At 38.7% G+C, this 234,705-nt stretch overlaps 6 protein-coding genes and 1 non-coding gene across 8 annotated transcripts; 4 read left to right on the top strand and 3 right to left on the bottom strand.

Annotated features, from left to right (window-relative positions):
• Window positions 1–20,102: 20,102 nt before the first annotated feature.
• Window positions 20,103–29,304, bottom strand: PSMD12 (proteasome 26S subunit, non-ATPase 12). Of its 2 annotated transcripts, XM_059828121.1 has the most exons (11): window positions 29,197–29,304; window positions 27,348–27,407; window positions 26,972–27,100; window positions 25,626–25,733; window positions 24,556–24,660; window positions 23,969–24,118; window positions 23,667–23,801; window positions 23,011–23,123; window positions 22,444–22,618; window positions 21,848–21,925; window positions 20,103–20,525 (listed from the first exon to the last, which is right to left on the bottom strand). In XM_059828121.1, exons 1-11 carry the CDS (start codon window positions 29,302–29,304, stop codon window positions 20,316–20,318), a joined length of 1,371 nt encoding a protein of 456 aa, XP_059684104.1. In that variant the 3' UTR covers window positions 20,103–20,315. The 2 variants fall into 2 exon arrangements, with proteins under 2 accessions (XP_059684104.1, XP_059684105.1); XM_059828122.1 differs by lacking the exon at window positions 27,348–27,407.
• Window positions 29,305–33,640: 4,336 nt separating this feature from the next.
• PITPNC1 (phosphatidylinositol transfer protein cytoplasmic 1) lies at window positions 33,641–116,555 on the top strand. Its single transcript, XM_059828204.1, has 10 exons — window positions 33,641–33,879; window positions 71,200–71,348; window positions 75,286–75,374; window positions 75,822–75,829; window positions 88,510–88,581; window positions 99,594–99,689; window positions 108,898–109,053; window positions 109,788–109,851; window positions 113,424–113,542; window positions 116,521–116,555. The coding sequence occupies exons 1-10, from the start codon at window positions 33,832–33,834 to the stop codon at window positions 116,524–116,526; spliced, it is 807 nt and encodes a 268-aa protein (XP_059684187.1). The 5' UTR covers window positions 33,641–33,831; the 3' UTR covers window positions 116,527–116,555.
• A 6,274-nt stretch (window positions 116,556–122,829) lies between these two features.
• On the top strand, window positions 122,830–136,573 carry NOL11 (nucleolar protein 11). Its single transcript, XM_059828172.1, has 18 exons — window positions 122,830–122,979; window positions 124,340–124,453; window positions 125,322–125,378; window positions 125,983–126,128; window positions 126,396–126,453; window positions 127,019–127,157; window positions 128,273–128,470; window positions 129,190–129,266; window positions 129,985–130,108; window positions 130,768–130,871; window positions 131,153–131,230; window positions 132,035–132,219; window positions 132,487–132,612; window positions 133,535–133,756; window positions 134,268–134,346; window positions 135,456–135,548; window positions 135,855–135,962; window positions 136,273–136,573. The coding sequence occupies exons 1-18, from the start codon at window positions 122,830–122,832 to the stop codon at window positions 136,384–136,386; spliced, it is 2,172 nt and encodes a 723-aa protein (XP_059684155.1). The 3' UTR covers window positions 136,387–136,573.
• A 5,125-nt stretch (window positions 136,574–141,698) lies between these two features.
• On the top strand, window positions 141,699–200,154 carry BPTF (bromodomain PHD finger transcription factor). The gene is made up of 32 exons (XM_059828132.1): window positions 141,699–142,338; window positions 154,581–155,403; window positions 163,421–163,644; window positions 164,388–164,588; window positions 165,119–165,307; window positions 168,179–168,352; window positions 168,473–168,648; window positions 169,868–170,223; window positions 170,512–170,643; window positions 171,193–171,322; window positions 172,111–172,246; window positions 173,435–173,656; window positions 173,962–176,389; window positions 176,621–176,745; window positions 176,983–177,111; window positions 177,408–177,558; window positions 178,355–178,478; window positions 179,923–180,175; window positions 180,603–180,764; window positions 181,738–181,886; window positions 182,256–182,379; window positions 182,909–183,132; window positions 184,367–184,589; window positions 184,824–185,194; window positions 186,487–186,569; window positions 188,455–188,680; window positions 189,119–189,465; window positions 192,803–192,976; window positions 193,879–194,071; window positions 195,078–195,162; window positions 197,039–197,225; window positions 199,282–200,154. Exons 1-32 carry the CDS (start codon window positions 141,699–141,701, stop codon window positions 199,316–199,318), a joined length of 9,198 nt encoding a protein of 3,065 aa, XP_059684115.1. The 3' UTR covers window positions 199,319–200,154.
• A 3,617-nt stretch (window positions 200,155–203,771) lies between these two features.
• C22H17orf58 (chromosome 22 C17orf58 homolog) lies at window positions 203,772–205,069 on the bottom strand. The gene is made up of 2 exons (XM_009817601.2): window positions 204,938–205,069; window positions 203,772–204,354 (listed from the first exon to the last, which is right to left on the bottom strand). Exons 1-2 carry the CDS (start codon window positions 205,038–205,040, stop codon window positions 204,167–204,169), a joined length of 291 nt encoding a protein of 96 aa, XP_009815903.2. The 5' UTR covers window positions 205,041–205,069; the 3' UTR covers window positions 203,772–204,166.
• A 6,690-nt stretch (window positions 205,070–211,759) lies between these two features.
• Window positions 211,760–211,832, bottom strand: TRNAR-CCG (transfer RNA arginine (anticodon CCG)). Its single transcript has one exon. It is a non-coding gene; the product is annotated as a tRNA-Arg (tRNA).
• Window positions 211,833–214,016: 2,184 nt separating this feature from the next.
• KPNA2 (karyopherin subunit alpha 2) lies at window positions 214,017–220,409 on the top strand. Its single transcript, XM_059828019.1, has 11 exons — window positions 214,017–214,042; window positions 214,827–214,942; window positions 215,040–215,177; window positions 215,615–215,703; window positions 216,538–216,806; window positions 217,946–218,040; window positions 218,139–218,402; window positions 219,030–219,263; window positions 219,350–219,532; window positions 219,641–219,790; window positions 219,898–220,409. Exons 2-11 carry the CDS (start codon window positions 214,868–214,870, stop codon window positions 219,988–219,990), a joined length of 1,590 nt encoding a protein of 529 aa, XP_059684002.1. The 5' UTR covers window positions 214,017–214,042; window positions 214,827–214,867; the 3' UTR covers window positions 219,991–220,409.
• Window positions 220,410–234,705: the final 14,296 nt, after the last annotated feature.

Here is a 234,705-nt window from a genome sequence, read left to right as displayed (position 1 = left end):
CATCTAGCCAGATAACTCTCGCTGTACTTCATAAACAAACAGATTAGAGGGCACAATGCTGTTCCTATTAATGTTATTGGCAAAATTCCCAATGTCTGCCAAGACAGAAGGATCAGATCCAAGGTCTCGCATGCCAAGCTGACAAACAGTAGACAAGTCAGTAAATATTTGCATATTTTACCCAGACATTAACATCTCTTGTAAAGATTTATGCTAAAGCAATGATGTTCAACTTGCAGTCCTACAGTGAGACTGGTAGGAATTTACTGTCAATTGAATATACTTCAAGAGCCACATCCTGGGATTCACAAGCTGAAGCAAGTGAATGAGACCCATTGCCATGGGGAGCGTGCAGGGGGAAGAGCCTCTCCAGCTGCCTCCCATTACAATCCGTAACCCTTCAAACGGTTCTGCTGTGAGAAATAAGCACCCAAATATTCCTTGCCAAAGCTATTCAGCTGTGTCCTCCTGTTAACAGCCCGCTGTATTGCGGGAAAGGAGAGGAGAAGAAAGGTTTACCATTCCATTGCCTACTGTGGTCAAGCTGGCACTGGCTCAGAGAAAGCAGGGCAGGAATTCAACTCATCCTGCCCCTCTCTAAGGAAACGCGTGCAGTGACCACGCTGCATTTCCTAACCCTTTGTGATTTTTCAGCCCTGCTCGCAAATTGGAAAGACTGGCCACCACACTGGACAGTAGTTTTAAACATGTAAAAAATTCAGGTAATATGTCAAGGAAAGACAGCTGTTTTGTCATAATTCCCAGCAATTCCTTTTAAGAGGCAAGAAGAGATCTACTAGATTTATTTTTGAGGCTGGTTGCTCTGTCCTTCCCCAGTAACCAAGTCAATTGGAACTGAATTTCACAGAAATCTGAAAGGTCTCGAAGGTGCTTCAAGTTTTATGAAAAACATGCAACAAGACAGATAACAGACCCAGACTTCTTAAGTCCACCCAGGGAAAGGAGCAGTTATAATTCAGCCTCTTATTGATAACAAGACATCAGTTACTCCATCAATTACTGCCATGTGCTGCCATTTACCCAGCGAGAGAAGAGAGCGCTGTACCAAAATATCTCTCATCAGTAAAAGAAAAGTCTTATTTTTCTTGCCCATAATGATAAAAGCCATAAATCGCATTCATTAGCTTAACTGCTCAAGGAGCCATCCAGTAGTTTCCAGGTTTCTCTAAAGCAGAGTTTCCAAACTTTTTTAACTATAAGAATTAGCAGTACACATCACATAGCTTTTTGAAATTTGTTACTGGTAAAATTGAGACGTAAGCAATTCACATATGAAGGCCTCAAAAATTTGTTGTTTCCATAATACAGAAGAGTAATATTTGGGAAGTCAGAAAGCTGGTACGGACACTGTCCCTGGGACTGAAAAGTCCTCTAGCTCCCTCTCACTCAATATTATCAGGAAAAGACTGACAAGACACTTAAATTTACACAGGTATGGAAAGTTCTGGGTTCATTTAATAATCTGGATTAATTACAATACACTGAGTATACTACACAATAAAAATGTTAGCTACTGTGAACATGCCAACATTAAAGTCAAAAATGACGGGTCACTGAAATTCAACTATCAAGACTGCAAACAAACTCCATTTGTCAGTCCACATACTAAAACAGGGAATAACACATCTATCTACTGTTAAATCATATTATACAGTTGCTCTGGCATCTCTAGTGATCTGGCATCACTAGATGATCTAGTGACCATCTAGTGATGATTAAGGCATGCTTGCACCTCTAGATGTTATGTAATTGTTTTTGTAGTACTCCAAAATACCACTCAAGTACCTTTAGATTAGTAAAATAAAATTAAATATCTATTTATTTTCCTTACCTATAGCAATAAAATAAACTTATCTCTGCCTTAAGACAAAAAAGCATTTTACTCAAGCCTCCAGGAAGAAATAACATACAGCTGCACAAAACACAGAAGACGCTTAAAGACACACACAGAAAAAATGCACTTTCCTAGTGTCATGACATATACATCATAAATAATCCCACACTCAGAAATCATTTACTAAAATGAGAGTAGATAATGATAGTACACTATACCAATGTGAAAGACTTCACAGAACAGAGAGAAAAAGGATGGCGCATCTTTCATGCGCAGGGTGCAGAAAAGAATGATATGAAAGATGTTTTTTGTGGGCTTTTTTTTTTTAAGAAAAATATAATAGCAGAGATCTTATGCACTCATTTATTGCAATTATGGCTGAAGTCAGTAATATTACTTATACACAGTGCTCAGAAATGTACTGCACACCTTACAGAACAAATACAAAAGTCTCCACCCTTGAGAGAGGACAATCTAATTAGTTTTCTGAAATAACTGAGTTAGTCTGGTTAATATTGTGCAACTCCAGACAAAATGACCCTGCTTTAAATTCAAAAAAAGATGTTAAATCTGAAATGGAACATACAGAATGAGGAAAGCTTATTTCAAGGTTTTATTATATAGCATAACAGTAGCAAGAACTTCTGCTACATGGCCTCTAAGGAACATGACATGCTTGATTTCGGGAAGGGAAGAAAAGGAATTAAGAGGTTCATGATGCCCCCTACCATTAAATACTTAGATTACCCTTCCACGCTGGAAAACCAAAGAGAGCACCATAAATTAGGAGGACGAGTGATCTCTGGCCACATAAATAGAGCCTTGAGTCTGATCCTCTAAACTTAATGTATAGAATAAACACATCCACATTACTGAAAAAATGAGTGCCTGTGGGTGGTTTACCATTCACATAACTATAGTAACAAAAATATGGCAGCAATTGAGATTAAGAGCAAACGCCTTCCAAGTCTGGAGCCTGTGTGTTCTTTAAATCACTTTACATACATCACAGATAGTAATGAGTTAGATTTTATTGCATGCCAATTATTATTTCAGTACAGACACTTTATTAAGTGATTATTAACACTTTTATTACCTTTACTAATCTCTTTTATTTTCATTTTGGAAACTGCAGAAGAAAGGACAATCTATACAGCCAGAGGCAGCAACATTTACACATGGACAAACTGGCTATCTTTGGCTCAAAATCTGAAAATAACTCATGGCCTCAGCACCTGTAACCATCCCATCCATCACATAAGTATCCCTAATATCTTAACCTCCTGCCTTTAAAATGATCCTTTTTCACACAGCTGCCTGAAAACATTACCTATCTTGACGAAACTAAGCAAAATGCATGGCAAGTCAATGCACAACATCTACCTGGCGTGTACTTGCTTTGTCTGAAAGCCATCCATAACTGACAGATACAAGATTCCTAGTTACACAAAGCAAATATATACACATATTGCATTCATTAAAATTACAGTACAAATACTAGGTTGTAAAGTTTGATACTCAAAGGCTGTGTAATGACAGAAGTATCTGTACAAGCTTACATTGGCCCTCCTGTGTGTCTGCATTGTGATATCTCCTTTAACTGTGTTAGTCACATACTACATTTTCCAAGTGCTACCTGGCAGAATGAGCAGAGGCTGCCTGCTTAATGGACATCTTAAATACTTCAGCATAGGGCCAAAGACCTTATTTACTGCATGCTACTCAAATCTGATTCTCAAGACTGCATTTTAATGTTTTTATTAACTTTTCTATAATGCTTACAAATACTGTGACGGAGCACTTCACAAGTATTAAGAAAGTATCTTTATCTTTCTGACATTATTCCTATTTTACAAAGAATTAAGACATTAAAACACATTAAAGCTGGAAGTTTCTATAAACTTCTTATACTCAGATTAAGACAACTAGAAGTGATTTTTTCCCCATTATGCTCTGCCCTGTACTACATAGCCCTTTATATGATCAAAGCAGAACAACCAGTGTCTGCAAAGTGACTTATGAGCATTCAGCATTTTTCTACATCACAACACGGGAGCGTTCATTAGAAACACAGGAAATGAAGTGTAGCAAAGATAGGGCTTAAGTATGATTCGCCCCTTTTTTTTTTTTGCTATTCCCTACTCCATTTCTGAAACACTTTCTAATTTATGCAAATAGTGAAACTGTATTCCAACAAACAACTGTATTAGCATTATAAAGTAAATTATATGTACCCACCCGGTATAGCCTCCCTTCTATTTCTTTCTAACACTAATATTTTTCAATCTCCATCCCCTTGTTCTGCCACCCCCATCTCCGCATTTATTCTACATATTCTGCGAAAATCTGCATTTTGCCCAGTTGCTGCTTCCTCCTTGCTGCATGAAGGTAGGGCTGGTAGGAAAGAGGAACTGGCTATCGGGAGTACAGAAGGGGAATTCTCTGTGCTCTCCTTTTTGACGAAAATCATACCAGGGAGGAATGCAGAAGCCCTAGCCTTCATGTACAGAAATCTCATTTAGCTCAGGCTGAAGTATATTTACTGCGGGGATGATCTTTTAGATTCGTACTAAATGCTAATTTGACCAATGCTGAGCAGATTTTCACAGGGTTGATAACAAGCAGAAACATCATACTATACCACACCTCAGCTTTCTACAAAGCAGCACTATAGGACATTACATTTTATTATTATTATTTCATTGTGAACATAAGAATGTATTTTTTGCTCAATTTTTAGAAACGACTGAATCGTGTTGTCAGAACCCTTCACTCCCTCCACAGCACCCAAAACGTCAGCCTGCGATAGACACCTACCATGGGAAATTTCAACCCAAATAATTAAAATTTGGCAAGTAATAACCAACTGAAATGAGGAGCACGTCACAGTAAGCATCAGGTAACATAATAATAGGTGGTGTTTCTGCCCCACCTTAAGTTCTTTTGGCTCCTTCATAGAAAATCTTCATGTAAACAATCTTTCATAATAACCGGTTAACAGCAGCAGACTGTGTTCCATATACCTATACATTCTTAATGCTTTTTGAGAGTAGAGTTTCTCACACTTATCCAAGATGAGAGCATTTTAATGGAAATATTGTCCCATGGTTACTGTTTTATCCCCATAACAACATCACCAATTACTTACTTTGAAAAAATGCATTAGAAAAGTAATTTAATCTTTGCTTCTCTTAATGAAATTTGCCAGAGAAAAACAAAGGGAAAAAACAACACTGTATGACCAGCCAGCTCTCTGTGGAGCAGCACCAACCTACAAGTCTCAAACTCAAACGCACTTTGCGGAAGAATACAGTATTCATATTCTAAAAGCTGTTTTAAACACCATAATCCACAACTTTTAAAACTATAAACTACTGGTAGCAGAACCCGTCTTAAACATTGAATAACAGAACATGGCCTTGTTCCCGAGTGTCTCTGCACGTTTCATGATATAATGTTTAGTAATAATTTTGACCAAAAAAGTGAACACCATTAATCTTAAGGACTTACACAGTCATGCAATTACCAATATTCTTCTCCACTGAGTCATAAGATATTGCCAAAAGTCCTTTTTTGAGAAATGTCTGCTGTATGATATATAGGTACATCTGTGTACATGTGACTAAATATCTTGTCACCTAATTTTCAAATTGCCAAGCAAGTACAAAACTATGTTCCCAAGGAATGCAAAGGGGAGTCAAAGAAGATTTCCAAGCATCATTTCAAGACAAAAAACATATCAGGATATTTACAAATGTATTTCAGAAGTTTAAATGCAACACGTCACAAAGTTTTCCACAACGCTCATTGAATTTGCCACTCATACAGCACTGTCTTCAGAGAGTGCTTGACCACGGTTCATTTGCCAAAGTTCACCAATTTAATTAGTCTCGGAGACAGAATCAAAAGTGGGAGTTCCTAACTTTCAGTCTTGTGTTCAATTCACTGCTTCCTCTAATATACCTCTATTTAGATTTCAGCAATAAAAGTATTTTTAAAATCAGGCAATTATTTCTCACAGCATATCCCCTTTTGGAAAACCCCGTGCAAACTCCAAAGCTCAGTGAGGTTCAATCCAAGTTTTCTCTTCTTAACAGGGATATATTAGTGATGATGAAACCATCTTTCCTCAAATGTCAAACTTTCATTTTCGTACAAGAACTTTCTCCACTCTTGACATGTCCCCATATTGCAAAGCAGCACACCCCTATGACTAGGAGACCTATTGGAAGAACACAGCTTTGAACACCAGTGCAAATGAAGATGCTACAAATATATACCACAGTTTTACAGCTGGATAAAAAAAAAAAAAGCCCTAAGTTAATTTTCTGTTTGAGATGCAAAATATGAATCACACTTTCAATCCATTTAAGAGGCAAAAGAATGTAAAAATTTTCATGCTGAATATCAGTTATATTGCACAGTTATAGTGCAAAGTTCACAAACTGAACATAGAAATAAGCCAGAAAGTTGTGACACAAAACAGGAAAATTTTCTTTCAATATACCTCAGTCTTCATTGCAGCATTATAATGAAGTGAAATTTATTATATAGTGAATAATACTGTGGCTGAGTTTTTTATTACGCATTTATACAGTGCTTAGCACAAAAGGGTCCTACCATAACAGATTTAATAGCACAATCATGCCACCCACAGATACTCCAAACACATCTTTCCCAAAACCGTACCTATTATGTAACTGTGTATGATCTTTTTGTGTGCTGTTTTGAAAGTTCAAAGCAATAACTAACCTTCACCACTAAAAATTGCTATCTTTATTGTAAAATAACCTTTGAAATTCATTTTTACATGACTGTGCTTCAAATAGTTTGGCATAATATAGCTAAGCCTGATTTGGGGAGCTGTCTTCTAACTCTGTATTTTAATGATATTAACCCTTCCCCATCCGGATAGTGCTTTTATAACGTCCCAGTTTCCTCTCCTCAAATGCACAAACATGCTACTACCAACACGTTCAATTTTTAAGACCTCTCCTGAGAATAGAATATGGATTCCCAAGTTCTCCTTGCACAGCAAACCCTATGGGCAACACCATAACTTGTATCCAAAACACCACGTTTCCCAATGGCATTCACCCTACTCATTCCTTTTGAAATGAACATTAGAGGCTCAGTCACGTATTTTAAACCCCACTCAAAGAACAGACATCAACAGGAATGACTAACGATCCTACTGTGGTTAATGGCATAATTCTGACAAAACTTCAGAAGAAGAAAAGCAGCGTCTAGCCTAGCCAAACAAATATAAACAAAACTACAGCCAAGTAATATCAGTCAGTTCAAACGACAAAACAGATGTCCTGCACCATTCCAAACGTGTGAGTGTCTTAAGATATGGCCAGAGCACAGTTACCTCAAAACCATTAGCACAAACAACTATAATCAAAAACATCGCTTCAATAAAGTACCCACAGCACTCAGCTACAACACGGTGTTAGTGCAGATTCAGAAGTAAGCTAAAAAACCATGCCCCTTAACGACCTCCCTGTGTAGACAATGAGAAAAGCCCGACAAATTCTGGCTCCTGAGGTGGCAGAGGATCAGATGCAAGGCAGCTATCGTGGCTGGTCAACAGTATTTAGGAATCCCAGCTAGCTGACGGGGAATTTAGTTGAGAGCAGCAAAGGAACGTTACTGGAAACAGAAGCACACTGCCTCTCCCCGTCCCCCCAAAATTATCCCAGGATAAAATGAAATTTTCACTTAGAAAAATACAGATTATCTTACATAAAGTGAGGAGATCTATAAGGAAGAAGCATCATTTTACATGCTGCCAAAACCACTAAGCTTTTCATTTGTGGCATTCTCCATTTATGTCCACAAAGATTTGCTACTTTCTTGATTTGCTGAACCACTAAATATTTTCCAGCAAATTAAACACTCGTGCCGCGTTACTAACAACCAAGTTTCTCAAAAACAGCTCTTGTTGTTACGTCTTTCCCTTTTGCCATGGGGTCTGAAGGGCTCTGAAAGATCTTCTAAGCATATTTAAGCAGTGTAATTTTTAGTGTTTTGATGAATACAGTATTTTTGCTATATATAACTATGAAAAAAAAACCCATGAAATTCACAGACTGAGAGATCAGTTCTAAGTAACACTTACCCTAACTATCATAAAACCAGCCCAGAGAAATCCACACACTGCTTACATTTCTATCCTTCACTTCCTGCCACTCCAACATTCAAAATTTCTTACCTAACATAATTTTAATCATTTTTAATTCCAATCTTCAGTCATTACAGCTCTGAGAATCATTAGCCTTCCTACTGCTTACAAACAGAGGAGAGATCATGAATGTATTTCCCCGGACCACATATAAGCCAAAGATTAAAAACATCCACCTCGGTCACATCATTCTTCACGCAAGTGGTACTTCCCAAGACTAACAGAAACAAATCACACAACAGTTTACAGCAACATCTCCAAACCATCTCTTTACATAGAATCACTTAGAAAAACTCTTGCTACCAACTCAGCAGCACTGTGTACCTACTGCTTCTTGGAAAAGCTGTATAGTTCAGTGTTGTTAATTCCAAATTACCTTCTTGCTAAAGTACAACTCTTCTAACACCTAACAAAGACTCCATACCACTTAAAAAATTTGATAGTTTGTACTCATTCAAAAGTAGGATGGGGCCATAGTAACCACTCAAATTTTTAGTCATGAAATGGAACCTCTCAGTATAGTAAAATTACATTTAAGAAGGAGAAAGACTGAAATCCATGATTTCTTATCTGGCTTTCCTGTAATAAGTCTGCAATCTGGTATTTTGGAGGACTCTGAGAAAAGACTGGGTAAATAACCAGTGCATTTCTATTAAATTTATAACAATGAATTTGTATATAAAATTATAGAGAAATATTTGGATATTATGTTATAGCCACAAGTACCCTTTAACTTCAACTAGCAGTGCAATGGAAATGCAACAGAAAAACAAATTCTCACCCATGGGTAATTACAATCTCCCTGCTTAAATTCCTAAGCACTTCTTTTCCTACAGTAATACTCACTTTTCTGTGTTTCTCAGACATGAGTGATTGCTTCTGGTTGAAGCCTCATGTTGTAAACATTTGTGTGAAGAGAAGATGAAAGCTCAGTAAGCAAGGCTGGTTTTGAATAAGGAACTTGAGTTACATATCAATACCACCATAATAAAATCACCAGAAGCTGTCCTGTTTCTGTAGAGCCGTCTGACCCTGCAGACTCCTGATTTCACTACCTATAAAGTTTAGTTATTTTCTCTCCCCCCCCCCCCCCAACAAATACTAGGAGAAAACAAGTGTTTACTTTCCCAGTCAAAATCTCCAGAAGACCAAGCATTCCTTCATTTTTTTTATTCCATACCAATGCTGTGCGCAAAATTTTGAAAAAGCAGTCTCTTTTTTAATATTCTCTCTCCCTTCTTCCTTGCTGAAAAAAGAGTGACAATCACAGAAGTCTACCAAAGGGAGTAAGAAATCAAACATACGAAGTACGATGTCTTTAAATATATGTCATTGATATACATAAACACAAGTGCTGACTACGGCCAAAGGCCACAGAATAAATAGCAAGACAAACAAGAACGAAAAAAGGAAGGTCTTGTTTGTTCTCATCATCTAACCCGTAATACTTCCATTTAAGGGGAAAAATACATATACAATGTGGTGATAATGGGATCTTGCCTAAGGACCTCAACAAAAGAGGTGAGAAATGATTAAATGGCTATAATACACAAGCAGAAGGGAAGATCAGGAATAATTTCCTATTTTTTCCCCCATGATGAGCCACTAGCAACCTTGCACTAAGAGGAACATGGGGGATCTGCTTCCAGGAGGAAGCCTTTAACAACGCCAGGAAAAAAGGATGGACAGGATTCACATTTACTAGGATTCCTGGCCTATTGATCCCCAAGGCAGGGGAAATGCCAGCCGTCCAACTACTCTATCCCTAAGGTAGAGCAGAATGACACCATCCTTCCTTTGCGTTCTCCAGGCGAGCTCCCATGGCTTTCCCTAGTTATTTAGGCTGTACACAGGGGACAGGATTTAAATTATTACAAAAGACTTTCCTCATTTAGATTTCACTCCTGCTACCAGACCTATCTAGGTACCACTGACCTCAGGAGGGAATGCCAATGAACCGAAAGACTCAAGGCCTTTCAGCTAGTAATCTGAATTGCTCCAGCAATTGCTTCTGCCATTACTAAAATGAAAACACCTAGAATAAAGTGCAGTAGCAAATGTAAGATGGTAGTAAACAACAAATAAAAAGAAAAAAAAAAAACCCACTGAAAGTCAGAAAGAATACCCAGCTATAATTGCAATGGGGATTTTAGTAACGAAAATAATTGCCAACGATGGAGAAAATATTTCATCAGACTACTAAATTAACAGAGTTGGAAAACATTAGTAATAACATTGTCTAGCTTTTACATAGCCTCTTTCATCCACAGGCATCAAGACTCTTCACAAGTTGTTAAGATTCACTATGCCTATTTTAAATTCCTTCAAAAGGAAGCATAAACAGGTGAAGTGATTTGCATCAGGCTGTCCAGATCTCTCATCCACTAGGCCTGTACCCTATCCACTTGGAAATATTACCTCTTCAAACCTGTAGACACTGTTACTTACATTTTTCAAGATGGGAATTTCTCCATGAATCTGGCCTTCGAGCAGAAGTTCTCTCCAAACTACAGCCCTCCCTCCTGCAACCAGATCTACTAATACAGATCCCAAAGCCCAGGAGCAACTTCCCTGAAATCTAAGAGATTTCAGAAAGGGAAAGGATCCTCCGTGACAGATCAAGAAGCAGAACTGGGACAATTTACAGATTAAGGTGCTGCTTCCACATCTCCCTTTTAGTCTGCTAGGGAGAAAAAAAGAAAAAAAACCACAGAAAAACAAAAACAAAAAAACCCAACCCAAAACCAGCTATTACAACCTTTCAGGTCCTAAAGCCATCACTTTACAGGGTGTCTTTCATAGAAAAGTTCATCTGGCTCACTTAAAAAGGCACAGGGTCGACATGAATTGAAGGAGGGGAAATACACACACTGTGTGTTTCATAAGTCAAAAAAAATCATGGAGGTGAGGAGTGATAATAGAAATGTGATTTCAGCTGGGGGGGGGAAGTAATTTCTGCTTTCATAACAAATTACAAAGAGAACTCAATTTTATCAGTAATAACACATAAAATGTTCCTTCACTTACCAATAAAGAAAAACTGTTCTGCTATTTGAAGTTCAACAAAAAAAGCTTAACTCAGCTTTCACCACTCACGATTTCTGCACTGTAAAAGCTAAGCCTACCAAAGTCTGATTCATCCAAGAGCGAATCCCTTGGTTTGCATCCCGAGGAGGGGGAGGGAACGTGCTGGTCACTTGTACACTCTCCCCTCATCTAAGTTTCAACTGCATGTTCAAAATCAGCTCCTCACTACAGACGACCAGCAAGCTGCCCAGCATCCCCGGACTGTCCCAATCAAACAAGCTTTGCCATTTAAAAAAACCCAGAGTTTTCATTCACAATCTGCTATGAGTCAAAAGTATTGAAACAATTGAATTTAAAACACATTATTTTAAAACCTCCATGCTCTACCAATCAGTCTTGGCAAATAATGCAAACTTGCCAAGTATCACTTCATTTAATTTGGTTATATTTTCATTTTTACAAAGGAATGTTTCTTTTCTTAAAATAAATAAAGGGGGGGGGTATCCTTTGCCTTGTTTCAGTTACACTATTTATTAAGAAGAACAACTTCAGAAGACCCCAACAACTCAAACCATTCTAACAAAACTAGGCATGATGCACTCATCTGTCAATGGGGATATATTCATTTTTAGGACATTTTTGTGTCTTACAACTGAATTATTTTATTTCTTCAATGAAAAGCCAAATATGTAATTTTAAAACTTCATCTCAAGCTCACTGTACCACTGATAATGCAAAAACCCTATCACCTTGTTGGCTCTTACTCATTTTGTCATTAATTGGAAAGCAATCTTGCAACTGTTTCTCTACAGTTACTTCTTAATTTCCATCAATGATAACGTTTAATCGTGTTACTATAATAAAACAACAACAGTTTGACTAACAATGCATTGAAGCCAAACAACTTCACTCATTTAGAAATCAATAAAAGGACATGACCACCCCAGGAAGGGTAACATATATGCTTCCTCTACTTGGGGATTTGCCCTAAATATATATACATATACAGCCTCTGTTGGGAGGACTGTATTGCAACCTGCAGTATAAACTCTCCTATTTTCAATTTCACAACAGTTGCATTGTATAAAAGGTGATCTCAGGAGCTGTGTTAGACCTCCCAACTTCTAGCCAATCGGCCCTGACAAAGCCTGCTGCAGAAAACAAAAATATAAGCTGATCTGCCAAGCCTTCAATTGCTCCGAGGGTTAATTTTACAACAGCTGTTAAATTCTTCCAATTTATTTTTCCATCCTTCAACAACCCCTACCTAAACCATATTTTTACTTCTATTTTATTATTGTTATTTCCTGGCTGTCGCTAGCCGTCCCCTCCCGCCCCGCCCGGTACAAAAACAAAGCTGACTCCCACCCCTCTACATCCCCCCACCCTCCTCCCTGACGGAGCACCCCCGGAGCCAGGGGAAGCCGGGGTTGTGGAAGACATCCCCGGCTCTCCAGGCTGGCCCCTACGCCTGCCCCTGCTGCGCCGGGCGCAGGGCCGCGCCAGCCCGCCCGCCGGCGGCTGCGGGCCCCCGGGAGAGCGCGGCAGCCCCCGGGGCTCCGGCCGAGCCCGCCCGTAAACAGCCCCCGAGCGGCTGCCGCTGCAGGCCCCTCCGCAGACACAGGGCCCTCTCCAGCCGGCACCGCTCAGCCTCCGGCCCGGCCGGCAGCCGCCGCTCGGCCCCTGGGCCGGCTGCGGGGCACCGAGGGCCCCCCGAGGCCTCCCCGGAGCCCTCTCCAGCCGGGCCCGGCCGCCCTCGGCCCCCGCGGGGAGCGAACGGGGAAGTCCTGACTTACCTGTCATTACTTTCTACGCCATCTTGGATCCACTTGTCAACGTCCCCACAAAGCATTGTGGGAAAACCCTCCCCCGCCCTCCTCCCGGCCCGGCGGCCAGCGGGGGAAGGCGGAGGGCGGCGGGGCGCTGCGGCCGGGACGGGCACCAGCACCGGGACCGGGACCCGCGGCCCCGTCGAGGGAGGCGGCGGCGGCGGGTGGCGGAAGGCAGCTACGGGCGCCGGCCCGCAGCTCTCCCCTCACGCAGCGGCTGGAGGGGCCGCGCGTGGCGGCGTGAGGGGGCACTGCCGCGCCGCTGGGGCTGGCGACCGGCAACCCCGCGCTTCTCCGTTGTTGTCTTTTTTTCTTTCTTTTCTCTTTTTTCCACCCCCTCCCCTGTCCTGGGAATCGTGTCACCGCCTCTACACGCAGCTGCCAAGCCCGAGGGGCGCTGGCGGAGCGCTGCCCGCCGCGGGGAGACGCGCTGCGCGCCCGCGGAGCCGGCGCGGAGCGTCCTCCTTAAGGCAGAGTATGAGGCGCGCACACGCGTAGAGAAGGTCCCGCCCGGTAAGCTGCGAGACGAAAGTCCACGTGTGCTGAAAACGTTGGGCTTTTTCTGCGCGGTTATTCCACTCTTGTGGTGTTTTTAAGGAAAAAAAAGGCAGTTACTGCCCTTAAAGAAACGTGCCGAAAGCCGGGCCCGCGTGCGGAGGCTGCAGCGAGGTGATAGAACAGCTCACGTTGTGCATCGTGTCCTAAAAACCCCGTCTGCTTTTGCTGGAGGACTGTTGGTAATGCGTTTCTGGCTGCGCATGAATCCCAGAAACTGCTTTGCATAACAGTTTTCTTTTCACGGAGTAATCTTCCCTGTTAGCTGTGTTTTCAATATGTTTGGCAATCAATTCTTATTTCCTACGCTGTTTTGCAGACTGGCTTTTTCAGGGCGGTACTGGCTCAGCTGCCATGGATGGGTGCCCCTCGCTGTGCATCGGCCATCGCGCTTGAGGGGAAAGCGGACAAGAAATTGGGGGAAAGCAGCTCGCTTTAGGACCTTAATACAAAACAGCATTCCAGTGTTTTTTAAAATCGTTTCCTTCTACTTTAATTAAAATAATTATAAGATTCAGATCATTTCAGTATTGGATTTTCCTAAATACATTTATATTTAAATTTACATTTAACGCCTCCTAACTCTTTGAAGAATAACCACCAGCCAAGCCTCTGATGCATTGCCACTGCAAGAAGATACTTGTGCCTTAGAATATTTTCAATATTCATCAGTAATGCATTTATTAAGAGAGAGCTCCTTGCAAACATGTAAATGCAGAAGGAAACAAATTTAAAGAAATCTTTTGCATTTGCAGCCTCAGACTTAAATCGCTCCACTTCTTAATTCAACTTTGTAAATAGGGTTGGGAGTATAGTTAACTGTTTCAGTGCCCTAGCAGAGGCCTTGCCAGAGGGGAGCAGGGTTGGTCCCAGCCCCAACCCAGGAGACGCCATTTCGCCATTTCAGGATAAAACCACTCCAGTGGATCCTGCCCTAGGCCGTCTCTGGTGGTCCCCGGCTGCCTGCCTCGGACACCATCCCCAGCGAGCCAGAGAGCTTGCTGTGACTCTGAAGCTTTTTCCACGGGCACTGCGCAAGGAACAGGGCAGTTACGGTGAATCAGATAAAGGTGAAACCATGTTTAGGATCTAACTAACTTTGTGTGCCATTCAGTCGAGGTTGTTGAAGTGGAATTAGTCCTTTTATGTTGGAGGTTGGTTGAGTTTGGTTTCTAGTGAGCTTTTGTATTACTTGATAAATTTTTCTGTTACAAAATGCAAGGAAGGTTTTCTTTAAAATAAACCATAATTTTGTAAAAAGCAGTGGAAAATAGAATTAGTTTTATATGTGTGTATATATCGAAAACTACGCATATATGCTCTGGAGTTGTTTGGGGTGAGACAGAAATTTGTTGGGTTTATTTTTCACATAAGCTATCATTAACCTTTGAGTCCATTCATTCTGATGGTACTTCTTTATACTGTGCTAGAAAAAAAATTGTGTAGCTAGTGACTGAGTTATACAAGGAAGGATTTGTCCAGTGACAGACACCATTTTTATTGCTATCTGTCTCTGTTGTTTTAAAGTTCCTAGACTTAAAGTACTGAAAGGCAAAGACCGCTGTAAAAAGATGGCAACTCAGCACTGTAGAAAGAGCCCAGAAAGGAGCTGGGGAAAGTCTATGGCAGCAGCGGAATGCCCCGTCTCAGAAAAAGCACTGTGGATAAAATACAGTGTGGAGACTGTGCACTTACACCCACTGCTTTTTATGATCTTCTTACTTAAATTAAACCTCTTAGCCCCCACGTGAAGTAGGTTTTACTGTATTTTGTAGACTGGTTAATTGTATTGCATAAACCCTAAGTGGACATGCCAGAGGCTACAGAGGGAGCCAACAGCTCCGACATGGGGTTGGCTGCCAAGCACGATTTTGTTCAAGTACTGCCACTGAGCCTGCAAGATTGGAGTAACTGTATTGTTTCCCTGTGGTGCCCCATCCAACCTCTTTCATAGTCATTTTTACCAGATAGAAACATGAGGGCTGTTGCTCCAAAACAAATTTGGGCTCCAAGCACTCATTAACCTTGGAAATTCTGCTCAAAGTGCAAATGATATAGCAGCTGGCCTAAGGGATGAGATCCCAAAGCCAAAAGGCCTTAATATAACTAAACTTTAGTTTCGGAGCCACTTCTATTGTAACAGCACAGAAGGCAGATCATGCCACTAGCAACCGATTATACATTACATGGGAAGAAAGAGGCTTCTTTTGACATGTTTCAATACAGTATTAAAGGATAATTTAAGGAAATAAGCTTATAATACTAGCTGCTACTGTGGGAGGGATGCCATGAAGATGCCTCTTTGTCTCTCCTTGATGTGTATTACCCTAGTGGAAGCTGTGATTTTGGCTTCCGACCTCTGCAATCAAACACATCATTCACAACTCTACAGACTTAGTTGACCAACTAAGCCAGGTCTTCGCTTGGCATTGGGCTAGGCACAGAAACAGATGTGTTATATGCTGACTACTGCCTTGCATTTCCAGAATTGTCCAGACTTCCCAAGTTCCTGGAATCCCAGTGTGCTATGCTTACTAATGGGATTTCATGACAAGAGGAGAGCTCACAGTACTGGGCTTCTGCTGAGGCATGTGAGGTTTTGCGCTGGTCGCAGCACACTTTCTTCTGCCCAAGGAGACCAGGAGCAGCTGGTCACATGGAGTCTGGGAGCAGAAGAAAAGCAACAGTATATGTTGCAAATGTAAGAAATGCCAAAGGCGCAATGGCGAGGCATGAGATAGGAACAAAAACAATGAGTCTCTGCTCAGCATTATGAGACTTGACAAGATGCAGGTCCTCAAAAGCCTAACAGTGGTATTTCTAGTGACTCAGTATAATGCTAAGATTAAAACAAAAAACCAAACCAAACCAAACCCCCTCTAACAAATGCAGCAATACCAAATTCAATTTTGGTTTTACATTTTTTTTAAGATCTCAAAATCTTTTCTGATCTGAAAATTGCAATTTCCTGCTGGAAGTTTAGAAAGCCCAACCTCCCAGGGACCATCACTGCAAGGAAGCCCTGTACAGAAGGCACTAACACATCCAGTCTCCCTACTCTCAACTTAGGATTCTGTAAATCATGACTGTTCGCAGGGCTTCTCCCTATTCTGTGAAGCTAGAAGCCATGCCCAGGTCCTTGGAGAATCTAGGCTCCTTGCCAAAAACCAGGAGTTTGAGAACCTGGGGCCACTCAGGGCTGCTAGGCTCCCTGCCACGAAGCTAAGATCTGAGCAGATCTCTGAAAGGTGTGGCACAGATTCTGGAAGAGTTGGGAGCTCAGAAACCCTCACTTCCTTCAGGGCTAATGGAGAGCTGGTAGCCAAAAAGCCCTAGAGTCCTGGCTCGCCCATGAGCTGCACACTTGGAATCACAGCTATAGCTTGGTTTCTACATTTTCAAAACAAAACTGTTTTAATTATTTCACACTTATGCTGCTGCTTTTTTTCTCTCTCCTGAGACTTCTGCTTTCACAGGAAATTCAGAAAATCTATTTCCATTCTATGATAAAGTTCACTCCTCTTTCTGACAACTGGCATTTCTTGAGTTCCAATACAGAAAAATTGATTATCAATCAGCTCCACACATGATGTCTAACTTCAGAATACAGGAAAACCCATTACAATTAACACATAACAGTAACAAGCACATAATAGAATACATTCAGCACTGAATTGCCTCCCTGACCCTGCAGCCTAACATCCCAGCAGGCATCTTGAGCCATTTTCACCTCTGAGAAACAAAACAGGAGGCCTTCCTCAATAGAGCTTCCAGACTGACTGCAGTAATAGAAGCAGTGTTTTTATTGTCTTCACACACTGGACCTTTATAAATTTTTGAACTCCCTCAGAAGCAGCAATCATGGGAAACTAACAGAAGTTAAGTGGTTTACCCTCTGCCGCAAACAAGTCAGCAGTAGACCTGAGGTTAGATAGCAACAGTAATTCCTAGTCTTACTAAACAATAAAGCAAACTGTTTCTAGGCAGCCATTAATGTCTGATTATTAGGCTGAAGAGTAGCAAGTTTTGATTTTCCAGCATGAAAATTCCCCTGGAATACCTCCAGAGTCCTCTAAAGAACAGATGATGTCAACTTTAATCTTACTTCCTAATTATCCAAGGATAACATTTTTTCAGCGTGGACTCTATTTAAACACATACAATTTTTAGAGCAAGTAATATTGAAACTAATTCTTACTCATTTTTCCTTTGATCCACAAAATGAGAGTGTTGAGAAGCAAACAGCAATAAGGGGATGTTGAGGGTACCTTGAGGAGATAGGAACTACAAAGTTCAGATTAATGCAATGGTTTGATCCCACATTGTCAAGATCAAAGTTCTTCAATCTCAGTGCATTTTTTTAAGAAGCCAGCATGCCTTTATGTTGACCTTTAAATTGCTCATGGAGGAGTTATATCTGACATATATCTGCCTTCTTGAGATGAACTAGCACCAAATGTTTACAGTTTGTCTTTTTTCCTAGCAACCTGAATGTGGCAACATTTTCCAGAGAGACTCAAGATTCACTCCTTTCGTTTTCATTAACAGTAGTCTGTCAAAACAAAACAAAAAAACAACCCTCCAGGCTAAATGGATAGATTCATTTCCACTCACTTGGGCTTACCGTACAGCCCAATAATTCTACAGTTTTGTTTTAAAACTCCCATTTTAACTTTGTGATATGTGGGGAGGCAAACCCTGAGGGATTCTTCCTTCTGGCACCAAGTACTAGGTACACAACAGGTGTATCTCACTCTGACAATAGAGTTAGGTAGGGAGTTTGCCGTGGGCAGTGTGTTGTCAAAACAAGATGAAGGTGGTCTAAGTGAACTCAGTAAGGACAAAAATCTATTTCGGACCAAAAACCAAAAAGCTTGATCATTGTGGATTTTTGGTATGAAGACAGACCATCAAAGTGAACACTCATAATCCTTCTGAATTTAGTTTTAAGGAGATACCTGGACCGTTGAAAGATAAGAATGCTTCCATGTTCTTTCCAACGCTGACAGCAAAAGGTAGTTGCGAGGGGAGAGAAACCACCTCCTCTCTCCAACAAACTCATGTTCTAAATGCAAACAAAGGCAGCAGAGAGGGATATAGCTAGGCCAGAGAGGGAGTAGGATCCCGCAGAACCCCAGGAAGTACAGCCAGGGAACCACTGAACCATTCCACTCTAGGATAAAAAGGAAAAGAGAGTTGGCTGGGGAAACAGGTCCAGTATCTCTCACCTGGTGGAAGTGTCACAGAGTCCATAAGTTTAAATGCTTGAGGTTGAAGATTCCAGACCAGATTTGCAAATGGAATAAAAAGGTTCATGGTAAGAACAGGGAGAGGCAAGTTCCCACTTCCCCTGATGACCCATTGTTCCCCTTTCTGATATCTCTTGCTTCAGTTTCCAGAAGACTGGGTTTTTTCAATTGACAAGGTCAAAACTGAACTAAGTTACTTTGTTCATTATCCTAGCAGCAGCCAGTTTGCTTATGCTACTAAGGCCAGCCTCACAAAGACGAGTACATCCCACTTTCAGACATGGCTGTGACAAGATTTTACACAACTTGTACAATTTGGATGATAATACAATTTAGGAAGTTAGATGGTAAGCATTCTATGCATTCTAAACAGCCTGCTCCTTTCTCCCTTCCCTCACTGATAGCTCAGCTGTTTTTCTGTTGCTTAAATGCAGTGAGCTAGATTAGTATCGCTTAATAGTTACTTGCCTCCAAAATCACATTCCAAAGTTTCCCTTAAGCTATGTCCAAAGGCTGCATTTCAAATGCAAATCACTGCTTCGAAGCTTCCATCTTTTCCTGTCCCTTCACAGACTTCCCTCTCTCAAAATCACTCTAAAGTTTTCTGACTTACTGTGTATTCATATGATAATTACCTGTGCTAAGAGTGTTAGTTTGAATGAAGTTCAGTGTGCTTTTAAAGGGATAGGATTTATATACCTCTCAATACATCATTTACAATTATAGTCTCTACCTAATTGATTATGAACAGAATAGTTATGGCTAGCATTAAAAATCATTAAAAACCAGTGCAAATTCAATAAAAGTTCCATTGATTCTTACTATACTATTCGTGCTACTATTTTACTTTCTTAAAAAAAAAACAGAACAGGGACATTGGGAAAAGTCTACAGCTTCCCTCCATTACAAATAGGTTAAAGCAAATAGTAAGACATTATCTTGTCTGAATATAACACATTTAATTATGGGAAGCAGCAGCTTTGAAGTACTATCTTAGCTAACATAATTGCTATTGTAGCCATTACAAACTGTAACAACAAAACAGTGAAAGTCAGTGACTTGCACCAAGCAGACAAGATTCAGCTAGATTTCTCAGTCAGTTCAAAATTAATTAATAAAGTCTATCTGTAGTCCCAAATCACAAGAAATAGCATTATTCTTAAGCATGAACATCCAGAATTTTGTTCAAACAGTACCTTGACATAACATTACAATATTATAAGTTACCTCAATGCTTGCTACTGTAAAACCCTAGGGTTTTATTATTATAGTATATCCTCTCAATCACCGCCTCAAAAATAGTCCTGTAATGGAATAACCACAGAATTATGTGTTGGATAAAGGTATACATGGAAAAGAAGAAATCACAAGACTACTATTATACAGGCAATACAGTTTTATTATGTTCTTTCACCAATTGTAGCAAAAACATTTAACAACTGAATGAATAATCAAGGGAACTTAACTGTCAACAGGAATTTCAGAATTATGTTCTAAATTTTAGACCAGGAAGGCTTGACAGGGAGAAAACAAACCATATACACACTGTAATAATAGTCTCTATTATGAAGATTTAATGCCTTCTTTAAAAGCACTGAGATTATTGAGGCACCTTACTGCAGGTTATGTATCATCTCCTCTTTGGCAATGAGATGTGTGGTTTTGTTAACTAGGGCCATTAGTGAGTTGAGCTTGTGAGACCAGTCATTGAGTATGTTGTTTGGGTCCTTAGGCCTCTGAAAATTGATAATTCCTGCCAGCCTGTCTACTTTAGCAAAGATGGTCTTATTAACTACTAGGTTAGACAGGAACTCCTCCGATTCCTGCAAAGACAAACAGCACTAAGTCACGAAAACAGCATTTTTATCTACGAAGCATCAGTATTCCTCCCAAACAGCATTAAAGCACAGGGAACAAGGTTTTCTTTATATTTAATAGAAATACAGCTGTAGTAATACTGTACTTAAAAAAATGCACAATACTTTAATATTACACATGTTGGCACTGCAAGCCACCAACACCATCTATTCAAAAACTTTTTGTTTGACCTATAACTGATTATCTTTCATGAAATTAAAAGTTTAATATACTACACCAACAGACTTTTACACATTGGAGTACTTGGCTACAGAGATATCAGAAGAAGCCTTCTGACAAGCAAGGCATAGAAAAATCCATGTAAATTACTGACCACTGTCAAAAAAGGTTTATTCTGAGTTTGCGTAAAAGAGCAGATTTAATTAAAAGACAGTAGGGTAAAGCTTTTAATTTGCACTGGAAATACCAATATGCCATGATGTTCTTTGGAAAGCTCTTGAAAACACAAAGGGGGATGACAGGAAGACTAGTCCACCCCATGTTCCCAAAGTGCAACCATCTATAAACAGGGACATTTAAAGGCGAGAAACCCTGCATCTTCAGTCAGTTTTAATCGCCCATTGACAAGAGCTTTTCAACACTGAAACACAAGACAAGAAGCTCCAGCACTTAAGTGAGACCTTGAATATAAATTCATTTTCAAGAACAGCTTTTGCCTTATGGGCACATGCATCATAACATCAAGTTCTGCCTGGATTTAAAAAGTTTTCTAACTCGCATAAAGGCATGAAAATATACTCAAGTCTTAGTAAAGTGACAAATACTCAGATTAATACTATTAATCCCAACAGACTTTTACACTACTTTTCCTAAGAAGAACCCAATGAACTGAAGTTCACTTAATGCTCCCTGTCCATCTCTATCGCACACTTTGTTCTTCCTGTAAGAGCTGAAAAGCGCTGGTAACATGAACAGGGGAACGATACTAAGGATGAAGCTAGGAGAGCTACAAGGATAGTACAAAGACAGATATATATATAGAGAGAACAACAGATACTATATCCATGAACATTTAAACACACAAGTGTAAACCCCGAGAATTTTGTACCAAGCAGTGTATTTCTACAACGCTATGTCTTTCTGCGTTATCTGTAAAATAATGCAATGATGATCTATGGCATCACTTACAGAGCTGTTTAAGCTAAAAAGAGAACTCAAATTCAAAGAGAACATTACTCCGCTGAATACTTACATTTTTGCCACAAACACATGCACGCAGACACTTCCACGCCCTTTACAAAAGAAGGATAAGCAAAGCAATACTTACATCAACAGACAGATCCAGGAGCTGTGCCATTCTCTTCATTGTAATTCTGGTATAATATTTAGCCATTATTCTAATATTCTGGAATAAAAGTGTTCAGAGTAGAGGGTTATGTGCAAAAAATAATTGAAGCAGGCTGCAAAAATATAAAAGTCAATGTTAAAAGCAGATTAGGAGCGGTAGTGCTCTAATGGCAGTCCAGCATAAGATATGTGAGGGAGTTGTGAACAAACAGTTCTTTTGCTTGTAAAAGGTACAAAAATCTCTACATGACAAATTATTAAGTAATGAAATCAACTAATTATGAATTTAATACAAAGCAAGACTTTCAAGTTTCTGTTCTATTGAAATGCAAATGCTAAATCTCACAATTTGAGTATAATATGCTCTTTTTTCTGGCAACTGTGCCAAATACCTATCTATATTGAAGATACACAAGCAAATAAAATGTTGAAAATATAACACAATGGGAACAGCAACTTATCTGCTGCTTTACTACATACTTTTTTTGTTTCTCTGTAACTAAAATATGGCAACCGAAAAGCATTTTAATTGAGGCACTGAATACATAGCTAATGCTTAAAGACAGCCATACTTACATGTTCCACAACTCTATTCTTTAAATCTTTCCATCTCTTTTCACCTTCCTCTGTACAGCCAAAAACATCTGTTGCAGGACTGTCAAGAGATCCTTCTCTTAATTCTTTCCCGTATTCTTCAACTAGGGCAGTCCATCGCATCAATTCCATGGTGGTAAATAGTTTTAGGAGGTCTCTAAACAGTTTAGTAAAGTTGATTTACAATCCTGTATTAATAAAGCTCATTTCATACTTAAATAGATCAACAAAATAATTTTAGATGTTTTAATTTTATTACCATTAATATTCATTGTTTTTCATGAATATACTCTGTAATACTTCACACTATCAGGGGGCAGCTCAAGTCAGACTGTGTTTCTAATAAAGATCTTTCTCTTATAAAGAGACATTTATTTTAATGTAGAACTTGCACAATCATGAAAATTTTGCAGTATTTTTCATACGGCATTGAATTCTGAGATGCTTACAGCAGACTCAGCGTAAACAGATTTCACTTGCATGACTAGTTTGAGAGACGCGCTGCTTTTTTTTTTTACCTAAAAGTTGTTTATTAGAAAGAATACTTACTTATACTTCGGGATTTCTTCTAGCTTTTTGTCACTACTAATTCTGTGCACCAAATCAGATTGTTCATTGTCATAAGGTGAAAGAATAACATAAAGAACAACGCTCTTCAGTGCCTGTTTAAGAGGAAAGAGTGTTTTTTTTCCCATAATTAAACAGAGGAATTGAAAACACTGCCCACAGAGCTTAGAATTTAGCATGTAAAAGGCTTAAGCCCAGCGTATAAAGAAGTTAAGGTGAAATTGATGTCATCTTGCAGATTCACAGTGACAGATTTAAGATTATTCAGGTTAACTACAATTCTAGTATTTAAAATAAATACATGAAAAAAATATTTTCAAATACATAACATCTGTACTGCATACACAACAATATCATTTAGACCACACTTGCACAGCTGTTTCTAATTTATACACTTGTATAAAACAGACAAGACATTCTCAAGATTTCAAAGACAATATAATGAAGATGTTATAAATATTCATTTGAAATCAACATTATTGTATCTGTTTTCAACTAACCAATTTGTTAATATAGCCATTAAAAAAACCTAAGAACAACAGACTGATAGCTATTTAATCTGCTGTAAATTGATCTGGTAATGAAATGGGTATTTGCTACATGAAAATACAGACATTTTGTATGCAGTGGTTTTTTACCTGCTGCCACTTTTCACTTTCAGCCTGGATACATGGAGTATCATAAATGGCTCTGTAGTGCTTACAGATGGAGAGGTAGGAGCCTTCATGTTGATCCAGCTGGATCATTAAGTTGTAGTATTTCAACTTTAGTTTCTGAAACAGTATCAAACAGTAAAATTAATACAGCTCCATGAATCATGTAAATGAAATCCAACTGGATACCAGAAAACAGAGGGATTCAAATACACTTGGACTTGAAGAGAGGCATGTCAGATTAAAATTGGGATGGCAGGGACGAGAGAAATCCTCCAATGACTTACTTCTGTGTTTTCTTCTTGAAAGAATTTCGTATTAATTTTTTTGCTGATAATTTGAGTCCGAATATAGTCTTTTACAGCTAGACAGAGTCTCATCTGCTCCAAGATAAATTCTACACGTTCTTTCTTTTCCATTGAACCATAGGTTTCCACCTAAAATGAAAATGTAACTATTTAACACTGTCAGGGTCAAATCAAGTGAAGTCTGAACTGTGCAAGAAGAGTGGGAGGTTGTCAGGAGGAAAAACAAAACAAAACAAAAGAAAAAACAGCTATTCCAGAGAAAGTGAAAATGGAGAAAAGGTTACTCAATTTGAAACTATAGCCCCCACTTACACTGGAAGAATCCACTAAACTCAATGCACTACCTAGAGAATTGAAGTCTGTTTTCCAAATAGGAAATATTCTATGCAACCTAACCATGAGACTAACAAATTCAGTTAAAACTGAATTGCACTTTCACTAATAACAGTTAACCTCATTCCAGGCACTTCTGCAGATGTACGTGATTAAGTTCCTAAACAATAATCTAAGAGCAGTCAGAATTAATTTTTATTGCTGATGCAATTTTGAGTTACATGGTGTGTTACCTGCAATTCTTGCAGAATAGAGGCAGCCTCTTTCACTTCACCATTCTGTTCTTTTATTGTCGCAAGTGTCTTTGTCAGGCGAGCACGTTCAATTTCCACATATATCTGAAATCAGAAGTACTAGTTTAAACATTGGAATTCTCTATAAGAAGATTGCAAACCCTAAGACCACAACCCCACTAAGACATATATTTGGTATTTTCATACAACCAATTAATTCCTTTTGTATCCATATGCTATATTGATACTATCCACAACATACACAGACAAAATATGATGGATAGTTGACACACCAGAAGTATTTGGACCAAATTAGTTTAAAAAATAATGTCTAAATTCATCTACCATTCTTTAAGCAAACATAAAAGGATGTGCACTGTGAATGAATTACTAGATATTTTGTCTGCTAAAATACGTTGAAACAGATATGAAGTTATGACTTTAATGATTCATGTCTACTAAGTAGTACCATTTGCATTATTTCACTCACTCTTAAACAGCCATAAATCAACAATACTTGATCAGTAACAATTTAGACTAACTTTGAACAGGCAAAAGCTGTAACATTAATACAAATTTGCCTTAATCCAGAATTGTTTATTTTCTTAAAGTAAAAGGAGTATTATGTAAATAATTAACTTGGTATAATGCTTTGATATCACCTTCTGGTTACCATAACTGTACGTAACACCTTGCTAAGCGCAGGAGAAATTAACTTAAACCTGCCCATTTCTCTAACAAATTCAAATACATAACATTTTAAAAAATGAAAAATAAAGGGCATTTTAGAACTCTGAAATGTATTATTAATTACATTAATAATACATCCAAATATCTACGTCATGGAAATATGACCAGTGTTTCAGCAAATTATTTAAATATGAAATTTGGAAAATATTTGCAGTCTTTTTGAAAGAAATACACTCCTTGGCTTCCCAGGTTAATTTATAAATATACTTTTGCTCTTATTTGAACAAGATTAAAAATTAACATTAAGAAGCTATGCTTTTAAAGAAGGTGAACATTTTTATTCTACCTTTTAGACATTCAGTCTTAAAACAAAATCTTACTTTTCCTTCTGTAACCATACGCAACGTGTCAATTAAGCGCAGTTTAACTGGTAAGTCTGTGATGTCTTCAACATAAGCGCAGCACTGCTGAACCATTTTAGCAACTGCCTAGTACAATAACAGAAAAGAAAAACATACTGTGGTTTTAGATGTCTCAAATGCATTCAAACTATAACACTCAGAGATAAGTACTGAACAGTTTCATATGAAACTAAAGAGACTCATCCAATGATACTCAAAATAATTCATCCCATGTGGTTCTCTCTTGAAAAGTAGTATTCCTCTTCTGCCAAATCCACACAATTCTCACACGGACTGACAAAACTTATCTGTTTGCCCTAACACCTGCATGGCTAAAGGGAAGGTGCACTAACCCTTCTTTTCATGACACCTGTAGATTTTTCAGGAAGAGAAGGAAGAGGGGCAATTATTTCTGAATGATATTTCTCCATCTCTGCACATTCCTGAATAGGCACTAATAAGCTAGCATCCTTCAGTGGCAAGCACAGGTATTGGAATATGTTCTTCTGGCAACACCGCTGACAAAGCTGTTACAAGTATTATTGAAATACCAACTTTAAAAAAAAAAAAAAAAAAAGAAATTTCTAGAAACTTCTTCCTCAAGAAGAAAATTCCGCTGAAATGATCCAAGTCTTCAGCCACAGTTTGTGCAAGTTAGAGAACTAAACTGTCCTTGTATACAAAATCCTAATGTTTCTGCACAGTAAAAAGTAGGTAACCTTTTTCTTCCTAAAGCAATGATGCCATTAAAATTACCTGTTACTGACTTCTAATTTAGTCAAACTAAACACACAGTGCAATAAACTTTGTACCTCCTTAAACGTAAGTGCTTTCAGCTATCCTGATAGCCGATTTCCCAGACAGAACTGAATTCCAGAGTATGTCAGTTTCAAAAGCAAGCACGTAAAGCATACACCTTATTTCATCACAATAAACTGCAATAACTGTTGAATGTACACCTCATGTGAACATGAAAAATTAAGAATATGTCTACAATACAGACTGCAGAAGAGTATAAAGATGAACTGCCATCTAAAAGCACTGGTATGCACTGAAAGCAGAAAAGTCACAGCTGTGCTGCCAAGAATGGCAAACTGGACCACACGGAGCTCAGGCACAAGTGAAGACAGACTAATTCCAGACATCAGTTTCATTATTGGCTTTCATAGGTCTACCAAAAAATGTCAACAGAAACTAATTACAATATATTCAGGCAGGTGCTACAGAGTCAGGAAAGTGGGATCCCCCTACATACAAGGGGGAATGAGATACATAATACAGCTCCAAAAATACTTTTATTTTTTGTGTCAAAAGATTAAATTCACCTGTTTTAACTGACTTCTCCTCTTTGATAGAAGAATAATATTTTCATTAAGAGCATCCCAGTCTTTAGCTTCGTAACACATTTTCACGATAGCAACTAAGATCCGGGATGTGGAGACCATGTCAGATGCCTGTAACAAACAACCAACATATCAGTGATGGAATAAACAACCTACAGACCTCTATCACTTGCTCTTCTATTATACGAAGGGAAAAAAACTAATTATATCTAGCCTCATTATTTTTTGTTTTTAAAGAAAAGGACAACAAAAGAGAAAGACTGATACTCCAATTCCCTTCGCGACTTTAATGCAGTGGAGCAAGGGAGTGTGTAGGACAACCCAGCAGCATAAATGTTGCACACCATATGCTACTTACTGTTCGTGTTTGTTTTTCCAAGGAGAGGAGGTTTTCAATTACTTCTTGCAATCTTCCTTCCTAATGCAATAGGCAAAGAATTATCACCATGAGTGAAGAATACAACTCAGTTTAAATTGAGAGTAGCTCTGATTCTCATGTAAGTAAAAAGCATAAACTGTATACTCGCTTTTAAGTATTTTATTTCTTAAAGAAAGAAACATACATAGCACTAACTTTAAATATATGGTTCTACACACAGATTGAACTGGAAAGGTGTTAGTTGCGTTTTTGCCCAATACATGCTATAAGTTGTCTGTCTTGAGCGAGAAACTTAGCAAGTTTCAGACAGGTTTGATTAGCTCACATTCACCGAGCTAGATGGAAGACTGATTTTTCTCCTAGCCAAAATAAGGTTTTAAGTGAGAACAGGTATGCAATTAGATACCTTGGCCAAAAAATTGTTTTACTATTACTTTCATCCACATTCATCATACCTTAATTACAGGGTATTATAGAAAGCATAAACTACATGCTTTACAGTCTAAGCATGTAATTATAGTAGTCCTGCTTCTTGGGTTTTGAGAACTATATTTACCTTTGTTTAGAGGAGTTAAAGATACCACAATGTACTTTTAGTCCTAAGCTGAAATTCCTAGCAAATATCTTGTAAAAAAGTGTTAATATGGTAGAATTTGTAACAGTCCATGGCAACTGTGGGCCTGCAAAAAAAGGTTAGAAACTAGAAAATTAGTAACAAAAAAGAGAAAATTAAATTTGTTTCCAAAACGTACCCACCCTACTGAAATCTTTTAAACTGTATACAATGGTTCGTCAAGGATGTCCTCTTACTGCCTCAAAATTTACATGTTATGCAGCAATGAAACATGGTCATGGTGTCCATACCTACGCAGAGCTATGCCCGTGGGATAAAACACCTGTGCCTACTCTCCATACAATACAATCTTAAGATAGTGTAAGATGCAATTGACTTATTTTAAGGCTACTGCCTTCAAAATCCTACGATATGCGATATAGTACAACATGACTATCACAACGAGACACGTGGATCGAGCAGAGCATTTGCAGCATGTAAAGAATCAGATGCTATCCTACTGGGAAAGAACATAACAGCAAATCCAATCTGTCTGTTTGAGGTCTTTGAGATGCTTAAGAATCTCTACGCTACAGAACAAGTCCATAAAAAACTTTAAGTTACACCCCATGCATGATTACCTCTACGACCCCATCAGCAAGACATTCTGTGGTCGTTTATGGCTGGGTGCACATACATGTTTGCTGAGCAGATACCAGGCAGCCTATCAGCCTGCCGTGGCTCTGGCCCTCCACTCCAGGCTTTTGGGGCACAGACATAACCGAGTTAGAAGGATGCAAAGCGCTGCCTGTGTAACCGGACACAGGATCACCCGAAGGCAGCTTTGGCGCACAGCAGTCCTAGGATGAACAAGCACCTAGGTGTCTGCCCAGCCGCGCTGCCCGCGGAAAGTGGCAGCAGGGAAAAGCCACGTCCCTTCTGGTGGCCTCGGGCCTTCCTATCCCCTTACCCGCGAGGCTGCACCCTGACAGCTCCTCTCGTCTCCCTCACCGCCCTCCTGCCCACCATCCTTCTGCCCAGCCCTCCACACACTGCCAGTGAAATGGTAGAGCAGTCCCTACTTCTCCCCTTCCCCAACACGGCACGGGAGGGCCCGAGCCCCGGATCCCGCGGCACTGGATCGGGTGACAAGAGGCGGCTGCACGTCGCGCCGCACGTCCCCCCGCCACCGGGCCGCCTCCCCGAGCGCGGCCTAGCGCGCCCCACGCCATGACTCAGCCCATCCGCACCGCCGGGCTTTCCCCCCCACCTCACCTGCGCCAGCCGCTCGCACTCGGGCAGCCGCTGGTCCACCGTCGCGCTGTAATCCACCTCCATTTTCACGATACGGCCATCGGCCCGCTCCGCGCCGCCCTCCGCCATCTCCCCGGCTCCGCTCCGCGTCCCCCCGCGAACACACACCGGAAGCAGCCAGGCCCTGCGCGCAGGCACAGCCGGGGCAGCCCCGCGGAAGGCCCCCGCACTGCGCCAAACAGGCGCTGCCGGAGCCACCTCCGGCCGCCTCAGGACCCAGGGCGGGCCGGGGGATGAGGGGAGGCGCTGGCGCTGAGGGAGCCGGCGCTGCTGGCGGCTCTCGGCCTGCGGGCAGCCGTGGGGGCTCGGGCTCTTCTCGCCTCCGCTGAGACCCGGCTCGCTCGCTCGGAGCCGCGCCCCGGGCTGAGGAGACCCCTCGGCACCCAGGCAGGGGGAGGGTGGTGCCAGATGTGGGGTGGTGACTTCCCCATGGAGTCCAGTCACGGCTCTCAGCTTGCCCTGCGGCCTCCTGCCTCAGCAGGCGCGTGCATTTTTGGCAGGGTTGCCACAGCCACGGCGTTGCTCGTAGCTTGCGTGGCAAGAGCTTGAGACCTTAATCTGGCTATAGGGTGAGGGGTGGTGATTCAGGAGGATCATGGTTTTATGCTGTTGCCCACATTTTGGGAGAACCATGCCGTGTTGACGTGGCAGGCTGCACCGTGGTATGGCCTCGGTGGAGGACTTGGGGTGCAGTAACTGGTGACTTCACTGTGGTGATTTCAGTGTATCTCACGGTCCAACCTTGAGTCATTTAATCACTTTGCGTTGCTGGAGAGGTGGGGAAAAGGTAGGAGACGCAATGGTTTTTCACAGCACAAGGATCCTGATTTTAGGCAGTGTTGCACCGTCAACATGTTTGATCAGTTGTTGTGAGATGTTGGTGCAACACTCATGGTTGTAGATTGCTGACATCTCCCATTCCAAAGCAGAATTTCATATGCTACAGAACTTCCATTCCCTGGAGAAATTCAGAAAAACTCGCTCATATTTGCAAGCAAACAACTCAGAAGGAAATAATGATCAGTGAATGCCCTGTATCTTTGGGTGTTATTTAAGACTCCCAGAAAAAACGAGTTACCATGAAATTATATTTTGTGTTGTGTTACTTTATGACTATACTGCATACTGAGTTACTACGTCTGCTACACTGATGTAAACTCAGAGTAATTCAAGTGAATTCAGAGCTACAATACTGTATTTTGCAATCCTCTCTGATATATGCTTTCCAATTCGCACAACACAGACCATGGACTTTGAGTCACTTTCTGTTTGAACTCAAACTTGATTTAAAAAGTCCGGTAACAATTTGTCTATTATTCTTAATAATTTTTTAATTATTAATTGAGCTAAGTATTGAAAATACATGCATGTATCACAGAGAGTGTATGAGTTGTTCCTTCCTGACTCTGGCCATTTACAAATTTTTACAGAGCTTTGTCTGTTTCCTTTGAATTGTAAAATCTCATTCTTTTAGGTTGTTGTAATATTGGTATAATTTTATAGTCAATGGATAGGGAACGATGGCTTTCAGCGAAGTTGGAAGTCAGATGCTAATCTAATAGAACATATTCCCACACACAGTAATTCTGGTTCAGACAGTGAGTGAAAGAGGAAGAAAATGAATGCATAGTGCAACTGTTGTCTTGCCTTACCTGCATGGGTATGCCAGATGAGGAGGCACCTTTTGCCTCCAATGTAGACCTCCTGAATGGCTAAAAAACCCCTAAGTTCTTATTCAAAAGTCCTTAGTAAAATGCCTGAAGACTTTTACTGTCTCTTATTATGAAGCGACATTTTGCTGACACAAGCCCATCTGGAGTTAACGTTCAACATGATTTAACATATGGGTTTTTTTCCTCCCAGGTCAAAAATGAAAGATGAATGAAAAAAGCCTTATTTTTACAACTGATCATAGAGAGCATGCTGCAGAGGTAAGACTAATAGTTTCTGACAATTCACAGAAAACAATCAAAATTGAGGCAGGCATACTTGGCAGAAACTTCCTGGCTAGCTTGAGCTACAAGTTTTCTCTCTCAGCATGTCCCCTAGAAAGCATTTGGTGAGCATGCTTTGTAGAGAGTCCCAGGACAGTAGTCATAGTAGGGGGTTGTAAAGGGTATTGCTATGATCACCGGTTTTTTTTCCCTGTATGTATGTGCAGACAGCACAAGGCTGAGCTGTGCCTGTGGCAGTAAGTACGGGGTGACTGAAGAATGTTTTGCTGTAGGTATGGGAAGTAATTTTGGTTTCCATTTTAGGTAGCTGCTGGATTTGACACAGTACTTTCCACAGATCTGCATGCTTTGTTATTTTAAACAGAGCTATAAGGTTTGGTTTATGTTGAAAGCATGTAATAGGTGATAAAACTGGTTTAGGTTTTTCTCCTGTTTTTATTGAAATCAATGTCTTTGCCTATAATTGAGTAGCATGAAGGCCCTATGCAAAGTAGTTTGATTTTTTTTTTTACACTGCTTTTCAGCAGAAATCCAGAGATATTGTTCCCAATGAATGAAAAAAATAGCAAATCACTTAAAATTGAAGTAGATGTTTTAGATGTGAATTTGGATATCTCTCATCTATAGGTGGTAATATCACAGGTATTGCCTTGTTTTGGCTATTTTGCATGGAAGTTTCAGGAACATACACTACCAATATTATGAATTATAGCTACAGTTCGGGTATTTATAAATGGCTGTTGTCAGATTTGAGATAGAAGACTCATTAACCACATCGTTCATACCTCAGTTGAAAATCCAGACTATTGACAGAGCTTCCAGATTTTCTATTTCTTTGTGTAGGTGTTTGCACTTCACTGGAAAGGCAGGCTGTGTGAAATATTGTGCCATTATTGCAATGGAATGGAGAAGTTACGTCGTTGGCTCCAGGAGATGGCACTGTGTCCTCTCTGGGCTAAAAATTATATGCAGAGCTTTGAAATGTACATTCAGAACCAATGAAAATCTGAGGTTTTTTGCTCTTTCTTGTTATGAAACACATTTCATTGCAGACCTAAATTCATCTTTAGCTGTCCCAAATATGGTATTTCATCACTTTTATTTCTGCAAATAATTTATATTTAAATGCAGATGTGTATTTTACCATTATCTATACATGTCTTGTATTTTCACATTAGTGTCACAGTGCTTCTCTGCCATAGATGCTTTATAGCCATTTGGAAGACAGGAGAAACAGCAATGCGAACATTTCATGATTCACCTGAGGTTGTGTAACAGCTCGGGGTTCTCAGCTGCTTCAGGATTGGGTTCCTGTGCTTGTCAAGTTGTAACTTAATAATGCATAAATTTCTCTGAAAAACACAAACCCCAAGCATATTAAAAAAAGGATATAGCTAACAAATTGCCTACTAAGTAGCAAAAAAAAAAAAAAGGCCTCTTAAAACGGTTCTGGCTTTATTGTTCAGCTAGGAAGCAGGCACTTTTTCACTGAACTTTCTGTCTGGCATTTGAACGTGAATAGCCGATACGAAAAAAGAGTTTTATTTGTGTTGCAAAATGTGCTGGCTGATAACGAAGGGCTGACCAGAAGGGAAATGGGTGAGGCCTCCACATCCTGTGCTCTGCCTCCCCCGTGCACGCTGCCGTGGCTCTTGCGAGGGGGAGACCTGGCGCTGCTCTCCCCGGCTCTCACGGGGCTCTCCGCTCTTGCACCGGCTCGGAAACGTTTTGCGAGGTGCCTTCTCACACGTAGGGCAATAAACTTCCCCAAAATCGACAACTCCTCGCGGCGGAATTCATTTAAACCGCGACTTGCCCCGCCGCGGGGCTGCCGGCGCCCCCCTCCCCGGGAAGCACCCCCGGCGAATCGCGGGGTCCCCGGGCCGCCGCGGGCCGGCCGCGCCGCTCTCCCCCAACCCGCCCGCCCGCCCCCTCTCCCTCCTTCCTGCCGCCCCGCTGATGTCAGCCGCGCCCCCGCCGGGGCCGCCGCCGCTGCAGCCGCTCCGCGCCCGCGGCTACAGCCCGCCCGTCCGCCCGCGGCTGCGCCGGGGAGCCCGCGGCCGCCGGATCGCCGCGCTGCTCCCCCCCCCCTCCCCGCCCCGAGCACAGCGGGAGCCGCGGCGGCCGCAGCCGCGTTGCGGTGGGGAGGTGGGAGCCGTGTTTGGCGGCGGGGGAAGGAAGCGTTATAAAAAGGCTTTGTCTTGGGAATCAGCAGCTCATCTTTCGTGCTGCCGGCGGTGGGGAAAGCCGCATTTTGGGCTCGCTTGTTCTTTTCGCCGCCCCAGGCATGTCTTGACACAGCTGCGAGAGACTGCCGTTGTCGTGCGCTTCCGACGGATGTCTTTGGCTGTTGCGATAGCGATTGGGGTTGGAGACTTGGTAGCGTCTATCGGTGCGAGCGTGTGTGAAATTCCCGTGATCGCAGGCTGAAGGAGGAAGAACTGGAAGAAAGGAGCAGTTGTGTTGGTGTTTCTTCTTGCTGGGTCAGCCTTCCTGGATGGTCGCATTACTCTCCTGTGGACACACTGCCAAGGGCGTGCAGAGAAAGAGGCTTGATTATTTTTTCCCGTCAGTGGTTTTCGTCGTGCAGAAATAACCACTTTTCTCCCAGTTTGCTGGTCCGCACTGAGGCAGCAGGAATATGCTCATGAAGGAGTACCGGATCTGTATGCCTTTGACAGTCGAAGAGGTAAGCTCTGCCACTGCTGATGGTTAGGCTGTTCCTTACCAAGGGTTTTCTCTGTCGAGGCGAGTTGAGGTTGTATTTGTTTTACGGAGTATTTTTTCTTCGTGTAATAAACTTAGTCGGAGATGATTGGCTAGAGAGGAATGTTTTTACTGGAAAATAAGGGAATCCTACAGGAACGAAGGTAACTTAAGCATGTCAAAAGCATTGTGTCGTCAAAGTATGGGTTATAAAGATTTTCCAGCCAGACTTTTAAGAAGAATCTTCTGCCTTTTTGCAATAGAATGCTTTGTGCTGAATTCTGCTGTTAAAGTGTTTGCCCAAAACCCAGATTCTAAATATATCTTCACCTTTGCTTAAAATACCCTTGCAGATGACGATGGCCTGAAACTCTAGCACAGGTAGGATGGGTGGGTGATCATTTATTAGTAAAACTTTTTTGTCATTTAAAGAGATGATTGAAAGTCAGGCTGCTCTTTGTCCGTGTTCTAAACTCTGTGTTAGGAACAGCACGTTTTTATTTATCAGCAAGCATCCTACCTGTTTATTGTTTTAAGTGAGGTAGTAATAGCTACGTGTAATAGCCGTGCTGTGTAGTTACCCGTGCCCACGAGCAGTGCTCGGTGAGAGGTGCGGTAGGTACCCAAGGGCCTGACTGATGGCATATGTCAATGAGGTGGTGCTCTCTGGCTCAGAGTGCCTCGCACGTATGAGGAAAGGTAGGTGTGGGTTTAGTTAGCCATTCACGCTGTAGAAGTGGACGCTGCAGAGGCGGAACAAGCCCGCTCTTGAAGGCAGGCCCTACGCGAGCCGGCCCCGCCGGGCGGCTGAACCCCCACCGCGCATCTTGCGCCGAGCCGGCCTCAAAGTTTCGCTCCTCCGCCGCCGCGGGCGACGGCGGGCCCGCCAGGGGGCGCCCTCCTGGCGGCCGCCAGGGGGCGCGCTGCCCCGCGGGGCGGCCCTGGGCAGAGGCTCCGGCCCGGGGGTCTGTGAGGGGGGTTACGCGCCCCGCCCCGCCCCGGGGCCTCCTCCGCGGCCGTGAGGCGCCGCAGGCTGCCTGCAGCCGGCGGGCGTGAGGGAGTAATGCTCAAAGGCAGAACATGCCCCTTTTCGAGCCCTCTCCCCCAAGGTTATCACAAAAGACATTTACTTTGCATATTAATTTCCGCGGTTTTTTTGTTTAAGTACATCCAGGTGAGTGTTTTGCTGCACAATTTTATTTTAATTTTGGCAGTGTGTGTAGAGGAGTCCTCACGAGTGCGATAGAGTAGTCATTTCAATGGTCTTTTTGTCTGTATCTTCAGATTTGGCAAATTAACAGTTATTCGAAAACTGAGAATTTAAACTGCCAAATATTTACTTCAGGCTGCTCAGGAAATTCCTTCTTCTGGGAGCAGGACCTAGAAACTTCACACATGTGTAAGTAAATAGGCATAGTTTTTAATTCTAGCATTTTTCCAACCAGGTTACACAGTATGCTGTAATATTGGATGGCATTATTCTTTTAATACAAAATTTTGTTTATTCTGTTATCCTAATGTGGACTGTATCTTATCCAAGCCAGTTCCTGATGTTCTCAGACTACCACACTTAGTTCATTATGTCATCAGAAGGGAGCAGATCTAATTTATTTTGAAAAATTACTGTTAAACAAGATTTCCAGATAGAGAAAATTTCAAAAATCTCCCAAAACAGGAATGGCTGATGCATGGTGAAGCAGAAGATTATGTTGGAAATATTTTGTTCTCTGGAATGTTAACAGAATTAGTAAAGATACTCATGCATCTTGTAGTTTCTCTTCTGTTGAATCATCCGTTATTTAATCCAAGAGCTGCAGCTGAGGTGCCTTAATGAGGAACCTAGAACATGTCTGATACTTAGCGTGAATTTAATTATTAATTATAAAATGAACTAGGGCAAAATTGTGAAATTAGCATCCATCTTATTTTTGTTGTAGTATTTACGTACTAAAAAAGTTCCACACTGTAGTTCTCATAGTGCTTCATCTTTGTGACGGTTCCTACAGTCTATGAAGGTGTTGTTATCTTATTTTTACCCTTAGTTGCGCATTAACTACCAATAATGCGTGATATTTCTGGCGTCTGTGTAGAATAAGAAGGTGATGCATTTTGCAGTCATTAGGAGAACATCACAGGGCAATGTTCACCCTTCAACAGCCAAGAGTGTTTTGGTTCTAAGAGGCCCAAACTGCCTTCTGCAAGGTGCTAAGTCACTCTGAAGTTCAGTGGGCTTTGACAGAAATGCAGTTTCCAAGGGACAGGCAATTACTCACAGGAGTGGGATGTTGGGCCCTGATTTACAATGGCACTTAGGTACCTAACTCGCATTGACGTTACTGGGAGTTAAGCACCTAGGTAGTTTTGAGCTTGTAGGTTTCAACAGGTACATGAAAAATGCAGTTCTTCCTTACACAGCTGCATGGTTTCCCTTTTTGTGCTGTTTTCCGTACTTATAGACTTTACAATTCTGCTTTTTCTGCTGTTTGAAAGTTCTGGCTTTCGCCTGTGCACTTTATATATACATTCAAAATCACTTCCTTGAGCGGTTTTCTTTTTTAGCACTGACTTGCCAGTTATTCATACATAGACGTCTCACAACATGAATGAGAAAAAATTCCATCTTTAGTCTGTGGTGCTGTGTTGCCACCAAAACCAGAGTGGCTTCCCATGTCATTCCTGTGAAAATAATCAGGCACAGGAGGCAAAACAGAGTGTTAACTGTGTCAGCTAAGCACCTGTACCTGATCTTCTGTAGTCAGATTTTGTGTGTAATGTGAAGAAATGTGCATTAAAATGTTGTGTAATGTCCAGCTGAGTAACTAGAAATCATTACTTTGTGTGTAAATAAATATGCACACAACAGTATGGCAATTAGTACTACACTGGCTGACTATTATGACCTAAATTTATCTCTAAAGAGGAGTAAAAAACTGATGGATGTCACCATAACAGCAACGCTATTTCCAGGTTCGAAGAGTTTCTGGCATTGTTGTGGATAGGAGATTCTGCATAGCTGGTCTTCATTAGCTACTGCAGATGGAGTTCTTGAGGCATTCTTTCATTGATTCCCTTATTAGATAAGACACCCAAATATTTATGGGAGTTTTGTTTGTATACCTGTCAGCTTGGAGGCCAAATGCTTTCTTGCAAATAGAACATTTCCTAAGAAGTGTTGATTGCTACGGACTTAACTGTTCTTGTGTATTTTGAGCTAGGATACAAGAGTCAGAGGTGCATCTTTGTTCCTTGTTCATAAGCACCAGGAAAGACAGGTTGTTCCAAGAGTGCTTGCTGAGATGCTGTGGCACCACACTACAGTGCTTATTCAAAGTTGAGACTAACTCATTAAACTGAATTTTTATTGACAGTTATTTAGGGCTGTTACATAACAGATTGTTGCAAGCTGCCTGATCAGCTTTAAAATAATTTGAGAAAGGAAGTATCATATTAACTTCTACACAAAATAACAACAACTGCTGTAAGAACTTTGCAAATTAGGTCAGAATATAGCAGTTGGTTGATAAAGCCAATATGTTTGCCAATTAGAACCATTCTTTACCTAATTTGTGGTATTTTTGGGAGGCATTCAGTCCTTTTGTGAACACTGAGACCTTATAAATTAGAAAAAGCCATTTCTTTTCATTAATACATAAAGCAAGTAAAATCTGTTGCAGTAATTGCTTAGGATATGTCACCAATCTTCATCCCAGCTGCAATTAATAAACGAGCCTGCCTCTTGGGTTTTTTCCCCCTTGCATTTTCATGAGTTAGTTCATTCTTACAAATCATTTGTTACATCATATGAGAGAATATTATAATAGGTTGCATTGTGGTTTTTTAAATATCATCAGTTAAAAAAACACATTCCTAAGCAAGTGAAAAGAACACCAAGCAACTGAAAAGAGTGGAGATGCTAAAAAATTCTCAGGCTTAGGTATCATTGCAAATCGTAATTCCACAATTCTTCACAGGAAGGATTACATGGTTTTGTGCTTTTGAGATGCCTTTATCTGAAAATGTAAACCAAATCTGATAGGTTAGCATGTTACTGTACTTTTATTTTGGGAGAGGCAAAGTACAGTGAAGTTTGATTTGTGTGGAAACTGATCCTTCTTTAGGGGAATAGGTGGAAAGACATTTTTGCTGGATCCTGTTGAAAATGAAGTTGTTATTGCTGTAAAATGCTAATAAAGATGTGAAGCTAGGTTGTATATATTTCAAAGCCAAACATCAAATAAAATACAGTAGTCCTCATAAGGTTTTTTCTTTGGAAACAGGGATGACCGTTAACATTTCTATTAGTTCTGAACTATATGTGTATGGCCAGTACCTAAAGTCCTAATAGGTTTTTCTTTCCTTTGTTCTTTATTTCAACCAAGATTATCTCTGCTGAAGTTGGTGGAACTGCTCCCGTTCTGTGCTTTAAATAAAAGCAAAGTTTGATCTGTGGGGAGCACTGCCTGCGTGAGGTGTGTAGGAACAGCTATATTGTCATGAATACAAACAAGCAGAGACCTGCAAAATGTCTGTGAATTTAGATCATGATTTTTCAACAAAAAATCCTTTCAACATTAACAAATTCTGGTTTTAGAGGTGTTGTGCTTGCTCCTTTATAAAAATATCCAGTTTAGCTCTTGTTTCAAACATCATGAATTTTCCCAGTGTGGATTATTTACATAAAATTATTTCAACAACATGTGTGTAAACAGTATTTGTATTCTCTGAATCTTGTGTACATTTCTTCTCTAAAAGATTTCATAGCCTACTGTTTTGTGTACAAAGGATACTTGTTATAACATGTTTGATTCAGACAGATTTCAAGCTCAATGAAAGCATTTGAGAAGGTGTTTTTATGCCCTGAGAGTTAGCAGGTGTTATGATATTTAGACATAATTATATGCATGTAGAACAGAAAAGCCTTTAGTAGGGTATAAAGTGTAAAGTACATTTTCTCTAAACTAAGTTATCTACTGCAAGATAAACTACATATACTCATCCTGTAGTTAATACAAATAGATTAAATAATGGTCGGTTAAGTATGCTTTTTTAATTTCCCAGCTATAACCACAGAACATGTTTTCAGAAATACGTGAATGTGTGGAACATCTGAAAAAGCAGTATGTTGGCTGTAAGCAAGAGGCAAACATAAGGTGAAGTCAGCTTTTCAAATTTAAGTCAATTTAATTACTTGTAAATAAAATAATAGTTGGACCATGTCATGACTATGACCTCTGCAGAAAACGTTTTTCTGGCAGTTTTGAACTGAAGTTGTCCAGCAAAAATGGAGGCTTATTGCGCAGTTTTAATTTGAACTATCAATAGCTATAATGCATCTGTTGTCTTACACTAATTCCTTTACAAGATACTAAAGTACTATGAGAAGTAAAGGACTTTTCAGTCTAGTTAATCATTCTTTCTGGGTATGCCTTATGAGAACATCACCAGCCTTACCTTCTTTTTGCAATTAATAGTGTGGAGGCACTGATGCATTTGTCTGAGGAGTATTCAGAGTTAATTATTCATCTAGAAAAGCTCTTTACAGCATTATGAACATCTTTTTACCCTTCAAAAGAAATCATTGTGTAAGACTCTTCTTAGCAAACAGATCTGATCTGGTCTTTTGTGGGCGGTCATGTCTACTCACATCACAAGGCCTTTGCTACATGCAATATGACCTTAAATTGACCTTAAAGCTTATGGACTGGGAAGAATCATTGTAATGATATAACAGATAAAATAAGTGAGAGAAAGCACCAGAAGTTAACCTTTAGTACCAAATAAGAACAGCTATTTAATTTTCTTTTGATGCATAGAATGGACAGATGAACGTGAGAGCTGTGTTTTACCACGGAAAGAAAATAAATACCTTGCTTTAGCTTGACCTTCCTGTGCTAGTTGTAGTCATCTACAGAGCTATAAAAGCAAAGCAGTGCAGAGCAGATGTCAAATGTTTAGTGAACTCTACTGCAAATAGAAGACCAAAGATACCCAATTTTGTCCTTTACTCCTGTTTGCACATTTCACTACAACTATGGGAAAGAAACAAGACAACCTTTGTTTTTCAAGTTTCAGTGTAAATCATTAAAAAAATCTTTCAGTGGAAAGGATTAGTTATTACCCAAGGAACTCCAGACTCTGACATAGATCTCTCTTCATCTCTCTTGCTCTCTCTTTGTCAACACTTGTTTTCTCCAAGGTATATATATAGCAAATAATACTACATGTTGGATTTGAAGGCTTTGTTGGCAAAATATAGGGCCCAGTTTTGTATTTCCCATAAAAGAAAATGCAGCTTGTTAGTGTTTTAGGACATTTTCTAGCTAAAGCACTCTACAGAGCTTTGATGCTGTCAAGAACTCAACGAAGAGTGTTTGTCTTTGAAGCATAATGTAGGTTCGGAAACAAAAGAACAGGAAGAGAAAAACACAGAATGTCAATACTGGCTTTAAAAACTTAGTGCTTTCTGGTTTTTTATTTTTTGGGATGAACTTTGAGTTGCTGAGAGCATGAAGTTCTTGTAAGAGTTGAGGTGAATGCTAAATGATCAGCAGTTTTGAAATTGTGGCCACTTTTGTTTATGTACCTAATAATGAATGTAGATGCCTATATTACCACCTTGAGGTTTGATAACTCTGATTTGTTACATACATTTTCCCTTAGTCCAGTCTGTTTAATTTCCTCATTTGTCAAATTGTTAGGTTAGAAATAATATAATTACACCAATTTTCATGTGCTTTTTGCCTGACTGCATATTAAAAAAATGTTAGGTGATTTATAGCCCTTAAAGTATATAAAGCCCTTTAGATTATAGGAAGAGAAAGATTTCTGTAATAACTAGGAAAGCTTAAAAATTATGTTTTCCTTCATGAGTATTCAGTTTAGTCTGACAGGCATTTGTATTGTTAAAATCTGTTAGAGATCATGTTCTTTTGTACAAAAGACTGCCTAGTCAGGTAATGGAAAACCCATAGTATATAACAATGATTCATTCATGATATTCTTCTTTGTGACTAGTGAGCTGACAAATATGTTCCCCAGGCTGTCCTTACAGAACCGAGTCAGTTGTGGATGCTGAAATACGTGCAGGCTTTCCGTCTTGAATGTCTAACCTAACGCACAACCAACCGTTAAATACTATGAGGATGGAGACAGATAATACACACATGCAAACTGTTGAAATATACTCAAAAATTGTGGTTGAGGGATAATTCTTTGTATCCTTGCTCATGGAAAACTTGTCATTTAAAATTAATTTTTTCCAAAATATAATTTTCCTTGTATTTTATCCTTATCTTCTTTGGTTCATAGAGCATCTATCATGATCAGCAGTATATTTTGTAAAATATTGTAAAACTTTATACCAAAATAAAGTAAATAGTGATATTTCACACAGATTTGCTATGATAGCCCTCCAGTGCAGCCTGAAGAACTTTGTGTAGGCATATTGTGCACATATTTAAGTGAAATTACCAATGTCTGCATGTGTTGAGAAAGCAAGGAGAAAGGTGCTTCCCAGGGTAATTGACTAGGTTTGAAAAGGTAATTTAGCTTTCAAGTTGGGTTAACAGATGGGTTTACAGTCTGTAGGTGGGGGAAACTAGACTTGAACTTAACCTCTGTTTATACATAATGCTTTTAGTCTAGCCTTAGTCTTGTTTATCTCCTTCTCAGTTCATAGTTTCTTCCCAATTTTGGTTATAAGTGATCAGCCAACTTTGAATCCTTGGATATGTATTAAAATACTATTTTTATTTTTATAAAATATAATGCAGGGTGCTAAATTGTAGGAATGACATTTTAATGGCTTTTCTTGGAAAAAATATGTATCTTCCATCTTTTTCCTGTTTGTGGCCAGAAAATGCTGAAGCAGTTTTGGATTCTATGAGTTTTGTACTTCTACAGTTCTAAAGCTGGTTTTACAGTGCACACTCCTAGCTTTTGCATATTCTTAACTTGCGTGCGTACGTACTTAATTTAAAGCACAATTAGTCACATGTCATGAGTCACATGCATAAATGTTTGTAGACTGGGTTTAGTAAGTCATATGCTCTCCAGAAAAATCATGGTCTCTATTTAGGAGTTTTTACGCGTCTGTTCTAAGATTAGTCTTGCCTAAGTGATTTAGGAATACTTAGGCTCCGTGGGAATTGTTTTCTGTGAGCATGCTGAGTGTGCCTTATTTTCCATTTTCCATTTCATCACACTAAATGTCATATTACGTTTAATGTGTTGCCCAATTAATTACTGTGCTTAATTTTTTTCAGTAAAAATATTATTACAATGCATGACAAAATAATTGTGATAATGACACTCCAGTATAACACATACTGTTGCTCAATTGCTTGATTAACAATCACTCACTGGTGACAGTCAGAAACACAACTAAGCATTGACTGTATTTTCAGCTTTCTGCTCTCATTTTATGTGAAAGTTAATAAAAAATATAAAAATAACCTTTTGTGCTAGCGTCACCCTGTTACTTGAAAGGTTACCAAAATACTGAATCTGCTGTGAACCAAAAACTTGCATTTATCAGAAGGATAAAGGCAATGGTAATTCTATTGATAAGCATGACATTTTTACACATGCCAAGCTTGTATTTCTCCTGGTCTTACATAGATGGGGTTTTTTTAAGCAGTCTTGCTTGTTGGCCCATTGAATATACTGGTCCTAGTATGTATAATCTTATCTTCTGAAAGATGGTGGACAAATTTATCCAGCTATTTAGCTGATTCTGTTAGGTTTTCTTTGAAAGTGCAAATTATCTGACCTTTAAGTAATATTTTCATTTAATAAATTAATTGTACAGTGACTTGAAATAAGCCAAATGAAACATACGCAATGTACACATGATTACAGTCTTAAGTAACCTGCCTGCTTCTTTTATGGCATAGACCTGATATAAAACTTAGATTTAAATCTTACTTCAGTGGATCAGCTTTTGTTTTTCTTCACTCTGTGTGAAAGGAAAATCATTCAGTGGCATTTAGACCATAGTAATACCAATGAGTTCTGTTGCTGATGTCAGAGAGGCCAAGATTTCACCAAATATGTATGACAAAACACAGCATATTTTTAGAATAGAAATGTTGTGAATTTAAATTCCGTTTTAGTTGCATGGTGCAAATCTGAAATAATTCCATTGACCTCAGTAGATCCATTCCAGATTTCTATTGGCCTCATCAAAAGTAGACTTTAACCAATGGCTGTAAGGTAAAAGAAAATGTAAATTTCTCAAATCTGTTGTTCTTAATATGAAAGAAACCCAGCTGACGTCTCTAAATCTTTAGCATTCTTGCCTAACCTAAAAGACGTTTTCACACAGTTAGATTAAGGCCCCGGGTTTGTGTCAAACCTATGATACCGTCTTTGAGCATACGCAGAATTAAATGATTGCTGTCCTTGCACCACAAAACTTGGCAGTAACCTCTTCGCTCTCAATTTTCAGTCCTAACTTTGTAGGAACTCTGATTCTCTTTTCTTTCTCCCATTTTTGTGTCCTTGGTCATACTCCCAAATAAGGAAGCCTGGCCAACCACAGCAGGCGTCTGGCCAGCTGGCAAAAATCTGCTGCTCAGAACAACAGCCTGCTGCTCTTGCTCTGCCTCAGTCTTGCAGAGAATAAGGAACTATACAGCAGACTAAAACAATTGATAATTCAGCTCCCCTCTGAGTACTAAGCTCAGGCATGAATCTCGGTATTCCCTCAGTTACCATGGATCTTTGCACCCGGACTGAAGCTGAAGAGAGCAGAGTTCCGAAATCTCTCAAATGTTTTAGAGGGTTGCTAAGTTTATTTGCATTTCCAAACTGTTTGCTACTCAGTTAAGCCGAAGTTTTTTGGTTTGTTTTGCATTTTTTCTTTTTTTCTTTTTGCTTTATTTCCCAGGGATGATTCAGTATAAAACCATGTTTCCATATAATAAGGGGACTCTGGTACACATTTGGGACAGATTCCCGCCCCCCCCCCCCCCGCCCCCCATTAACGTCAATGGAAGCAGAATAAAGCCTACTATGGGTTTTTTTTTTTTGTTAATTTGTTTTCCACTGTTTTGCTATAGCTTATTCTCTTCACTATCTTTCATGTCTGAACATGAACTCACTCAGAGTCAAGTGATGCTGAACTTCTAAATCTGTTCTGAGTGGGTTTGAGATGAGGCAAACAACATTTTAGTGGAAATGTTATGTCATAGTAACAAATGCCTATGGATTAGTTAGTTTATTTCCAGGACCTCATGGGCTATACATTGCTATTTATAATTTAACTTTCTCAAGCAGCCACGACTGTGTTTATGTTACCATGGTGTTACTTGCCATACTTGAGGGTGGATAGTAAATGCTATAATTGAAAATAGATACTCCCACTGAAATAAGTATAACAGGTGGTTATGTTTTTATTTAATCGTGCTGCAAGCATAATACCAGTTAAATGTGGATACCTCTAACCCTGCCTTTTCGCTAAGACATTTGCAGACATGCCAGTTTGTCTTTAGTGGCCAGAACTGGAGTAAACAACATGAATGATTTGTCTTGTGACAGTTCAAGGAATGTCAGTGGCAATCAATGAGTGTCCTCGACTTCAGAAAGCAAATGTTATTATGCGGGAGAAAAGGAGATGCTCCTGATGCAGGGGGGGAGGTCTATATCTTATCCTTCTTCTGGGGACCATACTCTGGATAAAGCTCTAATTCATTAAGAGCATTTGAAGAAGAATGATTGCTGTTTCCATGCGATTTCCTCATATTAGCCCTCTTACCTCATCTCTTAATTTCCTTCAGTTGTCCGCCGTAATGAATTGCACATCTGTTTTGATGTCTGTCTTATCTTAATTTTATGTGGCTTAGTTTGACATTAGCTTGCACTCACCTTCCTGGTGTTGGCAACACACATCCTACTAGCAAAACTGTTCAAACCATCCCCCTCTCACAACTATAAGAATAGCTTTCGATTAAATGTTGTCAACTCCCATAAAATCAGTTAAATTTTCTATATAAAACATATAAAAATATATACTACATAAATCATATAATGTATAAATATATTTTTAATATATGAATACATACATATTTTTTCATTCTTAAAAGGATGGAAACATATGGATATTATCATAAATTCTCCTAAATATTTAGGCAGGAAAAAAAAGGATTGTAGATTTTTCTCTCACAAATATTCTGAAGTGTGAAAATTAAATAATTCAAGATAGCAGTATTGTTTCACACTCTCTACTTACTGGAAAAAGTCATACGCCCAAGAGTATTAAGTAACCAAGTACGAACACTACAGTTAGATTAGTATGGTTATTATCAAAGGCATTTGTAAAATCCATTTTAATAGAACCGTACAAAAGATACCTAATTGGTGGGATTGTATGAACAGTAAAGTGCAGAGCAGAGATTCTTGCATGAGTTCTGCACAGCAGTCTCCTGTTGAGGATTTTTGTAGCTTTTTTAGAAGTAGCTGTCAGACTTCATCTTTACTCTCTTAAGTTTTTTATCAACCAAAGGCTAACTGGGTCCTCCATTTTTTCATATAGCTGTAGGATATAAAATTAATTTTCAGCAGCAGGAGATGATGTGTGCATACATAGATTTTCTCTTGAACTCAGTTCAGAGTTGTTCCTCGGTTTTCCTTTTGCGTTTTGCCCAATGAATAAACAAAACAAAAAAAATAGTGGTTCGGAAGGTGGTATGATTTGTCATATTTTGGTTTTACATTGGCTTGAAATATGGATGTTATTTAAACCAGTATCACTTCCTGTGTACACAAGACTGAGAGTCAGAGTTTACATCTTAAAGCTTTGCAAGGAGGTCCTTAAGGCCTTTTACAAGCTTCTAGCAATTGCATTCCTTTCCATGGGTTGTTATACTTAACATCTTTGTTTGTAGGCCTTTTCCACATGTAACAATTTTGAAAGTTAGACTTGCAAATCAAGTGAACTACTTTAGCTTTCTAGGCTTACCTTATAGGTAGCAGTTGATTGACTTTATTGTTAGAGAAAAGCTGAGGACATTCCCTAGGGCCACTAACAAACTTCCATGTAACAGTAAGTATGCAGTAAAGCATTAGTCTTTGAAGTATTCATTAATATTTAATGGTAAGGAAAGAAGAAGAAAACTCAGCATTGTAGCCAATCCAAACCTTTGACAAGAACAGTGAGTTAAGAAAAGAACACTGAGTTTGCAAGATGTTTTTGATCAAATGAAATAAAAAATGCAGTACTGAAGGTGATTAGTATATTCATAGATCGTGTATGTTAAGAATTGCATCATCGATCCACACATCCAAACAGAAGTTCACTATCAAGCTTGTGTTTATTAAATGTCTTGCTGAGTTATCCCTGCTCAGATGGCCCTTCGCCTGGTCTTTTTGTAGAGGTAGGACCTCTGCTTTCTTTTGGTGCTGGTATGGAGTCTGAAAGTCACAGAATCCTTGCTTAAACCTGTGGTGGTTTACTGGGTTTGTTCCTGTTAAATCTTTAGCATTTTTTGATAAACTCTTCTGTGAATAATTTCTTTATGAAAACCAGTGTTTCAGTTTATCTATCTAAGGAAGTTGCTGAGGAGGTTCACGTTAGGGAGCTGCTGTCATGAAAATGCGAAGACTTGTGGGTGACGTAAAGCCATTCTAACATACTAAATGTGGGATCCTTTTCAGGCAGACTCTAAACAACTTTACAAATTAATCATTACCTTAAGGTAGGATGGCACTGTGTTGTGTGTTGCATTTTCATAAGAATGAGAAATAACTACCCCAAGATCGAAGACTCCTTTAGGTATTCCTAAGGAACCATGCACTGGTAATACGGGAGGTCTTGGTTCCTCTCAGTAGACCGTTTGAGATGTTTCTCTGTAATTTCACACTGTTGAGTCTTGTGTCCCTGGTAGTACATTTATATGTTTTCCTAAGTAGAAGCAATAACAGTAGCTGTGTGGTATGGACTAACCAATGGTAAACTGGGGGCTGTTTGGTTCCTCTGTCTGTAGAAGACCATGGTGAAGCCTAAATTTTCATCCCTGAATTCTTCCATCTGTCATGTGCTGAGGTGACCCTGTGATAAATTTGGGCTAAAGAATTTTAAGTTGGTGTTCTAGGTGTTCATTGCCAGTAAGGTCAAGGAGATGAAGTTACTCAGCTTTTCATCTTACCAGGAGTTCCTCTCTAAGAGTTGCAGGCTGCAAGTGATCACTGTAACTCTGTATCCTCTCCGCTCTATGTTCTCTCCTTTTTTGTCTTTGTACTCTCGATAATATGCCTCCCACTCCCTCTTTTAAATCTTTTTTGTAGGAGGTTAATTACAAAAATGTAGCTTTCCATCCTTGTTGGGTTCAAGATATCGTTTGTTCTTTTTATATATTGTTCATTGGGGATTTTTTTTAATAAGATGTGGATGAGTATGCTACCATCGTTAATGAGTATGTTGAACATTTTAAGACCTAGTGCAGATTCCTCTGGGATTTCACTGGTGTCCTCTCTCCAGTGACAAAAATTTCTTGTCTATTTATTTTACTTTTAAACAATGATTTATCCATGTAAGGACCTTTCTTCTTATCTCATGGCAAATTTGTTTCTTTTAGAACATCTGAGGAGTGACCTTGGAAAATGGGCTTTTGATATTGACTTGGCCCATATCAGCTAGGTCTCCTTTGTCTGCATACCTGTTGACCCCTTCAGTCATTGACATGACTTCTCTTTACTAAACCTGTGTTACCTTTTCCCTCTATATTTATGCATCCAAGCTGTGCTATTCATGCATTTTTCTTTTTTTTTCTTGAGTAATAGAAATCACCCTCATACGCTCTTTCTCAGTTTTCTGTTCCATACATTGAATTGATGATAGCAAATGAAAAGCATATGAAAAGCAAATTAATACAACTCCTGTCCTACTTGGTGAAAGTATAGGATTTTAATTTAATGCCAACACAATATATTGAATTAATTGTAAGTGCAAAGAGACAGAATTCCAATTAGACTACCAGCTGATTTTTTTTTTTTAGCATGGCTACCTGCTTTACTGCATTTAAGCACAAAACTTTGGTAAAGGTTTTTTGAATATTTTTTTATGCTTATTTGTTGAAATCATTGACAATTTGGGGAGTGCTTCTTAAAGAGAATTAGAGAGGTAGCAATAATGATAACAATTAGGATTTTAGGGGGTTTATTAATATTTTTGGCAAGCAATCTTTGTTAGTGGTGTGCAACAGTATTTCCATCTTATAAGTTGTTTTGCCAAGTGCTGGTTGGCAGCATGTCATGTTCCTTAGTTTCCATTTGGAGCTGAGTACTCTTCTGATCATTTTATCTCTGAAAGGAATTAACATTTGCTTTATTTTAGATACTAGCTCTTGTAGGATGCATATCATTTAAACTAATAGGATACTGTGTTATGAGGCATGGTTCTTTTGTTTATCTAGGCTTTGTCACTGCCAGTAGCAAACATTGTTCTGCTGTCTTTTCATCACTGCAGTCCTAGTTCATGCCCAATGCACACAGAACTGACAGTCTTGAAAACAGAGATAAATTTCCATGTTCATGTTTAGCTTTGATTTGTTCTTACACTTTTGCTATAACCTCCTCCCACTGACTGTAAATCAGTAAGTGAAAAGCACACCATGTACACTGTCTGCAGCCAAGCATTTGATATGGATGTAATTAATTGACAACATTCCTATAGTATGCTGATAAGCAAGATTAGTGCCCTTCTCAGGTCCACTTCTACTCACAGTGGAGTCAGTGGGAGTTTCCCTTCTTTTGCATTAAGAATGCAAAAATACGATTCTAAGACATAATTCATCAAATGAAGAGCTGTGAATGAAATATACAGAACTGCACTCTGTAGCATTGGCTTTAGGTCAAGTGGAAGAAAATCTAGTAATTTATCTGTGAGAAATGAGGATATATCTGCAGGCTTGTGAATTTTGAATTCAAGATTTACCTCAATTGTGGTGTCTTCAGATTGTAATAATACATTAAATCAGTTTGCAATATAATTGATGGACCAAGTTAATAACAACTGTGTTAAAAATTATAATTAAGACAGGTAGTTTTGTATTAAGAAGATGCTAACTGAAAATATAGCGGAATCGGCAAAAATAAAAGCACATGATCAGATGCCAATGGCAGCATAATAGCTGACCAGCATTTGATCAGAGCATGAAGTTTGCATTAAGAAGATATACTTTTAGGTTGTACATACTTACATTTTGTTCCTGGAATGCTGAAGAGCTCCCTGTTACTATTTGTGTAACACAATGCCAGAAAAAAATTACACCTGACTTCATGATTCAAGCAAGTGCTCTTTGTCTTACTCTCCCACAAAGTACGACAAGTCATTTTTGCATATGACATTCACGTTTATGTGTTCTTTAACTCTCTTCTATCAGAGGCCCAAATTATGTTAGAAAATATAAACTGTTTCCTAGGGACTTTTAATAAAATTGTGGAACAGATGATTTGATAAATGATGTATAATATGGACAAAATGGCACAAGATGAAGCAAATTTTTGTCTGGTCAGTAGATCTCTAGGAGAGATGAGCCTGGCTTGGTAAATGCTAATACATTTTTCTTTTCTGGCATTTGCTACTTTACTGCCTCATCTTCTTTAGCAAGTGAGTTAACAGTAAAAAAATTCTTCATGCGAACCTCTGTTCTGGAACTTAGGCAATTTCAGTTGTCTTCTGTTGATATAAAATCTTAAAACCTGTCCTCCTCAGAAGAAAACCTGTTTTCCTCATAAGAAAATTAAAGCATCCCATGACCACAAGTGCTGGATTCCTAGCACTCTGTTATGCTCCACATTCAGATAGGAATGACATCAATAGATGTTGGGACCTTTTTGTTTTGCTGATCATGCTCTTTTGTAGTGGCTGTAGTCCTGAAACTGGTGGCCCATGGAAGCCTTCACTGTCAGTAATGGGGATAATATGCAAATATAATGATCTTCTGAATCATCTTTTATAAGGCGTTACTGTAGTCTGAGGCAGAATTACAAGCCACCAAAACATGCAAATCACGTTTGTGTGAGTGACAGAGTGAGGGTGTCCCTGTGTTTAAATAGGGCATTACTCAAAATAGTACTATTCCAGCTTTCCATGGGAAAGTACTTTCTGTTCAGTGAGATGTTTTCTTTCTCTACCTAGTCATCAAAAACACCATCAATCCCATTTCCAGTGAGGCAAGCTTCTGTGGAATGTGACGTTTGTTATTTCCCTTACCTGATAAGAGCTGTATAACTAGATTTGTACAGAATGTAACGCATACTTTTTTTTTTAATTTTTTATGCTTGAAAAGGGCTTGTTAGGAGAACTTAGCCCCCAAAAAATTATTTTCTGGCTAGATGCAGGGAAGGTAAATTCACTCTTTCTATTGTTTTCAAGCACCTTGATGCAGGGCAGGAAATAGGAGTGAGTCTGTTGGAGTCATGGAGTAGAGTTTATGGTTGGAAATAATTCAGAGCTAACCTCCCACTAGTATTTTTGTATCTTTTGAAAAAAAGAACATAGCGCACAACTCTCAGATGAAATTTCAGAATTTATATATTACAGAAATAGAATATATTGTGCACATTATAATCATGCTACCAGTATATTGAATATTTTTGGTGGGATAAACAACATAAAATTAAAATGTATATAGGCTATAAACATATTCAACGAGCTACCATCCTGGATCTTCAGGCTTGATCTTCTTTTCTCTGCATGCATGGAATTTGTACAGGTGTCAAGAATTTCATACTAATAAATAGAACTGACTGTCAAACAAGATCCAGTAAACAGAGGTGATAAAACTTCCCCCCCTTCCTCCCAGTATTCAAAGGTGTAATTGCATTGCAGATATATCATTGCATATTTGGCTATAAAAAGAAGCTTTAAAATGTTATAGAACACAGGAACTAATGTGTCATTTTTATGTTAATTTACATGGCTGTAAAATAAAATGATCCTATTCTTACCATTTATTTTTTTGCAGTTTTTATTAGCTTAAACATTTAGGACGATCCACCAATTCAGTTTGAAGTACTAAAGAGGATGTATTCATTGCAAGTATTAGTACCAGTGTATATGTCCTTCTGAACATCAGATTAATAGTTTGAGTCATGGAGGTTAAAAGGAATTTTACGTGCTGCTTTAATGAGGACAGACACTAACATCTTTTGATACCTTGTATTGAATTTAAGTAGTATGCCTATCTGATATACTATTATAGTGGTGCCCGCTAGTGCTTCCATAATTATGGGCCTGTCAGCATTTCCATTACAAACCCCTATATTACAGCTGAAAATATCAGTCCAGGATGAAGTTTTGTACAAAGGCTCTCAGCCTTGAACGAAGAAGCTTTGAAAATTAATTTTGCTGCTTCTCCTATTTAAAAAATGAAGTTTTACTGTTGCTTACTCTACCCTGTATTAATGTCTTGTTTTCAGAAAAAAAACCCCACGGGGTCAAAATACTGTTGTTTGTTTCCTGTAGCATGAATATAACACATCCAAAAGATAAGAACTGAAAGGTGAACACTTTTATTTAACCACAAAAAAAGAAAAAAAAATAAAGCAGCACAAGCAGGAAAAAGTGCATCTGCAAGCTGACACTCTGAGTTCATACCCACTTCATCTGCAACCTGTCTACAAAGATTTCAGTAGCCTATATCCTTTTTCATAGATTCCAAAACAGCAATGAAATTATAATTTAGTTTTTTATCAACATAGATTGGCTTAAAAATAATTTTTTAAGGGTTCAAGGACAAGCACTTAGAATTAGGAGGTGCCAAAATTAACATTGCCCATACAGTTTTGGTTTGCCTTCTTTTTGAATGTATTTTCCATAAAACCGGTTTCTGGAAGGGCTGGGTGGTGCTCAAGTGAACACCGCTTTTTCATTATATAATTTTTTTGTCGTCTTTTCCAGTAACTTATTACCTATCTCTGAAGTTGGAACCACTGTCTATCATGGTTTGAGTGATGCTCATCATTAAAGTATCTGAATGTTTTAGTAAACATTAATCAATTTATTTTCATTACACTTTTGTAAAATGAACAAATTTTCTAATTTTACAGATGATGAACATCTGTATTGAGACATGATAGTTGAGAATAATCACTTATTTTGAATATTTAACACTTGGAACCTAATTTTTCAGAGTGGAGTTATATAGCCCATTTAAAACACGATGTCATTGACTTTAGCAATCTGGTAAATATTTACCATTTCTTTGAATTGGATCTCTTGTGTCAGGTGGGGTACCTAGTTGATAAGGAACAAGGAGATAGCAATTGCTTGTGAAGAATTTGGGTTTAAGCAATTTGCCTTGTGTTACCTGGATTTCTTAATTTCTCATCCTTATGCATCACAACTGGGTACTGTTGTGATGGTGATGCCCAGAGGACATGTGCTGATGTGGATTCTTCAATTCATATGACCTTGAGCTGGAACAGTTTTCCTTTCCCAGTACATTTTTCAGCTCTTCAGCAAATGGAGCAGAAGCCCTATGTAGAATCATCTACATTAGTATGCAACTACCTCAAATAGGGAGAAAAAGTACATGATTATTTAATTGTGCAATAGTGTTTATGTACACAAGTGCATTAATATCTAATAAACCATCCATGACTTTTCCATAACTCTTGAGTGCCTGGCTTTACAAGCTTGATAAGATTTCCTTAACTATAACTTTTGTTTGTAATTATTTTGGGAGCTTTTAAAACGTTTTGAGGAAAAAAAGCTTGACTATATGGCCTCATGTGAGCCGCTGTCTGTATTATCATCAGTGTTGGAAGCTTGAGATGCATAGCACAGACTCCTGCACTTGAGATAATGGAGGGTAACGGATAAAATAATCATTTAAAATGTACACGATGACATATGATAGAAGAGAATAACCAAAGGAGAATAAGCAATAGAAAAAAATACGTGATAACATACAAGGAAAACTTATATCCTATATATAGTAGGATCTGTTAGAGGCTTGAGAGTGTGCAGTAAGCACATAATATTTTGATAATTCATCTGGAAAGCTCTAAAAAGCTTCTGTTGAGAATATGGAACTGTATTTGCAAAGGCTTAAATTTAAAGGTTTATATTTAGCCAAGGGGCTAAATATGAATAGCTTTTCATGTGAACAGCATAAGGTAGGTATTATGCAAAGACTACATCTGTTGAATTTCAAGTCCCTTTTCTAGACCACTCTAGGCATGACAGCCTTCCAAAGGAAAAAAAATTACAACATTTATTGCCAATACAATGAATCGTTTTATTTAATAATTACTATTATTGTTACCAGCAACTGAATCATTCCTGAGCCATTTTGATTGCGGCTTTCTGAGCCTAAAGTAGACACAGTAAAACATCCATGCAAGCAAAATTTAGCAGAGTTGTTACCAACAAGAGAACAATCTCTTCTAATGGAAGTTGTCAGCAAGCTTAATGATAGGTAACCTGTTACTTTCTCTGCTTATATTTTAAATAGGTATCTCTTCAATATAAGTTACTCATTTTCATATTACTATTACTGATGGCATAAATTTTAAACATAATTCTGTTAACAGAAAAATACTGCTACTTATTTACACAATATACTGCCTATGTCAGTGTTAAAATAAATAGTGGATGGTAACATAAATTTGTGTTTTACTTAACTGGCAATGACCTGCTACAGTATCAACATTGTTGCTAGCAATATAAACAGTAGAGCTAGTAAATACACAACACATTCACTAAACCAGCTCCATTGGAATTATTGTCAGAGCAGTATTTTATTAAGTGAAACTGCTAGCTGCTTATGATATTTTAGGCCAGATTTATCAAGACAGTGGCTGTCTTCGAGTCAAATACAGATCAGTAGGAGCTGAGAATAGTGGCTGAGAAAATTTGGCTTCAGTTATAAGCCCCTTTATCTTTCGTTTCAAAAAATAATAATAAAATGAAAGCCAAAGTTAGCAAAAGTTAGGAAGGAGCTAAGAGTATAGATACACTTCTGAGTGCAATATTGCAGTCAGTTATCTATATCTGGTTTATCTGCAAATGTTAACCTGGGTGTTGGAAACAATCTAGCCATGGTAGCGCAGCGCAGTTCAGCCAAACAAATTAGCCCACACTGAGCTTGCACTGCAGTAAATGTCTGTATTATTTTTTATTTTCATGTTGTTTCATAGATGAATTATTTGTTAGCCCTTAAATCTCATCTTTCAGCATCGTCTTCATATAACCTTCAGAAACAACATCTAATCTTTCATTTCAAGAAAATTTAAGGTTGTTCCACTTCTTTGAGCTTCTCACTTAATAGCTATTCATACAGATCTGTAAGCTGATAGTGTTGTCTGAGAGGCTGTCTTAGATGAATTTCTTCCGTGTTTTCGTGTATTTCTGAAAGGGTAAAATATAACAGTTTTGTTCATGGTTTTGTATTCTTGCAGGGGCAATTGCAATTTTAGGAATTTCCACGAGTTTGGTGTGACATCTAAAAACTTATTTTGAAGCCAATATCCAATGGTAACCTGAGAATTCATTTAATGTCACTTTTTCTTTCTGATGTCACTGGAAGGAGAAAAGTCAGTCAGATTGCTTTAATGAAACATTTGATCTACGGATGAGTGGAGAGGCAAGCATGTCTCTGCAACTTTCCCTTTGGGATTCCTTGCATTTCCATGCTTGAGAAAGTGCATATTGTGCTCTGTCGTTGCCCTGAATGCATGTCTTCACAAAGATGAAATAGTAATGCCGCAGTGACATCTTCCAGTTAATCACGTGGCAAATGCACTATAATGTGGAAAACTGTTTCACATCATACTGACTTCACAAACACCTTAGCTGCAAAGATAAAAGCATCCATTTTGTAAAGGTTGATAGTTTTGTGATATAAATCTCACCAATAGATAGAAAGAAACTAATCTAAAAATGGAATGGCAAAGAATAGTATAATATTTCAGCCCTGCATGATTGCCTTTAATAGTAAGTAGAAAACCAACACTAGTTTTATCTTCCTGATGTAATGAAATACTGAATTATCCTTTCATTTCCACAGGTCAAAAAAAATAATTAGGAAACTTGATCCTTCATAGGCACTTATTCATATGAATGAATCTTTAGTTGTTCTGGCTGTCTTTGTGACAGGGAAGTCATTTGTCGAATAGTTGGGATTGTCAGGGCTTTGTGGCAGAGTAAAGGACTAGAATAACAGTATAAATAGCAAGCCTCCAATTCAAACCTTCTGGCCATAGAAGAGTACGTTGTGTCTCTTTCTGTAGCATACACTATGGCTTATAGGAAAAACTAAGGTCTTTGTTAAGAAAACAGCCTTACCAAATTAAGGCAGCGTACAGAAAGCTTGGTTCTCCGATTTGTGTGAGCTCTGGCACAGAAAATGAAGTGACTTTCAGGGAGCCAGCTGCAGTTAGCGGATTCTGAACCCAGTCCTGTTGTCACTGCAGCTCAGGAAGTTTCCTGAATTTTGTTTAGGAAGACACCAAGAGGCCATCAGATCTATGATGCTGTGTAGTCATCCTTTTTCTCTCTAGAATATTTTGTACATTAAAAAAGAGTTGAGGAAGGTGGAAGACTGATTTGAGAGCTGGATCTGCTAGGTTTGTACCAATGGGAGGGAACTATGTGGCACACATTTGCTATATGTGGAATTTTCTGGTGTTCGTTAAGGCAATGTAGCTGGGTAATATAGGAAAAATTAGCAAAGAGGAATCCAAGGCTGAAATTCTGACTTCATTTGCTTTCTTCCACACATTATAATTCAGGTGCTATAATACAAATCTTCTATTTGTTCTCAGTAACTCAGAAAGAACTAGGTGATGGGAATCCTCTGAGTTGTAAAAGAAGAGCTCTGACCCTTCACTAAATTAAATTGAATTAAGCACAGTGTTTGCCCTTTTGGAAGGCTTATTTGGTTGTCAGATCTAAGTTTTTGTATTCTATGTTGATGGTCATTATGTGTTTGTATGTTAGAAATTATTGAAAGAATGAGAAAATCAAGCAGTAATCAGTCATGCTTCCCAGACTCTGTATCACTAAGTGCCATGGGAAAATGACAAGAAAACACTGCATTGTCATCCGGCAAACTTGAATGCAGTCTTGCATCTTTCCTTCCCCTAAGTGAACTTTGCTTTGCAACACTAAGTCCTCTTCCGTGTTCAGGCTTCACTTTAAACATCTTAAATATTTTTAAATAGTATTTACTGATTGTGCAATTTAAATTTAAGGAAATAGGTTGCAATCAAAAAATTTGGTTTGATTTTTTTTAAAAATATTTTTCCTCTCGTGGCATTAAATGTAATTTTCAAAACCACTGCACTATCTGTTCTATTTTATTGTAATACTTGGGGTACTTTTGCTTTATAAAGTAACTTTGTTTATGTATCTTAGCTGTTTATTTGATACAAATTGTTTGGATGTCCAGATTGTAGCAGGTAGCTATTGAGCAATTCAAAATCTTGATAAGAGAATGGGCACATGACAGGTTTAGTATAGTCAACTAGAGTATACACTTTCAGTATATAAACCCATAACTGTACACATGCATGCATCCCACTGGAAATGCCAGATTTCTCCCCACATATTGCCCTACTTGTCAGCATTTGTGCTCACAGCAAGACGACCATTTGGCTCCAACAGAAGTAACACTGCAAGCTTCCCACAGAGCCTAACTGATAGCTGCCTCTCAGTGACAGTTGTGACCAGTTAAGACAGCAAATTTCTCATTGCCATCCTTTCAATCAAAGAGTAGAATTTTTTGCATTAATTTACTTGCTTTTAACTAGTTGTATGCAGCCTGGATAGAAGAAAAGATTCAAGAAGTACTGTTTAGCCTGGTTGACTACAGTGGCAGGGACTGGCTTTGATAATCCAAGGTTGGGAAGCAGGTATATCAGATCCTGATGATCAAGGAAGATGCAGCTGAAGAATATGCCTACTCTGCTGTGACACTGTGTAGCTTTAATTTGTCTGGCTGAGGTGCTGGATAGCAGTTCAGCCATGGCAGCGAGGAATTCGGAGTGCACTGCCTGCCCAGATGGTTATCTGCTTCTCAGGAGAATTGTGCAGTCCACACCGAGCACAAGGCAAAACAACAATAAAAAAAAAGAGAAATAGAGAATTTAGGTTTCAGAGTTGGGTAATTAACCATTAACATTCCTTATATGTATTCATTCTATACAGTGAATGTGAGAGAGGGAAGAATGGGGTATTATAAAGATTAAGGAGTGGCTGGAAAGTGACGGTGTAGATCCTGCAGTAACAGTTTGCCATGAGCTCCCATTAAACCTATTCTCTGAACTACCTAGCTAAAATATTCCTATATAAGCTCCAGACCCCAGGCCCTGCTTAAAATACCACATTCCAGAGTTTTCCCTGTTTTGGGAACACCTAGTAGGTAGTATGACATCCCCTCCCTGCCTTCCCACCCCAAAAGTTTTCAAACATGGAAGAGAGATTTACATTAAAACAAATCTGAGAAATACTGCACTAGAGCACTTAGCTTTGTTAGATAGGAAATTCTTCAATATGCATTTGACTAGCCTTTGAGCTGTAGAATAAAGCACTGAATATTCACATTAAAATCTAGCATTATCTGCTTAACAAAACTGATAGTCCATAAAGTTTCTAGAATAAAAAATTCTTTCATAAAAATGCTTCACTGTCACGTGCCTGTAGAAATAGTAGAAACCATCTAAAATGGTATAAAAACAATGTTTGAACTTAAAAATAATACTGTTGTGTACTGTTGTGAATGTTTGACTGAACCACATGCATTTAGAAGTATGTTAGACTAAAATTTGATTATTGACCGACCTGGGAAACCAGTTTGGGCATGGACATTGTTAGTGAGATTGATTCATGTTTTAATCTTGGCTTCCATCCTTTTGCTTAATTATACCTTTTTGTGTTTCCTGAGGAATAATTTACAGCCACATAGCATATGTCAAAGAATTCTATAAACTTTTCAGAATTCTTTATTTTTTATGAAAAGTAATAAGTTTACCAAACAAGCAGATGATGAACTAGAGGAGAGTCAAGCTGTTTCAGTATGCAACAAGTTTGTATTCTTGCTGTTTGCTCTTTCTGCGTGCTATAAAAAGTAAAAAACGTATTCAATAAAGAGCTTTCATTGGGTTGCCATTGCTACAGCAACCGCTTCCTCTCTGTGAGTTTGAACCAATGACTTGTTGAGAGTTTGTTGTTTGAGTAGTAGAAGGCCATGGGGTAGCAGGAAAGGAAGCAATGATATCTTTTTAACTGTATTTTTAGATGATGGTGAGGGTTTTTTTGTTTAGCTTTTGTGTGTGTGGTTTTGTTTGTTTTTTCAATTATTGAGGTTTACAGCAGAATGCTCCAGATTAATTCTCAGACCTTTGTACAAAACCAGCTTTTTCTAATGTGTAAGCATTTAAAGTCTTTGAGCTGTATGTTTTCCATTTTAAACATGTGTCTTTGATAGCAGATTACAGCCCAGAGTACTTGCATAAACTGTAATCGCATGACTATCACAGAACACTGTGCTGTGGTCTGAAGGACTGGAGGAAGAAAACCAGGTTCTCTATAGAGAGATCTCATCTATTTATACATTTTGTTGTTATGTTTTTCAGCTTTATTCCCTGGTGCTACCGTACACCATGAACCCTTATACCCAAAGGATACGTTCCAAATGACGCAGCTGGCTCTAACTAATGAGGAAGTGGTTAACTTTGGAGTAGAAAGTGCAGAAAAGCTGTTTGTTCACTTACGTACAAAGCTCTCTGGGGTCAACAGGAGAGTCTTTCCATTGAACTCAACAGGATCTGTTCCAGCCTAAGTGGTGTTTTAAAACTTCTCTGTAGCAGAAAGTTTGAACACCAAAGAAAAGTCTTTGTGGTGGAAAGAAAGAGATTCCCACTTAGAAGTATTGAGAAATTATCTTGTCTGTTACTTGTGGTATACAAGCTACTTCAGAAGAGTGTGCAGGCCAGCACAGAACCAGGAGCTACTCATTCTTCTGCCGTTGCTGGTGACCATTTCTGCTGTTGCTGGTATCCAGCAGAGGTAGGGCAGGAATATCTGTCCTAGAAGAGTGTTTTAGTTCTCTGGTATATTGTCAAGGCTTTATTTGTAGCATTGGATTCTCTTACGTGCTGCATACCTTCACTGATAAATTACCAGCTATGACCTACAGCTCCTGTATAACAAGACTGTAGGTATCTCTGCAGAATATAGAGATATTTATTTGCTGTATAAGCTCAAGAAATTATATCCCATTTAACCCAAGCATTATCACTTTAACTCTGTTAGTATGGGTTACTTCCTTAGAGAAAGGTAATTACCTTTCTATGTATATGCTTATAATGATGTATTTTGGCCATGTGAAGTTTTGAGGAATTCTGTTTAGACCCTTACAAATGTTTGAGTTTTTAATGAAATTGTTGTAAGTTGGTTTGCAGTCCTTCAACTTACTGGATTCATTAGAATAATTACGTCATATTATTTATAATACATTACGGCAGACAGTATGCATTATTTTTATATCAGCTTTAAAACTTTCTCTGGCATTTTGCAGATATGATAATTAAAAGTGGATGTGAAAGAATGTTGCATTTGAGATTTTTGGTAGCAGGATTTTTAAAATTCATGCACTATAAAGATACAACATGTTTGAAAAGGTTTTATTTCTCTAATCTTCGTAAGTAGGATGAACCTGTGTAATTTTTCTGTATTGGTTAAAATCTGCAGTTTTATTGTAGTTTTCTGGACCTCCCTCTGTACTGTTTCCAGGTTATGTTAAAGAGGAGATGCTGGTTGTGTTTGTAATGTTCTAGACTTTCCTTACAGGATTTGTTTAGGATCTGACACTGGTCAATAAAAACAGATAAGCACTGGTAGAATGCTTAATGGCGTGGCACCATCTGTCAAAAACATCTGGAGACCATATAGCTTCACATTTCTGGATTATGATAAAATTGAATTAAGCCTATAGAGTCCCTTGGCAGTAATACTTTGCCTTCATCCTCCCTTTATTCTACACGTGGTATTTAAAGAATGTCTGATCTGGAAGCTTTGGAGTCTGTCGGTTAGTCAGGAATGTGGTCCTTCCTGGAAATTTTACTTGTGCGTACATAAGAGCTTCCGTTCTCTGCTGCAGGAAAGCAGCAATTCTACTCATCTGTATATTGTAAAAGTACTAGTACCTTCAAGGTGGAAAAGTTTTTAGATGAAAGGTTCTGTACTCTGTAATTAGTCTAGACAAAGACATTAGACGGCAGGCACATATTGTCCCGAGCATCGTCACTTCTCCAGCATGTGCGTTCCACAGATGTCACAGCTGCATCGCGTTCTGCAGCAAGCTTCAGGTTTCTTGCCGAAGAGTTTATTTGGCTGCAGTTTTGATTTTCCATAAGTCAATAGCAAGCAAACAGATTTCTCCCCTAAATGTACTTAGTACATTTATTAGAGACTTCATGCATGTAAAAAAGGCATCAGCGCAAAAGTAGTAAGTTGCTATGGTAGTGACTCATTTCAACATGGGCTTTTTTGTCACTTGCAGATTTATAGAGTAGGTACTTAGTTTGCAAATGTTTGTTCTAATGAACTAAAATGGAAAAATTGTATCTACTTTTGGTATTAGTTTTGAGATTTCAGTGTATCTTATAAATCTGGGAACGTCTGCATTTCCTTCTTATATAATTCAAGTCTTGCTCTTATGTACTTCCTTTCACCAGACGAGTTTAGATAACCTTAATAACTTCATCACCCTAATCTCTAGGTTAGACACCAGAGATGCAGGAGTGACCTCAACTATTTGCAGACAGAATTGTATCTATTATTATTATTGTTATCTTCAGAATGCAGGCATAAAATGAGTGCATTTTAAAAATCAAATTGAAGTCAGTTTTATTTTAGAAGATTGGAAAGTAAGATGACGTATTTGTGATAATCAAATTAAATAGTCTGGACTGTGAGTATATTTTTGATTCATTGGAAGTAGCAAACAAAATTTCATTTTCTTCTGAATAAGATATCAGAAGGCAGGTTGGATTTGTCTTGTTTAGCTTGTAAATAGTAAGTACTAAATTCTGATGCTCAGTTTTTTTCATTTTATATTGTGTATCCTAAGAAAGTTCTCCTTTTTTCATATTTATAAGCAGAATTCTATTGCCTAAAATGCATCATAAGGAACTTGGTTGCCAAAAAACATAATTGCAGAATTATTCCCCTCTGTGATTCTGAAAAAGTTTATGGAATCCTTTGTAGTCTCTTTGGTGCTTCTAAACACAAAGCTTACAGGCAATTTTTTTTTTTTTTCTGAAAGCATCAAATCATCTGTACTTGAAAGTCGATGTTTTTGGTATGAGAGAGAATTTTCTAAGTCACAAAAATGAGTAATTACTGAGGAAGAGTAATTAGAGGAAAGTAGCCTGAGGGGAAAGAAGTTCTACTTAAACATTAAGCAAATACTGTTAGCCATGCAAAAAGAGAAAAATAATTTCTAAAAGTATGAATAGATGCACACGTGCTTGGTCCATTTATAGTTAAAGATAAACCTAACTCACAAGTCCATTTCTGCACTCTATTGACTTTTGAAAGGGTCAAAGGATGTATGCAACTCTGAATACTCCCAGCTTAAACTGAGCTGAATTTAAATAAATAATTTTTTTAAAATCCTGCACATCAGAGAAGAAGTTAATCTTTCTGTTCAAACTCAGCTTTGTGGCTCAAGCCCTTCGATGCATTGCATTGTCTGGCTGACCACAGCATTTCCTTTCTCTAGCCAACAAAAATGTATTTAAATGTGTTTCTTCTCTTTTTTCCCCCCAAATCTTCTTTATTTTAATGGAAAAACACATAAGAGTGTTTGCTGTCTGGTTTAATAAAGCGAGCTTCTCGATCACCATCACTAATCCACAGAGAATGTTACTTTTCACTGCAAGCAAAATAGATTCATGGGTCACTCTGTATGTAGGACTAGTGCACACTGCTGAAAAAAGATCAGTAACAGTGATCAAGAAGGAAGCCTTCGCTTTTGCATTCTGACTTTTCTTGGAATATCTGAAATGGAAGTAGTATTTTCGTGGAATATCAGGAAAAGAGTTTTGGTTACTAAAAAAACTTTAGTAACCTTTACAAAAATCATGTTGAAGTTTTACTTCATTTTACTGCATTCTAAGTTAAATTTTTAAGAGATTTACTAAGCAGCTCCTTGGGCTTCAGCCTTCAAATTAACTACAATCTCATGAATTAGTTGTGGTTAACAAATAAAATATGCTTTTGTATTGACTTAGAAAAAACATCAATAGTATTTGATAGTTATCAAACCAATTTTGCACTGTAAGGCAAAGTGAATTGTGCCTGAAAAACAATAAGCTGCAATTAAGGCATGACATATTTGTAGCTTAATCAAAGGCAGGTACTCATAAACAGGGAACAGTAGATGTGACAAGTGCTTCAGTACGCATTACTGACAGGCTGGTTATAAGTGGTTAAGCAACATAATAAGTCCCTTTTAGCTGTTCTTTCTGGTTTTGTGAACAGAGGACATTTTAGGCAGCCTCCTTTGTAGGAAATGTATGTATCTTCATAGATCTAAATAATACAATATTATCAGTATTTATGTAAAAGGCACATAGTGTAAACGGTTGAAAAATTTAACCAGATGACTCACTGTAAAAATATTGTTAATAAAAACTGATTCTTAAAAATTGTATGAGCTTGTACACTCAGGATAAACAGCTGGCTCTTTTCAATAGCACAGCTGGTGTAGAAACATAAAATTACTACCATTTGAACAGGACATGAGCTATATTTGGCAAAACATTTGCATGAAAGCTGAAAATTTGCAACTTAATTTATTTTAATTTTCATTGTACGTCTATTAAGCACAGATCTGGACCTGCTCCTGTTGATTTCAGTATCACTCATTTAGGCTGTAAGCCATTATGTGCCAGGACACTGCAAATTTAGAGTAGGCCATGTTTCTTTAGTTGAAAATATTAGAGGAGGATACTGTCTGAACGTCCGATATGTTGTTGCTGAACTGTCATTCATAGCAATTTAAACAGATAAAGTATCTTAAGGATGTACTTTCTTCCTTGAAAAGGCAAAGCAAACATGAAAGCAGTAAGAATTGCACTTCACAGCATGCAGAAGTCAGCTGTTCCTGCTGCAACTGTTTGTTTGTGAGGCTACAAAAGCATGTTCCCATGAGTTTGGGCAATACTAAAGATGACTGCTGCTGCAAGTCAGCAGATGTGTAGTGCATTGTGAATCGCAGATGCATGCAGGAATTAACTGAAAGAAAAATTTCAAGGTCAACTCTAAATTTTAGCTGGTCAGAGTCTTTATGTATTACTAGGGTAAGTGACATTTATACCACTAAATGACTTGTATGGTTTTCTAGGGCCTCAAATCACAACAGTGCATCATATTTACATTCAAATTTTAGGACCTAGATGTTCGTAGTTGTTATTATAGCCTTCCTGCTAAAGCTTTCTATAGATCTTGTTCATCTGGCTGATTTTTTTAAAATGAAATTACTTTAAACCATTCATTGTATGCTAGTTCAGAAAGTACTGTTGCCTTCCTGACAGCTCATTCTGTGTTTTCCTGTCTTAGCTTTAATTTAGTCTAAGGAGTACTAGACAGGCAAATTACTGTGCAAGCAAGGTTGGTTTCCTCATTTCTACTGTGATGAAGCAATGGTCATCCTGTAATAGGGACAGCATTTTGCCAGAAATTTAATCTTTACTATTCAATTGGTGTAGGAAGTTTTGCACAGATTACTGTCCTGAGCAGTAATGGCATTAATCACATAAAATCATCTATAGACAAAATAACTCTTAGAAATATTTAACATTAATTCTCCTGTGTTTATTATTTCTCCCACTGTTTGTAGTGAATACCGTGTTGATTTCTCATACGGCTTCTCTTTCTTCTGTGCACATTTTTCTCATTGCTGGGTTGTCCTCTGTTGCCTTGTTGTTCAATTCAGATGCTTTACACAACTGATTTTCAAGACAAACTACACCTCTAACATGTTTCAACCCAAAGATAAAATGACACTTGGAAATATGGCACTCACTTAGCTGTGGCACCTCACTAATAACATGTAATTAGAGAAGGTCTGTCGTGTAGATTTTTGGTGGTATTCCTTCTTGTAATGAGTCAATCCTTCTGTTGTTTCAGAAGGTTGGTTGATCTTTTGTATAGGTAAAAATATTTGCTTTTGAAGACAGTAATTTAGAAAGCTGCCTTTGCTTCTGGAGCTACTTTCTCGTATTTGTGCCTCAGGGACAGCCATTTTAAAATAACAGTTCATAAGAGCTTCTTTGCACTCAGGATATTTCTACATGGCAAAGAGAATTCAGTGCAAAGGTGCCTAGTTTGCTCTAAACACCTTAGCTTAGAAACTAGAAGTCAAATAATGTAGTAGAGTAGACTCCACACTGCTATTCAGCCAGGCTAAAGGAGGTTTAGTATCAGTTCAGTGGTAGTCTGGGTATCTCTGCAAGGCACTACCCTGGGCTATAAAACACACCCTTTCTGCATTCTCTGTTTACTATTCATGCTTTCTTTGCAGATTTTCCCAGCAGTCAAAACCAGCTGTACTCTTTTCACATGACCCTAGCCCACAATGTAGTTACTTTACCAGGAAAAACACTGTTTTAGAAATATAAACTGCTACCTTCACACTGCTAAGTTATGCTACATAAGAGCGACTTCCAAGTTCAAGTTTACAGTGAGTTTATTTTCTTCCTAGGCAAAGAGAATGATTATTTCAGTGGCAAAAAGTTTTCTAACTCTGCAATGATGAAAAGTCTGACTGATTTCCCTCCATAGCAATGTCCTGCAGTAAAACCTTAAGGTGGTGGTTAATGTATACTATCAGGCAAGAGAGATATTTACTTCTATTGTTTGCAAAGTAGTAGCTCCGAGAGCCAGAAACCCAACTGAAACAAAAACAGAACAAACAAAAACCTAATTAAAAAAGCAAGCCAAGTAGGAGCCAATGCAAATCCACCAGTACATGAAACATCCAACACCAGCACATTGTACATTCCTCTATGCTGGTTAAAACCAATCAAGGAATGTTAATAACAAGGAAAACAAATCACCTTGTCAGAACCTGGAGCTTGTGTCACGGAAAAGATTTTCTTAAATTATTCTTAATAGCTATGAATCATCGTCTACACAAGTACGGGAATCAGAAGGCACAATCTTGGTGCTCTGTCAGCCAGTGTTATAACTGCCCACATGTGAGGGCTCTGCTTTAACCGCCAGATGAGCGTGAGGGTGCATTAGGCTTCACCCATTTCAGAAGGCAGACAGAATGATGTCTAATAACAATAATAACATGAAGGATTTATAGTTAGTAAGTGAGATAAGAGAAACCACTTCTGTTGAAGTAATTACTGTTTAGAATTAAAAAAAAATTACAGGTGTGTCTTGTGGTAAAAGCACTGAGCTGGAAATCACTAGATTGAGGTTAAATTCCCTGTTCTATCACAGGCATCTTTTTTAAGGTTGAGATATTAATTTCTGTTTCAATTAATCAAATATAAAATAAGGATAATGCTTTCTTTGCCTGTCTTCAATATCTAACTGTAAACTTTTCATATTTATGGCAGTGTGGGGCTTAGGTCTTGATCAAGACCTGAAAACAATGCTTTCTAACATCAAAACAAAAGACACAATAGGAAACTTCACTGTATCCTCCTAAACGTAGTTACTCAAGCAAGTACATTTTCAAACAAGTTATTCCAGATGTAAAATATCTCTGTAAAATTGCTTTTAAAACATTGCTCGGAGTGACAGGCTGTGCATGTTTGGACAAGTAACTTACCTGGGGATCACCATGCTTGTCTCATGGGGTACTTCGAGGAATAATCAGAACTTGTTTTAAATAATTCTAAACATGGAAAATATTATACAAGTGCTGAATACTATTCCTATTAATCTTTTTAGTAAAAAAAATGGCCTGAAATGAAGTCTTGGAACACATTCACCAAGGAGCGCACAAAGAGACTTCCAAAGACTATGACTTGAAAATAAATCAGAAACATATCAGTCAGTTTTAAGATTGTTTTCTATTAATGAGACAGCATTCTATAAATCAGAATTCCTTAATCAAATTGCTACTGTTTTGCCATAATCAATGTCCTTGCATTCAGTGTAGATAGACAGATACAACTGATGACAAAGGTGATTCATTATCTTTTCTTGATAGAAGTAAATCTTTACTAAATTGAGGTCAATGACAAAACACCCATTGCCATCAATGGAGGCAGAATTGTGCCCTTTTTAGCTGCCTCTGCAAAGGAGCATGTTTGTGCACAAGTACGGATCTGTTTCAGTTCAGTTGTTGCTGGGGTTTTTTTCTGTTTTACCTTTGCAGTTTTCTGAGGACAGGACTAGAAGCCACTGGCATGTTTTAGCATGAATCACTGTGTGAGAAATACCTTCCATTGTCAAAATGCAGTGTGCTGAACAACTATTACCTTTAATAGGTATAAAAGACATTGAGCATCTTCTGGACTCCAGCTTCTAACTGCAGGGAGGGATTTCACTACTGACTTATAACAATAAATTGCATAAATTGAAATGGCAGCACCATCCGTGATTTTTTTTTTTAGTCAAGTTATGGAAAGGTAAATGTAGGTGAAACGGTTCAACAATTCTTTTGAATATGAGAATTGCCATAAAAGGTGAAGCCAATGATAAATCTGTTACATTTTCTGTGAGTATTCACGTAAGAACTTCAAGGAATGGTATAAAAATTTAGATTATGGATAGCTTTGTTATAATTTATCCTTTAAGAGAATATTACTTTTTGCATTCCACGTGAAGTTTTGAGAGGATGTACTTTAAGACTAGTGTTAGATCAAAAACTGAGCAATAGTGGGTCAGGCTGAAAAAAATTCAGACATGTTTGGACAAGGATTTCTGGTGCAGCTTCTGCTGAAGACAATGGGAGTTCTACAAATGAAAGATGTGTGGGGTGGACACCCCGTTCCTTCCCCCCCCTCTCCCCGCCCCGCTTCCCCTCCTGTCTCAAGAACAGCAAAAAAGTGATTCTGGTCTCACCTACAATTTTAAGCAAAATCAGAATGACCATCATTATGCTATTGCTAATATAAACCTTGTTTCTTGTATGACTAAACTCCCAATAGGCAAACACCATCTGCCTGTTGAAGGAAAAGAGAAGACACCACAGTCTAACTCATTAGGAGTTGAGAAACATCAAGTCTACTACAAAAGCTATGTAGCAATATCCTTAGAAATCTCGTAAGTCCATATTCAGTGCATTTATTTGCTGAAGTTCTTCCTTTGATATTGAAGAAATTTTCCCCTATTAAACTGAAGAGTTTTCAGGCAAAGAGCTTTTCTCCAGAACCAAATTCAGATCAGGTGCCACTGCGTGAAATTTTACTAACTTGCTTGAAACAGTATATGGTCTTGGAAATTATCTTACAGCTAAGAATGTAGAAATTCAGATTGTGATAGAGCAACATAAATAATAGTGGCACATCAGTTTACCCTGGCAGGAATGATGAGTATTGTTTACTGATATAAAATGTTTCTGAAGTGATATTTCTCCACGATATCGATAAGAACTTAGAAAAAGCTGTGACTTTTTTTTCAGGCATTTAAATTTTGGCAAGTTCTAAAAGACACATCTTTGCTTTGGATTTTATTCATGTAAATATAAACATACACTTTTTAAAAAGTTATTTTATGTACTCTCTGCTTTAGTACTATACTATAGTACCAAAAGTACTATAATTTTGGAAGTTAAGTCTTTTTTAATCCTGCTCTAGAATGATATTAAAATTTTATAAACCAGATACAAACAAATGAATAGCACACAAAGGACCTAAGTTAGCTACTTTGGATATTTCCACTTGACGGGTGTCAGATCCATAGGTATGGAACGTCATTGCCTGGGGAGGGGCGAGTAGCAGTAGGATTCCTGCAGAAGAGCTGTTCAGCACCAGTTGTGGTACCTTCTGTTTTCCTCAGCATCTCCCAAGTGAGAAGCGCCACACTGAGCTGCCTTGGATACCTTCTGTGAGATCTTCAGTATAATTGGAGTGTGAGTGATTTTTGAGTCTCATCAGAGAAGTAGAACCCTTCTTTAAGCACTGACTGTGCAACATCTGTAAAGCAATTTCTGCTTGACGACGCTGACCATCTGAAGAGTGCAGCGGGTATGCAGCTGAGCCACTCTTAACCATGTACTCAGATTGATTCAGAGTCTTTGTGATTTGGTATTTTGCTAGCATTTTATGGTAGTATGGGTCCGTGAAAGAACAACAATCTCTGTTAGCAAAACATGTGGTGTTGTTATCGGTGGCTATCTCTGATTCGTGATGCTGGAGCAAATGAATGCTTTAGTACAACCCCGTTGTTAGTTGCCAGTATGTTTGTCTAGATGTTTCTGAGCCAGTATTTCCAGCAGAAACTGAGAGGTCTGTATTTGACCATTAAAACTGAGAGCAAAATTGCAAAGAACTACATGGAAGTAGGAAATCAAAGCATGCAGTGATACGTGCAATCATGAAACACTTCCCAGAGATGTCCATGGCAACTAAAAGCCATAACTTTATGGGATAACAAAAATCTCAATAGAGATCTCAATAGAAATACTGGCTTTCTGGCAAATTGTAATTCCTCTCCCTTCTCCTCACCTAACCTTTTCATGTTCCACAGACTATAAATTACTGATCTCTTTCTTTCCATTAGAAGATAAGCACCTTATCACCTCTCCTCTTTTCTAACATCCTTAACACACCACAGGCAGTAAGCATCTTTACTCTCAGGTGGTCTAATTGATACATATCTAATTAAAGGCAAAACATTTTTTCTCAACTTGCATTCAGCTTTGAAGTACGTTGCTTTGATTTCAGACCTGATGAACAACTTCATGTGCCTGAAAGTTCTCCTGTTTCCAACTCTACTAGGTGATCAAATAAAACATACTACCTCTGTCCACACACTTTGCCTTGCCTGTGTACCAGTGCGTTCATTTATTGTTAGTGAAAAAGACAAGACAATTTTTCATGGAACTAGTTAAAAAGTATGTGTGAGGACATTTAAATACAATGAGACAGAGAAGAAAAGGATTCAGTAGAGGCTAAGGTAGATAACTGGATTAGCAAGAAAAGCAATTTTAGGGCTTATATCTTAAATGGGACATTTTGTGTGAAAGAGGTACCAGAGATGAGAAAGCTGAATATTTAGGTAGGAGATAGTGCCAGTATCAAATTGGTTAAAGAGCATTATTCTACTTATCATCTTAGTGAATGTCTTAGGAACGCTTCTATGTAGCGAGAAAGTAGATTCTCCAAAGTTTTATAGGCTATAAAGAGAAAGAACAATCATTCCAATAATAATAAAAAAAGGCCATCAATTCTCACCAATTAAGAGGAGAAAGGAGAGGAAGAAACATTGTGTGCGTAACACTGAAATTTCCAGGCACCTCTAAGTTGCATAGCCAGCACTTACGCAGAGATTTACTGATTTATTTTTTTTTTTTTTTCCCCAAATGTTACAAGGGTCACATTTTCACAACTAATTGACCTGACCCATATGACACTCGCTAGTTTTATGACAACTTTATTTTTTTCTTTTTCTTTACTAATTCCAACAAGTTTGAGTGGGTTATGTTCTTCACTGTGAGATGTTTGAAGAAAAGTAATGGGAAAAAAATCCACTGAAATTACCTAATTAGATTAGAGGAAAAGAAAATAGATCCAAGGCACTTCATCCCCCCTGCAGCGCTCTTTTGCCCTTAAAGAACCTTTTTATAAACTTGAGGCATTTTTAGTACTTCGGAATTATCAGCTGAAAGGGACTTCTTTGATGCAAATCATTTGCTTCACTGTTGTAGTGTGTGGCTGGTAAGGAAGCAGGAGGCGTCCATTCAGCCCTGGGAGAAGGGAAATCCTGTCCCCTAAGCAAATGATCCTGCAAGATGCAAGTTCTAAATTTCTTACCTTCTTGTGGCTTGCCTGCTGCAGGGGAATGAAATGGGGTTATGTGGAATTTAAAGAACTTTAAAGAGCCCCCCATGATCCTATTCCTTATCCTTTTGTTTAGTAAGACTGTCTTGTTGGCAGTTGTTAATAAGGTCTGTGATGGTTTGGGGTTTTTTTCCCAGCTAATTGCTCTTTTGATTTGGGCTTTTTGGGCTTTTTAAAGTCTGTGATAGGATTGCTGTTTATAATATGTAGTAACCACAAGAATCTCGTAGAGTTTTCTGAGGTCAGACTGTCGCTATGCTTTTGTTTGCTTGTGCTGAGCTAGTACTTGGCAGCTTGTGTAGTAGCTCAGCCATTCTCTAAATTAACAGGTTGTTCTTTGTATTTGAAGTGATTGATGTGATGAAGTGATTAGCATGTATATGCCTAAATAAATTACTTTGTGGGAGAGAGGGATCCAAATGGAGAAAACTGGATAGGTCCAAAGACAGTTTGTTGTAAGAACCATGGTATGTTCAAGAATGTGGAAAGGACTTAAGTGAGAATAAAAGACCAGACCAGAAAAACATAGGGGAAAGTACAATTTTACTCTAAAATCTTTGCTAATGAAAGTTCAAGGATGTACATTTTGTTACATTTCTCTGGAGGCAAAAGCCCTGGTGCAGATACAGACATACTGAGAAAAAAATCAATTGCCGGTACAACAATTTATTTTTCTGTGATAGCAATGTTGGGTCAACCCTCCTGGGTTTTGGCTTCCTAAGTAACTCGAGAGCCTATAGAAAAAGAATCATTTAAGTGCTTAAATTAATTTTAATAATATTGCTAAATCAGTCATCTCAAACTACTTTTTCAAAGGACTTAGAGTCTACATGGGTTTTTTCTTAAGAGCTGGCGCTCCTGTTTCTGTGAATCGGCAATAGTTCTCCTGAATCTTTTTTCAGGGCTTCATTATTTGGCATTGTGTTGGCATGACAGGAGAATCCTGTGTCCCATAAAATTTTTATAGTTCACCTGCTGGTTAAAATCGCCTCGCATGTCAGCACGTGGAAGCAGTAGATTAATTGTTTATTTATGCTTAACTTATATACTTACAAATACAGTCTAAAAATAAAGGACTGGCCTGATTCTTTACATCTGTATATACACAGTTTTTGTTATTTTTTCCACAAGTGACGCCCTGGACTTGATAAAATAATGGGAGGACCCCGACTCACAGGCCTAAATGAAGCTGCAAAATACTGGTTTTCACTCTTGAACTGCCTTTTATTTGAACATACTGCTATATCATTGTATGACATTGGCTTTTGAATACACATGTATTACATAAAGCTAATACATTGTTCTTGATTTTGCTTTGCAGTACAGAATTGGACAGCTGTACATGATAAGCAAACATAGCCATGAGCAGAGTGACCGGGGTGAAGGTGTGGAAGTGGTGCAGAATGAACCCTATGAAGATCCAAACCATGGCAATGGTCAGCTAACAGAAAAACGGGTCTATCTCAACAGGCAAGTGCAATAAAACTGTTTCTCTCAGCATGGGCTGTAATAAAAATTTGCAAGGAATATCCCTTCCAGCCAATAGCCTTTCTGTTTCAAGTAGGACATGTTCCCGTGAATACCTGCCGCTTCCTGGTAGCTGCAGGAAGAAAGAACATGGGATAGACCTGTGGCTTGAAATAGAGAGATTAGTTGTCATTTCTTCTAGAGTATCTTTTCCAAGAGAAAGAATTATAACTTGAAGTTAAGGATGTACTGAAAATCAGAACTTTTCCTTTTCTTTTACACTTAACTGTTTGTCACTCTGTTTTCCAAAATTATGGGGGGAGAAACAAACAAACACAAAAAATCTAAAAAGCAAAACCAACAAACACCTCACCCTCCCAAAAAAACCCAAAACCAAACCACTAAAATTATTCAAGGGTTTCTTACTTCATAATACTGTCACAAAGCCAGTACTCCATTTTTGGTGACAAAAAATTTGCCTCAGCAAAGTTAATTGACATTATGAATGACCATTAGGCTTGTACAATGACTTTCTGTACCAAAATAACCTTAAAGACATGGTGGAAAAAACTGGTTTTGTTTCCCAAATGTTCCATTATTTCTTAAAGTGAAATATGTGTCTCTTCCTGTGGTGAAATTATACTGCTGAGGGTCAATGCCTCCACACTCAAAGGCTGGAGATGGTTTAAAATTTTTTTTTTTTTTTTGTGTCCTATGAAATATATTGTTCAATCTGTTCCCATTTTCACTACTGCTGATCTAATTGAATATCACTGCTTTTCTGATGTTCTTCTATTCCCTTGAGCCTGTTTTGTTTTATTAAACTTCTGCTCTGCAGCATTTCGTAGTGGGCATAGAAACACTATAGCTATTGCTTCTACATTGCAAGTTACTCCTCCACTGCAATCCTGACATAGCTAAACTTAACTCAAGCTAAATTGAATCACCAGTAATGTTGCGCACACACACACAGAGTCTAATAATATATATATATATCTTGCCAACATTTACTATTATTGTGATTGTAACTCCATTTTCTCACAGGCTAGATACAGGGCTAGGGAAAAAATCAATAAATGTGTTCCTGTTGTAGAGCTCCCAGAAGTTTGGGGTTTTTATGTTTCTGGATATTTCTTTCCTTCATGTTAAAAAGCGATAAGGCTTTAAGCACTGAAGAGCATATTCAGAGTTACCACTTTAGGGTAATTCAGAAGAATTGCAAGGACTGTGTCCTAGAAAGCAGGTACAAGACATGCTTGGAAAGCATATAGTTTCTGGTAGTGCAGGCAGTGGAACAAAGGATCTCTTACTCAAAGATGCGTACGAACATTGACAAAGAATATCTTTGTGCCTACAACAACCTGGGAAGTTTACCTAAAGCTATGGTGGATGTTTGAAGTCAGGCTTACTGAGTTTAATGATAATTATGAATGCTCCTTGATAATCATCACCAGATTTGCTGTTTGAATCTGGTTTTGGTGTCACAATACCACCAGGTACTGCAGTACTACTAAAGTGTGGGGAAAGGATCAGCAAGTTCTCAGGCAGCTATAGGTTTTGCTGGGAGGCCAGGATCTCTCTGGAAGACTTCACTCAAGGAGACATGCTGCTGTACAAGATGTGCTGAAAACTTCTCCTCTGCCTGCCTTCCTTGAGGAACAGGACTCCTCACACCAGCACAGTTCTCTCCCTCATCTTTCCTTCTTCCAGGGTCCACCCTGGAAGATAAACTTGCTAGCTTTGCATCACTTTATTTTGCTGTGGAGTGATATCTCCTGAAGAAATTTGAGCGTATATATTTCAGTGATGGTTTCTTGGAAAGATTTGTGCATTATTTGCATTTATCTTCTCTTGCCTGCTAATACTTTAAACCTTGCAGAGGGTCTTCTTGCTTACCAATGGCTTCAGCTGGAATGCCTTTAAGAAACACTTCCTCTCTACGTGCTGAAAGACTGACCTCCATCTGGGGAAGGAAGAAATAAAAAAAAAATTTAAAAAAAAGAAGAGAATGTGATCCACAGATGCCTGTGCTGCTAAAATAGAAATATTATATTTTCTTTCTCTGAATGGCGCCTTGGAACAATTCATGTGTGTCTATGACTGTGACTTGCTCGCAACTCTGAGTATAACGTGTGTTTTGCACATAAAATTATTTGTTGTGGAGATGTGCTGTACCAGCGAAGATAGGTAGACAGGCAAATATGCTAAAACCAACAATAACCAAAAAAAAAAAAAAAGCAAAATGAGCCAGTGTATGTTAACAAAGACATTACTAGTAAAATATTCTAGTGTCAGTGTAAGCCTTAGTTATATTCAGAATTGTTTACTGCCTCTTCTCTCCTGCTGAAGCATTGTTTTCAAAAGCTGAAAGTCTGCATCCTCTGGTATTTATTATTTAGGCACCAGGGTAAAGTTTAGCAGGGGTAAGAGAGGGAGCAGAGAGATAGTCATAAAAAGACACTGACATAGGCTGGCAAAATAAACAAAAAATCTCCTACAGTGGTCTAATACGCAGTATGTAAAATGCTGCTTAAAAGACTGTACACAAGAAAGGTTTATGTAAAGAAAAGAATCTGGTTTTGAGCAATGTCATGAAAGAGTAAAAGTCAATGCACTTGACTTTGACTCTTTAGATAATGTACTAAGGTCTGCATTTTGCCTCTGGACAAATACAGTATTTATGTGTAGCTAGATCACGGTTAAATAAGCCTTAATGATCCAAACTCTGTATTTTCCTCAGAAATTTGCTAATATGGAAAGTTAATTTACTTTCTGCACACAGTTATCTAAACATAACTGTTTCAAACATTTACACTAGGAAAACTGGGGTTTGAAAGCATCTACTTTAGTTCAGTAAAGATTCAATCTTCGGCTGGGTGATCTGCTCAACACATCACCAGACTAACACAGTTTTAACTAAGTCCCTAAAGTACAGTCATATTCGTGGTCTCCAAAAGCTTCAGTGATTATAATTGATGTCATTAAGAAAGGGTTGAAAGATGAATTCTCATGAACTTGCCTTTTTAAAATGTATGTTTGTTTATCGCTTCTTTGGTACCCTGAGTGACCAGAGTTCTGGAAACGAATGACCCAAGATCTGTGGTAAAGAAAATGCTCCCACTTTTCCATAGTATTATTTAATTACACTTCAATGATCTTTCCATGTGCTGTATCCACATCTTTCATTTCTTATTCTACTGCTGTTGTACCACCGCATTGGTAAGTTCTCTTGACAGACTGAGCTCTGAGCTATGACATCAGTTCCATTAATTCTCTTCACCTTTGTGATTTACTTTTCCCATCAGCAAAATGGGACTAATACCTCTGTGAGACTGGTAGGTAGTGTCTTGAGTGATTTGTTAATTTTAATACAAAAGCTTCCTACTCAAGAGTTAGTGTTGGTAGTGTGGGAAAAACTGTGCACTAGGTGAGCCGAACGTAAGGGTTTGTGCACCGGCAGAGAATATGGAGGAAGAAGAAATAGCCTCTAAGAAGAAATAATGGAATCGGGATCGAGTGGACTGAAATCACATATTTACTCATGACCTATTGTTAGAGAGTGCCTCCCTGTGGTTAAGAATACTGTGACACAGATACACCTTGTATGGTCTAACCTGCCGAGTTCGTCCATGACCAAAGGTTTGAGGCCATAAATTCTTGAAATCTGCAACCTCAATTTAAACCTGATCAGAGGCTATTGCACTGGCACCATATTGCTCACTTTGAGAGGTCAACAAACAGACTTGGTTTCATACATGCTTGTGGAGAAAGCTGAGACAGAATGCGTAGTCATGAGATGAAAATACTGTTGTAAAGTCGAGGTATTGCTGTATCCTGTGAAACACCTCTGAAATTATGAGCACATTTGGAACTATCTTCTTTTCTGCAATACTCGTAAGTCATAACATATTGTAATTTTACATTTTTTTTTTATTTTCAGCAAACTGCCTAGCTGGGCTAGAGCAGTTGTTCCCAAAATATTTTATGTTACAGAGAAGGCTTGGAATTATTATCCTTATACAATCACAGGTAAGGAGTAAAGCAGAAATTATTACTGACTTGTACTTTTTGGATAGTTTAGCTTATCTTCAGAAGATCCAAGTTACATATTGAGCCACAGACACCAAGTTACTTTAACAGCTCCTGTTGAACTGCATATATTTTTCCATCTTATGTTGAGTGATATCAGGAAATAAAGATTATAGACTATGGATAGGTAAAATCTGGAGTGTTGTATCTATGCAATTTCTTCCTTGAAAAGAAAACATCAGGTGCTTAGATTCTGTGCTGACTCGTACCCTTTATGGCCCCATAGACTTTAGTCAAATATAAATCAGCAGATTATCTGACACAATTTTTTTTATTATTAATGTATGTTTACTGTAAGGATCTTGCATCATTGTTTTATTTCACATTTCTTTTTTTTTTCTTTTCCCTCATCATTCTTTTTTTTACAAATGGACAATTGGAAATCAGAATACACAGTAAGTTTTTCTTCCTCTTTTTATTCTAAAAATAGAATAATTACGTGAAATATAGTAGTGGAATCCAAACTGATTCCTTCTTAATATAACTAATACATAATGCATTCAATAATGGAACTTTATTTTAGCTATTTGTTTAGGAAATTTAAGGTTAAAATTGAACTGTTTCTGTGGGGATCCTATAAATTATTTACCTTATTTTTTATCACTTCAAAATAATTTGATATATTTTTAGTCACTGACTGTAACAAAGAGAAGCTTCTATAAAACAGGGCAAGGCTTTTAAGGTTCCAGTTATTACGTGGAGACATGAGAACAGATTTTATTTTATTTATTGTTTTATTAACTTATAAAATGCTCATCTCTGGTATAGTATCTGGGAAACTGTACAAGCTGTAGACAAAATTAAACATAATCTGGGCATGGTGCCCAGAAAAATCAACTATTCCCTCTAGCAGAGCTAAGGCAAAATATAGCACATAAATCATGAGAAAAATTGTTTTAAATGTGCTGTCCTCAATAATATACGGTGAGTTTTCAGCAACCTTTGGAAGACAAGGAAGAGATGGTGATGAAGTTCCAGGTGAAGGGACCTTTCAGAAACTCCTGCCTTGATTTAGTTTGAACTTCTGACTGTAGATAAAACATAATCCACTTGTTTTTCTTAACTCTATAGTACTCAAAATGTTTGGTCAGTTTTTTTTAAAAGGAGTAAAGAATACGGAGAGGAAAAAGATTTTAATGTGATAAATGTGAAAGAGAAAAAATAAAGGGATTTAAAGGCTCAGATCTGACAGCTGGAGTTGAAACTTTGATGACCAGATTTGAAAATCCAAAGTACCAGAATGTGCTTTTCAATATGTACTGTAGATACTTATTACATATTCTGCTTTGTTTCATGTTTAAAATTCGTTTGACTGTCAGAGGAAACCCAAATGTCCCATAATGGACAGTAGTAATGAGGGGACAGATTCTTAGCTATTTTTGTCAGTCTGTTATATCTTCAGTAGGGCCTATCACAGTTTACGATAGCAAGTTTAATCTTAGGCTGGGAAGATCACAGAATGATAGGGGTTGGAAGGGACCTCTGGAGATCATCCAGTCCAACCCCCCCGCCAGAGCAGGTTCACCTAGAGCAGATTGCACAGGCATGTGTCCAGGTGAGTTTTGAATATCTCCAGAGAAGGAGACTCCACAACCTCTCTGGGCAGCTTGTTCCAGTGCTCTGCCACCCTCAAAGTAAAGAAGTTCCTCCTCATGTTTAGATGGAACTTCCTATGACCAAGTTTGTGCCCGTTACCTCTCATCCTGTACCACTGAAAAAAGACTGGCCCCATCCTCCTGGCACCCACCCCTTAAGTATTTATAAGCATTAATAAGATCCCCCCTCAGTCTTCTCTTCTCCAGACTAAAAAGACCCAAGTCCCTCAGCCTTTCCTCATAAGAAAGATGTTCCAGTCCCTTAATCATCATCGTAGCCCTTTGCTGTACCCTCTCCAGCAGCTCCCTGTCCTTCTTGAACTGGGGAGCCCAGAACTGGACACAGTACTCCAGATGCGGCCTCACCAGGGCAGAGTAGAGGGGGAGGATAACCCCCCTCGCCCTGCTAGCCACACTCTTTTTGATGCACCCCAGGATGCCATCGGCCTTCTTGGCCCCAAGGGCACATTGCTGGCTCATGGTCATCCTGTTGACCCCCGGGTCCCTTTCCACAGAGCTGCTCTCCAGCAGGTCAGCCCCTGACCTGTACTGATGCGTGGGGTTATTCTGCCCCAGGTGCAGTACCCTACACTTGCCTTTGTGGAATTTCATAAGGTTCCTCTCTGCCCAACTCTCCAGCGTGTCCAGGTCACGCTGAGTGGCAGCGCAGCCTTCCAGTGTGTCCGCCACTCCTCCCAGTTTTGTGTCATCAGCAAACCTGCTGAGGGCACCCTCCATCCCTTCATCCAGGTCATTGATGAATGTATTGAACAGGACTGGACCCAGTCCTGACCCCTGGGGAACACCGCTTGTTACAGACCTCACAGAATCGTTAAGGTTGGAAAAGACCTGTAAGATCATCGCAGATGATGACGTGCTATGTTGCATTGATGTCTGTTACTTACACTGTTGTATATTTTTTCTTCAACTGAAAGTCAGTTTGAATTTTTTAATGTGATATTTTTCTTTAACTGAAAGAGACAAGTAGGAATGATTAAAGGGGTGGTAGCAGACAGAAATGTAAGTCTGTGAATTTGAAATGCAGTACATTATCAAAACCAAACAGCAATGCTGTACTCAGAATCAAGAGGTGATCTTTAGCTAATCTGATTAGACAACACCTGGAACACATTTTGGTGAAGGTCTGTAGAAGGTATACAATTACAGAGATGTTCAAGAGCATCAGCAAAAATGATTGCAGGGTTGAAGAGCCTTGTAAAGAAAAATTAAATCGGTCTACAAATGTAGAAGGTAGGCAAAACAGTCACTAAGTGACAGTATAAGTGCCTATGGGAGTTGGGGACTCATTACTCACCATGGTGCAAGGAAACAGAACTAGAAATATTGGGATGAGATTAAGGAAACTGTACTTCAGACAAAAATCTAAAATGTATTTTAACAGAGCTGATAGACTATGAAATTATCTTCAAGGGAAATGGAGAAAATGCCTTTGCCTCAAACTGTTGAATCTAGAACAAACATGTTAAATATACCACTGGGAATAATTCCTATCCTTGTCTGGAATATTTCTCTAAATTTTGATCTTCTGTATTCATTAGAGAATTCTGAAAGAAAGAGTAAACCCACAGGCATTGCCCAAAATGTCTAACATAGCTTGGAAACCCTTTTCTTAAAGATAGTAAATTCCCTCCAAAGGGTCTGTGGGTCATCCCAAGAATTAAATTGAGCCTCATTTCAAGGAAAACTGATTCTTAAGACAGGCCAGTAATTGGATAAAAAAAGCATAATCTTATCGAGTCAAGTACATACTGCTATGTAGTATGTTCACACCTCACTTAACCTCGTAAGTTCCACTCTAAATAAAGAGCAAGGATCTTAAAGGCTCAGTAGTGTTATTTCAGTGTATGTTAGTGATTTGGAAGAGGATGTGAAAAACAGACTGAATCTTGCTGATAATCTTAAGGTTTTTCAGTAGTAAAATATGAAGGCTGTTGAGAAGTTACATTCAAGCACATACACTAGCATTCAGAGATTCAATGCAGAATAATTTCATTGATCTGGTTTTCCTATGAAATATTATGGATTTCGTAAATATTACCTTCTTAATTAGACCTGAAATTAGGACATCTTCTAAGAAAAAAAGCTCAGCAGGCATTGAAAATAATTTCCAGAATATTGTTCTCTGCAATGGTAGTATAAAAAGCCAAAAGTGATTGGATGCGTGAAAACAGGAATGGAAATTAGTGTGTCATGATGTTAGTACTTTATAATCTGGGTCCAGTTATGATGGCATCTTCTTTAAGGAATGGTATTTGTTACACAGCAAACCCCTAAATTTGACAGCAAACAGCAGATGACTGCTTGGTCTACTACCAAGTCTTGAGGACCATATTAATAATATGTAAAGCAAGTGACAGACTTAAGATAATGAGCTTAATAGAACTATTGCACAAGTGATGCTTTTGTGGTGTGTAATATGTGAAATACTGTAATGCCAGGAGAGCATTTTGAAATGTACACTATGCTGTTTGTGGAGGAGGGCCTTATTAAAACCACAATACAAAAGACTTCCTATCAGGAAGATGAGACATAGGTAATGTCCCAAGAAATGCTGTATCAAAGCTTGAGCTAATCCTTGCAAGCTTCCTGCTGACATTGAGAGGGAGGAGGAAGTGGAAAAAATACTTTCAAAGCTGAAGCCAAAGGAAGTCATCCAGATTTGGGGGTACTATTTAGAGAATAAGATTTTCCTATGAAATTCAAACCCTTGTTTTAGTGGTTGGAGCATTACTTAAGAACTGTATGCAAGAAAGTCTCTTAAACTTAGAACAGGAGTTGCTTTGGTTTTGATCTTGTAATTAGAAACCTGACAAGATATCTTGCTAAAATAAATGTTTAATTTTTACTTATAAGTTCATTTAATATTGTGATTAGGTTGATGTTAAGCTCATAAATTTGGGATACTGTATTTGGGATACAGCTGGAGGGGGCCCTATAGAAGTAACTCCTAGGGACTCTGCTCTATGAGTGATTACAGGACTTGGATCCTGGTGAGTGCCTCCTGTCTAGCCACACATGCTGTTGGGGAATGGATGTTGCTAGCTGCTGGCTTTTAGAAAGAATTCCTTTGCTAGTCACAGGCTGGAGCCTTTTTCACTTGGAGGATGGAGGAAAGATGCCTTGCAGCTCTCAACAAACCCTTATGTGCCAGCCTATCACAGCATCTGCAAATATGTATCTTTAGTGTAAAATATTTATGCTATTCTTAGATATGTGGACAAGAGTGACTGACCTTTAAGAAGGCTTTCTTATTTTTTTTTCTGAAGTTGTCCAGCTAGATTAGAAATAATTAACTAGAAAGCAAACCTGTCTCTATTGCAAACCAAACGAAAAAGGATTGCATAGAACTAAGTTTCTTTACCTGCATTGGGATATTGTTAGACAATAAGCAGCACAGAGCAAATATCCATTTGACCTGTTCAAGTGACAGTTGAGATTCTGGGCAAAGAGAGAGGAGCCTCAAGCAAACAAATAATCAGATCATGAACGTATGGTGACTCGACCATGGTACAAAAAATTCATATGATCAAAGTACACTGAAAATGAGCCTAACAAAGTTTAGCTATCAAGTTGGAGCACAAAGAGGTTAGGAAAAATACAAACAGAATTTAAGCAAACTCTTCAGGCTTTGAAGGTGCAGTTCAGGTGTTTACCAGGGATAATTTCAAATAGTTTTGCTGCCTGATCTGAACAACTCCAGTGTTGTTAGCAATATTTCACTTCTGGGGCTGAAATTTGAAAAAACAGCTGGATAATTTTTTATGCATAATCGACGACCAATTGTTAGTTTCACAATTATAAGTATATAAAGCGAAATAAAGATTAAAAACGGCATGTTTTACTCTCTGCAAGGAGGAAGAGCATTCTTTCAACCTGCCAATGTCTCAAATTAACTTAGGAATAGGATATAAATTCAGAATATTTATGAAAAAGAGTTATGGAACAGAAAGCAGGAGACAATGATTCCTTTGATGATATATCACAATGACACTAATTCTTCTACATCAAATGACTGAGGCAAATATAGTTATTTCATCTGGTATGTGTCAAGGCCCCAGAGTGATAGTTGCTAAATGTTCCATTATTGACCTGCTGGTTTCTGATTACTTTTGAGAACAGGCATATTATGTGCTTCACTTAGTCAGCTGCCAGTTTGTCCATGAAGTAAATTATCTGGAAGGAGTGTTTTTGTAATTATTATTTTTATAATCAGATGACTTGAGAGGGAAAAAAAGTTGTTTCAGATAAATATTTCAAGGATTCTGTAGAGGTTTTTTCCTGTGTTCTCTTTATCTGATTACCAGTGCTTGAAATTTTGATGTAACCCATCAGTCTTCAGCGCACAAACTTTTCTCCAGCTTGAAGAGTCTGCATCAAAAATGCAACAGAAAATTCCTCCCCTCTCACCCCCCAAGTTAAAAGACAGGCTAACTGGTGACATTACTCTAGTAAAACACAGATTTAGTTCCTTTAGAGATTCTAGCAAAAGGAAGGACCTCTGTAGTATTTATAAGAAACAAATAAGATATTTTTAGAATACAAACCTGTATTCTCATTTAACAGCTTAATCCCATTGAAACAGAGTAAATCAAACTGCTTGTGAGAATTCCCTTTTTCCACCACTGGCTTATTATAAAGCAATCCAAACCCCTCTCTGATTCATGGGACTGTCATTTTCACTTGTGCACGCTGCTTCTCACTTCCCTTCTTCCTCAATAGGCAGGTTACTGTTCCCATGTATCAGAGAAGGAGATCCTAAGGGAAGGCAAAAACAGAGATAAGTGCTGAGTTTCATAGTTGTTGGAGGCAACTTGTTAGATGACTGTTTCATCTTCAAGTTATTGTATGTAATACAAACAAATAGTGGTTTTCTTCCTGAGCTTGTTTATGAGAGTTTAACTCCCTTGCTTACTTTCAAGCTCTTTTTTTGCATTGTTCCTACTCTTTCCTCTCAACAGCCCTTTTTCTGCTCTTTGCCACCATCCTGTTCTTATCTTGCTTTCCAAATTCTCCTCCCTCTCATTGAGTCACATCTTCCAAGTTCTGCCATCACCCTGCCCAGCCCTTTCCGTCTATTCTCTCCCACTTTGTCATCCTGATTGGTGCTAGTTTGGGTAGTAAGTAACCTGTATCACATAGCGGCTCTGTGTGCTCACATGCAGTGCTGTCTGGAGTATTCTGAAGGTAGTCAATAACATGGTGGCCATTTTCCAAAAAACTTTGAATATTCAATTAAAGAAACTATTCTTTCTGTAAATAGCTGAAGGAAATACTGTAATCTGAAATATGCTGTAGAGACATCACTATATTATCTTCACGTATCGTCTTGCATATAAACTGTAGAGATGACATCTTGTTTATCCATACCCATGTATGATTTTGATCTTCTCGTGCATCCAGGTCTCTCCGTTCTGTCCTCGCCATTGTCCAAAGGCATTGGCAATCTCCCATGTTACATCCCTCCTCCCGTTCCATCCATCCTTCTTGTTTATAAATACCCACTGGTGTGTGTGTGTGTCTGCCTTTTGCTCTCCTTGCCCCTTGCTGTGCTGGGCATTCCTTCCTGCCTCAGTAAGTCTGGGGACCTTCCGTTCACCCATAGTCCCCACTTCCCCATTGCCTATTAATGAGAAGTAGGGACTCCATTTGTCTTTTCCAGGGTTTTGATCTTCAATAAAGAAATGCTGTTGTTACCCACTGACTACCAAAATGGTGCCCAAAAATCTCAAATTCAAAGGATGTGGTATCTAGAAGTTACCCTATTAAAAAAAAAAATCTAATTTTGCTTGGCCACTCTCACCTCATTGTAGCAGTTACTGTGTTCTTTAGCTCTAGGCTCCACGGAGATTGCTCTGTAAAGGATCCAGTTCCACCTGTGTTGCCAAAATAATGTATATGTGACCATATTAAAAAAAACCCAATCATCAGTCTGAAAAATGGTGGGAGATCAGAGAGAACATTTACATGAAATGTCTGCCTCTCCAGGCTTTTATGTTAAGATTTAGGGGGATATGCTTCTGCTGCTTAAAAAAAAAAAGTGGGATTAATTTTTACTGTACAAAAATAACTCCCAAGGATTGTGAATTAATATTCACAAGGAGCAGGAGAAGTGAAGTGCAATGATGAGGTCTTTAGCAGTTCTTTGAACATTCTGCAGAAAGAAACCAAATGGAAGATGAAACTAGCTAAAGCAGTATTGATGAAATGGCACTCGCTCATACAAAGCAGGTTACAGAGGGTAAAGAAACCTTTCTCAGTTACCCTCTGTCCAGAGGTTTTACTGGCAACTATAGTAGTTCCTGCAGCCACCTCGGGTGTGCAAGGGTTATTTTTACAGTCCTCTCCCTAAAACGATTGTAGAACACCATATGTGTTTGACTGCCTCTTTAAGACTTTGGCAAGTGTTTTGGCATACTTAGGTTCTACCCTGTTCTTGCAAGTGTTGCTTATTGCTATGGCAACACTAATCAATCATCATGCTAAAAATAGGCCTTTCATTTTTCAAGAGGTTATCTGTAGTGAATTGAAAATGCAACTGCGGTCTGTGTTTTCCGTATGCTGCTTTCATTTCGCTTTATTTTAATCTGGAAATACCCATGCTTATGTGTGGTAATTACTATTACAGATTCCGGTTATTTCAGTGGTTACTCTCTTGAGCTTTAAACCTGTCCTGGTTCTTCCAAAAGGGGTGCCAAATATAGAAAGTTTAAAAAAACAAACAAACAAAAACCCCAGAATATTCTCCTTATTTATTTTTGAGTGTCACGGGTGTACCAGATTATTACAAATTTTTAAGGAGTTTATAACACATGTAAAAAAATCTGGAGATGACAACATAAAAGACGCCTCCTTTGCAAGCTTTATACAAAGAAGCCTTGTCACTGAAGACACTAGGACTCTGAAGACTTTGCCCTATTGTGTAAAATTTAAGTCTAATTTCAAGTTAAAGATTCAGTTTGCTACTGTTTTTTTCAAAGAGGAACCTTGCAAGCTGTAGAGATAGTGAAATGGAAAATTGGAAACAGTGCCCCGTGCATTCCTGTGCGTGCTCAGTGTATCGATCGGCTGCCAGGTTTGTGCTGGAAGAACACACGCCCTGGGGGAGGCAGAGCAGAAAGGGAGTGGTGCTTTGGGGGGAAAAAAAAAAATCTACTAAAGGTTTATTACCTACCATTCAGCCCCAAGTTTGATTCCGACTGTTGCATAACACTTATAATCCCTGGCTAAGTAAATACACAGCCACTTAAGGAGGGGAAAAAACCCAACTTTTTGCATGATGAATAATAAAGTCTTTTGAATGATGCATAAACAGTTTTCTGGTTCTGCCAGAGCCCTCTGCCAATTAGTCAGAGTGCAGCTGATGATTCATGAGACACATTCTGTGAAATGTTCAAAAATTTGGACCCTGCTAAGTGTTCCTGAAAGCCAGTGAGACCCCCCACAGCTGCTAAAGCAGTGGCTGCCAGTCAGTTGAGTTTCTGAGAGATATATTTGCAATGGAGTACTTTTTGGTGAACTTGAGTTTTCATTTGGGGTAAATTCATGTTACCATTTATAATCTCAAATTAGATTGTTATAGTCCTCGCCTTTATACTAAATACACAAGGAGATTACCTTTTGATAGCTTTGTGCAGAAAATTACTTTCTGCTCTCTAATGAGGTGGCTTGAAGTAAATGGCACTTATATTTCTTCTTCTATAATATTCTGAAGATCCTTGGTCTTTTCTTAATGATTCTTTTTTGAAATACCAGACCAGAAGATCTCTTTTTTTTTTGTTTAATTAGAGTTTAGATTCTGGGTCGCAGGAAACAACAACTAGATTCAAGCGGTGGCTTGCTGAGCCACTACAGGCAGCCTAATGCAGCCTTAAGTTCAGTATATGAAATGGCTGCATTTCAAAGTGTCATGATCTGACTCATTGCTGGTAAACTCTAGACAGTAGTTGAAAACAGATATTTTTTGATAGCAAGGTAAAACAGAAATCTAGAATTTGGCTTTACTCAAAATTTCCTCTAAAACTGTAGCCATGCTTCAAAGCAACAGCACAAAGGTTTTGCACATTTTGCATTTTTATCCTCCACCGTGCCTGAAAATGTGACCTAAAGGCAACTATTTTGATAAAGAAAAGTATTTTTGAGTATTGAAAAATGTACTCTATCCAACAATTCCTGAATTTCTGTAGTTAAATCATAAGCAAAGATACTTTAATCAGAAGCAGGGATGAAGAACTGCTTTGGTAAGGGTGTTAGCTTTGTATTAGCTGTAAATGTGGAAGATGCTGTACTAAAGTTCCTTCTGTCAGTGGAGTTTTGAAACCTGACAGCGGGACCATGAGAGCAGCACCAAGTCCTGTGGTGGACCCCGCTGCTTCTTGAAAGGGCTGAGAGAACTTCACTGCCCAGAGCCGTGAAGATCAGCATAGTCAGCGCAGTTTCCACAGCCACTGAGGTTTCTGACAAACCACTAGACTCACACTGTACAACTTAAAATGTTTGCAGACTCAGAAAGCTCTGACCTAGATACTCAATCTGCTCAAGCATTATAGTCTTAATGACCCTTCCACTAGTGATAGATCATTGATGTCATTCTGTTTGCTGTTTTTATCAATTACTAGATTTTATTTAGGGGGTGTTGATTTTGTTTAATTATGTAGCAAAGAAAATTAAATTTTGGTCGTCAAATCAACCCACACTAACATCTGAGTAAAACATGGCCTAGAGCAGTAACCTTGAAATATGCAGACATGATGCTAATAAACTGTGTTTTCCTAGTAACTGTTCTATTAGTGTATCATGGATAGCACGGCATACATCTCTACCATTTTCAGTGAAAATGTTTCTGAAATCTGTTATTCAGACCTAAGCACTGAGTCCTCAGTAGTGCAGTACCAGTTACTGCATTCAGTAAGCAGAACTAGTAACTGCTGATAAAACAAACATTCATTGGCAGTCTCCTCTCGTTTCCTCAAGGATGCTTTCCCACAGGATGCCCACATGCAGAGGTCTAGGTTGTTGTCAGCAAGAGCTCTGCACACCTGGATTGTGACCCCTGTAGTTACACATCTTTGTAAAATACAAGGCTGCCATATACTAATTTTTTCAGATCAATAACCCGTGTTTTTACCACCTTAGCACCATTGTAGTTATTTTCCAAATGCTCTAAAAAGTATGCAGTAGATGAGGTCTGTCATGAGGTTATACTTTTTTTTTAAATCTGCTTTTCATAATCTACTTCCAGTAGTAATTTACTTTTCAACCCTCCCTGTTCTCCTGCAAACACGGAAAATAACTAGAATGTTGGTTTATGCTGTTTGAATACGAATCTTCTGAGTGACATCAAATATGTTTTAGGACATACTAGCATCCCTGTGTCTCCTGGGTCATTCCCTGTTTTTTGTAACACCACAATTATAACTTTTCTTACTCTAGCAACATTTTATTAGGGCATTCTTTTAATCAACCCCTTTTATTCATCTCTTCTTCCAGCTAACATTAATATAGTTCAAGGATGTTCATTCCACCTTTTGGTTAATTTTGGAGATACAAATTAGAACCTTATGACAAACCTTGGCTTTTGGGTTTTGGGTTTTTTTCCATCTTCTTTCCCTGTAGTGCCTACTGTTTGCTAAGGCTTTTGTTTGCAGATGCCTTTGGATGTCTGCCAGAATAGGAGCAACATACTGAGATACGTGGTGAAACCTCAATTGGGAGAATATCTGGACTTTGTGGGTGTTAATTTGTGTTACAAGATCCTCAGTTCTGACAGACTGCTTATCAGTATTGTATATTTTCAGGTGGCACTTCCTGAGATGTATATATAGGAAATGTGTAATTGCCCACAAAATACAGGTAATAGGAGCTAGCAGATCTGTCGTTGAACTTGTCCCATCCTGCACTCCACATACTGCTGATTTTTTTCTTTTTTTTTCTCCCATATTCACTCAATGAACAAGTTGCATAGCTGAGGGCTAGTCACAGTTCAGATTGGGTTGAAACTCATAAATGTGCTACTCCACAGACCTTTAGTAAAACATTTATAAGATCTGAAGAGAAGCCTGTGTGATCTGGGCATCTGCAGCACCAACATGTTACATGGGAGTATTTCACTATGTTAATGGGAAGACAGTTTGACCGGAAACCTTCCACGGCACCAGAACCTTTTCTGGCAAAACTCTCTCGCTCTTTTTTCAACAAGGATTGATTCTAGGTGTGCTCACTGCATACTAGATATATCAGAAGAAGATTAAACAATGACTTGTTGGGTGGTATCCATGGAATCAGGAATATATTTTCTGCAGTCTCAAAGGAGCTGGCTTCTCATTTCAATTTTGTTGCACTACAGCTGGCCTTCTAGATCACCTCTTTTCTTAGTCATCAGCCTCTCCCTTAGAAGAACTCTCCATATTTTATCAAGTCCAAACTTGGATCAACAGTAATGTGAACAGTGAGGCATCATAATGGCCTCATTGTATAATCTGTATGCACAGCACATGAAATAGTCAGAGTCTTTACAAAGACATTTTGCCATAGGGTATTAGTGATGCTTCATACCAGGAACTGGCACTTCAGTTTCACTGGCAGTTAATGCAAGAAAAGACTTGATGACTAATAGTAAAGATGCTGAACTAGTATCCTTCAGAGTTTGTTAGACATCTACTCTATCTGCCTATTTGTGAAGTTGATTTGAAAGAACTGTGAAATGCTAAAGAAAAGATATTTGAAATATTTTTTCCACTGGAATTATGTTACCTAGTATTACAAATTTTATTCTTGATAAGCCAACTAAATAAAGCAATCCACAGAAAAATAAATTTATTCCCATGTAGAATACAGAAATATTATCGTTAGTAGAAAAATATTTGTGCCTTCTTAATTTTCTTGCATTATTATCTAAAGATTTATTTGGGTTTAGTATAAAGGAATTTCCACAGCAGCTCATAATCCATCTTAATTTCATTAACAGGAAATTATGCTAAAATTCATTTCTCACTGACAATTAAAAAAATGCCTCACACGTCAAACCATGTCTATTTGGTTAGCACCTGCAGCTAGTGAAGTGTCCTTGGATTATTTTATATGGGGGCTAGACTAATCTATGAAGACGAATATCTAGCTGCTCTCGAGATCTTAGTGAACTGAATTTATCCAAGACATTCAGGGCTTTTGTACTCTTTATGTATAGTGAGCATGAAAACTATTGTGTCTAGTTATTCCAGAGTACTTACACTAATTTATTTATACCTTCATTATAGTATACAGCTTTTAGACAGAATCTCTCCAGAGATTCCATCCCTCCAGAATCATAAAAACCTTTGCTCTTATGTTCTGTGTACATTTACCCTTTCTTGAAATAATCTGAAAAAAACAAGAAATTTGATACCAAACAGGATGTACTGAATATGTCAGCTGATGAAGCAAGGCATATTTTTTATGTCAAACATATTTTTCTTTTGTTGCAGTGTTCATTTTTGCCTAAATTCTCCATTCATATAGAGACAAAATATGAGGACAACAAAGGAAGCAATGACAGTGTAAGTACGATGGCTTTTGCAAAAATTTCATCCTTTTCGTTAATCATATTCTGTATCTGGGGGTTGTAGGTCTTTCAGTCTGGGAAAAAGGCTGAATCAGGCTTGTGTCTTCACACCTACCTGGGTGTCCTGTTCATTAGCAGCTTGTCAGCTTGCGGAGCAGTTACCTCTAAAGTACCATGAGATGAAAGATTCATGTACACAACTTCGCTTCTGCAGCTCACGTTCTACTTATTACTTCTCTAAACACAACATAATTTACATATGTGAATTTAGTCCTGATGAACATTTATGGAGAGTAAAGAAAAGATTACTCTTTTTTTTTTGGGGGGGGGGGGTGAAATTGTATTCCACTTTATCTGTTTTACATTATCCTCTCGGAGTGAAGGGGGTTGAATTCAAAGGAGCTGTTAGGAAGAGCAAACAGGAAACTAAACAATGGTCAGAGAAGAGAGATCTCAGTAAACAACTTCAAGGGAACAATGGCTGGACTACTGAGGTGATGCTTTTGGCAGTCACTTACCAAAGTTACAAAGTTCTCAGAGTTAGAGCTTAGAGATGAACAGGATAATTAACTATGCAAACTCCTCTCTAGAGGAAGGGTGGGAGTGAGTAGCCAGCAGCTGCCGAATCGGGAGTTGCGCAGAAATAGAAGGCAGGAGGTCAGTCAGACTTTGTTGACCTGACAGCAAGCAAAGCAGAGTCATACAACTTGCAAGAAAAGAATGATGCTGTATAAAGCCAGGCATGTAAAGAGTCAACTTGTGCATGAATACACAAATACATTTCTGTATGTTTCATTTTGGTATGCTTTAAACAGTAATTTGTTGCAGTCTTATGGGAAGAAGTTTCTTACAGGCTTTAAAATGTCTGGAAAATTGATCTGTAATACAGAGACCTAATGACGGAGTGTTTAAACTCATTCTTGAGAAAGAAGAAGGCAGTAAAGCAGATTTTAAGGGGTCTAAGATATTGAGCCTTCCAGTTTCCAGGGGTGTCCCTCTAGTAGCCTTATTAGGCTTAAAGTGGTCTGTTCCCCAGATGGGAGGTACATTTCCCTAACTGCTTTGGGCCTGCGTGTTAATAAGGCTGACAGATGTTGCACTGCTTATGGCAGAATAATTACATGTAAAAGAACAAGGTATAATTTTGAATAATGTTTTTGGCATACAGACACTTTCCCAATGGGAACATGACAGAGATCATGTATTAGCCACCAGATACCAACAACTTTCAGTCACTGCTAGTCTAAGCCAGATCCAGATCAGTGAGAGAGGAAAAAACGTGTATTACATTACTAACTATATGAGCATTATGTAATTTATGTACTTTTTAATGTTCACTTCTACTTTTTGGCAGCACTTTAATTCAGAGCAAGCCCACACCTTTAGTTTCAGGAGGGTGCAGACTAGTTTTCTGGTACATTATAATGTCAACAGTGAGAAGACACGTTCTGTACTGATGCCTAACAGAGGAAGAACTGAAGCTATTTAATCAGTGAATTTTCAGGTTTTTTCTGTGTGTCAGCTTTGTGGCTAAAATACTATGAATCAAGCCCTGAATAGTACCCAACCAGTGAATTTAAGATGAAAGTAACACAGAGGTAGGATTCTCAGATGATGTAAATCAAAGAATCTCTACTCTGCTTGAATCCAGCCCTTCAAATGTAATTTTTATCAGAGTGCCAGTGGAGTAATATTGTATTACCTTTATACTGAGGTACCCGAGTCACAGACTAGGCAAGTATTTACCAAGATTAACAGATTTAATTGACCCTGACTTGAACTGAGGAGGAGAAAGAGAAGCTGAATTAGAGGGCTGCATTCCAGCCCTAATTTCTATGATTTTATAATTCTGATAGCTATGTTATTCACTGGTGTGAACACAATAAACCAAGGGGAGAGATACATTTTTTGCTGTTGATCCAGTGACGTTGGTCTGGTGACAGGGATGTATCTGGTACAGCACTGAAATGCTGGAAGGTTAGTAAATACGGAGAGGCCTCACTGAGCCTCTGGAGAGCCTTCTGTTAAACCAAACACCTCAGAACTAGGGCTAAGAGTCGATCTCGTTTCTGTTACTCAATGGGTAGGCTTAAACCTCACTTAAGAAAATGCAAAGTGTATTTCTCTTTTGTCTCAGACAAGTTTAGATTAAATTTCACTACGTTTGCCTAGTCAGAAAACAACAGGAAACATAGCATCTATTTCTATTGATTTCCATAGATAGATACACTATATTTTCCTTCATTGCAACTACCAACCTTGGCTGATGAAGAAATAATTATCCCAAAAAATACTTCTGTAGATTTTGCAGTTGTAATACAAAATATACTGAATGAATACTAATAATACAGTAATGAGGGTAATAACGCATGTCTGATTTTAACTCAATTATTTCTAGATACATTTTTTGAAGCCATATACGTTTTTTTAAAATCTTTGATCTCTGATCTATTCTTCATTTCCATGCTATCTAATAAAATAGATATTGATTGTAAAAGCACTAATTAGATATAAGGATACCAAAGCTAATTCCATTGATTAGTGGAAGAAAGCAATATAAATGCTCTTGGGTTCCTGTTGTCATTTAGCCGGCTAGTATATTATTAGAATTATTTTAATTAATATATTGCATTGCCTAGTAAAATTCCACCTAATTACTGCAATATATCTTGATGCAAAAGTCCGCCTGATTTTTCTTCTCAATTGTCATGATAGAAGAAAGTAGTGAAAGATAATGATACCTGCTTTGGAACTTGATTTTTCTGTCTTAGACTTTGTCATAATTTTAACCTGTTTTAAATATGCTTAAAGCACTATTGTTCCAATCTGTTAAAGTTTGCACTTGATTTGCACAAGTATAAACATTGCCAGAAAGAATAAAGGACAATAAACTCCTTTATTTAGATAAAACATTGTGTAGATGGAAGTAGTGCAGTACCATAAATCCATCCAGTTGCGATTTTTAGTGCTACAGCACAGCTGATTTTGCTGTATCGCACCTACGTGTTCGCATGGCAACTCTCTCCTTGGAAAAACAGAATGAGTGTTGGGTGAACATGTTAGTACATCAAATATTGTCACTGCCACCTTGCAGCTTTATAGCTTCATTAACAGTGTTAGAAACTAGACCAATGAGTCAGGCCATTCAGTGTTTCTTCTTACGGGTCTTTTAAAAAGTAAACTTCTTAGTTTAAAGAGAAATTTTATTTTTATTTTACTTTTATTTTAAATTACAAAATGGAATTTCTAAAAATTAGAATGGTTTGTAAAATGTAAATGACACTGTGGGTGGTATCTGTAGAGCACATGAAAATATTGCTTCCCTATTGCATCTTTAGCTGCTTAGGTAAGTCAAGGTTGCAGTGGGAAGTGCTGGGAAGAGGGAAGTGCAGGTGCCTACAAGAGGCAGCTTCAGCAAACACAGACAAGCTATAAAAGTGTATATTAATCACTCAGTGCATGCATTTTTTCCCGTAAGAAAAATTATCAATTAAGGAATTTGAATATGGATACACAGAGTCTGTATTTTGAATATTAATCCTGCAAGTTAAATACAAGAGAATTCTTAAAGTTGTCTAATTAATGAAATAGTCAGAAATCACAGGCAGGACTGGTACAAGTTACTGCTTGTTTGTGAATAAATGGTTAGTCTGTGGTTTTCATGAGCAGACTTTGTTAACCTCTTTTTTTTATTTGGGCAGATATTATTTTCTTTTAACAGTCTATTGATCGTTCAGTATTTATGTCACATAAGGATAATTTTATTCTAAATGGTCTATTGCTCTCACTTTGCTCCCATCTCTATTCTTACTATTTCAGTGTATGCTACAGACACACATTTTGCTTATTTTTAATTTTAGTGGGGAATGCACCAACTTAGGCTTTCTGTTGACAACAAAGGATCCACCACATGGCTCTAGTAGATACTGTAATCAGTGCACGATGATCTCACGCACTGCAGCTCCGTGTCTGGTTTTGCATGCCACAGTCTAGTCCTGGTGAAAATTTCTGAAAAGCCATCTGTAGCCAAAGGTAGAGCAAAGGTAAATTGAAGGCAGACGCTGTTCAAGCAAATTTTCCTATTTGTTGTAGAAGGATCATTACGTTTGACTGGTTTTTGTTGTTTTGTTTTGTTTTGTTTTTTAGTCACAGAATTAATTTCTGCTGATATTTGGGCAGTGAATTTTTGCCATCTGATAGCATCTGGGGAAAGTAAAAAAAGCACAGCTTGTAAAAATAATCCAATAGTTGTTAATAATGGAAATTCACTGTATGTAAAAATTAGAGTGCCTTGCTCTTTGTAGCATAACGTTTTGCTCTGGAAAAGCTCAATGGCTGGCTCTTGATTATTAAAGAATAACATGCAAGATCTTAAAATAGTCTTTCTTTTTGTTAAAGGCCCTTGATATTTATTAGCAAGAATAACATTATTTTTAAGAGTAATGAAGGTGTGGAATAAAGATTTCGAGGTAAAGTTATATTTCAAGATGAAAAAGCATGGGCATCACTGGGCAAGTTTTGTAAGTGTATGTCTCAGTAATGCTGATGAAGTCATCAGAGCTACAACAATAATTCTTTGTCAATCAAGAGAAAAATATATTATCAATGTGTTTCCTGCCTTTCAAAGATAAAATAGTGTTGAAAATACGTGTCTCGGAATGACAATTTGCCAAATGAAAACAAGAGGTGGTTCTGTATTCCATATAGTTGTAAATTAACACCAGTATCATTTGACACATCAATAGTTTGAGCATACTAAAACCAGCCAGCTAATAGCAGATATTATATGATATGCAACCTATGTAAATTACAGTGCCATCATTTAAAGTTAGAAAATCCTTTCTTGACAGTGAGTTCTAACTCTGCAGCCCTACAAGTGACCAAGTATACAGTATTGGATCATTCATCATGCTTCAACCTTAGTGTGTTTTTCTGAAGTGTTGGTTGTGAAACATTTGGCTAAAGTAAAATAAATTTTAGGTATGGCCAACTAAGTTTTGCTCTTTTTAGGGTGTTTTTTTCCCCTATTTTTGTCTCCTATCTTAGTAACGTGAAACTAGGTTGTAACAAACTTCAATATAGCACATGTAAATTGAATGTAAATTCACTATTTAAGGAAACTGCCATGAAACACTGATTTCAGCTGAAATGGATTCAGCTGTGCCCTGGCTTAGCCTCACTGCACTACAGGATATCATTCTGTAAATTGTCTTAAGGATGGCTAGGCATCACTGCAAAATATGTCCAAATCAAAGCTAGGGTCGTTCTAGGCATGATTTTATTTGCACCTGAGTTTTTTCTGTGTGATAGTATTGAGTATCTGTTTGTCTCCTGTATAATTTGTAATGAAAAACCTTGATTTTATTAAGCTTTCCTCCTCTAATAAGTCTCAAAAAATAGAGGCAAACAAGTGGAGAGGTTAGCCTAAAATTCCTTCTGTGTGAAGAGCTCTCTTTTTGTTGACCATAACTACAAATAGAATGTCCCAAGCACATGTGGCTATCGCAGAACATAAGGTAAGGCCAGTACTGACACAGAGTGTAAACAAGTAATATGGCTGTGCCTCTACTTTTTGATTTTTCTAAATGAACTAGTGAAGTTATTTAGTAAATCTAGCACTTGAAATAGATGTGACTTAAAAAAACCTAATCCCAGTAAATATTATCGATAGTGTATTAAGGTCTTAGAAGCATAGCTACTTTGACGTAATTACACAAAAATACATTTCTCTAGTCCGAAAGTGCAAATCTAAATGAGATATTTTATAAGAGATGGAATAATAGAGGAGCCGTGACATGGAGATAAAAAGGAGCAGGGAGCAAGGCTGCTGATAAACACGTAACTGCTTTTGTGAGTTCCACTCTGCGGCAGACAGTGATATTCCCGTGCTGTTCAGTGAGCCAAATGTACTGCTCTCAGGGAGAGATTCAATCTTTTTTCCATAGAAGAATTGCTCCCAGTTACGTGTGTCCACATAAATAGTTTTAGCCAGTGAACAGGTTCAAATTGGTCAATTCCTGTAATCTTTGCCCAAGTAAACCTCAAAAGCAAATTAACAGACTTTGGGGGTAACTGAGGTTGGAACATGACTTACAGAAAAGTTACACACTGAGTAAAACTCCATAGATGAAGTTCTGAGTAGGTGTGGTTTTTTTTTATTTTAGACCAAATTTTCCTTCAGAAAAATGAGAGTTAAAGTGGACCAGATGACACAAGCTGCAAAAGGACGCTGTAATAATAAATTGGAGACTAGCCAGTGGTTCTGACAATGGCAATCTAAGGTGATTAGAATTTCAAGTTGAAGAGAAGGTTTTGTGCCAGATTTTCCCTTTTTAATAGGGGAAAAAAAAAAAGGAAAAGCTTATTCTTGCAGTCCTTACTGCAGTTATACCTCTAACTTTCACTTGCTATGAAATCTAGATTTAAACCATCCTACGAATGATGGATACATATGTATTCTACTCACAGAAAGTGCTCATCATCATACAAATTGCTCAATACCTGCAAGTTACATAGTTAGACTACATTTCAGGGATGAGAGAAAATAGAAAACCCAAAAGCTTCAGTGAAATATCAATATTTGAATTAAAAAAGGAGCATATATGTTGCCTGGGGACTCTTCTAGCTGCATACTGTATTTTTTCCATTTTCTTGAAGCTCAGTGACAATGAATGAATCAGTGAGAAAGGCAGAGATATATTTAATTTAATTTCATTTCATTTCAAATTCTAATGTTTAAAGATAATTTTGTCATGCCGTTCATGTCATAGCCTGCCTATCCCACTAAGATGTCCTCTTGTGGCGTCCAGCTACTACAAAGTCAAGATTTAAGTTTGTTGGGATGCCTGTTGGCCTTTTTGGCAGGGCAGGGAAAATGGGGAGGCAGAGAGGGAAGAACAATGCTTTCAGGCATAGATATTAACTCAAAGAAGGATTTAATAGAAGAGGAGATTTGATTTGTAGTAGAAATACTCATCTCAATAAATTGCATTTACGCGTTGTACATTGAACTATGCAATCATTTTGGCTTAAGCTTGTAGATAGGCACAGGTGTCTGATTACTTAACACATGGGATAATAATCACATTTGCTACCATATTACCTGCCTGTAATTAATTTAGGAGTGCTTTGCTTTTTTGGAAAAAAATCTCGTAGCTCTTGCCCGTTTCATTTCTCTGCCTTAGTTGCGTTTCTCAGCAATGGCTGACTATCTGGATCTAACATAACAAGTAAGAAAAACATACGAGATCTTCCCCCACCTAAAGCCTCACAAGGGACGGAAAAAATAGCTTCCAGAAAAAAACACACCCATTTTCAAACTTGTTTGTTAATAGTATAGAATTCTCTACATAGGTTGCCTTATCACTTTAATCTCTAACAACTTGTCTTTATTTCTAAGTTGACCTGATATTTAACTGTTTCCACAGGAAATTTAAGGTCCTGTATGTATTAGTGTTTAAAATGCGAAATAGCTGCCTTATTACAACCTTCTGACCACAAACTCCTTGTGTTTAGGCTGGTAAAAAAAACATTTTGCAGTAAAGACAGAAACCAACAACTTTCCAGCTGGTAATCCCTTGAATACCTTCTTTGCTCTTGATGATAGCAAAAAAACATCACAAGAGAGAATGATCTATTATGGAACACAGCCAAGCCAAACAAGCCCAGATTTGACCCTCGGAGTCCTAGTTGTGTAGAGGAGTGAGGAGTTTGCCAGTGTGAATGCAATCAGTGGATTCAGCAGAGTCTGGCTTTATACTATTTATATCCAAACCAGGTTAGCTGTGGTGATTGGCCATAAAAGTTAGATTTTGGATTAGCTACATCTGAATGAGGTTGAAGCCAGCAACTTGGCCTGAAGATAGAAGAAAAAGAAGAAAAATGGGAAAGGAGCTTATAGAAAAAGGAAATTAAATTTGTTGTTGATGTACCGTCAGCTCATAACCTGACTTTCTGTTCTGGCTTTGGCTACAGGGAAAAGAGAAGTCACCAGCAAAGTTTGTGCTAGGGTATGTCATTGTAGGTCACGAGGAAAAGGAAGGAAAGACATTTAAATACACCAGCACTTATATTGCTGCAGTATCCTGTATGATCTCTCTTTCCTGGGGTACTAGAATCATCTGCCAGGGTGTTTTTTTTTTAACTTTCCCCAAAAGAAACTATCGACAATTGTAAAGATGACACAGTTAAAACCTTTCTTCCACTTTTTGTCATTCTGTGGGTGAATTAGTCTAAATAATGATGAGTTTTCATTCCTCATAGAAAGTGGAAGTGTAGAAATGTTTGTCTGTTGTAAAAAAGCTGTCACAACCCCGCCCCAAAAAAAAAAAACCAAAAAAACGCACAGCAAAAAGGACGCTTCAGCCTTAATGTTACTCTTTGTTTTCCATTTGATTGTGTATTTCAATCTCAATTAATTACTTGGCTTCCAAATGTAAAGCCTGTCCAGTTCTTTCCAATATAATATTTAATATTCTGCCCTTCTGCATCATCTTCTTAAGGATACAGATTGTTCTCACCATTCATTTTCTGCACATTTGCAAATACAGTTGCACAGATTGGGAGCCTTATGCTTCTTTTCGTGGCCTTTAATCTCTTCATTTAAAACTTTTAAATTTCTCTAGTCTCTCTGATAACGATACAAACACGATAAACCCATCCTCCCTACAGGTTTTAAGACAATCCCAGATTATGTGGCTAGGAGAGGCAATAAGAGAATTAGAGCTAAGAAATAAATCAGTCTTGTTCTCTAATGTCTTCTTATTTTCTACTGCTGATAGAATGAGAAGCTTAAATCTCTATCTGCAAATCTTGTGAGGACAATCTAAGAAGGGGAGAAGTATCAATGATTAGACAACAACTTCTGCCACCAAAGGGAACTGAGAATGTCATTCAGCAAACTTTTGGAATGAAGGAAATTATCAGAGATAGCCTAAGCAGCAAATAAGGTGTGGTTGAAGTGGTTGAATAATTCCTCCTGGTTTTGACAGATTGGCAAAGGCATCTGTCATCCCCACTTCTATCAAAGCATGTTAAAGCGAGAAAAAGAATTTAAAACTGTATTACTTAGAGGTGCAATATGTGGATCGAGCCTGTGATAGAGCAGAGCACATTTCTTCAGATAAGATATTGGGTAATAGTCCCAATTTAGGTCCTTGCAAATGTGCAGAGATATGCATGTGCTTAAATTTGTTAGGCTTGTACTTAAACCATAGACTGATTCAGAGCCTCAGCTGACCTTGTAATGTTAATTTAAGAGAAATCTCCATTATTTCATTTAAAGCTCAGAGATTATGGTGAAATGCATCTTGTTCCAGAAATAGTTCAGCTGATTTCATCAAGAGACTGCTGTGTATATCTGAATTTGTTTAGAAAAAAGCAAGCTTATAAAAGCTTATACAAAGCAACCTATATTACATATATAAACCATAACCGTTGTTTTAAGAAATGTACCCCAATTCTAAGAAAGAACACTACAGGGGAAGGACCTCTCAGCTCAAATTGGTTCAAATAATCAACACAATTTTTTGCAAAACACGGATTAGAGAAGGAAAATAAGCACACAAATAAAAACAGACTGGAGTTGCCTTTTGTTCTGATCTTCTGCAGTTTCAGACATGTTAACATTTTATACCCAGTTCAGTAAGCATTCAGTGTTGCCTATTTTGTTCCAGTAATGTTAACTACCAAGACAAGCTAAAATTGTAGAGTCAAACTTCAGCTTTTCATTTATTTGAGTTATGATTTCCTGAGCAGTGTTCTTCTTACTGGCTGCTGTACTTGTTCGTTGTAGTCCATTGCTCACTTTGAATGCTTTATATGGGCAGCCACATTTCTTTCAGAAATAATAAAGTAGCATTTTTGTTACTGAATAGTTGCTGGCGTTTTGTATTTTTAACTGTTCCTCTAAGATGAAATGAAATGAAATCAGCAGAGCGTTCGCTACGTTTATTTAAAAAAAAAAAAAACAAAAAACAAAAATATTTATGCTTCCTGGAAACATTAGCTATAGAACATTGTGCCCCCAAGGAAAAAACACATCATTAGCTTGTTACTGATCTTGACAGTGTATGCACAACTTCCCTGAATTTTATGGCACTAATTCATGATAGCCTTTTAACTAGTCACTATTTCCAAGTCCTAGAATCATGAGTAGAAATTTATTGCAGACATAGTGTAAGCACATGGGTCACTAAGATGCCTATATAATTAAATTATGGACACAGGCACAGAAGCATACTACGCTGCAGATGTAAGTGACCTGCATTTTCAAAATATACCCTTCATTTGCCTTGCATAGAACAAGAGACTTGGTGTTCAAAACCAGATGCTAAAGGATTAAAGTGAAAATAAGCTTTATATGTGCACAAATGGATAGTGGAAGTTTCCAGCTTCCACTAAGGGCAGTTCAAACAAAATTTTGATTCTCAGCAACTTAGCCTGACTAGTTCACACAACACACCTGCATTTCATTATTGTCCCTAGAGTGAAAAGGTTAGAAACATCCAGAGTCCAGAAAGTCAGGTTTTTTACACAGTCATGGAATCTAGTTCAGGGATTAGAGAACACAATAAAACCAGTCCTAGTTGTTGACTCTACTACTTGTGACCAAAGTCCCCATTCCAAAAAGTGCAAGGAAGAACAGTGGTGTGAGCAGTAAGTGCTGAACACAATATGTTATATTTAACAGTCCACTGTCTCTTGATCTGACATAGTGGATTGTTCCCCAAAAAGTCTATGGCATCATTCATTCAGACTGTTGTTAAACTTGCTTAGGAACACCTTGCCTATATATGATCTTGAGAACACCCATTTTCTTCCCTTTGATATCTGCAGTAGGCGAGAGGATGTGACTGTGTCCCTGATGTCCCTTACATCAGAAGCTGTTCAGGCGCAAGCCTAAGATACATTATTCGAGTCACTGAAAATGGCTTATAACCATTATTCCAGGTGGATTTTGTAAGGGTCTTGTTCTGTTACAGTGTTGAATTTCTTTAACTCTTGCAGATTTTTGACAAAGAAGCTAAAGATCTGGAGCGAGAAGTTTGCTTTATTGATATTGCCAGCGATGAAATTCCTGAGCGCTATTACAAAGAATCAGAGGTAAGAGACAACTTGATTGTGAACTGATGAAGAAGGGAATGTAAGAGGCTGTAAGCCTTGATAGGAATCAAAACAATTTTATTTTTGTATGAAAACTTGCTGATCCGTAGTATTTAAAAAGCTTTTGATTAGAGGGGAAGCTGATAGCAACCTCTCTAGCTAGATTACCTGCCATTTTCTTTTGCAGATGATTCCTCCAACCTTTTGAAATGCTTTCATACCCTTATCAGAACATAACCTGTACCAGACCTTTGATATTCAGCTGAATTCATTCCAAGTAGAAAAGGACTTTTCTTTGACTCATGAAGCTCAGTTAAGTGTTTGCAGGTCTGAGCACTTTTAAACATTGCTATTGTCCTTATTTGCATCCCACCCCAACTAATAAGTCTTGTGAAGTGTCTAAGCTCAGGCAAGGGACAGATATGCTGCAGTGAGAACAGGGTTGATGCACAGTTGCTCAGGAGCGACTGTGACACAAGACCAAGAGGGACTGAAGCATACCACATACTGCAGTAAATCTGCCAAAGAGCATCAATGGCAGCAGACACGTTCACTCTCTTAAAATTCCCTTGAAAATTGCTCCCATGTATATTTGATAGCGCACATCTCTGAGGAGCATGTTTCTTTTAGGTCAATGCAATTCACTGTTTTGAAATCAGCAGCCACCATGCAAATGAAGATGAGGTTTCAATGTTTTAACCTCAGACTTGAAAAAGGATGGTTCACAAGAAGTAGCTAGAGAGGAATGATCAAATCTATGCTTGCATTTAATTTTGGAGATACGATTTGCCTCTGGAGCCAAGTATATATTCATAGCTGGCAATGAGTATGGCAGCTGTTTGACTATACAAAACGAGACTACATAATCATTTTTAGGATAGAAAATGAAGACTTGCCAATGAATATATTTCTGTACCATAGGAGACATGAGTTTCAGACTAAAAAAGTCAGGTACTTGTTATCTTCCATTTATAGATCCTATTTCAAATTTTATGTATGGGTCATAAAACAAAATTGGGTCTACAGTAGAATGAAAAGTAATTTTATTAGTTTCCTTAGATAATGAAACCCCTCTGTTATGTACCAAAAATTATATAACACCTCATGAAACAGCTTATTGGTCCCATCATCTTATCTGAACTCCACAGTCTTCTGGTTCCATTTAGGAATGACGGCTGCTATTGAACAGGTCAGCATTTGACTGTGTTTTAAAGAAATCATGTAAGATTTTTCATCTGAGTGTGTGCACTTCCAGAAATTGTAAACATGAAGGTAACATGTAGCTTTTCAGCTTTCCTTCCCATTTTTAATAGCCAACCATAAAGAATAATTTCCATGTGATTAATCTTACAATATAGAAAAACAGCCTCATGTTAAGTGAGAAAAGAATTTCAGAGTCTTTGTGTTGTTATTTCAAAGACAAATCTAGAGACCTGATTCCAAGCAAAATTTTATATGGTTTTAAACAACAAAAATAGCCCAGCATCTGTTGTTTTTTCTGTACTGATGGATGATTTGTATGTTGGCTACCAAATTCTGTTTCAGAACTCATACAAAATAGTAAGAACACCTTAGCATTTAACTGTGCACATACTGTAATTGATATTGAATTAATAATAGTTGAATTCGGTATCTTTCAAAGTTTACAGACTATGGGGTTTTTAATGCTACCGTATTCTGAATATGAAGCCAAGTTCCCATTTCTGATGAAGCCTCTTACATAATTTAGGGACTATAAAAAGACTTTTAATGTTTGTAAATGTAATTTCCATTTGTTTTCAATCAGAACAGCATAAAAAAGTAATTCTATGTAAATGAGAAACAGTCTGTGTTTTCCAAATAACAGTTTCAGAGATAACTAAAAACCATTTACTGTATGCTTTTGAAAGGTATTTTAGTTACACTAATAACAACAATTTGGCTGCTTTTAGAGCATTTAATCTGAATTGATACTAAGTTTAGAGATTAAAAGTGAAGTACAATCCTCAGGATTTAAGAATTAGATCCCACAGGATAAGTGTTCTGACTCCCATCCAGAAAGACCAATGAGCATGATTTTAAGTTCAGGCATGTTAGTGATCTCTTCATTTCAGTGGATCTTTCACATGCTTAAAATCAAGCAAGTTCTGTATCAGGGCCAGCATACTTAGTGCCTTCTAGAAATGAGCTTTACATTTCTTTTATATCCTGACAAAAGTGCATCCCTCTTCAATTAAAAATATACTTCAGTTTTTAACTGCAATTTTCATTATTTAGTTGTATTACTGTATATTAGAGAAGTAGGTTAAATAATTTAAACCTCTCACACACTACCTAAACTGCTTGCTTTTTGTATGAGCCTGCTGGTTGAGGGTGATTTCTGATGTGATCAGACAGCACTAATAACGTAGTTGCTATTAAGTTAGTATTTGTTATTTCTGTTATTTTTAGCTTTAAAGTGCTCGGTTATCCTTCATAAGCTGTTTGGGTCAATATCATACATTTTTTTGAGTCCTCTGGATGAAAAGCCCCTTTCTACAATTTGACTGCAACCTTTCTTTGAGGTGGTGCATCAAATAACTTGTCAATTATAACAGAATGAACCATAGCAGCTTTAGTGTTGTTTTTTTCATTTATATAAACAGAAGATATGGTTGTGTATGTATTACACCGATATCATCGATAGACATAATAATATTGCAGTTACCGCAGGAAGATTCAGGAGATACCCAAGGGACCCATAGCATCAGGCTCAGTACAAACAAGTGAAGCAACCGTTCTCTGCTTCCTAGCACCTATGATCTAAAAAAATACTTTTCAGTTGCCCTGACATGAATCTTATAAACAGATCTATATTCTTCCTTCCATTGTGACTTACATAATAACGATTCACACATAAAAAGATGAAATGTATGAGACATCTTCGTATGTATAATATTCCATTTGAATTGCATAGTTCATTTTGACTTGTGCTGGCACTGATGAGAAAGGACAAGTGTTCCATGAAAATGTCATATGACGGTTGAAGGGAAAATTATTTAATTCAACTTTGCGCGTATCTGCTTTTTCTCTCCTTCTAAATATTAACTAAAATTGAAAAGTAAAAAACATAGTTAGCTGGAGGCTTAAGGAGAGCTGTTGGTTCGTTCAGGAACACTTTAAAGGAACCTCTGCCAATAATACTGAGCGATCTCTTGGCCAGAATCATCCAAGTGGTTTGAATTCCCTTAAGAATGGAGGGCTTATGTGTCAGCGTATGCACAAAAGGACTTAAATCACCAAGTAAATAGTGAATCAGGGGACAGTTTTGTTAACTATTACAAACACGTACACAGAGTCCAAGTCTGTCTTCCGTGGAGGTATACTGATTTCTGCTGTCAAAAGAGTTGCCCTTATAGCAGACTGGAGGACTTGTATAACTGCAGCAATTCCGGGTGTCCCAAAGCAGATGGCTTAATTTTAACTTAATGACCATCTACAAACTTCATTGTGAAGTAGCCACCAGAATACTTAGCAGTGCTGCCACATCTTAAATAAAGCTTTCTTTTTCAAGCATGAACCTAAAAATCCTTCAACTTTTAAGAAGTGTAAATGTGACGTTCCAAATTGAGAAAGCTTGAATCTAGATCCAAGCTAACAGGTTTGCCTGTTTTTCTGTAAGGAGTCACATATGTTTCCAAATCTGAATGTACATATTACACTGAATACAGAATTTTGTATTTCTCTCTAAAGAATGTACAAGCCTACAGGTAGGAGTAGCTGTACATTTTGTAAAGTCATTGCCTTGTGACTTTACCATCAATGAATATGTATCACCAGCCATCATGTATTCCCCATATACACATATATAGTTATCTGAATTATAGAAAAGAATAAAACTGAGCTATGCTGAAGAGTGAGGGCCTCAAGTGAATCATTCACTGAAATGAAACATTTACTGTCGATGTGAGCTACTGAGCAGAATGTTCTTTGCCACCATATTCAAGTTCTCAAAATTAACAGTGTTTCATTTCCTGTTTATAACAAAGCAGTTGAGAGTTGGTCAAATGGAATAAACTTTTTAAGTTACCTCCAAGCAGAAAGATTTCATGCAGCTGCTGCAGTGTTAGTCTTCAATTGCTGGCTTTTTTTACTTTAACACAGCTGCACTGTAATAGGTCCAGCTTACTACTGTCCAGGTGCTTTCAGAATAACAAAACCTCTATCACATTACAGAGCCAGAAAATTACAGTAGTTGAAATAATACAGCTGCCTCAGCACCCACAGTGAATGTGTGCGACATGTCAGCACATTAGTTCAGTTCAGGGCATAGCAAAAACAGATGAAAATTTCCTTTTCCTTAGTAACTTCAGTTGTAAGCTTACATGAAGGCCGGCTGGATTATAATATTTTAACACTTCAGAACTGTCCCAATATTTACAATTCTGAAGTATTTAGCCAGATCTTCCAGAAAATGCATTTTAATGGAAATTCAAAAACAGAAAAAAAGTCTTTAAAAAATTACTCCACATAAATCTCTGTAGTAGCATCAACAAATCTTGCCAGAGCCCTAGCTATATAAGCTAAAATCCAAAACGTAGCAACTACAGCTGATGGTGAAATGCCAGATCACATGTATTAAAACCATGAAGGATTGGTTCTGAAATTCAAGATCAAACAAAATGGTCTTCAGCTTAAAGGGAAGAAAAAATTGACTGCACTTCAAAAGCACAGTGGTGGAATATATTGCAACAGGAGTCTGAAAAAACAAATCCATGCATTAAAAGGAAGGAAGAATCTTTGCTTCTGGGACATCTGAGTACCGTCCAGTAAGGGAATAGGATGTATGGCATAAGACAATGCACCTTCACCTCTGGAGAACATGTTCAGCTTGGGGATCTTCTTCCATGCTAAGATAGCCATACAAGCAGCAAGTAATTTTTGAGACAGATCGGCGACAAGGCTAATAAGATGTTCCATGCAGGCTTCCAGTATATGGACAAAGGAGGTGTTGTCAGCTGCAGAATAGTATGGGATCTTCAAATCATGCCTGATACCGTGGCAAAGCTAAGGGAAAGCACGCCCATTCAGATTTGGAAGTTTTCTGTAAACAATGAATGTATTTCATTATTTAAGTAAAAAATAACATCTCAGAATTAAATCTGAAAAGGCATTGCAACAACCCACTGCCATATTGTCAACATGTTGGTGTTTGCCTCCCCCTTTCCGGGGGTTACAATTCCACATCTGATGCCCATGACATCTGCAGTCCATGAGGAAGGCTAAGTAAATAAATGCTAAATGGTAAATAATGGAACCTCCAACAATAAGCATGTTAAGCCAGGACCCGCTAGACGTGGCCTAAGTAAGAAACACTGGGAGAGTGTTATGTTTGAAAGCACATCAATCACACTGTGACTTTTATTTTGTTTTATTGTATTTTACATTTTATTCTCAAATAAGCCCAGCTCATGGGTAGTGATGTTTCTGCTATGTTAGCAGAAGTGCTATTTTTAAATCACTCTGCACCTGGCAATAATGTATTGCAAATACAGAGTAGGTTTTGCTCCTCTGTAGCAAAAGGATTTGCCAGATGGGCTTTCCTAATAAATTGTGTCTGATAAAAGGACGAGAAGGTTATTTAAACAAAAAGATTTTAGCTATGCCATTACATTTAAAACAGATTGAGGATTTTGCCAGTAGATAAATTAAGGGGGAAATAGTGAATAGACGCAGTATTCTTTGGATGATGGCTTCTCTAGGAAGGAAGGCATGGGTGCCTAAAAGCAAAAGTAAGGCACACACAAAATTAGTGCTCTGTATAATAACATAAAAATGGGGTCAAACCAAAGATCAGCTTGCCCAGTTTCCAGTCACTGACAGAAGTGTTTCAAACTCATGTGTGCCACAATTCCTGCCTAGAGAGTATGCTGCTTCGCTCTAGCGTGGTGCCTCTGGCATATGTTTTGCAAATTGCCATACCTTTCACAGGAAGAGTAAAGAACAGCTGTGATCCAGTACAGGCGGGTGCTCAGCACTTCCTCCTGGGACCTGGAGAGGTGTGAGCATGACACATGAGTCTAATTTGTTCTACCCGACTAACCTAACCAGTGAGCTACAGCATGAAAGTCGGGAGGAGAAGCAATGCTATGTACCAATATTATTTCTACTTCCATTTAATAGAAAATTATCATCCCTGCTTCTTTTTTTTTTTTAGAAGGACCTTATACACCTAATTGCAGAGAGGATTCCAGGCTGTGAATCTTAATCTGGCAATCTGGAGCCATGAGTTAGGCACATAAAATTATGCTGGGTTGTGGCTTTCATGTCAAAGTTCTCATTGATTTCAGTGGGCTTTGGATCAGACATTGAAGAGCAGAGGATTAGCAGTCCTGGTCACACCAAAGGTCCTTCTGGCATGGTATGCTCCCTGTGGCTGTGGCCAAAAGCAGAGGCCTAGGAAAGGTGTAAATATATGGAAAATATAGAGATAAATATAGAGATTCTTCCCCTAAATACTTCCTTGCATGAACCATAGCACAAGCAATTGCTGAGCCAGGATTTGTGTCTTTCTAAAATAGTCCAAGACTTTTTTAAACACCTAATTTTTTCGCCTCCAGGTAAAAAGCCCAGTGATGTTAGTTTTGCTTAGGATAACGACTCACCTCTGTACAACATTCATGCCCTGTGAATTGATGGCCCACGGATTAAACTCTCGCGTTCACTTGGCTTAATGTTGCTGTGTATCTTACATCCCACTACTCAGCCCGTACACAATCTTTACATGCAGCTCCCAGTGAACTGATTCTTAGCTCACCTGAGCAAGCACTCTTTTTAAAGATGTTAAAGATATCTTTTTAAAGATATCTATATCTTTGAAGATATCTTTAATATCTTGACCTTTCATACATCAGTCTGGAGATCTATACTTCTGAATTCTTTCTTCTTCCTGGCTTCCATTCATCAGTCTACAGTTTTATAGTACCAATACATTAATGTTTTCAGAAAGGCAGGAATTTCCATAAAAGCTATTAGATAGAAGTTGCCCAAACTGTCCATCATTGCCTGGCTCTTTGCTTGAAACTCTCCAGCCAATTTGTGACTAAACATCATGTCCTTCAAGAAAAATGGACACGATTAAAGGAAACAAAGGTGCCATCTCTGGGCACTGTTAAAGAGATTTGCAACCAGGAGTGATGTCATAGATGAACTGCATTGCAGTAGATGGATTATTTGTGGGCTCCCAATTTAAGACCAATTTTCACTGTGAATCCCATTGCCTGCTGGGTTAACTTCACCAAAACAAAACAAAGCAAAACACTGCTTTCACAGCATCCAGAGGGTTCTTGCAGTTTGAACGAGGCACAAGTTTTATGCATGACCGAGCAGTCATGCAGGGTAGCTGTTCATTATTTGTTTTTTATTTATAAATTCCAAATATTTGATACCGACTCAAATTCATTACATTAAATCCCTTTGGATTGCATTGAAGTTATTCCATTATAGGTCTGGTATCGCCAAAGGGATATAAAGTGTCTCTGCATAACACTCAGTATTATTAAAGTGCGTATCTGAAATGCTTAATCAAGACAACGGCTCCATCACAGTAGCACCGTATGTGTATGTAAGAAACAGCAGACCCTTCCTTACATTAAACTAGTTTCCTTTGATTTTCCTTTTTTTCCTTTCTGAATATTATGTCTTAGTTTCTCCCTTTTTATTTTTTCTTTTTCTTTTTATTATTATATTGATGGCTTCAGACAATAATCAGTTATAAAACAAGTCTTTCAACCAGAAAATATCTAGATCAATATGAGGTCAAGCTTTATTGAGTGAGAAGATTGGCAACAGCATGTGACTATGAGTTGTGATATACAGTGGTATGTTGCTCTGCTATATGATGACGCTGAATTGTTTTTTATGGTGGTTTAACATTGAAACCTTATAATACTGCAAGCTTAAAGTTTCTATTTAGAAAAGAATATGTCAGCAATAAAAGCAATGACTTTCACAGAGAAGGAAGTCTATCACCTCATTAGAACTTTGTAAAGAAGCTTTAATGGCAGCGCTTCAGTTTACGGATAAAATCAGAAGCCAAGTCGGGAGATAACTAAACCTTAGAAAAAAGGAACGTTGAATGATATATAAGCTCACACTGAATGAAAGAAAATTAAGATCAGAGGAGTCTTACAAATTTTTTGTTGTTTTTTCTCCTGTTTGTCTTTCATTTAGCACATAATTTAAGCACATACTTAAATACGTGTTTAACTGCTTTTGTAACAAAGGATGGATTTAAAAGATCTTCCCAGATCTCAGCTTTGGGGAAGGTAACACAGATGAGCACTGGTGGTTATTCTTGAAGACAGATTTTAGAAGCTCCACCGTGAATTTACTGCAACTACATTATTTTCAAGTTTTGAAAATCAATGCTTAACTGTAAATTATTTCTGTTTACAAGATGTGATTAGCAGGATTGGACATAAAGTGAAATGGAATTATACCAATATGGAAGATAACACTTTGATAGATAAAACTGTATCTTGTACAGATAAAAGTAAACTTTGAAGGGGAACTAATGTCCTTATTGGGGTTTTTTTGTCTTGCTGTTGTAATTTCAACACCAGTTTGTTTGATTTTCCAGTTCGTAAAAGAAAGAAAGAGTTGAAATTAGTCGGTGTTTTCCCTATAACTCAGTTGTAACCGGAGATGGCTAAATTGGAGGAGTGTCATACTTAGCTGGCCACCTGGATATACAAGTTTGCTTAAAATTGAAAATGGCATTGTCAGGGTCACATCAGTGTTAATGTGTCAAAGCTCAAATTGAACATGATTTCAGGAAGACAAGCATGGGTAGAAAGTACTAGTAAGTCACACTGAGGGAGTAGTGGAAAAGCAAGCTCTGAAGAAGCAACATTTTTTTCTTCCAAAGGCCATAAATACCACTTGGAGTGCATTGTATCGTAATGACTTGCAATAACATATTTTCCTATAGCAGAAAATGTCCTAGATTATATGATTGTCAAAGCATCTCCCAGAATATGCTGCCATCAGTTTCACTGGCGGTTGGATAAAAGACAAGATTTTATTTTAGTATATCCTAGTGCTTATTTAAGTCAGTTTCATATTACTTTTTCATTATGTTTATTAGCACGTTTTCATATTTTATGTCTTACCAAAATGTTTACTTTAGCAAACTGACAACCAGGACTTCCACTCCTGCATTTCTCAGTACGTTTTCTTTGTTTTGCAGGATCCTAAATATTTCAAGTCACAGAAGACTGGGAGAGGCCAATTAAAAGAAGGCTGGAGGGAGACCCATCAGCCAATTATGTGTTCCTACAAACTGGTGACTGTGAAATTTGAAGTCTGGGGACTTCAAACCAGAGTAGAGCAATTTGTACACAAGGTCAGTGAAACAGGAGCTATTTCTTATCCTTCACATAAGCAGAACTTGAGTATTACCCTGCACGGGAATGTAACTCTGGCTGTGTAGAAGCTAGGGAGCTCAGCCGAATCTGCTCTCAGACCTCTCTCAAGGTCTGAAAGATCTGGAGCAGAGCCAAAGAGTTCGTCCCTGGGTACAAATTTGACAAAGCCTGGAGCTGCTCAGGTCTAAGGTTGAGAAAAACTATCAGTAACATTTTCAGTACTGTGATAAATATATGAGCTAAAGTATTTATGAGTATGCATGAGAACTGTACATGTACCAATGATGTGCAGAATTTCTTACAAACAGGTAGTGGGAAAGTTCTGTAATCAGTCTACTAAAAAATTAATTAATGAATGGCATAACGGCCAAATTATCATATTTTTCAGAGTATTGACCTTCCACATGTTTAAAAAACTAACATGGGAAAAGAAGATTTCCAGAACATCTAATTGCCCAAAGACGAATGGATTCTGTACACGTTCCCAAATGGCTTCCCATGCTAGTTGAAGCCGTGTTAATGTGATCCAGTGTTGGCAATAGATTCACTTCACGTGGGAGGTTGAACTACAAGACCTTCAGAGCCAGTATGTCTGACTCTCAAGGGCACGTCAGAATATTTTTCCCTTTAAATCATGTTGAAAGACAACAGCGTTACTTTTGTAAAATGTTTTGTTGCTGCAGAGGTATTTAACCTTTTCTTTGTTTCGCAGGTGGTCAGAGATATACTATTGATTGGTCACCGGCAGGCTTTTGCCTGGGTTGATGAGTGGTACGGTAAGTATTCTCCAAATTTAGCCCATTTAAAAGCACTGCTGCAAAGCTTATGACGATTAACAACACATTTCCATTTGCTTTCAAGGACCATCAGGTCCTAGTATAAGTTGTTAATGAAAGAGATGGAACTATGTTCAGTTTCTCTGGAGCATACGGAGCTCATTCACAGCAGGTTCTTTGCAACAAGAGTAGGCTGTATCTTAGGCAGCCAGTAGGCAGCATACAGGGATGCCTTTACATCCCATACATCTCAGAGTATACGCATCAGTCCAGTCACGCTGCATTATAGGCAGATAGGAGCTGCCCCTGCCAGGAGTCATCTATATGGAGAATATAGGTTTGAATAAAGCTTCTTATTAAGGCTGCATTAACATGCAGTCGTTTCCATACTGCAAACTCCTAGGGCCCCTGTTCCAACACAATTTCAGCTTTTTAGGAAAGTTTTAAACTGCTAATAGGGATTGCAATAAGGAAAAGATGGAGCTTTAGTGTCCTTTCTGAGAAATTGATATAAATGTAAAACCTACTGGGTCTGATTCAACAGCAGCTGCATGCAAAAACTGTTCTGAATCCATGAACCAGCTGTAGGAATGGGCACTTTCAGTAGTAGAGAGTAATCCTGAATATCAAACCAGCCAATTATATTTTATAAAGTAAGCTCGCAGGGTTTGTGCTTTTTATATGTGTTTTCAGTAAGATGTATCCATAATCATAGATACTTGTAGAACAGTTTCTAAGACATTCCTGTAACATACAATAGGAATTTGGGAATATATTTAGAATGTTTATTTAGACCCTCCTTAAGCTTCAGGAAACACCATTTTGGGCATTTCATGGCTAAGAATGACACCTGTCTTTCATCAAACACAGAAACATTCTGCATTGCTTAGAAGTAGTCAATTAGCCCAGCTGGTGTGAACACAGACATCTCCAGTGACTTCATAAACCTGCAAATTTTACACTAGAATCTAACAACAAACTCATTGTGCTGATTTTTTGAAAACACAGAAAAATTTGCTTTTGAAATCACAATGTTCTTATAAATTTAATAGTCCATGAAAATCTTGTGCTGTAATGATCATAAAAATACTGAAATCTACTAAACATATCTTCTATTTTGGGATAGCCATAAAGTAGTAAGATAATTTTGTATCCAGTGAGAAAGAGTTCTTAAGAGATTCTTTTGTGATTTTATAATTATTTTTTTCTTTTTTTTTCCCTGAAATATAGTGATCCGTTATTTCCCTGTATGAAGTAAGGGAAACTGATGACTTTATTTAAAGAAGTGTGACTTCATGTAAAAATTGAGCCCACAAGTTTACCCCAAATCTACCCAAAATATCTATTAAAGTGAGACATAAAGAAATGTTACTGGGAGGCAAAGAGTCATCTGCACTTTGGCAGAGTTATTGATAATGACAACAAGTGAGTAATCATGAAGTTAAACATACAGAATAGGTTTAGCCCCAAAACATTTAACCACGGATTTCCCCGTCTTAACTCTGAATGCACCCTGTCAAAAATACTCTTTCCACAAATGAAATACTGTGATACACAATTATCTTGTGGATTTTTACTGTCACGATGAGTCTTTTTACTAAATAATATAGTGTACTTTTAGAACTTAATTGTCAGGCTAAGTACAAAACCTAAAAAATGTGGGCTTACTAAAATAGATATGAATAAGGCTAAGTATATAGAGAGATTTATAAATAAAAGTAAGTGCAGAAAGTTAGTTTAGGTAACTCTCTGGACTGCCTGCAGCTCTCATGCATTGTTCTGAAGTAGAACAGTTGGTAACACTTGCTGACTAGAAACCGAGTATTTCATTATCCAAAATGAGTGAGATCCACTTCGTATACATCCAGTTCACTTGATCTGTAAAACTGTTGTGGTACTTACTGCTCTTGACGTGGTTATGTGTGTGGGGAGAGTTTTTCAAAAAATACAATTTTTAAAGCATCTGTGTGCCTTCAATGTGTCTATTACCATCTTTTAAAATACAAGTTTGAGAAAGACTTGGAGATTATGCAAGTCAGCTGAACTGAATCAAATGATCAGTGTAATAAAATCAATTATTAAACAACATGTTATGTTATGGATATTACTGACTGATTACTGTTACTGATACTGTAAGTATGAATGTGTCTTGTCATTAAATCTACTAAACTGTATTTAGCTTTATTATTAAGGAAATCTATTTTCACAGTGTTATTTACTAATAAAGAGCATGTTCTCTGCTTGGCAAAGTGCATCCTTAGCATGTTACTGACATGGCTTATGAGCTTGTTTTTCATTCCGGATAACAGTACAAGGAAAAGGCTAAAAGAGTATGAGTTAGTGGTATTCCATGTTTCCTTTTGATCAAAATTTTAGACTGCATTTCATTTTCACTGATGTATAGTATTTCGTTGTGCTACTGATAAAACAGCTAAAGTTACATCTTTCCTTAAAAGCTGTCTCATAAAATGCAGCAAGAGCCTCGTATCACATAACAAGGAGTGGTGTGATAAAAGAATTCGCAAATCCAAGTGGCACATAATAAACCTGAGAAAGATGATAGCCTCAAGAACAAAACCACAGTGTACATTATTAAAAGGCGTACACATTTCCAAGTATACTGTGCTAATAAAATGCTATTTAAGTTTTATGAGTAAAAAGTTGATGGCTATTTTCATGAAGCTCTGAAGTTACCACACCATTGTAAAGAACAGTACAAAATTCTGACAGCCTTCATGTTCATTTACACCTTACTCTCAGTTAGATTTATTGAAAGCATGAGAGTACTCAGAGGAGTAGGGTCACAAGTCAATTAAATAGATTTTTTTTATGTTTTTACTGGAAGTGTGGTTTATGACAAATCTTTTTTATATCTGTAATAATTGCTTGGAGTTACACATCAAGCACCTAACAGATTATGCACTAGTTTGACAACATCAGGCATGCCTAGACAACGATAAATGATCCTACGGGTAGAATCAGCCTGATTTGTAGAATAATTCTAATAATTCTTTAAATTGCTTGAGGCTACAAAACTGTTTGCATATTCACTATTAATTCACTTACCAGTATAATTAAGTGTTAGTTTCTGGAAGCTAAGCTGATCTGTGCTCTAACAGTAAGAATGTTTGCTGGCTATGAGATGTACTATGCAAAGATAACATAAAATCTTTTGGAAAGTTCCTGGAAAGGTAAGTAAATATTTATAATATTTCTGTATCTAGCCTTTATTCCACGGGATCTTCTAAAATCTTTTTAGAAGATCTTGGCCTTTGCCAAGGCCTGCACTTCAATACTTTTTGCCTACCTTGTGTTACACAGATACTCCTAAACAATTTCCACTCCTTCCTGTTCTCTGACTCCCTTTGGCTTAACCTTCTTACACCTTCCTTGGCTGATATAACTACCTTTATGAGTCAATTTTCATAAAGCTAGTTGCTCCATGCTTTTTTTTAAATCCTTTTTTGGCTTCTGCTGAAAGACTATGTGTTCCTAGAACCTTCTCCTTAAAAAAAAAAATTAAGTTTGCACTGAATCAATGGAAAATGCCAACAATTTTGAACTTTTTACAGATATGACTATGGATGATGTTCGAGAATACGAGAAAAATATGCATGAAAAAACCAACATTAAAGTTTGCAACCAACATTCATCTACTGTGGATGAAATAGAGAGCCATGCCAAAGCAAGAGTATGTCAATTTTTAAAACATATTGCCCATCCTCAGCTAATACACCCGCACAGATCAGAGAAGAGCAACCAGCTGATCTTGCTGGCCACCACTCAGTGGAGTTTTGGGGAGGTTTTGCTTCAGTAGGAACAGAATCTTTCTCCATGAAGTGCAATCCTGCCTTTCATTTGCACTGTAAACTGCCACTGATGTAAGAAAGGGTGGGGCTGGGCTCATATACAACTTCCTGTCTTCCAGGGAAACACAATTCTCAAATTTCAGTTGAATGCATAAAGAGGAAGTTATATATCAGTTTTACCTTCTATTATTTGAATAGTTAAAAAATGCAGGAGTTCCGAGTGCTTCAGTCAAAAAGCCAGGAACATGGGGAGTGGAAAATTTCTATGGGACTGATAAAATTGTTTGCTTCACCAGGAAAAAAATAATCTTAATTAATTATTCACTCTTTTCAAACTAATTTTAATGTTGTCATTGATTAGCTACCAACAAGGCAAGAAGAACTTTTGGAAGTATGTAACAGCAGTTTGTGGAGAAGGGCAGGTTTCTGTGCAGGTTCTTTGATTCAGATTCTGGAAACTTCATGAAGTATTTAAGTTCCTAATTTGGGCACCTCAAGTAGTGGCCTAAAATTAGAAATTACTACTATCGGCAAATAGAAAAGATGCAGTGATACTTGCTTTCGAAATTTTATTATTCCTTTATTTCTACTAACTGCACAGTAGAAGTCAGTGATGGTTTCACTCATGTAACAAGTGTGGGGCAAGGCCTGAAGGGCTTGAAGTCTTTCCTTTGTTCTTACTTAGTAAAAATTGTCACCAGCCTGAGAAGGTGTTGTCTCAGCAATAACCAAGAAGGTGATTCTTGTGTTTATAATGCTGCAGCTCCACTGACATCAAGGTTACTCCTTAGCTGAGCAGTAAATTGAGAATCACTTCTCACTTTGGCTCTACACTTCAGGATTTGGCTTTGAATGAAGTCTGCCATCTGTAGTTCCCATGTGGAAAATTGCCATTGAGGTCAGAATAGAATTTGTCATTAAAGGAAAAAAAAAGAGAGTCTGAGTCTTCTTAGCTCAGGGTAATGACTGGTTTTACTTGACTGTGTATATCAGAACAGAAGTGAATTTAAAGCGAGCGTAAGCTAAAAAGCGCAAGTCAACTGAAGGGACAATAAGTATTTCATGTCTGAATTTAAAATGGACAGTCTTGGAGGATACCACTTAGTAAGACTTTAATCAACCTTCTCTTAAATGGCCAGGAAATTGAGAAATCTTCCTGTCCTCTTTCACTTTTGTTTATCCAAGACAACTTTTGTTTCATTTTGCACAGCAGTCCTCAGTCGAAAATAGCTGAAATGAACGCATGGGCTCCCTTTGATGTCAGGGTGCTTTTAAACCATTTGAGTTCAGAAACACTACACACACTGTTACAGGGTGTGAAATAAAGTGTAAATCGGCAAAACAGGTTCAAATCTATCTCCAACGCAAGTAAGTACAGTTCCTCTGAGACCATCTGTTTATTTCTACCAGTTACCTCAGATTTGAAAATAGCTTAGTCCTCACTCCTAATAACTGGCACATGAGTGTAGGCTGTAAAGGTCCCTGGAATGTTGTCTGCAGGGAAGAGAGAAGGCAGCTGGCAACATGCATGCTTTTGTTTATTTAATGTGATGTTGTAATACAACATAAAGCTACTTCTACATAACATTTCCAGCCAAGACTACAGATGCAGGCAGCTGGGTAATACTAAAAAGTATCGATGTACTGAAAGTACAGGATTTTGTCATACATATGGTAAGCACCATTGCTAATCCCATGCGACGGACATCCAAATGTGTAGGAATTTAAAATTTATTAAAATGGTAGTGGTTTTATATCTGGGTTTTTTGAGCTTTCAGAGCTCAAAGAATCTATAAAATGGTTCAATGAAATCCTTCAAATTTACAAATTTAACATGACATCCAGTGAAAACCATAACATTTATTTCAGTTGGCGCCGTGGACATCTTGCAGGCAACATAGACATGAAGCAGCAGGTCTTAGCAGAGTCTTGCTGATTTTTTTGCTCAACTTGCCTACTTGCAGCAGATGTCATTGGTTTGGGATTTTATCAAAAAAGTTTTGCGCAGCTCAGCTCAGAGCACATCTATGCTGGGATCGCTCTGCCCTCTTGTGGGTTTCCACAGCATTTGTCACCTGCATGAGAAGACTTTCACTACTTTTAAAGCTTTCTGTGGACCCGATGTTCCATTGCAAAGTGGCTTTAGCCTCTCATCTCATTTTGCCTCTATTTTGCAGGGAATTAAGCAGTGGATTTGTCAGTTGGCCGTAAATGTTTAACTACATATCCTGGATGGAAAAGTTGGAAAGCATGTTGGGGCTTTATCAAGTGAGAGGGAATTCTTCAGGCTTTGTTAGTAGAAAAGCAAAACGGCCTCAGTTACGCGTATGCAGCTGCAACTAAAAGGCAACAGAAACTGTGCACGGGGGGAGAGAGAATTTTTCATCCCTTGATAATTACAGTAGATGAACAAACCGATGACAACCCTTTATTCATTCATGTTCATAATTTAGATGGAAAAAAACCGCCAACAACCTATTAGTTTTATTTTGTTTGGAGTTCTGCAAAATTCTACTTGCTAACTGTGTATCTAAATGTATTCTTTAATTGCCTGGGAAATCATTTGATTTTTCCAGCAATTGCAGAGGTAGCACTCTTTATTCAGTTCAGACCCAGGTAGAAGAACCATTAGTATGTGATTAATGTACTTAACTTAATTTTCTTTATGTTGGCCGCTGATTGTACTCCAATCAATGCATTTCAATAGGAAGGCATTCACGTGGGGAATCACTTAATGATATGCATGATAAGCAGTCATTCCCTGATTGAGAATTTGGATGGAAGTAGTTAAACTGAGTTAATGAAATGATCATTTGAAATTATTCTAACCTGCCTTTATCTTTTTTCCTTCTGGTTGAAGACATGACAATGGATGAAGTCCGAGAGTTTGAACGAGCAACTCAGGAAGCTACCAACAAGAAGATTGGGATTTTCCCACCTGCAATATCTATCTCTAACATTTCCATGCCTTCTTCAACCCGCAGTGCTCCATCTAGTGCTCCATCAACTCCTCTCTCCACAGATGCTCCTGAATTCCTAACAGTTCCCAAAGACCGGCCTCGGAAAAAGTCTGCTCCAGAAACTCTCACTCTTCCAGATCCAGCGAAAAAAAACCTTTAAATTAACCCAGCATGTTTCCTCCTAATAAGCCATGTCTACTACAGCAACAGTGATGTAACTCAGTTTCTACAAAGGTCATGGTGGTTTGTTGGTTGTTTTTTTGCTTAAAATAATCTTACTGGTGTGGAAAGATTACTTCTTTCCTCAGACTTGACCCTTAAAACCTTCAGAGAAGTGCATGCAAGAGGATGTAGTTTATATATTCCTGAAGTAGTGTTTCAAGCCATATGGTGCATCTTACTGACATACAATGAAATAGTCTGAGGGAAACCCTATAAAAGAAAATAAATCTTTCTGTAGCAGTATTCTACCTACAAATCCTCATCTAGGTCATTGCATTTATAATTGGGAGTAGGTATTTAGTAAAGCTGCCAAGGACTTCTGAGGCAAATTAGTGCCAACTAGAATGCAGGGTTAACAGAAAAAAACCCTCCCATTTTCTTCTTTTATAGCCAATTTTAAAAGCCAATTTTAAAATTCTTCCTACTCTCAGGCTTCTCCTGTGTATTCGTAAATCTTTGACCTGTAACTCATTGTACTTGAACACCAACAGCAATCACTCAGATTCACATTTTGCTTAATATGACTCAGGATTTGGGGCCTAGCTAAGAAACACAAAACTTTTCAAACCTAAAATACCACTGTATTGAAGCCCCAATTGTAATTAATTATACTGACTTTGAGGCCATTGAACTATTTCTATCTTGCACAGAATTTGTAAAAGAAGCCACCTATTTCTTGTAGATAATGTATTTTAATAGCTCTCCCCTGTCCTTTTGTGATCTCTTAAGTCCGAGTTGGTGTTCATCAATGGTATTCCATGTGTAAGATTGAAAAAAAGCAGCTAAATAGAGCCAGATGAGAAGGAAAACTAATGAACTCTGTCTTTTCCTCACTGGAAGAAGAGTGGTCGTTATGCTGTAAGACCTTGAATGTAAAGGAAAGAGAATATGAGACTCCTTTTTCTTTCCTGCCTCGCATCTTTCCTAAACAGCACAATCTCTGCTAACAGAAAGCTGGTTCCAGGCTTTACCATTGTCTAGGGAAGGGCTGAACAAAATCAGTCACTTGAAAAAACAAATGAATCGTGGGGCTGCTCAGTCCCATGTAGGCTGACGTTACAGAAACAGAAGTGCTCTTCCTGGTCTGTGTGTGAAATCACTCTTCAATCTCAGGAATTACAATGTAGAAAAGGATGTTTCCCAGTAGGGAAGTGTAGATTGTGGAAGGAGGGGAAAAATAAATGGCAGAAGTGGTCTCTTCCTTCCTTTTCAAAATGTAAGCTCAGTGAGAAACTTTCCCCCTGGCCCCCATTTGGGGTACTTTGTTCTCTTTCATGCAAACTGCTATTTAATGAATGCTGTCAGTATCTGTCTCTATTAGTAGCTGTAGCAGACGTTAAATAAGCCGCTGTTCAGTTCCCAGTGAATGATAGCTAGTACCTGAATCATATGATCAAAGTGGGTGATATTTTGTACCACCCGTGACATGGTACACGGATTACAAAAAAAAGAAGAGAGTCCTGCAGAGCTGAACTATCATTGAATATTGAACAATCAGTTTGGGGATGGCCTTTTACCTGGACGGGATGTTTGTGCCGCCATCTCAGCACAATGCTGTGATTTGACTGGCTTGAATGCACTGAACTTTTCAATGGCTGTAGATTCACTAGAAGTTATGTTGAATGTGTGATATTTATAGGGTAGTTTTAGTAGCAGGAGAAGTAATTCCACTGCCAACCTGCACTGAAAACAAGTGTATATTTGTTTGATAGTTAAAATCCTGTAGCTAGCAAAATCCAGGAACTCTTCGTAGGTTAGCTGTGGTCTGACTTCATGCATTCTCCCACTTACTGTCCATGTTTTGCTTTGCTTTTCTTCTCAGAGCTGTGTGATTCTGTGTGATTAGTAGGCTAATGGGTGATGATTTTTTGTTTAAAAAGAAGCCGCTGTAATGTTGCAAACAAAGCTTTCTTACATTAGTTTATGATTTCAGCTTAAAAAGTGTGCAGATTATATATTCAAGATTATAACTGGTCTAATCTTGTTATTATTTTTATTTATTTAGTAGCAAGATTGGAACAATGCAGAGAAGGGAAACCTTTGAAAACATAAAGCATTGTTTGGTTGTATTTTCATTTCCTGAATTTGACCTATACAGAAATAGTTTAGGTTTGCTCCACCTGAAAGTCTATTTTTCAATTAATTTTTTCAATTAATTTTTTCTTTGTCAAAGAAGAATTTGCTCAGCTCTAGTCCTTGTGCTTACATATTACTGTTTCTATATACGTTTTGGCATCTGGGTTTGACACAGATTGTTAGACCAAAGCAGTCATACCTTTACTCATATTTAACTGACCGGTTTCCAATCCCATGTGGATACACTGATTATCATATTAAGTAGGTTTGGGGATAAGGCATGTATGAAAATTATTGACATACCTGAATAGGACACATCTTAATAGCTGCATGACAGAGATGTAGGAGAAAGGCACTGATCATGTTATGGAAAAAAGGACAGACTGCTTAATGCTGTGTCTCCGTCTGCACGTGCTGCTGCTGTAGCCCTTCACCGAGCAGTGCTGTTCTCCAGGATCACCAGATTTACTGACCGAACAGCCCGAATTCACCATTGGCCACAACAAGGATCACAATCAGCCACACTGCCTCCGTGTTGCTTCCTAGTGAAGGCAAATAAAAAGATCTGTAATGTTTCATTGCTTTGGATAAGAAACACTCCAGGCTTTTCATTGCCTATGTAAGTATCCTCTGCTGTGTTCTGCTTTGCTTTCCCTACCAGTCATTACCCATTTGGTCAAGATGATCTTTAAATATCTTCTTCTGTTTGGTTGGGTTTTGTTTGTTTGCTTTTTAAGGTAGGATAACTTTTTCTACAATACTCCCAGCAAACACACAAAACCACACAAAATTAAATTAAAAGGAAGGTCTGAATACTTCAGTATAACATCTTGAAGCAAAGGGGTTGTTTTCATTACTGATTTTTCACAGTGCTTTCTGTTGTATTTTCAAACATGTTTATTAGGAGAAAAATAGAGAGCATTTTGCAGGTGTCCATCACTTCTTTTGCAAAAATGAATGATGTGATTATTTAGTGAGTACATCTTCCGAGTGTGGTGCCACACCGCAAAGCTGAATCGGCACAATAGCCGCGTTCCTATTTTCTGCCACAGTGACCGAAGAATTACATGATACAGCTCTGCTAGGACTTGAGAAGGAATTTTTCATCAATGAGAATACAGTTCAGAGCAAATAATGGGATTAGTTTGTTTGGGTTGCTATTAAAACCTCCTCCCAGCTTTGCTCATACTTTCATGTATTTCATATAGAACAATCATTACAAAATAACTGGCAATTCACTGCAGTCTTTAGAAAGGTAGATCTCCTCATAAATTAAAAAAGGGAGGTATCCATAAAGACTATGAGGAGCAGCACATTCCTGAAACACATACTTAATGGGATTTCTTATGAATGTAATGGTTAATTTTGTGAACGACTGGATAAATCCTATGGAAGGAAACTATTTGACCTTATTCTTTGGCTTTTTTGATTATTCTGGAAGGTGATTTTGTGACATCTAGTAGCCAATTTGCATTAATTGCTGCTGTAGAGATTTTGAAATGGAAATATTTGTTCCTTGAATTTTAGTTTGTAACAAGACTGCTACATTTTGTTAAAACTGCTTTGAAGCTTGCTGCACTATAACTTCAAAACAATGTGCTATCATTTGAAATAAGCCAATATGCTTTTTATGAACTAGTGAGTGCAGTAAGAGAGAATTCATGATCTTGTCAATAGGAGCTTTTCTGTTTCCATTGTTTGGACTTGGTTTTATATGTGTAAATTAAAATTGCTAAACAAGTCTAGCAATGTTTTGCTTTAAATGAACGGCATGGTCATTGAATTACAATCTCCTGTAGTTTTATGGTGTCACTAAAAAAGGTTTCATTGTTTTATTTCATTTCTGTGATAATTCCACGTGACTCTGAATGTCCACTAATTAATTTCTTTTATTTAGAGCAGTGATGGCTACATTAGGCAATACATCACTACCATCAAAGAAGGACCAAGTTTTGAAATGCTCTGCATCTTAAATAATGCAAGGCTCAGGAGAATTTGATTGTCATATTTCTCATTCATTTCACTTAGGTTCTGATTTTTCCAAGTTATTTATTATTTTTAATATTGTGGTTTTCCTCGCATTTTGTTGTAAATAAACTACCAACAACTATTCTTTACAATTGTGGCTATTTTCTTTTACTAGGTCTCCACTAGCAAGGAACATAGCCATTAACATTTCTGCCCCCAGCTCTGCAAGTCACTTCCTCAACATTAAAAAGCACAGAGAACTGGCTTTGTAAGGAAAATTTAAACCACTTACAACATCTACTAGGTTTTGTTGTGCCTCAGCTTTTTAAAGATTTTATCAGGGCAGGTGCCCATCAGTCTGGTGTTAGCCCATTCATTTGTAAATGACCATGTGGTTGACAAGGAAGTTTTTCAGTAGGGAATCTTAATTCTCTATGCAGGGTTTGGCAGCCCAGTGTTGTAGTAAACACTGGAAAAGAGACCACTCAAAACCTTTCGGAAGGTAAGAATCCGTCGCTTGTCTGCAAGTCATTTTAGTCAACAGAAATTTCACATGTACAATGATTCTTTAAGCTTTTAAGTAGAGGCTTACTCCACAGAAATAAAGCTTTCTCTGCATCAGAAAAATGGTAGTCACTTATTCAGTATAGAAATGCTGCACAACAGCGTAGGAGAGGACAGAAGGAACAAACATAGGCCTAGAAAATGTTTAAGTTAGAAATCCCAGGGTAGAAAAGAGACAGAACCCAGGCAGCCCTGCGTGGCCTCGGGTCTGCCGTAAGGACTTCTTGGTGGCCTCGGGTCTGCCGTAAGGACTTCTTGGTGGCTTCAAGACCCTGTTGGGGTGAGGGTGCTGGGGCTGTGCCTTGCAGACAGCGGGACTCTGGCCAAGTCTTTGCCACCGCGGTGAGGCTGTGACTGTCCTCTATGAGGTGAAGTGACGCCTGGATTCTCCAGCAAGCAGATAACGCCAGCGGCGCGACCCCAAAATGACAGCGCTGGCAACAAGTGTTCCCCAGCGGAGGTCAGCAGCTGGCACAGTAACACATCTCATGACTGAGCCTGACCTGTCTTGGTGGTGGTTTGGTTTGACTTGCTGTTTTTTACAGTTTGGGCTTGTATTGCTAGGCCTTCAGTAAAATTTGCACACGAACAAAATATTAACGCATGAAAATACATTACAAATTGGTTAAACCTGAACCTGAGCCTACTACCGCTATTAAAATCGGTGGAGTTGGTCTGCACTCTTGCAGAAGGAAAAAATTCCCCCCTTTATTTACAAAATGAGACATCTCATAGGGCAGAAATACATTTAATTAAAGCAGTCTTAAAACCAGCCATGTTTTATTGTGTAGATGGAAAACTACAGCAGTCTCTTATCTATTGTCCTTGTGCTAATCCGCATATAAATGACACCTCTGCGGCACGATGAAACACTCGTAGGACCACCTGTGTGAATGGCCGTGGAAATGATCTAATACCATGCACGAAGTGCATTGGGAACAGCTGAATAAAGGCAATCCTCACTGCCGTTGACTGGCCTGCTTTCTAACGGTGTTCGGAAAAATTAGTGGCTCTCCTTTGATTTTATAGCATTTAAAACATTCAGAACGCATCCTGGTTTTATGTCCTTTGCAAAGGCCAGCTGGCAAAGCCTGCCCGCACCCCCAGGGAAGAGGCAGGACCGGCAGTCCCGATGCGGACACCAGCGCACCAAGCCGCCACGCAAACTCTCCCTGCCGTGGGCGCCGCCAGCCCCGCGCCCGCTCCCACGGCCCGCCGCGCCCGGAAACTCCCGAACGCCCTCGGCCGTTTCCGCCATCCCCAGCCGCCTCGGGCGGCGGCGCATGCGCTGCGTGCCGCCCCAGCAAGTGCCCCCCTGCCGGGTCACGCAGCGGCTTGGACGCCGTGCCAAGTCTCGCGAGAGGTGGAGGCTCGCGAAGATGGCGGCGCTGTGCGAGAGCTTCACGCTGTGCGGTTTGGGTCCCAGTGGCGGCGTTGGCCTCGGCGGCGGCCTCCTGGCGCTGGAGCCGGGCCCCGACCCCGACCACGTCCTGCTCACCGACCGCGGCAGGACGGCCACGCTCTTTAAGGTAACCGCCCAGCCCAGCCCAGCCCAGCCCCGGCCGGTCGGCCTCGCGAGGCGTCGCTGCTGCCGCCGGACAGCCGCGGCCTGTGGGAGGGTCCCCGGGCAGGGCCTCGGCGGCGGCGCCTCGGGGCCGCTCTCCCTCCTGCCCCGGCCGGCCTGTCCGGAGGGCCGCTGGGCCCGGCTGTCACAGGACACTCCCCGCCACGCCGCGCCCGCTCCCCGCGCGGCCGCAGGCCGCCGTCCCTCGGCTGGCGGCGGGGTAGCGGGGTCCTGGCGCGCTGCCGCCGGCTGGGCGCCTTTGGGACGACCCTGGCTTCGGGCAGCGGGGCGTCCTCCCCGGCCCGGCCTTGCCCTGCCCTGCTCACCTGCGCTCTTCCGCTGTCCCCCGGCCTGTCTGCCAGGGGAGCGGGTGTCGGCTTAGGCGGTTGCTTGCATATTTCTCCTTTTGCTGATTTTCTCTCTCCATTCCAAGAAATACTTCCATCCCGAAGCTGCGGGGTACATAACGTTTCCTTACAGTAGCCTGGGTGACATGCGTTTTGTCCGGCTGTCAGTCTTGTGTCAGCTGCCTTCCTGTTGGCTGGAGGATGAAAGATTTTAGTTTGCAGCACTTGAAAAGCACCAGTATGTTCTGGTATCTTTTAATGTATGCATGTATTTCAGTAGACCATAATAAGAAACTTCAGGAAAATATTTAGGTTTATATCTTTAATCGGCTTTCATATTCATGGGGCTAGGGATTGTATCTTAGTGGATTCATGATACAACCTCCTTTGGGTTGTTTAGTCCCGCTTCTGAGACCATATGCAAGAACATAAATATGTTGGTAAATATGCCCAATGTAGAGCTAGACTAAGGAGAGGGGGTTGAGTCCCCTCAGAGCAGACAAACGTAAATCGTACTTAACGTAAGTTTAGGCAGTAAAATTCATTGCGCTTGATCTCAATAACTTACGTTGAAATAGAAGTAGAAAAAGCGTGGTTCTGTGCATGATTTTATCAGTGAGTAAAAGTAGCTTACATTAGTGATTGAAAGTAATATCTTCACTTTGGAAAAGCCGTGCATTGTACCTGTGCTTCATGGCATAACCCCATCTGACTATTATAGGTCAAAGTTATATCTTATGTGAAAGGAAATAATTTCTAATTAAGGTAGAGTTCTTTCATGTTATTCTGAAATTTTTAGTATTCAGGTCAGAAACAGGACTGCTCATGCAGAAGTTCTGAGTATAGCAGATACCATGTTTTAATATTCTTATTCAAATCAGATGTGGCTACCTTGCATTTCCTTTCTGTCATGAGAAAAATCCCAAAAGTATACCATGTTCTATTTTAATTACAGTGTCTTTCTTCTGACTCTTCCAGGTTTCAGATCAGAAGCCACTAGGTTGTTGGTCGGTTAAACATGGGCAGATTATCACATGTCCAGTTGTATGCAACTTTGAAACTCATGAATATATAGCTGTTCATGATGACAAGGTGAGATCCTTTATCTTTTCTTAAAGGAAAAAAAGGATGTAGTGAGTCTTCTGAGTGAATGTAGATAGAGAAGAAATCGTCAGTGCTAGATTTTTGGCTAAATGTAAACGCACGGAGCTCTCAACACCCCCTTGCAGTTCCGGTCATCTCTGCTCTGAGAGGACAGGGAAGTGCAGTTCTACAGCTGCACAGTGTGTTGTTAGTGACGTGAAGATCATCTGTGCTGAGCACCAGTTATGCAGTGTCCTTTTAAAAACTGAAGCATTCTCAGTGAAGAGTGCCTCATACTTATATTCTCTAAGGATAAGTTATTTCTCTTTGTTGCAGACTGGTTGACATTTGGAACTGCATGATTACTGTACTGAAATGGCTAAACTAGTTCATACCTGCATCCTTGTTTCTCTGCTCATGTTTTACAGTTTAACATTTCCTGTTTGTGTACCTGTAGTATTTGCTCAGCACATGCCGAACCTTTGGCTTTTTGTTGCTGATGAACTATCTTTCCTGACCTTTCGTTGTTCTCCTTGAAACATTCTCTTCCAGATGAGGTCATCTGTATCTTAATCTGTCTCCAACACTTTGATCTACTTTCATTTAGAATGCTACTGTATCTTTTTCCTTAATCTTACTCTTTCCTGTCCTTTTTTTCCAATTCAAGATTTCTGAGGTTGGTTTGTATTCCTGTTGTCTCTGCTTCAGCTTCTTCCCATAAACTTCCCCTGGGTCAGTTTCCACCAAGTTTACTGTGAATACTTTCTGTATATTTTCCTCCTGTGTTTCAGTGACATGGAATTGCTAGTATTTTGCATGCTGAGAAGTCTATATATTACTGGTTTACTCTGCTTAAGAAATTATGCTTCTCTTAAAGGTTTTAAGAATATGGAACAACAAAGATATTAACTTGGACAAAGTATTTAAAGCAACGGTAAGTCTCTTACGTATGTTCACTTTTATGTTAAACGTTTTGAATCCTGGTGGAGGGAAGAGATGCTAATTTTCATAGTACCAGTAATATTACATTTTAGCTGACCATTGTCTTAGCTTGTCCTTCATGATGTTCTGGACTATTGCAAGGAATCCACTTGGTCCGAGAGACTTGATCATTAAAGTATTACTCTTAAAATGATTCATAACCCAAGTCCAAAGTTTCAGAGAACTTTCTTTAAAGGTGGTGAATTATGTTCAAATACAGATTTTTCTGTTCTGCTGGTGGATGTGTTAAACAACGCTTTGTGTTACACTATATAACAGTTGTTTGAACTCCTTACCCTCAATGATGCTTTTTCTGATGTGATTCAGAAATGTGATGCTCATTGGGACGCTTTCCTGGCTTTCTGTTGGGTAGTAATTTGTGATATTCATAGCATTTCAGAAAATTGGCAACTGTTAGGCCTCCATTATTAAGAATCTTGCAGGTTCATCTTTCTTCTGTTACTTGTTTATTGAAAGAACTTTAAAAAAATTATGGATAAAACCTTGGCTTTCAAGGTAATGTACTGAAGAACATAGAAATATTTTTTTCTATATAGCTTTCAGCTGATGTATACAGAATACATTCACTACCTAATGGAGGGCCAGTGGTACTATTCAAAGGAGGTGGTGTTCGAACTTTAGATGTCCTTTTGGAAGCCCCACAACAAGAAATTGAAAACATTATCTCAGACGAAGTCATCAAGTAAGTGATACAATTTTATGAAGCTTGCTTCTTGCTCAGAGGAATTGATGATGATGATGAAAGTTGTTCCCTTTTTTGAGGGGGTAGGGGAGAAATCTGAAGACCGAGATCTTGTTGTTGTGTGGTTTTTTCCAACACATTATTTTTAAAATCTTGAAGTTATTTATACAGATGTCCTAAAAATAAGAGGCTGCCTAAGGAATAGTGATATGACTTTAGGTGTAGTCCTAGAATTTAGAAGTTGTTCATACTGCTTTCTGGTTTTAGGTGGAGTGAAGCTTTTATGGAAGGTCAACAACCTGTCTTAACTTTCGCTACTGAAAAAGTGAGTTGAATACTTTTTTAAAAAACTTTCATAGCAGCAAATCTAACCGCTTTTTCTAAAATCCATCGCATGTTTCATCGGATTTTGAGAGCTTTGAGTGAAATCATTTTGCCAATTTAATCAATATCCTGTATATGTATTATTTTTGATACAACAGTTAAACTGAAGTTGTGCTGCATTCAGGGCTGAGGAGCCTGGCTCTTAGAACTTCAGAGAACAATTAAGATTAAATACAGTAGACGATTGTGTGACTCTTCATTGCCCTCAAATACGTGCTCATTGTGAAGAACTTACTTAATAGGATTTATGTTTTAAAAAAAAGAATTACACATGAATCTGTCTTTATTTAAATGCTTCTTCCTGTGAATCCATTTGTTTCATCAAATTAGAATTTTTTTTACATCCTTGACTTTGCAAACTTTTCATAATTAGGCTGTATGTCCTAGAGAAAACGCAAATTCCTAATTTTGCTTATCATTCAAAGTTAAGCAGTACTAATACTGAATTTCTGTTATCTTCTGTTTGTGTAAATTAAAGAAAGACTTTATTTTCTTTCTTGTTTTAGGATGGGAATTTTTTTGTCTACGTACAGAAACTTAAGATGAATAGTCTACACAAATACAAGCTTGAACAACAGGAATTATCTAAGCCACTGAGTTTCAAGGCATATATAAAAGATCAAATTATCACACTTCTGTGTTTGTGTAAGTTACATTTTCTAACAGGATGTGATAATAAAGAATGGTGTGGAAGGACATAAAATGTTGATAGTTATGAGTTACTGTTTAATATTTTTAACTCTTTAAACTTTCTAAAAAAGCTAGTGGTAGTAGCAGTTAGATCTTCCTGATACTTTAATGGCTGCAAAGGCTGACTGTTCCTGAATGTTACGACTTGTACCTTGCAGATCTCGTGCTAGCTACACTTTTATTTTGCTGCTTTGCATCATAACATGTCATAGAATCACAGAATCGTTTAGGTTGGAAAAGACCTTTAAGATCATCAAGTCCAACTGTAAACCTACCCCTGCTAAGTCCACCACTAAACCATGTCCCTAAGCACCTCATCCACACTGTCTTTTAAATACTTCCAGGGATGGTGACTCAACCACCTCCCTGGGCAGCCTGTTCCAGTGTCTGACAACCCTTTCACTGAAGAAATTTTTCCTAATATCCAGTCTAAACCTCCCCTGGCGCAACTTGTGGCCATTTCTTCTTGTCCTATCACTTGTCACTTGGGAGAAGAGACCAGCACCCACCTCTCTACAGCCTGCTTTCGGGTAGTTGTAGAGAGCGATGAGGTCTCCCCTCAGCCTCCTCTTCACCAGGCTAAACAACCCCAGCTCTCTCAGCTGCTCCTCATAAGACTTGTGCTCCAGACCCTCCTCTGGCTTCATCACCCTCCTCTGGACACACTCCAGCACCTCGATGTCTTTCTTGTAGTGAGGGGTCCAAAACTGAACACAGTGCCGAGTATGAGGGTACAATCACCTCCCTGCTCCTGCTGGCCACACTGTTTCTGATACAGGCCAGGATGCCCTTGGCCTTCTTGGCCACCTGGGCACACTTCTGGGTCATATTCAGCCGGCTGTCAACCAACACCCCCAGGTCCTTTTCCACCAGGCGGCTTCCCAGCCACTCGTCTCCAAGCCTGTAGCATTGCATGGGGTTGTTGTGACCCAAGTGAAAGTGTCCTTTAGATATTCTGTATTATTTTTTCTTTCAGCACTCACTGGATTTCATTCTCTTTGGATGTCCTCTTGCCATAGTGTATCAAATAGTTTTTTCCCAATAAAAGCGTTATCACTTTTCTTTGACAGATTCCAATGACTCTGTGTACAAGGTTCTGATACCTCTGCAGCAAAATACTGAAGAAGAAGATCAAATTTTGCCCAAGTCACTACTACTAAACCTTTCAGTATCTGGAAGTGTTCTAAAAGGAACTTCTTTCGTTGTTCTTGATAAAGACCACGTCGCAGTATTGGGAAGTCTAGCTGCATCTGGTGAAGAATCCAAAGGTAACTTGAAAAATCAGATTAAGATGTTGTAAGTTTCTTTAAGCAAAGCACTAAGCAGGAAATAGTGCAAATAAAATGTTAGCTGGCTCTTGAAACTAGTACATATTTGATCTGTGCCGTTCAGAGCACTAGCCGAAAGATAACCTTTACGGGTAAACTGCATAGTAGGTTGCAGGACTGTACTCCCTGTTGTGTTTCAGTATTTGCTTTCATGCTGTTTGTGAAACAGTTGAGAAGATGCAGCAAGAGAACTCATGGATGGAAGGGAATTAAAAGGAGGACTTGGATACTTTTAAAGGCACCTATGCAGGGAAGCAGACCTAACGTCCTCTAACAAATCAGTGTCTAAAATAAGTGCAACAAACACTTCAGTCTCATGCCTAAACTTCTGAAGTGTGGGATCACTGAAATTTAAGTCGCTGAACATAGCATTTTATGACAAAATGTTCTTCCTGACTGGAAACCACACTGGCTGCTGTTCCTTTTGCTACAGCTTCTTGTTTAAAGCTCTTCACTAGAAAACTAACTCATCTTTAAATATTTTTCTTGAGATCTAACCAGAATGACTTAATTGCTAATGTTGAATACATTACTAACTGAGCTATTTTGAAACAGTTATTTTGAGTTCCTTAAGTGTTTTTAACTGAAAGTAGCAAAAGCAAATTGTAGCATTAATGTTGCTTTTTAGGTTTGTAACATCTATCTCTTATTTCTCCTAGAGTGCCTAACAATATGGAATACAAAATTTCAGACACTGCAAACTTCAAAGGAGCTGCCCCTGGGAACCAGTGGACAAGTAAGCTCAATCTTGAATTTGCGGTCCATAAGCTTTGTGCATTTGGCATGATAGCAGTGAAGAGACTGGTGGGCTTCAGAGTTCTGCTTCTGTCTGGAAGAGCAGTGAATGCCAACTTCTGACACAATATTGACCAGTTGATGAGCAATTTTTTTTCAGAATAGTTAGTGGGCGAATGGTGGCTGATGGCAATTTCTTTGATAATTCAGTACGTTCTCACATCTGATGGTCTTGATTATTTGGTGAGAATGAAATAGCTAATTAAACAGAAATCTATTCTGTTCAGACAATTTGCAATTGATGGCCCAAGTGATCCCTGCATCTCACTAAATAGTGTTCATGTGTCAATTAATAAGTACGCTGACACCAAAGTAATAAATGGACTAGTAAAATAGAACAGCTGACCGGTTTTGTCTTAAAATTCCACAAGAGGGAATTTAAAAAATAAAATTATCAAGTGGACTTAATGCCCCAGAGCAGCTGCTATACTTTAAGACATCCCTGAAAAATACTCAACAGAATGCTTCTTATTTCTGTATTTAAAATCAAGAGTTAGTGAGGGTCTCTTAAAAAGTGTTAAACCTACCAAAAATAAATTAAAATAATCTGATCACTGACTTCTAGTTGAATTTTTTAGTATGCAGTTAAACATCAGCTTGTGCAGGAACACACTCCTCTGCTCATCTCCTCATTAATGATATGTTCTACTATTTTGTAGTTGTGGTGTTATGAGGAACAAATTTTTTTTACTCATGGGAAAGTGCTAACAGTAATTATGTACAAGTGTGAAACATCATCCTTAGCAGCTGCTGTGGGAAAGCTCAAGGACAGTCAAACCCCTGGTAAGAATTTTTATAATTAGTGAAAAGATCGTGTGAAAGGAAAACTTCTGAAATTGTATAAAAAATTATTTTAATACAGTCCGATAAAATCAATTTATTCTAAACAGCTTGAAGTAACCTAACACTGTATTCTGTTCCTAGCTGTTAAATTTACTGTTGCTGAGAACACCTAAGCATGCATATGTCTGAATTTATTGTGGCTTCACTTAAACTGGGTTGTCATTCAAATACAGAATTACTGAAAATACTGGAATGCTAGCTATGAATACTGTAAACAAAATGAAGTGCTGTCTCCTGTAAATTGTTTTTCAAAGAGTTTGTGATTAGATGGAGCAATGTCAAACCTCAGTTTGTAAACTTTAGTTTAAAATTGTACTGTCATAGTGTCTTTAATTTAGCATTGCACTGGTAAAATGTTGTCGCAAGTAATGCTCACAATACATTGTGAAATAACTTATTTTTCTTCCTCCCAGAGGCTAAATGGAAAAACAATATGCAAAAAGGGTCATAAAATTACCTGCTGCTGAGATAAAACTGGAAACTTTCTTGGCATAAAGTGGCTTGGATTATACTTTAGAAAATACGTATTAATATAAGAAGTTAAAGTAATATTTATACTTTAATAAATGTGCTTTAGAGTTTCATTTTTTTGTTCACAGATGTGTCTTCATTTGTAAACTGGAATACCCTTGGAGATGAAGAGCTGGTGGTTTCCTTTCAGTCACAGCAGTCTGTAGCTCTGAAATCTGAGTCCAAAATGACTGTAAGTTAGCATTAGGAGCGTGTGAGGTTTTTATTTTTGTTTCTCTTGTCTCTTCCCCATGCTGCTACTTTTACTTTTAGGTGTTGTCACAGAAGGAAATTTCACTTTGTATTTGTAGCTCATTGTTTGTAACACTGTTTCTGGAGTGGGGCTACTCAGTTACTAATTGTAATCTGTGCAGCAAGTTGACACATAAAGTTCCTAGTTATCTTGATTGAAATCCTTAAATATATACCATTTTTTTGGAGCTGAATAATAACTTTTTTTTTTCTTTGTAATAGTTAAGATCAAAAAGGAACACTGTTGCTAAAGTACAGCCAGATACCTTGTCAGTTGGACAGCTCTTACTAAATCTAAAAGTAAGTAAACCAAATATCCTACAGTAGTGCTTAGACACTCTCAGAATATTCTAGCTGTCTCTTAATCTTTTCCATGTCCTCTTGCATATATCAAGTTGACAAAGCTGCCTCAAACAGGTGAGCTGGAGGATCTTACTACTGTTGTGCAAGAATAGTATTTGGGCATGATGAAATTAAAGTTTTGTCATAGGAGTGTGTTCTAGAACTGTACAATACAGGGCTTATAATAGCTATCTGAGTTCTGAAAACTTGCACCAATTTGTTAATTTTTAATGAAAATCTCTTACAGTAAATAAGGTGGGAGGATATTTCACCTGAACTCTGCTTTTTTAAGCTTTTTTTAGATTCTTACTTATGGCTTTAGTTTTGTTGAAGACATTTTGGATCTAGAAAGGCAGAATGGTAGGAATTCCACTGCAAAGCTAGCAATAAGCTGTTTAGTTTCTTTCTAAAAATTGCTGCAAGTGTTGTGATACTTCAAGTTGCATCCCTTCCTGTGTGAATGTACCTATAGTTCAGCTGTGGCTGGACGCCTTGGTAATGTTACTGAAGTAACAGGTGAATAACCCCGGAGCAGTTATTGAAAGATACTGCTTACATAAGTTCAGAGTGAGTAATTACCCTCATTTGGCTCTTTCATACTTGAGTGAGACTACCAAAATGCAGAGTGGTGAAGGATTTTTTTGTCAACGCTTTTAGTTTGAATTCCAAAATAAGTCTGTTTCTACTTGGTCTAATTAATACAGTACAGTTCTCAAATCTATGCCTTGTACTTCTGAGTTGCACAGTATTTGTCATTTTCAGGATGCTTCTACAACTGCATTTGAAGATGAGTTGAAACAATTGATGTCAAAAGCACAGATGCCAGATTTCCAAGCCACCATTGGATGCATAATAACTGCTCTTATAAAGAGATGTAAAACAAATCCAAAGTACTACCCTCGAAATTTCCTGCTGCAGATAGTCCAAACCCGAGACTTGTCTTACAGGTGATGTTTCTGCATTGTTTTAATTGTAAGGAATAGTCTTTTAAAATAATTAAAAAAAAAAAAAAAAAGTAGAAATCCAGTTCTTTCTAAAGCAGTCTTGAATTATCAGAGTTTAGTATCAAAGGTGCTTGTGCTTATTTTCTGAGGAAGTTGACACTTCCCAGATGGGTTTTTGTGTAAACCAAGATTAATACTTATGCATTAGTTGTCAATGTAGTTTTTCAGTGGGTGTGAACTATGCAACCTATTCTTTTCATATTCCTACAGTTTATGTCCAGATTTAATGGCTGTTGCTTTGGAGAAAAAAGATGTGCATCTCTTACAAGTCTGCTTACAACGGTTTCCAGATATTCCAGAAGAAATTACTTATGCTTGCTTGAAAGTATTTTTAAGGTAAGTTGGAATGACTCTTTTTTTTTTTTCCCCCACCAAACCAAGCCCCTTAATAAAAAGCTGTGTGTTGCCAAGAATAGCTTTAATTTTATAGATGAGCAATTAATACTGTGCATTACATTCTTAATTCTGAGCACAGTGTATGTTGCAGTCTTGCACACTGACAAACTTTTTACAAGCTGTCTGTTGCATACTTTAATTCTAAAAACTATGTAAATGGTAATTAAACAAACACGCCTTTTGGTAACACTGCTGGCTTGAATGGCACTCGCATCTGTCTACATATGTTGTTACAGCTATCTGTTTACTGTGCAACAGACTGGATTGGGAATTTACCTGGGGTAGGAAGCCCACAAAAAAAGGTCACCTCTTGTAAGTTCACAACAAAAATGGTTTTCATATCCCAAAAAGGGTGAAGTTTAGGTAGGCACTGTAACCAAAAGAAAAGACTGTTATAACTGTTCCTCTAGGCTTCCAGAGCAAAAAGGATCCTTTTTTTATTAGAAACATCAGTCCTTGTTAATCTAATAACTTAGAATTGTCAAATACTTTATTACTAAATATTAGGAAAATCATAACTGTCGTATGGGTTGAAGCAGTCCCACTAATGTCGGAGTACGATGACAGTCTTGAATGGGGTATAACCTTTAAATCAGCCCATGATAGAATGTCTAATAATACAGTAACTTACATTGTTGGAATAAAAGAGCACTACATGTATTGTTCAAGGTTAATAATTACAAAATATTAACTGTTCTCTCATGGCCTCTATTCATTCTGCGAGACTCTATATTTTAGTATATGTTTTTACTTTTATAGTAAGCTTCAAGGAGCTCATTGTGTACTACTGTTGGGTTGATGGCATTGCTGATTTTAAAGCTAATAATTATAAGTATTAAATGTCTGGAATTTTCTTCTACAGCATTAGTGAAGCCTATCTTCAAAGAATAGATGTGAATCTAGAATCTGTAATCTGTTACATTGATATTGAATTCAACAATAAAGAAGTTAAGACTGAAATTGTAGAAAATGGTTTCAATGCAGAGCAGGAACAAGACATCTGGGATACTGAAATCACGAAGGAAACCCGTCTGACGGCTGACGGTGAATTCTGCCCTGTTGGACCACAGAAGGCAGCGTTATTGTATCCTCTGTACATTTTAATGAAGGAAAGTCAGTGCATTGTATGTCATGTGAATGTTTATGTTTAGTATTACTAAAAGACATATCAAGTTGTTGAAAATTTCTGAGAAGTTCTAATAAGAGAGGTTCCTACTCAGTAGAAAAATTGTTTAGAATATAAATAGAAACAGTTAACTCCTTAAATTGGTGTAGATGCTTTCTAACTTACATTCTTGCAAAAGTGTAATAAAAATTTGTCTATTCAAGAGAGAATAACATCAATGATTTTGATGTTTGCCTGTTCAAACACATTAGCCAATTACATACTTGCAGTAAACAGAACTGTTCAAGCTAACTGTAATGTGACAGTTCAGTTGCTCTATACAGTTCATGATAGAAATAAGGGAGATTCAAAAAGCTGAAATAGGACCTCTCTCAAAGAACCTAGAAAAATATTTTAATTAGAATTCACTTTGGTTTGTAGAAACTGGTATTTTTTCCTGCAATTTTATTTCCTTAATAGGACTGCACAGAAATGCTGTTCTCTATTCAGCTTACAGTGAAGCATTTCTTTTGCCTCATCTGAAAAACCTTCCAGCTCAGCAAGCTGTTGTAAGTATGTTAAAATTAAAAAGTTTAAAACCCCTTATTATTTTAGGGGAGGAGGGAAAAGGAAGAGAGTTTTTCGATTATATATCAGAAACTTGCCACTCTTACTGGAGTCTGAATCACAAACTAGTGCGTGAAAATGAAATTAAGATGCCTAATAAAATTTAACGTTAACAAATGTCATGTTTTTTCACATACATATGGAACTTTTACTAATTTTTGTAGTCCTTGCTTATTTTAGAAAATGTAAGAAAGAAACCCTCTTTATGACCCAATCTACTTGGAAAATGTTCATATTTTGATAGCAAGTGTAGTACCTTTTCTTGATTTGGATGCTTTTTAAGAAAGGAACGAGACACGCTGATTTAGTGAGTTCCATCAGAAACATAAGTTTTGAAAATATGAGAAATGACCTGTACACTGTGTAAAATGCCAAATGTAATACAAATTGAACTCGAGTATTCAATCCCACATCCTCTCAGATTAAAAAAAAAAAACCAAAAACAAAAAAACCCACAAAACAAACCTCCCCTGTCCTTCAAAACCTGAAATACAATTTCAAGGACTGTGTTTACCATAGTACCTGAGCATCTATGTGGCTTTACAGTGATTCAGAAAAAAACACACATCAGAACAAAGCTGATCTTGGCACTGACCCATCCTCTTGATTTCTTTTTTTGGAGAGAGAAAGAAATCTTTGATTTGTGCTCAGCACAAGATGATGTTGACCTGATTCTGACCATTAGCAATTTATTGTTGGCTGCTGAAAGTGAAACTGGGACTAAAATTTTTAATGTTGATACAGTTTTTAGCAAAGTTCCTAAGAAAAGTCTGTATCTGAATTAAATGGCACTGATACAGTCACTGGAATGATTATCCCTGAATGTAACTTTACACTGAGTATTGCTGAGTGAGAATTTTCAAACATCTAGCTATAGATGGTGTAGGAGAGCCATAAAACTTATTTTTAATGAGTAGTATACGGGCATCTATGATGTTTTAAAAAATAAATTTAAAAAAAAATCCTTATGAGTATTATTGTGTGCAGGACAAAACTCCTTGGTCTATTAAATGTTTGTGCTTTAAATATATTCTGACTTTTCTACTTTTAGCTGTTTCTCAGGTATTTATACTACCTGTATGTGAAATGCAGTGAAAAAATTAATACTGCTCTTCCTGGAACACGCTCTCCGACTATAAATCAGGTGAGAAGCTAGTTCTAAGAGCTGTGCTTCCTTCGGTTTCTGTGGTGTGTAACTTGGTGAGTAGTTGTGAATATCTAAAATCAACTCAGATCTACCATTCGATAAAGTATTGTCTATTAATATAACCTGTATGAAGTCAGATGTAACACAGCACTTGTTACTATCAGAAAATAAATATACTGTTTGAAAATAGGAAACCATGCATTTTGCATTAGAAGTTAATGTTTCAGAGTTCAGCTTTTAAAGCAAAATCTCTGTCATTTGCATATCATAAAGTATAAGTGTACTTTTCTTGTTTGTCTTCAGATTATGGATTGGATGTGCCTATTACTTGATGCTCACTTCACAGTTATGGTAATGCTACCAGAAGCAAAACAGTTGCTTTCAAGCCTGCATAAGTTTGTGAGAGCCCAAGTAAGTTGCATCTTCTGGGGTAGTTATTTAATTTTAGTATGGATTTAGAATAAGGATGTTAAAAAGGGGGGGGGACAGAAAACAAAAAATTAGACAGTAAATCAAATAATGTCTGTTCTCCTCTGTTTGCTCCTTCCTGAGCATGAAATGGCAGATGCCTCTCTTTCTCATTTTGATTTCAAAAGTTGTATATTTGTTTGGTTTAAATATCTGAAACTGTGCAGAACCGCAGCTATTTCCACAGTATAATCATGTATGAAAAGAATTAAAATCTACTTCACTTTAAATATCTCTGTTTGCTTGTTTTTAGGTACGATTTTACTCTGAACTCAACAAGATAGAAGGAAGTTTGCAAGAATTAAAAAGACTTAACAACCAGAAAGACTGTCATACATATTCTATTGAAGTGCTGGAACTTATTTGAATTTTAAATGAATTATTAACAAATTTATTTTTTATTGATTCCTTTTACGACAAGGATGTATTAGCACTCCATATTGGGGATGTGAAAAGTTGTTTCCTACATAGGAGGAGCACGGTTACTCTGTAGCTACATGGGAGTTGTAAGTTTGAAACTTGTGTATTAAAAGCTCTCTGGCTGAGAAGCTGGATGCTTGCTTGTATTTTCATGTATAATTTTGATATGCAATCATAAGACCATCCTAAAATGCCACATGATTCTTGGCAAAGAATTAGTAGGATATTTGCAGTAAGGCTTCAACAGATGTTTCATCAAATGAATTGACATTTTTATTCTACTTGCTTCTTTTTTACTTAACAGTTGAAGTCTCTAATTAGGTTCTTCAGAGTTCTCTTATCTCCACTGAGGTTATGAACTATAGATGAACTCATTTGAGTTTGCTTCTTTGATTTTCTTTTTTAAAGTTGTTTTTACTTTGTCATTTACAGACTTAGCTTAAACAGGAAAGGGAGCTTAAGAGTAGGTATAGGATTGTTAGCTAACTCACACTGCTTTCTCTCTCCTATGTGTCATGGTATCACACATTGTTAATGTACCTTTTCGTGCTTTCCTTTCCAGTCCAACCAGGTCCTCTTATGCTGCTTTTAAAAAAAAATAGAAGGGAGAGGGTTGTGTGGCAGTTAGCGGTTAAAATCTTGAATGACAATAATCTAAAGCTGTTCTGATGCATCTCGTATCTGATAAGACCACCTGCATCCAGAAGCTGCCTACAGCTAGGGAGAAGGAAGAGGTATACAGCAGGAACTAGACTCCTTCTTCAAATGAAGAAGCAAAGTGCAGTTATTTAATAGGAGGTCTTGTTATAATCTTTTATCTCAGAGGTTGCCATCAGCTGAAGAAGCCTGTTTTCTCAGGCAGAGATACTGCTCCCCTAGAGCATTCTCTCTTGCACAGACTTGCAGAATGGAGTTACTACTGAATTTCAGCATAATCAGCTGTACTTCAAGATTTCTGCTTTAGAAATTTCTGAAGCTTTCTGATGTTGAAAGATTGCATCCAAGATATTTCTGCTTTTTAAATACTTATTTCTTTAAGTCTTGCCTATATACATTTGAAGTTTTGAGGAAAGGGGAGAGGAGCATAAAAGTAACATTCAGGTAAAATTTAATGCTGTGGACTTCGGAGTGAGTTTGACATGTCTTTAAGCTGACCATGGGACTGATAACTGCCAGCACAGCTCAGAGCAAGAATGGTATCTTGCCTGTTAGATTGCAGCAAAGAACTAACCTAGCTGAAAATAACTTCTCTTTTTTGGATAGTGATTTTTCTCTGATAGTGCTGACTTAAGCATATGTCACTGGACACAGGAGACATCCAGTTTGATTTGGAGCAGAATGTTGGAAATCATCATTTGAATAAAAGGCTCCTTAACCTTTGTCAGGTTAAACTTGCCTGAGAATGAACAACAGCATTTTCTTCCTTTCTCTGGTGAGAGCTAGAACACAAGATTATTATGGCTGAAGTGCTAGGTGCATAACTTACTGGGCTTTGGCTGTGTAACTTTGAACAAGTGGCACACAGTTAAAAGCCTTAAGACTCTTTGGAAGTTGATATATTCTAGTTGTATACACTGTTGTTGGAGGTCAGTACCAAATGTACGTAAAAGTAAAATTTAAAAAAAAAACACTACAATGGGCAGCTGAAGAATCATAGAGAGAGGTACTTCTTGGCACTGGCAGTATTTGCTTTTAATTTTCAGAACAGGAAAAATAATCTCCAATTTAAAATAACATTCTGACCTACATCAGTGTCTGTTTTCTCCAAGCACTTTTTCAAAGAGTGAACACCTCAACTTAAGTTAACCTCATCTATACTGCTTGTTCCATACAGCTTGAATTCTAGCATTTCAAAGTATATCTTAGCTTTAGATTTGTTTTGACTCTTCTAAGAAAAAGTGATTAACTAAAGTCTTATGAAAGCAACACTTGTTGAAGGTATTGCAGGTGTAAGCATCTATTGAATTGTACTTCTGATTAGGTGTTCACTTAAAACTGACTTCTTATAAGCTACTTGTGGGACTGGGATAGGGAAAAATGGGACAGATAAGCTATAATGCTGGATTTCTTTAAGTCTAGTATAAAATGTATGGTTGGGGACAGAAGCCTTTAGACAAGATAGACTTACATCACTACATGTTCAGAATAGCAAATGAGATGTTAAAAACTTGTTTTTACTAATAATGTGATTGAACATTAATACAATTCAGTATATTGATATACTTTTGGGTTTCATCATACTAAATAAAATGGTAATTGGCGATACATTGAATGACACCAGCAAAAGTCATGTAAGCCCTTGCTTCCTAAGGCTGACTTTATTTAGTCTACTGCTGAGCTCTAGCCTGACATTACTCAGCAACACCTTGGTGTCTTATAAATGTCTATGTAACTGATTCTAGAGCCGAATACTTAAATTTAATGCCTAATACATGTTATGGAATAATTTGGAGGGAAGGACTGGACAACAGCAGCTCAAAAATCTAAGCAAGAGCATATGCTCACTTGTTAATAATGCCATCTAGCTGTAGGTTCTTAAATTCTTTACCCTTGGAGAAAGGAACCCATCTAGACAACAGCTTGCAACAACTAGGTTATTCATCTTCTCCAAAGTGCCTTTTGAAAGGAGCCTTTCTCTCCATCTGTCTTGAGTATGGAGGCAGTCTAGGGCCTCCTACCTAAAATTCCTCTTCCTGCTGTATTCCATTCACTTATAAATATGCTCATTTAACTATACCAGCAGACTCAAAATAGGAACTTCAGGTTTCTAATGGAGATGTGTTTTGTTCTTGGGAGTGGACAGGGGTAGTCGAGTAGCTTAAGGGGTTATGTTTGATTTCTCTGTACTGAGCTAAGCTGTGGGTTGAGAAGGACTAATTTGTAGTCCTGACTCTGCAAGTTAACATACCTCTCTATGCATCTTCACCTATAAAATAAAAATTCTTTATGTCATATTCAGTAAGCACTTCCACATCAACAACTGATAAATAAGAGGTGGGATTAAGAGACAAGGTACTCTGGTCCATGGTATTCAAAAGCAAATGATTCTTAGCACCTTTGATCTACGTATACACAACATCCACAGTATTTTAGAGATGGTAATGCTCTCATAATGCTACAGACTGTGTGAATATTAGTGTAGTAAATACACTTCATACTAGCAAAGGTATAGATGGCAGAATTCACAGGTGTTTTTTTCCAAGATCACAAAAGGAGATAGTAAAATAACATGTATCTATGTATTCATGTATATAAAGTTACCACAATCCTTGAAAGAGGTTGCAAAAATTAGCCTGACATAAGCAATCTAAAGGTAGCTTTGTAAGACTGAATACAAATTGAGTATAAAGGTGTAAATGGGATGAGGCAATGTTGTCTGCTGCTGTTGCTGTGTCTGTATCATACTGTGTCTAGAACATGGCTCTGAGCCTGTGCAGCTGCAACACTGAATAGAAAAGAGTGCAACTGAATATAAAAGAGATGCAGATAAAAAGGGGGATGTAAGAGTGCAAATTGGGCTAAACCCTGCTGCCTGGTGCCATTGTGACATTGTTGCATGCTTGACGCTACGGCAGGTTTGTGGGTTTAATGAGGTTCTCAGCCTGAGCAACAAGTTAATGAACAAAAGGCACTTCAAAAATGACTATAGAAGAATGCAAATTGAATTACACATTGGACATATAGCTGGCATGCTTATGACATGACTAGTATTGGGTTTTACAACACACAGAAGCATAAGCAAGGGACTGAGAGAAAATGAAAATGCGAACATGCTTATTTGCTAACGATAAGACTTCAGACTCTCTGGGATCCCAAAGCTGTGTAGATTTAGCAAGGAAAAGAAGGCTGGTTGTAAGAAATGCAAGACATTTGTGTGCCTTGGGCTGGCTTTCAATTTGTACTGCTTTCACTCAGGAAACCGATACCCTGAATTCAAGCGGTGGCATTAGAAACCTAACAGTGCAATTGGCTTATGTAGATTTTTAGCCCTTTGGGGGCTCTGGCAAATGGGAAAACAAGAGGGAATACAAAATAGATGAAGCCCATCTCTTTTTCCTAGTGCTCCAGTGAACCGCAGATTCAGCAGTTCTGAGAAAGTAGATGGAGAAAAATGCAAATGGTGGGGCCCTATGTGAGCTCAGTCTGTTTTGCTTTATACCGACGCTGGCTAGGTAACGGCGAGCTGTAAGAGGGTTTTAGTTTCTGTGTAATGGGAGAAGATTTAAAACACGGCAAGAGAGGAGTGTGGCAGTGGCCACGGGGGCCTGCTTGGCGCTGGGGGAGGGCGGCCACCGCCTCAGCGCGGCGAAGGAGGGAAACCGCTCCTGAGGGAAACCTCTCCTGAGGGCAGACCTGGTGGCTCTGGTTTTGGCGGGCGCGGCAGCGGGGGAAGAGCCCCGTGATGAGCCCCTGCCCGGGTCGGAGGGGAGGGCAGAGCCCATCGCCTACCTGCGCTCACAGCTGTCCCCTGCAGGGGTGCGCGGCCGGCTGAAGCCGCGGGACTTGGAGCTGAGGGGGTGGCAGCCCGGGGGGCTTCCCTTAGGGCGCGGGTCGAGCTCTGGGAGAGAGGAGCGGTAACGGGCGTCGCTATTCAGGTGTGGGGAGACGGGGCGTCCGAGGAGGGGCGCGGGGGGGGCGGTGGCCGCGGGGCAACTTCAGCCGTCGGCGGGAGAGCGCGGCGGGGCGCCCCGGGAGCGCCCGGCGCCAGAGCTGAGGGGAGCCTCGTGGTGGGCGGCGGTGGCGGGGCAGCGCCTCGTGACAGGTGGCGGTGAGCTGGGGCGGGGGGGCACACTGTGTGCCGGTGGGGGGGAAGGGGGCAAAGAGAGCGCGGAGGAAGCGGCGGTGGGGCGGGCAGGGGTCGGGCAGCGCGGCGGGGGCGGCCGGTGGCCGGGGGGCGCGGAGCCGCCCCAGCGCGCCGGCTCCAACATGGCTCTGGCGGCCGGCGGCGCCCCCTGGCGGCGGCTGGCGGGCGCGGCCGGTCACGTGAGGCGCTCGGGGCCTGCTGCCGCCGCCGCTTCCCCCAGTCAGAGCGGAGCGAGCTGAGGCAGAGACGAAGAAACAAGATGGCGGCCGGTGGCGATCCGGAGCGGGACGCCGGCAATTCGGATTGAGCCCTCGGCCCTCACAGCTCGGCGGCCCCCCTCCCCGGCCCGGATCCCTCGCAGGGGGGGGAGCTTCCCCGTAGCCGCCTGTCCGGACTCCGAGCGCCCTCCCGAGCCTTCCTTCCCCCTCCCTTCCCCCCTCGGCCAGCGCCCAGAGATGCGGGGCCGGCGAGGCAGGCCGCCCAAGCAGCAGCAGCCGGCGGCGGCCACCGCTCAGGCGAGCTCCCCGGCTCCGCCCGCCCCGGCGGGCCCCATCGGGGGGCTGAGGTCCCGGCAGCGGGGCAGCAGCCGCGGCAGGTGGGCGACCTCGGCCCAGGCGGAGACGGCGGGGCCCAAGCAGAAGGGAGCCGGGGCTGCCCAGGCCTCTTCCCCCGCCACCGCCTCCCCCAGGGGGGGCAGCAAGAGGAAGGGAGGCAGCGGCAGCAGCAGCACCCCTGGTGGGGGAGGCAGCAGCGGTAAGGGTAGGGGCAGGGCTGGGGCTGGAGGAGCAGGGGGAGGAGGCGGAGGAGGCAGCTGCAACAGCCAAGGCAGGGCTGCCTCGTCCAGGAGGAGCATCAGCAAAGTGGTGTACGATGATCATGAGAGTGAAGAGGAGGAGGAGAGCATGGTGTCCGAGGAGGAAGAGGAGGGAGACCCCGAGGATAACCAGGACTCCGAGGAGGAAGAGGAGGAGGAGATAATGGAGGAGGAGGACGACGACGACTCTGACTACCCTGAAGAGATGGAGGATGAAGACGATGCCAGTTATTGCACTGAGAGCAGCTTCAGGAGCCACAGCACCTACAGCAGCACCCCAGGTAGAGAGTCAGTGGGATGAACTAAAGTCGAGGGCACCCCCCATGCTCCCTCTAGGTTTGCAAATACAGTCCGCACGCATTCTTCCTCCCATGCGTGTATGTAAGGGATGCCTGCAAGCACTCACAGAGAGAGAGGGGTATGCAAATTAACGACTGGCAACCCCACGGATGCAGGGAACATTAGAAGATGCTTACAAACACATGCACTGAGAGGAGGGAGGGAGGGAGGGCAGTACATGCTGTAACAAGGGGATGCTTTGCAAATATGCATGGAGATTCTGGTGACTGCAGAAATGCATGATACACCAGAACATGTTGCAAACAATGTCAAAAGTGTATGGAGCATTCATTTAATATTTAAAAGCAAGGGAAACGAGATGCATGCCTTGCAAAGAGGTCCTTTCAAATATATTCAGGAAAGGATGGCTTGTGCTTGCAAATATAACTTGATGTTAAAAGGAAAGGAAGCACATGCAACTTGAGGTGGCCTAAAAAAAAAAACAAACCATAAACACTGAAAATTTTCAGGCTGTTGAAATCAGAGGTATAACTGGATCCAGCATTTACTGGCTTTAAGACAAAACTAGCTTTCCAAGGAGGGAAATGAGGTGCATTGTTCAAAATGGAGATTGCATTGTTATAGTTTGGGGAAAAGTGCACAGGGCCTCACTGCAAGGGTGTAAACCTAGTTTTAGTTAAACACAAAGATTAAAAGGTGGAGGTTGAGTCAAAAGTCTTGGTTTTAAATGCTGCATTTATCTGAAGATATGGCAACCTTTAAAACTCGTGTTGGGGTTAAAACTCGTTAAACATCATTGTGATTATTTTTTTAACCTCTAGTGGCAAATTTGGGCTCAAATTTTCAAGGCATGCACTTCTGTTTGTCCTTAATTAGTTCATTAACCATGTGGGTTTCAAGCTTCAAAAATTCTTTTATCTAAACCTAAGCACTTCGGATTTATTTGAATTCATTCCAGAATGGAGTTCAAGCTTAGGATATTTATTATTTTTTTTAAGTCTCTGAACCAGGAGAGTAATTAAACATAGGGATAACCTAGGAATGTTTCTGAATCTGCTGTTGTAAAAATATTTGGCCAGTTTGGAAGGGGGGGAGGAACAGGTTGTTGGTGTAAATGCATTGCATCTTAATTAAAAAAAGGAGTGTAGTTCCGAGTAGTTAGCTGACGACTTTTAAAAAGGGGGAAGTACTGGCTCCTAAATGTGTCATTTGTTTTTATTTTGGTGAGTTAATGGTATCAGCTCATTATGTGACTTCATAATAGTCCTTTAAAACACTTTGTATGTCTGTCTATATACATTTTTTTATTTATATCTATATGCTCAGGAACCTAAATGAATCAAAATAAGTACATACATTAGTAAATTAATTTAATTTAGGGATAATTTTTTTAAGGTGTTAGTTTACCTGTTGCAGGGATGTCCTGCAATCAAATTGAAAATTTTGAATATTTATTACTTTAAAGATTGAGGTCCAGCTTCATAGAAGAACAAAACTAAAGTACTCGCTTGACTTTTAACTCTTCATTTTCGCTTAGTTGTGGTAACTTTAATTTTTATTACTTTTTTGGAGGTGCTTTTGTCAGGGAAAGAATATTTTTATTATTTTAATTGGCTAGGTCAGGAAAATATCTTTTACCTGAGCATCCAGGTTTAAAATGAGTTCTACAGAGTATGGGTGTATTCAATTTTTGAAATGTACTGAAGTGTTTTGGCAAAAAACAAGATACCTCTGTGTGCATTGCTGTGCAAGCGTAGACAGGTTTTATGTGGTATTTAGGTGTATCAGAAACCATTTTGATAATTTATATGTTTATTTCTCACTTGGTCAGGGTAACTTCAGTTAACTTTTTAAAGATAAGTTTAAGTGTAAGCATTTTCATCCTTATGTGCTTTTTTATATACTGAGTGATAGTTAAAACATCTATGTTGTTATTTTGGCAATTTACTGGCAGTTCTCATTGGTTCAGTATTTGCCTAAAGGTCTCCCTCCCTCCCTCCTTCCCTCACTCCCAGACATGCTGTTGCCCTTTTGCAAAGAAAGTACAAACTTCTCCTCCATCAGCTCAGTCTGTCTTGTTTCTGCTGAACAAATATCTACGCTGCGAACACTGCTATATAGTGGTGGCACTAATTGAAATCTTCGTCTTATAATCCAGGAGGAGATACTTAACATTAGAACAGCGTTAACAGGCAGGGAAAAGATTCACCTAACCTTAGTATCTCTTTATCTGACAGTGGCCAGTGCAGGGAAGAGTGTTAAGAATAGGGCAAGCATACAGTGATATGTCTTCAGAGTTCTTTCATGGGCTCCAGTGCTCTTTGACTCAGGTGCATGCTGAGCCAGAATTGGTCTTTAGCTATGTTTAGATACGTTTTTTTTTCTTTCATATAGTTGTCTTCAAACCAGACAAATTGTAATATACAGTGACAAAGTTCCTGTGGTTAACTGGAGGGCTTGAAGGAATGTCTCCTCCATGGTTTTAAACTGGCCCCTGACAGAATCGTGTGGTGCCCGCTGGGTTTTTTTCTACTAGAAGAGATGATGAACGATCACTCTCTACTTATCTTCCCTCAATCACGTGCAGGCTGAATTACTACCTCTTTCAGGATGTAGTCTTGGGGGCTGAAGCATTTTATTTTTTGACAGCAGGGTACTGAAAAATTGCAGTCCCAATCAAACTCTTCTACCAACCAAGATTTTACACATAAATCACATCCCACTTAAATGGGTGACAGACTTTTTACAGTGTTTTCAAACTTACATTGGACAATGAATTAAAAGATCACAGCGCAAGAAAGCCAAGAAAGGCTCAATTTTTGTGCTCTGTGGGGGAGTTTATGATGTATCTTGAACTTGGATGTAGCAGTAGTGTTTTACTGTATTATTATTAAAGTATTTAAAGAAACAAAATCTTAGGAATGGTAAAATGCCTTTGAAGTAATGCTTTAAAATGGTATAGTGAAAGCTTATTGTGTGAATGCATATGGCATTTATCATTGCTTTTTCTTCTACTGGACAGACTTTTGGTAGAGAGATTCTGTGTATGTGAGTAATGTCCCTCCTCTCTTATCCTTTTGTATCCCCAACAGGTCATTGTACTTTTTGGATAGGTATCCTGTATATCTTGTATCACTAAACATTTTTGCCATTATCTGGCCACTGTAAGTTCTACTTTAGGCTTCTCACAATTGCGTTATAAGTATCAAGTATTTTCCATCTGTTGCAGAATTTTAAAAGAAGGATTTAATCAGAATGCCTAGAAGACCTTAATTTTTTTCTGTTTCTTGTTTTTCTGTGTCAAAACTTGGAAAACTAGCTTTATGAAGAGCTATACATCTAGATTTTTGGCTGAGATAATAGTCTATCTAACAAGCAAATGCACAACAGTGGAGTTGTGAGCCAAAAGATTTGTCTTAAAATACATTAAATAACATTTTTTTGGATGGATTTTGCTAGTCTGTGAGCATTTACAGGTATTGACCATCACTTCTGTTAACCAGTTACTTCACCAGTGTGCTTTTATCTTCAGAGTGAAAGAATTTAACTGGAAATGGGGTGTTGCATTTTCTGCGTCTGTAGTAATTTCATATCTTAACTTGTTTAAGTGGAGACATTGAAATATGACAGTAGGATATGCAGCCTCTTTTGTCTGTCATGTGAGAAGATTTACCAGCCTCCCAAACATCGTACCTAGGGTACCCTGTTCTCTAGATTAAATCTGGCATGCTCTTATTTTACCATTTAGTAATCTGAACTTCAATTTGTGCTCTAGAGGAAGTATCACTAGTTCACCATGCCAGTCATGAGAAGTGTAGCAGACAAGTCCTAGCAAAGAAATTGTGTAGAAGGCCAAATGAGTAAATCTGTGGCTGATTCTGTTGTATTGACATGCAAATTCGCAGTTTATCTGAAGAGAGCATTTGTCACTTCAGTCATCTTCCTAAGAAGCTCTGTGCAGGAAATACCGTACCATTATCAAAGTATGTATGTTGTAAAAGGTAGAGTAATTTGATGTACTGCAGATGAGTTTATTGTGCAAACTTTTTTTGTAGGTCTGCAGTAAAATTCCATAGCAGACCGTTGTATTGCATAGAACTGGTGTAACGTGAATAAATGTGGATTTTAGGGGCTGGCTCTCAGGGCTCACTAACTTCTGAAATTAGTTACAACTTATCCTGAGTGTGTCCCAACTAAGAAATTGACTGTCAGAATTTTCCTGAAAATGATTATGTTAGTGTTACTGGTTGGTGGGGTTTTTGTTGTTTTTGGGGGTTTTTTTGGTCTGGGTTCTGGGTACAAAAGGGTTGTGCCTCTGAGTACTTCTCAGAATGACAATGGGGGATCTCATCTGCTACTTGTCTTGCATTAGTTATCCAAACGTTCTAACGATGCCTTAGAATATAGGGGGGTTTTATTATTGGCTCCTACTGAGAGTGTACTGATGGCCATAATGTTGAGAAATTAAATTCTTAATGTAAATTCAGTAGAGAATCCTAGTTTGATTTAGAATTGTGCTACTGACAGGTGTACAAACTGAAAAAAATAAACAGGCAAAAGTTAAAAACTTTTAAAACTTTAAAAAGAACATAAAGACCTAGTTTTGTACAGCACAAGGCAGTAGTCAGACTTAACTTAGGAGCACATGTTGAGGATTTCTGCGATATGAGTGCTCTCCAGAAGATGCTCTCAGGATCTAATCTAGTAACTGGTTATTTTTTCATTTGTGTTTCAACTTCCAAAGCTTTTGTGGTGCTTGGAATGCCTCATTTTTAATGTCAGTTTAGCTTTTAAGTTTAATCTGGTTTATGGGTGGTTTTTTTTGTTTTTCCAGGCAAAATAAATAAATTCGGGTTAGGTACAATTGTTGCAGAGCAATATTCAAATTGGAGCTGCATTTGCAAGTAGTTACAAATGCATCTTATTCTTTCAGAAAATTTTTCTGGAAGAGATTATTTGACTTGTGAATATTAGAAACATGTTGGCATTTTTAAAAGGGAAAAAAAGTGTTTTGTATAAGTCAAAGCCTTTAATTTTGGCCCATCCCAAGAAAAAGATTTAGATTTTTCTATTTTGGTACTGCTTTTCATAATATATTCATATTTTATGTTAAACTGATTCATTTTACTGCTTTTTCTTCTTTGGTGTAAGCTGAGCAAATGCTCTCCCAAGAGGTTGACTTTTAATTAAGGAACCAGTTTGGATATTGCTGTGACAAACATGTAGCTATATCCCATTTATGCATTCTGCTCTGGAAAAAACAAGAAAAGAAATTTTCATCAACTGTTTTCAGTTTTCTCAGTGATATCTAACAAGAACTTGTGTGTTGCTGTACGTTCTCATTTGAAACTTGCCTGGTGCAAAGTAGTAATATGGGACAGCAAATGTCTGATTCTTGTATGTTTATTAAAATCAAACAAAGATAGGACAGTCTTAGTGAGTTTAGGAGGGTAGTCAAAAGCCAAAATTTCTAGGAGGAAGGAAAACTTAGTGCATCTTCTCTTAAGGAGTACTCATGCTTCCAGGACATAATAGAAATGCCAATTGGTCTTTACGTTGAGAAGTTTCTGTAGTGACTCATGATCTGGAAGACAAAACCAACCCAGTTCTGGTTTACTAAAGATGGACTTTTATGCCAGAGTAATGTGGTTTGACTTGACTTGTGGAACTTGCAGCCAAAAATTAATCTCTTACTGGGGGCAAATTGAAAGCCTTTTCACTTGCTGGGGTCAATTTTGTGGAGTGTGCCTGTGGGGGGTTTGTTCTATATTTTTTTTCCCCCTCCTGTGACAGATTACTGAGGTATCTGAAACTCGTCAGTCTGTCTTTTCTCTCCCCTATTCTCTATCAAGTTTTTCCTCTCCACTGCAACTGGGAACAGGAACTCTAAGCTGGAGTCTTGGTGCCCAAGTGCTGCGAAATTATGGGGAAGGGAAAGTTTTTAGAGAAGAGAAATGAGACCAGTTGTGAGCTTTCTAATCAAGAAATGCTGTAACCAGTGTTTATTTTTTTAGGTCACACTAGTGCAGCTACGACTCTCCCTGTTTAAACAAGACAGTGGTTCTGGCAGAATATTTGTTATGTAGACCTTCATCCAGCAGTCCATTACTTGAAATATGCGTACTAGTACTGTATATCTGGCATGAAGGGATATGTAACATAAGTGAGACAAGGCAAAACTGGACTTCTGTGATTTATTTTTTTTTAGCCTACATGTGTATGGTAATTGGAATATAACTAAAGCACAAAGAGCATGAAAGTCTTATTTAGTCATGGTACAACCTTTCTGTATTCTGGACACAGATGTAAATAGTTCCTTCAAATACTCTGTTTTAAAACTGTCTACATAAACCAGAAGATATGTTAAAGATGGTTAAAGTATTTTTAAGTTTCATATCCTCCTCTGGTAAAGAGTTAAAGAATAGATATGACTTTCCCTTTTCTTCTTTCAGTCTGTGAATGAAAATGGAGACAAGCTTTTTGGTCTTTTTAAACCTCACTTCATTTCTAAATTTTGAAAGGGTCAGCATTTGAACCAAATAGGTTGAATAGATCGAAATTAAAAAAACCAAACCCTTTATTTATTATTATTTTAAGTGCTTCAGTAAATTCTGGTTTTGGGTGCTCAGCCTGTTACTTCAGTTCAGTAACTTAATTTTATTTCAAATATCATTAGTGTGTTTTGCTTAAATATTTGTAATATAAATTATTTTAATAGATTATGGTAAGTGTAGACTATAATTATCAATATCTATAATTAAATGTGCCATGTGAATAAAATTGTTTACTCTTTAATCTTAATTACAGGCAGCTCTTCAACTAGAGAATTCAAAATAGGGAGAGGCAACCATTGCAGACTACTTCATCACTTTTGGAGACAACTAGTGAAGGAATATGATTTAAAAGAAGCGTATGCTAGATAGAAGTATAATGCTGAGACACTCAAGATGATCTGGATCCTGTAAATAGTCCAGTTGTGGCAGCAGGAGGCTATTGGCAGATCAATTTATCCTTCCAAATAAAGCTATGGAATTTGAATGGCATAGAAGTGGACATTTTTGCTGTTTGTACTGGCTCAAACTTGAATGTGGAATTTGATTCAGGGATTTGGTTAATATGCACAAGCTATCTTAGAAGTATACAATTTATGTGTAATAAAACTTGAGTCCATTTCAGGCAACTTCAGTGTGAGTAAATTTACTTTCTTTAATTAAGAGTAGACACATCTAGATTCAGTTTAAAGTCTAGTCAGGTGGTGGTGGTGCTGCTTAAAGGAGAAGTAACTCCTGCTAGTACCTGCTCTGGAATCCTCTTGATGTTTTTTGTTTTAGACAAAGTAGTACATACTGCAATTTCTATTTAAAACAAAAAAACCTGCTGCTATGAGAAGATATTTCCACAAATGGGACATTATTCAGGGCAAACCATAAAAATGATGTGTCCAAAGTTATTTGAACTATACCAAGATAAATTGAAAAATATTAATGTCAGTAGGTGATGTAGTAATATGAAGTTAAGAGAACAGTGTAATTCTGTTGACTGTTCCATGTGGTCATTGCACTGAATTTGTTATACTATTTCGCTTCCATATATTATTTTAAATACATATTAATGTGAGGCACATATGTAGTGTCCCAAATCAAAATAAATGTTTGTTATTGTGTAATCATCAATTGTATAGTCTACACAAGCTTGCACTTCTCTCTTAAATATTTAAATTGAGGTCATTAAATTGACTTTTTTTTTTTAAATCAATTAAATTTGAGTTAACACTTTTTCTCACAGATAGTACTCAGAATTCCCTGTGGAGGGCAAAATCCATCACGAATCACAAGTTTAAAAAAAAAAAGTGTTGTCAAATCCTAGAATCTCTAAAATAAATAAAAGTAAAATAAAATAATTTGAACATACAAATGTTTGAAGAGACCAAAGGTGTGGGTGCTTTTTTGTTTAGTTGGTTTTTTTGTTTCTTTTGGGATTTGTTTTATCTTTTTTGTTTGCCAGTGAATGTCAGATTCGAGCACTGGACAATTTACCATGTGGAAAAAGAGAAGATTCTCCTTGAAAGTGAAGAGCTTGAAGAGTTGGATATGTTTATTGTAGGAGAACTTTTTTCAAAATTTGAGGGATTTTTTTGTATGTCTGAAGAACAGTTGGGTAAACATGAACTGTGATCTTCAAAAACCTTCACAGAAGTTGAAACTGCTTCTAAGTACTGTGAGCTGTATGGGGTGTCAGAACACTGCAGATAATTAGCAATGAAGAAATTATTATCAGAATTGCAAACAAGCCTAGAGTCCTTATTTGGAGTTCAAAACTGCCTTTCTTCAGCTGTCTGAGCTAGTGGCAAAGGAGGGTGTTATCCACCCAACCAGGAGAATACAAAAAATTTCAGCTCAAAACAGAGACAATAGTACTTTGACATCATTATATCATATTCCATTGGCCTACTCTTTTAATTTAAGTTCAACAGCCACTTAGAATGCTTCGAGATTTATGAGCACCTTGGCAGAGAATGTCCATCTTTTTCCCTGGAGATTAGACTGCTTGGTTTTGTTGTTGGTTTTTTTTTTTCTTAAAATGTATCTGGAGGGTTTCTTGAGATTGCAGTTTATGCATCAAACAGTAATACGTTTAAGCAGATATTGTTTGGCATTTCTGAATTTCCAGATCACACTTTGTGATTGTTCAAAGTTCAAAACGTGAAATTCTGTTCAATCCAGGTACAGCAAATATCAATAACAAATTGAAAGTGCTATTGGAAAGAAAAAAAAAAAGTAGAAAGATTTGAAATACTATGCCACCAAGCCATTCAAGAAAAATATACCTGGGTACCATTTCTTTCTGAGATACTCTGCATCTTTAAATACTTTCCTTTTTTAGCTCTGGAAACCAGATTATATGCAGTGCAGCATTGCTCAAGCAGTTCAGTGTCCAAAAAGAGAAATCATTTGAGCTCTTGAGGTGTGGTGTGTGATTTACAGTATGGAGTGGGAGTGTTGAGTGGTATGATACAGTAACTGTGCTGCATACCGTGAGGCATAACACAAAGTAGTGGACAAATCATGCATTTTATAATGCAATATGGTTTTCCTTATTGTCTAAACTACAATTGTTCTACAATTATTTTTGAAATTTCTGTGCTTTATACCAAAGCAAACATGAATATGTAAATTGATTTAAATAGAAGATGAAGAGTGGTGTGAATAATGCAACCACATGGTTACATTGTACTTGCACCAAAGCAGAGTTCTTTATTATGGTATTGTGACGTACTTTGCATCCTGATAACACATTTACTCTCGACCTCTAATTGTACCAATATGCTTCCTTTTTAAGAGGAAGTGTTAGAGAACTTTTTAAACTTTTTCAGAAAATGTTAGGAATGCTTTGTCTTAAGGTTCTTTTTTCGCTTCTCCTGTTAGTTTGATGTAACAAATATACCAGTGTTTATCTCTTGTGAAAGAGACATCAGCAAAGATGGTATACGAGGAGTCTGGTTTTTTTCAATGAAGGATAAAAATAATGCATAGGATAATTACAAGTTTGTTCTCGGAGTAGAAAATCTCAACAAATGAGAGGAAATAAAGAGTCTTTGGTTTTTTCAGCAGTGTTCCTTCATTCTAGTTTATCTTTGCCTGAAATTACTGGGAGGGGGGTTGTCACTTGATTAATTTGGGTAAACCAGGGTTATCATTCTTGCTGCTTTCTTTCTTGAAGGGCTGTTTCTGTTACGGCTTTACTGTGTGACACACGTGTCTTTCTGCTACAATTGCAAACACTGAAAAGAATCCTAGTTTATAGCTCTGCCAGTTTTTTGTGATATTTGGACTCTGTGAAGGCCATTAGTGATTTCAGAATATCTGTTCTGCATTGTTGTCTTGCATGACTATCTAGTAGGACTGGTCCTACACCGTCCTGCTTCAGGACCCTAAAGTAATTTAATCTGCGAGTGTGCACGTGTGTGTGATTTCCTTTGGGGTCTTTTAATTAAACTAACTCTGGTTTATGCATATATGATTTTGGATCATGATGATAGAAAAGTTGAGTTTAATCTAGGTATTTCTTGCTGTAAGAACACTTGCTTTGTGCCTGGCTGTGAAACTTCTGTGTTTTTGTGTGTTTGCCATGATTGAACATTTTCCACTGATTTGTGCAGAAGCATATTGGAAGACAGTCATACAAGCATTCTTTCATTTTCCACAGTCAGAACTCAAACTTAACTAAACTTGGAAATTTATTTTTATACGCAGATGATGTTGACCCATTACTTCTGTAATGGAAACATCTGGCAGTTCATCTTTTACATTGTTTCAGAGTGTCTTATTTGTTGCATAAGATTTCGTTCTTTAAAGATTGAGAGGGAGAGATGTATCTGGTGTCATCTTGCCATACTAGCTCAAGGATTGATTTATTTTTCATCTGGAATCATTTGGCAAGCTGTCTATTATGCATCAAGATGTTTCTTAAAGGTAGTTGGGGTTTTTTTTGGTTGGTAACTTTTTTTTTTCCTTTTCAATGCATTGAAGTTTTAATGATGGTGTTTTCGGATTCAGCAGGATCTGTCTTGGGTATCTGCCTGCCTTAGCGGGACTTTTTTTTTTTTCCCCAACTCCCCATGAGACTAATGTCCTGTATTTATGGGAGTATTGGAGGGAGTAGGGTGGGTTGAACAAATGCCACAGAGAACCATTTCCTCTTAATGGTAACATCCAAGATGACTGGAACTTACTTTATCTCTTAATTTTTTAATGAGGTTTTTTTTGGCTCTGTTATTTACAGAATTTGATTGAGAAATTATTGATGTAATGTTCAAAATTCCAGAACAGTGGTTGTGTCACTCTTCAGTCTCAGATCACACAATGCATAATATATGTCATTTTTTAATAAAGTGTGCATATGAAATTGCTGTTACGGACAACTTCATTTTTCGTTTCGATTTTCTCTGTGAATAAAATGCATCCTGCCCACCGCTTCTCTGTGTGGAATTGATAATTATGAAATTAGTTGATGACTAGAATCTTAGTATGCTTACCAGTGGACCTAAAAACAGTTTTCATCGCAGTTCTTGGTTTTAAACCAAGATGATGGTGCTATGATTAGTTTATGAGGTTGTCTAAACTTGATTAAGTTGTTTGGTTTTTTTTTTAAAAGGAAGTAGGTTTAATGAGTGCATCCTAATACTTTAACTAATAGCTGCAAAATAGTTGCATGTAGCTGGATACTTTTTCATTATTTTGATGGAAGACTGAAATATTTCATCTGTCTAGTAGTGGCATGGACAGAAACTTTACTCTTTTGTTTTTCTTTCTGCTTGGCATCAAGGATAGTGGAATTAAAGGGAAGAAAGTATAGCATCTCATCTGAATTAGCATCTGAGACTGAATTAATTACGCTCAGTGTCTTTTCTTTTAGGTAGTGAAACAGCTCTTCAGATTAGCTTTTAGTGTTAGGCTTTGTCCTTCCATAATTCTGCCTCCTTATCATTCTGTGGATATCTCTCCTGTTTTATTGAAGCATGGGGGTAGTTTGGTTTTTTGTTTGTTTTGTTTTGAAAAATTGGGAGTTCCTCAAAGGTTTTCATAAAACATTCCATTTAACTTTTGTTTCTGGCTTGTAGGTATCCAGGAGAAATATTCTAGTTAGAAGGCAGTGGACAAAGTGATTTAGGTTCTCTTCTGTAATTTAATTTGGTTGAAATGGATGTACTAAGACATCTCCTTGAAATTATGTTTCCTGTATACTATTGCTGGATAGGAGAATAGCTTGCAGTATTTAATACAAAAAATATCTGTTGTTTGAAGCTTGATGCTTCAAGTTCAAAGTTAAAATTCCAAGAAGGAATGCTAAACTAGTCATGCTGAATAAAAATGAGAAAAATTTCTAAGTTAATATTTTGGCTGAGGGAAATGTCTTTCTTTTTAACTAATTTAAACAACTAGAATTCTAGACGTCATCTTAAACATTCAGTAGGTGTATATTATATGGGAAATGCAGCTGCTGTAAGCATCTGAAGTTTTGCTTCAGATAGCTTGTGTATTTTATTCTCATACTCTTAATTAAAGTATAAGATTATTAGCTGAATTATCACATCTATGTAACTGTGAAGATGTGAATCCTTAATTTGCAATAGTTTAGAAAGTTTGACACAGTCATTGATGATAGATGTTTAAACACGTTGACCTGTAAATGGCAAAATTCTTATTGTTGTTTTTTATTCCAGGTAGGAGAAGACAAAGAGTGCATCGTCCTCGTTCTCCAATATTGGAAGAAAAAGATATCCCACCCTTGGAGTTTCCTAAATCCTCAGAGGACTTAATGGTGCCTAGCGAGCATATAATGAATGTTATTGCCATCTATGAGGTACTAAGGAACTTTGGCACTGTTTTACGCCTCTCTCCTTTTCGTTTTGAGGACTTCTGTGCTGCTCTGGTAAGTCAAGAGCAGTGCACACTTATGGCAGAGATGCATATAGTGCTTTTAAAAGCAGTTTTACGTGAAGAAGACACTTCAAATACTACCTTTGGACCTGCTGACCTCAAAGATAGCGTTAATTCCACTTTGTATTTCATAGATGGAATGACGTGGCCAGAGGTTCTGCGGGTATATTGTGAGAGTGACAAGGAATACCATCATGTTCTTCCTTACCAAGAGACAGAGGACTATCCTTATGGACCAGTAGAGAATAAAATCAAAGTTCTGCAGTTCTTAGTGGATCAGTTTCTTACAACAAACATTGCACGTGAAGAGTTAATGTCAGAAGGTGTTATTCAGTATGATGATCATTGTAGGGTTTGTCACAAACTTGGGGATTTGCTTTGCTGTGAAACTTGTTCAGCTGTGTACCATTTGGAGTGTGTGAAACCACCTCTTGAAGAGGTACCAGAAGATGAATGGCAGTGTGAGGTCTGTGTAGCACATAAGGTGCCTGGAGTAACTGACTGTGTTGCTGAAATCCAAAAAAATAAACCATACATTCGACATGAACCTATTGGATATGACAGGCATAGACGAAAATACTGGTTCCTGAACAGAAGAATTATTATGTAAGTAAACTAATAATTTAGTATTTTCTGAACAATAATATTATATTGAATGTATTTTTAATATGCCCTGTAAGTTGCTGTTGCCATCTTAAAATTGTTCTTTCTTTAGAGAAGACCATTACTTGCTGTTTTGTAAGTAGATTTCTAAAGACCGTGTAATTAATCCATTAATTTTCTCCAAAATAAATATTCTCATCATCTATATATAAAAAGGGGAAAAAAACAGGGCCTCTGGCTTAATCTTAACGTGCTTAAACCACATGAATGTGAGGAAAAGAAAGGGAATTTTAATGAGAACTCTCCAGTTTCTTGTAAAAGTTACTGAAAAGTAGTTTAACTCTGTTTATGATCACATGATGTACAGGACACTACTTTTGGTATGCTATCACCTGCTTAGATAGTATTTGGTGGTTAGATACTGGTACTGGTTTGATGGTCTGCCTTTGAAGCTAAGACTTTCAGAGGCGCTCAAAGGTATTCACAATATCTGTTAAGTGGAAATGCAGAAAACATTCTATGTGGACACTTCTATAGGTGTAAACAAAGTCAAAATAGCAAAGACCTTTTACAAGGGCATGTAGTGATAGGACAAGGGGTAATGACTTTAAGCTGAAAGAGGGTAGATTTAGATTAGATGTTAGGAAGAAATTCTTCACCATGAGGGTGGTGAGGCACTGGAACAGGTTGCCCAGAGAAGCTGTGGATGCCCCAACTCTGGAAGTGTACAGGGCCAGGTTGGACGGGGCTTTGAGCAACCTGGTCTAGTGGAAGGTGTCCCTTCCCATGGCAGGGGGGTTGGAACTAGATGATCTTTAATGTCCCTTCCAACCCAAACCATTCTATGATAGGATTCTGTGGAATGCCTGTCTTCAAGCAATCTGCTTGGCATGTTTAACACAATTCCCTGTTACTGGTTTGTCTTGGGATACTAATGTATCTCAAAACATTAATAATAATCAAACCCTTGTTAGTGAGGGCATTGTGCTGTGGTTTTTTACCTGAAAAGTTGAATCTGAAATTATAAAAATACTTCACAGGAAAATAGGTAAAGACTGTTTTTTCTTATAAAAGACTTTTCTTATGTAATTGTTCTCATAATGGAGGAGAAATAGTATTTAAGTGAAATCAATTGTATTGTCAATTTAGGAAAAATAAAGAGATTTTACTAAATTTCTTGAAGTACAATTTTCCATTCAGTATTATGGAGAAAATAAGCGACAGCTGGATACCTTAACAGAATTTCGTACAAAACAGGTTACAGTGAATGTTAAGATATCATCAGCCAGTGTTTTTAAAAGGGATTGTGAGGGCTGTTGATGGCATTACATCTTGCAAACAAGATACTTCTAAGGGCTCATTTTAGTCCTTTGAAATATAGTGCCCTTTCTCTAATGTATTGTTAGCTGATGCTCTAAGTATTAATTATCGCTGCTCTTTGTTTCCTGTGTTGTTCTTTCACACTTGTAAAAAAAGAGTCCATGTTTGATTATTTTTAGTTTCTCCAGGTTATAAATGCCACCGTAGTGTCAAGTCATCTTTTAAAACATGCAGGGAATCTTTTATAGTCTTCTCTTTTTTTTATATATATATATATATATATACACACACTCTATGTTTATACTCAATCACATGCTTTACAGTATGTGATATATCATTTAGATGGTTCAGCAGGATGTGATGGTCAGCCTGAAGCTGTTGATATCCTAATTCTTCCATTGCCTCATACATAATTTTCTACCTTCTGGTTTCCGGAAAATGAGTTGAAGATTTGATTTTCACAAAAAGCCTGGTTGTGAAGGGCATGTAACTGATCCTCTTTTTGCTTTAGGTATCTGTGCTTTAATAACTTATGGTCTCCTCTGTGCGTGGTTTTTGTATCTTTCCTTTCAAACTCTTGAGGAAAAGATTGTTCTAAAGATGGGTTTGTCTCACTGCTCTACTGTACTGGCAGAATGATTCTATTCTGAGAATATATCCAGAGAAGGGCGACGGAGCTGGTGAGGGGTCTGGAGCACAAGTCTGATGAGGAGCGGCTGAGGGAGCTGGGGGTGTTCAGTCTGGAGAAGAGGAGGCTGAGGGGAGACCTCATCGCTCTCTACAACTGCCTGAAAGGGGGTTGTGGTGAGGTGGGTGTTGGTCTCTTCTCCCAAGTGACGAGTGATAGGATAAGAGGAAATGGCCTCAAGTTGCACCAGGGGAGATTCAGGCTGGATATTAGGAAAAATTTCTTCACTAAGAGAGTGGTGAAGCACTGGAAGAGGCTGCCCAGGGAGGTGGTGGGGTCACCATCACTGGAGGTGTTCAAGGAACGTGTGGACGTGGCACTGCGGGACATGGTTTAGTGGGCATGGTGGTGTCAGTTGATGGTTGGACTTGATGATCTTGCAGGTCTTTTCCAACCTTAGTGATTCTGTGATTCTGCTTGCTGTTAGCGATCTGGGAATTAACATAAAAAAATCCAGAGAGTTCAGGAGGTGATTTTGAGATAAACAGGCAGGCTTTCCACCCCACCCACCCACCCTAATATGTGGGCAGGTTGGTAATTATTTTTGACTATACTTGATCTATGAAACAATGTGGTTTTTCCCAATGAAGTGGCATATTTGATGTTCAGACAGTACGCAGTACTTCAACATATTTTAAACTAAAATAAATCATGCAGGTGCTTCTTGATCCTTTGAAATCTACCCACGTGAAAGTTCTTTTTCTCTAGTACATTGGTGTTAATTTTTATTGCACTAGAAAAGCCATCTTCAAAGGTTAAATGTATTGGGTTTTTTAAATGATTTTGCATTCCTATTAGGAGTTCAGTGGGCAAATTATTTGTTTCAGAAATCATAAGTTTTATGAATATACGTTTTGTATCCTAACTGAGATTTATTTAAAGAGAAAATACATCAGTATTCAATTTCAGATCAAAATAGACGAGAACTGTAAACAATACCACAAAAGGAAAATTTTTATTGGATTTTCCATTTTACTGATTTTTTGTTAGTGATTAAAATATTTCAAAACATAAATAGAAAAGTATTTTTATGTTTACAAAGACAAGAAGAAATGCAGTTCATCCATGAATTGTTTCCTGACTTTCTTTTGTAATCTCATGCAGATCATCTAGGTTGAAAGATTCTTTCCCTGCTAGCTCCTATCCTTCCTGTTGCCATTAGACATCATGCCTTCTGCTAATGTAAATGTACCAGTGCATGCTTCCAAAACAAGTTCTTTCTGAAGTATGTGGTTTGGATTAAAAATTTTTTAAATCCTCCTGATGGAATTGTAAGAAAAAACAGACAGTTGTTCTGGTAGATCTGCAGCAGTAGTACTCTTTAACGGTGCAGTGTGGGATGTACAGAATCAACCAATTCCACTAGACTTTTCACAGAACTTTGACATAATTAAATTTAATGCGTAATGTACCTTAAAACCTTATGCTAAAGCCACTTCATTAGGGGACAAAAGTATTTATTACCTAACTAAATTCCAGGGAAATACAATTTCAATAACTCACACAGATATTAACTCTGTATTTTCAGTTTTTAATGTCCTTTAGATTCAGTAAGCATGCTGTATTGCAAAGCCATCCATTTCGCATATAAATACTGAACAAGATCAAACCAAACCTGGTATCTTGGATAACTGCAGGGTAACTTAAAGTATAACTGCCAAATGCTAAAACCTGAGATTCATGAAATTATATTATCATATCAACTTTATTAAAATGAATAGAGTGTATTCATCAATGCCATATGATCAAATATATTGGAGGAAACTGATAGATCTAAAAATAATCTGCACAAGCACTGATTTGAAATTTTGCCCAGGGGGATTAGAGAGCTGAAATCCTAAATTCTTGCATTTTTTTGTTTTTCAAAGGGATTTTTAGGGCTTTTTACTTCTCCCCTCTCCCCTGATAAATGTTATAAATCCATCATACCACTGGTTTCTCATCTTTTAAAGGGTTTTGTATACTACTTGTTGTTGTTCACTGATACTTTTATTTCCACGCTCATCACTTGCTGAGGGTATTAAGCCTTGTTTAAGCCCATCATTGTGGTTTTGTCTCTCTTTTCCACCTCTTCTGTTTTACGAAGGTGGAAAAGTGGACACTGAAGAGGTATCCTTTCATACCTCCCCATAAGCAAGTATCAACAATATTAAAAAAAAAAGGCAAGAGAAAATTAATTCCTGAGTTTTTGTTTCAAGCTGTTAACAAATTTAGGGTGATATTTCCAGGTCAGTTGCATTTGTTTTACTTATGAAGGTTGTTTCTGCAAGTTAGCAGGTCAGGAAATTTAGGACTTTGACTTGCATTCTCCTAGTAAACTGCTGCAGTGTTTTTACAAGTTATCTTTGTAGAAATATTGAGATGCATTGGATTTGTCAAAACAAAAGTCTATGAAAGAAGATAATGAAACATTGTTTGGCTTTCATTTTGGTAGCAGAAATAAGACACAAATTGTTATTCCTGAGTTGTGTGTATCTTCCTTGATTGTCAAAAACAGTTTCACCTTTTTTTCTGCAAGATTTGTTTTGCTGCTCATGTTCTTAGTGGGTCCTCCTCTATTTTCTCCAATTAATCAAAAAGGTTTTGGATCTTCATTTGAATAACCTTACTTGAAATAATTTACTGAATTCTTCAGTTTCTAATTGTGGGCATATGTACTTCGTTATTACTTCACTTGAAAGTTTTTAGCACCTTCTGTGTTGTCATTTTTATCAGTCTTAAAACTTGCCTCTAACGTCTGCCGGTGAATAGTTCCTGGTAGCGAAGGAGGCTGAAAGAGGTAGGAAACACTGCTGTGATTCTTTTCTCCCCTGCTTGGCCTCACTAAATGGATGTGACTCAACTGAGTCCCCCGGAGACTAAGTAGACCTGTCCAGCACCAAGCTGGCCAATGTCCGGCTTGTCAGAGAAAAACATTGGGAATCGGTCCTCGTGTAGACTTGCATCTTTCCATCTTCTTTTTATGATAGCCTCTCTGATTTCTTCAAAGGGTAAAAGTAGTATCCCTTTAGCCAATGCAAGTAGGTGTTCAGGGAAAGTTAGCTTAAATCTTAACTAACTTTACCAAAATGGATCGCATAGAATGCTTTCTGTGGTAGTTCTCGGATTGTTAGTGATTTGGTAATGAGCACTCCGAAGCTTCAACTGGCATACACCTGAATCTTCAAAAGAAGTCTGACCAAAGATGAGTTTCGGGTAAGCATAAGTAACGGCAAGCTTGTGCCATTTCATTTTCTGTCTGTGCTTTTGTCAAGAGAAAACGCTAATTCCTGAACTTCTGTTACTAAGGTTGTGGTAGCCTTCAATTCAAGAGAAATTCTGTGCTCAAAACCCTATATAAACGAAGTAGAAGGGAAATAAAATACTCTTGGATATCCTCGTTGTCCATTTCCAGAATATTATCTGAGCAGTTCTTTAATGGTTAGGACTCGAATCACACATGGAAAGATTAATTAGCTCTAGATGCCTTCTGCAGAATACTCTCTCTCTCTTTGTGGTCTAGTGTCTTGATTCTTCACGGTGTGCCTCTGGGTTTTATTGGCGTGTAATATAGCATACCTTTACTGGTACTGAAGGCTTTTTCTTGAGTTATATAGGGGAATTGAATATAACAGCTAATTGCTTTTCAGTCCAGTGGAACCTTTAACACTAGAATAGGAAGAATGGATGGGAAAGGAAGAGACAGATGCTTCTTGGGATTTTCAGGTGACATACATATGCATCCTGGATGCGTTAGTATAGCTGTAGCAGTTTCAGATATGCTAAATGGGGGAAGAAAGTGGAAAAAGAAGAAAACATTTGGATGATCACCGTCGAAATTTAAGCAAGGTGTACAAGCCTCTGTGCCTGAGCTGCTTGGCTGGCAAATGGGTACTAGCACAGCCTTACTTCATGGAATGATGAGACTGTCTAAAGCATTCATATTGTTGCATATCTAGGTCATATAAGATGATGTATAAATGGCATATCTATCTAGAAAATAATCATGTACTGAGCTGGGGGTTCAAAATGAAAGGTTAAAGTTCCCTTTTTGGTGAACTAAGAAATAATTAAAGTATAAACTTAGCAACAGCATTATATTCTGCAGTCATGTTTGTAAGGAGCAGAGCAGCCTTACGATTGCTGCTTTGCCAGTGTCTTGCTCTCACCACTTCCATTGGACATTTGCCAGGGAAAATTCAGAAGCCATACTTTCCCTGTCCTTTTTAGTTAATAAGCATTTTCTTTCATCTTTTTCTTTCCTTTTGCTGTATAAAGCTGAATTCTTGCATTGTCATCTCCCCTTCCATCTTAGTTTTTGGGTGTTTGTCTTTATCTTTCTTTTCTGTGGCTTTTGTTCACAAACAATAAGGGTGCTGCCCTTCCTACTATTGTTGGTAAATAACTTTCTTGGTTTAGAGGAAATATGGTTTAAATGATAATTTTTCTTTAACATGGAAGTCTACAGGCATAGAATATTCCATAGAGTCAAATGATTGTCAGTGTTCTGCTGTTACTTTTTGATGTGTAGTATGTGGGCAGTCTTCCTGAAATGAGCTGTTTTCTGAGAAGACTTGTCAGACTTAACCGTGCTAACCTGTGAAAACTAATGGAAAGTTACTGGTAGCCTAGAGGAGTAAACGGGTAAAGTAGAATTAGTTGCTTTTCATGAGCAAAGGTCTTTATGAGAGAAATGATAGTATTTCTTTGCAATACACCAAGTTTTTATCATCAAAACCAAAAGTCTGTTTTGTAGTAATGGTTGTAACAAATTAGTGGTTGAATTTTGAGTAATGTTGCCATTATTAACTTCATAACCACCTTATTTTAGTAGTATTCTGATTGAGTTGCAAATACTACAGTTGTTTCATACAGTGTGGAAAATAGTAGATAGACAACGATCAAGTTGCCTTACGGTTGTTTGGCTTTCTGAATACCTGAGGCCAATTTTTACCGTCTTTAATGTATAAGCCACGTGGAGGCAGCCAGTAGAGAGGAACACACAACAAACCTTACAAGAGTAGATCTTTCAAACTGCAGTCAGCTTTCCATTCCGATCAACAATTTGATTTAGGATTATTAGTGCGCCATAGGTCTGTAATGCTTTTACAGGTAGTGCAAGTGTAGCAATAGTTTAGCTCCTCTTCCACGTGCGAAGGCCAGGCTGATAAACCCTTGTGTCACCCCATCCAGTGTTCACGGTATTGGCAGTGCTAGGGTTGTGTTGGGGAAATGAGTGGTCCTGCCCACGGCCAGCCTGGATCTGGCGGCTGCTGCTGCCGAACGGGACCCAACAAGGCAAGCTGAAATCAAGCAGCCTTCTTCAGAACCGCTTGCAGCGTCCTCCTTACGCTCTCCCGCACTCTGGGAGAGCCTCTTACCTGAGATATTTATGGAGCTCGCTTGGGTCTGGTGGCCCTGTTGAGATGCTTTCGACACTGTGGTCCTCCAGTAGTTTGTCTAGGCTTGTGGTGTTACCGAGTACCCCAGATAAAAAATGTGGGAATCCCTTGATCTTTTCAAGGGATCGTATTATGATTATTTTGTCCCTTAATGGTGCTCTCACAGGTGAATGCTGTAGAGATGCTAATACAAAATATTCTATGAAGGTAACGTTCTACGCTTTGAATTTACTAACTTTGCTATTTCCTGACTATGCAGTCAGAAACACTACCTTGATGGATTCTGGAGCCATACCCTCTTTCATTGCAAATTGTTTGAGACTTAGTAGTAGATTACTGGTTACAGTAATAGTGAATATAATGAGAATAAACCTTGTTGCCAGATTGGACAAACCAGTTTTAAGGAGACTCTTCAAAAGCTTTCCTGAGGAAGTTGTTGTGAGAACTTCTGAGAGAAGTGAGAAAGGAGTATTTGGGTACTAAACTGAGTGCATATGAGTGTCCTCATGTGATTTGTTTATTCACATTCAGGTATTGGCATTTAATAGTTCCCTGCAAAGAGTAGGCCGATTATAATTTTTGTCATTTATCCAGATATTTTAAAATGAATATTTTTTTAATACTCTTACAGAGAGGAAGATTCAGAAAGCGAAAAAGATAAGAAAATCTGGTACTATAGCACAAAGATACAGCTGGCAGAGTTAATTGAATGCCTAGACAAAGATTACTGGGAAGCTGACCTATGCAAAACTCTGGAAGAAATGCGTGAAGAAATTCATCGGCACATGGATGTGACAGAAGACCTTACTAATAAAGCAAGGGGCAACAACAAGTCTTTCCTTTCTGCAGCAAATGGTAAGAATAATTTGTTTAATGAGAATAGATGTTGCACTTTGATTCAAATACTAGTTTGTATTTATTTTGTTGCAACAAGTTTACAGAAGTTGATGTTGAAGCATCATGCAGGTGTACCAGCATAGCAATCTAGTACTGACTTCTTGTAGGACTACGTATCATGTATTCCAGGACGTCCTGAATGGTTCAGATTCTTGATATGCTTAGGGTGTGCCAGACTGTGATCATTCCAGGTGTTGGAGTGGAGCTGTGTTAACTGTCAAATGTTTCTTGATCTACTGTCTTTTTATATATCTATGTATATAACTCCTCATAAACATTTAACAATCCAATGGGAGTTGGAGTAGCAAAAATACTGGAGTTCAAATATTTGCTCCAATATTATGGAAAGTGTGGAATAATGCATATCTCCTCTGCAGTTCTGCACCAGCTTAATTTATCTACCTTGGAGCAATAAATAGCAATATAAATCAGTGAAGGTCTGAACTTTGGTTCTAGGGAAGACATGAAGATTAGATATTCAGGTTTAAAAATGGATTTAAGTCATCACTGTATAAATGCATAACTCTGAGAAATCAATAATTAAATCTTGGGAATTGTTTCTTCTAAGTGGGGAAAAAGTGGTAAGAAGTTGGATGTTATCTTCTCATTGAAAAGATGCAGTATTTCTGTCATGTTATTTCTGCTCAGTGGCTCTGTAGGTGGTGGTTTGTTATTTATTGATGACATATTTTCTATTGTAGATGAAATTTTGGACATTATCAGAGCAAGAAAAGGAGAAATAGTGGAAGATAAAAACACAGCAGATGATGAAGCTGAAAAGGCCAAAAGTGATGTTGATAATGACCAGACAGAGACTGAGAGAGGCAAGGAAGAATCTGGAGACCAAGATAAAACTGAGGAAACACCCACTGAGCAAGATGTGGAGAAAGTGAAAACAGAAGGTAAAGAAACTGACTGTGCTTTAACAACTTCATTTAAGTAAAGTGAACCTTTAGTTAAGATCTTCACATTTCTTTAAGTGTTAATGTGATATTTTTTTGTGTGTGTGATTCTCTAAGTTATTTTTTAAGTAATAGGTGATATTTGTCAATTGCTTTGTGGTTGTATATTATAATTGTTTTTCTTATTAAGTAATTTCACCAATTTTCCTACTTTTCAAGTTAAATGGAGCTAGCTTGGAGATACCTTGGCTTGGGGCACAGGTGGCACTTACAGGTTGTGATCAACATGTTTGTAGTAAGCAATGTTACATATATTTTAACATTGGTTTCCTCATCAGAATTAGTTTGTGCTTTGATTCTGAGACAATACTATCTCGTAGCAAAAAAAAAAGGAAAGGAGAAAGCTCGATGTTTTTCAGCATTATCAAACAAACAAAGCTGCTGAAGTTGCTTTCTGTGGATGGTGCCAAATGACATCCTAAGACATATTAAAGAATATCCCTAAAGTTTTGTTGTGCATTTTACTATAGAGGCAACAGTCGTTGGGGATAAAAGTAACTCTGTGACATCAAGCACTGATGACAGCAACACAAATCCTTCTGCAGGAGAGACTAGTTGCTCTGAAGGGAAGAACGCAATGGGGTGTCAGTCAGAAACCCTTGATAGCAACAACGTGGCAGAGAAGAAGGTGGCATCAGAGCTCCCTCAGGAACTCTCAGGTACAGAAGGCACTGTTACCAATGCCTCTGTAATTTGGGGAATCTGTTAAGTTTTTCTATCTGGTTTGTCCACTAAAACCATTCACAGCGTATATCACTCATGCTGTTTGCTTGCAGTGCCATCCTTTACTGCTACGTTGTCATTAACATTTCAAAGTTAATTTTCTTGCAACTAGTGCTTGAAATTTGTGGTCCTCCATGACATTAGCATTTGTTTCCATGCCTTCCAAAGATGACTATGGCTAAGCTTTTTATGTTCTATTTTCTGTACATTTTATTTGTCCATAGTGATCCATAATGATTGTTAGCATCCTATCAAAGTTTATTTCAAATTCTAATTTGCTGCTGGCTTGTTTATTATTTTAACCTCTCATTTACTGTATAAATTACTAACAAAGTATTTTCATTCACATGAGTAAACCATTGCACTGGAATGTCAAGATTAAAATTATCATGCTAGGAATTTTAAACAGATTTCAGAATTATAAGCACAGAGGCTCTTGTATATTAATGTGGGTTTTTCTGCCATGTCAGCGATTCAAAAGTAGTAATAGACACTATTTAATTAAAAAAAACCACAAACAACCAAACTTTAGATTTAGGAATAAATGGGATTGATTTAGGTGTAACATAAGTTATCAGTGTACTATTTTAGAATTATATCCTGTTACATTTAGAATTATATTCTATTACAAGCTTTACTACATAACCAAATGTTATTCTAAACATCTGATTACTGCTAAAATGATCAGAGTGTTATTTTCAGTTCTTAAAAATCTAAAAATACTCTAATCTGTGATGTCGCCATACTCAGTGTGTTATGTTTTAAAAGGTGGTAGTAAATGTTTTCTCTCCTACGGAAGTAGTTCTCCATTCAGATACAGATTGCAGTTCTTGAACTTGCAAATGTGAATGCATCCAAACCTTGTAATAAACTTTGTTAATAGGAAGAGGAAATGAAAGTTAAGATTAATCTGTAATCTGGAAACCTCATAATACACTTCTTTAATAGAGAAAATGTCACAGAATCATAGAATACCAGCTTGGAAGGGACCTCAAGGATCACCTGGTCCAACCTTTCTTGGCAAAAGCATGGTGTAGACAAGATGGCCCAGCACCCTGTCCATCTGAATCTTAAAAGTGTCCAATGTTGTGGAATCCACCACTTCCCTGGGGAGATTATTCCAATGTCCTAGTGCATGGGACAAAAAGCAGACGTTTTAGATATTTGACCAAAAATTTTTGCCTGCTCTCGTATTTTTTTTTTTACCATGTTAAAGTTAAAATAACTGTTCAGAGGTTTAATGGGACAGATACATATCCTATAACTTTGTTCCAGACACCTTTATGGGTTCATATTTTGTTTTAAAGGTTCACTTATATATTTATAATTATTTCTTTACTATACTTTCACAGGTACTTTTCTCCTTCCAAAGCTTCTACTTATTTTTAAATTAGTGGGCTTTTTTGTAGGAAAATGTGTGTGTGTGGAGAGGATTCTTCCTCAAGTCTAATTTACTATATTCATAGTGATACTTATGTTCCTATTATGAAATTTCAGTTTGAGACCCTCATTTCAGAGGGAGGGAGAGATACTGAACCAGTATCAGTGAGGCAGCTACCCCCAAAGAGGGAGAAAATAAGAGTAAAATGCAAAGGTAGACGAGAATGTCTGTCATCATCCTTGTTAAATGCAATTTGGAGATGAGTCTTTTATTAAGAGTTTAGTTTGGGTGCTTCCGCTCTCCTCCAAACAGCAGGCACTGCAAATGGGTCCATTTTTCCCCGTAGTAAAAAGGGAAATGGATTGAACAGTGGTGCTCACCTACTTGGCAAAGCCAGAAATCAAGATGCATTCAGGTTAGGGATCTTCTAAGAATCCCAGAATATTTACCTAATCATCTTTCTGCTAGGAATGAATATTTCACAAAAAGGAGGTTTTGTTCTGTCACCTTTCTTAAAAACAACAGAATCCCTGATGTTTTGGAGGGATTCTAGAAACAGAAAAACCCTGTATTTTTTGAACAGCCAAGCTGTGTGTCTCTTGCACACAATCAAGAAGACATTGCTGTTTTGAGGGGTGGTGACTTGTACTTACTGGGAAGCTGGGGTGATTTATTTCTGGGTAGCTGCAATTCACTGACGCTTCAGTGAAAGGCGATACTCGGGCAGGACACCTCAGCCACAAGTGAGGTGGCAATAACATCCACAGCTCTCAAGACAGACAGTAGCAAGGACGACTGAGGACCAAGAACCCATTTGTCTTACTGAGCTTGAAGCAACATCTGGACCCCTCAGATTGTAAGAAAGAGGCTGATATTTTAGGTTCGCAGAGGAGGAATTCAGACATAGAGTGGTGCCAATTGAACTGAAATCTGTGGGATTCCTCAGAAATTAATGTGCTGAAGAAGAGACAAAGACTTGGTGGAAAACTGGAGGGGAACTGAAAGGTGTATGCTTTAAGGAACAGCTAAAGCACCAGAAAATCAAAAGAGATAGTCATAGAAGCTGCAGGAAGACCAAATTTCATGAAATCTGCATTCTAAAAGCAAACTGAAGTCTCAGTAGAGGGTTCTCTGTGTGTGCATCTATAGAAAAAAAATTGTCTTGTATTTAAAATATATTCATATTTCATCCAAGTATGAATTTCAGTTATTCAGAGCTGTAAAAATAGAAACTGCTTGAAACAGAACAAAAAAATACTTTCATGGATACAATGCTCTGGAGGGAATTAATATTTTATGGGTATTTCTCTGCAGTCCAGCAAAGGATGTTCATCTGACTTTTTTTTTATGAACAATTTAAAACTAGAAAAAATTGCATTGATCCAACTTAAAAGAAAAACTAAAAATGAAGTTGTTCTTCTTGTAGAAGAAACTGGTCAGATGATCCCTAGCAACAGTAGCAGTGCATCTGCTGCACCTCTACACTCGGATGTTGAAAACAGCAACGGTAGCGAGCTGGGTTCTGGGCAGAATGACTCCATCAAGACTCCTGATGATGCTGAAAATGCAGAGAGGGGATCTCAGACTTCAGAGGACATAGGTAACAATAGTGTCTCTAACTTTCGTTTTCTGCATCTTTTATTTTTACTTTAACTCCCATACATCAATAGAAAACTTCCAATTTTTAAGCTTGTTTTAAAAGCGTTTTTTTCTTGGACAGGAGAGAAATCTAATGGTGAAAGAAGTGATTCTCCAGGCGCAGGAAAAGGCACGCCAGGTTCGACGCGAATGCTCACAAGATTACGAAATCCAGATAGCAAGTTGAGCCAGATGAAAAGCCAGCAGGTTGCTGCTGCAGCACATGAAGCAAATAAGTTATATAAAGAAGGCAGAGAGGTTTGTGCACATCTTGGAAAATTCAAAGAAGTACGAAAACTGTTTTAGAAACCTGACAGTATTTTTAAAAATAAAAAAGTGATTCTGGCAGACTAGGGAGGTACTTAAAAAAATAGTCATAATAAATTAGCTAAATGGTGAAACTGTAATATCACAGGAAGCTTTTTTCCTCCCTCTCCTTTGCTTTTGCTCTCTTAGTTGCTATCTATAGAGCGGTATGACAGTGACCCAGTGCAGCTCCTTTCCTTTAACGTGTTGGCCATAAAAGTTAGAGAATTGTTTACTATATAGGCAGTAATAAGTTACATGCATTTGCTCCCACTTCTCTATTCAAATCTCTAGGAACTGGTGTGCCAAAACTACAACTTTACAGTGGTTTGTGTTTGATTATTGTGTGAATAGGTAGGTAATAGCCACATTTCCTGTTCATCCCAAATCTGTGCTGGCAGAGTATGGATATTTAAAGACAGTCATTGCAAAATTGTAGCACTGCTTGATGCAGACAAAAGTGAAATCTCTCTCAAATGTCTGCCAGTTGGTATAAATTTTTGGTATGGTTGTAGGTTGTTTGTTGGTCTTTTGGTGGTTTGGTTTGATTTTGTTTTTTTTAAGTAGCCCAGTTTGTCCAGGGAAGAAGTGTTTGAATGTTAAGAGTTCATTGCAGTTAGTTTTCTGGATATTGTTTGGTATATTAATTCTATTTTTGTTAACTGGTTTTCCTTGTAAGTTAGCATTTAGTATATTTATTCACAAACCTCTCAGATTTGGAAGCCAGTTATGGGTAATTAGACCAGTGATGTTATCCATGCCATGTTTTCAGAGTCAAAGATATTTGCTTAGCTACATGTATGAATTCTGTGATTTACTAAGGAGGGGGTTCAGAGAAAGCTTACTTTAGCAAAGCTATTTCCCCAAAGCTGTCTCCCTCAATAGACATAGTTCAGAGCAGTGAAACAGGTTCCTATTTGACTTCCTCAGGAGCCTGGATGGTGGTTTTTTAATGTTAAAGTTGATCTTTGGGAATATCCTGATTCTATATACAATCAGTGATTAAGTACATATATTTAGTGTATAAAGTAAACAGTTAATTGCTTCTACAAACTGATGCAAGGTATTTTTATTATTTTATATATAGCCAGTTGAAGCCTTAATCATAAATAAATAAATAGAAATATTTGAAACTTAAGTGAATCTTTAAAATCATTCTTTCTTTCACAAGGTTCTGGTGGTCAACTCTCAAGGTGAAGTCTCCCGAATGAACACAAAGAAGGAAGTTGTGATGAAAGGCAATATCAACAATTATTTCAAATTAGGGCAGGAAGGGAAGTATCGTGTTTATCATAATCAGTATGCCACTAATTCATTCGCATTGAACAAGCACCAGCACAGGGAGGACCATGACAAGAGACGACATCTCTCGCATAAATTCTGTCTGACTCCTGCTGGAGAGTTCAAATGGAATGGGTCTGTACATGGGTCCAAAGTTCTTACCATATCCACTTTGAGGCTAACTATTATTCAGCTAGAAAACAATATCCCGGCATCATTCCTTCACCCTAACTGGGCTTCCCACAGGTAAATCAATAAATTAAAATATATATTCTCTTGTTTTACTTGTGTTTTTGCTAACAGTATTAATAAGCAATGGTCTTTGTTTTTTCAAATCAGTGATTTCCAAGCACCATGCTTCAGTATATTAAAATACAAGATAATGTTTTTGTGTTTTGTGATGGATGGCTAAAAGGATTGCACATTTAAGTATTAAAATATAGGAGGTTTTATCCTACCATTAAGTCTTATTAACATAGAATGCTATATTAGTGCATGTGGATGTTTCAGGTTTTTATCTTTTTTCCAATTCAGGTCTAACTGGATTAAGGCTGTTCAGATGTGCAGCAAACCTAGAGAATTTGCACTAGCACTGGCTATCTTGGAATGTGCAATTAAACCGGTTGTCATGCTGCCAATCTGGCGGGAATCATTGGGGCACACTAGGTAAAATAAATAAACATAAAAATCTTTTTGAATATGAGAACTTACCTTGTTCTGCAATTACTAGTTCCTCTAAGCCTGTAAGAATTATGTTTAAATTTAGTCAGTCATTCAGCACTTGAAGCGTTTTTCTCAATCAGAAACACAGAAATTACATGACAAGATTTTTACAGTGTCATTGCTCCTGCAAAGCAATTTTGTTTTCTTTATCTGAGGCACAGTCTCAAAGTGATAAAACTTTGGGAGACTAGAAGAGCAAATTTCAATACTCAGTTCAGTGGCATCTGTCTTTTGTCTCTCATTGTGTCATAGAAGCAGAAATGGAATGTGTCTGATGTTCGACACAGTTGCAGGCAGCTGTGTTTGCCTTACTGGAATAGCCAAAAAAAGCAGTGTTCCTATTGCAAGTAATACATAGAACCTGATACTGGGCTTTCCTCTTAACTTCAGATATTTAAAATTATTCAAAGGGGTAGTATATGCTGTTGTTGGACTTGTTATATTTGCTTACAAGATCCTGTACATAAATGTTCTTAAATCTATATGTATTAGATTACGCAGAATGACAGCAATAGAAAGAGAAGAAAAGGAGAAAGTGAAAAAAAAAGAGAGAAAACAAGAAGAAGAAGAAACAATGCAGCAAGCTACGTGGGTGAAATATACGTTTCCTGTGAAACATCAAGTAAGGTTTTCTTTTGTGTGAAGAACAAAAATATACAGAAATTGTTGATTTCTTACTCTTTTTCTGCTTTCATTTTAAACTTAAAATTTTAATGTCATTGCGTTACTCCCTGCCATAGGAGTAGGAACCATGCCCACCTATTCAAGCTCATAATCTTGGTCTGAACTGAATTTGACATGTATTATGCTCTTAAGTGATGCTGCTTGAGTTGACATATTTGTCTGCAAAATGCAGCCTTTCCTAACGGAAGGGTTCTAGATGGTTATTGGAATCTTGTCTGTATGTCTGTTCCTGTCCAGTGCTCCCCTCCCATCCCCATTCCCCCCCCAAAAAAAAAGCTGTCCTAGCTACCTTTACTTCGGAAGATTACATTATATGATGGGAACTACTATAGAAACCTCTTTATATTCTCCTACAGGAGATATTGAATACTTTTGTTGGAGTGGTTCGTTGCTCTACTTTTATTTGTTGTAACAAACATACAGGTTGATTCAAAAACGTGTATAATCTTTCAGCTTTTAGGTAGATAGATTCTCACTGTTACATTAAATTAAAATGGTTTTTAGATGTTATTATGATAGAATCAATTTAATTATCAGCAGATATATCTTTAATTTTAGAATAGCACATTATTTCACAAATATACTTCAACTTGCTTGAAAGTCTGTAAATTGAAGTTTTGGGGTTTGTTTTTTTCTTAAAATCATCTTAGGTTTTTAAATGGATGGATACATTAATAGTGCAGCAAATAGCACCATTAAAACTACTATTTTAAAAATATTTAATAGGTTTGGAAGCAAAAAGGAGAGGAATATAGAGTAACGGGATATGGTGGCTGGAGCTGGATTAGTAAAACACATGTCCACAGGTTTATGCCCAAACTGCCTGGAAATACTAACGCAAATTACAGAAAGTTGCTACCAAGTAAGTGTCTGCATTGCTTACGGATTTTTAATTATTAACATACTGCTTTTTATTGCTTAGTCAGTTAATTATTTGCATGTGATATTTCTTATGTAGATTTTGTTACAAATAGTGTTCTAGAGAAGCTTTTGTGGATTTCTGCTAATCTTTGTCGATACAACCAGTTCAGTTGTCATGGTCACTTTGTAGCTACACTAAAGTGTTTCAATTATGAAGTTGTGTGTAATATTTGTACAGCTTTGTATAGCCTTATTTGAATTAAAGGTAGGTAAAAATTATGTAGATAATCACAAGCAAAAAGTAACATCTAAAACGTTGGTGTATTTATACACTTTTTTTTTCCCCCTCCATGTTGACAGAATTTTATTAACTGATTTTACCTGGAAACAATAGTTTTATAAAAGGAAATAAATTTATTTCTCCAGAAAGTTCAAAACACACCTTCTCACTTATTTGTTCCAAGGATTTATATTAAAAAAGACATTTTGCACAGTTGACTTTTAGAATGCATCTTGAACTGTATGAGTCTTATTTATAATAAATTTAATATTGAGTCTCCTTTTTAAAATTTAGAAAATGGCAGACCACCCTATATTACATATCAAAAATATTTATTTCCTCACATATTGATGTAATACTGTCCCTGTTACTTTTAACTGGATCGAACACAAAATGGATGCTGCTGCTTTTAGTATTGTCTATATGATTGTTAAATTAGATTTATTTTGCTTTCTGTATTGCAATTAATAGCCACTACAGTGTTAAGCACAAAGTCATTTGAATACTAATGTCTGTTCTGTCTTAACTGTAGAAATCAAAATTCTGACAAATTTTCAGAGTCTGAATTAATATGCTTTTAATAGGCTGGGTTTTCAGAAAGTGGTATTTACTTTCCTGAAAAATGGAGGGGCAGTGTTTTTTGGGTTTTGTTTCTTTAAGAAAAGCTGAACATGACTCCTGGAAAAAATAATGTAAATGAAACATTTTTATCTCTGGTGGGCTTTTACTTTTTTTTTAATTCAATATTGCACTAAGCTTAATCTATGATGTTACCATTGTATAATTAATTCTATTTCTGAATCTCAGTAATGATGTGTGAATGATTTGAGAGGTAAACTAACATTAAAATGTAGCAGAGTATAAAAAATATTCTGAATAATTGAAACAATTTAATTAATTTGTTAATAGCAAAGAGCGAAGATGAAAAATGCAACTTGGATAAACGAAAAGGTCCAATTAAGGTAAAAATAGAGAAAGACAGAACAAAGGATTCTCATGATCTGCAAGCAAAAGACAAAGCAGATGTTTCAGAAACTTTGGAGAAAGTGCAAGTGAAAGAAGAAAAATCGCGTGAAGAAAAAGTAGAAGTTGATACACTTTCTGAAAATTTAGATCATGCAAAAGACAAAGGTGATATACTTAAGTTACTGTAAAACTAGCTATTCATGACAACATTACATACGTAAAAGCATAGGACCTCAGAAATAACTATTGAAAAACCGTGTAACAGGTTTTGTCAAGACATTTAAAATGTCTCAGTTAAATGTTTGCTTATTATCTCTTGTAGTAGTGTCTGAAGTTTTTGTTCCCTTTTTCTTGAAATCTATTAATATGCTAAAAGGTTCCATTTGTTTCTTAGTCCTTAATGTAAAAATATAGTTTGGTATTCGTTGTTAAGGGGACCTTACTGATTCAGAGTTATTTCTTCTTCACAGTGGAAAAAGAAATCGATGGTGAAAATGATAAAGTCATCAAGGAAGAACCTATGGATGTAGATGATGTGAAAATTGAATCCCCCATAAAAGATGAGAATAGTCATTGTAAGCTGGATATAATCAATGTCAGTGAGGGATTTCATTTAAGGACTTGCTACAAAAGGAAAGTCAAGTCATCAAAATTAGATGGACTACTTGAGAGGCGAATAAAACAGTTTACACTGGAAGAAAAACAACGTCTAGAAAGGATGAAACTGGAGGCTAGTGCTAAAACTGTAGGCATTCGATCTGTAAGCCCCCAGAAAAACATAGACGAGCTACAGATGAGAAAAGTAAAAGAAGGAAGCCAGTTTGACATGTCTTCCCAAGATCAAACCTGTATTTCGGATAAGACCCAAACTGAGGATGAAGAACAGGACTGCTTGCCAATCAGCAGCATCTCTTGTACCAAAACCGGTGAGCTGGATGAACCCTCTTTGCCTTTGGCAAACAGGCTACCAAAAAGAGAAGGCCAGCTCCTGGATGAAGACTCACCTCAGTCCTCTGAAGGTGAAAGCTCCGTTCAGAATGATAGTAAAGAAAACAACCCTCAACCTATGACTGCTGATCAGTGTCAAGGACAAGAGGTTCTTGGAGAGTCTGAGAGTTCCTTTGTGGATGGCTTGAAACAAACAAATGCAGAAGGTAGAATCAAATGGGATGTTACGGAAAAAAGCGGAAAACCTTTGAAACAAAAACTACCTATTACCAGAGTATCTCAGCGTGAACGTGAAAACTTAGAGCCAGTGGTAACTGAAAGCAGCTGTAGAAAAGATGCTCTGGCCACTCTTGAAAAAACAGATTCAGAAGGGAATTCTGAACAGCAGAGCAAAGATACAGAAAACAATTGTATGATAAAAAGCCATATTGAACCAACATGCTCTCAAGAAAGTGAAATGGAGGAAGAAATTGCTCCAGGAAGGACTGAAAGTAAATCTGAAAACAAGATTATATTTCACCAAAAATCAGTTAGTAAAGATCTAGACCCATTTAAAACAGAGCTGATTTCTGAAAGAAACCTTGAAAGTCAAACTCTGGAACACAGGGATGAGGTGGAAGTTGATGAGGATTTACTGAGCTCTAAACTAACTGAGGCTAATGGTCAAAAGAAAGGTCAGGAACTGAAAGTGGAGACGAACACCATAAACAAGTATCTTGATCAGACAAATCTGAATAGTGTCACTGACAAAAAGAATAATAAAGATGAAGAAACTGAGACAGACTTAGAAAAGGAAAAATCAGCGTTTCAAATGAATGGAAAAGACAATGATATTAAAGTATTATCAAATGATGACTGCTTAGTTAGAGATACCTGTGAAACTAAGGCAGGGGGTGATATTGAACCAAAAGTTAATAATATTAATAAATCCATTCCAGAACACGAAAAAAAACCATTGACTTTTAAGGAATCTTCAGTAAAACCATTCATGAATGGTGACATCATGATAGAGGACACAAAGGACAAAAGTAATGTGGACCCTAAGTCCCATCTGCAAAGTTCACCTGAGTTTGAGTTTAGAGAGAATCTTCAGCCACCGGATGAAATTCCCAAGTATGTGCAGAAAACTGAAGAAAAACAGCTTTCTCCTGAGAGGTCTGCCTTTGTTGGCACTGCATCCATGCCAACGCATACTGTCTGTAAAGAAAATAACCTGAACAGTGAAACAGAATCTATGGAAACGGAAGTAATTGAGGATAAGAAAGTAGCTCCATCGCCTGTAACCTCATGTGAGGAATCTAGCTTGAGTAGTGACTTTGCTGATCAGAACGGTGTACAGACATATAAAATGGAAAACATTAATGGAGAAAGTAAAATAAAAACTGTTATTACTGAAGTGACTACCACAACATCAACTGTGTCTACAGAATCCAAAACTGTGTTGAAAGTTGCGGAGACTGTAGCTTCTAATGATGAGAAAACAACAGTAGTATCATCTACAGAAAATTGCGCCATATCCACTGTAACTACCACCACTACTGTAACTAAGCTTACCACTCCGGCTGCAGACAGTAACGTTGATGTCATTTCTGTACAAGAGCATAGTAAAACAGTAGTTACAACAACAGTAACCGATTCACTGACCACCCCAGAAGGCACGTTGGTGACTTCCATGACTGTCAGCAAAGAATATTCTACAAAAGACAAAGTGAAGTTAATGAAATTTGCAAGACCCAAAAAAACGCGTTCCGGAACTGCCTTACCATCTTACAGAAAATTTGTTACCAAAAGCAGTAAAAAAAGCATATTTGTTTTACCCAATGATGACTTAAAAAAGCTGGCCAGAAAAGGAGGGATCAGAGAAGTTCCCTATTTCAATTACAATGCGAAGCCTGCCTTGGATATCTGGCCATATCCATCCCCAAGGCCAACTTTTGGGATCACTTGGAGGTACATACTTTACATTTTTGAGGAAAAGTTTAGGATGTGATGAAATTAATTGAATTTTAAGATACAAGTGATATACATGTTTGTGCGCAAAAATTCAAATTTTGCTATTTATTATTCAATAATTTCTATATTGTTCAATAAAGGTAGAATGGAAAACCTTTGTCCCGTTGGTTTGGTTAGGTATTTTAAATACATTTTGGTTTTAAAATGTAATTAATACTCTATTGTTAGGTACCGACTTCAAACAGTAAAATCATTGGCTGGAGTGAGCCTTATGTTGCGGTTGTTGTGGGCATGTCTCAAATGGGATGATATGGCAGCAAAAGCTCCACCTGGGGGAGGAACTACACGTACAGGTATTATTTCTTTAAATTTCTGGGTTTCTTAATGCAAAAGCTCTTGCTGTTAATTTTGAGTATTACACTCATTCCAAGCATTTCTCTAAAGGCTTGATGATAGCTATGGCATTTGAATGTTTTTAGTTAACAGTTTGTACTAGTTGCTGTTTCTTTACCTTGAGTATATTGGGTTGATTGAAGATTTAGCTTTTGTTTGTTTTCTGTTATTAATTTGTTGGGACTAATTTGTTGTAGAAACATCTGAAACTGAAATTACAACAACAGAAATAATCAAGCGAAGAGATGTTGGTCCATATGGAATCCGGTCAGAGTACTGTATAAGGAAAATTATTTGTCCCATTGGTGTACCAGAGGCTCCAAAAGGTATGTTTGTTTATACAATTATTTTTTTTCCCCCCTTCTCATCAGCTCCTACAGAAATTAAGGTAACTGGATCTTTACGTTAATTCAGACCATCAAGGGAGCAAATATAGCTTGACATGAACTATTCATTTGCCTCTTTGAAACAAATGATGCATTTACCAGACTGATGTGATTTATCTGAAGCTGAAAGGCCTTCCTGTTCATAAAATGAGATGGAGGGACACACTAAATCTTGGTTTACACTGATTTTGTTTTATGTTTGAGCTTAATGTATGTGTTTTGACTGTTCTCTAAAGAAACTCCAACACCGCAGAGGAAAGGACTGCGATCAAGTGCACTAAGGCCCAAAAGGCCAGAAACACCCAAGCAAACGGGCCCTGTTATAATTGAAAGTTGGGTAGCAGAGGAGGAGTTGGAACTATGGGAGATCAGGGCATTTGCTGAAAGGTAAATGAACTCAAATGAGCTTTTAAAGAAAGCAGTTTTAATTTCTGTGTGTATGTTAAATAAAAGTTACCACTAGAGAACACAAACTTGGTAGCTACAATCGGTAAAAGCGGATCTGTGTTGCATTTTTACGGTCTCTTTGATAATGATAGTCAAGCTTAAAGTTATAAAGCTAAAGTATTTGCTGGTACCAGAACCAATTTATGCAGATCTTACAGATTTGTTAGAACTAATATTAGTTTTTCCATGCTTATGAACTGATCACTGTTGTATGCTAAAAGGCTATTACTGTAATGCATGGAAAGGCTTTAGGCCGCTTTTGGCATGACTTTAAACAGTACGTGTTTAAATACTCCTATAATACCAAGAAAATGAACGTGTACAAGTAAAGTAAAGGTAAATTCAGCCTGAGAATATTCAAGTCATAAAATGAATATTTTCAATATTGCATGCTTAGGGTTGGAACAACATTTTTGAGTCTCTTGAAAAGAATTGTTTTAAATTAATGGTATTACATAGATTGTTTGCAGTCTCAGGTGTAATTATAAATTCCAGGTTTGATTAACAGTTTCCTGTAAGGTGTTGCAGTAGTTTAGCATCAGAGCATTTCGGGGATGTTGCATGCAACTTCAATAGTTTATTTCAAAATACTTTTAAAGCCATGACCAGTTTTTCAGCGATCTTCAGTCTTGACGTTTGTTCATATGAGAGCAATTAAACTGGATAAAATGAAATCCAGTTTGATGGCTGGATTTTATGTGGTTGTATAACTTACTTTCGGTTGTGTCTTTGGCAGGGTGGAGAAGGAAAAGGCACAGGCAGTTGAACAACAGGCTAAGGTTAGTGAACAGAAGAAGGCAGAGGAATTCAAGGCCCAATTGGAGGCTCAACTAAAACACCAACGATTGGCTGCCCAGCAGGTGGGGGAGCTATTGGTAGTCCCACCTGTCAGCAACTGTGCACTGGTAGTCCACATGCATTAGAATATGGGAAACAAAGGTTGTCTCTATCTTACGCGGTTTTTCAAACAGCTTCCACCGCCTGTGCAAACTAGGCCATCAAACAATGCTGCTCCCACTGTGTACATTTGTTATTTTGAAACGGGGTTAAGGCAAAGATTTGGTTTGGATTCCTTTTTTTTCCCCACCTAATTTATAACACTTTACAAAGGTTTAGTTTGTTTCTGTTGTAAAAGAAGGTTGAGAAGCACCAATCTCCAAGGTCGGTCAATAGTGTTTTGTGGTGTAATGGAAAACTGCCTTGGTATGTAGCTGACTTGTGAATACAATTGCATTTGTTCTTCATGCTTCAATCAAATGGAATCTTTTGATTTTATCCTGTCTTAAGTTGGCCAAATGAAGCCCATTGATAATTTTTTTGTGTATATAGGTAGGTGTGTATGTATAGATGTGTGTATGTATATATAAATGTATGCAATTAAAATTGGGAAACCCAATGCCATGTTGGTATTTCACATACATTATTAAGAATTGTGCTTTTTCCCAACTTACTCTCTTTTCATTTCAACTTCCCTGAAGAAAATACATTACTAGTGAATGAGTGTTTCAGATTCTTGGGCATTACTCCAATATAATGCTAACCAACCACTGGAATTTAAATTAATAAATACACAGATAATTCCAGTAACACAGGGAAGAATGTTAGATTAGTTGGAATTTTAAAAGAGCTTACTGATACTATCGCTTCACAAAGTGGCTCTCTTAAATGCACCTTCTTGACAGTTACAGCACAGAAGGTTTCTGGGTAAGGTAAGGGATTTTGAACCTAATTTTTTTAAGCAAGCTGCAAACTGGATTTACAGTTAAAAGAATAATTTTTAAAAATCCATTCTTAATGGTGAAGTAGAATGATACAGTCTCTTTATTTTTTTTTCCTGTAACTGGCAGGATCTCAGTGCAGGCAGCTCTAGCCTTAGGAGCGATAGTAATAAAGTCTGTGTTAACGATGGTGTACCACTTACTGACATAGATGCAGGCTGTATGCACATGGCCAAAGCCAAATATAGATGGATATTTTTCCAAGTTTTTTAGCCTTTCAGGTTAATCTGAGTCTAATTAGTTTTCTTTAAAGTAGGATGTGCAATGAAATTAACAAGCTGAGGGTTTTAAAGATGCAGTAAAGGAAAATTTCTGGCTGTGTCCTGTCAGCACAGTTGTAGTTCTGCAGGTCAAGGAGTCTTGTGCTGTAGGGTACGCAAGCAGCCTATTCTTCAATCCTTTACAAATTGAACTAAAATCCTACCAGAATCCTTTATTCTTCAATACTGGGAAGAGACAGCATTTGTTTTAAAAAATGTGAAAATGCTAATTATCCCTCAGTTTAATTTTTTTCTAAATTCTGTAGAAACGGCTGGAACAGCAGAAGCAGATACCTGCAGCAGGTGTGGCCCCCGCAGTCACTACAGCCAGCAGCACTGCAACTACTGTCTCGACGCCACAAAAAGTTGTGGTAGGCCCTTTGGCAGGCCCAGTCCCCACTGGAACCAAAGTAGTACTTACTACAAAAGTGGGCTCTCCAGCTACAGTAACATTCCAACAGAACAAGAATTTCCATCAGACTTTTGCTACTTGGGTTAAACAAGGCCAATCTTCAACAGGTAAGCAGCCATTTGTCATGGAAAGGACATGTAAATAGGATGAACTCCAGCACAGCACCTACATCTTCTCCAGAATATATGGCATTATTACATTTCTTGTTATCTTTGCTCTTAACTCTCTCGCTAAGTCAGCAGGACACTTCTGAGATAATACCTGTCTAATTTTTCTTTGTTCATACTTGCTAGGTAGTCTTATTTCTGTCCTGTCTCATTTATTACTGACAGTTGTACTCGTAATCATTGATAATGAAAGCATTCTATGCTGTAACATACTGTTTCCAAAAAAGAATCTTTACCAAAGAAAGTATGACGCATTCAAAAATGATTGTAAAAATGATCCTATAGTTTGCTGTTTCATACTTGAAAATAGTCATTTCATTGACTAATTATTCTGCTCTAAAACTGACTGTTCTGTGTACCTCAATAGCCACTAGCACAGCTGCCACTTCAGCCACAACCATTGCCAGCACAGGGCAGACCTTCCAGATCTCAGGCAGTCCAGTAACGATGGCAGGGAAAGTGATAACTAAGCTGCCACTCCCTGCAAACAGCAAGATTGTTGCCGTCAATGTGCCATCAACTCAAGGAGGTAGGGGAAAGGGAACTGAATTAAAAATGTATTCCAGCTTGCTGATTAATTCTCCATTGACACTATTTTCCCAGTGAAGTAAACTGTGACTTGAAGGGGGAAAAAATATTTTTGTATATACAAGTTTCTAGAGCTTGTTCCCCCTGTATTGCGTATTTGTGTCTATAGGGGAAAAATGCAAGTTTATTGCCTGTAAATTAGTCTACATTTCATAGTGCAAAATTAGAAGCTTTATTTTTAACAATGTGGAATGAAGCATGCTTTTTTTTCGTATCTAAATTATACATCAACAAAACAACTTTCTTCACAAAAAAAAAAAGCTGCTGTTCTTAGTTATTAATGCCTGCATCTGCTCTTCACTGATGAGCAAGAGTTTGGCTCCAAGCTAAGATTAGCGTTTTTTCTTCTTGCTTCAAGAAGAGGACTTAATACTTTGGGATTTGTGAATGTATATTGAACAGAAAAGCTCAATTCTCTGTCTCCATTATACTTAGCAACTGAGGAAGTGATGAAGGCTACTAGTTTTGTATTGAAATTTCTTAGATGACAGGAAAAGCATTACCCATTTTCTTCAGCACCATGAGCTTGTAGGTGAAAGGTGTTTAAACTGGTCTCCTACATTTTAAATTAATCAGATTATAGCTTTTAATGGTTGTATAGTACTAATTTGTGGCACCATGTCAATGCAAGGACTTATTTGCAGTTACCATCAAACTGATCTTTGTGAAGATTCACTCTTTTCTTAATCTTTTCTAGAATACCTATTTCTTAACTTAAAATGTAGTTGGACTATCAACAACATGTAATGCTGTTTCTTTTTACAATATGACAAAGGTTCTTCCAAGAAATGTTGAAAGGCTCAAAGGTGTTTTAGAAACCTGGAGACTGATTTCTAAATGCCACCCTGGAGTTGCATTTACTTCTTTTGCTGGCAATTATGTCATTAATGAATTCTCAATTTTTCTTTAATTAGGTGTTGTTCAAGTTCAGCAAAAGGTATTGGGTATCATTCCATCAACTACAGGTGCAAGTCAAACATTTACTTCATTCCAGCCAAGGACAGCAACTGTAACCATTAGGCCAAATACCACAGGGACGTTAGGAACAACAAGCACTTCACAAGTAAGATTTTTTTTTTTAATTATTATTTAATGCAAAAAAAAATCTGGGTGCATATTTTTTAAGTTATTGGCAGATACTGAAAGTTCTGTCTAGTCACTTTTCAATGTTTTTGGCAATAGTGTTTATGCATCCTTTATTCCAAGGAGGTACAGCAATTCTCTCCAATTAGAAAAATTAGTAGTTTAGAGCTTGGTAAGCCTTAGCGGTGTGGGCATAGATGAAAAAATGTTGGATCTGCTTGCATCTTGTCATGTCTTACTATATAAATAAAAAAAAAAAGAGAGAGAGAAAAACAACAACAAACTTCAGGGCATATCCCAGCGGCTTTTTTCACGAGTTTACATATGCTCTCCATTTTGGTGTATGTAGGTAGTGCAAGGGACACCACTGCGCCCTGGTATGACAGTAATACGGACACCACTTCAGCAGTCAACGCTTGGAAAGACCATCATTCGAACACCTCTAGTGGTGCAACAAGGTATTCTTCCAGCCAGTAGGTTCATTTTAATATTTAAATTTCCAGTCTGAAATCCGTGGTTTGTTTCTTCATAAATACTTTTGGCACCATATATCCCAATGCAAAAATACCTCATTTTGATGCTTGACTTCTAACAAGTGCCTCTTCTGGCTTTTGAATGTGTTGGTTGTGGGCTTTGTCAGTGTAGTTCATCATTGACACTGGGAAATCTAGTACTTATTTTTAAGTCCATTCGTTTGAAAACAAACAAGAAAGTTTAGAATAATTGTGCATTGAGAAAGCTTTTTTTTTTTTTAAAGGCAAGCTAATTGTTTTAAGTATTCCGTAAGTATGTGAACTGAATTAAAATAGAAAATATTTTGCAGACATTTTTCAGCAAACCACACAGACAAATGGTTTGTAAAGAAAATCTATGTGCAAACTGCAGGGTTTGCTTCACTTGTCTGATTATACACTATTGCAAGTTGTTGTGACTCAGAGGTTTACTGCGCTGATGGTTACAACGTTGGAAACGTGTTTCTTATCACAAATTATTCTCTTACAGGTCAGACACAGCAAGTGGTGACTCAAATAATCAGGGGTCAGCCTGTCTCAACAGCAGTTTCTAGTACCAGCACAGCTTCTTCCAGTGCTGGACAGAAGACCGTCACAAGCCCTGGAACACCACCTCAGCAAATACAGCCACAAACCACATCACAGCCCCCTCGCCCTCAGCAGGGACAAGTGAAGCTTACTATGGCCCAACTCACGCAACTAACACAAGGACAGGTAAAATATTTTACAGCCTCTGGGCATGAAAATGTGCTGATGCTTATGATACATCTTATCAAGCCTTTGGATTTCAACAGTATAGTGTATCTGCTCATAAAGGTATGTTTCGGCCTTCATTTAGGATGACCGATAGTGTAATTACAGACTGAAAGAAGCTTAAATAGTATATGTAAAGTTTTAAATATCTCTTCCTACTGTGTTCCCCAGTAATGTAACTAGCATCAGGAAAGTTTAGCAGTATGGAAAGAAGTCTTTGCATCCATAGCAGTAAGGGACGTAATTATTTTGTACAGCCTATTTTGTAGACCTTCAGAATGTAATGTTCCTTCCTTGTCTTCTGATTTTGTGTGAAGATTTAGTTTTCATTCATGTTATCCAGAGTCTCAGAGGAAAAATTACAGTAATTGGAACTGGAGGAGGAAAAAGTTCTTACAGCTTCTGCTCAGATCCTGAAGGTCTGTTGGCAAAAAATTAAATTTAGAGTCAAGCATAGGGTAAAAATAGACTTCTGTGAGTTACCTCAATACCTATTCTTCAAATTATAAATAATGTATATAAATTATTGTAATGTGCAGGCTGCTTGTTGCCAGATAAGATTTTTATATGTGGAACAAGACTCAGAGTGTTCATTTCCACACCAAAAGACTCAGAAGGATTTTTGTAGGGACCTTATTCTGTTCTATGGGTCCACAAAATGTGGAATTCTGTATCTAGGTGTTGGGACAATACCCTACCTTCTCCGTCACTGAGTTGAGAGTGACGTCATGAGCTGCCTAAGCGTTAGCTTAAGCAGCAGAAATTCACAATACATTACAGACTGAACAGTCAGTCATGAACGCTCACAGTTGGGTAGGATCTGATACGTAGTTAGGAAACGTTTTCAATGCAGAGAACTTTTACACAAACTGTTGGGGTTCTTGAGAAAGTAATTAATAGTATGTCTAAAATAACAAAGATGTTCCATTGTAGCTGCTTTCTGGCTAGAGTTCTTGTCAATATTTGGATGAAAATGTGTGTAACTAACTCCAACCCAGTAATCTGTTGATGACAGCATTGTTGAAAGAGTATTTTAGTATTTCATGATCTCAGGTGCTAGTTTTGGATTTTGGGAATATCGTATGTGGTAAAAGTATTGAATTCTGAAATCCAAAACCCTAATTCTTCTGATTTTCAGCAAAGTCTGTCTAAGAAATGTATCATTAATACATCAATATTAACTTTTTTTTTTTAGGGTGGCAGTCAAGGATTAACTGTGGTAATTCAGGGACAAGGTCAAACTACCGGTCAATTACAATTAATCCCTCAGGGTGTGACTGTAATACCTGGGCCAGGACAACAGCTTATGCAAGCAGCTATGCCAAATGGTACAATTCAGAGATTTCTTTTCACCCCACTACCAGCAGCTGCTACTACAGCTAGCACAACTACAACGACGGTTTCTACTTCAACCTCGGGTAAGCATTGTTCTGTTCAGCAGAAAAAAACGCTTCAATTTCAGTTGCATGGGAGTTTTTATGCAGTTGGAGATGGTCTGTTATTACAGTAAATTTGTTGGAAGTGTATTATAAGCTTAGAAATCTCTTGACTTTCTGCACAGAGCTTTACAGTAGTTCAAAAAGGTTCAAATTAGTAAGGCTCATAGATGTGTCATTTGAAATGAATGGAATGCTTGTTTTTATCCTTCACAGCTACAGGGGAACAGAAGCAAGCTCTACAGGCACAGCCAACATCAGGGCTGCCGCCAATTCAGCCACAGCCTCAGAGTCAGCAGCAAGCCCAGCCGCAAGTGCAGAATCAGAGCACTCAGCCTGTGCCGCTGGCCCAGCCACAGGCACCTCAGCCGGCACTCCAGCCTGAAACTCAGACCCAGCCCGAATCTCAGACTCCGGCATCTGTTGACTCTCCAGTCACACCTGAAGCACAATCGTCTAAATCTCCAGTTCAGTCTCCAGCACAGACCCAGGCTCATGGGCAATCTCCAGCGCAAGTCCAGAGTCAGCCGCAGACTGCAATCCTTCCACAAGGCCAGTCCCAAGTCCAGCCTCAGCAACCAGCTCAGGTGCAGACTACAACCCAACAACAGATTCAGATGCAGCCCCATGCTCCCATACAAATTCAAGCTCAGCTGCAGCAATCACAGCCTCAGGTTCAGACTTCAGTCTCAACCCTTCCAACTACTCAAAGTTTAAATCAGGTTCCTGTGCAATCCCCAACTCGTCCTCAGCTGCAACTTCAGCAGCCTCCAACAAAAGTTATTACAGTGCCTCAGCTTCAGCAACAAGTCCAAGTTCTCTCTCAGCTTCAGTCACATGTTGTGGCTCAGATACAAGCCCAACAAGGCAGTGTGCCCCAGCAGATCAAGCTTCAGTTACCTATTCAGATCCAACAAACTAGCCCAGTACAGGCTCACCAGATTCAGAATGTGGTAACAGTTCAAGCAGCTAGTGTTCAGGAGCAGCTGCAGAGAGTTCAGCAGCTCAGGGAGCAGCAACAGAAGAAAAAGCAGCAACAGATAGAAATTAAACGTGAGCACACCCTTCAGGCTTCTAATCAAAGTGACATTATCCAGAAACAGGTAAAGTTAACAGAAGAAAATTAAAACTTAATGGATGAAACAAATCTCATTTTAAATGCCTGTTCTTGTTAACAATGTTAATACATTTGATAGGCAGTTAATTTGATTCTTTCAAAGTTGGCGCGCAATTGCTTTTGGCAATTTAATTAAATATTCTAAGTTAGTTCAGCACATCAAGTCAATTGTACCATGTTTGCAGTCTTCTGGCACCTTGATTCAACTTACCACTAGCTGCTGGGACGATAGATCTTTATTCTCAGTTCAGGAAAGATAGGTTATAGATAGGAGAGCTGATGTTCAGAACACATGTACAGTACTTCATTGCCTGCTATAGGAAACTGAGGTTTCAAAGAGGTATCTGAAATGTAATGCTGTTGGATGGCTGCGGGGCTTAAAAAAATACATATATATATATATATATAAAAAAATAGGCTTTACCATTTTTTAAAATAAAACAACCAGTCACTGAAGAAATACTGTCAATTTACAGTTAGTCCCTAGGTTTAAACTCAACATAAGCAAAATATCCTGCTCTGTGGGGGGTGGAGGTGGTGTTAATTGTCAATTTCATTTTCAATTTAATTTTCAATTTTCAAATAATTGCTTTAAACGAGCACTGCCCCCCTGATAAAATCAGTTTTATTTTGTCACTTACTGAAATAAGTAACACTTTAACTTTTTCTTTAACTTAGGAAATGTCCTGGTTCTCCCAGTAATATTGTGAAATACTGGCTAAAGTTTTCATATTTTATTTTGGATTCTGTACCATCCTACAGGTGGTTATGAAACAGAATGCTGTCATAGAACACTTGAAACAGAAGAAGACACTGACTCCAGCAGAGAGGGAAGAAAATCAGAGGTGAATATACATCATAGTGCATCTTTAGATGTGAAAGTTCTACGTTTACAACATCTTTTAATGGTGCTGTAATAAAACACTGGTTTGTAAAAACCTGCATAAAGAAATTTTGCCATTTTAAAATTGGTTAAAGTAACACTCAAAAGTAACTTTCATAATAATGTTCTTTAAGTAATTGAATCCTGTATATTCTCAATTTTATTTTGATTATATGTTTTTAAAGTGAAATGTTGTATGTTTTTGGAGCTGGCCACGGTTTTTAAGTTCAACGTAAAAACCATCCTTAAAGGAGCACAGAATGGAGAATTAATGGTTCTGTTGCAGAAAAGTCTGGGGTTTGTTTGCTCTTTATCATAGCAGTTTATTTCCATTCCTGTCCACTGTACATCCCACTCTACAGAAGGAGTTGAAGAGTTGGAAGATAGTGCTACTTGACAAACTAGATGTTATGCTTGAAGCTGCTAAACACAAACTTGAAGTGTTTGTCATTTGTCTTGGGGTTATTTTGACTCCTTTTCACTCAGGCAGTTGCTTCAACTGGATAATCACAAGTGTGTGTTGTCAGATAGTAAGAAAAAGAATAGTGGTTTTTATAAAATTTTGATCATCAAATCAGAGTACAAGCTTAGTTGATTACAGCAGTATCACTATGTGCTACTCTCTTAGTGTTCACAATTGCATAAAGAACAAGACGTGTTGTCATATACTCTTCATTTAATGGTCTCAGACAGCCAAATTGGTATTTAGACTGACGGAAGTCCAATTAAAAAAAAAATGTTCTAACTATTCTAATTAGCTTGGTTCATTGTACAGCTGTCTTTCCTTGTACAGCTGTCTTTCCTTCTCACTTACTTTTTCTTCTTCAAAAATCTTACCTGGTGAAAAAACAGACTAAACCTAGTAGATACAGTGGAGGTAAGAAGAGGAAAGTAAACAAAATTGTATGGCCCTACAAAACAGCTAGCATATTACATATGGCATCAGAATAGATGTGTATCAAAAAGCAGTATGTCTGAGCCTAAGGCTACAGAGTTAGAAGCAGCTACTTGTCCCAGCCATTGCTATTTCGTTGTTTGCTTTCAGCTCGTATGTCAATGGGAGTTATTTTTCGTGGTCACTCTGGCAATGAGAAGCATTTAGTTTTCTAGTGGGTTTGAAACAGGGTGGGAAGGGAAAGGCAAATTCAGAAGCAGCCAAATGCATTCATTTTCTAATTGAAATATAAAGTAAAATAAATGAAAATTGCAAAACAAGTGAGCAGGAAAAGAGATTTATAGTTGAGTGTACAACAAGCAGATGAAAAATTAATTCTGAGTTGTCATTAGTGAAGAAACTGGGAACTGTTTTATAGTGAATCCTATACACTGAAAAATATTTGTCAATCCTTCTGCCAAAATCAATCCTTCTGCCAAAACACAAAAAGTTAGTAATATTTGGTGGTTGCTGGAGCATGGAAACGTATGTTTTAGAAGTTACAGGCTTCCAACTTGCTTTCATCCTACATCAGAGTAAACAAAATCCAGCTCTTTAAAACATGTGTGTGGAAACTGAATTGAGTGAAAATATATCTCCTCGTATGGAAGCCTAAGCTTTGCTAGGAGTTTTATAGGGGAAGGCGAGGAACAATTAGTACTCACATCAGTTAAGTGACATTGGAACTGGCCCTCTTGAGCCTAACTAGGGACTTGGTCTCTCCCAGTGGTGTTCTGGTAAGGACGTACAAGTGGGAGCAATGCGTGTTACTAAATTTACCTTGTACGTCTTGAGAAATGTAATAATTTAGCTTGCAACTTGCAGAGACTGGAGGATTAAATGATTCTGCATTCTCAACTGGGGATAAATAGGCAGCTCAGCACAATGTACTTTTTCTCTATTTCTTTCCCAGAATGATTGTGTGCAACCAAGTCATGAAATATATTCTGGATAAGATAGACAAAGAAGAAAAACAGGCAGCTAAGAAACGAAAGCGAGAAGAGAGTGTAGAACAGAAGCGTAGTAAACAGAATGCTACTAAACTCTCAGCTCTGCTTTTCAAGCATAAAGAACAGCTGAAAGCTGAAATATTGAAAAAAAGAGCACTTCTGGACAAAGATCTACAAATTGAAGTGCAGGTAAGGACAGTTATTCTCAAAGACTAATTTGATTTTAAGCTGGGGAGAACATTTCTGTGTTAATCTTTAATTTATCTGTTTGCTCAGTGAGATTTTAAGGAAACATAGAGGAAGACGTTCTGCTTCTGGAGGCATGGATCTCTGCGAAGCTAGTATACGTCCTTTTTATGCTTCTTGTTTTTCATCTGGACTGAAATTACCCTGATTCCTGAAACAGCTTCTGATAAATTACAGCCAATGGGTCATAGTAGGCCAAGAGTGTCATCCCTTAATGTTATGTGAATTGTAGGTTAAGCACATTAGAAAATGTCTATGTGTAAATGGCTTTAGTAATTTTCTTTCGCTTAAGCATGGGGATTTATGACTAGACTTTAATCCTGCCCTGGAATAATCATATGAAGTGCCTCCCTCTCTATTTATTCATTTAATATACTTCAGGAGGAGCTAAAGAAAGACTTGACTAAAATTAAGAAAGAAAAAGAAAAAGCCCAGGCTGCTGCTGCTGCAGCCGCAGCTGCTGCAGCCGCAGCCGCAGCTGCTGCACCACCGCCACCACCACCACCGCTGCCACCACCGCCACCACAGCAACATGCCGCCAGCATCACCTCCTCCTCCTCCACCACAGTCCCAATGCCAGTATCCTCCCAGAAGAGAAAGCGCGATGAGGAGAAAGATTTGTCAGCTTCCAAGTCCAAGAAAAAGAAAATGATTTCTACTACCTCAAAGGAAACAAAGAAGGACACAAAGCTTTACTGCATCTGTAAAACGCCTTATGATGAGTCTAAGTGAGTAGTGAATGCCATAGTCTTTCACTGTGTATTCTTAGCTTTAGGTTTAGTATTTAGCTATTAGTGCAAGGTAGTTCTAGAATTGGAGATAGACTGTCAGGTGTTATTGCAGTGATCACTAAGGTATAAAGAATAAAGTCTCTGTTTTCCACTAGCAGTTACAAAACTATTAACATACTTGATTTATACTATTAATGTACATGATTTATATTTTTACTTGTTTGCATGTTTCCATTGTATGACCTTTCTGTCTCACATGCACATACTCTTTTTTCTTTTTTTTCCTCCGCTCTGTTATTCTTTCTTTTGCCGTTTTGCCTCTGCCTCGGAAGCAAGTGACAATTTGGTTCAAGCAATTTCTTGTGAACAAGTAGCTGATGTTCTTTAGAATAGCTTTGGTGCCGTCTTCCAATAAATGACTCTCTTGTAAGTCAATAGCCGGTAAAGGGGGTTCCAAGTTACTGGACTGCAGTTACTTCACTTTGGAGAATGTTTCAGGTATAAATGGTTTCCATGTGTTATAATTTACATCCCAGGGTTGATAAAAGATGAATATGTAAGCATTTGACAAAGTGAAAATTGCAGTTGTCTGTAGTTTGATTCTGACTGTGAATGAGGAAAAATATTTATGCTACGTACAAAGTTCGTGAAGAAATTCAGTAAGTGGTGGAGTGGAAGATGCAGTGGATTGCAGGGGGATAGTGTTATGCGTTCCTCCTTAAGCTGGAAGTGACTAACCTCAGTAGTTAGTAATGGTTAACGTCTGATAGCTGTGTAAAGATGCATGTAAAATAAATTTGACTTCAGACCAATTCCAGGCGAGTATGTATCTGCTCAACAAGTGACAATATGAAAAAGTATTAATTGGTGCCATTTGGTGGTGGTTTAAATGCTGATAACAGCAAGAAAGCATAGAGGTGAAGCAGTGCTTTCACTCCAGTAATGGTTCCTCATTCCAAATTTAGGGCCAGGACTAGAGGATCTCTTGAAGTTCCTTCTAGCCTTTTATTTTTTTAATATGTTTTTTTAAATGAAGTTGAGGTCTTTGGGGTTTTTTCCCCTTGGTTGTTCAGTAGCTCTGACCATTACATCAGTGCTGGAAATCAGACTGCTCTCCGTGCTGCCATCACTGTAGAAATAGCAGAGTTCTGATGCCCTGGTTGGTTGTTCACTCTGACATCTAAGGGACGTCACCTATCTTACTTAAAGTAAGAACGTCATGTTAGGCTTTCTGTCATCCAGTAAACTTAGGAGGATACCCTGTTCTCATTTTGTGGCAATGCCGAACAAAGGTCTGTGTATTACTGCTTCTGTTGTTAGTAAGACAGTTAGAACTGTCACAAAAATCAGATGAGATGTACAAATTCTGTGAGCAAAAGGATTTGATTGTCAGACTAACTCTTTCTGGTGACTCCATTGGGCATTTGAGTAAGCCGATGACAAGTGTGGTCATAGAGTGAATTTTGGTAGCCTGAATCGAGAACTGTGCTTAAATGCACAGAATAAAACTTCACGAAAATGAAATGTTAATAACTTAGTAGTATCCTTAGCAATGTGATTCAGTTCTGCTGCTTTGCTTTTTTTGAATTCTAAATTTTATGTTCTTACAAATGATGACTGTACTGTTGAACTACATGATCCTTTCACTATTTGGAAAGCGATTAGTCAAGTTTTAAAACAGTTTTCTGGTAAACTTTTTTTTTAATTTTCTCATATATATAGGCATCAGATACTCCTCTTTGTGCTGGTGTCTCTTTTCTACTTCAGAAAAGATAGATGTGCTGCTTGAAAAGCTAATTTGCGGTATATGATGAATACCCTATGCATTTTTTAGGACGTAGTAAATCCTCAAAAGTCATTCTGTGTTGTGTATTTTATTGCAAATCTCTTATGTTTCATTCTCATCTGTGATACTCCAGGGTTGTATGGATTTGCTCATATTGTTTTTGAGGCTGGTCAGTAAGGGTATCCTTCTAAGATTCCTACTTAGATTGCAACTTACTTGTTAAAGCATAATGTGACGCCTGTTCCGTATTCTAGTGGCGAGGTTTAGCATCTGCACCTAGACATAAATGTGCTTCCAGATCACCAGGAGCAGACCCAGTCCCTCGGGGGAGGAGGACACAGGCTGAATCGTTGTTGATAGTTGTCAGGAGGAGCTGTATCTCTCCGTTCTTTATGGAAGGTTGGGTTGTGTGATTTTATTTTATTTTTTTTTTTAGGATTTGTCTGACTGAAAATTAAGAGAAAAGGCAGGATCTGAGTATCCGGGACATATGCAGAGGCCCAAGAAATTAGAGATGCTTGTTTTGTGGAACATGTGCTAGCTACTGTCCTGTTGCTAGTGTGTAGTGCCCAGTGACTGGTGCTTGCAGGCTGACAAACTAGGATGGCAGTAATTCGTACAGCAGCACGTGGATGGAAGACTAAGGTTCTGAGTCAGCTTGCTTTTGCTTAGGCAGAGAGAATGGATGTGTAACTTCGCCCATCTGGTTGATTGTCACTAGTCGTAGGTATGTTTTGAGATATCCATACACAAAATGTCAAACATCCTTGCATAATACGTTACAGTTTTGTCACATCATTCTGTGCAAGGTCCCATTCACATGATTCTGTACCTGGTTCCCTTCACTTTGTGTCATACCATACCTGGTTCCGTCACATAGCTGTGTCTGAGAGTAGACATTATTCTCTGAAGAATGGTCCGCATTCTAATTTGTTGCAATTTTGAGTAGTTTAATATCTGTTTTTCAGTGCCCCTCCCCCCAAAAAAATAAAATTACGACAACCATGTCCTGACCCAATTTTCTTTTGTATCATGTTATACCAATATGTATTCTACACATGGCCGGGATGCATGTTCTTCGTAGTATACTTGTAACTCCTAGTTGGTGTTTGCGCTTTGCTTTTGTTTTTTAAATTAACTGAGACCTACATTTTCAAATCTTAAGGAAATGTTTCAGTGGCTTTTGAGCTACAGTTTTGAAAATGTAAATCTTTTTCTTTGGCCTTGTCTTTTTGTGCCTTTTACAGTTTTTCACACACACGTTGGAGACATAGATTTTTAGCCCAGCTTTGCCAAAGTCCGGTTACATATTGATGTGCATTTTAATGAACTGTCAATTTAAAATTGGCCCAAGTGACCTTACTGACAGTATAGCTGCAGCATGAGATGTTAGTTTGTAAGGATAGAATGCTAGGAAGCAGGGAAACTGAGACAGAAAATTGAAGAAAGTAGGGCAGCAAGAAAGTGCATCAGAGAGAAATGCAGGGAAAAGTGCCATGCCATTTGAAATGACAATTACATTGTCATTTTCATTGTGAATACTTTTAGGTTCTATATTGGCTGTGATCTTTGTACTAACTGGTATCATGGAGAATGTGTTGGCATCACAGAAAAGGAGGCTAAGAAAATGGATGTGTACATCTGTAATGATTGTAAACGGGCACAAGAGGGCAGCAGTGAGGAATTGTACTGTATCTGCAGAACACCTTATGATGAGTCACAGTGAGTTCTGATAAGAACCTCTTATTTAATGTTTAGGTAGCAAACTGCTCTGACTGTGGTTACCTGTTCCTTGCAAAGAAAAAAGAAGTTATTCTGCATATGTTGTATTCATTCGTAATACAAATTGCTTTTCAGTAATTGTCTTCCTCTCCAAAATGTTTCTATATGGTAAATGTTCAGGAAAAGTGAAGTTTTCAGGGTGGTCAAAAATGTGTTGAGTGTTGTGGTTTGTTGTTTTGTTTTTTTTTTTTTAAAACCACCATGTACTTTAAATTGGGATTGATTTTTATATTTTTTTTTCTTTTTTTTAACAAGGGATGGTTAGAAAGATTAAAAGACAAATGTAGTATTTAGTGGATTTTTTTGTGCTTTTGTCTGATCTGGATAGAAAGCATAATTTTAGTATGGGGGTATATGGTTGGTATCTTTTACTGTAAGGCTTTGTGTCATAGAATACCCCTTCTGTATTCAGCTACAAGACTGAAGCTTCCATATGAAAAATGTTTGTACGGAGTGAAACAAGAGCCCTAGCTGTAGTCCAGTTTGTGCAAAATGTATCTTGAATTGGTTTGGAATACTGGTTGGGTGAGACTTCTGGCATTACACTCTTCCTTTCAACTCCTAAAGCAGACAAATGGTTTTTGAAACCTTGATTGTTTGAAAGTGCCTAGTATAAAATTTAGGAACTAATTTGAAATGGTCTGTAATTTAGCCTGTTTGTAAATACAAAAGCAGTTTGAATAGTGTAATTAGAATTTCTCAGTCTGAAATACCACATGTTACACTGTTGTATTTAATCATGCCAAGTATCTGCTTGTGTGCAGGGGATTGCAGGTTTATGTATTTAAATGTAACCTTTAAACTGAATAGATCAAGGCACTAACTTTTTTTGGATCTTGCAGATTTTACATTGGCTGCGACCGATGTCAGAACTGGTATCATGGGCGCTGTGTTGGCATTTTACAAAGTGAGGCAGATCTCATTGATGAATACGTGTGTCCACAATGTCAGTCCACAGAAGATGCCATGACTGTGCTGAGTCCACTAACTGATAAAGATTATGAAGGTTTAAGAAGAGTACTACGTTCCTTACAGGTGAGAATAAGGATTGCAGCAAAGTGGAGCGCTTCACTTTATAGGACATATCTAGTGAGTCTTGGAGTAGATTTTGATTTCTTTTCGAGTGGCTTGAGACTTCTTTTAAATGAAATATCAAAAGCTCTTTTTTTTTTGGTGAGAAATGCCACTTTGTTGGCTGCAAACTTGATTGGCATTATTGTGCTGAGGAATATTTACAATAATTAGTATATCGCTGTTTCTGAGTTAGTGAAACTAAACAATCTCTTCAGTGGAAGGCTTTTAAAAGAAGCAGGTTTACTTAGAATACCAAAAGGCAGAGTGGTAACCTAACTGCACAGGATGTAGAAGGTGCAATGTTCTTTTCTCAGATTAGTTTTCTATGATTTCCGCTCTACACTTACGTACTTTAATCTCAGAGTTACTAGATTTCAGTAGTGTTCTCACAGAAGGTCGTTATCAGCGTGTAAATGATGGCATCCTGCTAATAAGAACTACATCGCTGTCTGGTACGGTACATTTCTGGTTTATCCGTCACTCCCAAATACACCTTTTCTGCTACAACTGTGAAGAATTTTGGTAAAATAATTGTATGGTAACAGAAATCCTCAGAGAGTAATATTTTGCATTGTCCTATATTTTGCAGACATTTATGAAAACCAATTAATTTCAGAGTACTTGGAAGTGAAAACAGTGGCCCATTTCTAGGTGTGAAGTGCCAGGCACTCTCAGTAAATCCATTACATTCTTTTCCTTGCACCCTGTTTAGCACAGTATCCTCTTATGTCTGAATTTCACATAGTTTTCTATTTTGAAGACCAACTACTTGGTCATTGATATAGAGCTTTAAAACTTTACCCCATCATCAAATGAGAACTAGTTAACCTTTTCATATAATGCTGCACTTCTTCCTTAAATTCAACTCTAGACCCCAACAGATAAAAGTATAATGAAAATATTTAGCTACTGAATAGTGCTAATTTGACTTAATTATTTTTGTAATTGTGTCTTGTTTTCCTGACAGGCTCACAAGATGGCATGGCCGTTCCTAGAACCGGTAGATCCCAATGATGCACCAGATTATTATGGTGTTATTAAAGAACCAATGGGTAAGTGTTCCCGAGCCATAGCGTGAGTGAGTGAGTGGATTTCGGGTTTTGAATATCAAGTTGATGACCTGCTGACCATTTCCATCCAGGGATCTTGAAGATACAGTTTGCAGAATACACAGTTTTTGCAGTTAGGCAGGTGAAACAACGTGATTTCTCACTGATACATTTACAAGTTCATGAGGGTTAAGATATCTATTTCTAGGCTGACTCTTTAACCCTAAATACTGTCGGTCTAACATATAAAATGTGAAATTGAGTGCAGCAGTAGGATAGGATTCTTGTTTCTAAATTACTTTATTTCAAGAGGACAATTTTGCTATGTTTTCCTTTGCTTGGGTTTTTCTGTCTTTGTGCATCAGTTCCTCCTACGAGGTGTGGGGTGCGTACTCTAGAGTTCGAGGAGGAAGTGGTGCTGGTACAGTTAAGTGTGACATGCAACTTCAGCTGGAGTTTAACATTTATCTTCATCTGACTTGATGGTATATTAAATTTCATATTATATATAAGTTGTCTTTAAAGCTATATGAACAAGAATCGTTTCAAATGTTGTGGGGGAAAGTGGAAGAGGAGATGCTGCAGCTTTCCAGTGTTTTACTCTGATCTTATTTGATCTCACCAGTTAGCTAGGTGTAAGCTAGATAAACACTTGAATGTGAAACCTCTTAGGAAAATCAACATCCTGCAAGAAATGGTGTTGCTAAATGTTATTCCTTTCCTTCCAGTTATTGAACTAATACCTTTTCATATGTCTAAATGAGAGCTGGTGTATCACTTGAACTTCCCACCTACTCCTTACTGATCCTAGAAATAGGAAAGTTAAATTTAGTATCTTGGCAAAATCATAGTATGTTGACTGAAAATAATATTTTGCTTAGAAATTGTGCCCTTTTCTGTTCCAAAGTTTTGGATTGTGCTGTTATGAAAATGCTGAACGACTCCTATTCCATAATTGATGGGTTAAAGTTTATAAGGAAAGCTCAAATAATAATAAGCATATGATGATTGAATGAAGTAGACAAAAGTGCATTGAGCCCTTTCTGACTTAACTAGCAGGAAAATACACTTGTAAGGATAGAAGTAAATATGTATATGTAAAATATAGTAGGTAATCCAGGCCCATCTATCTTTGTTTTCACACATTCTGGCATTACTGACATCTCAAAATAAGCAGTTTAAGGGCATTTTCCAAGGGCACGTCACTGTTTTTCCAGTTAAAAGTGCCACTATACGTGTAGACAGCTATGTTTATAATTGATAGTTCTCATTCCTCTCCCTCTTTTTAATTTACATTTGCATTAAAATAGGACAATTACTGCTCTACTTCACCATTCCGGTCTCAGTAATGTGTCTAGTCAGTAAGAATGAGAGCACTAGCATTTTGCATGATCCTGGACTTGAATTCTCCTTCATCTGTGCCAGGTGGTAATGTGCACATGGCCGTGAAAATGAGTAATTCATTCAGAGCAAGTCATGAATTCAAATAAAAAATAATCAGCAGGTTTAGATAGATGTTACATGTACACATATGACTCTTGGTCTCAGTGAGGGCTGTAAAGACAATAAAGTAGAAGTAACTGAATCCATATTGCCTGGCATTTTTTTTCCTTAATTCCTTCAGAAAAAGCGAACAGCTTCCTGCAAAGACCCAAGTTTTCCAAAGTCATTTTGATACTTACATTTTAATTTAGCTGCACGCAACATATTCGTGTGTAAGTGTTTATTCTGAAGGAGACCTACTGGTGTCGCCAGCTCACAACCAGCATTCCTGGAAAAGCAACTAACCCGGTTAGGCTTTGTTTCCCACAGTCTGACAATGGGAAGTTCTGCCGAGGATGAAAATGTCTCATTTTAATAATCTTTGGTTTCTTTAAAGACCTTGCCACCATGGAAGAAAGAATACTGAAACGTTACTACAAAAAGGTCACGGAGTTTGTGGCGGATATGACCAAAATTTTTGATAACTGTCGTTACTACAATCCAAGTGACTCCCCTTTTTACCAATGTGCAGAAGTTCTTGAATCATTCTTTGTACAGAAACTAAAAGGATTTAAGGCAAGCAGGTAAGCTAAAGTGTTCCTAATCATAGATGTTCTGTTGTCCCCTAAAAGCTCCTTAATGCTTTTATAAGCTTACCTTGCATTCATACAGGGATATGCCTCTCCATGCACTTTCCTGGACAACTGCTTTTCTTTTAAAGGAAAAAAAAAAAATCTGTTCTATAATAGCCAGCTGTCATTTTCTGTCAAAATTATGGCTTAAATATGATTTTGTGGAGGTTACTTTGTAATGTTTGTTCAAAATGAGTTGTTAGATGCAAATTTGGGCAGTATGATAAACGTAGAACATTGGAATGACACTTTTAAGTCATTGCTGCAGAAAACGTCATGAGAATTACTTCTGATCAGGACAAACACTGTGTTCTGAGTTCTGATAATGTTCTACTGTGCAGTAAATACTTTTCAGATGCTAGAAAGAGACAATTCGTCCCTGAAGCTTATAATCCAATGAGAGAAATTAAAATACTTTAGTTTTTACTATTTCTCCCATCTTTTTATAATTTACTATATTTAAACCAGAGGAAATAAGTAAGGTTTAAAGTAGGATATGGAAAACTAAACAGAATTCAAAATTTAGTATTTAAAATTAAACTTCCTTTTTTAATGTTTTTCTGTAGAAGGATCAATGTAGAGTATTTCCCTAACATAGACATTCCTGAAAAAGATTATGCAACTCTACTACAATTTTTTCTATTGCTTGCCGATCCTGTCTAGTCGCACGTACATGGGAGTTGTGTGGCACTGGTCAGATTATAATGTGGTATTCCGTACAGCTGTTCCTAAAACCAGCTTACTCAAAACACTAATGGAGTATACAGATTTCTCCTGCATCGCTGCTGTATTCCAACATCAGCCAGCTGTAACTGAGTTACAAACCTTGGATGCCTTTCAGCATTACTCAGAAATCGTGTATGTGTAGTAGTTAACTTTGTCCATCCAACTGTAACAGTCAAAACTGTAACAGACTGCTAGTCTGAGATATTAATGCAGGATTATATGCATTCGTAATTAAGTAAATTGAAAGCTTCACTTTATGTCCATTGTTGCGGAAGCTGTCTAACTTCCTATATGCAACGAGAGCAGGATTGATAAGAAGGGATGAGATCAAATTAATTAGTCCAGCATTTTTCTTTCCAATTTAATACTGTATTAATGATTTTTATCAGGCAGTTTTCAACTCATGTTTCTGTCATCTTGCTTTAGCTGGTTATCCAGCATTCACTGCTTGCACGCTGATTTCATTGCTGCATCTTGTTTGTTATTGTTTTTCATTTATACCATCCATGTTCTTTCTTTTCTTGCAGATTGTGATATCTTTAGTCTGAACTTTTTAACTGGAATCAGAACTGGATGTTGGGGTCACTTTCTTTTATTGTACAATTCGATGACATTAAACTGCCCTAAAAATCCAGATCATTTGTCTAAAAAGAAAACGTTGTGTTTTTGGTTTTGTTACCAGCAAACATACGCTGGTAAACGTAACTGTATTAACAAACAAATTGTCCCATTCCTCGCATAATGTATTGAGAAAAATGCAAAATTCATCTTGGAAACCATGTATTTTATTGTTTTATTTTCAGTCACTAATAAAACTGTGAATGTCAAAGAGGAGTTTTGCTGAACTCTGATTAGCAAAAATGTGATTTTAACATGCCTGTTCAGTTTTTTCTATTAAGTTAATCCAAAGACAACTTGAATAAATTTAAGCAAAGTATACCTTATTATAAATATTCACAATTAAAAATGTCTTCTTGCTTTCCTTTTGATGGACTACTATTATGTAAATATGAGAGTAAAACTGCTTTCAGGCATTTTGGAATATTCCAGTGACACACTGCATTTTACAAGTACTGAAATATTTGTATACTGTAGGCGAAAACGTGCTTAAAATTCAGAGAGAATTGTTTTAAGTGTTCTTTTTTCTGAAGGGGAAAAAAATAAATGGAAGCAACATGGTGGTAATTCCCTCATTGTGATGTACCCTTGGCAACACCTTGCAGCAACTGTCTTCTCCAAAATGAAGGGTGCTTAATTCTTCACTTTCTTCTGTATTCTGCAGGTCCCATAACAACAAACTGCAGTCTACAGCTTCTTAGAGTTCAGCGTGTTAACCTAACACACGAGCAAGAATCTGGTTGTCTGAAAATTTTTAATTAAGAAGCCAGATGTTTATAGTCAGGTTATCCTGACAAGACTTGATGTAAACTGCGTTTTTATTGGTCACAACAGTCAAATTAAATTCTTGGCTTATTTTGTCCAAAGGACAAAGAAATAAAAATCAGCAGCACCACTTTCTTGTCAAGATCAAATTGTTGTACTATTGTGGCAGAAGCAGGAAAACTTTGTTTTGTTGAAGGAGAGAGAGAAAGAGAGCAAGAAAAAAGATACAGTAAATGGGGTCACGTTTAACTCCATGGAAATGCCACGTCTGTTCTTCAGTGAAGAAGCTGGTTTAAAGTCCACACAGAAAACTTTGACTGTATTTATTTATTGTTGCAAAAAAGACGCTTTTTTATTGCTGCCCTCATTTGTCAGCTAATTATTTTTTCTTATAAAATCCAGCCCCGGTTACATGTAATCCATTCTGTATCTTAACATGATTCCTGTAGGTAAAAGTACAAGAAGACCTCTAGATGTCTTTTCTTTCTATGAAAGGAGCTGCTATGTACACATGTGCACACACACAGAACTGGGAATCAACAATGAGTTTATCATTCATGGTAGATAAAAACAATTAAGCTTGCATAAAAGTTGGGCTAAGTGGTCATGGACTACAGACTCTGTTGCCTTGAATATAACAGTACAATTTATCATTTACTCTGCACCAGACTGAAATGAGTAAAATCTATTTGAAGGTATCTTGTTTGTAAACATTTGTCAGATTCTAATTTTTTTCTTTTGTATTAAAATTCAAAATATGGATGTATATGAAACAAAATAAATGGAGATAATTGTTCTCCCCACAGATGTAGGTGTGTCTGAGTGTGCGCTAATATGTTTGTAACACTTTGGGGATCTGTTCCGATATTTCAAGGAATAGGGGAGGGAAGTGGCCAGGGAGATCTGACGTTATTTTGCTCCAAAGGTAGCGTTTACTATGTTTCTTTCTTAAGCAGCTGTTACCCCTTTATAAAATTCCTACAGTGGTGCCAAAATTACTGTAACAGATGACATGGTAGGAAGTATTTTGTGCAATGTCGCTGCCCGCCGCTGCATTAAGTGATATTTTGCCAAGTACTCTAGGAATGTAAAGTACCAAGTGTAATTTATCTTTGAAAGGCGTTCTGGACTGCTTCACCGCTTCCTGTGTGAGGAGCGCTACCATGAGGGATAAGTTGAAGTCACAGGAAGATGCAAGTTGCAGATGACGTTGCTGTTTCTTTCCGCGCTCTCACTTTCACGTTGCGCATATAAATGACTTACTCTTGTTTCCTGTCTGTAGTTAATCGGCCATGGTTTGTATGCGGCTCTTCAACCATTTGACTAGTTTTTGCACTAATTCACAGTTAACTTCTGTTCTACAGCGATCTGGGATTTACCCCATTTAGGGATAAGCTCCTTTTGGGTTTAACCTCACACCTTGCTATGCAAGAACCTCCTCTTCTGTTATTTTTCTTAAAAAGATGTTGCTACTGACCACACTTTCTTACACTTACAGGCTCAGGTGTACAGGTTCTTCTGGGAGAATTTTATCTAATAAAAACCCGTGGGTTTTTTGTACATACAAATGTTGTCATTTAACCTATATGTGAAAATTAAAAATAATTGTTCAATGTGAAAACAATAACCCATTATGCTTCTTGAAGTTAAAGAAGAGTAGTTGCATTTAGGTTATGTTGTCCTTTGACGTTTAAAAAAATGCTGCATATTGTATGCATTGTGTTTTTAATGCAAAAAGGAAAAATCTCAACTTTTAACAGCATTTGAACATATCCTGCATCTCATCAAAACGTCACAGTATTTCTGTACTATTTATTCATATATAAATATATATATGACATCATTTAAAACTTTCCTACCTGTAGGCAATAGATCGCTATGTTTTTAACAAATTGTGGCAAACTGAAGAGTACTTTTTTTGTACCTTATAGGACGCATCATCCTAGACAAATAAAGTAATGTGTTTGACATTGATTTGGTGGTGTTTCTAATGAAACATTTGATCATGTTATCATATATAGGTCTTGGCTTTGCCAGATTTTATATAATTGCCAGTGAATCAGGTTGATTAGGGAAATAATCCATACATGCAATTTAATTGTGCTGAGAGCCTTTTTTAGTGTTTTCAATTGCCATTGAGTAGTTTGAGGTACTTTTCTTGATTTATTAGTGGTGTTCTTTTATGGTTAAATGGTGTTACTGAAAATCTATCACTCTTGTAATTAATACCCACCTTGCTTAAAACCATGGTAGGTTCATAAGATTTGTGATCTCTGTTCAGTCATCCTGCTCTTCGTATTTTTATGAATTATTGCAACATTTGTTTTCAAAATGGTCACACATGGTAACACAGATTTGGATAATGTGAGCTATACCGGCTTGATTTTCTTTTTTGTCTCCTCAAATGAATTTGAAGCAATTATCTTTGGTCTAGATTTAGTTCATGTAACAGCTAATGGATATTTATAGTAGAATAAAGAGTTGGGCTTACCCAAAAGCCTTGAGTTAACCCCTGGAAAGACAGGAAGATGATGATATTCCTGTGCTCCTGGATTTCTCTGTATTGGCTGCAGAATTTTCATGCTTATCCTGCTGGGGAAAAAATGATTAACTGTAAGGTATCAAAATTACCGTGGCAACTATTGCATGTAAGTGCCATCTTCTTTACAGTGTGGTTGATGCTGTGAGGTTTTCATAACAGTGAGTGCAAGACTGTGGAAATCCACTTCACCTAGGAATTATTTTTTCCTTCAGTAGGTTAGCATGTGATAAGCCTGGTAAGAAGTAAGAACCGTCGTTTCGCTCCTGCTCCGGCTGTATTTCAGTTGTGCTGTGAAATACAGTGGCTTGTTGCTCAGCTGTTGTGGTAACACTTTAAGGAGTGACTTTCCAAGTGAGAAAGGAAAGATACAATGGCTTTGTAATGCAAAAAGAGAACACAGAACAAATTGCTCTTCAGGCTTGCTTCTAGAGCGATAGCCGTTATCTGAGGGAGTGGTGCAGACATGTGTCAATTATTGGCGTTTTACTTGGGCTTTGGATGTCATTAGCACTGGTATACTATGATTTATTTCTTCCGAGAGACAATCAAAATGAGATACAGTTGTGGATGTTATTTTTGTACCCACACTCTGCCTGTTTTAGATTTCAGTAATATCTTAGGGCGGGGAAGGGTGCTTAGTTGCTGTTCCTGGCAAAGGGATGACTGTAGGACTTGCTGGTTCGTCCCTGGACTTCAGTTGAAAATAGAAACACAGAAACTCGAGATGCACATGTAACCTTTCCTCTTGCCTTCTCCTGTCCCTCCCAGTCCACTCCCGTGCTTTGGTTCATTGCCAGGAACAGTCATTCTGCCAAATCAAAAGCCCCCTCAAAGTCTCCCAGGAAAATTCCATCTCTATATGCTGCGCTCCATGTGAAATCTTCTTTCACATAACAAAAGTGAGAGGGTACATTTTTCAGATAGACACGAGCTACGAGTAAATTTGTCATATAGTAAGAGCCTTCTGGGTCCCAAAATATGTCATGATTGCTCTTGGTATTTGGCTCCTATTCCGTATCAAGAAATACTTCATACAGTGTGACTTATTGCCCATCCACTACTCCATAGCTTTTCAGTGACCCTAAATCAAGCTGCAGACGTGTATGAGAGGTAGAACTGTGTTAGGAACTACCTTTGCTTCAAAACAGAAAGTGCTTACAGAAGCCACTGCTTCCTGTTCCAGGTCACATCATAGATGTCACTGTATGTATATTTTTTTTAAGCTAGACTGCATTTCTTAAAATCCCCAGCCGACTTGTTGAACGAGGAGATGCCACTGTTTAAATCATTACATAATCTTTTTGGACCATTCAGAACCCAGGAAACAGTGAACCCAGAACCCAGGAACATTAAAGGTACTAAAAGATTGTATCTTTGATTGAAAAAGTAACTTTACTGATGTGCAAATACAAACTTGGTAATACTTCTTATGGGAAAATGACATCCAGTACACAGTTCTAGGGCTGAACTTTTAAGGAACTGACAGTGTAACTAGGCATACAAAATGCATGTGCAATTGCGTGCTTATTTTGCATTCTTTGGCATGCCCTTGTGCCGTTATTCATAAGCCTAATTGGGCATTTGAGTTGTGCAGTTACGTGATTTGCTTTCAGTTAGTGTTTTCATATACTCAGATAATTACATAGCTATTTTGTGTGCTTCATGTGAAAATCCAGCCTTGTTTGAAGAATGATGCATTTTTTTAAAAGCAGTATGGACATGTTTGAGGATACTAAAACAATTGATAATTAGTTTTGTTGGTTTCTTTTGAACCAAATGCATGTCATACTTCACGCAGAATTGTGTGAAAACACAATGGACATCCTCTACAGATAAAGTGTGGTATCATCTAACATTTGTTCAGGGTTAAGGGTTTGAAAGTGCAGTTACTTCTTGCGTACCTAAAACAATGCCTCCAGAGTTTTACTTTACAATTATTACAGATTATTATGGGTATGTTACAGCAGGGGATGCAATAATAACCTGTGGCTCTGAAAACAGCTGGAGCAAATTCATGACCAGTTAATGTTCCCTAGACTGACTTTTGTGCTAAACTTCACCATCTATAGGTACCGACTCAAAACATTGTCAGTCCTTGCTAAAGCACAAAAGTGAGTGTCCTATCACAACCAGTTTCAGCGGTGAGGAGAACTATCTCCCACTGTTGCTAAACCGTGGCCAGGTTTATTCTGGAAGGTGAGTTCTGCTGCTGCCTGTGTCCTAGACGGAGGTTACTGGAGCCTTATCTGCATTTCGTGTGAGACGCCTGCACTTTGCGATTCCTCTTCCTGTTGAACCTCTTCACGTAGCTGCTGCTGCTTCTAAGCAAGCCATCCCCAGGCCTCAGGCGCCCTCCCAGGAACTGCAGCAGGTTTGCGGGGATCTGTCGTCTCTTGTGGTAGATCCGACCCATCACAATGTATCTACTGCCTGCAAAATAAACGAGACTTCTGTATGATGAGGAAAGCGTGGATTCACTCACCGCACTCGCTCTAAGGGCAACAGGTTGATGAACAGATGTCAAGTTGTACCCTGCGGAAACGGATCCTACATGTGTGGCTTAGTACAGCAGCACCCTGAACTTCAGTGGGACTTGTGGGTTGCGCTTGTATGGAAATAATGATTTACTGTGTTAAAGTGCAATTAGAAGCTTTTTGGGGGAAATACTGGTATTTGATAAACTTGCATTTAGAAGGAAAACTGGACTACTTACAAAGACATCAGCTTAAGCTCCTGCTTAAATATTTTTGGCAATCCTGAAAACTTGCGATCACTTTGGAACTGGATAAAGTTAAGAAAGGACTCTGCTGCTACCTGACTTCTTCATGCAGTTGGTTCTCTTCCGAAAATTTAGAGAAACTGGGAGGGGAGAAGCCCTCCAGTTTAACAGTAAATACATTTTTTTTTTCCAAAATACCACAACAACCCAGCATCAGCCTACTAAACTAGGGCAAACTAAAATTGCACTGCATGCAGGAGGAACAGTGGAATGGGTTTAGCTGGAATTATTTACCAAGTTTAAAGTCTGGACACGGTTTACTGCAGTTTAAAGTATCCACAACTAGAATGTGAACTCGAAAGAAGAAGCCATCAGGAGTAATATACAGGCGACTCATCTTATATAATCCATCGCTGTTTACCAAAAGGGTAATCAAGTGGACTCCATTCCCCAGTCTTTCCATGTTATACACAATTCCGTTCACTGCTGTTTTAAGGGAGAGGGGGGGAAAAAAAAGGCAAGCATCAGATTACATAGTGGTGGGCAGTCTTGAAAGTAGGAGTTGCTTCAAATAATCATATTTTATGAGGTCATCACCTTAGTTTTTGCTGAGTTACTAACCTTCTTATGCTTTACACGTCTGAGATGTTTCTTAGTGAAGTTTATAAAATGTTTCAAAAGAAAGTGATGATTTCAGTGCTGGTTTCCATCCTGATACATTAAAAAGTGGACATATTTACCTAACAAAGTAAAATTTTCAAATTTAAAACTTCACAATGAAGTCCAAAGCTAACCTGCTAATAAAACGCTTCGGCTCTGGAAGAAAAGGCCCTTGTCATACTAAGAGGCAAGGGCACCAAGCAGGACGTGTTGTACGCTCAGACAATCACTTCATGCTGTCCACCCAATTTCTGGTTTTAATAACTGCTGAGCTGACTACAGGAATCAGAAAACAACAAACGTCTTGGGCAGGTAAGGCAAATAGGACTTCTGTAACTGGCGTTACAGAACCTCACTGAATGGCAACTTTGATTTGGTCATTTAGTCTTTAATTGGCACTGTAAATGTAAAGAAATGAAGAGCTCTCTCTGATGACTGCAATGGAACCTTGGCTGATGTGTTGCTCAGACTGTCTTTTTCCTACCTGTCTTTTTCAGTTTGAGAGATGAATGTTAAATGCTGAAATACACAAAGGTCAGGTCACTATAAGGCCTGCGTTTGACAGGAATGTGTGAGAGTGGTAAAAAATAAAAAAATACAGCATTTGTACAAAGCACTTCCTGACTTCTCCATTTAGAGAAAACAGATGTCTTGTAACGTGTTTATATTCTACAAATGGAAACATCTGTTACCGCTAGGCATGTATTTTGCTTATCTCTTAAAATACTGTGAGAAAAAGTTGGTATCTATTTCACAACTTTGTATGCACAAGGCAAGATTTCAGTCAGAAAATGCTTGCTCTTAAATAGTCAATACAAAAACAGCAAGCTGTTTTCTACCATCTTTAGCTACGTCAGCTTGGACACAAGGACTAAAGATGTTGAGTCCTAAGGAACTTGAAGGAGAATCCTCTATACAGAGAGGATCAGTTTTATTTTTGTTTGGTTCACCATTTTATTTTCTTTGGAAACTTCAGCCCCCAAAATCACAAACTCACTCTATATAGTAAGAGGTAAGTAACACAGCTACAACATTTAATCTTAAGAGTATGTAAAACAGTTGGTCTTTTCAGTTCCATTGACCAGCAGCAAGAACCCCGTCTTCCTCCCAGCAGTGGAAAGCAGAGGGAACAGGAAAAAGAGCAATGCCTGCCCAAGGTAGGGAAAGGGTAATGTAAGACTTGGTACCGTTTGTCGCAGTACGTTTACAAAGAGCTGTGATAGGTCCTTTTAGTGTACTTCGTAATTATTTACCAGACTCAGTGAAACAGTATCTTAAAAGCAGACGTGAAACGTTGGGAACAGATGAACAAAGGCCTCTGCTTTGTGTGGTTCAGGGAGGACACAACTTACCAAATTCACTCGCGCAGTACGCCTCCACTTCATCTCTCTCTTTCCTGCACTCGGTCAGACACGCCTTCTCCTTATCAGCATCTAGAACAGGCACGCAGACTGAGGGACAGCAATGGGCCCTTTTGGGATATTTCATCCAAATTATCCCACCCAACCTTTGGGAAGCTCAGGATGGCCCTTGCCAGAGCAGTCTATCCCCTTACCTTTCTTCAGCACACTGAGGTCATGGGACAAGCTGGATGACTGGCGGTTGGTGACCCAGGAGGGTTTGGTGATCTTTTTCAAGGGATCAGTATGTTTATAGGGGATTATCTTGCCTGGTCGGTTGAAATGATCCAGCGTGTTAGTATCGTCTGACTCCACTGCTCCAGAGTCTGGAAAAGGATAAGCCTCCACTAAGGATGTCATCTTTTCATAGGAAGATGCTGCGTGATGGAAGTGAGCCGACACGCTGTTGGCAGCCTCGGCCAGCCGCCTATCCGCGTGCTTTCTGTTTGCATGATTGAAGTCAGGGGAGGCAGGAGAAGGCCCCTCCGTCGGGCTCTCCGGAGGCAGGGCCCCTCCATACTGCAAGAGGTGTTTCCTCAGCCCTGTGCTGTTTTCTAGAGAAGGCTTGGTGCGTTTCTTTTTGTCTGACGTGAGGGAGATGATTTCAGGAGGTTTTGGCCGCTGCAGGTCGGTGGGAGACAGAAGCCAGCGCTCCGTGTGGTTCTCTCTGGCGCTGCTGGTGCCCCAGGCTGGCAGTTTGACTTGGCCAGGTGCAGCCTCTGCTGAACTATAAGCATCTTTGCCGAGAGGCTGACTGGGTTTCTCAGCATAGGGCAGGGATCCTACAAAGAAAAAAAGGAGAAGGCAAATTAGCATTTTAAATTTTTTTTATTCCACGTGCTTCTGAATGGGAAGCGCCTGGCAGATTTGAGGGTCTAGTCCGTAAGCAAGGCCTTCAACAACAACACAATATAACTGATAAATAGCTGAACAGATGAAATGTAGTAGAGCTCCTCGTTCGTGTGTACTCAAACGTGGAAGGCCCAGTACAGAGAACACAGCTGTGCGAGCAAAACACAGGAGATTTGCATTTTTACTTTATTATTGTTGCAAATTAAAAACATGACTTCTAAACAAACCCTATTCTCAAAAGCCTGAATCTCCAGGGAACATCTGAGGAAACAAGGTTCACATTGCCATTTGGGATGCTTGTTTAAAAGACCATGACAACAGAACTATTTGGTTTTCCCATCCATGGGATGCCTTATTGACAATGTCATCTGGACTCTTTAGCAGCTTTGGGCTTTGACTGCTACTGAAAAGATCTTTATCCCCAGTTTTGCACTGACTTTTGCACTACAGAGTTGTATAGCAGTAGTACCATAGTCTGGTAGCTAGGCTATTGCTGCTGAGTAACAATTATTTCAAGGCTTTTCTTAAGTTGAGAGGTCAAGGGTTGAGAAAGAGAGGAAGTGTCTGGGAATCTAGTGAAAAATGGAAAGGCTTAATGACATTGTTCACGCAAGCTGGACAGTCACCTAGACCTTCATTTATACCTTCACCTTGATCACTTGGACCTCACAATGCAAAATGACCTCCCGTTTAGCCTGGGAAGAGAGAAATTTCCTCTTGCAGTTCATTTTCCTTTTACTTTAGTCCTTCACTGCATGCCTTTAGTTAGCCAGCACAGTTTTAAAACAGTTCACCCACACACAGCCGCTGTCTGGGTGTTCACTGTCTGTGGTTAGCATCGTGTAGGAGGCTGATCCTAACTTCTTATATGAAAGGAGATATTTGACATACACAGATGAACAACGTCCTGGTTTATCTTCTGTAACTGACTCAACTGCTGACCTTGCCACTTCTCCCCCTTTGCTCTCACCAGCTGCTGTCATGGGAAAGATTCCCTGATATTTGGGCTGGCCACACGTAAAGTCAAAAGAATGTCCATGAAGAAAGGGGTGGAAGAAGTCCAAGCTAAAGAAAGCAATAGGCAAGGGTGTGTTGGAGATGTTTCAGTATGAAGCTGTGAACCCTGAACAGGTGTTTTGGACTTGGTTTTGTAAGTAAACTTCTCTACCAGTTTATCATGCTGCCTTAGTCATGGATTGTAACAAGAAATAGTTCATTTTTTTCTACTCAATCTGTTCAGGACCTTGAGGTTCATTCTCCCGTACAAGCATATTTCTGTCTAGCTCGTGCAACCTAAGAAAGACAACTGCAACATAATCAGCTCTTTCCCAATGGAATAGATGTATATCTTATTTCTGTTCATCAATGAGGTACTAAAAAAGAAAAAAATCCGTTTAGGACAGCTTGCTGCAGGCACACATGACAGCACACGGCATGTTGAAATAAATTAGAAATCTGGAGTTTACAGGTGAGGGGAAGGAGACTAAAAGGGAAAGGTCACGTACAAATAAAAAAAATCCCACATGCGGAAGCAAATCAAACTTCAATTGCTGAATGATGGCTAGCAGCAATCTTTGCACCAGCTAACTGCCTGCTTTTGGCAGGTGCCCTTAATTGTTTCAAATGCTGACAAAGCAAATATTGCAATTTACACTCCCATCCCACAAACATGTTGAAATGTTTCTTTCTTGAGCCCTTACGTGATTACTGCTACCGCTTGCTGAAAAGACTACAGCTGAAGAGGGCTGCTCGGGCAAGAATTTGTACTAATGTGTTTAGCCTCCCCTGATACCAAAGGCAAAAATGCCCCAGCCCCACTTAACAGACTTACCGGCCACCAAGCTGGAAGATGATCTAATGACAAAGCAGAGGAGCCAGAACACTTTGGTTGTCATTTTGAAGTAAAGTTGTTCCAGGCTCAAAATGAACTGGAGTCTTTTATGCCCTTCCCCCCGATTCATGCTAATGAGAGGCAGCCTTAGGGGAAACAGGAATCACTCACTGGACAACCCACTGGAGCAAGACCAAGCTGCTGCCGTCCCCGCTAGCCTCCCACTACCCCTGCCTAGGAGGAATGCGCACGGACACCCCCCTTCCCGTATACACACAAGTCTATACTGCCTGCAGGCACCTGTGTGTCTGCGCATAACATACAGATGTGTGTTTCTAGCAACAGATTTTTATTTTTGGGGGGAGTCTTGCTTCCTATGGTGTTTTTTAGAGAAAATCATACAGAACAAATACGGTTTTACTAGATATGGAGAACTACATTATAAAGTACGATTGACAGATGCTGGAGCATGCGTCACCTCTGCGATTCAGCGTCTGTAAAGGATGTGCATTACGATGAAACATATTTAGGCATTTCTGGCCACCCCCAGTTACTCAGCTGGTAACCTTCTCTTTTAGTTCAAGGAACCCTTTCCAGTGATTCTTTTCAGACTGAAAAATGCGGTAGCTACTGTCCAGTCCAAAGGAAAGCTCAGCTGACCACAGATAAAGCTTTATTTTTAAATCTGTATTTGGTAATTTGCAAATTTTCACACACCAAGCCAACTCTGATTTGGATTACTGAATTAAGTAGGCTTATTCCTATGTTCCCAACTGAAATGGGTGGTCTTATTGCTAGACAAGATTTCCATTGTGACAGTTTATCTCACTCGCTGCTACCGGATGTCACGAAAGTTAGCGAACTGGTTCATGCCTTTAAGGTGCAACTAACAACTTAAGAACTCTATAAAAGCCACTATATCCCAGCTCCTGAAACTCAGCCCCCAACAGCAAATCTGGCCATCAGTAATGCCTGTGTCATGTGGTCCAGCTTTTAAACACTGTTTGTTTTGTACTGCCTTAATTAAGCAGTTTATTAAAATTCTTAAAAGTACAGGGCTTCATCTCAAGCAGCTATGGGTGAAGATACAGAAAATGAGCCAGAATAGCGTGCCAAATAAATGAAATTTTAACGCATCTGTTGGTCAGTGTGTTAAGTTTCTACTGCAGCATTTCCTAATCCTTATTTTCCCTTGTTATTTTAAACATTTTAATTCCAAAGGCATCCCAAGATAGCTATTACGGAGACAGGAATTTAAACTAACGAGGAGGCAGAGGTGAGCTCGCATGTTCTTTATGTATCTCCCGCTCATCCAACGCGCGTACCTGCAGCAAGCGAGAGAAGTCACGAGTGTGACGCGCTCACGCTGTTGAGGGTCATGCTGAGGATGGAGGGATGCACGCGCGAGCGTCCCGCAGACCTTCTGCGCTCCAGGGTTTTCCGTTTAAATTAGCTGGTAGTGTAACAACCTGTATTAACGCATGACTACGTCTGTATTGATGAGTTTCTCCAGACTCTTTACCCGGACAGGATCTCGATTAAAAGGACAGTAGGAGCGTTTGGAGTATGTCTACCGTTCGAGACGCTACACGTACGCCGGCAGCAGCGGAGAGGGGAGCAGCTTTCCGAGCAGGACTCCCTGGTCTGAGGAAAACGGGGACCGGCGGCGCATGGCCACGTCCCGGCCCCAGAGGCTGCCGAGAGCTGTGCCGGCAGCAGCAGGAGTTCTGCAGGCTCAGGTTCCCCTGCGTGATGACCACAACGGCTCTGGAGGACCCACGGTGCGACCCAGAGACGCGCCCCGGCCAGCCCGCCCTCAGGCCCGCCCCGCGATCAGCCCCGCAGGGCCTGGAGGAGAACCGCCCGCCCGCGAACCGGCCCCGGCTCGTTCGGGCTCCCGGCAGCCGGGGACACTCACCAGCCACACGCTCGGCCACAAATCTGCGGCGGCCAAGGCGACGCCCGCTCCCGCCGCCTCACGCCTCGTCCTCCTGCCAGAGACGGGCCCCGGGCGGAGGCGCTCCGCTGCCGCAGGAAGGAGGGAGGCGGCGGCGGCGGCACCCGGCTCGGTGGCGCCTGGGAAGGGCCGCGGTGCCGGCGGGCAGGGCAGGCGGCCCGGCGCGGGCAGGCGCCCCGCTGAGAGGGCGGCGGTTGCGGCGGCGGCGGCTGAGGGAATTTGAGGCCGTGCCTGGGGCCCGTGCCAGCGGCAGAGCGGGCTGCTGGCTCCGCTCGGACCTTCCCCACCGGCTCCGGCAGCAGCGGGCGGCGCGGCTAAAAGTGTTGGGGGGGTGCGGGTGGCCGGTAAAACCGAGCTGCTCTGGGCGGCAGCATCCGCGCTGGATCTACCGCAAGGCCACAAAAACGTCTGCGGTACGACCCAGATGGGACTCGAACCCACAATCCCCAGCTCCGGAGGCTGATGCCTTATCCATTAGGCCACTGGGTCACCCAGCAAAAGCTGCACGCGCCGCGCGGTAAGAGCCCCGCCCGGCCGGCGCTGGCTCCGCCCCTAAACGAGCTTTCACGTTCTCCCTGCTCGTGACCGGGAGGCCCCGCCCGCCCGCTCCTTGCCCCTCCCCTCCAGAGCACCGCCCCCCGGCCCCTCCCTCCTTGCACTCCATTGGGCACGGCGCTGTCCTCCCCGCCGGGCCTTGAAGCCCCGCCCTTCAACGTCATGCGAGGCTGACTGCCGCTGCCTTCAGGGGGTGGGCTGGCGCCCTCAGCCCCTCCCGCTTCACGCGCGCTTAAAGCCTGTTACGCGCGGCGGCCGTTAGCTCCTTCTGCGCGGCGCGAGGGTGTCCTCCTCTGTCCCTTGGGCGCGTGCCCGCCTCAGGCGATCCGCTTCGGGCCACAACCGCGCTTTCCCCGGAACCCTCGCCTTTAAACTCGTCCCCTCACGGGTCTCCCCATGTCCGGCTTCGCGCCACTGTCCCGCCCCTGCCGCTGGCCCCGTCCCGTCAGCTCCCCTCACGGGTCTTCCTCCCCTCACGGGTCTTCCTCCCCTCACGGGTCTTGTCCCCTCACGGGTCTTCCTCCCCTCACGGGTCTTCCCCCCCCTCGGGCGCTTTTTCCCCCCTCCTCCCCACCCTCCGCTGTCGCCGTTACCTCAGCCCCGGCTTAGCCACTGCGGGGCCGTTCGCCCCCCGCTGTCCAGCCTCCCTCCACCCCTCTCTCCGTCGCTTTCCTCTGTTGATAACAGCCCTTCAAGCTGTGACACCTCCCTCCCGCCCCGAGCCATGTTCCCCCCGTATCGGCCTGCAGCACCTCTCACAGCCACCTCCACTTTCCAAATCGCTGACAGCCCTCTCCCTGCCCCGGAACACACATCCCTGCACTCTCCTTGTCTCCTTTGCCCAGGTTACGCTGCTCCGGACCGCGCACTCTCCAGCAATTTATGACCCGGCGGGCTTCCATCACGCTGGCCCTCCGATCCTTCTGCACACCAGGTGTCTTACCTCGACTTCTCCTTTTGAGCTGCTTTTCTTCTGTCAAACTAGTCCTTTTTCAGTACCTCCGTTTGTGACTGATGTGCTTTTTCTTCTCTTGAGTTCCCTGCTATTGCTTAAATGTTTTTGTGATGTTATTTTACAAAGATCAGAACCGTAAGGCCCAAAACAAGCTATGTAAAATGACACTGGTAATTCCTCCTCCTCTGCAGACTCTTTGTCAACTGTTTTGTGCTTCTACGGATCAGTATAAAGGGTTTAATGTAATGGTTTAACACACAGATGTACCAATGTGCATCTCTCGACGCTTCTCTGCCTTGACTTGTACATGATGGATGTCGAAGTGCTTGAGTTGCTGGCAGAGTTGTGTTTTCCCCCCAGGTTTTATGGTTTGAATTACATCCCCTGTGAAACAGGGTGTTCTTTCGTATTCCATCCCTTGTAAATAGGCCAAACCCATCTGAAACAATCCCAAATATGTCCATTTTCTGGGCATGCCACAGGGGCAAGCATACTTTTTTGTTATTCTCTATGATTTAATTTTGATCTGTTCTGATTGCTGTTGAATTGCTTTAAACTCGCATCCTGTTTTCTTTAAATTCCTGTGCACCACATTTCCAGGAGGCAACACAGGGAGCCTCAGGAAAAGCCTGCGGTGACCTGAGGGTTACTGAGGTAGAAATTAGGCTGTATGTGAGGAAATGGCATGTTACTGCCCCGAACCGCTCAGAGCATGAAAATCTCCCTGTTCTCACCCCATCCAGGGGTGCAAAGCCCCCGCGGCCACCCCACTCTCGTTCCCTGGGTGGCCCGCAGCAGAGCCCGTCCCCTGTGGAACTACAAATCCCAGCATGCCATGCGCCGCCTCCCGGCGGGCTGCTGAGGCGGGAGCGCTGCAGTCTTCCCGGCACCGTCCCTGCGCGTTGAACGCCGGGAGTTGTAGTGTTGAGGCGGGGACGGGTATTTGAATACCTGACGTCTGGCCTGCCCTTCCGGGAGCACGGTGGAGATTTGTTCCCCTTCATCGCGAGACGAGCTGCATTTCAAACTGGCCAATCAGAAGGTTGCTATGGCTCGAACTGGCCAATGGCAGGGCGAGGGCGCGGGAAATTTAAATCCCGCCTGGAGCGGCCGGGGGTAGTGGCAGCGTGCTCGCAGGCTGGGAGCGGTGCGGCGGCGGGGCGGCTTGTGCGCGGAGCCCGCGGTGGAGGTGCCCGGCCTCGGGGGCAGGAAGGGAGGGGGAGCCTGTGGCAGCGAGAAGCCGGGTGTGGGGCAGTGGGGGTCTGTCAGAAGGGACAGGGCTCCGTCGGCGGTGGGGCAGGCCGGCAGTCCCTACGGAGGGCTCCCTCCGGAGCCTTTCGGGTCTCCGCGGTCACGGGCCGCTGCCTGGACTGGGGCTGACAGGGCTGGCACGTCCCAGAGCGGGCTGTGTGTTCCGGCGGAGTTGTGGCCGAAATAAAGCCAGCCCTTACGCAGTGGGTCACCTTGGAGCTGGCCAAGGTGCAGGGCCCTGCCTCGTTACCAGTGTAGCTGCTGCTACGTGCTGCTGGCTGCACCGGCACAGCAGGCATCCCCGGGGGCCTTGCCAGTACGGGATCTCCCTGTTCCCGTCAAAGGGGGTCGGGGTGGGACTGCATGGGGTGTCTGTGCAATATAGGTATATGACACAGTGAAAATGGTATTTAAAAATGTATGTGTTCTGTCTATGGGAAGGAAGACCAATCTTGCTCCTACAAACAATGTCTCTGACAATGTTTGTAGCTGGAAGTGTCATAAAACGGTGTATGGGTGTCTACTGCTTTTGTGTTAATGCTAGAGCTTGCTGTAACAACTAGGCATTTAAAGAGACAGCTGTTATGTTACTAGCATCTCTGAGCAAGTCAGAGGCTGTTACTGTATCTAATATGGACAAGTGTCTCTCATTCTCAAGTATTGATCTCAGTTTTTAACTTTTGTGGAGTAAACTTGCTGTTTATTATTTGCTCTGTTTTCAGGCTTGTTTTTTATCTGTTCCTCTCAAAATCTAATAAGCAAGATGTCTACTAATGAGAATGCCAATGTAGCAGCAGCTCGCTTGAACAGATTCAAGAACAAAGGAAAGGATACTACAGTGAGTATTTTGATGCAATTAGTATTTTAAATGGCTCTTACAATTCACATTTAAAGACATGATGGCTAAGAACTTACTATGAATGCACACTCTCCAGGAAATGAGAAGGCGGCGTATTGAAGTCAATGTAGAGCTGAGGAAAGCTAAGAAAGATGACCAGATGCTTAAAAGAAGAAATGTTAGCACTTTACCAGATGATGCTACTTCTCCCCTTCAGGAAAATAGGAGCAATCAGGTAAGTAGGTACTCGGAACAGGCACACTTGGAGGTCTTGCAATATAAGCTCATGCAGCCACGCTAGTATGAATGCCTTCTCATGTGGGACACAGCGCTACTACATACATGCACGCTGCCAACTTAAGTCTATGCTACCAACTCTAATGGACAACACTATTAAAACATAGCTTAGCCAGTTGTGTTTAAGCCTGCTGTATCAGTGTAATCAAGTGCTTTACACCACTGTTAAAAAAAAAAAAACTTTCAGTAGTTCAGGTAACTGTATATAAAGCTGTAGCTCGTGAGGTTTTTGGACTATCGCACAGTGGTAAATCTTCTAATAACTGAAGTGGTTGTAGACTGGGTTCTATTCATCGTATTGTGTAGAAAGCCTCTGTGGTCATGAAGACATGTGCCTCTTCCCACGAAGCATTCATGTAACTCTTTATTGTACAGGTTGCAGCACACTGGTCAGTTGAAGAAATAGTCAAAGGAGTTAATAGTAACAATATGGAGCTTCAGCTGCAGGCTACTCAAGCTGCCAGGTAAGGGGTTTAGAGGTAACCAATTCATCTGTGCAAGCCAGTAACTAGGCAATGTGAAAGAATTGGCTTACAAGTCTAAGTGTCTGCTTATGGCAGCAGCTATGGCTCTTATTGGGCAGTATTTCAACAAAGACCTGAGTCAGCATTATATACAATGTTTAGGTGCACTTAACTTAGTCAAAATTTTATTGAAACCACGTGGCTTTTGAATGTTTAAAGTGGCTGAACATTTTGCTAGAAAGTAGTAATTTTTTCTAGTGGTTTTGAGGTGGCAGAACAGACAGGAGTCCATCTTAGAGTTGTAGGAGTAATAATAATAATAAACCCTTTGTTATAGCAAAATAAGATATCTTTAAACTGTGTAACACTTGACTACAGTATTTGAGTGCAGTCATCTACCTTAGAATAATGTGAACAGTAAAGTGGCTGGGGTTTGACGTATGCCAAATTTCCTTTCTGTTTCCAGATCTTCTTTAGCAAGCTTGTGTATTGCTGCAGTGCTGCTTCTGGCAGTCATTAACCTGCTGTCTGCTGAGAAACCTCTTGCAGTTCAGATGTATTATGACTCCTGCAGGTCTGCTTTATTTCAGAGTCTGAACAGAACCTCTCATAGCGAAGACATGCCGAAACCAATGTTAACAGAGGTTTAGGAAGCTAGTGTTCAGCTTGTCTGTATTTCTCCTTAATGTCTTGTTGCGTTGCCTTTTCTGAATGTTAAGGCAATGCTAAACCTTTTCTTCTTTTAAATATGTAGCTTTTTAGACTGATTAATGGAATCTGTTGTTCAGATCTCTGCAAGCAAAAATAATGCTTTCTGTTTGTCTTCCTCCTTAGGAAACTCCTCTCAAGAGAAAAGCAGCCCCCCATAGACAACATAATTCGGGCTGGTTTGATTCCAAAGTTTGTCTCCTTCTTGGGTAGAGCAGACTGTAGTCCAATTCAGTTTGAATCTGCCTGGGCGCTTACCAACATTGCTTCTGGCACATCAGAACAAACAAAGGCGGTAGTAGATGGAGGGGCTATTCCAGCCTTTATTTCACTACTGGCCTCTCCCCATACTCACATCAGTGAACAGGCTGTGTGGGCATTAGGAAATATTGCAGGTATGTTAATATGGTACACAACTCTATTTCAGACCTATTCCCTTATTTAAAATAGGAGGACGTTACTACTGACATGGCATGCAGCATGCTGAGCTTCTTGGGAACTCTGCCTCAATGCTTTGCAAGTAAATACATGCTCTGCAATGTAGAGTATGCTATGGACAATTCTTGATCTTCAGACCTGGTATAAGATGTCTCATGCAATACCTGGCAACTTGTGGGTTGCATTATGTGGGTTGCTTCCGTATTTCAGTTCAGTTTTCATAGAGCTATATAACTATGCTACAACATAGGGCTTTTTAACATATCTCACTTGATGTTTTTGTGACTTAGCAGTGAGCTCTGCTCTGTGTGTTGCCTGGAAGGGAGGAAGCAGATGGCTCACATAATTGTGTATGTGATGGCCAATATTCCTTGCTTTGGAACAGCTACTTACTGATGTGAAAGTATTATATACTTAAGTTTCTCATGCACCTTTCAGGTTTATTTGATTTGCCAGTGTTGGTTCCTATTCTTAAAAAAAGGTCAAGATTAAAAGCAAATACAATATTATATTATTATGGTTTCTTTAACAGCTGTGCCTTACAGAGAATAGTGAATCTTCACACAGAGAAAATGAGCTCAATAAAAGCCTTGTTTGATTGAAGTTTTCTTGAAGCTTGTCCTCAGAGCTTTTAAACTAAATTTAAGGTATTTTTGTACCTTGCAATAGAATAATTCAGTCAAACTTTAACATCCCTTCAACATTATACTATAGAACTCGATCATGCAACCAATGATTATAATGCATTTGAAGTCCTGTGTTATGGGAAGAGCTCTGTTCTAGTGGTAGGGCTTAGATATGTGTTCAAAGAAACATGCAAGTCCCTGTTTAGTTATGAACTCTAAGAAAAGCTGTATAGAAAACATATGTTAAATTACCTCTTTTTTCCAACAGAAAAAAATAAGCTCAGTGGCTTGATAAGTCATATGACAAGCATGTGTTTTTCTTAACCATTGCAGTAGTCCTTTTGTCCTCGTATTTCTTTTTACTTACTTTATCTAGCCCTTAAGCAGTAGAATTCATCCTCTAACATGCAATGACTCTGTATGCACACATCCCTCTATCCTTCACCTGGTTATTTTTCTTGTTTTCTCAGGGGATGGTTCTACCTATAGAGATCTGGTTATTAAATTTGGTGCAATTGAGCCGCTGCTGAGTCTACTAGCTGTTCCTGATCTCTCTTCTCTGGCTGTAAGTGTGCAGTATGATTCAACTTACAATTACTAATAAGTGAGCAAAAGAGCTCAAGTAACTAAACAGTTACTATCCATTTATTTCAACTCTTGCAGTCTGGATATTTACGCAACGTTACCTGGACCCTCTCAAACTTGTGTCGTAATAAGAATCCTGCGCCACCCATAGAAGCTATTGAGCAGATTCTTCCAACCCTTGTTCGGCTCTTGCACCATGATGATCATGAAGTGTTAGCAGACACGTGCTGGGCACTTTCCTATCTAACAGATGGTTCCAATGACAGGATAGAAGTTGTAGTGAAAACTGGATTGGTGCCACAACTAGTGAAACTCCTGGGTTGTAGTGAACTGCCAATAATGGTAAGCTATCAGACATGCAGATTGCTGTTGCTTGATTTGAGGCATGAATAAAGCTGCAGTTAGAATAGTGTCCATGTAACTGAATGCTTCTTTTCATACATAGATTTGATGCTTGTTCCAGGTTTTGCGTAGGTAATACTTGAGCTTCGGTCTTGCCTGGAGACTGCCCCACATGAAGCATAGACTATTGCTGTTGATGGCTATCAAGCTACATTACATAATCATTGGATTTAACACACATGCCAGCACAACAGTCAGTGTCTTTTAAAGCTTGCTTTTAACTCAAAACTACTGTTGCAAATCCAAATTCTAGGGACAGTGTTTAGAAGTGGGCTCTGTGCACACTATAATTACAGTGTAATAAAACTGCATTAGTGCTTAGGAGATGGTTTTCCTAAGCTCTGTCATGGGTAGTTGTTTGCAGGTTGGCCTTGGAAGGTATGCAGTCTTAGCATGCTTAATGTCTGCATATGTAATGCTAATGAGGAGCTTAAAGCTCATCAGTACATAGCATATCATGCTATTAACTGGGAAGGCTAGAGCAGAGGGGCATCAAATGTCTGTATTTGTTCAAGCACAGATTAGATTATACCAACTTTCATAAGTACCATTTTCATATTTTTTCAGACTCCTTCATTAAGAGCCATAGGAAATATTGTCACTGGTACTGATGAGCAGACGCAGATTGTTATTGACTCGGGAGCACTATCTGTCTTTCCAAGTCTCCTTTCTCATCATAAAAACAACATTCAGAAAGAAGCAGCATGGACAATGTCCAACATCACTGCTGGACGACAGGACCAGATTCAGCGAGTTGTAGACCATGGTCTTGTACCTTATCTCATTGGTATTCTGAGGAAGGTGAACAAAACCTATATTTACTATGTTGAGACTCTTGCTATTACTACTACTATCGGTGTTCAAATACCCTGCTTCTACCTTCACAGGGGGATTTCAAATCTCAAAAGGAAGCTGTGTGGGCTGTGACTAACTACACAAGTGGTGGAACAATTGACCAGATCGTGTATCTCGTTCAGGCTGGTGTTGTCGAACCCCTACTGAATCTCCTCTCAGCTAAAGACAGCAAAACTGTTTTAGTTATTCTGGATGCTATTTCTAATATCTTCTTGGTATGTGGATGAAGTATACTCAATCATTGTCCAAGGCATTGCTAATGGTTCTCCAGTGGTTGGTGCCATACATCTTTCCTGAGGTTATTCCATGCTTGTCTCTTGCAGGCTGCCGAGAAGATTAATGAGACTGAAAAACTTTGCCTCATGATTGAGGAGTGTGGAGGACTAGACAAAATTGAAGCTCTTCAGTCGCATGAAAATGAACAAGTGTACAAAGCGTCATCCACCCTGATTGAGAAATATTTCTCAGCAGAAGTAAGTGGCTGCAGGATGATTTTTTTCCACTTTTATTTTCTGTTTTAGCACTGACTACTAGGTTGAAATGCTACTGCTCTTTCAAAACTCTTTTCTTTTTCTTATAGGAGGAGGAAGACCAAAATGTTGTACCAGAATCTACTGCTGCCAGCTACACTTTCCAAATTCAGGGCAATGCTCCAGATACTTTCAACTTCTAGGTCTTGCATATGCTGCAACCACCTACAAGTTGTTTGGCACACAAATGACTGCCACCTCTTTGTCTTAACAGTTCCTCTTGTTTTTTTAACTGTGTTTTTTATGTGACCTGTAGCACTTTGTTCAACTGAAACATACTTGAACAGTTCAAAACTGTACATATTATGTGAATTTCTAACTGTAAACTTCATTCTTTCTGAGAGATAATTGTAAATACTTGTTCTCTTTCTGGCTCTTACTGTCCCTGTCAGGCCATACGAATGCAAGTGGGCAATACAGGCTTCTCACAAAGCATGAGCCACTACTCTGCAGACCTCTTCAGAACCTATCACATGCTACATAACCTATTGCTGTAATCAATACACTGAGTAGGCTTTTAAAGAGGATTTATGTTTGAAGTTAAATAAAGTGATATCAATACATCAAATTGAACTGTTTAAATTGCTCTCTTAGAAGGTGACTCAATGGTAAGTATACTTACGTCAAAATGTATAACAGCAAGAATGCAGGTCTAAACCATGAGCGATTCAATTCTGAAGGTGGTGGCTTTAAAAAAACTTGGTCCCCCCAAGCTCTGGCTTCTGTGTATAGCAGCCTTCCATTACTGCAGAACAAATTAATTGCTGCTTCTCTAGACATCTCTTACAGAAATCTGATTAGTTCTACCCTGTTCATAACTGAGCTAAACTATCTTCTGCCTTTTGGAGAAAAATTTAAAACATTATAGTAATGCTACTTAACTGCAAGTAATATTATGGAGGGAGGGGTAAGTACAGCAGTTACACCACTGTAAGTATGTTCAGGTAGCTTGAGCATAGGAAATGCTTTGAAGCAGTTACCTGCTCTAGAGAGCAAAAACAAAGGTCTCATCTTGGAATCTATTGCCCCTCTGCTTCTAAATTGTTACTTACAGTAACCTACTCTGTCTTATAGAGGTGGTTGTACAAGGTTGGGTTTTGGGGAGGGTGGTAGAGTGGACAGAGAGTAAGAACTGTAGTCCTGTTTTCCAGCTTTTTTGGAAAAACTTGGATTGAGCTATTTAATTAACTGGAACCTCCCAGGAGTCAATGTGTCTGAATAACTATATTGACTCAGCTCTCTGAGCCTCTAGCTCTTACAATGGTGCAGGAAAGGTCAGTGTTTCATGGCTAGACTTGGCATAAGCATGACAAATTTAAAAATATAGCATGTCACTTCAGTGTTGATGTTTAAATATCTCTTCAATTATTAATAAAAGGCAGGAAAACAAATCTAATGTGTAGGCTTTGCTCCTCCCTTTAGGGGTGTGTGTGTGTGGGGGCTGTTTTAGGAAAAAACACAAACCACAATCCTTGTATTCTGCTAAGCAAACTTGATGAAAGAATCTGGTTTGGTCTTGTGCATCAGTCTGCTTGTTGTGTGCTTTAAGTCTATTTTAAAGTGCATATGCATGTATAAGTGGATTTGGGTGTAACTCTCTTTAAATTATTCATTATGAATACCTGATCTTAAAAGCACACTTTTAAAACCTAGATTACCACTCTCATGTACTGCTACTGAAAACTACTTTTAAATGAGTTATTGCTAACGCGTTAGATGCCACTCACTTTCATTAGTGTAGCAAGTCTACTGTTAACCTATTTCACTGCTGTATCAATGGTGTTGCAGATTTTACCTGTCACAAAAGATACTGTCTTGCAAAAATCACATACTTTGTACTTTTGATGGTACCACTTTAACTGTTTTTTCTTTACCCCAAAACAAAGCTGCACAGAGTAATAAGCTTTACTCTGAGTCTTTAAAGACAATCAGACCACTGGCTATTGTAACCCTATTGCATCTTCTGCTTGAGAAGGTGATGTCAGTGTTACTAACCTTCTGTCTCCACACCTGTGCTGCCAAATGGAGGGTGAGACTGAACTGTGGCATGTTCCCAGCCCTGCCTGCCTTCTGTACCAATGTGAGAGACTGCAGGTGCCACCCAGCACCTGCAGAAGAAGCTCTAGGCAGTGCCAGACTGAGGAGCAGAATGCCAGTCTAACACCACAGACACTGCAACACCCTTGGGACTAGATTCTGGTATTATCTTAGCAGTACCCATGGAACGTGGGAAGAACCATCTGCCTTGCAATGCTGAAGCCTTTAATGTTCTGGGGGAAAAAAAACCATAATAGGGCTTTTATGCATCTGCAGTGAAGCCTTGTGTGTCCTTTGCTTTGTTGTCAAATCTTTAACTTCGACCTAAAAGTGTCAATTAGGAAATCATGATTTTCTGTGTAATTGTCTGTAGAGACCTGAAATAATGAACCTATATAAAAGCATTTATGTGAAGTCAGCTCTCATAAATGAAATTGTTGATTCCGCATACTTTAAGTTTGTGAGTTTATAAGGGCAATGACTTGTAGAACATAATTCAGAATTCTTGAGTAATTTTAGATTTCTAACTAACTGTAAAATGTCGTGTCTTGCAGTAGAGGGTGCTACAGGCAACCACACAGTCTTGTTTGCTTCAAAGAGGTTGATGCAGAGTTTCATCCAGTCTGGACCACTCAGATATGATGTACTTTATTTTCCTGTGAAGAAAATACTGAGATAAAACGCCTTGGAGCACCTCTTGTAATTACAGAAAACATCTATGTGCTAATTCCTGAGTATTTAACCAGATTAAATATTGAATATAAGGTATAATCTTTTTAAAAGTGGTACGTCAGGGTACTGTTACTTTAAAACACAACTTCTTGCTTTAACCGCTTTTTAGGATATATGCAGTTAACTTGACTTTTCTATCTTCGTATATAGTAAAGGGGATGAGAACACAGAACACTTGTTGAATAGTATTATCTCTACTTTTTTTCCTGAAGTACTTGTTTCAGAATTATCTAATATATTGAGTTAATAATAGAACACTGCAAATTCTTCTCTAGATGCCTGATAGCTCAGTGGCTTAATAATTAACTTTCTGGGGACCGAGACTTTGTTTTTATCCAAGAAAAATGTGTTCAGCCTATCCACCAGTGAGCCCCGTTCTTGGCAGCATGTATTTCCACAAGCAACAATCTACAGTGATTATGAGTAAGTGACTGGGGTGAGTCACTCCTTATTCTAAGAAAATTCAAACTATTCCTGAGGTTAGGATCACAGTCACCCATTAGGCTGTGTCTCTACCTTAAAAAAAGTGGTAGGAGCAAAAAAGGAGAACAGAATTATTACTGCTCCTGGGTTTTAGTTTGGTTGGGTTTGGGGTTTTTTTTTTTTGTGTTGCCCAGCCACATTTAAGAGCTAGCCTTCTTTATTTGGCAAATGCCTAATTCAGGACAAGGGCTGGAATAAATGTCTGGTGGCCTATGTGTCAGCCTGCCAACTCCTCTGTGCTGAGAGCAACAATAACAGACCCCTGCTGACATCAACTGGCTTGGAATGCAGTTGTTGCTAATGCTATTTTATCTGTGGAGTAATGGCAAGATTTCAGCCTAAGATCTCGGCAAACGTAACCACCTCTGAAACTCTGATGCTAGCAGAGGCTGTCTGTGTGATTGCTTCCACTTGCTGTTTCCAAAGATGCTAGGCTCTGAAAGAAGATCAGAGGCTTTGCAGTCCTCTTCTTCAGTAGCCTGTTTGTTCACTTTCCACTACAGGAAGAACAGTTTAAACTGTGGAAAAGCTAGAAATGGTTAAATTAGGAGAAATCTATTCTTTATTGCCCTGTGATTTAGACTGCAAAATATTCTCTTAAGTGAAGCTGCTTCCTGCTACTCTATACAGAATGATTTAAATTGCACAGAACTACACAGTGGTATATCAGCAAAAAAGAACAGCTGTAAGTTTACAGGAAAAATAATTCACTAGCCAACGGTATTTCACAGATCTCTTCTGTTTCTAAACCTATTTTGCAGCAGAACAAACTGCGATACAAGAAAGTTATCCACAGACCTCCAGAAAGTAGCTGGTAGAATTAACCTGGAGCCTGGGAGTCCTGATGTCCATTCCTCCAGTTAACCCATGGCACCTCTGTTCATGATTATCCTTTTGCTGAGTATAGGATTATCCCAGGAGTGTTGAATCTCTTTTGTGATAAGGTACGACATAACATTTAAGCACAGGTCTAAACTTTGGGAGAGTGTGCAATTTGGGGAAAAAGTACTGTTATTCAAAACAGAAGTAATTAATGAAGGTTAATTGTGACTGGTGATATTTGGCCTATGGAGGAAAACATTGGGACTCTCACTTAAAACCTAACAGGAAACACATTAACCCTTTGGTCTGAGTTAAAAACTTCAGCTGGACTCACCTCTAGGGAATGTGTTAGGAGAAAAGTCTAAGGGGGAATGGGGTGACTCTTCCTAAGGTTTGGAGGAGTGTACCCAACCCAATTGCAAATTTCACAAAAAAAGCATTCACAAAAATACTCAAGCTGCAGGCGTGCAAAGTTGTTCATTGTGTTTGGAAAATGCTTCCTTCTTTTTGATACTTAGCATGGCACTGATACGAGTCAGGCAGAAACTCAGCGTGTAAACAGCTAAGAAAGAATTGATTTGCTGTGAGTTTTGTAGGACTTCATATGGATTAAGGGTCACTGGATCCCAGTCCCGTTTCTGACTGCAGAGCACTGTCTGTCTCAGACCGGCTCCAGGAAATGGACGCTCTTCCGCAGAAGCCAGAAGATTTCGTGGAAGAGCCATGGCCTGTTTCCAGGTTGCAGTTCACCCACTGCCCTAGGGAGTGTCATTAGTGGGAGGGAAGTGAAGTTGGGATTTAAAGGGATGAGGAGAGAAAAATTAAAGCAGGGTGGAGAAAAATCGTGTTAATTCTTATTAAGCAGAACTTGTTTGACCACATTAAAATGTTGTGCTAATCATTCAAATAAAACAATGGGTGAAATCGAGAAGTGATGTATAAATTGTACATCAGGAAGGGAGTTTCAGCTGACTGCCATACTAAAAGCAAAATCAATGGCACTGATTTCACTGCGGAAGAGGTTGGATTACACCTATGAGCTCAACAGAAGAGGCAATATAATGAGGAATTGTTCTACTTTATTTCGTATCTTTCTCAATTTGCATTGCAATGTGAAAGAAAATCATGGGGTCATCTTTTGAAGGTGTGATTTATAAATATATATAAAAATAGTGGAAAGCTGCCTAATTTGTTATCTGTAACAGGTTGCTTTGTGTATAGGTTCACAGTGGTAAAGCAGTTATAGTACCAGGAGTGTGTAACTATGCTCCGTGGGCATGTGGAAGATTGGATGTACAAAGTTATCAGAAAATCTTGAATTATCTCCAAGGCACATTTCCATCACTTCATTTTTACCCACTATATGAAACAGATGTAAAAATAGCTCTTTCATCAGTGGATCGTTACACATATTTGGGCTGCAGAGGTTCAATTCTGTTCAAAGCAATACTGTGAAATCATTTGCAGAATGTTGCTCTTAATCAGAAGCAGCAATTTAACATTACGTATCCATCTCTCCTCCCACCCCCAGCTCCCCTTCCCAATTCTGAGCAGGAAACGACACTTGGACGGAGCTCAGCATACTGACTTTCTGGATAGACTCTCTAGGAATGGGGAGGGACTTGAATTCTCTCCATATGTCATTTCCTTTCCCCTAATGGCTAAAAAACCCCATTGCTACAGTCTATATAACTTACAACAGAGAACATTACCAGTATAGGAAAATAAAGGTGGGGGGATGGGACAGACAGGACATCCACATTCCATTTCTGAAGAACTGTTTTGCAAAATTTGCCTTGAATTAAGCAGGAATCCTTCTTCTGTGTAGAAAGATTGTTTTACAGTGTTCCTAAAATTAAAGCTATAACCCCATCTGCACTTAAGTGCATATCAACACCTGCAGTCTGTGGCCAGACATGGATTAGGAAAGGAAAACAGAACTAGAGGAGGAATGGTAACAACTGTGCCAGATTTAATTTAAGTCAGAAAGGAAAAACAGAGATGATTGAGGAAGATTGACAATGGGGATCTAATAATTTCTAATAAAACCAATTTTAATAGCAATTAATCCTAGAAATTACTTAAGAAAAATAAGATGATCAGCCCACTCCTGTAACCAGCTTTTGTCCAGACTACCTTTAAAAACTTTTCTGTTCATTATAACCAATAGCATATGCAGATATCTTACATTGCTGCAAAATACAAAATTTGATCTCTTATATTGCACAGTGGATTTGCAGCTGTCAACAGAATTCAGTGTGACCTGGTTAAAAACGAAAAAAACCCCACAAATAAACATGAATAAAAAAACCTCCCAACCAATGTTTTAACTAAACAGAAATCTTACTTCCTCATAGTCAACCAACTGTGCATTACACTCAAATTAGGACATAATGTCTTTCTAGCAATATAATCAAAATGTTTGTTAAATTTTTAGCAACCAAACTGTGCAAGGCACTTAGCAGAACAAATGAGATATGACATTTCCTCAAAAACCCCCAAATTTTGCAGTCAGTGAATGAATACATGTGAACATCAGGGCTAGGTGCATCTGCTTTTCTGGGATGATTACATCTGATTGCAGAATCCAGACCTCCCATCTTTTATTAGACATATTGCCTAATCAGACATATTGCCCCTGAATTCTACTGCTAAAAAGAAAAGAAAAAAGCCACCTTTCCTCCAGTTCTATTTTAAAGGCTTTCAAGAGTGGAATAACAGAATGATTCAAGACACATGGTGACAGATTTTGCTTTAGGTCACTTTTAGCACTTCACTAGACCCACTAACCTACTTAAATATCTGTGCTGTTCTTATCTGGCATGCAACCTTGCTTTGTAATTTTTAGGATGAAATAATTTTAGAGATAACTTTATCTTAAATGTTCTCAAATCGATTTCACAGTGGACTTGTGGGTGATTCTGTTAAAAGAAAGCACAAAAGAAGCAAGTACAGCTTGTGGCATGGGTTAGGTATTTCTACAGTTCAGAAAGTATTAGGAATTGGATAAAAAAAGAGGAATTGTTGTGTTTATTGAACCTACAAATGCTTTTGTGTCATGATTGATCTTATTTATAAATCTAGTTTTCATGTAATGTGTTCATAAACGTCTACAGACTTGCTGATGTAAGACAAAGTAGAGTGCTTCCAAAGCCAGTTAGCCTGGGTTCTTTTCAGTAATTCACAAAACTGTGTGAGTGTATGCGGTACGCACATTTTAGGAGAGCTCATTCTGAATCTTAGCGGTTGCTTCCCCATGGCAGAAAATTATAATCTTGTGTGGAGTTAAGGCTTTGTTAGCTATTTTTGTCTTTGAACCTTGCAGATTCAAGTACCTGTAGAAGTACACCATATTGTTATAATTTGATAAATCTCCAGGAATTAATAGCATCTCTTGAATGGAAATCTTTGGAAGCAACTTGTATGAGACACATGGAGAAACTTCCACTTGCTTTAAGAAACACTGAAAATCAAACTAGCAGGTGAGGGCTGTTTTGTTTAAGTGGTTTACACTGCCCCAAGATGCTCGCTTTCTCTGCCAGCGTTAGGCAGAGGAGTCTGTTGCCAGTATCGTTGCCTATCTGTATCAGTATTTTTTGCTAATAGCCACAGTTCCTGCAATACATTGGAATGGGATAAATTGGTTCTCTTGAAAACTTCATCTTAACTTCCGTAAAGCTAGAAACATGAGGTTTTAATCCCTGAATATCTAGATAAGTAATGATGGCCAATAAGAACAAGCTAATTATGCTAGAGTATTAAGGCTTATCAGATAATGTTCTAGGGGTTTTTGGGAGGCAGGAAAGCATCTCTGCTTTCCTGGGCTGCATGGATGGAAGGTGCATTATAGAACGTTTTTTACTTCTTCCAAAGCATTAAATAGTGGCTGTGGCCCAAGCAGGATGTTAAATAGGCAGAACAAGAGATTGATTTAACATGGCAGCTACCTTCCAACATATCACTGTTGATTAACAGTGTCTAAAGGGTGAACTTATAGCAGCAGGACTGAGTCAGCTTTTGGCATCACTGTCAGTGGCACCCTCCTCTCGGCATCAGCATATTTAAGACTCAGAAAGACTTACAATATAGGAGATTTTACAGCTCATCTTTTGCAGACAACAGAATTGTTATTTCAAATTGATCCTGGGCTATGGGGGATAGGAAAGATTAGAGAAGGTTTGGTATTCCTTTAGTAACTAAATAATATGGCTTGGTCGAAAAGAGTGGTTTATGTCAACGCTCTTAAATACTTGTTTGGGCTGACAGTCTTCCTAATAACACTTCATTTGTCTAAGCTGCGTACCACTGGCACAAATACACAGTGTCAAGTTGAATCAGGCAATATCCGGAGACAGATGTTGTAGTATAGTAGTTAAGTAAATTCTTGATACATGTCACTCAGAGGACACTGTTTCTAACTGTCTTATTCTGTAAGGTCTTTTATGAACCTGTTTATATCAGCCAGATAAATCTAAAGATGAGATTTGACAGTTGCTTCATTCACAAAGCAACATGAGAAAGTCCTGCAGAGCAGTTGCATGAGGGAACATGCGGTTCTTCAGGAAACCTTAGTAATTTCAGTTGGAATACTTAGCATGTAGCTCTCAAAACACTTGACAAAGCCAGTCATCCAAGAGTCTGGTTAAGAAATTGTATTACCAACAGTATTTTATGGGTACATAAGTGGAAATCATGGAAGAATAAAGGAAATATTTTTCAGAAATAGACCTTCTTTTTGGCCCAGGACTTTTGAAGACCTAGTTTGTACTTTGACTCAGCGTTCCCACTGATTTTGAATGTAAGACAAATCAGGGAAAATCTTTTAGGCCTAAGACACTTCACTATGCTTAAAGACGGAAGCTAGGCTCTGCCCTTTGTGCTGGGCTGTTAAAAATGCTGTGCAAAGCCTGTCATTGGGTCATGGGTTGTGAGACACTGTACATCCCACAGCAGAGAACAGTGTTGACTTGAGCTAGACAGCAGGGCTGGGGCTGGAACACGGGTGTAATCCAGTCATTTGCCCAAGTGCCAGGACATGGTTTCTCATGATAGATTTACCTCTTTCAGAAAGTGAATTTTAGCCTCTGGCTAGTAATAAAATACAATGCAATGCATCTATTTTTTTTCTGTGTTCAATACCCGCCTCTTTAAAATCTGCCTTTTTCCTTCTTCTTCTTCCAAAGTTGCATTAGGACAGTGCTGTCCTGCAGGACATGATAAGGAAATAACATGGCTAAAGAACTGCATGGAATATCTGTGCATCAGTTACTAATCTGTTCTGGATGGATGGACTTAGAAGTTATCTTAGTGACTAACCACTGGAAAATCCTGTGATATGGGAGCTCATGCATTTTTTTGTAGCCACGGCTGCAGTCATTTCCCTTCAGAGACACATCATTTCCCCAAGACACATCCTGTCTCAGAGGGCTATGGTGTCTGCTGCTCCAAGCTTCTGTCCCCTTTTTCAGTAGCCAGCATATGGGTGGAGATTTCCTTCCTAGTTTCTTCTCTGAAAAGCTTCATCTCAAGCTCCAGCTTGAGAAATGGATTGAATCTTGACCTCTTGCATAAACATTGTCTCTGCATGCCAAAGGGAGTCTTAGTGAGAACCAGAGCCCCTGTCTAGACATGTTTCTTCATCATATAACTGATAGGTATGGCTTCCATTGCTAGGTTAACTCTCTTTGTCTCTGAGTGGCAATGATGCCAGAGTTAAAGCAGATATTTAAGCCTGTGCATCTGAATAATGTAGTCTGTTCAGTTCACCAGCAATGCAAACAATGCTCCAGTCTGTTAATTTTCATAATCTGCAAAGGGAAATAAGGAATCTGGTACAAAGTGAAACTATCTATTCCTAGTCTTTCTTCCTGAAATGCAGAAGTACTTTATACAAGACTTCAGTAGGGTTTGATCCTTTTGTACAGAAAAGCTGCAGAGAAGGTAACAGAAAGCCTCACGGAGGAAAGAATTCCATTTAGGAACAGGACAAAGAAGTGATGGATCTACAATGAATTTAGGAAGTACTTTTGCTACAGTAAGAAGTTATGATTGGATTAGAGAAGGATTAAAAGAAAAACCTGTGCCAAAGAGGCAGTCTAGGAGAATGATGCCTGTTGCAAGCAAAGATGTTGATGGAGCAGGTCAAGGCTGCTAATCTAGTCTAATGACTATGTTTTACTGAGTAGTGTGTTGGGACATCGATTTAGATAAGGCCTACTTGTTATTAGGCGTTGTATTAACACGGTAAGAGAAAGTCCTTGCTTTGAAGGCCCTTGCTGATAATCATGGAAATCGGGTTGGGACAGACGATACATGCTAGTGAAGAGTATAATACACTGGCCGGCAAACAAACTAAGGCTTCTTTAAAATTATATTTTGCAAAGCAATACATAGGAATGCTTTGAAAGGGAATGAGTTAATCAGCAAATTAAGAAAGAGGCAGGGAACACTGTTCATCATTCCTCACAATTTTTTTTTTTCATTTATCTTTTTTTTGCCAACATTAACAAAGCTTGACCAAAAGAAGAAAAATATTGATGTGATAAGAAAGGGAACAGACTTCTGTAAATATTTCAAATTTGTTTCTTTTCAGGTGAAAATGGAACTGATAAATTTAAATCTTAATGGGCTTGCCTAGGTGTATACTGCTGCAATACTTTTCTTCTCAGAACTACACCATTAGGTGGCAAAAATAGGCATTTAGCATTAACAGTTGCATGTCCAATGGAAATACATCATAGAGAAAAAGGAAACAGAGGTGTAATTCTCTTCTGATTAACTCTGCCTTTGACTCCATGATCTTCAGGGGTGGCATCTATAACTGAACCATGATAGGCTCTGGGAAATTTAGTAAAGGAAGACTGGTAGAAAGTAATACAATCCGGATAATTTTAAATACCTATTTTCAAAAATTGTCTCAGGAAAATAGTTTTAACCTTTTAATTTACTCACAAAAGCTTAACAATAGGGGCAGGACTGTCTTGCTTTCTTGATATCATCACAGAAGCTGGGGAAGAATGTGATATAACACCAGCCAGCTCTCATTTCTGCTGAAGGAATGTGCTGTGATTAAACCTCTATACAGAAAGAAATGGAATGTAATTCTTACATGTTGATTTGCTTTGAACACATATCACATGCTGAGGAATGAGTTTCCAGTGTGCACTTCCATTTCTAAAGATGAAGAGGACCTCACCTCCAAAGAATTAACTACAACTACCCTCTTCTGAAAATGAACAGTATTTGTCAAAGACGTTTGTTCACACTTTCCAGTGTCCAAAACCACTAAATTCTTTGAGAAGTATCTATGAATGCAAAGCCGACTTTTTCTTCCTATTGGGAAATTCAAGAAATCAAAGCCCTTTTTTGTGCAGCCATAGAACAAAAGACGTTTTTGTATTTCTAAATACTTCTTCAAAAGTTTCACTAATACGATACCAACTATTAAATTATTTTGTCCTTATGGACTCCTCTACATCCCTGTTGGTGTCCTAAAGATGCCTGAGCTTCCCTCTTTTCCATAAATTTCCTCCAACCCTTGAGGCTGTGCCTCAGTTGCTAACTTCTGGCTGAAGAAGCCTGGATGGGACTTCCTCCTGAGTCCAACAGCAAGGCTGTCATCCAAGAAGTGAGCTGCGGAGTGATGCAAGGCACTCCCTTCCCTCCGGACCTGAGCTAGCTACCTCATCTTGAAAGGATTTGTTGCTCAATGATATCAGCCTAGAGTGAAACACGGATCACTTGTCAGCAGCTAATGATGAGATTTGCTTGCTTACCTCACAAGATCAGCACTATAAAGCATGAAACCTCTTCTCACCCTTGAAATGGAACTGCATAAAAACAAAATTTACCATAAACTGTTGGCTTCTAAAACCTAAAGCGGGATCAGGGAGATATCTGTTCCATTAATCTGAGAATATTTTGAGAACTTGGGGGATAGCACTGGCATAAGAAACTCTGGATCGTAACATCCATGTGGAATTCTTTTGTTGGAAAAGTAGCACTTTCAATCATCAGGTACTGTCAGTATCTTTGGTCTCCTGCATTCCCTGCAGTTCTTGGTGCTTTGCAAGGCTTCCTGACCTCTGCTCATTGCAGATCTTGCACAGATCCCTCAAGGAGCTGCTCCTCTTAAATTCTGCTTGGCAATTCTACTCAGTGAAGGGGAGCAATGAATAAAAATCCTGATTTCCCTACAGAATTGGGAGATGCGATGGGACAGGAACATCTGTAGGACATCCAAGGTGCAGTCATTGTAATGCTTATACAGAGCCAGAAGGGAAGAAGCAAGCCGTTTGCATCAGGTGCATTTGTCTATCCAAGTGCAACTTGATCTAGGTCATTTCTACCTAGTTAGTCAAGAGAGGACATAGTCCTGACCTAAATGGGACACGTACCATGCCTGCAGGTGCTAATGAGAGCTAAAGCCCCTCTTCTCTCACCCTATTAAATACATACCTACTATACTGGACTTTCTTATGTGTCACTGATGTGTTAATAAAAAAGCTCAAGTTATGTAGGTTACTTAAATTAATACAATCAATTGCACATATTTGCAAAAAATGCACAGCAGTAGCAGCAATCTTGCAGCCAGTGCATTTGATACAGCGACCCAAATGCACAAACTGTCAATTAATGCTCTAACACTTGCAATGTATCACAGTATTTTCACTGAAAGGTGAGCAGCCTGCCCAAAAATCTGAGAAAAATTTATAGTTCAGCAAGTTGCTTTCTGAAAAGCAGTATGAAACTAATTATACTTCATGACCTTTAAGAAACACTTTTAATGAAAGCATTAAAATGTTCATATACCTACTGAGCAATGAAATACTATACTTAATCCCAATAGCAGGGTTTTTTTAAATATTGTCATTGCAATTAATGTCTGACACACTAGTTATCCATTAGAAAAGGATCATGTAGCAAGAGTACTATGTTTAACATAACATTAAATACTTTTGTCAAATCATATCAGAATTATTGAACGCTGGGTCCAGAGTGCACTGCAAGACCCCAGAAACAAATAATCATCGCACGTTAGGAAAAATCTAGGGTAATCTAGAAATATGTCGAGTATGTGAAAAGTGGCTTTATATTTTGTTTTTCTATTCAGTTCAGCAGTGGCCAGGTAATGTTGCAATATTTGCAAACCATCAGCCATTTGCTTCATATAGTTGGTTTTAGAAAAGGATAACGACCTGGCTATGTGAATTTGCAACAGATTAAAACTTTAATAGTATGACCTTCAATTATGAAGGCTGATTTTTCTTCTTTTTTTTTTTTTAATGCAGGAATCAGGACACCTGGAATGTCTTTGAGGTGTGTGTGAATTTACGTAACTATTATAAAGTAACTTTTTAAACTGTTTCAGTGCAGCATATAAGCCATAAAATCAGCAGATATACTGTGTCTGTGTTTTGTAGCAAATGAAGTTTAGACTTGACTTGTTTCAAATTCTCTTTGCTTGAAATAGTGGCTAAGCAATGAACCAGCATTTTCTCTTGCGCTCTGTCTATGCTGTAAAGAAAGGTTCGTTTCTAACGCTTGCTAGCTTTGTGTTGAACAGAAAATTGCAGGGGCAACAGGCAGAGTCCTGTGCAAGAAAGGAATCCCAGGCCCTGATCCCAGGACTCCTCCGCTCCCAGGTGAAGTGCCATTGGAACAGCAGTGCCACCGCAGCAGGAAGCGCTGAAGATTTCCACCTGGAAGAACCCGGTGCTTAAGACACACTTTGGGAGGAAGGAGATGTGAGTTTGCACATACCCAGTGTGGGGAGGGGTCTCATTTTAAGGGAAGAAAGCTTTGAGAACCACATCCCACTTCCAAGGCCTTCAGTGGGAAAAAAATCAGTTCTTCATCCCAGATCTGATTTAACAAGGCCCAAGCCCTGAGCTCTGTCAAGATGGTGCCACTCTAGACACGCTTACAGCTCAGTTCTGCGTATGTAACTTCAGAAAGTAAACCTCCTGGGCTGCGGAGAAGATACACGATAAACTCTGTGAAGCAGAGGTCATCTTTTCGTCCCACGTTTGGATCCTGATCCATAGGCTGAATCCTGATCTATGACTACCCATGTGATAATAGATTATGGGTTGCCTCAACTTGAAGAGGCCAGCGCAATGACGAACGAGTACGGAATATTAGTAAGGTTGTTAATAAGAATAGGCGTGTGGTTTATTAGCTCAGTCTTCTAAGGTAAACCTTACTGTGGCAACCTTCGTAGCTTTTCTGGGAGCTTTTCCCACCGTCAGAGGCCCCTTTGGCCCTGCAGAAAGCTGCCCCTGGCTACACCGCAGCCTGGAGCTCCCCTCACGGGAAGGGTGCTGCTGTGCCGGGAGAACTCTGGAAAGAGGCACCTTTCCTCTGGGATGGGAGTTAAACTGGGCCACATGGCGTGGATCTAAGGCAGGTGGGGTGTTTTTTTAATTATTTTGAGAATGGCAGCTCACAGCACTGGGCTGCTGACTTCTACAAAGCACAGATAAGAAGTGAATCGGTCCAAAGTTTAAGTTTCTCCGGCCAGTCTGTCACACCCTACCCCTGCAAAACACCGCCCCGGATCAGCAGCACTCCTGAGTGCGACTAGACGCATTTCAGCCCGAATCCTCACCCGTATGGTCCTTCCCCCTCTGTACCTCGGATTCTCCTGTCCCAACACCTCCGCTGCCACCTTCCTCCCCGCCTCCCGCTCCCCTCCCCTCAGCCGAGGCAATTCACCCCCGCCGTTCCCGGCCCCCCAGCTCTCCCGAGGAGGACCCCCATCGTCGACGCCACCTGACGCGGTT

The sequence above is a fragment of the Gavia stellata genome, chromosome 22 (genome assembly GCF_030936135.1).
Source record: "Gavia stellata isolate bGavSte3 chromosome 22, bGavSte3.hap2, whole genome shotgun sequence".
Classification (NCBI taxonomy): Eukaryota; Metazoa; Chordata; class Aves; order Gaviiformes; family Gaviidae; genus Gavia; species Gavia stellata.
Note: the sequence above shows the minus strand (reverse complement) of the source record. Positions and strands in the feature narration are given on the sequence as shown.

Excerpts from the sequence above, each read along its gene's own strand:
- PSMD12 (XM_059828121.1), bottom strand. The coding sequence starts at position 29,304 with ATGGCGGAGGGCGGCGCGGAGCGGGCCGATGGCCGTATCGTGAAAATG. Across the intron at positions 27,408-29,196 it reads AGTGCGAGCGGCTGGCGCAG|GAAGGAAGATTGCAAGAAGT; the intron begins GTGAGGTGGGGG and ends CTATTGCATTAG. Across the intron at positions 24,119-24,555 it reads CTATTCTGCAAGAATTGCAG|GTGGAAACCTATGGTTCAAT; the intron begins GTAACACACCAT and ends TTTTCATTTTAG.
- PITPNC1 (XM_059828204.1), top strand. The coding sequence starts at position 33,832 with ATGCTCATGAAGGAGTACCGGATCTGTATGCCTTTGACAGTCGAAGAG. Across the intron at positions 88,582-99,593 it reads ACAAAGGAAGCAATGACAGT|ATTTTTGACAAAGAAGCTAA; the intron begins GTAAGTACGATG and ends TAACTCTTGCAG. Across the intron at positions 109,054-109,787 it reads TAGAGCAATTTGTACACAAG|GTGGTCAGAGATATACTATT; the intron begins GTCAGTGAAACA and ends TTTGTTTCGCAG.
- NOL11 (XM_059828172.1), top strand. The coding sequence starts at position 122,830 with ATGGCGGCGCTGTGCGAGAGCTTCACGCTGTGCGGTTTGGGTCCCAGT. Across the intron at positions 125,379-125,982 it reads ACAAAGTATTTAAAGCAACG|CTTTCAGCTGATGTATACAG; the intron begins GTAAGTCTCTTA and ends TTTTCTATATAG. Across the intron at positions 127,158-128,272 it reads TATCACACTTCTGTGTTTGT|ATTCCAATGACTCTGTGTAC; the intron begins GTAAGTTACATT and ends TTTCTTTGACAG.
- BPTF (XM_059828132.1), top strand. The coding sequence starts at position 141,699 with ATGCGGGGCCGGCGAGGCAGGCCGCCCAAGCAGCAGCAGCCGGCGGCG. Across the intron at positions 173,657-173,961 it reads AGATCATGCAAAAGACAAAG|TGGAAAAAGAAATCGATGGT; the intron begins GTGATATACTTA and ends TCTTCTTCACAG. Across the intron at positions 176,390-176,620 it reads ACTTTTGGGATCACTTGGAG|GTACCGACTTCAAACAGTAA; the intron begins GTACATACTTTA and ends CTCTATTGTTAG.
- C22H17orf58 (XM_009817601.2), bottom strand. The coding sequence starts at position 205,040 with ATGAGTCGCCTGTATATTACTCCTGATGGCTTCTTCTTTCGAGTTCAC. Across the intron at positions 204,355-204,937 it reads GTGTCCAGACTTTAAACTTG|GCAGTAGATACATTGTGATG; the intron begins GTAAATAATTCC and ends TTTATTTTGCAG.
- KPNA2 (XM_059828019.1), top strand. The coding sequence starts at position 214,868 with ATGTCTACTAATGAGAATGCCAATGTAGCAGCAGCTCGCTTGAACAGA. Across the intron at positions 214,943-215,039 it reads ACAAAGGAAAGGATACTACA|GAAATGAGAAGGCGGCGTAT; the intron begins GTGAGTATTTTG and ends CACACTCTCCAG. Across the intron at positions 218,403-219,029 it reads GTAGTGAACTGCCAATAATG|ACTCCTTCATTAAGAGCCAT; the intron begins GTAAGCTATCAG and ends ATATTTTTTCAG.